The sequence below is a fragment of the Papio anubis genome, chromosome 9 (assembly GCF_008728515.1).
Source record: "Papio anubis isolate 15944 chromosome 9, Panubis1.0, whole genome shotgun sequence".
Taxonomy (NCBI): domain Eukaryota; kingdom Metazoa; phylum Chordata; class Mammalia; order Primates; family Cercopithecidae; genus Papio; species Papio anubis.
Window position 1 is genome coordinate 3391365 of NC_044984.1, and position 236010 is coordinate 3627374.

Sequence of the window (236010 nt, forward strand, 5' to 3'; positions counted from 1 at the left end):
CTCCAGTTCACTTCAAAAATGTCCCGGCTGGGCCGGGCGCGGTGGCTCAAGCCTGTAATCCCAGCACTTTGGGAGGCCGAGACGGGCAGATCATGAGGTCAGGAGATCGAGACCATCCTGGCTAACATGGTGAAACCCCGTCTCTACTAAAAATACAAAAAACCTAGCCGGGCGTGGTGGCGGGCGCCTGTAGTCCCAGCTACTCGGGAGGCTGAGGCAGGAGAATGGCGTGAACCTGGGAGGCGGAGCTTGCAGTGAGCCAAGATCGCGCCACTGCACTCCAGCCTGGACGACTGAGCAAGACTCCATCTCAAAACAAAAAACGAAACAAAAAAAAAAAACAAAAGCATCCCGGCTGGGTGTTAAGTCATCATCACTATGGTGTTAACTCTATGATAAGGGTGTTAACTCTTCATCACTATGTTTACACTGCTTGTCAAAGACATTCTGAATCTTTCTGCCCCATCTCCTCCATACTCTATAGGTATCTCCAATCCACTTCATGCTCTTATACCCCAGGGTCACCAACCCCCATGAATGAAGCCCAAGGCATGCCCCTTAACTACATTACTTGACAACATCTGAGCTACATTCTGGGGTCCTGAGCACCCAACACAGCACCCCATGTCTGGGTGTCTGATGCTGAATGAATAAATGAACGAATGAGCAAATGCACTGAAGAGTCTCGTGAACTCCGGGAGAGCTACGTAAATACCTGTCACCCCATCTCGCTCTCACCCGGTTCCTCAGGAAACCTAAGTCAAAGAGAACAGCAAGAGGAGCTCTCCCTGAGCTTTCTCTGCCTTCTTAGCATCTTCTTCTTTTTCCCCTCTTTCTTCAATGTCAGCCTTAGATGAGAAACACAGACCTATGTCCATTGTACGTCAAAGTAGAATATCTTTTTGAAAATAATCCAAACGAGGCACAAATGGGAACAAGACAGTCTCCTTGATGGGAAACACCTGAAGGCATAATCAGACACTCCTGTAGAGGAGGCAGACCTCAGAAGAAACCCACAGCAGGAGGGGACATCTCTGAAAGGTATCAGAAAAGAACGTGCAGTCGACCCCCTTCTCCTAGCTCTACACCTTCTTTCTGTGCCATTGCTCCAGGTCTTAACAATGGACCCACAGCAGAGGCTGGAAAACCCAGTGCTCCTAAGGCTCATCAACCGTGAGATCTCAGTGAGGCAAACACAAGTGGCTTCCTTCTCCTGCTGCAGAACCCAGCATCACAGACAGCTGGTAGAGAGAGACAGTGTGCGTGTGTCGGATCTGAAAGTAGCTCATTAAGTAAACACATGCCAGATCCAAGGAAGGCAGGTCACCCTGCCTGTTCCAGAAATGTATAATTTCCCAGTCATGCAGAGAAGGTATTTTAGGGCTCTGAGAAGCCACCTTGGCCCCCAGCACATCCTCCAGACTCTGGCCAGTAGTTGGAAAGCCCGGCCCCCTGCAGCTTCAGCCATAAATAGTGCTGGGACCCTCATCTGGGTCAGGTTTCTCATTTAACTGTCTCGATAACTCACTAAGGCAGTTGCTATCGCTTCTGTTTTATAAATGAGGAGCTGAGGCTCTGCTGGCAGACCCAGGAATCAAGCCCAGGTGTTGCTGATGCCAAGGTCAAGGCCTCTCAGGTTTGGGCTTTTAGTAGACTTGGAGGAGGGAAGAAAAGCTGCCCCCATGCAGAACTGATTTCTCTGCCCAGGCTTGGTCCATGGAGCACTGAGACACCTCCTAAGAAGCTGTTCAGAGCAAGGATGGAGTGGCCCATTCAGGGTGAGCCAGAGCTCACCGTGATCTGTAAGGCAATGAGCAGCAGCAACACGAATGCCCAAGACCCCAGGGTGCTGGGGTTCAGCAGAGGGTGGGACATGGCTGAGACACAGGTGCCTCCATCACCCTGCTCCAGGGGGAGATATCCACATCAGAGTGACTGTGAATGGCTGCCCTGGGAATTGTGCAGTGCACAGTCTGTGCAGGTATGCATAAATGCCCAGCAAGTACCTAGCTGCTCACTGGACAAGCTGCTTATCTTCCTTCTAGCTCTGATTTCCAGTAAACCAACACCCTTCTTTACCACTCATCCTTCCCTCCAAGCCTGGGTGCCTTCTTTCGGATGGGGCCAGCTGGATGAAATCCTTTTACTGGAAGTTCTCAACCAGGAACTGGGCACCTCAAGGTATTGCTGATGAGCAGATAAGGTAGGTGACTAAGGGTTGGGCTGCTCATTTCCGGTGAGGGTAGACAGACATTTGGAGGCTGGCACACCTGACAAGAAAACCCCTCATAGATCCCTTTAAACAGATAGGCCTTAACTGTGATCTGTAGGTAGATCTCCTCTTTCTTCCAAAGGATGGGAGGTGGCATTAAACTTACACTCCAGTTTGATTCAAGTAGCCAAGACTGCTGCTGATCTCCCAAAATTTGTTCTTCTCTTCTTCCATTATAATGGGGCTGTAACTGGGTACGTGGCCACCTAACCAGCGACTGCATTTCCCAACCCTTCAAGCAGGTAGATCTGGGCATATAGTAGTTCTTGACAATGGAATGTGAGCGGAAGCACCACTCCATGCCTGGACCTTAAAACATTGCCCCTACACATCACTACAATCTTTTTCCTTCCTGAGAACTGGGACACAAATATGTCTAAAATCAGCTTCAACTATGCAGACAAGGACAGCACCTCAGAGAAGTGTTTCTAAGCTTAAGGGTACATTAGAATCACCTGAAGGACTTCTGAACATGCAGCTGGCCCCACCCCCAGATATTCTAATTCGGTAAATCTGGGGTGGTGCCTGAAGTTTGCATTTCTGACAAGTTTCTGGGTGATGCTAGTGCTGCTTGTCTGGGGACCACATTTTGAGACACACGCTGCCCTTGGGGATGGTAGAGAAACAAGATGGCAGGAACCTGGATCCTTGTATGACTGCGTGGAGCTGAACAGCTTGCCTACCCTGACTGTTAGATGAGAGAGAGAGAAAGAAAAACTTTGTTCTTTAAGTCACTGTCCTATTGCGTCTCTGAGTTGGCACCTCAGCCTTTGCTCTAAACTGAATCATATCCTTGGGGGTCAGAGTTTTCTCTGTTTAAATGTTCCTCTCAAAAAAAGGAAAAAAGATCCTACTCTAGCTCCAGCTCTAGGAGCAACAAATTAGTCCTTAATCAGACTAGTACATGAAGCCGGGATAGAATCTCAGCTGTTAAGACTGCAAAGCTCAGCCTCATCAGGATGCATGCTGTCTCTCAAGTCACCCACAGTTTCCTGGATCCTGTTTCCCTCTTGAGTTACTGCCAGATCTTTCTTCCTCTGAAGCTTCACTTCTTTGTCCAGTCATCCTACACCCCACCACTATCTGACCTCCTTGCCCACTCTACTCATCCCAAAGTCACCGTAATTGCCAGAGCCAAAGGTGGCTTTTCAAACCTCCTCCTGCTTCACCTCTGCTGAATTTGAAACACTGATCATGTCTTCCTTTTGAAGCCCCTCTCCACTGCTGGTTTCACGGTACACTCTCACCTGGTTCTTTTCCTGAGTTTCCAATTTGCCTTGATCTGAACATCATGACCTCCAAGTCTCCAGCTTTGTCCTCTCTTCCTTGGCCTTATCCACTCGTCTTCTTCCTGGCTTACCCCTTTAAGGCTGGCACTCCCTCCAGGGTGAGGTGGGGAACATTTTTTGTTCTTTGCCACCCCCATTCATGCCCAACCCCATCCACCTCCAACAATCTGATGACTCAAAACCCTGCTGAGCTGTAGGCTCCCTCCCATGGCTGCAGGTCCCTCCCATTCACAACGCCCAAAACGAAGTCAACAACATCTCCCTGTGACCCATTTATCCTCTATTCCTAATCTCAGTGACACTCCATCACCTGTGCAGTGCTCACCCCTTTTTCTCAGTGTCACCACTTACCTCCCCAACACACAATGCCTTACCAAGAAATCCCGTTCTGCAGCTCTCCTCAAAGAACATCCTGCAAATCCGCCTATTGCACTCTTCTCACTGCTGCCCTGCCTGCGTCTCCCCTCCTCATTTAGCATTGCAGAGGGTCTGCTGGTGGTTCATGTATCTGTTTTCCCCTCTGAGATTTACTAGTTAATTAATCTATTAATTTATTGAACATCCCAGGCGTCAATATGTGGCACAGGTGCTGGAGATGAAGAGAAGGGAATGAATGAAGCTGTCTCTGAACTCCAAGAGCTCACAGCTGGGAAGATGGACACATCAACATCATAATGGATGAAGTTCAGGGAGAAACATGTGCAGGAGGGATGAAGAGGGAACTATGGACATAGGTTTTTAAGGATGAGTCGCAATTAGGCAAAGAAGGTGACAGGGAAGGTATGGTCCAGGCTCATGATCGTGGACTTTGTAAGCAAAGTTATGAGAATTAGAGTCACCACTTATGAGGTTAAATGAAAGAAACCCAAATGGCCCAGTGGGTTATAAACCAGAGTCTGGGGTTGGGGAATGAGCATTTATTTAAATGAATTCTAAAAATACACTTAGCAGCCCAGTTATCTGAAGGGAGAATCGGGCATGTATTAATCAATTTCTTGTGATTCTGCAAGACCACAGCGGAGGCCAAGTTGTCTAGGACAGTCAAGGGCTGTCCAGTCTGCCCTGCAGTCAGTCCATGGAAGCTGGCCCAGGCTGCCCACCTGCTGGGGTGGACCTAGCTAGAGGACCAGAGGAGGTCGATGGTGAGAAGACAGACCCTAAGCTCACTCACAAAAATCACTGCTTTTCTGCACTAAGAGCACAGAGTTTTAATTCTGACACACTGGGTCTTCAAAACACCTTTCAGAACTATACTAATATTACCTGCTGCTCCCTTGAATGAGCTTAAATATAGGGAAGAATACAGTCTATAATTTTTCCCACACTTGGAGAATGGGTCTATGATTTCCATGGAGAAGAGCCCACCTTTCCTTCACCCATGAGGAACCACATGTAAGAGGCCCTGTCCATGTCCATGTGGGAGCTGCTTGCTCACCTCCCCTCCTCGCCCCGGAGTGAAGGCCAGTGCTTGGCAGGAGGGAATTTGGTTGGGGAAGAATGTGTGCTCCTGGATCCCAGGGGAGGGGCAGGGGCTGAGGAAGTCCTCACTTCCCATGATGACCAAAGAAAGGGGAATTGCCAAAGTGATGCTAGGGACAGGGCCATCTGCTAACTGATGTGCTGTGTTTATAAAGGCAGAAGACACTATCGCAGGGGCAAGCAAAGGCCCAGGTGTTGGGGATGGGGCCTAGATTCAGGAGGCCTTCTCTACTTGCCAGCACCTTGAGCAAGTCACCACCCGTCTCTGTGCCTCAGTTTCTTTATCTGTACAATGAGAAAGTTGGTGTTCTAGCAGATTCTTTCAAATAAGTTTTTATGTAGATCCTCAATATATAAAAAAGATAAAGCAGAGCCCCTCCTGTTGAAGGCGTGTGTTAAGCCGCTCTCCACTCATTGAAGCTCCTCTGACCACTGTCTCCCTCCGCCACCGACCCCAAAGCTGGGACCACAAAATTCCTGCTCGGACACTCTAGGAGACCAACAGGCAGCCAGCAGCTTTTCCATTCTTCAATTGCATATCATCACTCCACACTTGCTTATGGTTAAAATGTGGGGAGAGCGGGGACCGTATCACAGACTCACAAGACACTTTTAGAACTGAAGGTGGCCTCCGAGACCACGGAGAAACCCTTCATTTCATAGACAATATTCAGCCTCTGCTGACCTCCAACTTGGTCCCAACCACTTTCCATTTTTTTTTTTTTGACTGGGATAAAATACATGCAATATAAAAGTTACCATTGTAACCATTTTAAAGTGTACAATTCAGTGCCATTAAGTACATTCACAATGTTGTGCAACCACCACTACTATCTAGTTCCAGAACTTTGTCATCACCCCACATGGAAACTCCATACCCATGATGCAGTCGCTCCTCATCCCCCTCTCCCCAGATCCTGGAAACCACTCATCTGCTTTCTGTCTCTATGGATTTGCCTATTCGTAATATTTCCTGTCAACGGACTCACACATATGGTCTTTTGTGTCTGGCTTCTCTCACTTAACCTAATGTCTTCAGAGTTCATCCGTGTTGTAGCATGCATCAGTACTTCATTCCTTTTTATTGCTGAATAATATTCCATTATATGCATATACCACTTTTTGCTAATCCAGTCATCTGTTGATGGACATTTGGGTTGATCCTACCTTTGGGCTGTTGCCAACAGAGCTGCCATGAACATTCATGTACGAGTTTTAGTTTGGACACCTGTTTTCAACTCCTCTGTGTAATACATAGGAGTAGAAGTGCAGGGTCACATGGTAACTCTATGTTGAACGTATCCACAGTCTCACCTCATTTTTAAATAGTGTCTGCCATGGGGAAGTGGGCCCCGTTCCCCCAATTCCCCTTTCCCAGGAAGAAGCAGGAGTGTCTGCTTGCTGGCTAGGACAGCCTGCTGTGTCTGCCTGTCCAGGCGCTAGCTCCCTGGTGACTTGCACAGATGATGGGAATGACGATACCGTGTGAGCAGTGCAAGCAGTCTTGGGGTCCCCACTTCACAGATAGGCGAACTGATTCAAGGACTCATGGCCTCATCTGAAAAACAAACCCACGTTCCGCTCCACTCCCTGCACTGCCCCGCAGGAGACTTCCCAGCCCTCCCCGGCTTGGACACAGTCTGGCAGATTCCCCTGCCCAGCTCCTGGTGCCTGCCTCTCAGGAACATGTCCTAGTTTGCTTCCCGAGGCCTGGCGTTTCAGCTTCAGGTTCCATCACCGCACCAGGATTCTCTGACGAGTGCCCAGCTCCTGCTTGATGGTGAGAAGCACCTCTGCTCAGCCCCATTCTGCGCCCTGAGGACCTGGGCTGAGGGCCAGTGCCAGCTCACTGCCCCATCCCAAGGCCGCCCAACACGTTGGACTCAGACGGTGCACATGGTTTTCTGAACCCCATACTCAGCCAGACTCGAGGGCTCTTTGGGACCCGTACCTGGGCATCAGGAGCTGAGGATGACAAGGTGGATACCCTGCCAACTACAGCAGGTCCAGAGAGGCAGTTCTTTCAGGTCAGCTCTGCTCTGCCTCCTCAGACCTGGAGCTTGGACAGAAACATGTGAAGGGGGTCTTCCCTGTCATTCTGCTGTCCATCCAAGCTGGTCCAGCCAGTAGCTGGGGGCTGGTGCCTTGCAGAAACTCGAGACTAGAGGGCTGGGTAACCATGAGGCTGACAGCAACATCCGCAGTCCCCCAGGAAGCCAGGCAGAAGCAGACGACACTGCAGGCCCAGTGGCCTCCCAGGCTTGGGTTTAGGATCCAGACTAGAGCTGGAGGCCCATGTGCGTCCGTGTTCTCCAGGGCCAAGGTGAGTGTTCACTGCGTGTATAGGTGTGAAGAGAAGGCACAGAGACCATGGATCCTCAAGGCCGTCTAGAGGATGTGGGAGGCACGTCTATGCCCCCGATGAACAATGATCCCACTTTCAGACCAGTCTGAACCAAGAGCTCTCCACCAGGCTTGATGCAGAAGACTCAGAGCCTAGGACATGGGGTAATCGACAACACTGCTGCCCCTTCTACGGTGGGGTCTCCAGAGCAGCACCCCCCAGGTCCGCAGCTGCAGCCACTAGAGCTGACGCCACTGTTTGCTTGACCTGACAGTTTCTCAGATCTGGCTGGGAAATGCCCTCTGGTTGGATGCTGCAGAGGACACCCACAAGCTTCAGGGAGAGGTCCTCTGTGGGGCCGCTCATGCACCGTCCTGAGCACAGGCAGAAGTGTGGCTTTTGTCCCCTTCCCCATCCCTGGTGCCAGGAGGAGGGTGAACATAAATGTGAGCCTGGCTCTCTGGTGTTTTCTCTGGGGGCTGGGATGTCGCATACACGGAGGGGAAATTAGTGTAACCCTTGCCAGCTGCAGGACCTCAGGCAGGTAATCGGACTTACCTGAGCGAGTGTCCTCTGCCCAGTGGGGATTAGAGGCTGAGGATTCCCGGGAGAATGATGGAGATGCCTGAGCCAGTGCCCGAATTCAGTAAGTGCTGCCCTCCCTTGCTGCTCAGCGGCCCCTCCCCAGCCCACAGCAGCAGCCCAGCAAGGGAGGGCAGCAGTTTGGATGTTCTGTGGCTTTGGCAGGATCGGCCAGGCTGGAGAAGAGTTTGCTGCGGGGTGGAAGGAGGAGCTGTCCCACAAAAGCGCTCCTCATGCATGACATTTTGTGCTTAAGGATATTCATAACCTGCCCGCTGGGAATAGGAAAGGCAGCGACATTTCCTTCCTGGCAGCAGGAATTGGATAAACGATGTCCGAATAACTTAAAAACTCATCTTCTTTCCCAGACAGAAGGATTTGTACAATTTCTCGTTTGCTTTCAAAACAGTGCCTGTCTTGTCTCCGGAACACGATACCATGGCTTAGCAATAAGCCTAAAAGACCATTCCTTGCAGGGAATGATAACTTTGGAGCCCCTGAAATTGTATGAAAAGTTTTACTATTTATGTGCTCCAGTTCCACAGGTTTTAGCAGATCTCCAAAGGGGTTTGTGACTTCCTCACTCAAAAAGGGTAAGAACCACTGACCTCCAACCCTTCTTTTTTTGTGTAGGCCTGAACTGTCAACTCCCAAGAGTAGGACTATGTCCCCGGCACAGGCTCAGAAACCCAGTGGGCTCCAGAGATGTTACCAGAGGCAGAGGTGGACCTAGAAGCCAGGTAGCCCAGGTGTCCAGACTGCTGGAGCCTGCCTCCTCCCACACCACCTGGCTGATAGATCTGTGATGAGGGTGAAGGAGAGAACACTCAGGCATCCAGATTTGAATTCCAATGTTCACTTTGGGACTTGGATGTAAATCTGTGAGGTCTTAAGTCCGAAGGTGATGTAATTTATTGAAGAGAGCTTGGAAGTTGCTAAGCTCCCTGACAAATAAACCATGTTTCTCCATCTCAGGTCTGTGAAAACATGTTTTTTTTAGGGGCTTAGAAAACCCTTTGGAAAGCATTAGAATCTTCTGCTTGCAGGAGAGCCAAGCACACAGATACTCGTCTGTTAAAAAGATGCTTGACCTTTTTGGGCAAGGAAATAATGCACGCACATGGCAACTAACCAACGACTCCCACACTGTTACCCCAATTCTTTCCAAAAAAAGGAAGATTTTTAGTTCCATGAGTTATTGAGGGAGGATGTTATAGAAACCAACTTGGCATCAGAATACCCTAGAGTGCCCAAATCAGCTCCCTCATCATGTACTCATCACATCACCGCCACCACCATCACTCACGCTCCATTGTTTCCAAGGTTGAGAAAGCTGCCTGCCTGTCTCACATGGAGAAGGAACCTGAGCAATCAGCTCACTCCCATATTTTGGCTAGAGACCAAGAGGGTGGATGTCATTTCTCCATTCTCAAGTCGATCAATTCTGAGGAGAGTTGAGACGCAAATCCCTATCTCTGATTCTCAGTCCGGTGCTGCAGGCTACGGGGGGGGGACTGTGGACTCACAGTGCTACCCCCCGGGGCCATGGTCTTTGTGCTCCCATTGCCTGTGGCTGTAACCAAGGATAACGATACTAAGGCATCAGAAGCGAATGAGCACACAGCTCTTTGGAGACAAGAAGATCTCTGAAAGGCTGCCTCGTTATTATTGACGAGGAGGATAATGTGTAGTATTTATACATCACCTTGACGGCTCATTTCCAAAATGAAGAAGGAGGAATTTAAGGACCCAGTCGGCTCTGCTGGTAGCAATGGCATTCTAGACAACCTGGACAGAAGAGCTCTGGTTGCTCCAAGTGCCTCTGATCCTTGTATTCGAAGACGGGCATGTCAGCAATTCAATCTTTGTATGGTGTGGACTCACTTCTTGCCAAGGAAACCCGGGAAAATGGGCAAGACTTGGGAGGGATGGGAATGATCACTTTGCATATTCATAAGCCCAACTAGTGTAGATGTATTGAAATGCCACGTCACACCTGGTCACAGGCAAGCTTCCCTACCTCCAATCCCACCTATTTTGAGGCCAGACCTCCCTGGGTTTGAATCTTAGCTCTGCCATTTATTGGTTTTGGGATTTGGGGAAGGTCTTTAAGCTCTCTGTGCCTCAACATTCACAGCTATAAAATGGGGATAATAATGCTGACTTTAGAGAGTTGTAGTGATTACAGGAGATAATGTATGTTAACACCTCATTCTGTGTCTGGCACGTGGTAGACCTGCAGTGTAATTCTTATTACATTCCTATAACTGCCCCACAGGTTACATCACTGGAGGGCAGGAAATTGGGGCCAAGTACCCTGTGGGAATCTGTCCTCTCCGTAGTGGGGAGGTTGGGAGAACAGAATTCACCCATCAGTTACGAGGTGAAGGTCAGCAGTCCAATTTTCCTACTTCCCGGGCACGTATAACATTTATTTAAATTATTTCAAGAGAGTCCAAAGTTGTGTTTAAATCCCTGTTTACCAAGTGAGTACCTTCTGTAAATTAATATACTAACATTAAAAGATAAATACACATGTAATAATGAAAAATACAGCCCAATGTTAAAAGTATGATAGTATTATAAATGATAATTTTCTAGGGAGGAATTCATTATTATCATTGGTGGAGTTATTCTGTCCCAGGCTCTGGTTCCTGCAGCTCACTTCACCTCCCAGGGCCTCAGTTACGTGTAAGGAAACAACTGCGGTTATTTCCAGGCTCAGACCTGAAGCCTTTCGGTTCCCCTCTGTCAGCTTCCACCCTTCCTCCTGTGCTTTCAACCTGACCCATTTGTGAGGTTTGCCTGCCATGAGCAACCATGAACACGGCCTTTAAGTTTGAAAGATCAAGCCTTAGAGCAGTGTTCTCAAACTTGAATGTGCTTCACAATCACCTGAATGCAACCGGTAGGCTGCTGGACCCCACCCAAGAGTTTCTGAGTCAGCAGGTTTGGGGTGGGGCCTGGGATTTTGCATTTAACAAGCAATGTTGACGCTGCTGGTCCCAGACCTCACTTTGGGAACCACTGTATTAGAATTACTTTTGACCTCAGATGTCCACTAGAACCACCTGAGGATTAAAACAAATCAATTCCCAGGCTGTACCCCAGGCAAATTAAATTGGGACCTCAGAGGCTGGTACTCAGACCTCTGTGTCATGCACTGAGCTCACTTAGCCATTGATAACCCCAGGCTGATGCTGGAGAGATTAGGGGTCAGCAAACTTTTTCTCTAAAGGACCAGTTAGTATATATTTTTGACTTTGTGGGCCACATATGATTTCTGCAGTGTATTCTTTGCTTTTTGTTTGTTTGTTTCAAATCTTCAAATAAGTAAAAAATAATTCTTAGCTTTCAGGTCATAGTGTAAACACAGTTTTGGAGCCCTGGAGAATTTCCATCAGCCAGGCACGTATCTGTCAAATTTAATGATGAAAATAGGTACTCTCAATTAGCATTATTTATACAATAAATTAAAACCAAGGTGAATGTAGATAATTTAAAGGATTTAAAGGTACAATGCAAATGTGGCTTCTCTTTACTAAACTTTGACTGTTATCCATCACTGCTCTTTCTAACCCAGTTCTCCTTTCTAAAAAAGAGGAGAGGGGTTTCCTTCCGCCTCCGCCCCCTTTCTGGTTCACTGTAGTAGTATTTGATTCCCAGGACGTGCGAGTTAAAAGCTCTTAGCTCTCTCTTCAGTGCTGTCAGAAAGTGTTAATTGCCTTTCTAGGATTTCATTCTCTCCCAGTGCTTCTAGTTCTAACTTCCTGTCTCACCCTCTCTCCCCACACAGAGGAGTTTCTTTCTTCTCGAAAGCCTGGCTGCTCTAAGCCTCTGCGTGTACAAAAAGGATCCCCAAATGCGGAGTTATCTGGCACTTTCTCACATCCTCTTCCTTGTGCCTCTCTTCTCTCCCAAAGAGTACTCCCTCGATAACTAAGCCACTCCCTCCCTCCCTCGTCCCAACCTATCTGCTCAGCTTTGGTATAAAAAACATCATGCCTAGAACAGCAAGTGAGTATCTGAACGGGCCTAAGAACTCCTAGAAGTTTTTTGCTTTTCAATCTGTTCCAAACCTCAGACAAAATGGACAAGTCCACCTCTACTCCGATCATTTGCTCTGTTAGAACCTGTGAGTAAAACACGTAAGCTCTTAAAAATGTAAGTGACCTAAAGCAGGAGGGTGGAGCTCTGGATATATTAACAGAAATGGAAGCCTCCAACATTTTCTAAACATACAAATGACTAACTTGAATCCTAGGGCCCTTGGATGGCTCACCCGTTGAAAGGATTTGTGTTGCCTTAACTGGGTCACCATCTAAAAATGTGACCACAAAGCGCTGAGGCAGGGCTGGCTTCATGGGCGTGCAACCTGTGTGGGCTTACGGGCTCACATTTGGAAGGACCCTGCAGTTGGTTTTAATGTCCTGCTGTTGGCATCTTGAAATTCTTGGTAATTTCATCTTTGAACTTGTGTTTCCTAAGTGAAGTCCAATGGGACAGTGGGACATGAACATTAGCTGAAGATACGTGCATATGTGTGTCCATGCCTCCCTGCTCTCCATTTGCACACAGTGTTCATGATGCCTGTGGGCACAGAATTCCAGGGATCCACAGTGCACGGGAGCTCGGAGACCCTCAAGGTGAGCCCAACACAAGATCTCTGCGACAGAGGAAACAGGTCGTTCACAGCCCTGAAAAGCCATACTGTATGTTGGAATCAGAACTTTGTTCAAATGCTGAAAGATATACATTCTAAGAAACATGAGCAACCAAGGAAACCTGTGATAGCCTATCCTTTCTTATTTGTGTTGCTTCCTGCTTTAACCAACCACTTACACCAAAATGATGACATAGAAGGAAAAAAAAAATAGGTCATGGATAGTTCCCTTTTCCTTTCATCCTCCTAACTTATTGTTAGGCATTTCAAGGAATTCTTTAAATTAGTTGGGCGTAGTGGCACATGCCTGTAGTCCCAGCCACTCTGGAGGCTGAGGTGGGAGGATGGCTTGAGCCTGGGGAGTTGAGGCTACAGTGAGCCATGATCAAGCCACTGCACTCCAGCCAGGGTGACAAAGTGAGACTCAAAAAAAGTTTTTTTTTTTTTTAAAAAAAGGTTCAGAAGAAAAAAGTACAAAGGATAGGGGTGAACTGTGTTGTCCTGTTTGAAGTCAGTAAGTCAGTTAGAAAAAAAAATTACGTTATCTTATTTAACCACATAGCTGGTATGGTAGCTAGACGGTGCAGCCTTTTTGGCAAGTAGAAGTTTAAGTTTCCATAAATATTCTTGAAATACTATAAAGAGACTTCTCTTTCATAGCTGCCTTTTATAGATAAGTAGTAGGGTTTTGACCTTTGTCCTATAACCTGGTTTCAGAATAATAGTCCTCAACACCACTTGAGAATAGAATTATGTTTATTATTGTGGAGACAGGGCCTTGCTCTGTTGCCCAGGCTGGTCTTGAACTCCTGGGCTCAAACGATCCTCCTGCTTCAGCCTCACAAAGTGCTAGGGTTATGGGCATGAGCCACTGCACCCAGCCCCTTTCTGAGCCTTTTAAACACACCGGAATTCTGCTAGCAAATGATCTAAACTGATTTTTTAAAAATGTAAATGATATAAAGCAGAAAGCTGGACACTGGATAGTAAAACCAAACTATTAGTGATATGGCCTTCGATTAATGTTTTTAAGATACAGAGACAAATTCTCATTTATATGGAAGTCTGGCTGACAAAAGTCTTTCAAATGACGAAGTCCATGTTTAACAACAGTAAATTGGAACGAGGTTGAGAGCCACTGGGGGGTTATCCCACGCCACCAGCAGTGGGGGGCCCCTACTCAATGCTTCACAACACACTGGGGAACCATCAAAGCAATTCTCCTGAACATTTCCCGAGCCTCTGTAACATCCTCAATTTTCGGCATTTCACAACAAGGACACTTCAGCTTCTAAGCAGGGCCATGCGCTTGTACATGGGTGGTGAGGAACGGAGGGGAGGCTGCTGGGGCACGGACACTTTCCTTCCCGTAGTTGTGTGTGGGGAATAGCATGGAAGTAACAGTTGGAAAGGGAAGAAAGGGGGTGCCTGGTTGGCCCGGGGCCTAACCAGCAGGAGGTCACAGACCTCTGGACTATTGACAGAGGAGACCAGCATCAGACAATCCCACAGCGGTCACCATCTGAGAGCCCCCGCCCCACCACAGGTCCTTTTCCAAACCACTTCACTGTGGTCATCAGACACTTGGGTGCTCTGTACCGTCTACTGAGTTCAGCTCAGGCAGGCATCCATGCACCTCACTAGGAGTTACAGGTCATTTTCTCCATTTACAGATGAGGAAACTGAAGCTTAGTGAGGTTGCATAACACAGGGAAGTTCTCAGGAGAGGAAGGGGCATAGCCAGGATCCACGCCTGGACCATCTACCCTCAGAACTGAGCTCTCCGGCCACTCTTGCTGCCTGCTGCCTCCACCTACAGGCTCTGCTCACCTTTCCTTTTTGGGAGCTTCTGGTGTGGCTTGGTGGGTGCCGCTCAGTCTACACTTGGCTGTTTTCTCACCTATTCCTGGGTGTGAGTTTAAGCTCTTCAACAACTAGCACTCAGCATTCAGAGGCTGGGTCCTGATGCATTTCTCAGGGCCTGGAGGTTCAAGCTTATAGCAGACACTTGGTGAATATTTGTGCACAGTGTCTATTTATTGCTCCCTCTGCAACTCTATCTGCACTGTGGTGTGTGAACCCAGAAACACACCCAAGTCAGCCAGAGCGGGGCCATGTATAAGAAGCAAGGGAGCGTCAAAAGGAGTGAACAGAGGGCCCAGTTCTCCACTCCCATCTTCTGTCCATTTGTCTCCACAATCTCCCTTAACAGCCCTCCTAAACCAACTGAACAAAACAATGATGCCTCCTTCTCTGTCGTGGGCATGGCCATTAATGCTCCTTGCATGGGGCTTAGAAAAGGGAGAGGTAAACCTAGGTTCTGTGCCCCAAACCTGGGCACAGTGTTGGACACAGCAGTTGCCCTACCATTTCCAAGTGTATTTATAGAAAAAGAGCACGAGACAATGTTTTACGTGGAGACTGGCTTGGAAGCCCTAGGATGCATGGCTGCTGTAAAAACAGGCCAAGGCTGGTACAGCACGTGGCTGTCCTGTAGGCTCAGCACTCGCCCAGAGAGCAGAGCACCCCTGCACTGCCAACTACTCAAGCAAGACAAGCTGAGTGGGCATTTCCTGGGGATGAGGCACATCTGGGCAGGCTGCCTGGGAACACACCCACCAGAGGACGACGACAAACACAGTCACCTTAAATAAGGAGCTATCAAATATCCACGTATGGTTTCTCTACCTTGCAGATGTTTTGTGTTTTTTCCCTGTCCAGGGCCTGTCTCTCCCACAGATCAGAGTTCCCACATAGCCCTTGCTGCTGTATTGCATGCAAAATTGTTTTCATATAAACTCCAAAAAATTCAGGAAATTAAATCAGCTGCATAAAAATAGCCGTGGATGAATTCCATGGCCAAACAGAAACGAGCTGTGGAACAACCACTCTGCGTGTGTGACTCCTGCCTGTGACCCTCACAGAAGGCCAAGTGTGCATGACTTCCAGGGGCAGTACAACTGTTTCAACTTGGAGCTGAAAAGATGAAAAGACCCCTTGAAGTCTTCTGGTGCAATGGCTTTCTAGTTTTATTTTAGTGGGAGAACCCTTTCTTCAAAGGAAATCCCGCCTGGAAGCCGACATGTAACTTAGATTAACCCCACGCTGCTCGTGTGAGGGATCCAGGGCCATGGGGCTTGCTCTCCCCTTCCAAAGCTCCTAGGAGCACATTTTGGAAAACAAGCATGCATCACCCCCAGCCCCTTGTTAACTTCTTCGCTCACTCATGCACACAACCATATTTCTTGAGCACCTACTGTGTTTAGGTGCTGGTGAGTCAGTGGGCAACAGGACAAACGCAGCCTCCGCTTTCATTAAGCTCACACTGTAGTAGGACATGGCAAAGGGAAGTTCAGAAAGGGTGGCCAGTGCTACAGAGGAAACAGATCACGGAAGTGATGTGACCATGACAAGGAGGTGGCCACTTTAGATGGGGATAAGGACAGGCCTGTCTGAGGAAGTGAAACACAAGCTCAGATCAGAATGACGATCTGGAAAGATGCCCTGTTTTGGACCAATGAGGAAGCAGACCCAGTGAGGCAAAGCAACCTCCCCCAGGACATGGGGGGCGGGGGCACCGCTGGAACCTGACTCGGGTTTCCAGCATCCTCCACCCAGGGCTGTTTGCTTTCACAGACAATACTAAACAGCTGCCACATACAGAGACGTCTCAGAGGGCCCCGGCGCAATGGTTCACACCTGTAATCCCAGCACTCTAGAAGGCCAAGGGGGGTGGATCGCCTGAGGTCAAGAGTTAGAGACCAGCCTGGCCAACATGGTGAAACCCTTTCTCTACTAAAAATACAAAAATTAGCCAGGCGTGGTGGTGGGCACCTGTAATACCACTCTGTCTAAAAAAAAAAAAAAAAAAAAAAAAAAAACCTTTCAGTGACAGGTGACATACAAGGGTGGATAAACCACCAAACCACGGCCTGCTGTTTGGTGCTGTCTGGCGTGACTCTTCCCTCCCCTCCCCTCCTCAGCTGGGGCCAGAGTTGGCCCTGGATCTGAAGGCTCTATACCACAAAAGACAGAGCCCTGCAGTTGACACCCTAGACCTGTGACCTTGGCTGGGAAAGCTTCTTCATCTCCTACCTCTCCGGCTGCAAACAGCAGGGTACTCCTTATTGCTTCATTTGGTATAAAGGCAAAAGCAAGATGGCGGGCATAAGCCCGCTGGTTCATCTGGAGGACGGCTCTCTGGAAAGGCAAAGTGCTCCAGGGTGATTTAAAGACATCAAAGCTAGTTTTCCTCCTGTGCTGTAGAAGGCGTTCATACAAGAACTACGAGAAACTACACAGGTCTGTACATATTTTACACGCAAGAGTCAGACAGTCCTGTTCTGCTGACTATGGCAGGAAGCAGCCTGCAAATGGCTCCCCTACTATCCACAAACCAAACAGCTCCAGGCCACCCCAGCACTCCCCAGCCCACCAATTCTGCACCTGTGGCCCAGCAGTGCCCCTGGCCCTGGGAGCCTTACTGCTGCCTAAGCACTTCCAGGCATTAACTAATGGGAGCCTCCAGCCTCCTTGGGAGATAGGCCGGTGATTATTAATCCCATTTTGCACACAAAGTAACTGAGCTCCAGACGACCTTTCCAGGCAACAAAGTGAATGGCACAGTGACAACCACTAAGTTCCAATTGAAATCTAGGTCTCCAGTCTCCGGCTGCTGCTTTTCACTACAAGCCAGCTGCCCCCAAATTGAACACACCCTGGCCTAATACCACCCTCATTCTCCTGCCACCCCATCCTCCACTTGCACACACCCTATGCCCCAGAGTGCACTTAAGACATTTTCCAGAAACTGCCTCTTCTCTCAACCCCACCTCAGAACACTCGCCACACACTGCAGACCCCTGGAACACTATTCCTGCACATACGCAGCTGAGACCCATGTTAAGCTGCTGTCCAGCCGAACCCAATTGAGCTGCCTCCCTTTCACACTTTCCAGCCAATGCACACGTCAACAATGCACATATCGCCTATGAAAGCTATACACCCCAAAACCTCCACACCCGCCTTGTTTCATAGGACCCAACCAGCTGTATGCGCAGGGATGGGCACACAAACGGGTGACAGGGCCTGCAGAATCATGTTGCCACAAATACACAGGCATGCCCAGGGAACACGGGACACCCCTGCACAGGCAGCCTGACCCACTGAGAAGAGCGACGTGAGCCACACACAGCAGGGGCCAGCATTTAGCAAACCCTGGGTTGCATGGGGTAGGCAGCCAAGGCCTGTCCATCTAGCTAAGCCGACTTTGAGCCTGTCGCCTAAGCTTATGCACAAGAGGCAGCTACTGGAATTCAGGGTGGGCAAAGAGAATGGCATTTTAAGAGGGACAGCCATGTCCCGGGAGGGCACACGGCCCTCAGAGGCCCAGAGCTCTTCCCAAGGCACAAGTGCAGAAGGTAGACTCAGGCGTGCGGTTACGGACACCCTACTGCGGGTCCCTGCACACACCAACGCGTGCTCCCATCCGCCGCGATTCCCCCGGGATGACTGTCCCACTCCTATCCGCAGCCAGCGTCCCCCTGCCCGCCGGTCCCGCCACCGTCCATCAGGGACTGCGAGCGGCGGAGGTGGCTGCGCCTCGCCGGGACCCCCAGCCTCCCTTACCCTCCCTCGGCGCCCCGCCCCACGCGGGCGCGCTTCTCCCGCTGCCGCCGCCCGCACCTACCCGGCCCGGACACAGGGCTCTGCTACGAGGTGATGGGAGCTGAGCCTGGAGAGGCGGAGAGCGGCGGCTCGCAGGGCCACCCAGCGGCACAGGGCCCGCGCCTCGGCCCGCCCCTTCCTTCCCGGCCGGGGGAGTGTCCGCGCGCCTCCAGCCCGCCCCGCGCCCCGCGCCCCCAGCCCGCCCCGCGCCCCGCGCCCCCAGCCCGCCCCGCGCCCCCAGCGCCCCGCGCCCCCAGCCCGCCCCGCGCCCCGCTGGGGTGCCCGGCGCCGGCTCTACTCACCTGGCCGGCGGGACGCGCCCAGGAACCCCGCACGCGGGCGGGCCGCCTCTTTGTCAGCAAGTTTGCCTTTCTGTGATTCAGAGCACGCGGAGAGAATTAAGTGCAGTTAAGGGTGCTGTGCGATTGCCTGGGGAAAACCTGCGGGGAGCGCGGGAAGGGATGGACTTGATAAGGGGCGGCTGAGCGACTTTCAAACCTCCCCGCCCTCCGCAGCCCCCAGCCCCCACCCTACCCGCCCTCTCAGATCCCTCTGTCCCCTGCCTAGGTCGACCCCTGGGAGAGGTTGGCCCCTGGAGGTTCCCAGGGACTTTAGGGACAAGGTCTGATGACCGAGAGCTTCCTCAGTCCCCCTTCCTCCCCTCCCCTTATCCTCTGCTCCAAGACTCCCATCACTGCCCTGTCCCTCTCAGAGTCCTGGGGACCACGGGCCTTACATTCCCTGGGCCCAGGGAAAAGCAAGATTCCTCCTAATCTGGAGAAAAAAGAGTAGACGGTAGGGCCCAGCTGTCCCTGCCTACACCCAGTGGAGGTGCAAAGGTGCCCCTAAGTGGGTCTGCCCTAGCAGGGGGCGCGCATTATGGGTTATTTCGCAGAGCAACAGTGGCCTTGTGCTTGTCCAACCATGTTCTTTTGAAACTTGACTGCAGCGAGCCAGGTTATCCATATACCACGTTGCTAGGTCAGGGAGGCCGCTACTGGGGGGCAGAAAACGCGAACGACGCCACTGCATCTCAGAGCCCCAGTTCTCTCAATGCCGCAGCTGGCCGCTGGGAAAGGCTTCACAAAGGGCCATGCGGGAAGGAGGTGATGGCCATAGTCCCCTGAGATGAAGACCTGAATGCAGAAGCTGCCGCGAAGGAGTGCACAGAGCTTGCTGTGCGCGGTGCAGGAGGAGTGTGCTGGGGGTGAGGGGGTAAAAACCTGAAGTCTGGAGGAGACCTGGAGTGGTGTGAGGTTGAGTTTAGTGTGGGGCAAGCTGGCTTTGAGAAGCAGGCCACTTTCGTCCAGGGGCACGCATCCAGCAAATGCAGTGGGAATGACCTGTGGTTCTTAGGAGAGAGGCTGAGGCAAGAGATGCGAATTTTGGAATCATCTGGAAAGAAGCTGGGCTGACAAGAGAAGAGATGGAGTGAGAGGATAGAAAGGATAGAGAGAACAGGGCTGAGACAGAAGCTAAATCTAAGGAGAAGAAGGAATCCATGAGAGAAACCATGTGGGAGGGTCGGGACTGTGGGGAGTGAGAGAACTCAGGAGAAGAGGCATGCTCAGTGGGGGCCTGGGCTACAGGGACACCAGGAAGGAGGTGCCCAAGAAAACAGGTTTGGATTTGGAAATCAGGAGATCTCTGGGGACTTTCAAGAGAATTATTTGAGTAGTGGGTTGTGTAGACCAGATTGCCACTCCTTGGGGGGCATCAGGATCCTGGATCCAGTTGGTTGATGCAGGGATACAAAGGTTCATTTCTTTGCTTTCCTTCAGGGGGACTCTGAAGGGCCTCCCCAGCTCCACAGCTTCCAGACAGATCTGATGAGGCCTTGTGGAAAGCAACGCAGCTCAAGTCAGTCTCTGCCTAATCCTGTTTTCCTCACTCTCTCAAGGTGAGGGAGGTCTACGGGAGAAAGCTCCCCCTATCCCCCCGTCCCCCGTAGACCTCCTGGAATGCCTGGAACAGCTTAGCAACCTGGGCACAGGTGGCTTGAGACAACCTAGCCATTCGGCCCTGCTGCCAGAGTGAATGCCACAGAGAGACCTGCCGGGTCTGGGGGGCATGAGCTGGTCAGGCCCCCAGTAGACCCCTTGCAGGCAGATCTCCATCCCCATGCAGAGTCTGTATCCTAGAAATCCAACCTGAGATCCGGCAGCACCGAGAAAGGGTGAGTGAAACAGAGAAAAGGTGGGATGGAGGAAAGAACAGAGGTGGAAATCACCCAGCGGGAACAAGAAGGGGTGATGGTGGGAGAGAGGCAGGAAGGAACAGGTGTGTGATTTGATGCCTCCCCCCTTGATCTCCAAGGAAGCTATTTCAAGAGATAGGAATTGTCAGAAAAAGCCAGAGAAGGTGGTGTTAAATGAAAATATTGAGAATGGGGAGTGAAGATGCTGGTTATTCGTAGTAGAAGATGTGTCTTCAAAAGCCAGGAGGCAGAGGAGAGGAATGCTGTCAGTGGGATAAAGGTGAGGGGAAGCTGATACTCCCTGAAGTTAGTAATATTAAAACAGTACTGAGGAAAGAGAAAGTTGGAAAATGGTCTAGAGGGACCTTTTAGCAAGATGAGAGGGCGAGGGATGAATGAAACTCTGGACCAGGATATTCCCTCTGCAGCACCATCCCTGGAACGTTAAACGTCTGGAGTAGTGAACCAACAGAAATAGAATATGCAGTTAACAATTTCCCAGGAATCATGTTTACACACATAAAGAAATAGGTGAAAGTAATTTCAATGATGTATTTTATTTAACACATTTTAGATATGTCTTAAATAAAATATATCATTAAAATTGATATGTGTCCATATAAAAAATTAAAAATGAGACGTACATTTTTTTCCTACTACGTTTTTTCCTACTAAGTCTTACAACTCTGGTGTGTATTTTACATGTATTGCATGTAAAATGGATTTTCCCCATCTTGGCCTTTATTTTGTCCTCATTTTCTATGAAGGAATGGGCTTGCCTACCCCCAGTGCTGTATCACTAAAAAAAATCCTCATCTGTTCCATCTCATTTCACAAAACTCATTTGAAGAAGAGGAGGGAGAAGTTTGAGAGTCCGTCTATGAATAGGGAAATGGAGCTTTGACTTGGACTAGAAAAGGTATGAGGGAGATGAGCTATGTGTTGGAAGCATCTCGTTTTGATTTTTGTTCTATGTTCATAGGAGGAACAAGGTTTATTTGCCAGGTTGGGTGCCCCAGAGAGTGAACTGAGAGTGTGCTGTGATAATGCACGGGGCAACTCTTGCTTGCACAAACTCCCGTCTTAGTATTAGTAGTTTCCCTTGAACTCTGAGCACTGGCTGCGTCACAAACAGGTGGATGCAGCTGCTATATCTAGGCCTCATTTTCTGCATCTGCAAACTGGGGGAGTAGTTCCTTATTTGGAAAAATAGGAGGGGCCAGGGAAATCCCAGATTTGGAGACCGGTGCTTCTCAGCCAGGCCTGTAGCTCATCTGCTGTCCCTAGCTGGGTGCCAGCAGCTTCTGCATTCGGTCCACAGTCTGGTACCATTTGCCTGCCTTTATATCTGATGGAGACATCTGTCATGGTATGCAGGAGGAAGGGAAGTTCTAGAGACTCCTTTAGAAATGTAAAAATAATAATACTTAGGCATCCTTGCTTTTATCTGAAATGGCCTACATCTCTTGCTACTTGGAGGTTCAGGATAGATCTTGTGAGACCTCCTGCATGCCAGCACAGGGCCAGATAGCCTTTCCATGCAGCAGCAGTCTCTATAACCATCCCTAGAAGTGGAGTCGCAGAAAATACCATAGTAATTGTGGCTTTGTTTTGAGGAGGATTACCACACACATACACACTCACACACACTCTCTCTCTCTCTCACACACACACACGCGCATGGCATGGAGGAGCCTGACCTGTTATTTTTGGCGTCCCCAGGATACACGGCACATTAGCTTACTGTTCAGGTTGTACTATAAACCCTCAAGGTCAGGAGCTGTAAAACTTGGATTTCTCCATCCCCTGGGCATAAGCCTGTCTTTCAAAACAATTTCTGACCATTACCTAGAAGAGTTGCAAGATAACAAAATTTCCCTTGACAACCTCTACTCCTACCTCCCTGACATCCCTGCTTGGCTAAGCTGCTGTCCTGATGTGACCTTAATAAGTATGACGTGGCCTTAATAAGTACTCTGTGTATAGACTCTTGACAGAGCCATTCCTGGGAAAAACAGCTCCGTTCTTGGAGACAGGAAACAATGCCCTCAGCACACACATCAGAGACAGCTTGTCTGACTCGGCCTGCTTCCCCATCTTTAAAATGGGGAGATCTTCCTGCCTCGGCTTCCCAGAGTGCTGGGATTATACATAAGCCATGTGCCCAGGAGAATCGCTTGAGCCCAGGAGCTCGACACCAGGTAGGGCAACACAGGGGGACCTCGTCTTTACCAAAACCAAATCTATACATAAAATAAAATGGAGAGAAACTCCTCCTAAGATTCTTTTTACAGTCTTACAGAGTGGAAACTGGCCTTGGTTTCTTCATCCATGTGAAAAATAGAGCTAAAAAGCCCCTTGTCAGCACCTTTCTCTCTTCTAGCAGGACTGAGGAATGACCACAGGTTAAATATTGATCAGTTAGAATTAGCTTCAATTCAGTCTGCATTTGACTAAGAACTTGATGACTGAGCCTGCTTATTTTTTGCAACAATTCCTGGGGCTTAATAGGTAAAGAAATGACTGTAGAGTCGAACCTCACAATCTCAGGTGTAATTCCCATGAGAAGGATGTTACACCAGAAATAGGAGCTTTCCAGCTGTTCTCAGGCACGCTTTCAATGACACTAAGAACATCAGTTGCACTAATTGGTGCTTGAAATAATTATTGATCTTCATCATCTGTGTCAAAAGCATTGCTCAAATGTCCAACTGCTTGTCATGCTCTCTTGGCATTCTACGCGAAGGACTTCACAGCCTGGTTCTTTCCCAGGAGAGCATTAGTTAAGGCAAAACATAGAAAAACACATCTAGGATACAGATAACATAAGTACAGACAGCTGAGCAAATATATAAATAACACCCGAAATGACACTTAAATATTTACAGCTGGAGATTTCTGCTACGTGCAGCACATACTGCTAATCCTCTCTCATCTCCAGGAAGTTTTCAAAAACCTGCTTCTGTAACTAACGGACAGGTCTTCTGGATCCAAGGTCACCTGCTGGGGAGAAAGAGAAGTCTTTGGATAAACACAAGTTTTCCTGGAACATCCATGCTGTTTAAGATTTAAGATTTTTTGGAAAGAAGAGAATAAGGTTTTTACAAATGTTTTCAAAAGTGTAACATGTATATATGTTCATTTCAGACAATTTGATCAGTATCAAATATTAAAGAAGAAAGTAAAAACTCGGAATCTTATCTGTCGGAAGTAATCACTGTCTTGCTATATTTTGGTGAATATCCTTTTAATGATGTGTGTGTGTTTAAGTATTTGTAACTCGAATTTTTAAAGTTTGAGAATATATTCTAGGTGTCTTTTTATGTCAATGGATTTAAGAATATATTACATCATTTTTGATGTAATATTTCGATATACCACAATTTGTTTCATCAATCCCCTATTAATGAATATTTAGGATGGTTTTAATTTTTAAAATATTTTACAATGTGGTTATGAAACATTCTTTCATGTATATATTTGCCTACTTATTCAACTGTTTCTTTAGGATATATTCTTAGAAATGGAGTCACAGACTTCAAGAATGAAGCCACGGACCCTCGCGGTGAGTGTCACAGTTCTTAAAGATGGTGTGTCCGGAGTTTGTTCAGATGTGTCCAGAGTTTCTTCCTTCTGGTGGGTTCATGGTCTCGCTGACTTCAGAAATGAAACCACAGCCCTTCACAGCGAGTGTCACAGCTCTTAAAGGTGGCACTTCCATAGTTGGTTGTTCCTCCCAGTGGGTTCGTGGTCTCACTTCAGGAATGAAGCCGCAGACTCTTGCAGTGAGTGTTACAGCTCATAAACGTAGTGCGGACTGAAAGAGTGAGCAGCAGCAAGATTATTGTGAAGAGCAAAAGACTAAAGCTTCCACAGCATGTAAGGCACCGTCACTCAGCGGGTTGCCCCGGCTGGTTCGGGTGGCCAGCTTTTATTCCCTTATTTGGCCCCACCCATAGCCTGCTGATTGGTCCATTTTACAGAGTGCTGATTGGTCCATTTTTACAGAGTGCTGATTGGTGCATTTACAAACCGTTAGCTAGACACAGAACGCTGATTGGTGCATTTTTACAGAGTGCTGATTGGTGTGTTTACAAACCATTAGCTAGACACAGAGCGCTGATTGGTGCATTTTTACAGAGTGCTGATTGGTGTGTTTACAAACCTTTAGCTAGACAGAAAAGTTCTCCAAGTCTCCACTCAACCCAGGAAGTCCAGGTGGCTTCACCTCTCAGTACCATTAGGACAGATAAAGTGTTGCTAATTAAACTACAACTTGCCATTGTTTTTAAGACACATCTACAATGTTTGAGATGCTGGAGATGCTAATTACGCTGATCTTATCACTGTACATTAGATGTACTGAAACAGTATCCTATGAATGTGAGCAATTATAATTTGTCCATTAAAAAATAAAATTAATGAAAATATCGTGCAGAAAAAAAGACATAGCTAGATTCCCAAGACATTAAAATGTGGGGAAAAAGATGTGGATTTTGAACAGGTGTCTCTGAACCTTGGAATATCTACCTCTGGACTTCTTACGTGAGAACAACAAACTCCTAATTCTTTTAGGTGTAGCTTTTGGGCTTTCTGTTAGTTGCAAGCAAAACACACTCCTAAGTCCATGGACTCCTCACAATCACTTCTTGAGAGAGGCATTAATATTTGTATTTTTCTAACGAGGAGACTGAGGCACAGAAGTTCAATGGACTTTCCCTGGCGTGTAATCACACGGGTCATAAATGGAGGCCGAGCCCATAGTGAGGGCCTCCAACTCCAGTGTTCTTGATCCTACATCTCATCTGCTCCGTTGGTGTTCCTGCCTTGTGTGTGACCTTCATGGCATGGCTGTGAAGAGTGATGAGCCATGCCGTTTTCTTGTTCCTCTGCTCAGAAGGACACTGCCCCCAAACACACCAGGACAAGAGATTCAAGCCTGTGAGCTGGGAGCCAGGACCTCAGAGTTCAGCGACCATTCTGGCATCAGGTTTCTTAGTTATTTGGGCAGTTTGCTTTCTTGATCTTGCTTTTAAAAATTATTGTATTTTCTTAATTTTTATTTTAGGTTCAGGGGTACATGTGCAGGTTTGTTGTACAGATTATTTCATCATCCAGGTACTAAGCCTAGTACTCAATAGTTATTTTTTTCTGCTCCTCTCCCTCCTCCCACCCTCCACCCTCAAGGAGGCCCCAGTGTGTGTTGTTACCCTCTTTGTGTCCATGTGTTCTTGTCAGGTAGCTCCCACTTGTAAGTGAGAATATGTGGTAGTTGGTTTTCTGTTCCTGAATTAGTTTGCTGAGGATAACGGCCTCCAGCTCCATCCATGTTCCTGCAAAAGAGATGATCTCATTCTTTTTATGACCGTATAGTATTGCATGGTGTATATATATCACATTTTCTTTATTCAATCTGTCATTTATGGGCATTTAGGTTGATTCCATATCTTTGCTATTGTAAATAGTGCTACAGTGAACATTCACATGTATGTGTCTTTATGGTAGAATGATTTCTATTCCTCTGGATGTATATCCAGTAATGGGATTGCTGGGTCAAATGGTGGTTCTGTTTTTAGATCCTGCTTCTTGCTTTCCTTCTGTCTGTGCCCTTCTTCAGCCTCTGTTGAAATGAGAAAGACCAATTTGCTGTGGAAGAAGCTCATATTCATACTCTCCCTATAAGCCTACATGCTTCCAGTGTTTGGGGCTGGAGAGGCCACAGATGAGCTGGAAGTTTGGAGAAAAGGAATCCATGTCAAGGCCTCTTGCCAATTAGTCAACTTTCCTTTGCCCCTGCGAACCTGGCCTTTGAGGACAGCCACCTGGAGAGGGAGGCATAGGGGAGAGCTTAGGACTCCAGGCCAAAGGCTAGAGAAAGAGGCAGTGTTTGTGTCTGTAGCTAAAGAGAATGTCCCCTTCTAACTGATTTTTGTTTCCTGAAGCAGAAGGAGGAGATGAAATTGTTAAAGGGGTGTTAGTGTTAAGTAAGAAAGAATGGGCTTTTCCAGATCTCTGTTTTCTGATCGGTAGAATAAGTTGAGAACAGCAGGGGAAGATTAGATGAGATATCAGTCAAACGAATACATTAGAACATTATGAGTTTTTTAGTGTGTGGTTTAAAGAATCCCTTGAAATGCCTAAGCAGCACATTAGGAAGGGAATTGCTCCTTTGGGAGTGACTCATGTACAATGGGCCCCGTGCAGAGGTCAGGGTGTGCAGGGTACAGCAGCTCTCTAAGGCGTCAGGCGCAGAGGCAGAGGCTTGGGTTAACGTGGGACCATGCGTGCTGGCATTTCTCCTAGGACCTGGACTAAGGGAATTGGGGCTGGACGGTGTGGTGGGGGCTTTGTGCCATCTCCTGTTCCCTCATCAGATGCAGGAGCAAAGAGAAAAGTCCTCTGGGGATTTTCTTCTCTGATACAAGGGAAGCACATGCAAACGATCTTTTCCTGAGAAAATCCATTGAGAGCAGTTTCCCACACTCCCCGACACTCACGGTCCACGCAGTCCAGGCTGCTGGCTGGAGAACCGACCTTTAAAACTCTTGTTTATGTACAGCCACAAGGTCAGTCCAACTCCAGCCTGGCCTGGCATGGAAAACCAGGAAGTTCCTGTAAGAAAACCAGGAAGTTCCTGTAAGAAACATTTTTAAGGGTCTGTGTACCTCACAGGAAGCCTTCAGATTGCAAACATGTGTCCAAACTGCTGACTTGGAGTAAATGGATCGAGTTACTCAGTCTGGATTGGAGAGCCTGATTTCTGCACCAGGGAGGCTTGCTATTTGAATGTGTGCCAGGTTGAATAGAGTCTCAGGCTTCAGATGGCTTCAAGCTGAAAGAGGTTTCTTTTGTAAGTCAGCTTCTTTGGTAATTTCTTTCCTTTCTTCTTCCCGCAAGTGAAATAGTGCACATTTACCTTGACCCCGTGTGGGCCTGTCGTCTTTTGTCCTCTTTTTCATCTGCAGAGCCTGCTCATGTCTCTAAGTCCGTACCATGCTGCTCTGGGCTGTGCGGCTCCATAGTCTTGTTTACCGTATTCTGGTGCTTTTGTTTCAATTAAACTTTTAATTTTGAGATAATTGTAGATTCATTTGCAGGCGTAAGAAATAATTCAGAGAGAATGTACCCAGTTTTTTCTTTACTTTAAAGAATTTATGCTTTACCTAGTTTTCCCTCACCTTGCAAGACTATAGTACCATATTGTAACCAGGATATTGACCTTAATGTAATCAAGATACAGAACATTCCATCAGAAGATCCCTCTGTTGCCCTTCATAGCCACGCCCACTTCCTTCCCACCTCCCTAAAAAAGGGGACTCCTTCTTTTATCTTTGGCAACCACTAATTCATTCTCTATTTCTGTAATTTTGTCATTTCAAGATAGCTACATAAATGGAATCATACAGTATGTAACCTTCTGGGATTGACTTTTTTGGTTTCACTCAGCATAATTCTCTGGAGATTCATCCAAGTTTTGCCTGTTATCAATAGTTCCTTTTGTTTAACTGTTGAATGGTATTCTGTCTTGCGGGTATACTATCATTTGTTTAACCATTCACTCACTGAAGTGCATAAGGGCTGTCTCCAGTTTATGACGTTTAGGAATAAAGCTGCTATGAACAGTTGTGTACAGGTATTTGTGTGAACAGAAGTTTTCATTTCTCTGGAATAAATGCCCAGGAGCATAATTGTGGGGTCATATGGTAGTTGCATATGTGGTTTTTTGAGGAACCACCAAACTGTTTTCCAGAGTGGCCGTACCATTTCACATTTTCACCAGCAATTTATGAGAGACCCGGTTTCTCTGCGTCCTCACCTGCATTTGCTGGCCCTACCTTTTATTTTAGACATTCTGATAAGTGTGTAAGGTAGCTTAACAGCTTAAATTTGCATTTTCCTAATCGCTAGTGATGTTGAACGTCTTTTCACATTCTTATTTGCCACCTGTATGTCCTCTTTGGTGAAATGTTTGTTCATATCTTTTGCCCGTTTTCTAATTTTTTTAATGGTGAGTTTTAAGAGTTCTTACGTATTATAAATACTAGTTCTTCGTCAGGTATGTGGTTTACAAATATTTTCTCCTTGTTTGTGGGTTATTTTTTTCATCCTCTTAACAGGATTTCTCACAGAACAAAAGTTTTAAATTTTAATGAAGTCCAGTTTATCATTTTTTCCTTTTGTGAATCATGCTTTTTGTGTCAAATCTAAGAACTCTTGGCCTAACCCTAGATCATGAAGATTTTCTCCTGTGCCTTTTCTGAAAGTGTTATAGTTGTATATAATTCCATGATACATTTTGAGTTAATTTTTGTATACCATGTAGGACTTGGGGGTAGGGAGTTTTTTTCTCCTGTAGGAATCCAATTGCTCCAGTACCATTTGATGAAAAGGTTCTCGTTCTTCCATTGAATTACTTTTGTACCTTTTCCAAAAAATCGCTTATGCGTATTTGTGCAAGTCTATTTCTGGGCTCTCTATTCTGTTCCAGTGAGCTATGTGTCTATCCTTCCACCAATACCATCTAGTCTTGGTAAGTGTAGCTGTATATTTTGATATAATAAGTCTTAAAATTGAGTAGACTAATTCCTCCCACTTTATTCTTCTATTTCAAAATTGTTTTAGCTATTCTAGTTCCTTTGCCTTTCCATATAAATTTTAAAATAAGCTTGTCTATATCTATAAAAATCTTGCTGGGATTTTGATAGGACTTGTGTTAAATCCACATATACATTTGAGGGATAATTATCATCTTTCCTCTGTTGAGGCTTCTAAACCGTGAATGCAGTGAGTCTCTATTTTATTTAGAGCTTTGATTCTTTCAACAGTATTTTGTAGCTTTCAGCATAAAAGTCTGCTGTGCGCTGAATGTGTCCCCTCAAAATTCACATTGTGAATTTTGTGGTATCGTCAGTGTGGTGGTATTAAGAGGTGGGGCCTCAGGGAGCTGATTAGGTCATGAGGGCAGAGCCCTCATTAATGAGATTAGTGCCCTTGTGAAAGAAGCCTGAAAGAGTTTGTTTAGTTGGACACAGCAAGAAGATGCCATTTATGAAGCACAGAAGGAGTGCTCACCAGACATTGAATCTGCTGGTGCCTTGAACTTGAACTTCCCAGACTCCAGAACCATGAGAAATAAACTTCTGTTGTTTTAAACTTCTGTTGTTTTACCCACTCTAGGGCATTTTGTTACAGCAGCCTGAATGGACTAAGACAAAGCCCTGCACGTGTTTTGTTAGATTCATATCCAAATGTTTCCTTTCTTTTTTGAGTGATTGTAAGTGGTATTGTATTTTTAATTTTTGTGTCTGTGTTCATGCTGGTATATAGCAATACACTTGATTTTTGTGGGTTTATTTGTTTTGTATCCTGCAACATTGCTGAAGTTACTTCTTAGTTCTAGAAGCTTTTTCTGCATTCTTTGGAATTTTCTACGTAGACAATCTTGTCATATGCAAGTGGGGAGAGTTTTATTCCATTCTTTCCAATTCACGTACCTTTTATTTCCTATTCTTGTCTTATTGCACTGAATAGAGCTTCCAGGACTACGTTGAATACGAGTGGTGAGAGAGAATAGCCTTGCCTTGCTTCTGACCTCAAGGAGAAAACAGTCCGTCTTTCACCCATAAGTGTAACGTTAGCTGTAAATATTTTTGGAGATGTAGTTTATCAGACTGAGCAAGTTCCCCTCTATTCCTATTTATTTTTTTGTGAGAGTTCCTTTTTTAAAAAAAATCATGAATGGGTATTGGATTTTGTCAAATGTTTTTCTGCTTCAATTGCAACGATCGTGTTTTTTTTCTTTTCTTTTCACCTGCTTTAGGCCAAACAATATACTATTTATACTATTCAGAATACTTTGAACTGCAAATAATAGATTAAACCAGATTAAAATGTGATTAAATTAAAAGAAATGTTTTTTTTTTTCCCTGAACAAGACATCTGGAGGCAGATAGTTCCAGGGTTGGCTAATTCAGCATCTCAGTATTGTCAGGGCTCTAGGTGTTCTCTGCGATTCTCTGGGCTTTCCCCTCGTGGTTGTAAGTCAGCTACAGAGGTCCCAGGTGCCGCTAGTAGGGGATGTTCTCCTTTTTTTTTTAATTACAAGGAAAAATTTTCTCAGAATCCTAACAGGTTTTTATGTCTTGTTGGCCAAAGTGAGCCCATGTCCAAACCTAAACCAGTCTGGCAAAAAGAATGGAAACGGGAGCGGAGTGCCATGAATAGTTTAATCCAGTAGTTCTTACCAGGGGCACTCCTGGTGTGTTGGATGACAATTTGTTGTTGTGCAGGATTGTCCTACTCACTGCAGGACATTTAGCATCCCTGGCCCTCACCTATTAAGGCCCTCACCTATTAATAGGCCCTCACCTATTAAGCGACAGCGGGCCCTCCAGTCATGGTGACAACTTCTTTCAAACTTCCCCTGGGCCTGGCGGGCAGGGGGTGGGGGCTGGCAATACCACTTCTCATTGAGAGCCATTGGTTTAAACCAATTATGATTCACTCCAAGGTCAGCCAGTGGAGTGACCAAGCCAGGAGAGGTTTAGTTTACTACTATATATTGAATTCCCAATTATCTGCTTTTATTTCTCATCACTGTGACATCTAATAATTATTGTGTGTTTATTATGAGACAGAGTGTGCTAATTGATTTAGATCCTTTATCATTTTACTTTTTATAACAACGTTAGGGGATATGCACTCTTATTGTCCCCATTTTACTGATGAGGAAATTGAGGCCTAGGAAGATTAAGGAAGTTGCCCAAGGTCTGATCCCAGAATCAGCATAAACTGCTACACCATACCGTTTCCCCAGGAAAATAAGTCTTTGTTGTCTTTTGCTGTCATTTATTCTGAGTGGTAGCAAGACATTCTTCAAAAGCTGGGTGATTCTTCCCAGACCGTACCCACAATTTCAGTCCTCCAGTTGGAGGAATTATAGAGGGAAGATGAATGCATTTACTCTAGTTATGTATGGCAGAGAAGGGATAAGAGATGAAAAGCATGATTTAGCCATATTATTTTGCTTTTTCTAAAAAGAAAACTCCTTATTAGATCAACACTTTAACTATTAGGCTGTGTCTTAATTATAACCTAGACTTTACACTTCTTAAGCAAAGATATGACTAGGGCAAAATTAAAATATGGCAATGAGTATACGTTGTCGCACTCAAGTACTGTTTTCAGTAACTCCTTATCTAAGTCTTGGCTTTCTTTACACTTTTACATATTCTAAGTGATTCCAGGCATTGCAAAGCTCTTTTGCCTGTGCAAGGCTTCCAGGAACCCAGCCACTGGCAGCTTTGGTGTCTGCACATTCTTAAGAAGGGACATTTCTATTTTGCCTGTATTTGAAGCTATTCATGACTGGCTCTCCATTCTTTTGTCTGCTTGTTCATCCATCCATCCATCCATCCATCCATCCATCCATCCATCCATCCATCCACTCAGCCATTCTTTTGTTCAACAGTGATTTACTGAATTCCTACTTACTATGACTGTTCTATATTTGACATGCCACACAATGTTCAGCAATGACTTCTACTCAAGGGCTAGTTTTTAGTTTCGCATTGCTTTTCTCTTGTTCTTTATCTTTTGCTTTTGTGGCTCAGAACAGAAAAATCTATAGAAAAGATCTTGCTACCAGGCTGTGGGCCCCTCTGGTCCATGGCGGTATCTTACTGTCTTTGTGTCTTTCAGCTGAACAATGCCTGCAGCATGGTACGTGCTCAGTAATACTCATGGAACAAAGCGGTGTGGTTCCTCTTCCAGGAAATGCTACCATCTCTCTTTTGATTCAGGATAGGTTTACCTAGGTGATTACATCACTAACATTGTATTCCTCTGGTTTCGTCCTCATGATAGGACAGATTTTACTAAAAAGTAAAAAATTATTTATTACATTTTGCCATTCCTCTTACTTTTCATCCCAGATTAAATTTTCTTTGTCCTTCAATGCCCACTTCGAATATCAATAAACTAGTAACCTTTCGCCAACCTACTGAAGTCGCCATAAGAAGTTAGTCATTCTCTCTGTCAATTCACATATCCGCTTCATTCTTTTGTCTGCTTGTTTGTCCATCTATTTATCCATCTGCTTAGCTATTCTTTCGTTCAACAATGATTTAGTGAATACCTACTTACTGTGACCCTATTAAGTTTTACAGGCCACCCAGTGTTCAACAAGGTGTTCATATGCCTGTCTACCTTCTTTTTCTTTTCTTTTTTTTTTTTTTTTTTTGAGATGGAGTCTTGCCCTGTCGCCCAGGCTGGAAGGCAAAGGTGCAATCTTGGCTCACTGCAACTTCTGCCTCCCGGGTTCAAACAATTCTCCTGCCTCAGCCTCCCGAGTAGCTGGGATTACAGGTGCCCACCACCACACCCAGCTAATTTTTGTATTTTTAGCAGAGACAGGGTTTCACCATGTTGACCAGGCTGGTCTCGAACTCCTGACCTCGTGATCTGCCCACCTTGGCCTCCCAAAGTGCTGAGATTACAGGCATGAGCCACCGTGCCTGGCCTACTTCCTTGATTATGTGTTTGTTTCCTCCAATAGGATATGAGCCCTTCAAGCAAAGACAAAAATCTTATTGCTCTTTTTGCATCCTAAGTGCCTGACACAAAGGAAGGTGGAGGATCACAGTATTGCATTGACTTTTCATATGTCTGTAGAATTGCACTCTACATGCAATAGGGCCTGCCTTCTCTTCAACAGGCATTGCTTTTCCTCTTTTAAGCTTCATAGAACATTTGAAAAGCACAGAGCAACAATAATTTCATCAGCGGATGAAAGACGATGTCAAAAGAGAAAAACCAGGGTAGATGTTGTTAGCAACAATATTAAATCAGAGTGATAGTGCGCCCATTATAATTACAGCAACATGGACTGAGTTATGCCAGCCCCTGAGAGGAATGTTGATGTGTCCCATCACTTATGATGCTATGATCCTCTCAGCTAAGTCACTGTTTGCTCTTTGGTATTTCACATATGGCTCTGATGTCTCCCTGCTTTGTAGATGGGAAAACTAAACTTCAGAATGGGCTAGTGGCTTGAGCCATCTCGCATAGCAAGGCAGACACTGAGAGGTGGGCATAAAATAAGTATGTTTAGATTTTAATTATTTCAATCAAATCAAGAGATCACCATCACCAGAATATCTTATTAACTATTCATCGAACCCTTATTATGTGCCAAGAACTTTACGTGCATTAACCTTTCTCCCCAGTCTTTATTTTGAAAACATTTAAAACCTGCAAACAGCTGGAAGAATATACAATGAAACATCTAGTTTCACTAATTGATTTATTTCTTACACCTAGTTTCTTACACTTAGTTTCACGTTTTTGTTTTATTTCTCTCTAGGCAATACTAGTTTGAAGTGATAGTTGAGATTACATGTCAGACATTATTGACTTTGCATCTCTCAACAAGTCTCTTTCCTTTTACTTCCTAAGCACTTTTTTTCCCCAAAGCCTGATGCCTGTCACTCTTCCCTGACTGTTAACCTGGAATGTGGTGAATAAATTATGATTCCATCCCACGGTGCCCAGGACCACCTGCTTGCCAGCACCACACTGGGATGTAATTACATTCTGGAATCATCCATTCCAGTTTGAGAAAGACCACTACATACATTCATAGGGAGGATTACAGTGAATCCTTCTGGGTTTTTTTTGTTTGTTTGTTTGTTTTTGAGACAGAGTCTCGCTCTGTTGCCCAGGCTGGAGTGCAGTGGCGCCGTCTCGGCTCACTGCAAGCTCTGCCTCCCGGGTTCACGCCATTCTCCTGCCTCAGCATCCCGAGTAGCTGGGACTACAGGCGCCGGCCAGCACGCCCGGCTAATTTTTTGTGTTTTTAGTAGAGACAGGGTTTCATCGTGTTAGGCAGGCTGGTCTCGATCTCCTGAGCTTGTGATACGCCTGTCTCGGCCTCCCAAAGTGCTGGGATTACAGGCGTGAGCCACCGCACCCAGCCGAGAGATGGGTTCTTTCCTAAAGGGGAGCTTGAGGGTACGCAGAGATGGAGGTGGGGAATGTATTTTTCTATTAGTTTCAAAGGAAGAGCTCACCTAGCCCAACTCCCTTCCTTTGTAGATGAAGAAACTGAGCCCTAGACTGGTATGTGGACTGTCCAGGGTCAACACTGGTGACAGACAGATCTGGGGCTGGAACTACAGATTCCATGCTTATCATGCTGCAAAATCCCTAAGGTTACGCTCTTGTCTAGCCCTGCTCGCCCAGCCGTTGGTCCTCTGCTGCCGCTCCCCACCCTCCCCTTCTCAGACTTGCCCTTTGGAAGGCATTTGCTCATTCTTTCCTTCCTTTCTTCCTTCACTGGGTTGTTCATTCTTAAATAGCATTTATCGTCCTCCTACCATATGCCAGATCCTGTGCTGGCCATAATGGGTATGAAGCAAAAAGAAACACAGTGTCAGCCTTGAAGGAGACCACTGTTTAGGTGAGGGGAGGGGAAGCACATAATCCCACACCATGATCGGATGTGCTAAGCACTAGAGCAACGCTCATCTGCTGCCCTGGGGACGCAGAAAAGGGAAGGATGCTTTGAAATTATGTGGCTGCTTGCGAGTTTGCTGGGGAGCTTCCCAAAGCATAGCTCCATTACTCAGAATACTCTTGGAATTCCCTTTCCTTTTGCTAGTCTTCTCAGATGAAAGGGAGGGCAAGTATGGGAAGCAAAGGAAGGGCAGGACATGGCTGGTTGATGAGTTTTGGGGGATTTCTAAAGGGACCCAGAAACACACCCGATCACAGACTCAGGACTAATTGGTGCAGCTGGATGGCTGCATCTGCTGCAGGCCCTTAGGAGCCTAAAGCCGATTATTGGCTTGGCTCAGTTAAGAGAGCTTGAGCCTTCTCCAAGGCTGCCCAGTGTCCAGAGCTGCCTGTGCTTCTGGGCATGGGGGAGAAGGCCAGCATGATGGGAGAGAGTAGGGAGAAAAACTGGTGAGGATGCTGAGAAGCTGGGACCCAATTGCCCTAGGGCACTAATTGCAGCTCCAGCACTTGCTGCTCAGTACACTGCATAATGGGCACTTAGTTATGGGATCTAAACTAAGCCTGAGCCTTATTCTGCGCAAGGGAATAATGACGTCACAAGCTGGAAGGAAGGAGCATGCTATACTGATTAGACCAAGGCAGTGCAAAGTTCTGGCTGCTTTTTTCTGTTCCTGCTGCTGACCGATGGCACAGTTCAGGCCAATGAGGACACATCTGCTTACCTGTCAGTGAACTGATGTAATGACTTCATACAGCATGGCTTTGGGCTATGCTGGACCTCCCAAGTGAGCCCTCCTTCCCTTAACAACTGTGACAACTGAATGACGTTTCACTGTGCCAGTCTGTTTATGGATCACCTATTTAATCCTCACAGTAACCCTAATAGTAGCTACCATTATGGTTCCTGTTTTGCACAGGAAGAAACAGAAGCTCAGAGAAGGTAAGTTACTTACCCAAGGTCACACAGCTAATAAAGATGGCACTAATACTGAATCAAGCAGGGTGACTTCTGAGCCCACATTCCTCGCTGCTAAGGAAAATTACCTTTTAGCCCCAGCAGGATGTGACTTGGGCAGGAGTTCTAGCACTTGTTACAATTTATGGTCATGTCCTTCATTTCTTTTGCTGTTTGTTAGATTATAAGCTCCCTAAGGTCAGGGAACAGGCAGACTTGTTCGCCACGGAGCCTCCGGAGCCTGGCACCTCTTAGCACATAGTAGATGCTTCGTTCATGTTTTGGGCTGAGCGAATAGCTCTGGATCAGGCCACGTAGCCTATTTAGTATTTTGCCAACTACACTAGCAGGAGAGGCCAATAGTATAGGCCATTCCCTGGGTCTGAATTGTTCAGTTATGGGGACTATCTGGGCTCTAAGGAGTGGGCTCTGGGGGGATTCACCAGAGTTGTTCCTTCTTTTGCCCTTGCCCCCATCTCCTGTAGCATGCGCTCATCCCGTGATTCATTTATTCCGCAGATCTTTAATGAGCACCTATTATGTGCCAGATGCTATTCCAGGTAGTTCACTGGAACAAAGCAGATAAAAATGCCTCTGACACAGAGCTTGCAATCCACTGGAGGGGAAAACCATGAGCAATTAATAGGCAAAATGCGCAGTGCATACAACAGAAAACATGCTTAGGAAGGTAGATATGAAGGGTCAGGGAGATGGGTGGCCAGTAAAGCCCTCATTAAGAAGGTGGCATTTGACAAAAGGCTAGAAGGAAGTCAGGGGGCAACCATACAAATGCCTCAGGGAGAGGGAACAGCCAGCACAAATGCCCCAGGGCAAAATCACGCTGTGTGTGGGACGAGCAGTGGGGAGGTCACTGGAGCGAGAGATGGGAGTGATGGGAGAAGAGTTCGGAGAAGTGACCAGAGCTAGGCTATGTGAAGTCTTGTAGGTCGTAGTTGTAACCTTGGCTTTAAATCTGAGTGGAATGTGAAGTCACTAGAGGATTCGGGCAGAGGAGGGATGTGATCTGACTTTCCATGTTATCGTGTACCACAGCTATTTGCATATCTGTCTCCCCCTCTAGTCTGTGAGGCTGTCAACACTGGGACCATGTATATATTCCCAGTGCCAAGCACAGTAATGGTACATGGTAGATGTTTCAATACATGGCTATCAAATGAATGAGCATATGAAAAATGCAGAACCAAGTGCAGAATGAAACCAACTGAACTAGGGTGCAGATGGGGACCCAGAGGGTAGATAAATGCACTCTGAATTGATGAATGAAGGGCATTTAATGGAGCAGGTGTCTTTTAATCTAGGACTAGAAGAAAGAGAAGCCTATCCACAAGTAGAGAGAGAGGAAAGATATTGCTCCTGAACAAGGAATGGGAGCAAAGAGTTGGAGGCATGAAAGTGCAGGGCAAATTAAGAAAATACCAAATAGACAAATGCTTCTGGTATGCAGGATGAGAAGAGGCACACAGTGGCATCAGAGGCCAGAATTACAGCCTGGGGCCAGATCATAGAATGACTTACATGTCAAGCTAATAAATTTGGATTTTATACTGCAGGCAATGGGGAGCCTTTGCAGGATTTTACAGGTGTGGGGCCATTTTCAAGGCGGGGGATTCAGTCCATTAGGTTTTGGCTTGCAACTGGTGAGGACCGTGGAGAAAACCAAGAGTGGTTCTGTGTATGGGAGGCAGTGCCTCACAGTGTGGCTACAACACGGCACTGTTTTTTGTGTCAATTATGTGTGTAGAAATACTGTCACGTTCAGAAGGAGAGTTGATCTCATACTTCACAGCAGCCTTTGGGGATTCCCCTTTATGGAACCTTCAGACACTGCACAGTGAAAGATTTAGTGGTTTACTCAGGTGCATTCCAGTAGGAGCCTGTGTCCAGCTCAGGAGTGGTAATGACTTCATTACGCTGCTCATCCAGCCAGCCAGCCCTTATGTAAAATCAATCAGCCGTAAGCTTCCCGGGTTCATTTCATTTCTTCTCCTGTGCTGGAGGAGGTTGGTAGAGTCAAGACATGACCTGCTGTGCCCCTGGGTGGCATGTAGCTCCATTACTATTTAGCCTGGAAGCCCGGGATCAGTCATGATGACGTTAGGAGGCTCACCAGGCAGAGGGAATGCAAAGGCGGTCATCTGAGGTCATCCGATAGATTTGGTAATGAACTATGCTGGGTTCTAAGTATGCACTGGGGCTGCTCATGGTCGGGGGAAATGGCCCTGGGAGGATGGAGATGAAAGTCCATGTCAAAGTGAAAGCTGTCAGCCATTGCTTTGAGGGAATGAGCTTGTTCCCAGGTTGGAGGTTAAGGTGTCCACTTTCCAGCCTTGACTCTGCATGGCTAAGACTGGCCCACCCTCTCACCTTTTCACTCTGACTTAGTCTCAGTTAACTGAAAGGGCTCATTGACTCTCCCCACCATAGTTCTGTTGCTTCATTGTGGAGCAGGCCTGGGCACCACTCACTAGTGTGTTTTCAGCCTAGGGTTATGGTCACTATAACTCACTCTAGATGGAACACTTAGGTGTCATGAACCCACAGGACACAGACGCAGAAGAGCAACCTTTTTACCAGCACATAGCTTTCAAAGTTGGGGATTAGAGGAGCTGGAGAGGGGCAAAAATAGAGTGGCTCAGAGAACCCCTAGTCTCAAGCTTTCAGAGGGCTTAAATAAGAAGTCAGCAATTTGGGGAGCAGAGGGAGAAACTTCTACCAGTATCCCCAGTTTTCTTTCAACTGCATGCAGGGAAGAAAAACCAGTATTCCTCTGCTGAGATGCAGCAGGTTCATCTATAATTTACTAAAATGATGTGCTGGAAGGTAGCTGGGCCCCAGAGACATCATGAGCCTCTTGTGTACAGAAAACCACATCAGGAATAGACCTCTACCTGAAATGATGTCCTTGGAGGAGCCAATGTTGTGAATTGTGCTGTCCCTCACAGTGAAGTTAGGAACAACCATTACAGCCTCTCCTCCCTCATTCCCTTGGGAGGGCCATCAATGATGTAGGCTCACTACCTACATGCAATTTATATGCTTTGGAGATTAGTTTAAGTTGGACAACCAGTAGAACTTTCATCATGGATGCAGATTGTAAAGATTGTCTTCATAATAATACAAGGATTTGGAGAAGGGCATAGGCTAGAGCGGGCATGTAAGTCTGACTCATAGTGGATCTATGACTATACCCCAAGGCCAGATAGAAGAGACTTTTTTTTGGCTTGGTTAATGAGTAACAGTGTTATGACAACTGTCAAAATCTGTTGAAGGCTTTAAAAATGCTCATAGCTTTTGACCTAAGAATCCAGCATCTAGGAGAAAATTTATAGCACTAAATACCCACATCAAAAACTAGAAAGACCTCATTAACAACCTAACATCTCACCTAAAAGAACTAGAGAACCAAGAGCAAACAAATCCCAAAGCTAGCAGAAGACAAAAAATAACCAAGATCAGAGCTGAACTGAAGGAGAAGAAGAGACGAAAAACCCTTCAAAAAATCAACAAATTCAAGAGCTGTTATTTTGAAAAAAATTACTGAAATACATAGACCACTAGCTAGACTAATAAAGAAGAAAAGAGAGAAGAATCAAACAAACACAATCAGAAATGATAAGGAGGATATCACCACTGACCCCACAGAAATACAACCATCAGAAAATACTATAAATACCTCTATGCGCATAAACTAGAAAACCTAGAAGAAATGGATTAATTCCTGGACACATACACCCTCCCAAGACAGAACCAGGAAGAAACTGAATCCCTGAAGAGACCAATCATGAGTTCTGAAATTGAGGCAGTAATAAATAGCCTACAAACCAGAAAAAGCCCGGGACCAGAGGGATTCACAGCTGAATTCTACCAGATGTACAAAGAAGAGCTGGTATCATTTCTACTGAAACTATTCCAAAATATTGAAAAGGAGGGACTCCTCCCTAACTCACTCTAGGAGGCCAACATTATCCTGATACCAAAACCTGGAAGAGATACAATAAAAAAGAAAACTTCCGGCCAATATCCTTGATGAACATCAATGCAAAAATCCTCAATAAAATACTGGCAAACCGAATCTAGCAGCATATCAAAAAGCTTATCCACCACAATCAAGTTGGCTTCATCCCTGGGATGCAAGGTTGGTTCAAGATAGGCAAATCAATAAATGTGATTCATCACAGAAATAGAACTAAAAACAAAAACCACAAGATTATCTCAACAGATGTAGAAAAGTTCTTTGATAAAATTCAACATCACTTCATGTTAAAAGCTCTCAGTAAACTGGGTATTGAGGAATATACCTCAAAATAATAAAAGCCATATATGACAAACCCACAGCCAATGTCATACTGAATAAGCAAAAGCTGGAAGCATTCCACTTGAAAACTGGCACAAGAAAAGGATGCCCTCCTCTCACCACTCCTATTCAATATAGTATTGGCCGAGCAGTCAGGCAAAAGAAAGAAATAAAGTGTATTCAAATAGGAAGAGAGGAAGTTAAATTATCTCGATATCTCTTTGATACAAGATAACACGATCCTATATCTAGAAAACCTAATTGTTTCAGCTCAAAAGCTTCTTCAGCTGATAAGCAACTTCAGCAGAGTCTCAGGATATAAATTCAGTGTGCAAAAATTGCTAGTATTCTTATACGCCAATAACAGGCAAGCAGAGAGCCAAATCATGAATGAACTCCCATTCACAATTGCTACAAAAAGAATAAAATACTTAGGAATAAATACAACCAACAAAGGAAGTGATGGACCTCTTCAAGGAGAACTACAAACCACTGCTGAAATAAATCAGATAGGACAGAAACAAATGGAAAAACATTCCATGGTCATGGACAGGAGGAATCAATATCGTGAAAATGGCCATACTGCCCAAAGTAATTTATAGATGCAATGATATTCCCATTAAACTACCATGACATTTTTCACAGAATTAGAAAAAACTATTTTAAAATTCATGTGGAACCAAAAAAGAGCCCAAATAGCCAAGACAATCCTAAGCGAAAATAGCAAAGCTGGAGGCATCATGCTATCCAACTTCAAACTATGCTACAAAGCTACAGTAATCAAAACAGCATGGTACTGGTACAAGACCAAACACATAGGATAATGCAACAGAATAGAGAACTCAGAAATAAGACTGCACACCTACAACTATTTGATCTTTTACAAACATGACAAAAACAAGCAATGGGGAAAGGATTTCCTAGTTAATAGGAACTGGGAGAACTGGTTAGCCATATGGTGAAAATTGAAACTGGACCCTTTCCTTACATCATATACAAAAATTACCTCACGATGGATTAAACACTTAAATGTAAAACTCAAAACTGTGAAAGCCATAGAAGAGAATCCAGGCAATACCATTTAGGACATAGGCAGGGGCAAAGATTTCATGATGAAAATGCCAAAAGCAATTGCAACAAAAGCAAAAATTGACAAGTAGGATCTAATTAAAGAGCTTCTGCACAGCAAAAGAAACTATAATCAGAGTGAGCAGATATCCTACAGAATGGGAGAAAATGTTTGCAATCCATCCATCTGACAAAGGTTTAATTTCCATAGTCTATAAGTAACTTAAACAAATTTACAAGAGTAAAACAAATAACCCCATTAAAAAGTGGGCAAAAAACACAAACAAACACTTCTCAAAAGAAGACATACATCTGGCCAACAAACATATGAGAAAAAGCTCAACATCCCTGATCATTAGAGAAATGCAAATCAAAACCACAATGAGATATCATCTCACACCAGTCAGAATAGCTCTTATTAAAAAGTCAAAAAACAATAGATGCTGGTGAGGTTGTGGAGAAAAAGGAACACTTTAACACTGTTGGTGGGAGTGTAAATTAGTTCAACCATTGTGAAAGATAGTGTGGCAATTTCTCAGACCTAGAGGCAGAGATACCATTTGACCTATCCATCCCATTACTGGGTATATACCTGAAGGAATATAAATCATTCTGTTACAGAGATACATGCACGTGTATGTTCATTGCAGCACTATTTGCTATAGCAAAGACATGGAATCAACCTAAATGTCCATCAGTGATAGACTGGATAAAAAAAATATGGTACAGATACACCATGGAATACTATGCAGCCTAAAAAAAGGAAATGAGATCATGTCCTTTGCAGGGACATGGATGGAGGTGCAAGCCATTTTCCTCAGCAAACTAACACGGAACAGAAAACCAAACACTGCATGTTCTCCCTTATAAGTGGGAGCTGAATGATGAGAACACATGGACACATGAGGGCAACAACACACACTGAGGCCTGTTGGAGGGTTTAGGGGAAAGAGAACAACAGGAAGAATAGCTAGTGGATGCTGGGCTTAATAATTAGGTGATGGGTGATGGGATGGTCTGTGCAGCAAACCACCAGGGCACATGTTTAACAATGTAACAAATCTGCACATCCTGCACATATCCCTCTGAACTTAAAATAAAAGTTAAGAGAGAGAAAAAAAAAGAATCCAGCATCTGGGAATTTCTCTGAAAATAATACACATAGAATAAATGAGATAAAGATGTTTATCATGGTAATATTTATAATAGTAGAGAAACGCAGTCTTTAGGCTGAGTGCAGTGGCTCATGGCTGTAATCCCAGAACTTTGGGAGGCTGAGGTGGGCGGATCACTTAAGCTCAGGAGTTCGAGACCAGCCTGGCCAATATGGTGAAACCCTGTCTTTACTAAAAATACAAAAATTAGCCAGGCATAGTGGTGTGCGCCTGTTGTCCCAGCTACTTGGGAGGCTGAGGCAGGAGAATCGCTTGAACCCAGGAGGCAGAGGTTGCAGTGAGCCAAGATCGTGCCACTGCACTCCAGCCTGGGCAACAGAGCAAGACTCTGTCTCAAAAAAAAAAAAATGCAGTCTTTAAAAATTGCTATTTCAGAATATCTGATGACATGGAAACATATTTATAATTTTTTAAACTTAAAAATGTATTGAAATATTTTCTATAGAAAATCACAGGAAATAAAACAAACATCTATATGCCCTTTAGCAAATTCAACAAATGTTGACATTTTGTCATAGTTACTTCAGAATGTTTTAAGAAATGAAATGTAGATACTGTTGAGGCCTCTTTTGTACTCCTCTCTTCCCTACCTTCCCACTGATAATTATTTTTCTGAAATTGGTATGTATTCTTCCTGTTCAGAAGTTATGCTTCTACTACACATCTGTATTTCCATAAAATATATAGCATTTTTATAATTTACAACCATTTTAGCTTCCTTCAAAGTGCTGTTTTCATTCAACACAATTTCCAAGATTTTATCCAGTTTGATATATGTAGATAACATAATTTTTCTTGCTATATGTAGTATTCTAACTACACAAACATATTTAATACACTTTTAAAACTGAATTGTAATGGCTCAATGAGTTATCTCTAAGTGAACATACTCATCTAACTATCACCCAGGTCAAGAAATAGAACATTATAGAATAGCATCTGTACCCCAGAAACTCTCCATTATGCCCATTTCCAACAACTATCCTTTCCCCTACAAAAGTAGCCACTGTCATGATTTCTAATAGCATCAATTTGCCTGTTTTTGAACATTGTATAGTAGGAATCATGTGGTGCTCTACATTTGCCAATTAGTTCAATTGTTAATTAAGTTGCTTGGTTCTTCCCCTTCATTATTGACTTTATTGGGTCCATTATCAGTGATTGAGAGAGATGTATTAAACTCTTCCACTATGAGTAGGGATTTCTTGTATCTCCTTTTAATTTTGTCAATTTTTATTAAAATATATTAAAACTATGTTGTTGTATGCATATAGATTTATAATTGCGATAGCTTTCTGGTGAATTGACCACTTTATGATTATGAAATACCTCTCTTTATCCTGAGCAATGTTTTTGCCTTAAAGTCTGTTTTTTTCCTGTATTAGGATAGCCATAGCAGTTTTCATTTGGTTAGCCTTGGATATCTTTTCCACTTTTTGATTTATGAAGTGCATTCTTCCATTCTCATGCTTCTAATGAAGACATACCCGAGACTGGGTAATTTATAAAGGAAAGAGGTTTGATTGAGTCACAGTTCAGCATGGCTGGGGAGGCCTCAGGAAGCTTACAATCATGGCAGAAGGGGAAGCAAACATGTCCTTCTTCACATAGTAGCAGGAAGAAGTGCCCAGCAAAGGGGGAAGCCCCTTATAAAACCATCAGATCTTGTGAGAACTCACTCACTATAATGAGACCAGCATGAGGGTAATCGCCCTCATGATTCAATTAGCTCCCACTGGGTCCCTTCCATGACAGATGGGGATTATGGGAATTACAATTCAAGGTGAGATCTGGGTGGGGACACAGCCAAACCATGTCACTCCACCCCTGGCCCCTTCCAAATCTCACGTCTTCACGTTTCAAAATGCAATCATGCCCTTCTGACAGTCCCCCAAAATCTTAACTAATTCTAGCATTAACTCAACAGTTCAAATTCAAAGTCTCATCTGAGACAAAGCAAGTCCCTTTCACCTATAAAATCAAAAGCAAGTTAGTTACTTCCTAGATACAATGAGGGTACAGGCTTTGGGTAAATTCACCTGTCTCAAATGAGAGAAACTGGCCAAAACAAAAGGGCCTCATGCAAGTCCGAAATCCAGTAGGGCAGTCATTAAGCCTTAAAGTTCCAAAATGATCTCCTTTGACTCCATGTCTCACATCCAGTTCATGCTGATGCAAGAGGAGGGCTCCATAGCTTTGGGCAGCTGTGCTCCTGTGGCTTTGCAGGGTACAGCTGGTTTCATGGCTGGAATTGAGTGTCTGATTTTTCCAGGCACACTGTATAAGCTGTTGGTGAAGCTGCCATTCTGAGATCTGGAAGACGGTGGCCCCCTTCTCATAGCTCCACTAGGCAGTGCCCAAGTGGGGACTCTGTGTGGGGGCTCCAACCCCCAATTTTCCTTCTGTACTGCCCTAGCAGAGGTTCTCCATGAGGGCTCCACCCCTGCAGCAGACTTCTGCCTGGACATTCAGGATTTCCATACATCTCTGAAATCTAAGCGGAGGTTCCCAAATCTTCATTCTTGTCTTCTGCGTACCTGCAGGACCAACACCACCTGGAAGCTGCCAAGGCTTGGGACTTGCACCTTTTGAAGCAATGGCCTTGCACCTTTTGAAATTGTACCTTGGCCCCTTTTAGCCATGGCTGGAGCAGCTGAGACACAGGGGACCAAGTCCTGGGGCTACACACAGCAGAGGGCCCTGAACCTGGCCCACAAAGCCATTTTTCCCTCCTTGGCCTCTGGGCTTGTGATGGGAGGGGCTGCTGTGAAGATCTCTGACATGCCCTGGAGACATTTTCCTCATTGTCTTGTTGATTAACATTTGGCTCCTCCTTATTATGCAAATTTCTGCAGTGGGCTTGAATTTTTTCTCAGAAAATTGATTTTTCTTTTTTATTGCATTGTCAGGCTGTAAAATTTCCAAACTTTTCTGCTCTGCTTCCTCTTGAATGCTTTGCCACTTAGAAATTTCTTCTGTCAGATGCCCTAAATCATCTCTCTCAAGTTCAAAGTTACACAGATCTCTAAGGCAGGGGCAAAATGCCTCCAGCCTCTTTGCTAAAACATAACAAGAGTCACCTTTGCTCCAGTTCCCAAGAAGTTCCTCATCTTCATCGTGAGACCACCTGAGCCTGGACTTCATTGTCCATATCACTATCAGCATTTTAGTCAAAGCTATTCAACAAGTCTGTAGGAAGTTCCAAACTTTCCTACATCTTTCTGTCTTCCGAGCCCTCCAAGTCTCTAGGAAGTTCCAGACTTTCCCACAATTTCCTGTCTTCTTCTGAGACTTCCAAGCTGTTCCAACCTCTGCCTGTTACCCAGTTCCAGAGTCACTTCTTCATTTTTGGGTATCTTTATAGTAGTGCCCCACTCTCGGTACCAATTACTGTATTAGTTTGTTCTGATGCTGCTAATAAAGACACACCCAAGACGGGGTAATTTATAAAGGAAAGAAGTTTAATTGACTCACAGTTCAGCATGGCTGGGGAGGACTCAGGAAACTTACAATCATGGCAGAAAGGGAAGCAAACATGTCCTTCTTAATATGGTGGCAGGAAGGAGAAGTGCTGAGCAAAGGGGGAAAAGCCCCTTATTAAACCATGAGATCTCATGAGAACTCACTCACTATAACAACATCCAGCATGAGGGTAACCACCCTCATGATTCAATTACCTCCCACTGGGTCCCTCCCACAACATGTGGGGATTATGGGAATTACAATTCAAGATGAGATTTTGGTGGGGACACAGCCAAACCATATTATGAAGGATAGCTTTATTGGGTAAAGTATTCTAGTATTCTTGGCTGACTTTTTTTTTTTCCTTTTAGCACTGTGAATATATCTCATCCTATTCTATCCTGCCTATCTCATCCTATTCTATCCTGTTTTGCAATTTTTCTCCTGAGATACCTGTTGATAGCTTAATGGTGATTCCCTCATTCGTGACTTAATGCTTTTTTCTTGCTGCTTTTAAAATGCTCTCTTTGTCCTTGACTTTTGGCCATTTGATTATAATATGCCTTAAAGAGGACCTCATTGGGTTGAGTCAGTCAGGGGGCCCTTTGAGCTTAATGGATCCGGATGTCTATGTCTCTCCCAAGGCTTGGGAAGTTTACAGCAATTATTCCATTAAATAAGCTTTTTGTCCCTTTCTCTGTATCTTCTTCTTTTGGAACACCCATCATGCAAGAGTTTCATTGCTTAATGGTGCCTCATAAGTCCTGTAGGCTGTCTTACTTTTTTCATTCTCTTTTCTTTTTTTCCCTTTGACTGGATAATTTCAAAAACATATCTTCAAGTTCACAAATTTTTTCTTCTACTTGATCTAGTTTGCTTTTGAAGCTCTCCATTGTACTTTTCATTTCATTCACTAAATTCTTCAGTTTCAAGATTTCTGTTTGGTTGTTTGTTTCTCTTTGGTTCTGTTTTATGATATCTCTTTGTTGCATTTCTCATTCAGATCATGAATTATTTCCCTGATTTTGTTGAATTACCTATCTGTAGCTTGAATCTCACGTCTTGCTGAGTTTTCCTTTTTATCTTTATTTAATATTTTTCTTTTTCTTTCTCTCTTTCTTTCCTTCTTTCTTTCTTTTTCTTTCTCTCTCTCTCTATCTCTCTCTCTCCCTCCCTCCCTCCCTCCTCCCTCCCTCTCTCCTCTCCTCTCTTTTCTTTTCTTTCTAGATCATGTCTCACTCTTTTGCCCAGACTGGAGTGCAGTGGTGTGATTTCAGTTCACTGCAACCTCCACCTCCAGGGCTCAAATGATCCTCCCATCTCAGCCTCTTGAGTCGCTAGGACTACAGGCACTCACCACCATGCTTGGCTAAATAAATTTTTTTTTTTTTTTTTGTAGAAATGAGATCTCCCTATATTGCCTAGGCTGGTCTCGAACTCATGAACTCAAGTGGTCTTCCTGCCTTGGCCTTCCAGAGTGCTGGGATTATAGGCATGAACCACTGCACCCAACTGACCTTTCTGAAGAACATTATTTTGAATTCCTTTTCAGGTGATTAATAAATTTTCTTTATTTTGAGGTCTGTTCCTTTGATGGTGTCATTTATTTTTTGCTTTTTCGTGTTTCTTTTGCCCCTGCATTAATGTCTGTGCATCTGGTGGAACAGTTACCTCTTCAAAACCCAACAGAGTGGCTTTCATAGGGACTCACCTGCAGAGGGGTCTTCAGGTGCTGGTTGGGCAGGGTGTGGTGGCTCTGGTTTGAAGTGGATGCAGGAGTATGGCCCCTGTGCAGTTTCTTCAGTTGTAATCAATGTCAGGGATGATTGTGAGTGCCTCAGTAGTCTAGGCTGCAGAAGTTTGTGGCAGTAGTGTAGGCTCTTCTTAGTAGCAAGAGCCTTTGGGGTTCTCCTGTTCTCATTTTATCCACAAGGGTGAGTCTTAGATGAGGGTATCCTTCTTGGTGTTGGGTTAGATATGGCCCATGAGCAGCTGCAGTGGTGCCGGGTTCTAGGGTGCAGGTGCTCAGAGTGACTGTAGAGCCCAAGTCCTGGGCCCAGACTCTCACAAACCTACTGTGGCACCTGGGACTTGGGGTGAAGGTTCACTCTGTGTCAGGCACAGGTGAATGCAGATGGCTCACAAAGCTGGTGTCTGTGACTCTGAGGCACACTCCAGCAGCTCAGGCCCAGCTGGATTTTTAACTATGACTGTGACTCTGGGGTGCAGGGCACAGCACTGGCCCAGCATCAGGGAAGAAGAAGTGCTGTGAAAGTTCAGGTCCAGTGAGCAGAACACAGCTGTAATTCAGGAGCTGGAGCATTGCAATAGGTCACAGCAGCAACTCAGGCCCTGGGGTATAAGGCACCATGTAGTGGTGACTCTAGACCTTAGGATGGTGGGACATGGCAGTATCTGAGGCTCGGCAAGATAGCAAGGACCCAGGAATGGTGAAATTCAGCTGTGGCTTGGGCCTCAGGGAGCATGGAGCAGCACAGCAATGACTCTCTTCCTTGAGGAGGTGGCGTGCCTCAGCAGCTCCGAATCTGGGCGGCTAGTCTAGTCCCAGGGAGGCAGGGTTTTCCACTTGTTTGGCCTGGTGGGGGTGGGGTGTCCCATGTCAGTCAGTGCTCTGTTTTCCTGGGATGTGGGATGCCACATCAGCTCAGCCCTGGGAGGTGCAGCTGCTCAGCTCATCCAAGGCGTTTATTTCCTGGGAGGTTGGGAGCACCTCAGCTCAGGTGCTGGGGGCGTGACTGCTCTGGGTAGCTAAGGCAGGGATTCCCTGGGAGACATAGTGCCACATTAGCTTCAGCACCAGGGGGTGTGATTGCTCTGGGTAGCCAAGTCATTGATTCTTGATTTTCCCAGAGATGGGGTGCCGCTTCAGCTCAGGCCGAGAGAAGCAGGGTGTAGCAGCAACTGGGAGGGGTGGATGGAGTGACTGTGGCCCTCTGGCAGCCTGTTACGTCTGGTTAGCTCCTGATCCTGTAGCACAGACCTTCAAGTTTTCAAAATGAATTTCTGGAATGTTCATCAAGACTCTTTTTTTCTGGAAGGTCTTGAATTCTAATCTGTCTCCTCAGCACCATAAAACTGCCCAAAATTCTCTGCTTGAAATTTGAGGCATCTGCCATGTGCAGTTACAGAATTTGGCAAACTTATTGAGGAAAAAACAAACCATGTTTTTTAGGCTCCTCAAGTTTTCGATTTTTATCATTTACACCTCAGAGATTTCTGAAGTTCTGGTGGTTTCTCAGTCCCCTGGCAGTGACCCACTGCCTGGGTAAAGCTTTCTCAGCTTTTGACCTATTCACAGAATTGACAGAGGCTCCCAGCTTCCTCTCTGCAGTTCCCCTCCTCAGAATCAAATCCTGCATAGGTCCCATTGGCTATCAAGATCTCTGATGCCTGTAACTATGACCCTTGCATTTTACTTGCTTTTCTTTCTTTCTTTCTTTTTTTTTTTTGATGGAGTCTTGCTCTGTCGCTCAGGCTGGAGTGCAGTGGCACGATCTCGACTCACTGCAACCTCTGTCTCCTGGGTTTAAACAATTCTCCTGCCTCAGCCTGCCAGCTGGGACTATAGGCATGCGCCACCACGCCCAGCTAATTTTTGTATTTTTAGTAGAAACGGGGTTTTACCATATTGGCCAGGCTGGTCTTGAACTCCTGACCTTGTGATCCACCCTCCTCGGCCACCCAAAGTGCTGGGATTACAGGTGTGAGCCACCGCACCCAGTCACATTTTATTTGCTTTTCTAATTACATTCCATGGGGCATTGGTCTGCAATCCTGGTAGCACAAGCCCTGTAGGCTTCTCTATTTTACATTTTTGAGTTCTAAACATTGTGTCTGAAAAATATAGGGGCAATTTGAGGTTCCAGGTGATGTGATTTTCCTCCAGAAAGTATATATGCTTGCTTCTGGTTGTTAGCTAGTCCAAGGGTAAGCCACCTCAGTTCAGCCAGGACTTGGCATGCTTTGAGGCTTGGCTTCAGTCTTTGGAGGGCTGGTTTGCTCTTGTAACTAGAGCATAGCCCTTTGGGGTCCCGGCTGAATGCCTGGCGTGTTTGCCAGGCTTCCTCCTCCCTGGCAGAGCCTGCCCTCCATTTTGGTTACAGCGGTTTGACAAGGCCGCTAAAGGCTCTTTCACTTCTTAGCTCCTGATCCTCAGTCACTCTTCTTGCTTATGGAGTCTACCTGCTGCTTTGAAGGGTGGAGAGGCCTCAGATTCTGGGTTCATTTATCATGATTTCTTTCCTCTTTCAGATTGTAGCATTACAAAATTTCATTGCTTTGATCATCTTTCAGTTGCCTTCAAGCAAATATTGTTGTATGTTGTCTAGTTTTTCTAGTTCTCCAGGGAGTCAAGTTCAGCACCAACCTAGCCAGTACATACTGGAGATGGAGCTCCCAACAATACACAATTTTTCATGGGAAAAAAACCCCCTGTATGTGCTGTATGGTACTAGCCTGGTTAAAACTAAAAGCATGTGATGTGTGCTGTGGTTTGAATGCGTCCCCCAGATTTCATGTTTTGGAAACTTGATCCCTGAATTCACATGTAGATGATATTTGGAGGTGGGGCCTTTGGGAGATAACTAGAATTAGATAAAGTCATCTTATCTAATGGGTCAAGGGGCCCCATGGTGGAACTGGTGGCTTAATAAGAGGAGAAAGAGAGACCTGAGCTGGCACGCTCTTGCCCTCTCGCCATGCTGTAATGCAGGAAGGAGGCACTCACAAGAAGCCAGAACCTTCACGTTAGACTTCCCAGACTCCAGAACTTAAGAAATAAATTTCTTTTCTTTATAAATGACCCAGTCTCAGCTGTTCATTTATAGCACTAGAAAATGGACTAAACGTACAGTCAGCCCTCCCTAACCATGGGTTCCTCATTGGTGGGGTCAACCAATCAAAGATTGAAGATACAGACATGCATTGTTTACCAATGGGCATGTATTCTGAGAAGGGCGTTGTTCGGTGATTTTATTGTAATAACATCATAGAGTGTACTCACACAAACCTAGATGCCATAACCGACTGCACACCTAGGCTATCCCTACCGCTCCTAGACTACAAACCTCTACAGCATGTTACTGTTCTCAATGCTGTAGGCAATTGTAACACAATGGTATTTGTGTATCAAAACATGAAAAAGGTACAGTGAAAATATGGTATAAAAAATTAAAAATGGTGCACCTGTACAGGGCACTTACCATGAATGGAGCTTACAGAACTGGAAGTTGCTCTGCGTGAGTCAGTGAGTGAGTGGTGGGTAAATGTGAAGGTCTAGAACTACTGTGAACTTTATAAACACTGTATGCTTAGGCTATATAAAGTTATAAAAAGTGTTTTTCTTTCTTCAACAAAAAATTAACTTTGGCTCACTGTAACTTTTTTTTTTTTTTTTTTTTTTGAGACGGAGTCTCGCTTAGTCGCCCAGGCTGGAGTGCAGTGGCACCATCTCGGCTCACTGCAAGCTCCGCCTCCCAGGTTCACACCATTCTCCTGCCTCAGCCTCCCAAGTAGCTGGGACTACAGGCGCCTGCCGCCACGTCCGGCTAATTTTTTGCATTTTTAGTAGAGATGGGGTTTCACCGTGTTAGCCAGGATGGTCTCAATCTCCTGACCTCGTGGTCCGCCTGCCTCGGCCTCCCAAAGTGCTGGGATTACAGGCATGAGCCACCGCGCCTGGCTCACTGTAACTTTTATACTTTACAAACTTTAATTTCTTAAAAACTTTTTGACTCTTTCGTAATATTACTTAGCTTAAAACACATGTTGTATAGCTGTACAAAAATATTTTCTTTCTTTATATCTTACTCGATAACATTTTTCTATTTAAAAATTCTCTCTCTTTTTTTTCTTCTTAAACCTTTTTATTAAAAACTAAGAAGCTGGCCAGGCGTGGTGGCTCAAGCCTGTAATCCCAGCACTTTGGGAGGCCGAGACGGGCAGATCACGAGGTCAGGAGATCGAGACCATCCTGGCTAACATGGTGAAACCCCGTCTCTATTAAAAAAATACAAAAAACTAGCCGGGCGAGGTGGTGGGTGCCTGTGGTCCCAGCTACTCGGGAGGCTGAGGCAGGAGAATGGAGTAAACCCGGGAGGTGGAGCTTGCAGTGAGCTGAGATCCGGCCACTGCACTCCAGCCTGGGCGACAGAGCGAGACTCCGCCTCAAAAAACAAAAAACAAAAAACAAAAAACAAAAAACTAAGAAGCTGATATGGTTTGGCTGTGTCCCCACCCAAATCTCACCTTGAATTGTAATAATCCCCATGTGTCAAGGGCGGGGCCAGGTGGAGATAACTGAATTGTGGATGCAGTTCCCTTATACAAGATTTTTGTATTTTTAGTAGAGACGGGGTTTTACCATATTGGCCAGGCTGGTCTCGAATGCCTGACCTCATGATCCACCCGCCTTGGCCACCCAAAGTGCTGGGATTACAGGCGTGAGCCACCAATCCCAGCTGCATTTTATTTGCTTTTCTAATTACATTCCATGGGGCATTGGTCTGCCGTAGCAATCCTGGTAGCACAAGCCCTGTAGGCTTCTCTAGTTTACATTTTTGAGTTCTAAACATTGTGTCTGAAAAATATAGGGGTAATTTGAGGTTCTATGTGATGTGATTTTCCTCCAGAAAGTATATATGCTTGCTTCTGGTTGTTAGCTAGTCCAAGGGTAAGCCACCTCAATTCAGCCAGGAATTGGCTGAATTATTTGTATTTTTAGTAGAGACAGGGTTTTACTATATTGGCCAGGCTGTTCTCATGGTAGTGAATAAATCTCACAAGATCTGATGGTTTTATAAATGGGAGTTCCCTTGAACAAGCTCTCTTGCCTGCTGCCATGTAGGATGTGTCTTGCTTCCCCTTTGTTTCCTGCCATGATGGTGAGGCCTCCCCAGCCATGTGGAACTGTGAGTCAATTAAACCTCTTTCTTTGATAAATTACCCAGTCCTGGGTATGTCTTTATTAGCAGCGTGAGAACAAATGAATACAGATGCAAACACACATACTAGCCTAGGCCTACACAGGGTCAGGAGCATAAACATCATTGTCTTCCACTTCCTCATCTTGTCCCACTGGAAGCTCTTCAGGGGCAATAACATGCCCCAAGCTGTTATCTCCTATGATAACAATGCCTTCTCCTGGAATACCTCCAGGACTACCACAAACCTATGAGTAATGCATTGTGCCACAGTGTTACAATGGCTACATGTCACCAGGAGATAGGAATTATTCAGTTCCATTATAGTCTTGTGGGACTACCATTCCGTATGTGGTGCATTGTTGACCAGTGTCATTATGTGGTACATGACTGTATTCGGGGGGCAAAAAAAAAAATAAAAAATAATACAAATTAAAAATGCAGTATAAATTAAAAATACAGTATCACAACTATTTACATAAAATTTACATTATATACTATAAATAATCTAGAGATAATTTAAAGCATACAGGAAGATGTGTGTAAGTTATATGCAAATACAACACCATTTTATATAAGGGACTTGAACAATGACAGATTTTGGTATTCACAGGTGTCCTGGGACCAGATGCCCCCTGGATCCAGAGGGATGACTGATTTCTGTACAGAAAGACCAAAAAGACTTAGGTCAAACTGTTAGTGGTGGTTCTCTTGAATGATTGGAATTCAGGTGAGTTACTTATTGTCTGTGTGCTTCTTGTATTTTCCAAATTTTCTATAATAAATATAGGTATTTTGTATTTAAAAAATGCTAAGTTTGTAAAAGATGACTGCCAGCAAACAGTAGTCGCTCAGGAAAGGCAGAAAAGGGAAGAAAACTGGAGAAAAAGGTGATAATATGGGAATAACAAAGCGGGCTGCTCCCTGCTACACTCTCCAACAGTCTCACCGCACTTTTGACTCCAGACGTCTGGGAGTTTCTCCCCATCCACAAGCAAACCATCCTCCAGCAGGGACACCAGCTGGTGTCCTCCAGTTCATTTCAGTTCTGACACTATCTGAGATGGGATAATTCCCTTGACCTTGACGCTCTTAGTGGGCGGGAACTGGAGTGGCTCGTTTCACTCAGCCTGCCACTGGCCACTTTTCTTGAGAGGGAGCCTGCAAGCAAGTGAGTGTGGGAACCGGAGTGAATGGAATGGTGGAACCGGTCAGTTGCTCCTCTCTGGCTGGAGCAGGCTCTGTTCGGGCCCCACAGCAGCATCCAAGCCCCTGCTCTTTCAGTATCTGGGTTCTTGTCCAGCATTCAGAAAGAATCAGGTCACACAAATAGATTGAAGGGCAGTGTATGCAGAGGATGATATTGGGCGATAGAAGAGGCTCTTGGTGGGATGAGGAGTTGGAAAGGGGATGGTGTGAGAAGAAGGTGATCTTTCCCTGCAGCTGCACCACCTGAAGTTAGGTGAGTCTCTCCATAGTCTCTTGTATCTCTGTTGTATCTCTGCTCGCCGCTCGGCCACTTGTATCCCCGCTGCTCAGTGGCTTGTGTTACTGTGCCAGCTGCAGTCTTTATGAGCACAGGATTGGGCATGGCAGGCCAAAACAGCAACATTTGGGCGGAAAAACTAGGTCAGCTGTTTCACTTACAGCCGAAGTTCCAGGCTTAAGGGTGGGATTTAGCCAGCCCCCGTTTCCAACGCCAAACCCAAGCCCCAGGTTGGTTTACCTGTGCTTCTGACCCACCAGCTATATATTGGGGTTTCCTCAGCCCCCTCCTTAGGTCTGATTAATTGGCTGGAGTGGCTCACAGAACTCAGGGAAACACTTACTTAGATTTGCCAGTGTATTGTAAAGGCGATCCCAAAGGATGCAGATGAAGAGATGCATGGGGCGAGGCATGGGGAAGGGGCACGAAGCTTCCATGCCTTTCCTGGGTGCCACCCTCCAGGTGCCTCCACTTGTTAAGTTTTCTGGAAGCCCCCCGAACCCAGTCCTGCTGAGTTTTTATGGAGACTTCAGTACATAGGCGTGATTAACGAAATCACTGGCCATTGGTGATCAACTTAACCTTCAGCCCCTCTCCCTTCCCTAGAGGTCATGGGGTGGGGCTGAAAGTCCCGACTCCCTAATCCTGCCTTGGTTTGAGTGACCAGCCCCATCCTGAAGCTACCTAGGGGCTGCCAGCCACTAGTCAATCATTAGCATACAAAAATACATCGCTTTGGAGATTTCCAGGATTTTAGGAATTGCATGTCAGGAAACTGCATGAAGACCAAATAAATATTTCACAATATCACAATGCACCAGAAACTGAAAAATTAGATCTCCCGTGAGACCCACAGAACAGTGGAGGAAGGAAGGTGGGTCTACAGAGAGGCGACTGCAAAAGAACGCCCAAGAGCTGGAAAGGACTCGGTACATCTTCTCCAAACCCCTCACTGTCATTGTAGGCATGCAGACACGCAGGCTCATGAGGCCACGTGGCTTGCCATTGAGTTAGTGACAGTGCTGGGTCAGGAGTCAGGTTTCCTGATTCCCAGGCTAGTGCTCTTTCCAGAGGAGCTTGTGGAGTAAATGTGAGCTGGGGTAATCACAGGCTGTCCCTGCAGGACTGGGACAAACTAGGGCTGCCAGTGCAGGATCACTTGATCTAGCCGGACCTTCTCAGGTAGAGGAATCGCCAGAGCCATGGCTGTTAGTGGGAGGCCCTCCATTTTGCTGGGAAGAGATGAGCTTCAGCAGGGGTGGCAGTGTCTACGATGCCTTTCTAGCATAGCACTCAAGAGCCTCCTCGGCCTGTCTAGGTCTCCTCGCTCCACGGGTCTCTCCTCTAACTTCTGTAATCCCCCCACAACTCTGTTCTGGTGGCTCCATGCTGAGTTATGACCTTACTGGCCCCAAATATGTTTGTGTCTTTGCTGACATCGTCCCCTTTCAAGAGATTCTTTTCCACTCCCTCTCTCCTACCTGAAATCTACCTACCTCTCAAGGTGTAATTCTAATCCTCACCGTCTTTAGCTGGTGGAGCCCAAGTCTCTCATGTGGAGAGGATCCTCCAGGCTTTTCATTTTTCTCTGGCTGGTGTCAGTATTCTTACAGAGATGCTAAGGTCTGGAAGGCAGGAATCAATTCTCCCATTTGGTGGCGTGCTCCCAGGCATGGAGGAAAATGTCTTGTATGAGGCAGGCACTAAGTAAACACTTGTGGAGTGACTGGTGGGCTGTTGGAAAGAAATGTGTGAGAGGCTGGGGCACATCCAGAAGGAGCTGACAGAGGATTCTGAAGAGTAGTGGGCAGCACAGAACTCGTTATAGGAGCCTGTCAAAGGCTTTCTGCTGGCTGCCTTTCCTCCCTTGATTCTGATGTCAGTTTCAGAAAGATTTAGGACCCTGAGTCAGGAGGGAGCAGATATTCGAAGGAGAAAAACAAGTTGTGCTGTTGAGGAAAGACAATGTCAGGAGGAAGCACGGCAGTGGAAACCCAGGTCTGGAGAGAGTAGAAACTGTGGACAGAGATTGGGCTGCTGCAGGCTTAAGCACATTTTCTCAGATGTGGGGCAGGCTGGCCTTGAGAACAAAGAACTGAAATATGAGTTTGAGCAGAGAACAAACAGTATGTGAGATTTTTGGTGGCAAATAATGATAAGCCAATGTGCTTGGGTTTGGAAAGAGGGGTAACTTCCAGTTTAGCAGAGGGAAACTTATTAAGGGAACTATTATACTGATTTGAAGCCAGAGTTTTTCAGGTTTTTGATGACTTCCATTGAGTGCCTGCGCAGAGGCGTGTGATAGAATGGGGAAGCCAAGGAGATTTATAAACCAAGGATATTTGAATGAGAAATGTGGAGTTCATAAGTTTTGGAGTATCTTGGTTGCCACACGGAGGTTTATTTGGGGGAAAGGATTTGAAGTCTATCATATTAGAATTAGCTGCTGTTATGATCAGATTTCAGACAGCAACACGGATGGGGTGAGAGGACACATCTTGGCTTCCTTGGCTGGGGGATTCTGGCAGATTCTCAGAGGCTGGGCTCATAGGAATTAATTTGTGGAAAAGGTAGCCATGCAACATGAATTAATTCAAGGAATTATTGAGAATGCAGAGGAGCGTTCAGCTCTCCTGTTATTCACAAAAGAATGAGGACCCTGTGGATTTTGAAAGTAGCTTTTAAAAGGCATCCAAAGCATCTCACATTGGTAACATAAATGTTTGGGGTGGGTGAGAAAGAGGAGCTGGGTAGGGCAGGAGGAACCTTATATATCACTGAAATAGTGTAATATAATTTAAAGAGGGTTGGTAATTTGACCCCAGCTTAAAATATGACCTGTACTCAGGAACTCAGTTCCTGAAACTTCACCATCAGGTCTTCATTCCATAGCGTCACTCGTACTTCCCTCCAGTGAGGTTTATGGGATTATTTTCCCCATTATTGAAGGGACTTTGAATGGCACCTGGGAAGAGAAGAGGTGAAGAAGAGACAAAAATCCCATGCACTCGACTTGTTTCGTCTTGAGAGTGAGCTTGAGTGTGCTCTATCTTCAGAGAGGCCTTATTTGAAGCCACCTGCCTGGTTTCATAGCCTGACTCTGCTCCTTACCAGTTGGGGGACTTGGGGCCAGTTACTTAACCTTTTTGTACTTGGATTTCCCCATTGGTAGAATGAAGAAAAAATGGTCATACCTACTTTATAGGTTGTGAGGATTAAATGAGTGAATGCATGCAAGATACTTAGAATAGCTCCTGGCACATAGTAAGTACTCAATACACATTTTCTATCATTCTTACTAGCTTTCAGGATGGCAGCATCTGCTGTTCTGAAAGATTTTCCCATCTAGCCTCCAGCCAAGTGCAGAAGAGTTCGAGGCTGAGGTTGCCAGGGGAAGCAGACATTTCTGAGTTCTCCATTTCTCAACTGCAAACACCTTGAAAGGCTCTTCAGCCCTTTCCTTAGCAACCTTCACAGCTTATTCTAAGCCCCGTGTTTAAGAACTTGGAATTGCGAGGTGTTTTAGTGGCGTTTTTATTTTTTGCTGAAAAAGAAAAGGGGGCATGGCCTGAGTGTGGTTAAGGCAAATACTCTGGCAGGATGGTGCCAGCCTTGGTTCTCGTCATTCTTTGATGAACTTCTGCTCCACATGGGCGACAGGATGGGCTGGTCCTATCCTCCAAGCTGGTCCAGCCCATGGCTGCTGCTGCCAGTGCTCTAGCCATACATCAGAAAGGCTTGATACTGATGCTGCAAGGGGCATCCTGCAGCAATCTCCCCCCATCTTGTGGCTTCAGGCCCGTTGTGTGTGTGGAGGCCGAGATTATTCTAGTTGTCAACTTTGACTCTAGCTACCTCACCCCATTTTACTGGGTCCTAACTTCCCCTCTCCACCTGAGATGCTCTGTCAGTTTCTCTTTCAGGTCATGACTGGAGCAGATCCAGGAAAGTGGTGTCTTCAGTGGCTTTTGCCTCCTCTGGAGGAGGGGTGGGTGGGGCTGGGCTGGTTGCTTGAAGAGGAAAAGGATGAGGGTGTGTTGGGGGAACAGGTGTGCAGAAATGGTGAAGTGGCATGGAAGATGGAGGATTTAAATGTTAAAGGGTGGGTAGAAAATGTACCAAGATATTTTGAGGGCTAAATTTGTTCTGGAAGTTAAATGCATAGAATGCGATGAATCAGAGGAACAAGAGCCACTTAAGATTTTTAAAGCCGTTGGGTTGCCCAGGCGATACACAGACGTTTTGTGGATGGTTTGTTATTAGCAGTAAACATTTACATAGCACTTCACCTCCTCAAATATTCGTCCATAAAACCCTCGAATGGTAGTGACGGCCAGGAAACCAAGACCTAGGGAGGATTTGCTCAAGGTCACAAAGCTGGTTTGCAGCTGAGCCGACGGGAGAGACTAGGTGTCTTGGCTTTGTGCTGCTACCTGCCAGGGGCTTCCGCCTCGCTTAGATAACTGGCTTTGCAATACCCGGTGAGGAAGGCGGAAGCTGAGTGGCTACAGCCTTCAGCTGGAGGAACAAAGAGGCGGGAAGGGAAGCGATCTGTATCTGAACTATCTGCTTCCAGACCTACCTCCCGAGCCCTCGAACCCTGAATCTGCATGCTTTCTTTTACCTGCTCATCTACCAGGGCTGTCTCTCTTGGAGAATGACACTGCTGGCCTCCCAGCTTCCCAAGCGGCTTGACTTCTCCCCTTTGCCCCCTCGCCACCCACCCCATGCCTAAGCAATCACCAAGACCTTGAATTCCATCCGTTTAGTTTTTGATTTGCTCACTTTTCTCCATCCCCGCTACCACTCTGTCTACCACACAACCTACTAATTAGCCTCTTCACCTCCACTCTTTATTCCCTCCTATCAACCTAATCAGATCACTCTCCTGCTGAAAATCCTTCCACAGCTCTCAATGGCCTCGAGTTAAATGAAGCTCAGACATCTGATCACAAGGCTCCTGCCCTGTCCCCTGGCTTGTCCAGGGCATGGCCTCACACAGTTCCCCAGCCAGAAGGACGCTCAGTTCCCTGACCTCATCATGCTGTGAGTACATTGGTGATGGGACTAGAGGGAGCCAAGAAAGATCACAGGAATGTGGGGGGGATTGGGGGGGAGAAAGAGGGAGAGGGAGAGAGGGGAGACAGAGAGAGAGAGATTGAGAGAGAGAGAGAGAGAGAGAGAGACAAAGGCTGAGCCTGGCTGTACTGAACCATTGGCCAGCATGGAAGAACCCACCTCATATGGGATGTTCTCAACTTAAGAACATTGGCATGAGCCTCAGAGGTGGGTGTTGTCCATCAATGCAAGGCTGCAGACTCAAAACTCTCTCTCTCTCTCTCTCCCTCCCTCCCTCCAGACAGCTCATTCTGATTTGGTGATCAAAGCACAGTGACCCATAACTGGTGCGACATTCCTTACTGGCTGTGTGATACTGAGTGAGTCACTTAATGTCATGAAGCCATGGGCTTCAGTTTCCTCATCTGTGAGATGGGGATAATAGCTGACCTGCTGTGCAGATGTCTTTTTGTTTGTTTGTTTTGGTTGCACAGTCTATGAACCCCCTTCCATACTGGAGACCCCTATTGTATGAGCCTACACCGTGGGAGTGGACTGTTTCCTACTGAGAAGCTGAAACAGCCAGATGCTGTGACAGCCTCCCAGCAGTGAGAGAGTGAGGTGTTCATGCCTAGGTCTTCACATCTTAAGAGTAATGCAAAGGTGCAGGCCCCATGAGACTCATTCCAGTAGAGGCAGTGGGTTGGGAGGGTGGCAGTGACGATGATGGTGGGGGCGGTCACTGCGGTGTCCAGCTCAGTCTCTTGCTGCAGCATGAACTTGCTTGCTTTCTTCCGTGCTTTCTAGTCATGTCTGAGAACAGCCTGATTTCCTCCCAGTACGTTCCATCTGTGCTCTTTAGCTGACCAGAGTCCGTTTCTGTGGATAGATGAAACAGAGTCTTGCCTCGAATACTCACCTTCTCACAGGGCAGTGAGGGAGAAGCAGAACCTGGAACTGGGGCTGCTTCAGTGAAGCTGGAGTGCAGTTCTGTGGGGAAGGGCGAAGCCCTGGGACGGGGAGCACAGCGTCCACTGCATGTTTTCGATCGAGCTGGAACCCGAGTCAAAAATCATATCAAATATCAGGCATGCCATTGGGAGGAGACGATATTGTGACTATGCTTTGGAAAGGACAAGGAAAATATAAGACTTTCTTACCAATAGAGAGCCCTCCCACTCCTCCTCCTCCATGTCTTAAATTTAGCTTAAAAACATAATTTTTTTTTTTTAAATGGGGAAAGGCACATGTCCATTCCCATAGATCTTTAGCATCGAGGAGCAGACATTTATTTCTGTGCCGTGCCTGTCAGGTCTCAAGTCTGGCTTTGGCAGCCTCCCAAGTCATTTTTATCTGGTGGGACAGAAGGACACTCCTGCAAACCATGCTCCGGCCTAGGCTTCCTCTCGGGTAGGCACATTCCACGCTAAGGTCTGGGCTTCACTTGGCAGAGCAGCAGAAGCAGATTCGCTTGCTCTCCAGCCATCGGCATCCTGCCGGGCGGTGGGGTGGCGGATCCAGGGACTCATATCTGTTTGCTTAAATCCCGGGTCCTCAGGAGCTGGTGCCAGGACTGGTGGGAGACTGGGCTCCAGCCAATTTGTCACGTTAAATGGTCTGGGCCACACATAAAAAGACATGGTTTTCAAATCCTGTTACCCAAATGCTGTTGTTTTGGCCACTCTGGAAAACTTGGAGACACAAGAGCCTGAAATGTGTCCCTGGGGACAAATAGGACTTGCTGTGGAGTCCTCACCCTGGCTCTCCTCCCGGTTGACTGCCGTCTCTGGGAAACAGGCACTTTGAAGACACCGTATTTAATCATAGCTTTTTGTTTTTGTTTTAATGTTTTGAAAGAGCAGGTTGTCAGGCTGACTTATGCAAAAGCAGAGCCATCAACCTCACAAAGAACTCAGAGCCATGAGCAGGGGGATGGAGGCTGAGGCTGCTGAGGTGGTTTGCAAGGTCTGTCTCTGCTGCTGCAGGGAAACTCACCGCTGCGCTGCTGGCCTGCCACTGGGGTGGGCTCCAGCTCTGGGCAGCGCGGACCCCCTCCTCAGTGCACTCCCGGGGGCCAGCTTACATGGAGGCTTCTGGTTCCAGGGGGCAGTGGGTGGGGTGGGGCCATAGGGAAAGGGCTCTGATCTGGGATGCTGGAGGGGGTACATGTCCACCTGAGTCGTGGAGCAGCCTAGCAGCCTGCGTTCCCTTCAGTTCTTTGGGCCTCAGTTTTCTTACCTGTAAAATGATCCCCAAGTGCATTTCTAATTGTAGCTTTTCTACGGTGCTTGTTATTTCCCACCAGCCTCTGAGGTGTCAGGCCACTGGGCTGTGGTTTTGGGGTCTGGGCCACTGCCACTCTCTCCTTTATCAACCATTTCAACAGACAAAAAATGTGGTCCTCCACAGGCCACTGGACAAATGTCCCACCGTTTCATGGGAATTGCCTCCCTGAAAGTGCATGGGTTGATCTTGGTAATTAACAAGCAAAGCTGGGGTACAGCTCCCGTGTTGTCTGACCTGGAAATCAACTGGCCACCTGCTATTGCCTAAGACCAAACTGATGAGGGACCCTGGGCACAGTCACCCTGTCTGTGGATCCCAGACATCGGATCATCAAGGTGCAAAGCAGGGAAAGTGGGGCAATTTGATTTAAAAAAATCATCTATACCAAAAAATATTCCATTTAAACCAAGTAAGTTTATTTGATTATACACAAAGTACCAGTGAATTTAAAGGAAGTTAATATGAAAGTTCCTATGTTTCCTTCCAAGCAAAAAGTTGGTGTTCCTGCTGGACAGACAGGGGCAGACAAGGGGAAGGAAGTCATAATGATAGCAGCAGGTGCTGCCATCATGCCAGCTGCAGCAGGGAGGCGTGGCCGGGGCTGCACACTCCACGGAGCTTGTAGGAGTCACACCCCTTCTGAGTTGGGGCTGGAGATCCTTGGGTGCTGGTGCAGCCACCCAAACTGCACTGCAGACCCAGGCCTCCTGCTCTATGGATCAGGAAGAGGCCCATCTTCCTGGGCAAGGCTGCAGACACCCAGACTGCAGCTGTGGATTCAAGTCTCCCTGTGGTCTTGTGGGAGGTGGCGGGAGAAGGCAGGATCTGCCCTCCCAGGTGCAGCTGGAGCCACTGCTGCAGACCTGGGCCTCCCGCTCCATGGAGCAGACAGGAGTTGGAGACAAGTGGGAGCCTTGCCCCTTCCAAGTTGGTGGGGTGGGAGTTCCCCCTGGTGCAGCTGTGGCCACCCTCCCAGGTGCAGGACGCAGGCATCTCTGCAGCCTGCACCCTTGGGAGCCTAGGAAGTTCCCCCTACTGTTCCCTGCAGGCTCGGAGCGGGGTTGGGCCCAAGCCCCAGGGCCATGAATGGCAATGGGAGGCAGACAGATTCTTGGGCGGAAAAGGGTGGGTCCTGGTAAAGCCTCTCCTTCGGGCCAGGGAGGGCCTGAAGCCTGGGGACTGGGCTGCCAGTCCCACAGACCGGGATGGGGACTTGTGGTGCCTCTTCCGCCAGCCCATGGCCACCCATGGACCAATCAGCATGCACTTCCTCCCCTCTGAGGTCCACTAAAGCCCTGGGCTCAGCCAGAGAAAGGCAGAGAATGTAGAGATGATGGGATGGGAAGAACAGCTGCAGAGAGGAACTACTCTCTCTGCTCAGAGCTTCAGAGCCCTGCAGAGATGTGGGGACTACCAGCTGCAGAGCGGAGCAACCCTCACCAGGGCTTTGTCTTTGCTGAGAGCAGCAGACGTCGGGGTGATCTGCCCTACAGAAAGGAGCTATCCACTGTGGGTCTCCTCTAAGCTGTTCTAAACTTAATAAAGCTCATCTTTGCCTTGTTCACCCTTCACCTGTGTGCCTTCCTCATTCTTCCTGGATGCATCTGCCAGAACTCGGGCAAAGGTGCTGCCGGTTTCTGGCCAGAAAGTAGAGATGACACTCCAAAGATCTTGTAGCAATGGCTGATTTGCCTGACACCTGGTAGTTCAACTCTTAAGCCCATGTTCTCAAACCACCCTTAAAAACCCACATCCTTGTCATCTCTGTGCAGGCTGAGGAAAAGCTAAAGCAAAAGCATTTTTAAAAATCCATTTGACATTTATTCAAGTGAATCAGGACCACTGGGAAGGACAGGATGTGCCCGTTGAGGCCTTTTGGTTTCATCACCTGCCTTCTGGAAGCTTGCACTCTGCTATCTACTATCCTGGCCAAGGGGCAAGGAGCTGGTGCTGTCTCCCTCTGCTTCTGTAGGCATCTCCTGTCATCCTGGCCCCAAAGTCCTTCCTTGTAGAGAGCAGAAATCTGACTCCCTGTAACATACTCGAAGGGAAATTTGCATGGAAAACAAATCTCTTTGAAATGACACCTTCACCTGATTGGTTGACCCAGAAATCACCCTTGCCCTTCCTTCTCTCATCTGCATGTCCAAGTGGATATTGAGCTGGGTAACACTGCCTCATAGGAGCCTATAAAACTATGTGGGTCTCAACAGTCTCACTGTCATTGTCCTGTTGAGATTTTGAACTCACCAAGACATCACAGTAGTCTCACCACTGTTCTCTCTGTCTCCCCAGCTCCAGCTGCCAACCTTCATGGTTACCTGGACAGAACTTTGGTATCATGTAGTAGGATGAGCATGGGTTTTGGAATCAGGCAGGGATTTGTGCTTAAATTTGGGCTTTGCCTCAAATTTAATTTGTGTAGCCTCAGCTGTAGCAGGACGAGCCACAGACAAGCACCTCTCAGACACCAAGTTGTAGAAGGAAAGGGCTTTTTTCAGCTGGGAACGTTGGCAGACTCACATCTCCAAAAACTGAACTCCCTGAGTGAGCAATTTCTGTCCCTTTTGAGGGCTTACAACTCTAAGGGGGTCTGCATGAAAGGGTCGTGATTGATTGAGCAAGCAGGGTTACGTGACTCGGAGCTGCAAGCACCAGTAATCAGAACGGAACAGAACAAGAGAGGGATTTTCATGATGCTTTTCCATACAATGTCTGAAATCTATAGATAACACAAGCAGTTAGGTCAGAGGTTGATTTTTAACTACCAGGCCCAGGGCACAGTGCTGGACTGTCTGCCTGTGGATTCCATTTCTGCCTTTTTGTTTTTACGTCTTTCTTTGGAGGCAGACATTGGGCGTAAGACAATATGAGGGGTGGTCTCCTCCCTTATTCTCCCCCTTCGAGAACCTCACTTATTGGTGGGAGTTCTCACTTTTATCCTCCCTACTCATGTCTTCTTGCAAGACAGATCGATAGTGATTCATATAGTACACTTGTGCTGAAGCATTTTGGTGAACTAAGGTAGCGATGAAGCTTTTTATTATTTGAAGAAGTACAGGTAGCAAACCAGGGGAGCAGTGAGCAGGTTCTTATTACTATTGTAACTTTCACTGTAAGAGTTTTAAATCCTCCTAGCACTGGGAACCATTTTCCAAACACCGTCCCAGGATCAAATCCATGCCACACTTGCACGAGCACACGTGCCAGTTTTGTCATATCTTTAACTATGTCTTCAACTACTTGCCCTTGATCTTCGATGTGTAGACAGTGATTAGTAAGGCTAAATTTTCCACACACCCCTCCTTCAGCTGCTAGCAAGTAGTTGAGAGCCAATTTATTTTGATAGATAGCATTTCTCATTTGAGTTTCTTGTCTGGCCAGAAAAGTCAAGGCTGTGCCGGTTTTGTTAGTGATTATTTCTAAGACAGCTTATAACCGTATGATTTGGTTGAGCATGTAAATGGGGGTCTAGTATCCTCATGAGCCATCTTGTGCCCTAGTAGCAGCCCCATAATATTGTTAGGATTTTCTCGGAGGGCCGTTTTTCATCTTTCCAATTTTCTATAGCTATGCTTTTCTTTTTGTGGGAAGCATAGACAGGGAAGCCCAAGAGTTTGCCTGTCTTTATGGTCAGTAGGAAGAAAGATGGTTTAATAGTGCCAATAACACAACTACCTGCCCACTGGTCAGGTAATTTGGCATAAGCTCTATGCCCACATATCCAGTATAATCCAGTGGGGGCTGTCCAGTCCCAGTGGGACTCTGGGTGGGTCCGCACGGTTTGCAACTTTGGGAATTTACTAAATGGATTCCTCTCTGTGTGATTTGAACTCCACCAAGTGACTGTTTCTGTGGTACCATTATACAGTTTCTGTCCCAGACAACTAAGTCATCCTATGGGGTGAGTGAATTCTTTTCCTTCTCTAGCTATGCAATATTGTCCAATAGTTGAGGCTTTTAGGACCCAGAAATTATTAGGGTGATTTTTTTTGAGCTGGGAATTCATCAGGAACTGGGTCTGTAGGCACTAATTCTCGGGCTTCCCATGGCCATTGATCTCCCATTACAGTCCCTCCACATACATAACATGAAGTGACATTGAGAGGCTGGGCTACATGGTTGGCTAATTGCAAAAACAAATTTCTTGTTTTTCCTGGAATTTCTGGTACTGGCACATTTAGTTCATCATAGAAAGTTTGAAACACTGGCTCAGGAGAGCATTTGTAAACCCCTAGAACTAAAATATTTACTTGAGGAACCAGTCTGGCTCCATCGATTCCTAAGGTCACACGCTCCCCTTTTTTTCAGTGAGGATTAAGGGGATTGGTTATTACTCGCTCTAAGGGGTTACATTGTCCCTTAGTACAGGAAGGGCCATTTTTTCCTTTCTGGAGGGGGACTGGATCCTTTTCATTTTTTATCCAAGTGGCCCAAATGACACAAGATCAGTATCCACATTCATTTTTACAGAGTCCTAATTCATGACAAATGCACTTATTTTCAGTCGTATAGTCTTTTTCCCAATTAAAAGAGCCACATCCCCTTCCTAGTTTATTGCTATTAATGATCGCACAGGCATCAAATTTCAAGATTATGTGTTTGGAGACCCCTTTTTCTTCTGTTCTGGCTAATACTTCACTTGTATCATTTACGAGTCCCTACCAGTCTTCAGTCCTTAATCTTATTTTAAAAACAGTGGACATGGGAGGCTCAGAGGGGTCATAACACACATCTGGCTGGTCATTTCCTGGGCTACTTACCTTGTATAGCATTAAAGACATAAGTTCCTTTTAGAGTCCCAGTACACTTATAATAACAGTAAAATAATAGGACTGTAGCAACATTTTGTCCTACCTCAGTGACTTGATGTATATACTGGGAACAGTCCTCAGTCTGAGGAAGGTCAATTGAAGTCCTTACTGTACAAGTCCAAATTTTAAGGAAAATGAGTCCCACAATGAGTTTCTTCATGCTTCGGCCATGTATGGACCAGTCAGTTTCCGAGCATGACTGGAGCAGGGCTTGTCATCTTCTTCAGAGTCACTTTGCAAGGGTTGGTGAAGCTGCTTCCAGCCACGTACAGCTCCCAGTTTACTGACGTTCAAGGATGCTCTTGGAGGCTGGGCCTGCTAGAATAAACTGAGTCCAACACCTCTACACAGTTATGTTAAACTGAGCTCTCTGATACCGGGAGCAAGGTGGCGGGGTTCAGGGTGTTGCAAACTTCGATAGTTATGCGGGAATTTTCACATAGCAAGCTTTGGCATCTAGTTAGTCTAGTATTTGTTAACCAATGATGTCCTTTGGTGATTTATTAAAGTCACCACAGCATGGGGGGCCTTTATGTTTAGGTTTTGGCCAAGAGTTAGCTTATCCGCTTCTTGTGCTAGCAGGGCTACTGCTGCCAAGGCCCTCAAACATGGGGACCAGCCTGTAGAAATCTCATCTAGTTGTTTAGAGAGGTAGGCCACTGGCCTCGGCCAGGGCACCATAGTCTGGGTTAAAACTCTAATTGCTATTTTTTTTTTCTTTTCTCTTTGACACATATAGTGTAAAAGGTATTGTCAGGTCAGGTAGCCCCAGGTCTGGGGTTAACATGAGATTTTCTTTTAACTCATGAAAAGCTTGTTGCTGTTGGTTGTAATAGACATTGTTTATTTGGTTCACATTTTTATTAACTGTCACCTGCCAAAATATTGACTTAAATCCTGCAGCGATTTGATTTTGGGCTTTAATGGATCTGGTATTTCCCGTGGGACTCCAACTGCATCTAAATAGATGTGTCGAAAGACGCATAAGGGGCTTCTCTCGCTTTACAATGTCTTATTTGTCTCCCTCTGGTTGATGAAATGCCAGGGTGAAAGGGATAGCCAATTGGACTAAAGCATAAGTGCCACTTCAGTTACTCGGCAGAGAGTCCAGTAAAGCTCCACCACTATACCACCACGCATCTGCTCGGGGATGAACAAGGGCTGACTTATTGGTAAGCTCTTGAAAATTCTTAAGCTCACTGCATCCCTTCAGGTCTCCAAGGAACGTTAAGTTTCCTTGCTGTCGTGAGAGACATGAAGTGAACTTAATGTTGGGAGACGGAAGCTGGACGGCCCTCGGGGGCTGACCCACAGAGTGCCAGATTTTGGGATATAGCAGAGAGAGAGCTTGGCACGACTTGTTACCCTAGGCTGTAGAATATTGGAAAAGAACTACCATGCAACCCATGCCCGATTGACTGGAGGACCACCCTAGTGGAAAGGGGACAACCTGGGCCTCTGGCCTGCCATGCACACAAACATAGCAATTGCTTTTGTTTATATGCGGACAGAGTATTTGATCCATTCTAATCAGGCATTTACATCTTGGTATCCTGTCTTAATTGCCAAAGTTTGTTTTAAGTCTTTTAACTTCTATTATCCTCTAGTAAAATGAATGTATGATTTTAGGAAATTACCAAAATCGGTTGGGGTAGTACATCCTTGCTCTTTAGTGGTCCACAGAATGTTGGACCAACTATGGCACAAAAACTTTACATCAGGGGGCAAGACTCCTGGTTGACACTGGGGTCTTTATTGAAATCTCCCTGGATTAAACGGTCCTAATTTACTAATGCCCACTCTGAGGAGAGTCAGGACGGACAGAGGTACTTTTCTGAAGTAGAGAGCTGCCTTTGACTTGGCAAGTCCCCACAGGGTATAACAAGGCAAGCATTAAATGCAATAGTTTGAGGCAAAATTGACATGGTTATGTTATAACTAGATGGTCAGCAATAGAGCAAGGAAGGAAGAAAGAGTAATAGAAAAGATGAAAGAAAGTTAAATTTTTCTTAGCTTTAGTTTGGTAGGGTTTTCCCCTGTGACTATGCCCCACGACTCTGGAGGGGGTGGTGCTTTCTTGACTCTGGTGTGATGAGTCCATCTGCTTTCTGCTGTATGAACAGCAGTTTCAGTGGTTAGCAGCATAAGGTAGGGTCCTTCCCAGGCTGGCTCGAGTTTTCCTTCTTTCCACCTTTTGATGAGAATGTGATCTTCGGGCTGGTGCTGGTTTACCGGAAATTCTAGGGGTGGTATGTGTGCTAAACCAAGTATATAATTTTTAAGAAATTGACCTTTTGTGTTAAATGTGGGGACATCAGCAGTGGACTTTATAGTCCTTGGTGCCTTCTTACTGAGAAATTTCCTTTAGCATCTATTTTTATTAGTTTTTTAGACCAAAGAAAGCTGAACACCATTTTATATTTGACAATGTTTTCTGTATGATTTTTATACCAGATAAGCTAAATTTCACTTTTATACTAGTGTGTTATTAATGTTAAACTTAGTTTTAATAAAACTTTGTAGACATACTTATTTAATTTTTAATGTCTGACCATAAGGTAAAATTTTTATAGACTCTTTTCAACCTTTTGTAATTTTTGTTAAAGAGCAGGTTAGTGCTTTAAGAAAAGCCCATTGTGTTTTTATTTTAATGTTCATTTCACAGAAAAACTGGATGATACCCCTTTAACTTTAGCCAGACCTTGTTTAGTCCAAATTAACTTCGAATTAGTGTAGATGGCTTTTTTATTTTTCCCTTCAATTACCCAGGAGGAACCCTCTATTGTCCTGTCCTGAAGGGAGTTCCTCTTAGGTCTGGTCAGACCTTTGTATGGTAATTAAGATTTAGATCCCTTGTTAGAAAACCTGCTGGGTTAAGGGAATTTCCAGTGGCTAATGTTAAATCACCTTTTTTTTTTTTTTTTTTTTTTAACACAATAGACCTGTACTTGAAGATTTTTAAGTTAGTAAGCTACCGTTTTGCTGTTTTTTTTTTTTTTTTTTTTCCATAGGATACTTCTGAACTGGTGAGGTGTGCTCACAATGAGGTTTCCTCTAAAAGTTATCTTTCTACTTTCTTCTGTTAGCAAAGCAGTTGCTGCTATGGATTGAATGCATTTGGGCCAGCCACGGGTTACTGAGTTAAGGACTTTTTATACGAAGGCTACAGGTTGTCAGTGGCCTCAGTGCTTTTGGGCTACCTCCTTGTTTACACTTATAACAAGGTGAAATTGGAGTGTTATAGGGTCATGGAAAAGACCTTCAATTATCAATTATAGGTTTCAAATTTACCCCTGGCTTTTAAAGGAATAGGGTACACTTTTTTTTTCTTAACTACTTGTATATTTCTGTCTTTGACTTTCTGTCTCTCTCTCTCTTTGACTTTCCTTTTGCCTCTGTCTCTTCCTGTCTCTCTGCCTTTTTCTCTCTCTCTTTCCTTGACTCCATCTTTGTCTCTCTGTCTCTTCCTCTCTCTGTTTCTCTGATGGTCTTTCCTTGCCTCTGCCAGCTGCTTATGCTGCTGTTCTCTCAACCACTGTGGGTGGGGTGGGGCAGGGGGTCTAAAACCAGCTGTAATCAAGTGTCTATGTACGGGAACTGGTCTGGGTGCCCTGGCTTACAGGTTACCTTGTGCCATACCTTTGAAACAAGGAACCTGTCCAGGCTTCCTTCTGATAGCCAACCCATCTCTAATGCTGGCCAGTCTATTTCACACACAGTTACTAAGTTTTCCTGGTGTCATAGTAACACTGTAATCTCCCTTAAATCCTTTCTTGAAATTTTCAACATAGTTCCTAGTGGAGTGGGCTTACTTTGTGCCTGACTCATGCTTCCTGGAGACAAAGCACCATGCTCACACCACACGCACACCACAAAACAAAGAACAGGTAAAAAGGGCACACACACACTTTTACAGTTTACACCAAACTCTAATCAAAACCAAAATCAGAGTATCAAGAAATCCAAGCCAGGTCAAAATATGAAACAATCCAAGTCAAGTCAAAAACAAAAACCAAAGTGCTGGTACTGGCACATTGGTGGAAGTGTGGAAATGGATTAAAAATAGAGCAGGAACATTGAATCAACAGGTGGAAGGGATCGTCCTATTCCCAGAAGAAATGTCCAGCCAGCAGAGGTACTGGCCTCATGGGTGATCAGGCCACGCTTCCACTTAAATGGAGTGGGCAAGTTCCAAAGACCAGTCTTACCAAGTTTCAGATGACTGGACTCCAAGTGCCAGTTCCTTCCTGGTGTTCAGCCACTGTGTTGATCCTCCACGGGGGCCTGCCACGCACTGCTCTGGCAAGGTGGCCCACCAGGGCAATTGCCTACCCAGGAGTGCTCTTTGGATCTGTGTCACTCAGGCTGGTTGGTGTCCCCCACATGGATGCTCCACAGGGCAGGCCTAAGCTGCCTAAGGGGCTGCCTCGACTGTCCATTAATCACCTTGCTTCCCGGTCAGGGAACCAAGAAATGTAGCAGGACGAGCTGCAGACAAGAACCCCCCAGACACCAAGTTGTAGAAGGAAAGGGCTTTATCCAACTGGGAGCATCGGCAGACTCATGTCTCCAAAAACTGAGCTCCCCGAGTGAGCAATTCCTACCCCTTGTAAGAGCTTACAACGCTAAGGGGGTCCACGTGAAAGGGTTGTGATTGATTGAGCAAGCAGGGATACGTGACTGGGAGCTGCATGCACCAGTAATCAGAATGGAACAGAACAGGGAGGGATTTTCACGAGGCTTTTCCATACAATGTCTGAAATCTATAGATAACACAAGCGGTTAGGTCAGGGGTTGATTTGTAACTACCAGGCCCAGGGCGCAGTGCTGGACTATCTGCCTGTGGATTCCATTTCTGCCTTTTAGTTTTTACTTCTTCTTTCTTTGGAGGCAGAAATTGGGCATAAGACAATATGAAGGGTGGTCTCCTCCCTTACCGCCAAGTTGGTTGTTTCATACCTTGTTTCCAAATCTGTAAAATGAAGACAATATTGATGTCAGAGTATTCTTATGGTGATTAACTAAGATAACGTTTTTAAAAATGCCTACCAGGAAACTATAAGTAACTCCCAAATAAACCTTAAGTCCCTTTCCCTTACCTTACTCCCTACCCATTTAAGACTTGTCAAGTGACATAGTTTCACGTCACTTAATTGTACTCACATTTTCTGAACCTTTCTAGTTTGGCAGCAAGAATTATTCACACTGTAATATACTTGAGGCAGGGTTGGCCCACAGAGTAGAACATTCATTCATTCATTTAGTCATCCGTTCGTTCATTCATCCATCCAACATTTCTGGAGCAACTGCTAAGGCCCAGGCACTATGATAGTTGCTGGAAACACAGAAGCTGAAGGCAAGGAGTTTATAGCCTGGTGGGGAACAATCTAATACAGCATCAGCAGGAGCAGAGATCAGTGAGCCTGGGGGGCCTCTTGGAGCACTTGGGAAGAGTTTCGAGCCAGAAGCAGGGGCAGTGCTGGGCAGGTGCCCTGGAAGTGGGGCTGGTCGACTCTGGAGAGATGAGAGGAATTAGCCAGGAGTTAGACACTTGAGGCTTTAGAGGCAAGGAATATCCAGATCTGTCAGGGCCTTGTGTGTCATAGATTTTTGTTCTAGAAATACCCTTTTGCATTTCAGATAATGGGTTGGGAGGAGGCAAGGCTGAGACCAATGAGAAAGTTACAGCAGTGGTTTGACTTGACCAGGGTGGGGGCCTGCTCCGAAGCGATGAGAGTGGGTACAGAGAGAGAGAGATCAGTAGCAGAGAGGGCACCAAACTGGAGTTACTAGCACTTGGGGACTATTTCAATGTGGGGCTGAAGGCAGAACAAAGACACAGAAGGACCTACGGAAGGCAGAGGCCTCTGGATATGCGTGGCAGATGATGTTCACCGTGATGGGGAGCATGGGAGGTCGGGATCAAGGAGTCATGGGGGAAGAGCCAAGTGCAAGACCTGGGGATATGCATGTTTCAGTGCTGGTGGAGGGGAGGGACCTGGAGAGGATGAAAAGCCACAAGGGAATGGCATCCCAGAGGTCAAGGAAAGATGGGATTCCAAGAAGGAGAAGTACATAGTGCCAAAGGCTGCAGTCAAGCAAGGTAAGGACTGAAAAATGTTACATATCAAAGGAGAAGCTCCCTTCTAGAGGCATTGGCCAGAACTGTTTCCTCAGAGAGTCTGAGCCAAGGGTTGTGAACTGAATAGGGGGTGAGCAAATGGAGAAATGTATAGTCTCTTCTTCCAAGAAGCTTGTCTTGAAAGAGAAGGTGAGATATGGCATCGCATCGCAGGGAGCTGGCTGAGGCTTGAGCATATTTACCTACTGGGAGGAACCTGGCTGGCAGCAGCAAGGAGGGGTAGAGAATGCTCTCAGCAGGCAGTGAGAGCATTAAAGGAGCAGGAATTTTTGCTTAAAGACAGAGGAGTTTGGAATAGACTGCAGGGTTTAAAGAATGCTGAAGCTTCTTTCTCAGCCTGTGGGGCAAGTGTCCCCAAGTCCCCCTAGAAGGGTATCAGGGAAAAACCCCACCCCTGATATTTAACGTGGATTCTTTTCTATTCCCTAAGCATCTCGGCTGGTTTGAGAAATAAAGGGAAAGAGTACAAAAGAGAGAAATTTTAAAGCTGGATGTCCAGGGGAGACATCACATGTCAGCAGGTTCTGTGATGCTCCCTGAGCCGTAAAACCAGCAAGTTTTTATTAGCGATTTTCAAAAGGGGAGGGAGTGCATGAATAGGGTGTGGGTCACAGAGATCACATACTTCACAAGTAATAAAATATCACAAAGCAAGTGGAGGCCGGGTGAGATCACAGGACCACAGGATGGGGTGAAATTAAAATTGCTAATGAAGTTTTGGACATGCATTGTCATTGATAACATCTTATCAGGAGACAGGGGTTGAGAGCAGACAACCTGTCTGACCAAAATTTATTAGATGGGAATTTCCTCATCCTAATAAGCCTGGGAATGCTACAGGAGACCGGGGCTTATTTCGTCTCTTCGGCTTCGACTGTAAAAGACGCCATCCCCACAGGGGCCATTCATAAACCTACCCTCAGGGGCACATTCTCTTTCTCAGGATATTCCTTGCTGAGAAAAAGAATTCAGCGATATTTCTCCTGTTTGCCTTTGAAAGAAGAGAAATATGGCTCTGTTCCATCCAGCTCACTGGCAGTCAGACTCCAAAGTCTTATCTCCCTTGTTCCCTGTACATTGCTGTTATCCTGTTCTTTTTTCAAGGTGCCCAGATTTCATATTGTTCAAACACACATGCTCTACAAACACTTTGTGCAGTTAACACAATCATCACAGGGTCCTGAGATGACATACATTCTCCTCAGCTACGAAGATGATGGAATTAAGAGACTAAAGACAGGCACAGGAAATCACAAGGGTATTGATTGGGGAAGTGGTAAGTGTCCATGAAATCTTCACAATTTATGTTCAGAGATTGCAGTAAAGACAAGGGTAAGAAATTATAAAAGTGTTAATTTGGGGAACTAATAAGTGTCCATGAAATCTTCACAATTTATGTTCTTCTGCCACGGCTTCAGCCGATCCCTCCATTCGGGGTCTCTGACGTCCTGCAACAGAAGGGGTTGTGAGGAGACATGGGATCCCTTCTCAGAGAAGGCCCGGGTTGAAGTGGAAGTGCCAGATCAGAGGGGGTTTGGGCAGAGGCCTGGTGTGGCTGAGATGATGGTGATGGCAGGGAGTGGGTCACAATCTGACAGGGCTGCTCACAACAGGCCTCACTGCAGGATAGAGATAGGGCTTTTCTTTGGTTTCACTTTCCATTTTGCAGGAAGCAAGTCACCTTGCACTTCAGCCTCTGGAGGTGAACCTAGGACTGTGACTCTGCCATTCGGAGCATTGGCTGACTGCAGAGTAAGATACGCGCTCAAGGAACTTAATTCTCTTGTTTGGGCAGAATGGAGACACTTTGAAGTAATAGTTCAGGGAATTCCACTGGGGAAAGACAAAAACAGGGTCAGGATGCAGAGGAGATGACATGCAAGGCATGTGTTCCCAAGGCAGTGGAGAGTACCTGAGATTCCCAAGAGGGAAATCTGCCCAGCCCAGGCAGGGAGGGCTGGAGGAGACAGCTCAGGAGGCCAATGGGGCTGGAGAGCAGCAACAGGAGAGGTGAGAAAGGCTCTCTGGGCAAGAGGCTGCAGGTCCTGGTGTCTGCCTGGCCTTCCATTCTAGGTGCTCATCTTTATGGCCTAGTCATGTGATCCAAATTGGTCTCTAGCTCCAAGAAAGAATTCTTTTTTGTTGTCTGCTTTTTGTTGTTGTTGTTTTGCTGTTGTTTGTTTGTTTGTTTTGAAAAAAGCAATGCAGTGACTTGGGACTCAACATATGAAGTGAGGAGGTGGAAGTGTGGAAATGGATTAAAAATAGAGCAGGAACATTGAATCAACAGGTGGAAGGGATCGTCCTATTCCCAGAAGAAATGGCCAGCCAGCAGAGGTACTGGCCCCTTGTCCCAAAACCAACCTGGAGAGGCAGGAGGCATCAGGGGGAGATTGGTGAAGGTCCAAGGAATTTTGGGGGAGACAGAAGGAAATGAGATCTCGGTTGGGGAATGATATATAGTTGAATGTTTGTCCCCTCCAAATCTCATGTTGGAATATGATCTCCATTGTTGGAGGTGGGGCCTAGTGGGAAGTGTTTGGGTCGTGGGGGTGGATCCGGATCCGCCATGAATGGCTTGGTGCTGTCCTCATGGTGATGAGTGAGTTCCCACTCTGTCAGTTTACACAGGAGCTAGTCACTTAAGAGAGCCTGGAACCTCCTCCTCTCTCTCTTGCCCCTTCTCTCACTGTGTGACACATCTGCTCCCCATTCGCTTCCTGCCATGAGTAGAGTCTCCTGAGGGCTCACCAGAAGCAGAGCACACGTAGGTGCCACGCTTGTACAACCTGCAGAACTGTGAGCCACATAAACCTATTTTCTTTATAAATTGCACAGCCTTAGCTATTCCTTTATAGCAACGCAAAACTGGCTAAGACAGGGTAAAAGAAGGGAATGACAGAGAGTAGGTAGGCCAGATGCCACTAATTGGGCATAGGCTGAGGGAAGGAGGTCTTCAATGTGAGTCATATTCTCTCCTGTTGTTGCCCTGGCTAAAGCATTGCCCAAGGCACAAGGCAGAAAGCAGCAGATCCCACCCAGGAGCGGCAGAGGAGAGATGTTAACATTAGCATCGAGATGAAACCAGCTCTATGGGAGTGACAAGAAAAGGAAGAGATGATTGTTAAATCCTCTTTGATTTTTCCTCCCTCCCCTCCCCAACCTAGAGGGCCATGGGGCTGGGCAGTCACAGCCAAAGCTAGAAGTAACCCACAAAAAACCAAGAATCGAATTGATATACACCTTCTCAATAGAAACACTGATTTCACGAAAACAAAATAATATTTTCAAAGTGTTAAAAGGAACTTAGAATGTAAGGTCTAGCCATTGGCAGCTTCATACTATAACCATAGAGGATTCTACCATGGTTGAATGTGTGTGGAGAGAATTTATTCTCCAATCATAATGCCATGACATTAATATTTACTAATAAATAGCTACAAAAGTTCCCATCCGTATGAAAATCATCTCTATTTAAAGAGAAATACATGTGGGAAAATGCAAAACAGTGATGAACAATAATGAAAGCACCACAGGTTGAAATTTGAGAGATATAGCTAGAGCAGTACTTAGAGGAAAATGTATAGCTTAAAATAGTACATTTCTTAATAAAAAAAAACTGAAAACAAATCAGCTAAACATTCAACTCAGGTGTATTTAGAAAAACAGCAACAGACTTACATTGTGCAAATAGTATAAAATGAGATAAAGATGGGGACATAAATAATGCAATAGAAAAGAGTAACAACAGAAATGATTAACAAAACTAAAAGCTTGCTCTCTGAAAAGCAAACCTCTCCCAAAAATGATAAAGAATAGATGACAGTCAAACAAAATGAAGGATTCAAAAGGGGAAACAATGGCCTAAGTAATTGATTAAAAATATCAAAAGAATATTAGGAACTAGAAAGCAACAATTTTGAAAACCCACATACAATTTTGAGTTGGATGTATTTTATACCTAAAAATATATATGTGTTGCACAGGAAACAGGCAGTTTGAACAGAAGAATAACCACTGAAGATATTAAAAAGTAATCAAAACCATGCCCTATCCTCCCTAAAAGAAGGCCCAGATCCACACAGTTTTACAGGTTTCACCAAACTTTTGAGAAGCCAAGAATCTCTGTCTTATACAAGTTGTTTCAGAAAATTTTAAAAAGGGAGCACTTTGCCTAACTTATTTCTATAAGGTTAGTGTAGCCTTCATTCCAAGATCAGATACGGGCAGTAAAATAAAATTATAGTCTACTTCATTTGAATGTCTTAATTAAATATTAACTCACAAAATCCAAGAATGTGTTCATATATGTGTGGTGGAAAAGCAGATTTTACTGTAGAAATGCAAGGACCACTGAAATCTACACAATCTATTAAATTATCATACAACTAAAATAAAAACTTCTAAAATTTGATAAAAATCGATATACCAAGAATTTACTGTGAACTTAATATTAGCAGAGAAACAATTAATTCAAGATCTGGAACAAGACAAGGTGCCTACAAAACATTGTTACTTTTCAATATGCTACTAGAAGTCTTGGAAAATGCAATAATATGTGAAAAAGGAATAAGAAGAATAAAGGCAGAAAGGGAAGGGACGAAAAGTCATTTACAGACATGGAAACCCAACAGAATCAAGAGACAAGCCATTAGAATGAATAAGAGACTGTCAACAAATTTACTGGATGCAAAGCCAACTTAAACAAGTCAATAGTGTTTTTAAACAACCAACTAGAATACAGAATAAGAAAAGGTAGATACTATTTTCAGAGGCAGCGAAGATTATGGAGTACCTAGGAAAATGTCTAACAAAGAATGTGCAAGCCCTTTAAAGATAAAACATTTTAAATCTATCAAAGATTATTGTAAGACTTAAATGGAGAGGCAGACTGTTTTTAGAACAATACAGGAATTGTAAATTATCTGAAAATTAATCCATATATTCTATAAAATTTCAAAAAGAATTAAGGTAAAATTTGGGGGGTGACTTAACAAAATGATTCTAGAATGTATATTAAATAATAAACACCTACACATTTCCAAGACCATTGTGAAAAAGAGAAAACAGGGTTATTCACCCTACCATCTATCATAGACATGTTATAAATTCCACACTAATACAATGAGTGTGCTACCAGTGAAGGATTAATTAGGCCAATTTAACAGAACAGAGGCTTCAGAAATAAACTCAAGACTCTATGTCATTTTATATGAGAGAGGTGGCATACACATCAGTGGAGAAAGAATGGCTTATACATAGATGATATATGGAGAACTGGCTTACTATTGGAGAAAAATCATTCAGATTTCTGTCGTCTGTTATATACAAAAATAAACTCCAAATGTAGACCTAAATGTGAAAGGCAAAATTATGATATTAGGAAGATGGAAGAGCTTGTGTGTGTGTGTGTGTGCGTGCATGTGCCTGTGTGTATGTATGTGCACTTCGGATGTGGAAAAAAATTTTTAGGCACTACTCAAAATAGTACAGATCGTAAGGGACAAAATGGATGCATGTGACCATATTAAGAATTTCTGTTTAATAAAGGACATCATACACCAACATGACATATTAGTAATAGATCTGAAGATATCTGCAACTTTTAAAACTGACAAAGAAATTTCTAGAATATACCACGAAGTAGCATAAATCAGGAAGGAAAAGACATGAAGCTTTTTAGAAAATTATACAAAGGATGTCAATTCACAGGAGGCTAACTCATGTACGAAGGGATGCTAACCTCACTATTGATCAAAGACACACAACACAAAACAAGATGCCACTTTCCATCCATCAGATTAGCAGCACACTGGGAGGTAAGTTACCACCAAGCATTGGAGAGGATGTGGGGAGCGGGATCTCTCAAGACTGCCACTGGGACCGCTGTAAATTGCACATCCTGGAGAGCAGTCTGGCATTTCCTGTGAAGCCATTTACATACTCTGTAAATCAGCATTCCCACTGCTGGGTCTGTGTCCCAGAGAAATCCATGGACGATTATATAAGAGGATGCCCATTGCAGGATTGTTTGCAGTAGCAGAGAGCTCTCTGACAGACATGCCCTTCACCAGGGGACTGGAGGAGTAATGCTAACAATGTTAGCTGGGGGTTTTCTTCTTTGAGCACTTATATGCAAACGATTTCTCAATGCTCTTCAGATACATACATTCAAAACTCATTTAATCCTCGTAACCACTCTGCAGTGTAGACACTCCTACTGTCTCATTTTATATATCAGGAATCCGAGGCACTGAGCAGTTAAGTAATTTGCTCAAGATCACAGAGTTGGTAAGTGGCAGAGTGGGATATGGTGGCATAGACATAGTGGAAGTTAGAAACCATGAATTAGATTTACTGACAAGATTCTTTTTTTTTTTTTTTTTCTTTTTTAAGATGGAGTCTTGCTCTGTCACCCAGGCTGAAGTGCAGTGGTGTGATCTTGGCTCACGGCAACCTTGGCCTCCTGGGTTCAAGTGATTCTCCTGCCTCAGCCTCCCTACTAGCTGGGATTACAGGCACATACCACCATGCCCAGCTGGTTTTTGTATTTTTAGTAGAGAAGGGGTTTTGCCATGTTGGCCAGACTGGTCTCGAACTCCGACCTCAGGTGATCCACCTGCCTCAGCCTCCCAAAGTGCTGGGATTATAGGCATGAGCCACCATGCCCAGCCTAGTGACAAGATTTTAAAAAGATTTCATGTTGCATGAAAAAGTGAGATGCGTAGCCCAACGTTACTCTTATAAAAGCACAGACATTCACAAAAAAACTGTTAGATATGCTTTAGTGAAAACACATTTGAGTGGGTCCCTATAGGCGGGAGTGGGAAGGGAGAATGAAAAGGAATGTGAAGAGCCTTGGCCACAACAATGAAATTATTTGTTATGACCTGGAGAGGATGATGAGCTTTGTGAACTCGAGGTCTGGTCATTAACAAGAACACCATCATTAAAACCCTTGAGGGACTGTTGAGGAATCTGGGGTAAGGCAGCCCAGAGAGGAGAAGGCTGAAGCTGAGTTGCTCCAGAGAAACCCCTGCAATTGAGCCCGTTTTTTTGAGGGCTACTAGGCACAAGCAAGAAAAGATAGTAGGAAAATGTAGATTTTGTCAATTCCCATTCACTTTGTAGTCTATCCACATGCACAAAACTAAAAGCAGGCCACCGTTCTCCTTGCTGTCTAAAAAAGGTTTCTGGGCCACCTTTCCTCATTGCTATTTCCTGAACATACTAATTTTAACATAACCCTAAGCAACAAGAAATTAGGGAGCAAGAGCTATTTAAACACACACACACCATAAAATGGCACAGCGTCCAGATCCTCCACAGATTCATCAGTGTCTTTCCCTCTCACAATGGGACATGGCTGGCAGAGGAAGTTACTGAAGGAGTTCCCCAGAAAATGGAGCCGATGACAGGGCTGTTTTCAAAAACTGGTGCCTAGGGCAAGTGTTCTGTGTGTATTGGGTGTGTGTGTGTGTGTGTGTGTTGGAGGGGAGATGGTGAACATGAATGAAGCCCCCACTTTTTTTTTTAAACTCAGATTCCAGCTGGGACTCTCACAAGGTGCAAGAGTTTATTTACATGAGGCCACAAGGAAAAGGCAAGGTGGATTGAAGGGCCTCAGGAGGAAAGTGTTCCCAACACAATGCTTGACTGCTGTGGCTCCATAGAGTTCCTCACTCTCAGGCCAGGCAAACATCTCAGAGGTAGAGGAGTCCCCAGTGAAGTTTGCTTTGCTTTGCTTTTTTGAGACGGAGTCTTGCTTTGTCGCCCAGGCTGGAGTGCAGTGGTGCAGTCTGGGCTCACTGCAAGCTCCGCCTCCCAGGTTTCACACCATTCTCCTGCCTCAGCCTCCCAAGTAGCTGGAACTACAGGCGCCCGCCACCAGGCCTGGCTAATTTTTTTTGTATTTTTAGTAGAGACGGGGTTTCGCCGTGTTAGTCAGGATGGTCTCGATCTCCTGACCTCGTGATCTGCCCACCTCGGCCTCCCAGAGTGCTGGGATTACAGGTGTGAGCCATGGCGTCCAGCCAACGTCATGTGTTTTGATCCACACCTTCTCTGAAGCGCTCAGGCTTGTGGGTCCTTTCCTAGTCCTAAGATGGCAGATTAAGCTTGATATATTTCATCTATAGGATACTGAGGGATTGGTCCCTGATGACACCCTGTGTCCGCAAGGAAACTGAGGCTTGATGTCCAATTTGTCCCTCCTCAGGAGGGGTGATTATAGGGGGCAAGGGGAGATGGTATGTGTTCAGGATGGAGAGCTCACACCTGTGGTGAGGTTGGGCAAAGGCTTGGCTCTGGTTGCCCTGTGACTTTGAAGGTTATTGGGTGCCTCACGCCCTGCTTACCTACTTATAAAAAAGTCAAGTTGTCCCCCGCCCTTCGTGACCTTGTGAGGATGGTTAGGATCCAATCACGCACTAAGTTCATCTCAGTCCTGGAGAAATATTTCGCTTTTCTTGTTGAATATCTCCCTCACCTTCGTCTTTGACACTCACTTGCTTTTCAAACATCTTAATACAGTTACCACAGAAACAGTGAGTGACTTTCAAGTTCATGCCTTTGAAAGGCAAAAGCTCCTCATCTTTTTAGCACCAGCAGCCCTAAGTAAACCAGGGGCTGAGCTACTGTGATAAAATTCTGGTTTTATCCCTCAGAACCCAGGTAGCTGCTTGCTTGCTTTCTTTTCTCTTTCTTTCTCTCTCTCTCTTTTTTTTAATGAGCTGCTATTGTCAGCGTGCAGAAGATGTCTATTAATAGACTAAAGATTTCATGCCGCCAGTAATTTTTCTAAGAGAAGGCAGGAATGCAGCCGACTGGGCTGCACTGTCCCCTTTTGCGTTGAGAAGTTTCGGCTGGGTGTGTGGCCATAATTGGGTTACGGAGCTGCTAATATGATTGTGCTGCCTGGAAACGCAAAAGCCATGAGTCAGTTAAACATCAAGGTGAAGTTATTTCCAGCGGATCGATTTTCAGCATCTCCCCGACAGCATGGAGGCCTGGGTGACGGGAGAAACGGATCCAGCCGGCAAGGCTGTTACTTCTCTCTACTGATGCCGTGGCTTCTGTGGCAGGGCAAGTACAGGCTCTGCATTCCTGCTTCTGGGCAGCAGGAGTGTCCCAGTGGATGGGGAGAGTTCGGTAGGTTCAATTTGATTCCATCTGGCAAACATTTGCTCACCTCCTGCTGTTTCCGAAGTACACAGAATAAGGGTCCTCTTTTATCTTTTAAGTTATGAAAAAGAAATATTCCAGTTCTAACAATTCAAATGACAGCTGGAAGGCCGCCCCTTACCCCTTCAACCCCACCCTCCTGGGGTATCCAACATTGAGTTTGCACTGTAGGCTTCCACAAGTTTTTGATGCTTCTAGAAACTTATACACAGGGCTTTTATCAAAAGAATATATATTCTGCAACTTCATTTTTTTCCCCTCAACCATATGACATTGAAAGTTTCTAGGTTAATACAGGTAAATCTAGCTCATTTATCTATAATAGCTACATACAGTTATGTAGTATGGGTATTGTGTAATTTATTTTATTTTTCTATATTTTATTTTAAACTTCTATTTTAGACTCAGGGGTAGATATGCAGGTTTGTAATATAGGTAAATTGTGTGTCTTGGGGGTTTGGTGTACAGATTACTTTAGCCCCCAGGTGAAAAGCAAAGTACTCGATAAGCAGTTTTTGGATCCTCACCGTCCTCCCACCCTCTACCCTTAAGTAGGCCTCAGTGTCTGTTGTTCCCTTCTTTGTGTCCATGTGGGTATCTTAAAATTTATGTAATCATTCCCTTTCTGATGTGCATTCAGGCTATATATATATATGTTGCATTCAGCTACTCTTTCTGGGAGTGTAGTACACCTAACACAGGGGCTTTTGGCATAGACAGGCCTGGGCCTGAATCCCAGCTTGACCACTTACTGTGTGACCTTAGGGATGTTCTCTAAGGTCCTCTAGCCTCAAGGCCTTCAGCTGCAAAATGACAGCAGCAAACAGCTCACGGTGACGCATGTGGTGAGGATGGAATGAGGTGATGTACACTAAGTGTGTCTAACGCAGGGCCTGACACAAGGTGAGGGCCCAATTAGCTCTAGCAGTAACTTGGGGTTTGGGGTCTTCATCTTGCCAGACTTCTCACTGCTGTAATTGAAGAACAGGACTCTTATGGGGTCTGGGGTCCCAAGGAGGAGGTTGTTGGAGAAATGCAGATCCAGCTTGCCCCGAGTCTATGATTCCCGCAGAAAAAGGCACAGCCACCTCGGAGTGGGGAGCCTGGGGAAGTCCGGGACAGCCTCAGGAAGGAGGTGGGCCTCCTGCTTCTGCTGTGTCTGTGAGCTGCCGGCGCACCTGTGAGGCGTCTGGCTTATCCTAGGTGGGGGCATTATGTTCAGAGAAGTGGAGGGAGGCTCCTCTGGTGGAGGGGGTCTTACGCAAGGTCCTCCTGCAAGGACCGTCTCCCGTTTAGTCATTTGCGGTTTCAGGGACCCTGCTCTTGCTCATGTGGCTGGTGGGCTGCAGCCACTGCCACACCCTGTGTGAAGTGACCAGAGCCACTGGCAGTTTTCCTTAGGGCACGTGGGGTCGGGCCGTCAGCCTTGACAGCTTGCTGCCCTCCAGGGCAGAGCGTTCTTCTCATGACACCTGCTTTCATGGGCAGCTTCCCTTCCTGCTGTGATATCAACATGGTCTTTGGGTAGAGCCTCTTCATCCTAGGGTCCAGATGTGGGGTGGGTAGTCCCAACGTCTTCCGTTTCTCCCACGAGGCCTCGGGGCCACCAGACAAATGCACTGATGGCGAATTCCTTTGCTATCCCAGCAATCCTGAGTGTTTATGTGGATTAGGACCCCTCCATCCATTTGCACAGGCTTACTTATCTGTGTACTCAGAACTTTCTAGGTCAGTAGTTCAAATAGTGACCCAGACTGACTTCAGTCACCAGCTAGCAGTGAAATGAGAAAAATAAGAACAGAGTAGTGAGTTTCATGAAGCTAAGTATGTTCTATTTACGGGGATGCTCTTTGCCCTTTGGGATTCAGGGATTACTTTCTTGGCATTACATGTCCTTTTAAAACTGATGGTCATTTCTTTTTCTTTTTTCTTTCCTTTTTTTCAAATGGAAACATCTAATTTTCAACAATATTTTACTTTCTGTGATTTTCTGCTCAAGAGCACTGTCCACAGTTCCACTGGATGCTAATGTTTTTCACATTGATTTGCAAGATGTATTTTAAAAACATTAATCCCTAAGGAAAATATTTGCTAGAAAATCACAGTTGGCCATATGCCAGTTAATTTTATGTTTCATGCATACCTTTTGATGTGTAGTTTACATTTTATTTATATTTTTTTGTGATCTAGATAATAAAAGCAGTAAAAACAAATCTAACTCTGTTTTATATTTTATCTCAACTTTGTATGACTTGTTTTCATTTAAACTTGAATAAGTCTTAGATTCATTGGCTCCTTCCACCCATCTGTTTGAATGTTCTCATTTGGACAGATGACACTATTCCAGGTGACGTCTTTCTCTCCCTGTCTCTCCTGGGTGCTGACGGTCTCAACAGAATGGACTCTCGGTCATGTTACGCCTTGGGAAAGCTTGAGAGATGTCACCTGGCTCAGCTGGCTCTATTGTCTATTGTTCTGTAACCATTAAAAACAAACCAAATCATTTACCCTTTCTTTCTGTTACAAGCCAATTATACTCTTACTTATTTTATTTATTTATTTATTTATTTATGTATTTTGTGGCATTTTTCTTTTTTCTTTTTTTTTTTTTAATTATACTTTAAGTTCTAGGGTACACAAAAAGTAAAAATTCGGAAAAACAACAACAACAACAACAAAAAAACAAACCAAATCAATGTATTTTTAAATGACTCCCTTATTTCTCTGAAACCTTACCCTCTCCCTTTCTCAGCTTACATCCCAGTGACTTTCCTGATGGACTCAGCAGCAGAAAATCTCCTTTGCTAGCTCCCTGCTAACGGTGTTCATTCCCAACAACTGCTCTCACAATGTACACTTTTCGAGAGTCAGGAGTTCAATGTTATAACTTCCAGTCACAGCAACTACTGTTGTTACCATTTGACTCCGAGGGGTTCACATGAGAAACAAACGCGGGGGTGTCTCTAGGGGGCTCAACCTTAACCTAATGGTAACCACAAAGTGGCTCTGTTGTCTTTGCTGCTGGATAAACGTGTTCTCATCCACCCATTTGCTCTTCTGTGTGTGAAATTGTTGTCTTAATTTTGGAGCATTTATTGTTTTCAGTGAGAATTAGGGGCTTCAAACAGGGCCAGAAATGGAGAGGGCAGTTGTGGTAGAAGTAGGAGTCGGGCACCACGGTAGTATGGAGAGAGCACCAGGTGTCTGGACTCCAATCCTGACTGTAATAATTACGGGACCTGGAGCAGGCTGCCCCTTCTCTGTGCCTCATCTTTCGCATCTGGAAAACAAATATAATGGTCTTTACACGGGGGTCTCCACACAGACCATTGAGGTGCAAAATGAAGATATTAGATCTTGATAATTGATTATTATATTTTTAAAAACCTATCTGGGCCTGGCGTGGTGGCTCACGCCTGTAATCTCAGCACTCTGGGAGGTTGAGGCGGGTGGATCATGAGGTCAGGAGATCAAGATGGCTAACATGGTGAAACCCTGTCTCTACTAAACATACAAAAAAAATTAGCCGGGCATGGCAGCACACGCCTGTGGTCCCAGCTACTTGGGAGGCAGAGGCAGGAGAATTGCTTGAACCTGGGAGGCAGAGGTTGCAGTGAGCCCAGATCGCACCACTGCAATCTTGGAGACAGAGCGAGACTCCGTCAAAAAAAAAAAAAAAAAAAAAAAAAAAAAAAAAAACCTATCTGAATAGTTACTGGTCACTATCCTCTCCCCAGTAACATAGATGTGATGTCAGATAGTCCCATTACATCTGTGTTATTGGGGAAAGGAGGAGGGTCATCATACAAAGGTGTGCACAGTGGCCTCCTGACTAGTTTGTTAGCTTTCGTATTCCAATGTTCCACAATCTGCCCATGCTCCATTACATTGTGTTATTTAGTTTGAACCAAAGGAACTCCCATGAAGTGAATGAGTGCTCTAAAGATTCCTGCAAAGAAATGGGTGGGTTGAAGAACTCTAATTATGCAAGGATAAGAAAACAGCAAGAAAATGGGAGAATCAACCCTCCTTCTGTGCCTGGAATAATCTTTCCACCAGTGTCAGCATGAGCTAAAAACAATGAAGATCTAATTGGATCAGACAAGAACTTGCCTTAAACCCCCCAATTCTCTAAAGATAGGGATTTACTTCCTCTTGTTAACAGTACACTTTGTTCAGTGTGCCAGTTGCACCCTTGTGAGTTATCGTTTTCAGCTCTGACAAACATTAAAAGCAAGCATGAAAATAAATGGAAATTTTGAATTGATGTATCAAAAGTTTGATATTTGGGATATTTGAACTGAGGTATCTCAAAGTATAATTCCAGCATGTAAAAAACGATGCAAATTCTACCACATTGCTCTCACGAATAATATGATTATGGATAATATTTTAATGACAGCAGACATGTTTGTGTAATTAATCACTAAAGTTATATATTAAGAGCTTTTTTTTTTTACTTTTGTAGCATCTCTTTAAAAGTATTTTGTTTGTTTCATAATGAATATATTAGTAAGTACATACAGAAAACCAAGGTATTTTCGTTGCTTTCTGAGAGAGGACGTGTTTCTGGTGAAATAAACAGCTCACATTTCCTCAATGCTGCCAGGGCTCCCTTTCTCCAGAGGAACCAACCTCCCCGTCCTTTGCACTTGCTGTTCCCTCTGTTTCCAAAATGCCTTTGCTTACTGCCCGTGTGGCCATCACAAGATCACCTGTAACCACAGGGCCTCATACCTGTGTCTTCCCAGTGCCCGGGAAAGGCCTGGCACACAGAGGGCGCTCAGTGCTCCACATGCCTGCAGAGGAATGAATGAGGGAATTAATGAGGAGAGACAAAGCCAGCACTGGCCATCCCTGAAGAGTCACTCATGAAGCTCTGCTGGCACAGCAGATGGTTCCACTGGGAGAGCTCGAAACTCCTGTGGATGTAGAATATTCGTGGAATGTAATTGGGAATATTTAATACATGTTTAGCTTTGGGTGACCAGGAGGCATTCCCCAAAATTCACCCTTAAACTACAAAGAGAACGTAAAAGTTTTTTGAAAAATAAAATTCTCTAATGGAGATCATTTTCTGTAATGACATTTCGGTACATTTAGAAACAGGTAACAGAAATTGAAGTAAAAACAGCAACTGTGGAAATCACAAAGCTCCCCTCAATACACTCCGGATCAGAGAATCATCAAAACCCAAACTGAGTAACTGTCTAGAAAATACTAACCATGAAAACACAACACATCCAAACTTATAGCAAATGCTATTCAAAGAGGAAAATGAATAGCATTGAATTCTTAACACAGCTAAAAATGAAAGTGTGAAAATGAATTGGGCAACTCAGCACCAAGCTAAAAAAGTTAGAAATGGGACAAAAGGAACTCAAGGAAAGCAGAACAATGAAAATAATATTGGAACAAGATGTTTGGCAACTCAGACAATCCAAAGGCTTGATAAAGTCAAAGAGCTAATGACAGGGTGGCTATTATTTTTTCTTTTGAACCGAAAAGGCAGAGAAATACAAGGTTGAAAATAAGAAATAAAAACAAAACAAAACAAAACAAAACAAAGGCATGAAGGACAATGACTTTTCAGAGCCTGCCTCCCAGAACTGTGTGTAGGGAGGTAGAGAAAATGGGAGCTGGCTGGGGAAGCTTTGCCTGGGCTCCTGGTCACATCTTTCCTGATCTGTCACCCCCATGTGAACAGCCCAGTCCCTCCTGGTGCGGCTGCCTGTTCTCCTGGGACGGGAAACAGAAACTTCCCATCTATGCTGCAAGGTGAATGGGGCGCCAGGGCTCGGCCTGGAGGTGATATGGGGCTAGGGAGCCCAGTCCAGGGCCACCACTTGGATGCATTTCCTAAAGTAGGTGATGGCCTTATCTGTACCTTTCTTTTCTTTCTTTCTCTCTCTTTCTTTCTTTTCTTTTCTTTTCTTTCTTTCTTCTTTCTTTTTCCTTTCTTTCTTTCTCTTTCTTTCTTTCTTTCTCTCTCTCTCTCGCTTCTTCCTTCCTTCCTTCTTTCTTTTCTTTTTTTTTTTCAGAGTCTCCCTGTATCACCCAGGCTGGAGTGCAGCAGCGCGATCTCGGCTCACTGCAACCTCCGGCTCCCAGGTTCAAGCAATTCTCCTGCCTCAGCCTCCCGAGTAGCTGGGACTACAGGTATGTGCCACCACACCTGGCTAATTTTTGTATTTTTAATAGAGGTGGGGTTTCACTTTATTGGCTAGGCTGGTCTCGAACTCCTGACCTCGTGATCCAGCTGCCTCAGCCTCCCAAAGTACTGGGATTACAGGCGTGAACCACCGCTCCCGTCCTTATTTGTGCTTTTCTATGTCCATATCTACTAAGAAAGATACTTTTTCAGAAAGTGAAATGATAGATTCTGAATCTAAAGTCCCCTATTGAAACGGAGGGACTTTCTTTCTGGAACGTACATGTGTGTGTTTGTGGGATGAGTGAATGAGTGAGTGAGCCTAAGACACTGCCATTTTCTGCTGCCCTTGAGGATATCTCATACTGTGGGTGCTGCTGATGTTTTTCCCAGCAGAACTTAACACCCCAGTGAAAAAGCCACAGTTCCTGGCAGGTGTTATGGATCCTATGATAGCATTAAACTTTATAAGCTGTTAATACCCAAATTCACGACGTCCAAAAACAGAGTTCTTAATGACTGTGCCTCCCCCATTCCCCAAACCGGCTTTGTCTCTCTCCTCCACCCGACTCAATGGCCCCACTATTCGCCCCGTGTTGCTTAAGCCAAAACCTTAGAGGTTCATCCTTGATTCCCTTCTCCTGTCTAACTCACATACAATTCACCATAAAGTCTTGTCAAGAGACCTCTAAAGCATTTTCCAAATGGATACAGTTCCCTCCCTCTCCACGACATGCAGCTTGGCCAAAGCCACGGTCATTTCCTGCTTGGAGCACTACAGCAGCCTCCTACTCAGTCTTCATGCCTGTGCTCTCTCCGCCTCCAGATGTTGTCCTTAGACCAGCTGGAGTTATCTTTATAAAGTAAATCGATCACATCATCCTCCTGGTTTAAACCTTCCAAAGCTTGTCAATCAGATTTGCAATGAAATTGAGACTCCGCTCTCCCTAGAGGCTGCACAGGGCCTGGACCCTGCCAACCTTATCAGCACCTGGCCTTGCCAGCCCCTGGATCCCATGTGGTTTCAGCCACAGTTGCTTTTGTGTCTGTGCCCCAAGTTTGTTCCTGCCTTAGAGACTTGCATTAGCTCTCTCTCCTGTAATCCATGCCCCTCAAAAGACAAGGAACTTCTTTTTCTTGAGTTCAGCCTAAACATCATTGCTTTAAACTCGATGTAAGGATCCCCCTGCCATTCACTCTATCACATCTCCCTGTTATATTTTAATTATATTATGTACAACACCATCTAAAAGTCTTCATGCATTTCTGTATACATATAGAAATGACCAGTGATGAGAGGTTCATTGTCCTATCTCCTCTTAGCCCAGAACACAGCCAAGGACTTGGGTTAATTTCCTTCCTCATCAGATGTGCTATGGAGCTTTTTCCAGCAGTTCTGGATCAAGAGAAGTCCTTGTTCCAGAATGCTTAGTAATCACCCCTGACCTGGATGCAGTGCCCTCCTGGCCACCATGCCTCTAAACCTGGCATTGACTTCATCTGACTCTGCCACCTTGCTTTTTGTACTGTTTTGGCCTGCAGACCTCTAAGGTGAGCAGGAAGAAGGGGAAGGACACTTGGCCCAGGTAACAGCCTAGAGACACCACAGTCCTAAGCAGCCCCAGAGCTAGCCTTGCTAGGACAAAATCCTAGAGGAGCAAGGAGCTTTCCTCTGAAGTCACCCACTTTTAGTCTTTTTGCAAAACCTGACACTCTAGTCATCTTCTGTTGCTTCTAGACATGTTTTGTGATTAGTAAATGTTGAGCGAAGGTCTTGGTTAGAGGGGAAATTTAGAGGTCAAGTCTATATGAGAGGGGAAGGGAAAGGCATCAAGGTCATGCCAGTTGGCACAATTTCTATTTAAGGAGTTAGGCTGGCACATTTAAGAGAAACTGTGCAGGCCCCTAGATGTCATGGAGCAAGAGAGTCAAACAAGGAGAAAACTCCGGCAGTTCAGTGGGAAATTGCCTTTGCCCAATGGCAAGAGTGGAAGGGACCAATGTGGAGGGCCGAGCTGAGGAAGAGCTGCGTTGGAGCTACCCTGCACATGCCCCTTTGGGTGCCTGGCAGCAAACCCCACCTGGGGCTATGGTATTGCAAGGAAACCTGAAGTGGGTAGTGGAAGCCCATGGTCATCTGGAGCTTGACCACCTGTGATCCCCCCGTTCCCTTTAGGGAAAGTTAGGGGTGATGGGGAAGTGAGGGCTTTGTGCCATAGAAAGGAATGACTGGTAGGAAGGGGAGATTTTGAGTGAAGCATAAAAGGTTATTTGGAGCTGTGGCTTGGAGACAGCTTCTAGTGTGGATACCACTTGCTCCAACTTTTAATCAGACCAAGCGTGTAAATAATGAATTCAGAGTTACATCCACATTGCCTCATGGGTTTTCCTCATTTTCATCACTACTTAAACAAAACTAGCATGAAGACAGGGAAATGCTAACCCTCCTGGTGCCCAGGGAAAGGTGGCCGGGGAGGAACGATCCTGGTAGCCTGTGGCTTAGCCACTGCCTTCCCTGGGAGGGCTGGGCCTGCCCAGAGTGTGGTGTAATAGTGAGTTGATGCCGTAACCTTTGTGTTTGATTAGTCGCCAAACACAGGTAATTCACTTTATTGATTTAAAGTTGCTTATAAAATGCCATATCAGCTACTGCTAATTAAATGAGTTAATATTTGTAAAACTTAGCCCAGTGCTTGGCACTGTTAGCTATTCCTCTAACAGCGATTGTTACTACTGCAGTTATGGTGTTTCAGCTACTGACTTCTGGTAGCCTGTGTAGACAAATAGCTCTCGGTATTACTCCACAGGGATCAGCTCCATTTGCTTGTCTGATGCAGAGGCGTGAAGAGAAAAGGTGAAAGGAACGGCTCTGCACACAGTCATTTGTTCTGACTAAATACATCTGATGCTGGTGATTCTGAAAAGGAGATACTCTCCAGTGGCCCCACATACACATGCATGTGTTGTATAATGTATGCAAAGTGCACATCTGTTGGCGAAACAAGAAGCCACTCGTTTGCAATGGTGGAATAAACACCAAGGCGATATTTACTGCGGTCAGCTGTGAGACCATCAGACTACTTAGGAGAGCCTTCTTGAGCCACCTACCTCCTGGCCCCATTGGTAGGGGGTACCCATATGATTCCACTGGGACTCAGAGACCAGATTGATAAGCCTTCACTATCAGGCCTCCTACAGCATCCTGGATCACTGGAGAGGGACAGCCAAGGCCCTCCTGGGGACGTGTGGCTCACTCCCCCTCCCCACCCTCACTTCCTTGGGCACACGCACTGCCCTCCTTCCCTTGGCCCATAGATGTTCCTAAAGCCCATGAGTGACACTAGACCACCAGATTACTGGCAAGAGGGGTTTAAGACCCGGTCCCTAAGAATGAGATCCTTTATGTTAGGTGGCCTGTCGCTGAATTATTTTGCTTGGAAGGCAGACTCACCTCCTCTCTCTCCAGTCAAATCCTTATTCCTTTCCTGCTTGCTCCCAGTCTGCTCTGAGAGCCCCATCTCAACCTGCTCCTGTCTGTAGAATCCTCTCGACCTGCAGACTACTCTGAGCCGGCTCTCTCTGTGGGCACCACTGCGGTCCCCAGCCTGACTGCCTGTAGAATCTTGCTCCAGCTGCAGCTGCGCTCCTTCGGCCACATGCTGTTCTGGCAAACACCGGCCGAGGTTGCCACCAGCCTGCACAGGCCTTCTGAGGGACCTAAGCCCCTGGTCTGGGGACTTGTCTAGCCCTCTTTAATTCCAGGGCTTTCAATCAGACTTCTGTTGGAAACAAAGTCCCAGCTGTGTGTCATGTAGGTTTCTTCTGCCACCCACCGATGCCTGTTGGAAAGGCCAGCTTCTCCCTGAGGACCTCTGGGCAAATGCCGGAGTGTCTTTTGGGTGAGTTCAACCTTTGATGAAAGCTGCCGGTAGGAATAGGTGGGTGTGGATTACCATCAGAAAATGTTCTCTTTCTCTTCCCTCTCCTCCTTTATTTGACGTACCGCACAGGGCCTCCCTCTGCCTCTGTGTGCTTTACAACAGTATACGGCTTTTTCAGAATGGTGTTGATCCGTTGCTTCCGAAATAAACATTCAGCCACCTTGACCGACTCCTTTGCTGGGAAAAATGATTCCACATGTGTGCCGTGAACTAACCACACATCCCCTTTATGAACCATGTGGAGTGAAGTCCCGGGGTCCATGCTGAGGAGTCCCCAGTGGCTGGGCTTTCTTCCCCCTTAGCTCCCAAGGACCTGTTCACCTACAGTGACCACTCTGGGCAGCCTTCGTGAGCCAGAGACAGAACTCGTGCAAAGACCGAAAAGCACCTGGAAGGGGAAGGGACAGCAGGAGCATTTCCCTTTGTATCAAGATTCAAGAGCAGAGTCTCATTTTGTTTTCCAGAACAGGTGCTTGTGTCCGTGCACCTAAGTTATGAAGCAGCTACTGTCTTCCAAAAACAGAGTAGATGTTTGATGTCAGCGGTGCTGCTCTTTCTTCATTTTCAAACAATCTTAATTTTATTGGGGGCATTACATTTGTTTTGTTGGGGGGTGCACTCCAGTCTGTTTTTTGCTTTCTCTACCTGCTTTCATGTCTTCTTCAAATACTCCATGCTGGTTCTCACCTCTGGGCCTTTGCTTATGCTGTTCCCACAGCTGAGGCACCCCCCTTCTCCTACAGGGCCTCTCGCACTCAGTCACCAAATTCCCACTCATCCTTCAAGACGCAGCACAGACATCTGTTTCTCAGGAAGCCTCCCTTGTCCCCTTGCCTCATCTCTAACCCAAGCCCCTCCCCACTGACCTCCTTTACCCACGCATCCATCCCCCTTCTCCCTACCACATGTCAATCAAAATCTCAGCTGTCTCTCTGTCCTTCTAGACAGTAGCTTTTTTGGAATAATGAGAAGTTTCAGTCGTGGTTGCATTTCTTGCAGCCATCACAGACCCTGACACATCATCGAGGCTTAAATGGGTGTTCACCCCTGCACTGACCTCTTTACATTGCCTCACTTTAGATGATTCTTTTCTTGAGGAGAAAAACTACATGTCCTTGGGCACGCCTGCTGTGCTTCTGATTTTTATAGGAACTGATGTGCAGGGAGGCTTAGCACAACGACTTTTCTAATCTCTATGGTCAATTGTCTACATCTAGAGTTAAACGTTTTGGCCTTAGACTCCCTTCACAATTTTTTTTGAGACAGGATCTTGCTCTGTCGCCCAAGCTGGAGTGCAGTGGTATGATCGATCATATCTCACTTTACCCTTTAACTCCCAGGCTCAAGCGATCCTCTAGCCTCAGCCTCCTGAGTAGCTAGGACTACAGGCATGTGGCACCATGCCTGTTTGATTTTTTCTTTTTTAAATTTTTTGTAGAGGTGGAGTCTTGTTACGTTGCCCAGGCTGGTCTTGAACTCCCAGCCTCAAGTGATCCTCCTGCCTTGGCCTCCCAAAGTGTTGGAATTACAGGCATGAGCCACCATGCTTGGTTCCCCTTTATAATCTTAAGAATCATTGAGAGCACCAAAGAGCTTTTATTTATGCGGGTTACGTCTACTGATAGTTATTGTATTACAAATTTAAATAAGGAAAGTTTAAAAATTAGTTCATTTAAAAATAATAAGCTGACATACGTATTTCTGAAACAAAAAAATCAGTGAGAAGAGTGGCATTATTTTGTATCAGCATTCTCAATCTTGGCACTACTGAAATTTTAGACTAGATACTTCTTTGTTGTAGAAAGTTCTCCGGCGCATTGTAGATGGTGAGCAGCATCACTGGCCTCTACCCACTAGATGATAGTAGAAAGCCCTCCTCCTGCTTTGATAACCAAAAAGTTGCCTGATATCCCCTGGACAGATGGAGAGAGAGAACAACATCACCCTAAATGAGAACCACTGTTTTATTATTTTGCAGATCTTTTAAAAAATTTATTTTATTTTATTTTAAATTCCAGGATACATGTGCAGGATATGCAGGTTTGTTTACATAGGTAAACATGTGCCATGGTGGTTTGCTGCATCTATCAACCCATCACCTAGGTATTAAGCCTAGCATACATTAGCTATTTTTCCCGATGCTCTCCTTCTCCTTGCACCCCCATAGGCCCCAGTGTGTGCTATTCCCCTCCCTGTGTCTATGGTTCTCATTGTTCAGCTCCCAGTTTTGAGTGAGAACACGTGGTGTTTGGTTTTCTGTTCCTGAGTTAGTTTGCTGAGGATAATTAATGGCTTCCAGCTCCATCCATGTCCCTGCAAAGGACATGATCTCGTTCCTTTTTATAGCTGCATAGTATTCTGTGGTGTATATGTACCACATTCTCTTTATTCAGCCTGTTGCTAGTGGGCATCTGTGTTGATTCCATGTCTTTGCTATTGTGTGTAGTGCTGCAATGAACATACGTGTGCATGTATCTTTATAATAGAATGATTTATATTCCTTTGGGTATATACCCAGTAATGGGATTGCTGGTCAAATGGCATTTCTGGTTCTAGGTCTTTGAGGAATTGCCATACTGTCTTCCACAATGGTTGAATGAATTTACACTCCCACCACTCTCTGTGGAGAAAAAGCGTTCCTATTTCTCCACAGCCTCACCAGCATCTGTCGTTCCTTAACTTTTTAATAATCGCCATTCTGATTGTGGTTTTGATTTGCATTTCTCTAATGAGTAGTGATGTTGACCTTTTTTTTCATATGTTTGTTGGCTACATAAATGTCTTCTTTTGAGAATGCCTGTTCATGTCCTTTGGCCACTTTTTAATGGGATTGTTTTTTTCTTGTAAATTTGTTTAAATTCCTTGTAGAATCTGGATATTAGACCTTTGTCAGATGGATAGATTGCAAACGTTTTCTCCCATTCTTTATGAGATCTGTTCACTCTGATGATAGTTTGTTTTGCTGTGCAGAAGCTCTTTAATTAGATCCCACTTGTCAATTTTTGCTTTTATTGCAATTGCTTTTGATGTTTTTGTCATGAAATCTTTGCCCGTGCCTAGGTCCTCAATGGTATTGCCTAGATTTTCTTCTAGGGTTTTTTATAGTTTTGGGTTTTACATTTAAGTGTTTAATCCATCTTGAGTTAATTTTTGTATAAGTTGTAAGGAAGGGGTCCAGTTTCAATTTTCTGCATATGCCTAGCCAGTTCTCCCATCACCATTTATTAAATAGGAAATCCTTTTAAATGTCTTGGTTAATAGAAGAGAGCTGGATTCTTATATCTGCTTTTGCATTTATTCTGTTGCCATATCTTGTTTTGGTTGAGGTGGATGGTGAAATTACAGCCTTACATAGATAGTTAAAAGAGTATCTTAATAGCTTTTAAGGAGAATAATAGTGAATATTATTCTTTGATACTGCACCAAAACTCAAAAAGTGGTGGTTTCTTAAATGTTAGTTTTAATGTGGAATCTGAAACCATATCAGTATACTTTTCTTACTCTGTTACATTAAGATGTATTGGTTTATCTTGGATGTTTTACCCACATGAGCTTTTGTAACATCGTATACTTGTCATTTGGAAAATGTTTACGTCATTCTTTTAAATGTTGACGAGTCTCATTATACAAGAGAAATTACATTTGTTAATCTTAGAAATGTTTTTAAGTATTGAAAAGCTATCAAGGATACAAGAGCAGATGCAAGTTTTCCAAAATTCCAATTTCCTCTTGAAAGCTCAGGCTATGTCACTGGTCAAATTACTATCAATTACCTTTCTTGAAGTGAATGGCTCACTTAAATTTGAGAAAACAGCTATCAAACACCAAAGTCTATATAACCATAGATCATAAATTGTTAATTCAAGTAAAAAGAATGTTCCACGTAAAAAGTGGCTAGTTTAGCCTGCAACTCAATTCCACACTGCTTTTCCTTAAGACAGCTATCCTGCTTTGATATGTTTTATGTGAACCTCTCTTATTGTCACAAAGACTATTTTAAAAAGTGTACTCCAAAGTTGAGATTTAATACAATTAAAATGTTTGCTGTTTCGTCAAGGACATTTCCAAATGAAACTGGCTTTCTTTTGCTTCCGCAAGCACTCAGCTGTAAACACCGTGATGACTAGTAACACAAGTACTGCCTAGATTTGTGCTAAAGCAAAGCAGTTTCACCACCACTGCTCTTGCAACTTTAGTGCAATGTCAACAAGGGACAAAGGCAAATCACATCTTAGTTGTGTTATGAAAGCAGTTTTGATCTTGCTGACCCCCCCAAATGTTTTGGGACCCCAGGGATGCCAAGAACACATTGCTGGTCTATACCAATGTTGTTTTACTTTGACGGTGAACTAAAACTCCCACCAGAGTTAGAAATGAGAGCACAGGAGCTCTGTTTATGTGATTGGCTCACAAACTGCCAAGGAAGTAGTCATGGATTCAAGATTTCAGGCTGGAAGGGCCCTTTGAGATGCTTTAATCTAGCCTCTTCAGCTTACAGATGAGCATGTTTAACCCAGAGAGCGGGAGCGACGCACCTGAAGTTTCACAGCTAGCTGTGGAAGAACAAGATCTAGAACTCCAGTCTTCTGATTCCTAGCCCAGCGTGCTCTTTCTACCACATCCTGCTATTTGCAAGCACTCTGTAGAGCGTCTAAGACACATCCATGTGCAAAAAAGATCCTTTCTATACTCAAGTTGAACAATGTTTTGTGATTGTTGGCATATTTGTTCTTAGTTGCTAAGTTGGCTTTTGCCCAGCCAGCATTCAGGAGGCTGCCGATTCTCTCTAGTTGCTTGACCTGCAGGGACTCAAAGTGGCCGTGAGGCATACATGGGTGCTTAGCTGTGCTCTCATGCTCCAACAGTTAGACATTCTATAGAGTTGGTTAGTCAAGAGTTATACATTTTCCCACCCGCTTAGGCCACAGTGCTGTTTATGATGACGTGAGGACTCTACTTTTCCACCTACATGTTGGTTCACTTAAAGGAAGCCTCTGGAACATTTTCCATGGGAAACTGCCTTAACTGGAGTGTCTTAACATTGATAATTTCTTTGATTCCAGTCATAACCTTGATCCATTGTGCCTCATGGTGTTTCCGAAGAAAACTGCCGCCATTTTTCTCTGCCTGGCAGTTGAGGAGTAGAGAAGATAGATGTGGCTTCTCCACATAAAGGAGCTGTACAACACCCAGTCAAAAACTGTTAGTGACCGTGAAGATGAAAAACACCTCCCAGAACCTGCAATTTTCTTTAGGAAGAAAGTGTCTGCCCTGCTCGGCTTCCAGAGAGCTGAGCTGAGAAAACGGGGAACCTCTTAGTTGCTTTCAAAGACCACAAAGATGGACACACAAAGGGGAACAACACACACTGGGGCCTGCTTGAGGACAGAGGGTGGGAAGAGGGAGAGGACCAGGAAAAAGAACTAATGGGTACTGGGCTTAATACCTGGCTGAGGAAATAAGTGTACAACAAACGCTTGTGACACAAGTTTACCTGTATAAGAAACCTGCACATGTACCCCTGAACCTAAATTAAAAAAAAAAAAAAAAAACCACCACAAGGAGACCACTTATTGGCAACACGCAAGAGCACAGGAAACTGTAGAAGTCTTCAGTGGAACTTTAGAATTATTTCTAGCCACATTTTTCATACATTTTCCCACCAGATAGATCTGAGAATGTCCTGCGTGGTCTCCTTGGAAGCTGCCCTGGGCTGGGGGATCAGCTGTCCAGGAGCAGAGCCTGGGTTAGGTGGCCTCTTCTGGTCCCTTCCAGCTCTCTAATCCCCTATGGTAACTAAGGGCCCCACATCTCAGGATTGTCACCTGCAGGGCAGCCCAGGAGCACGTTGCTTTTTCCTAGGAACAGGGTCTGCTCTCTTCTGGGCCTCTTCCCAGGACTTCGGCCTCACCAGGTTGGGCCTCCTAGGTCAGGCCTCACCAGATGGTGAAGACCTGGACTGGGGAATGTTCAAGGCAGAGGAGAGGTAAAGCCACAGCTTAGGTCCTGCTGGAAAGTGCTGGCTGCCAGGAGGCTGCTGTGGAAATAGCTGTAGGCCTGAGAAGCCAGTGTCTTTAAGGGCGAGTGGGGTGGTGAGAGGACTATTCAGCAAGTCCCATGGACCAACAGGCAGATCGGTCACTTACTTGGCATTTCAAACAAACAAAAAATCCACACAAAGAAAGCATTCCTGCCTGTTCAGAACTTACAGCCTAAGTGGGGGAGAGAAGCTAAACCCCTGAACTGGGATCGCGTGAAAGGAGATGAAATGAGCGATGCACAGAGGACAGTGCACGGGGATGCAGGTAGGCTGGAAAGGAGACAGGTCCATCCGGGAGACCATCCTGAAGAGCGGCCTGTGATGGAAAAGGCCAGCAAGAGCCACGGAAGCTGCTGAAAGGGTGCAGGAAAGCCGCGGTTCCCTCCCTCCCCTCGCCCCTCGCCCACTCTAGTCCCGGCTCCCTTTAAACAGGCCTAGTATGACCAAACACCACCCTTAGGACTCCTGGGCCTCAGACCTCAGTGTTGAGTCTGGCAGCAGATCCCCAAGGGCTACAGTTTGCACTGGAGGCTGGGTGTCACCATTAGCAGGTGAGGGAGCGCATGGGGAATGCAGATTCTCAGGCCAGCCCTGCCAAGTCTGCGTGAGTCCCCTGGAGGCTACTGCTGCTGGGACTGTGCGGTGCTGTCGGACATGATTTCTGACCTCAGAGGCCCTGCTTTCTACTGGGGAAGCCAGACGCTGCATTCCGCATGCCATTGTGACCTTGAAGTAGGGCTGAGAATGAGGTGTCTGGGTCAGGAACCGGTGAGCGCGGTCAGGGGACACCCTTAGGAGGGGAGCCTGCCCTTCGCAGCCAGGGCAAATGTTGGGGTGCAGCCATGCTGGCCATCTCCTCGTCTGTTCTGCCCGCACATCTCCTGCGGCACCCTGGGGTCTGTGTCCTGATGTGGCCCGACTGTGGACCCCCGTGTCCTGCCCGCTGTGTCTATTTATCAGCTCCTGCTGGGTCTGGGCTTCCGACACCAGCCGTGCTCTGGCGATTGAAAATGACTGCAGCCTTGGGTGCAGCCTTGTCCTGAGCATTCAACACGGGCGCCTCGTGTGTTCCTCATGGCATATTTACCATGGGCTGTTTCAGGTTTCAAGAAGCAGTGATGTGCTCGGGTCACCTCAGGGCGGAGGGCTTGCAGGAAGGCCAGGCACAGCAATGCAGGCATCAGCCTAGCCCAGCCTCTAGAGAACTGGAGCACCACAGGGCTCAAAGGGGCTTGGGCCAAACCCTGAGGCCCATCTGACTCGGCTCTGTCTCTGCTCCTAGCCTCTGCTGTCCCTTCAATATCTGGCAGCTTAATGCCACCCCCCACCCACCCCGCGCTGTGTGTCTTTTGGCTTCTATTTTGCTCTCTCCTGAAGCTGCTTCTTCTGACTCCCTGAGAGGGAGTGTGTGGATGGATTCCCAGGACCAGATTCCTCAAGGCAGCTGCTGTTGGCTCAGACGTCCCTGACCAGGGTGTTGGTGCCATAGGGAGCAAGAGGGCAGGCGGCTACCTGGGCTCCCCTCTAAGAATCACTCACTTCAGAGGGAGAACATTTAAGGTGTGAATCACTGACATTAACGAAAGGCCACGTGATGTAAAAGCTCTCTAGGGGAGGGGGATGTCTAGGAAGGAAGGGAAACTAAGCCACAAAAGAAGCCCTTCATGCCCAGCCCTCGAGGAGAGAGGAGGAGCAGGAGCCAGGGAAGAGAGGGCGGGCAAGAGCGACATGTGGCATTTCTCAAGTGGGAGACCAAGTTCAAAGGCAGCGCAGCGCTCCCAGTGAAAACACCCCTACAAATTTTTTTTGTGACGGAGTCTCGCGCTGTCGCCCAGGCTGGAGTGCAGTGGCCGGATCTCAGCTCACTGCAAGCTCCGCCTCCCGGGTTCACGCCATTCTCCGGCCTCAGCCTCCCGAGTAGCTGGGACTACAGGCGCTGCCACCTCGCCCGGCTATTTTTTGTATTTCTTAGTAGAGACGGGGTTTCACCGTGTTAGCCAGGATGGTCTCGATCTCCTGACCTCGTGATCCGCCCATCTCGGCCTCCCAAAGTGCTGGGATTACAGGCTTGAGCCACCGCGCCCGGCCCTACAAATTTTATAAAATGGATCAGGAACAGAGGAAGGGGAGAAGGGAAACTAAATCCAGCTTGCAGTGCACTTCGTGTCCATCGAAGGTCGGCCTGTGCTCCCACCTGCTTCCTCGTGTTGTTTGCTGCCTATTGACCTAGAATCCCACAGACCCCACTACAAGGTTATAGTCACCCTAGGGGTCCTACAGATAACAACTGGAACAGTTCGAAATGTTAAGTCTTCCCTTTGAGATATTCCTTCAGGTCCTGCATACCTGTGAAATTACCATGTCAGCTGGTCTAAAGGACCCCATAGGAGCTGACTCACCAAAGAATGCAGTTTCTACATTCTGATGAATTCATCCCCCTTACCCCAGCCAATCAACAGCTCCATTCTCCAGTCCTTTGTCCTCCACCATCCCCTTAAAGACTCCAGCCCAGAAATCCTGGGAGAGATGGAGTTTAGGGGCTCCTCCCATCTCTTGGCTCAGTGCCCTGTGACCATCAAACTCTATCTGTTGCAGCCCTAACTGCTACCTGGTCTGCCACTGTGCAGTGGGCATACAAACCTGTTGGTCCTATGACACCAGTCCCTCACGAAAGCACCAGATTAATTTTCGCACGCTTTGTGGCTGCAGATTGGACGTGGAGGATGAGGGTGAGGGGAGGTGCCTTCTAACCTGGGCTGGGGGTGTGGAAGGCAGGAGGGCAAGAGAACCCACAGACAGGATGGAGGGAGGGGTGAGCTGCTTCAGGCGTGGATGCTGCCCTCACTTACGCTCTGCCCTCCTTCTCCCTAAGGTGAATTGACTCATGCCCTTTCCCCCGCCACCCTGAACAAAGAAATGCCACTCACTGACCTGTGATGCAAGCTCTTCACACACGCATGGGAGTAAGTGTGTGCATGGGGGAGGCACCACGCCAGCCTGCTCTCTGGGCTCGGTCCTGAGAGACCTGGCCAAGGGCCTTCACGTCCGTACCCTCTGCTGGAATTGGAGGGTCAGCGGGAGGCAGGGTTGAGCCTGCTAAACTGAATTTGGCTTGGTCCTCGTGGCTCTCTTAATTGCTCTTTGACAAATAGCCAGAAAGTGGAGGCAAGGAAGGTGGACTTTATTTCCATGTTCAAGGTATAAGAACTTGAAGCTCTAAGAGGGCAGGTGACATGTCTGTGCCAGTGCCCCCAGCGCACCCCTCAGTGACACACCATAGATGGGACAGGGCTGCAGGATGCTGTGAAAACAGCACATTCCTTTGACCACGTGGTCCTAGTTCTCTATCTGTCTCTGTCTCTTTGCTAGCTATGTGACACAGGGGAAGTCCCTTAACTTCTCTGCGCCTGCGTTCTCATCTCTAAAATGAGGATAATAAGTCCCACCTCACAGGGAAACTGTGATGCTCACGCAGGAAGACAAATGCAAACTATTTAGCCCAACTCCTGGCATGAGCTAGGTGCTAAGAGTGCTTTTCTTGCTCACTTAAACCACATTTCCAATGACCACATCCAGGTATGCCAGGGCTACCACACCAAGCGCCACCTCTGAGAGGGAAGTGGCGGCCTCCCTTTGCCTGCAGCTTTTCCAGCCTCACCGTTCTCGATGGCCCAAACTACAATTTCTCTGGGAGTGGTTCATTAGAAAATGGAGCTGTTAAATAACGTGTTCACGACATTCTTCTGGATCGTGGATCCCCCTCCCAAGGGAAAAAACCTAGCACCCACATATCCATCACCCACACTGTTTTCCACAGAATTTCAAGGAACTCCCAGAAACTCTGAAACCACAAGCAAAGCTCCTCTCCCAGGTGGGAGGGCAGGGCCCACGAGCACACACTGGCATCACGAGCGATTTGTTGTGCAGCCCGATTATCCCCCAGTTCACCAACAGCCTTCTCCTCGCCCAACGCCCGGGACCATCTTTCTGAATTATCCACAGGCTGAGGATGAAAGGCGAGGGAATGAGTGGACAGTGGGGAAGCTGACCTTGAGCGGGACAGTGCAGGGGTGAGCTGGCTTGGCCTGGAGGGGAGCGCAGTGAGGAACTTGTGAGAAGGGGCCAAACGCCCTGAGCAACCACCGTTTCTTACCCCCTTGACTAAGATTGAACAAGAGAAAAAAAACCAAACGTCACCACACAGAGAGAATCGAAACCCTCTAGCCAGGAAAGCAGATGAACAACAGAACAGCAGCTGGGGCTCCCTTAAAGACTTTAAACACAGAGGACGGATGTGTCTCTTCTTGTTGTGACTGATGTCCTAGCAGTGTTAAGGAGGTGGAGGCTCTGGCCTGGCTGACCTCACCTGCCACGGTAACTCTAAGGCTGGAGGAATAGAGTCCCAGCGCCATCACTGGGACTACTGTGCCACCACTGGTTTGAGTGAACAGAAGAGCGCTGTTGTTTTGTTTTGTTTTGTTTTGTTTGCAGAAGAGGCGTCTCCTAAAGGGGAGGTGCTGTTTGGTGTCTTTGCAGCAGCAGTGTCTGAGTGAGCTCCATGAGGGCAGGCTTGGTGCCCTTGAGCACTGCTGGGCTCTCAGAGCTGTGGGAGGGCAGAGGCAGGCCTATCTGGGCTGCCAGGCTTAGCCACAAGCTCTCAATTCTCAACTCCTTTTCTGGGAGAATTGTCCTGACTTTGCTGAGCACATTTTTTTCTGTCTTTTTATAGACAGGGTCTCACCTTGTCACCCAGACTGGACTGCAGTGGAGGGATCATAGCTCCCTGTAACCTTAAACTCCTGGCTCAAGTGCTCCTCCTACCTCAGCCTCCTGAGTAGCTGGGGCTACAGGTGCATGTGCCACCACATCCAGCTAATTTTTAATTTTTGTAGAGACGGGGTGTCCCTGTGTTTCCTAGGCTGGTCTCAAACTCCTGGCTTCAAGCGACCCTCCCACCTCAGCCTCCCAAAGTGCTGGGATTGCAGGCGTGAGCTGCCACGTCTGACCTGTGCACACCTTTGTGTCTATAGTACCTTGACCTTGAGCTCATCCTTGCTGCATCAAAAACATTTTTTAAAATGTAGTTTCAAAACCACACATAGTTGAAAATTTGGATAATACAGAATATCAATATAGCAAAGGATAACGTAGGAAACCCATTCAAAAAAGAAGAAAATAAAATAAAAATCTGCAACCCTCCCACCCAGATTTGGACGTGATTAATTTTGGTTTAGGCCTTTGCTGTTTGCTTTTTTTCTTTCTTTCTTTCTTTTTTTAGATGGTGTTCTGTTGCCAGGCTGGAGTGCAGTGGATCTTGGCTCCCTCGCTGCAACCTCCACCTCCTGGATTCAAGCAATTCTCCTGCCTCAGCCTCCCGAGTAGCTGGGACTACAGGCGCTCACCACCATGCCCAGCTAATTTTTGTATTTTTAGTAGAGATGGGGTTTCACCGTGTTGGCCAGGCTGGTCTTGATTTCTTGACCTTGTGATCCACCTACCTCGGCCTTCCAAAGTAGTGGGATTATAAGCATGAGCGTGCCTGGCCCAGTTTGCTGTTCCCCCCAACCCATTCAGCAGCGTTTTAATCCTGTATCCTCCAACTTACCGGGGCTTGGCTGTCCTGTGACTCAGTTTTCATGGTTAGAAAATATGATGGCTACATGCTAACAAAATTCTCCAACTGCTTTCATGAGGTTTCCTCATCCCTGTGGCCAGGAGGACTGCATATCTCTCCATCCTAGGCAGTGAGGATTAGAAAGCCGGGTGATGATGGGCACAGAGCCATGCAGCAGGCCCAAGGGCCCCAAGGCTCCTCACTCTTAACCCAAGTGGATGTCAGAGAAAAATCCCACCTCGACGAGAGGAGGCACAGACACCAGCCTGCCAGGGCCACGCACCACAGGTCATAGCCATCCAGGATCTCCTGTGAGCCATGCTTGTGCCTCTGTGACACAAAATCAGAACAGCAGCCAGTCCCAAGAGTTTACATCTTGCTTTTTGAGCCAATCAGACCTTTGAACAAAACTTTTCCACAGTATATCTGTCCTGTTCACTTTCAATTTGGAGAACAGTCCTGACCTTTCTTAATGAAATGGGACCCTCCTCTTCTTTGGCAAATGATAAACTCAATGTCTGCTTTAACTGGCTTTGGTGGACTTCGTGTTTTTCTGTGGCATGGGTGTCACCCCAGTCATCACTGTGGCCGGTGGATAGACACTCCCTTCTGAGGGCTGTCACTGAGCTCCTCCTTCCTGTCTGTTCATCTGGGGAGGTTTTCCCAAGCGCCCCACTTCTCGGGGGGAGGCTGAACCCTGTTTTCTTTACCAAGTTGCTCAGAGGTCTCCACTCACAAATCCGTGGCCTCATCGGGCCGGCACTCGTCCACTTGCTTTTCTAGCTGGGACATTCTCTTCTCTGAAACTGTTTGTGGATATGATGAGCGGTCAGAGACGTTTGTTTCTGTTAAGGTGTTGCTGGTGGTGGGGCTGTGGTTCCAGCTCCCATCATTCAACCAGATTCCTTCATCCCCCAAACTGTTCTGGATTTAACCTAATCTTAGAAATCAGAGCCCTGTTTGGCTAACTAGAAAAATCAGAACTTCTGGGTGAAGTTACCAGACATTCACTATTGGGAGGAAACAGCTCCAGACTTCAACTTGCCACTGTCCTTCCTTGCCCCCTCTTGGATGGAATAGATGGGCCCTGTCCCCCTTCCCACCTCCCCAGTCTTCCTTCATGGTGAGAAGAGCCTTTTTTCTGCCTATTAGCCATGATTTGAAGCCAACATTGAAAAAGTTCCGATTTCCTGGATCGTGGGGAAGCTCCTGTCACGGCATCCCAGCCTCACATACTGAGTGCCTCTCCCAGCCCTGTGTAGCAAATCAAGTGTGCCTCCTGAAAGCCTCCTTTGATTGCAAGTGCAGTCATCGTGATTATTTTCTCTTACACCATTGGAGTCAGGGTCTCTTGAATCCTAACTGCAAATGTATGCAAACACTATGCCAAAATTTTTGACAAAAATTGGCAAAGAAAGATGTTTTGCCGGTGAAGTGCAGCTAACACCTAAAGGGGAGCAGAGAGCTGTTTGGGGTGGGGGCCCAGGTGAGAGTTGAAAAGGAGGAACAGGGAGAAGGGCAGGGGGTTGGGTGGTGTCTGCAGCAGTGATGGAAGATGCTGGGGCCTTCCTCCTCCCCTGTCTTCCCACGTGGGAGCAGAGAGAGTCAGGGGCTCCCTGTCTCTTTCTTATGGTGGAGGCATCTTCAGAGCTGGGGTGAGGACGGAGGAGTCTCTTAGCCCCTCTTCAGATGCTCCAGACGCCACATCTGGTGCTGAGAATGAGGCTGAGGGACCCCCGAGCCCTCCAGCCTTCCTATGCCATTACATTCACCTCAAACCCTACCACACCGTCATTCACTTCACATTAAAGCATTTTAATTGTTCCCTGGGAGGTTAAGCTGTGTGGATCTTCTTTTCTATGGTCCCTCTCTATCAAAGAGCCATTTACCCTTTAAGTCTTAACATTGAAAGTTTCTTTTTGAGATGGAGTCTCGCTCTGTCACCCAGGCTGGAGTGCGGTGGCGCGATCTCGGCTCACTGCAAGCTCCGCCTCCCGGGTTCACGCCATTCTCCTGTCTCAGCCTCCTGAGTAGCTGGGACTACAGGCGCCCGCCACCATGCCCGGCCAATTTTTTGTATTTTTTAGTAGAGACGGGGTTTCACCGTGTTAGCCAGGATGGTCTCGATCTCCTGACCTCGTGATCTGCCCGTCTCGGCCTCCCAAAGTGCTGGGATTACAGGCGTGAGCCACCGCGCCGGGCCTAATTTTATATTTTTAATAGAGATGGGTTTTCACCATGTTGGCCAAGCTGGTCTCGAACTCCTGACCTCAGGTAGTTTGCCTGCCTCGGCCTCCCCAAGTGCTGGGATTACAGGCGTGGGCCACCGCGCCCGGCCCGGAAGTTTCTTTACGGATCATCTGGTCCAATCCCTCTGTTTTACAAGTAAGGGAACTAAGACACGAAGTGGCTTCCCCCAGTTCTCAGATCTGGACTCTAAACCGGTCACACCTCCTTTTCCAGGTGGCATTACTTATTGGACAACAGGCCCCCAGCAATCTAGGTGCCCCTTGAGACACCATGGGAGCAAAACACGGTTGTCTTCTTTTAAAAAGTCAAGAGTAACTTTGTAAATACACGTCCCTGTCATTCCTAGGAAATTCTGTGGGATCATGGACATCACCAGCTTCTAAGTGTGCTTTTCAAAAGGCCAGGCAGTTGGGCAGACTGCAGTGGTTACTCGTAGACTTGTAAATAACTTCTGGGCTGTCCAAAACTGCCCAGTTTTGTGATTGTTTTACCCTTTGGCTGTTCATAGGCAATGATGAATTTGAAGGCTTGTGGGAGGAAGAGAAAGAAGGGAATGGCAGAATGGGATGTGGGGGTAATAGAGATACATTTATTGAGCACTAATTATATCCCTGACTTTATGCTTAGGGTGTTACCCAATATTATCCCGATTTTACAGACTGAGGAAATTAAGGTTAAGTAATTTGCCCAAGTCTCACAGCTAGCAAGGAAGAAGCTGTAGGTTTCAAACTTGGGGCTGTCTGATTTCAGAGCCCAAGCTTGTCACCACCATGCTCATGGGGCAATGGACAAGAGAAAGCCAGGTTTCCGGGAAACTTCTGAATGGCCACAGTGAAGAATGACCCTCTTACATCCCGCTGATTGGATGTCCAGCCTTGATGGGATTTTGAGCATCACAGGGGAAGAGGGGCCAGAAGAGGAGGAGAGCAGTGTCCTGTGTTGTTCCAGACTTGCCTCATGTTGCCCACATTTCTCTGGGACTGACATATATTTTTCCGGTAGGTGTGGCCTGAGGGTGTTGGGGTTTTACTTTTGTGCTGGTGCAGGCAGTTTTCAGGCTCATATAAACACTCACTCAGCGGTTTCTTTATTCATCCAACAAGCATTTCTTAGACACCTCCTCTGTCAATTCTTGAGCCAGTAAGTAAGCATGGTCCCTGACCCAACAGATCTAGCTCAGGTTCAGAGATGCACAACCTAATTCCAGCAAAGCTTTTTGTAGATTGTCTGGGGCAGCTTTTACTACCCTTGATCTTTCCCACTTCTCAGCTATTCCTGTAGCAGCAGGAAGCTCTACTTTGGAGGAATGGCGAAGAGATGGAAAAGTGAGGCTGTGAGCTGGCCTGAAGTTTTGGAAAAGGATGTGGAAACCAGAGACTAACAAGAAGATGTGGTGGTGTGTGTGATGTCCCTCTCCCCGCTGTTCCATTTCCTTGGGTCCTTAAGTTGGGCTGCTGATTTAAGGGCCAACTTCTCATGTAAAAATCCATCCCAGCATCCTCAGCTCAAGTAACTGCCACTTGCCACTTGCCTGCCCCAGCGGAATTAACGGAAGCTGCCAACAGCCCTGCTGACCTCATTGGATGGAACTGTGTCCTCAGCAGACACAAGCTCCTTCTTCTGAGCGAGGCTCCCTCCTATCTCAGAGCAGGAAGTCCTCTTATGAGGACTCCAAGCTTCAGACAGAGAAGCAGGGGCTATTCAGTCATTTACTCTGCCCAGCGTCAACCTAAAGGGAAGAGGCTGAGACACAAAGTATAATTTAAAGTTTACTTGAACCAAAGTGAGGACAGCTGCCGGGAAGACTCAGACCCAGGTACCCTTGGCTGTGAGCTTCCTACAGCCTTTGTTAAGAGCAGGTTTTTTAGAAAACCAAACCAAACCAAAACAAAAATAACTTTTATTTTAGGTTCAGGAGTACATGTGTAGGTTATACAGATAAACTCATGTCACGAGGGTTTATTGCACAGATTAGTTCATCACTCACGCACAAAGCCTAGTACCCAATAGAGTTTTTTCCTCCTCTCCCTCCTCCCAACCTCCACCCTCTGAGAGGCCCCAGTGTGTGTTGTTCCTCTCTTTGTGTCCATGTGTTCTCATCATTTAGTTCCCACTTATAAGTGAGAATATGTTGTATTTGATTTTCTGTTCTTGTGTCAGTTTGCTAAGGATGGTAGCCTCCAGCTCCATTCATGTTCCTGCAAAAGACATGCTCTCATTCCTTTTTATGCCACGAATGTTCATTGCAGCACTATTTACAATAGCAAAGACATGGAACCAACCTAAATGCCCTTCATTGACAGATGGGATACAGAAAATACGGTATATGTACGATACAAGAAGGATTTTAAAGGCAAAAGAAGGGGACAGAGTGGGCTGGTACAGGGTTGTTTGTCAAGAATTCTTACTGGTTTACAGAAATAACTTAAATGAATGACTGGCTACTCATTATGAAACTATAAGTGATAGTGTCCAGTGTGGCATTATTATAGCTACCTGTGGCGAAAGCAAGCAGTTTTTAAAAATGAATATATAGCTCAAAAGAAGGAGTGGGATATGATTGCTCTCATTTTACTGTCTCTCCAGGCCTGATGATTTAAAAGGACTCACCTTCCTCAGATGAAAGCTCTTTACTTTTTGCATCAGGAACTCCGTTTTCTGCTTTCTTGGCGTGTCGGGATAGGTCCCATGAAGAGCTGCTGGCAGGGACAGACAGAAGCCAAGGAGAGGCCGTGCAAGGAAGCTGAAGCACTTGCGAGGGGGCAACAGCCTCCCGCCTGCAACCAACATTAAAAAGCACTGTCACTTCAGGCTGAAAGTGGTAGAAACCAGTTTGTTAAGTGACACCAAAGTATGTGTTAGACAGACCTGGCTAGTCCTTTACCCAGAGATCTTGTAGCATAACTGCAGGCAGATGGAAAAGACTTAGAAAGCATTAATCACTGCACAAGCTTAGGGCTCAGTCCCTTTTGGGGGGTGGTGAGTGGTAGAAGTGCCTGGAAAATATGTACGGAAACTGTGAAATTGGCAGAGGAAGGCCAATTTGGGATTTGGTTATGGTGGGATCAAAGACATCTGGGAGGATGGAGACAAACACCCAAATTATATCCCTGACATGATGCTTAGTGTGTTACCCAATATTATATCCCCATTTTACAGACTGAAGAAATTAAGGTTAAGTAATTTGCCCAAGTCTCACGGCTAGTCTCACGGGTGCTGGAAGCAAGACTTCATGACTGAAATAATCATGTTACCCTGAGAATTTCTTTCTAATTCCTGGCTTCGGATTTAAGGTTATGGTTGATGGGTGAAAGTATACACATCCAGACCTGTCTGTCTTGGACTTTTGGAAGATTTTCTCTGGGCTGAAGTTGTTAGCTAGGTTAAATATCAAGAAAGGCTATAATTGCTTTTTCTCCCTATTGCCAGGAAGCTGGACTTTCATAAAACTCTAGTGGAGGTTCATGCAGCATAGATGGAAAAGCATTGGATTTCAATTTTACTCTGGGCTCTGCTGAGCTGTGTACTCTAGGACAAGCCATTTAACTTTTCAGCTGCGCTCTAGAAGAATTCACACCTATCTTGCAGGACTCCTTTAAAATAATTTTCGAGACAGGCTCTTGCTCTGTCACCTAGGCTGGAGCGCAGTGGTGGCGAGATCATAGCTCACTGCATTCTCCACCTCCTCTCAAGCAATCCTGCTGCCTTGGCCTCTCCAAGCGCTAGAATTACAGGCATGAACCACCACACCTGGCCACAAGACTCTCAACGATTAAGAGGGAAAATAACCAGGACAAAGATATGTGAACTGTAAAAAGCTGTCATCTTACAATGGTGATGGTGATGGTGATGATCCTTATACCCCTGGGAGGGTTGGTGCACATTCTTGCCTACAGCAATTGTAAGCAGAGGATAATGCTTCAATCTTGAGGACTCTCATAGCAAAGTTAAAAGTACCAATATTACCTGATGTTTAATATAACTGGACCCACCATCTACTGCTTTTATTATGCACAGAAGATACCGGGCTGAGGGAGCCTCCCGTGAGCAGCACTGAGGATCTTATGAGTGGAATGAGTAAGGGGGGAGGGGATCTTTAGCGACCTTTAAGAGCAATATGAACGGCAAGTTATTTTTGTTAAGGAACACAAAGCAAACATTAGCAGTGAAAGGAAGGCAAACCACCTCTTGCCTATTTAAAGCAATAAAGGAAGGGAACAAAGTTATGCAGGCAAAGAGGTGCTTTTATTTCCCCAGTTATGAATCCTGGTAAAAAAACAAAACAAAACAACTGCACCCTAACCACAAAGGCAGTCAGTACCTTCACCTCAACTCCTAATGTGCTGCGTTTCCTTAAAAAAAAAAAAAAAAAAAAAAAACCCTGAAAATAAAGCAGTGTCACACTTTCTTCAACTTGCTATCTAATTTGAGTTTCATGTTTATATTCTTTCGAGAAAATCTCAAGACATGACTCGTTTTCTCCTCAGTAGTAGCTGGTTTTTTTCAGGTATAGAGTGGGGGAGGGTAAATGTAATTTTTCCAAGTACACATGCATTCATTTACTCAATATTTATTACTTATCGTGTGCCAAGTTGTCTGCTAGATGGGGCTAACAAAAATAAATCCCTGCCCTTAAGGGAAGGAAAGACGCATACCCCGCTATCTGTAGCCTCTACCCCTGAAAGAAAACATCTAACAGACTTATATGGTTTGGAGCTTGGATACTGGCTAATCAGATCTCATCTGCCCTGGCCAATCAGGGCTCAACTGTATCAACCAATCAGAACTAAGCAAGTTTCCATCTTTCATTTGCATAAATAGACCTCATGGGAAACATGGGCAGGAAATTTTGCTACCAAAGCCGACTCCTGCTCACGCCTGTAATCCCAGCACTTCAGGAGGCCGAGGTGGGTGGATCACCTGAGGTCTGGAGTTCCAGACCAGCCTGACCAACATGGAGAAACCCCGTCTCTATTAAAAATACACAGTTAGCTGGGCGTGGTGGTGGGCGTCTGTAATCCCAGCTCCTCCAGAGGCTGAGGCAGGAGAATCACTTGAACCCAGGAGGCAGAGGTTGCAGTGAGCCGAGATTGCCCCATTGCACCCCGGCCTGGGCAACAAGAGTGAAACTCAGTCTCAAATATATATATAGAGAGAAAATAAAAATAAAATAAACCCTACTCCTCTCTTCGTTCCCTTGAACACACCTACATTTTACACTTAAGGCTGGGTTTCCCGAGTGTGCAAACTGTCCACTGGAATAAAATCTCTTTGCTCCAAATTCCTTTTTCAGGAATTTTGTTGGTGGGGTTTAGAAAGAGAAGCAGTTATTTCTAGGAAATCCGATGAGTGCCTGGAAGGGAAAGAGTGGGCAGTTCTACTGGAGGTAGATTTGAGCCAGATCACAAGTGGCCCTGGATGATGGGTTAGGGATTTGTGACTTTATTTTGAAGGCATAGGGAGTCATCGAGGCTTATTGAGCAGGGGAGAGCCATGGTCACCTGGCTGTAAATAGACACTGAAATTTAGAATCTCATTTTTGGAAACGAACTTATAAATTACATGGGTGGGTTTGAGGACGACTTGAGGACATTTCAAAGGGCATAGCAGGTTTGGCTTGCCCTCCTGCTAATAGCATTTGTTGCTTCTCACTCACACTTTATTTTGCATGGAGAACTCTGCACACATACGCAGGAGGGTTGATTTTTTCGTAATTCATCTCTGTAACTGAGATAGCCTCAGACACCTAAGAAATGTAGTCAACACTCCTGCCTCAAATGCCCAGAGAGAAATTCTACATAGCTGAAAGCGGGGAGCAAGCCACTTAGCCCAGAGGTTTCTTCCTAGGAGGAAGGGCACTGACACAGGAAACTGTAACATGCTGTAGTGACCAGAAGGATGGACCCTCCCTGCACCTGCTGTGGAGGAGGAGGCTGATGTCGCACTGTGCCTAGCTCTGCCAATCTCGGTTTAAGTCTGGGCATTGCCACTAATTTGCTGTGTGACCTTGACCAAGTCACATTTCTTCTGTGGGCCTTAGTCTCTGCGTCTGTAAACTGAGAGGTGAGACTGGATGGTTTCCAAAATCCATCTGAGTGCTGACATCCTGTGGGCTTGTGGGACTGAATGAGGCTACTGAGAGCTCTGGTGTGGCCGGTCTGACGATGCCCACATTTCTCTCCTTTCTCTTTGGTGCTGAGGGAGGCAACACGATGAGATGTGCGTTTGTTTGGAGCCCCGGCCAGGTCTCACAGTCGGCGCTGAGTCCTGGCCCTGCTGTAGGTTAGCAGTGTGAACTTGGGCAAGTCACTTAACCTCTCTGAGCCTCTGTTTTCTTTTCTGAAAAAATAGATAATGAGTCCATGTTCTCTAGCCCAAGAAAAATGGAGGGATAGAAACAAAAAATTAGAGGGACCTGGCTTCCAATAAGTATGACATTATCACTCTCAGGCTAATTGGGTTCATTTTGTGAAAAAAGAAAAGTTAGAATAACAGATTTTGGCAAATACGTTCAACAGTTAGTGACATTACCCTGTTTTGGAGAATAGCTTGGGCCCTTGACAGTTTTATCAATCTGTCAAGAAAGCAGCACTTACTAATCCCTGAGGCGTAGAAACAAAGGAAGAAGTTTGTTTAATGTCTCCTGCGTTAAGCAAATCGATGTCTCCTTTCTACAGGACAAGCTCTTCACCGGGCTCCTTCACTTTTTGCTGTGCGGAACCTCTCAAATGAATAACCTCATTCATGTGAAAACTCCCCCGAGTGGCCACTGTCATTTCAAATGGTCTCTTAAGAAATTGTGTCAGAGACGGCCGGGCGCAGTGGCTCACGCCTGTAATCCCAGCACTTTGGGAGGCCAAGGCAGGTGGATGATGAGGTCAGGAGATCGAGACCATCCTGGCTAACACAGGGTGAAACCCCGTCTCTACCAAAAATACAAAAAAATTATCCGGGCGTGGCGGTGGCGGCGGGCGCCTGTAGTCCCAGCTACTCCGGAGGCTGAGGCAGGAGAATGGCGTGAACCCGGGAGGCGGAGCTTACAGTGAGCCGAGATTGTGCCACTGCACTCCAGACTCCAGCCTAGGCGACAGAGCAAGACTCCGTCTCAAAAAAAAAAAAAAAAAAAAAGAAAAAAAAAGAAATTGTGTCAGAGACACAGGATGAGTTCACACGACAGTGAGGAAATCTAGAAGCAGCAGGTGTTTGGCCCAGGGAAGAGCCACTTCCGATGAGGAAGGTCACACGGGCACCCGAGCAGTCTGAGAAGAGACTTCTTGCCTCCGGAGCTTAGTCAGAAGCCACAGGCTGATTGTCCCCAATCCTCCTGATTCCAGGCAGAGGGAGTTTAAAGCGAGCCATTCTCAGGAATCGCACAGAGACAAGGTGGAGGGAAATCCACCCTTAGGTGTGGAAACCCTTTGGTGATCCCCAGCAAAGCTCGTTCCAATGGATGCTGGTCTGAGGAGAGCTCCTGAGTGCTGTGGCCTCCGAGACCAGCTTAAGGACAGAATATCCAGGCCCCTGTCGACTGTGGACTTTTCCACTCAGACACAACACGTATAACATTCAACCAGCAGATGGACATAGGAGCATTTCTCAGAAGGCTAGAAAGCAGTTTCACCGAGGAGCGGGGCAAATCTGATCAGATCACCAGGACAAGTCTCACAGCACCTCATTCCTAGAACAGAACGCACCTGAAGTGAAGTGAAGGGACCTCAAAGAAACATCAGACTCCATTCAGCCCGAGCTGCCTCCCAGCAGTGGGCCACCCGGTGCCTCAGACAGGCAGAGACAACCTGTGTGTCTCAGCTGAGGCAGGGGCTCTTGTCCAAGGAGGCAGGCCTTCGGCTGACTCGGAACCTCTATTTCTGCCAATCCTCCGGAACCTCTATTTCTGCCAATCCTCCTAAGTTAAAAACCATCAAGAACTCCCCTGTAGCTGAACCAAGTTGGGCTTATTGACTTGTTGCACAAAGGAAGAATGTCCAGCAGTAAAGAGGGCCTTCGAAAGAACTTAGAATAGATGTGAGCTCGTAGCTGGTCTCAGGAGGGCTTAGGAAGCGGGGCCTTCTCTGGGCTGGATAGTGTGTGTAAGCAGGTGCACTACTGTGATCGTGTATCCTCATGATTCTTACCTAGAAGACGTGAAAAAATGAAGCAAGACTGAAGATGTGGATGGGAAAGATGCAGCAGCCATTCCCGTCAACCAGGAGGAGATGCTAGATAGTTCTGCGATGTGCACAGAGACCTTGTTTTTGTCTGTGCTGAGACGAGATTATAGTCTTGCTTTTTCTCTCACTTTGTCATCACAGAGTGCCCATCTCTGATATGGGTCCCACGGGATTGTGTATGTGCCCCAGAACACCAAGGTCCAGTGCCCACGCCAGCTCCTCCCAACACTGAGGCCCAGTCGTTGGCATTGGACCAGTTCCTGGACGTTAGAGGCTGCTTTTCTCTGTCTTCCTTACACCGACTCTTGAGTCCTGATGGAAGACTCAAAATAGAGAATAATTATGAAAGTTGATTTGTAAAAATGTACAGCACAATGGAGATGAAATGAGTGAGTCTTAGATTGATACTTTTCTTACCTGGGGCCCACTTATCCAGAAACCTTAGCCATTGAGAAAATGGGCAAGAAATGGTCAGCAAGCAGGCTATGTCTCTGAAACACCCGAAATAAAAGTCCCCCAGTGCCCCACATTTTTACAAGAACTCAAAGTTTTACACAAGCGCTATGTATGCTGCTTTGCACGCATTTCTCGCTTGCCTTGGCATCCTGCTCATAGAACATTAGAAATAAAGGAAGGCTCCTCTCTCCAGTCCGTGCCTCCAAGATGACAAAAGAAGGAACTAGTGTTGTGCCAAAAAGGGGCCATGGCCACGCGCTGTCTATTCGCTGCATGAACTGTGCCCGATGCGTGCCTGAGGACAAGGCCATTAAGAAATTCATCATTTGAAACGTAGCGGAGGCCGCAGCAGTCAGGGACATTTCTGAAGCGAGTGTCTTCTATGCCTATGTGCTTCCCAAGCTGTAGGGGAAGCTACATTCCTGTGTGAGTGTGCAATTCACAGCAAAGTAGTCAGGAATCCATCCAGTGAAGCCAGCAAGGACCAAACACCCCCATCCCAATTTAGACCTTCAGGTGCTGCCTCACGACCCCCACCAAAGCCCATGTAAGGAGCTGAGTCCTTAAGATTGAAGGCAGACTATCCTCTGGAGAAAGATAAAGTGGAAATTGTCCTTAGAAGTGAAGGAAGGCTTAGGGGCAGGAGCAAGAAGAGCTTCCAGTGCTGGTTCACGCTACAGCACAGGTGCACCCTGCAGACATGATCCAAATGAGAGAAGCCAGGTTCAAGGGACCGCATGGCCCAGGATTCCATTTCCATGAAAACGGGCAGAACAGATAAATCCAGAGAGACAGAAGGTAGATTTGTGGTTGTCAGGGGTTAGGGGAAGGGAGAGTGGGGAGTGACCAGGGCCAGAAATTTCCTTTTGGAGCTGTTGAAAATGTTTAGAATGAGATAGTGGTAATGAATGCACACCTTGGTGAATATATACAAAAACCACCTTAAAAGGGTGATTTTTATGATACATGAATTATATCTCAATTTTTAAAAAGTGGAAAAAAGAAGAAGGGCCTCAGGATCTGAGAAGTTCATATCCTGATAGCAAGAGAGGATCCGGAAGACACTAAGGAATGTGTATTCACAAAGCAGAGCCGCCTAGAGCAGCAGGGCTCTGTCGGCCTCCATGCCAGAGCCTCTGTGGGCTTCTGCCAGAGTAAAGCCACAGACGCACACACAGTATTGCCACGTGCTGGCCAAGGAGCCCAGGAGCACACAGAGGACTGAGACGTGGTCCCTGCACTCTGGGGGAAATGACACCTCCACACAATAATGGTGTTCGTCATCAGGACCGCGAGTCATGATGAAAAGGTTAAATTATTTTCAAAATGCTCAATTATAAGAAAGCAGAGGAGTGGATTCTAAGAAATACATGTACAAAAAACGATTTCAAAATTGCCAACCTTTTAAAGAAATATTGAAACCTCTGGTGTAGGAAGGTAATCCACGTGGAGTGGCAGCCAGGGAATGGGATCCTCTGTGTGTGTGGAGAGGCAAACATCCCCATAGTCCTCAGGATGCCCTGAGAGGGGCCGAGTCAGAGGGCGTCAAAGCCTCCAGTCCTGGGCATCCATGGCCTCGTGGCAACTGCACCAATTGTTTTCATTGTTGCTATTTTTCCATAGGACTCAACGTTCTCTTACACTGGGACTCAGGACGGTGCTGAGTCCAGGTGGAGGAAGGGGTCGGATGATGGGGGCTGGGCAGGGGATGTGGTGGGAGCTCTGTTGGAACCTGCCGCCCTCCCCCAGGCTGTCTACCATGTTTTTCTCAGTAAGTGGGAGGTCTGTGAGCTCCGTCCCTCCAGGGCCTGGCTGTGAAGCCGTTGCTGCTGTGGTTTTGCCCACTTGAGTTTGCTGGCTGGGAGGCATGGGGCAGGTGTGGGGAAACCTCCTTCCTGGAACAGTATGTCTCCAGAATATGCAGGAGTGAGGCTGGCACACAGCACTGCCTGTTTGGTCAGGGTGTCCGGGGGGGATGGGAGGGGTCTCAGGGAGGGAGGGACAGAACCGGGGCCCGCTTTCAATTCCACACCAGCCTGGTGAATTCAGATGATCTCTTCAGCCCTGCATCTCCACTTCCACACTCAGACAACGTCATCTAACGTCCCCACTGGCTGCAAGCTCAGGGACACAGGGCCTGCTTTGTAAAATAAGTATTTTGGAGTTTTTAAAGATGACAATTCAAACCTGCTCCTGCAAAAGACAGGCTGAATGAGACGACTCCCACTCTGATAGTGGGGCTTTCCATCAGGCCACCCTGGGCAGAACCTGGGGGCTGAAAATGAAGAGATGGTGACCATGTCTTAAACTCTAGGGGCCTGGAACCAAGTGACACAGGGCTCAGAGGAGCAGAAGGAGCGGTGGGCTCTTCATGGAGCAGCAAGTGGTAGTGACCGAGGTGCCTGTCTCAATGGTTTCGCTTTAAGAGGTTGGGCTGAGACCCAAATCCTTGACCCAGGGCTTCCTTCTGGGTGGGTGCAGTCTGTCACTGTGGCAGGAATGAGAAGGGCAGAGTGGAATGAAAACAGTCAAGAGTGGGAGTGTGGTGGCTCGCTCTGCTCCCAGCTCTCCCCTACTCTCTCTGCAAACCCCAGGTGCTTAGAGCCTAAGTATCAGTCAGACTCCCTCAGGGCCACAGAGGCCCTCCCAAGCTACTGTCAGCAATGGATTTATGCTAAGTATATTTCTGGAAATTAGGAGGCCACTAATCCTCAGGTTTCCATAAACACCAAGGGCAGATTTGTTTTCAGAGCCTGGACCAGGACTCTGGGTCTTCAGGGCTCTGGGGATCTGGTCGTCTCCCCATCTTCCCAGCACGATGCCTCCTCAGTCACCCGACTTGGCCCTGAGCCCCCCAACCCCTGGGTTCCCTCCACCAGCGTGGGGGCGTCTGCTCACCCCGACTTCCGCTTGTTCATGGCTCTGCTCTGTGTGACTTTCAGCCTCTAGTCACACTAGCAGCTGCCTTTTCTCTCACATTCACACTTACTGAGATAATTTAATGATACCGATTGGTCACCATGGCCCTTGTAAGTACCCACTTCCATGCTGGGCCGCCAAGACACAACCGTGCTGGAGGCAGGCGCCCGTCCCTGGTGGAATCAGCTGCAGCTGGGATGGTGGGCTTGCCAAGGATGGCCTTCTTTGCCCTGTGGAGGGGCTTTCTCTGCTTACACTGATGGTAAGGTAGAGGGGTGAAGGTGGGGGAATGTTGAATGAGGGAAAAGCGGGTCTCCCAAGACTTGGCCTGTCTGAACCTTTGTCCCAGTAACAGAAGTCATGATGCTCTCGGGAGGTGGGTGGGGGCAGTGCTTTGAAAAGATTCTGAAGGCTTCTACAGAGTGCGTGGGTGAGACATCAATGGCCATCATAGTGTTTCTTGAGTCAGATCTCCCCACCCGGTTGCAGCCAATGTCAGGCGGTTCCGTAGCTGAGAACAAGAAAAGGTGATGGGACAGGTGTGTGGTGTTCCTTCTGGCTACAGGAGGTGATCCATAGATGACCCTGTGAAAATGGCTTCCCCAGGGTCTCTGTTTGCTTGACATTCCGGCTGGCCTCAGCCTTTCCCTTGTTATGCTAAACTTTACATTTCTAAATTTCCAAGTAGTGTTGTGAGCATGGTAAATGCTTAACTGTTTGATAAATGACTGAATGGATGGATGAATAAATGAAACACGAATTTGTCAGCAGTCCTTCACTGAAGGCAGGACAGGAGTGGGTAAAGGTCCCTGGCTTTGGTGTGAGAAAGGCCTCACTTTGAATCCCGGCTCTGCTGCTTGCAAACTGTGTGACATTGGGACAAGTTACTTAACTTCTCTGAGCCTCCTTTCCCTCAACTGCAAGGCTAGGATAATGCCCACCTCGAAGTTCTTTGTGATTCTGTATTTTCTAGCACAGGGCCTGACCCAGTGAGCTTCGATGGCTGTAATTATTAGGCTGGCTCAAGGGGATAGGAGGGTCAGAGCATCTCGGTCCCCGTATGTGGGGTGCGTGGATGAGCCTGGGACATTTAGCTGCTTGACTGTGGTGGAGACAGGGAAATAAATGGGAGGTCCAAAGCTCCATGTCTTCTCTTCACCAACCAGGGAACTAGGGAGGCTGTGGAGCCAGGACCAAACTAAAATGTCTGGCAGGCAGGGGCTGTGTTCCAGAAGCCAGGTCTTGGGGAAGCGCTGGGAAGGACCAGGATCCAATACGAGGCGAATTCTACCAGTGGTGCCCGAACCAACCAGTTCTCATATTTTTATAGCTCCCTCACCACCCCTCTCCCACCCCCCCTCCAGCTCTTCCCCACTGACATTCAAACATGCTCCAGGCTCTTTCAATGGAATTATAACAAGACCTCCTCTCAGCCCTTTGTCCCTATGAAACTGTAGCCTCATCAGCACTTCTATATACAGTAGAAAGTTCTTGAAAGCATCACCTGCATGCACTGTCTTTGTGTTCCCCTCCCTCACTTCTCAGCCCTCACAATCTGACTTTCACAGCCTCCCTCCCCCCAAGAACATTCCATGCAACCCCTTGGGCTGAAATCCCTGCTGACCTTCGGATCATAAAGCCCAATGGACCTCCAGGCTTCTCCATGGGATGCCGCTGATCGCTCCACCCCGAAGGGTCTCCTGTCTCGACTTCCCCAATGGTGCTGCCTCTGGTTCTCCTCTGCCTCTCTAGCTGGTCTTCTTCAGCCTTCTTCCTGAGAGCCTCTACCTCTGCCCACCTCACTTAAGGATCGGGGTTTTCCAGAGTCCTGTGCTCTCTGCAATTCCCAGTCAATACTTTCTCCTTGGGTGAGCTGATTCTCCAACAACCCCTGTGTTGCTGACAACTCCCCACTGGGATCTAAAGTCCAGGTGTGTTTCTTAAGGACCAGGTCTGCACAGCCACCTGTCACCTGGGCATCTCCTTGTGGCCCCTCCCACAACAAAGTTCCATCTCTCACCCCCAAATCCTCTCCTTCATTCTGTTCCCTTATTCCCTATCTTGGTAAACATTGTCTCCAACCACCCAGTTGGCCAAATCAATCATCACATGAGCCCCAGCCCTGCCTCAGTTTAGCTGGGCACTTTCCCTGTTTCTTCCTCTCATCCTGGGTGGTTCCTTCTCCTTCAGGCTGACACCTGATCCTTGTGTCATCATCCCATCGGCCCACTCTCTGTGAAGGTCACCCTTCTCTTCATCCCTCCTGCTCCCATCCACTCCAGACCCTGCCATCACTTGCTGGGGTTAACACAATGGCCACTCAACTCTTCTTCTCCTGGGTTTGTGGATTCCTCCAGTCCATTCTCCACACAGCTGCCTGAATGAGCTTCTACAAATGCACAATGGCTCATGCCCTGCCCTCCTCCTGCTTGAGATTCTTCAAGGTAACCCCGCTGCCTTCAGGATAAAGTCCAGACTCCTTAGTGGGGCATCCAAGTCCCTTCACATCATACGGTGAGGGGCTTGCACTTGGAGAGAGGGGCTCACATAGGCCCAGGTTCAGATCCTGGCAGCGTTTTTGCTGTGTGACTTTGAGTAAGTTACTTAGCCTCTGTAAGCTTCCGTGTTCCTTTGTATATAATGGGGGTGCCCTGCCTGCTTCACGAGTGTAGAGAAGATAAAATGCACACTTTTGCACCTTTGTTCTTGCATTTGCCTTTTGCTCCGTTGCAGCCACCTGGCAGGCAGGACCCATGGTTTCTACTCCCAGCCCGTCCCCCCCATCTCTTGCTGTTGGCTTTTTACCCGATGCTCTCTGCTCCAGCCATCCTGAGGGACTCATCCTCCCCAGAGAAGCCATGCCTCATATCCACCAGCTGACACTGCGCAGCCCCCATGCTCTCCCCTGGCCTTCCTCCTCTTTGCTTGACTAACTCCTCACGGTCATTGAAGGTTCCCTTCGGGAATGACCTGCTCGAAGTTTCTCCTAAGCACAGCAAGATGAGCTGCTGCTCCTAAAGGTTCCAAAGCAGTCTGCACGTCCCCATAAGGCCCTCACTTTCTCATCTTGCGATTACCTTCCCTCTCTAGTGCTCTTCCCCTTGCAAGGAATCTCCTCAAGGGTAGGAATCATGTCTTACTTATCTTCATATCCCCAGTACCTAGCATAGGCCCTGACATATTGGGCTGTCAGTTAACATTTGCTGGATGGACAAACAAACGTGGAATTCAAATCCAGATGGCATTCAAACGCTCTTGCTCTCGTTGTTTCTTGGTTATTGTTCTGCTCTTCTCAGGCACAGTGGCTGTCATCCAGCCCACCCTCACACTGTGAGGCTCCCTGAGGGCAGGCTCCTAGCAGCATGGTGACCTGTAGAATTAGCAGACAGGTGACTCTCTTCATATATCTTGTGGCTGCCTGCCTGGCCGCTGAAAGAAGGGAAGTCTAACAGGAGGCTGGGTCCTCATTCAGCCTAGTGCAAACCAAACCCAGTGGCTGTGGAGCATCTTGGGTTAGCTTGGAGGTCCTGGAATGGTGGCGGTGGTGAAAGGAGGGGAGCACACTGTGGGCAGGGAAGTTTGGGAGGGGAAGGGCAGAGCAAAGTCCCACAGGAAATGCACGATTTCTTATTCTGGCTGGCTGGGATAATTGTGGACACTTGCCCCAGGGACTGTCAGATAAGGACCGACTTTTACCACCAAACTGGTTTTAGATTTTGTTTTTAAATCAGTTTTCAGGCAGGTCAGAGAGTCTCAGAACATCACTTTCCAGCAGTTGGTAAGGGAGCCTGCCTGTTTTTAGTTGGAGGGAGCTCTGGGGATTTCTTCTGCCTTGGGAGATCCGGGTCAGGCTGGCTTACCAGCCCTCTGCCCGCAGTGTCCTCATGTCTAGAGAATGCTTCTGCCTCCTGAGTTGTTAGACATCACTGGGGTATTCGCCACTTTTGGTCTCTCACAGAAGTGGAGGCAGATTGCAAGGCCTCTCTCTGCAGATAGCTTCCCATTCCTTGTCCTGAAAGGGCTTGAGCAGGGCCTCCCTTCCAGTACCGTGGGGTGTGGAGGGGGAGGGTAGGGATGGGGGCCCTTGGCTGCTGATTCTCGGGGAGGGAAGGGGAGGGCCACCTGGTGTCTCAGAACACTCTTGTTTGTTATGCTCATTCTCTTCTACATCCTGTGGGTGTATGATGTATGTGGAGAACGAAGGGGCTGAGGAGTCAGGAATTCTATGCCTCAGACACCTTTTCCATGTCAGAGCTTTCAAAGTTGCCTTTCTTATAATTTGCTAAGAAATAGGTTGGGTTGGAAACTCAGCAGTCTTTAGGATCTGGACACCTTTATAGAGGGACGATCTCATTTGAGTTACAGGTTCTAAGACTGATAATAAAAATGACGTCATTTTCCCTTTGAACACTGAGTTTCCAGAGCAGAGAGCCAGACACTTTCTAGCCCTACTGGGAACCAAGCAATCTGAAAGGGCACTTCAGCTCTAAGTGGGAGTGGTTTAGGCCAGACACACATCAACACTTCTTGCTAGGAGTCAAGATGTTTTTGGAAATCTGAGAGTTTGTAACCTTTCCCCAGAGGTCTTTAAAACAGGATGAGCTCTCATCTAGGTAGGATGCCAGGCGTGTGGGCTTGCGGTACTGGGAGCCTGCATCTGCTGGTCTCAGACAGACCATTTCTTTCAAGGAATCTGATTTTCTGCTTGAATTAGGTTTTGTTATTGGCAGGTACATAAACAGTGAACCAGGGAAGTGCCTGCGAGCTGGTCTGCATCTGTCCGGAAGGCCCACAGGTGCTCTAGGCCTCTCAACAAGAGCCTCATCCCTGGCTCATTAGCGTGCATGTGTTCCCTCTGCCTCTCCCATCTCTCTCTCTTGAGGTGGGAGTTTTGCTCCTCGCTCTGCAGAAAGGTCATGAGACAAGGCGAACTGGATGAGTCGTTGCACAAAAAGCTTTCTCAGGCAGAGTTCTCTTCAGGTTGGGCTAAATCAGAATAGCCAGTGGAAGGAGGCCTTCCCTGGGAACTTCAACAGCAGCCTCTTGTATTCTTTCTCCTGGTCTACCTGTCAAAGTGTCTGCAGCTACATTTGTGTGTTTGGATGTCAGCATCTATGCGTGCAGCAAGACTGTGAGCTAAGTAGGCACTGAGCTCCGAGTCTGTCCACTTAGTGGGTGCTGGAGAGAGGAGAGCCCCTCAAGAACTGGGCCCACAAGGTCCAGGTCATGGAGAAATTGGGAAGCATTTTAGAGAGAATCAGTATCTTGCACTGTTTTGTTAGGGAACTTCTTTTTGTAGGGTCAGCCTGGAGTGTGATTGACTACAGGCGAGACCTGATTTTCTTTATTGTTGTGATGGGAATGAGGAGAAGCATAAGGTTGGGGTGATGAGGACTGGGGGGGGCTGCAGACCAACGGATGCTCTTAAAACTGTGGTCTAGTAACAAGGCTACCTAGTTCAAAAATTATTTTTAGAAATCTGTTTCCTGGTCATTCTCCAAAGTAATAAAAGCCAGTGGGACTAAAATATTAGAGGAAGGAATCAGAACTGAGACGTGTTCATTCACTCATTTATTCACTTAACGAGTGTGTAGGCACCTTCTAAGTGCTCCGTACTGGACTGGGCATTGAGGGGGAAGTGAAACAGAAGGCATGGCCCTTCCTTTGGAGCCTACAGTGAGAAACCAAGAGGTATAACCTGAAATAGCCAAGCACCTGTATAGCAAGGAAGGGGGAGGTGGCTTGAGTTTTCTTTATCTTGGCTTGGACGTGAGGTGCCCCAAGCACCTAGATTTTCTTGCATCGTGTAGTCTTATTGACGTTGAGTTCTGAAACGTTTTATTTGAACACTTCTGATAGAGATTTTAAAAAAGATACCCTCCTCCGCCTCCTAAAAAAGAATTCACAGAACACAATTTTATCTCTTTTTGATGGTTTGGGCCAAACCCGCCCCTCCTTGAATATCCCTCAACCTTTTCGAACTGTTGGCACTTTTTCCTTCCAAACCACTGGCAGTCATTTCTCATTACATGAAGTTCCCACTGCTCCTGTGCCCGAATGTGCTGTAACCATTGAGACTGAAGCTTGACTTGGAGGAAGAAGAGAACTGTTTTATGAGCAAGCTTAACTTTATATCCAGCTCAAGGTTAATAAGCTCTGGTTTGGTGGTTGAGTGTTGCATGAATAATGGAATAAATATTCTCCTACCTTTCGGAGGGTGTTTTCCTTCCTTTCTCTCAGGTTGCATTCTGTATAATCACAGTAGTTGGATAGTTGGATGTAATTTCTGGCTAGGGGAGGATGGTACTCTATAAGATGAAGTGTCAGAATGGGTGGCACCATCTATAATGCTCTAAGAGTGCAAAGAAGAAAAAGAAGATATCCTATGGGTTGGGAGGCTCTAGGAAAGGTTTGGAAACTTAATTGCTTGGACTTTGGGACCCAGGACCCAGGGCTTGGGTGGGTGGGAGGAGTAGTCCACGCCAGTGTGAAAGGTGAGCCTAAGACTCTTCAGTAAGAGCAAATGGAGTCTTCATCCTATCTATCATATATTTGTATCTATTGATCCACCTATTCTCTATCTATCTATCTATCTATCTATCTATCTATCTATCTATCATCTATCTATCTATCTATCTATCTATCTATCTATCTATTTATCTATCTGTCTATCTAATCAAGAAGTTGTAGATGATACCCTGTGGTCCACCCTGCCAGGCCATGCAGGGATTTGTTCTACAGAACCTTGGCTTGGCTTGGGCCCCTCCACCTTCTGAAGGAAGCTGTGGTTCATTTCTGGTTGTGACTGCTTCCTTGATGGTAAAAGGGTGAATTGCAGAAGAGAACCTTGTACCTTGGCTTTCCCTCAGACGACAGGAAAGGAGACCGTATATTCCTGAGTTTCTTTAGGTGCTTCTAAGGCAGCAGAGGAAGAAGATTCACTTTCTTCTTGCACTGACAAGGGCCTATTCCATTCCCTAGAATCTGAATTTTCCTACTATTTCACAAGGGTTAAAAAGTTGAAGTCAGGAGCCACCAATGGGTGTTAGCTCATGTGGGCACCTGTTATTAATGGAAAATATTAGGGTCTTTCTCCAGCTTATCAATCCTTGGGGAATCTGAAGCAATAGAGAGGGGCAAGTGCAAGCTGCCCTCCTGGGGCCTGAGATCACCATCAGATGCCAAGGTCAGCATCTACTTGAAATCAGTCACTTGGTCAATGATTCCACAGTTTTCAAATTTTAAAAATAAAAGTTACAGGGAAGCATTAGGAAGAAAATAAAAGTTGCTGTCGGAGGCTGTGCCTGCTGCTGTAAGCACCTGGGTAAGCCTCCTGGGCAGGTGCGTGAGAGAGGAGGCCATGGGGCAGCCTCACAGGTGACCAGAGTCAGAGTCAGGGTCCAGCAGGCTCTGACTGGGAAATGGCCTGGATTCCCTGGCAGGCTTCTGCACAGAGGATAGTTTGGAGGCTCCTTAAAAATTTGTAGGTTAGTAAAGTAATTCTTCCCCCTCAAATTTCTGTCCTCTGCCTAATTGGATTTGAGAAAACCAAGTGGGGCTAATGTTCCCAGCACAGGTTCATGCCTCCCCATGGCTCCCCAGGTCTCACTCAGGCCTGGCCCTCTCTGGAGCAGAGCCCCCTCGATCTTCCTTCACCTGGGTGGGCATCTGTCCCTTGGCTCTTCTGCCATTACCCCCTTGGCTCTCCAGATAGGAAGGAGACTGGACACTGTGCCTAATTGTGTTCAAAAAAGCCCCATGGACTTGGCTAATGTTTTTTTAGTCCTTTTGTTGTCATCATAAGCTGTACAACCTAGAAGTCCTTGAAGCTGTTATGTCCTGTCTCTTGGCTCTGGAGAGGATGGAGTTTGAACCAGTTTCCTCAGATAGCCATCGTCTCAGTTTTTTAAGAAAAAAAAGTGCTCCCCTAAAGAAGCGGCTACTGTAGCATCTCTTGGGAAGGCTTTCCTGCATTTCTTGCTGTGGACCAAGAACAGTTAAGTCACTCCTCTGCAGACCCACTATGACTCATGGAAAGGGCCAGCCTGAGAATCTTCCCCACCCCATAAAGGGCACCGAATGCACTTGGCCTCATGCCATGTTTGCCTAGGAATAAGAAGGCCTCTTGGTTCTAGAACCTGCTGTAGAGAATTTTTATTTGTTAAATGTTAGTGTCAGTTTCTACTCTCAGATTTTTTTTTTCATGCCTCAGGCACTATATACCCGCTTAAAACCAGCTGAGCAGAACGAGGGGAAACTATGGTAGAAGTAAAGAAGGTTAAGAGGTGTGAAGGGGAGGGTGGGAGAGGAACAGGCTATTGTTTGGGGTCGCCTTGCAAAATGATACCCAGAAGTAGCAGCCCACAGATGCGTTTCATCAGCAAGCCTCTTCCGTGGACGTGGATAACGGATAAACCCTGATGGGCATATTTCTTTTAAATGTTTATTTAGAAAGACCTTCTCTGCAAGTCTGGCTTGAATGCCATATTTTAAAACAGATGATTTCTGCCCAAAGACCATGGGCATTTGAGCTCCTCATGGGGAAAAGGCAGTGTTTATACTAAAGCTTAAAAATTTGTGTTTAAAGAAAAACAACCTGGAAGATAGGTAGGGTTGGTTATTTTCGGGGCCCAATGCCTGAGCCCCAGAGCAGACGCTTTCCCAACGCTTCTTCCTCCTTCCCTCTTGCTTGTTCCGAGAACTGGGTACAGCATCTGTACTCTGAATACCAGTCACAGGGTTCACACTCTTAGAATGGAAGAGTTGAAAGTGACAAATTCCACTTGTCCAAACTTCTTACATTATAGAGGAAGAAATGAAAACCAGGAATGTGAGGGACTTTAAGGGCAGAAGCATACCTTAACCACTCCCCACCCCCATTTCTCAGGGGTCTTTTTCTTGACACCCACTTTCCCTGAGGTCTCCAGTAACTTGTGGCAGAGCTGGGACTAGAATTTGATTCTCTTGACTTTAGTTCAGTGCTTTCCCACCCCCTCTTTCCTATAGCTTCTTGCTTTCTCCGATGCCTATAGTCCAGGGCATAACTTACTGGCAGGCAGAATTAAACACCAGTGTAACATGATTTTAAAGAGTGCAGGGTGAACTTCTGCCCCCAAAAATCGTGCTCACACCAGCCTGTAACTGGTGCTTGACCTTCCACCATTAGAGATTCATTCTCTAGTAACTTGAGCTTAGGAGGCTTTCTTCCAGAATCTCCTTTGGAAACAGAAATCCCTTTGGGAAAGCTAAGTGTTGATAGTTAATAAACGGGAAGGGCTGTTCCTCTGAGAGTTGATACCCACAAGGGGTGGTGGCGGTCTAGAGCGGGGGCCGGGACAGAGAGCTCACATGGGAGGATGCATGTGAGACTGATGTGAAGGTGGGTCCGCTCTTTTGTAGATGTTTGATAAATGCTACTACCTGCCTGGCCAAATACAGAAGACAGACCATGACCCAGGCACGTGGCTGGGAAATCCTCTTCCCAAGGAAACCCAGAGGGAGAGGCAGGGCTGCCCACCCCACATACTATCGAAGAGCAGCCAGCCCAGTGCTTTCTCTGTAACAGGTGCCCTCTCTCCTCTCCCAAGGCTTCACTTACATGGATTGACCGTTATGGGCACTTTTGTCTATGACTCAAGCGGGGAGAAGTGTGTCTTATTATCCTATGAGTGGAAGATGGGGCAAAAGACCTAGACAACAGAGGGGAGGGGATGTCAGCCGCACTCCACCCTGACACTGGCTTTTGTGCCCTTACAGAGGAATGGAAGAGTTAGGGCCAGAAACTGAAAGGGCGCTTCTCCAGAAGCCTTGGAACTCTGAACACAAGGAGTGGAGGTTGGGGCTCATCTGATTCCGCACAACATCCAGCTCTGGGAGTGCTGGGATGCAGCAGCCCTAGCATAGCCCTCAGCCACCTCATGAGGGACACTGTCAATGCAGGCAACAGCAGGGCTTCTGAAAGCAACCTCGAGGTTATGGAATATTGACTGAGGGCAGCCAGAGGTGAAGAAGACGTGAACCTATGATGTGGTCCTGCAGAGTCTCCTGGAAATCCTTGGTAGCAGGGAGCTTTACAGGGAGAGAAGGGTGGTAAAGGCTTCTGTGTCTCAAGAGGGGCCCAGAAGAGGAACTTTGGACAATTGGTACATGGTGTGACACTAGCTGTCATGGCCTGGTGATACTGGAGCTCCTCTTAGATCCTTAGAAGCTCGCCTGAGATGCTGATGGACAAAAGTGGCCCAGAAGCTCACCGGCCCAAGCTCTTCCCTTCAAATGCAACCAAATTTAGGCTATGATTTTACAGGACTAGAAAGTCTGTGCCAAACTCTGTCTGCAAAAGGATAGTGATGAGAATGGCTTCAGGGACTCTGTTATCCAATCAGGGGAAGGAAGGGAGAGGCCCAATCTTTGCCTTAGCTAACTTGAGATGAAATGAAGCTGAAGGAAAAGGGCAAGATTTGCTCAGAGTCCTCCAGTCACAAACTCTGACTTGAACCCTCCAGGGCTCGTTTTACAGGCCAGGAGGAAAAGGTACAGATGTTCAGTTTAAATTAATCCCAGTGTAGCATGGACTATCCTGCAGGAGATGACTATAGATAGGTTTTTAAAGAGAAGGCGAAAGGAAGAAAAGAAAAGACCATCTTTGTAGGTTGGAAAAGCGTTGGGGCATATATGCAAAGTCATTCTAATACCATTCTCCTCCTCCTTCCTCCACCAGCCACTTGCCAAGGTGCTGGATCTTTCCTTCCTTCCTGTGATTAAGCCCACATTTGCTCAGGATGCATTAACTAAGTCCTGATGTCGTTGCATAGCATATCTGGTCTACATGTAAGCTCAGTGTTCTAGAAGTTAAAAAATAAAAAGCTATGTCTTCAACACCTGCAAATATGGTATGCAAGCTGGAGTGACACCACTTAGAGAAGTTACTAAGTGGATGTGACAGAAAGAGCTACAGCGAGAACACAGGCTGACAGGTGTCACTTAAGTGGAGTTGCCCTGACGACAGCCATTGTCAGGTTGACAGAGACTCTGGCCTCTGGGGCTGGGGTGTCCTTTTTACACTTGAATGTGTGCCTGAGAGTTGAACAACACATGCAGTTTTGCTGGGTTGAGCCTGTCACATCCAGCCACACGCCACATGTCATCACTCCCATTTATTGAGGTCCACAATGAGCCTGGTTTTGGGTTAGGAACTTTACAGCAGCCCAGAATAGTAGGTTTTACCAGGCCCATCTCTCTTGGCAAATGGGAATTTTGGACCTCAGAGAGGTTGAGCAACATGTCCAAGATCATAGAGTTAGTTAAATGTCAGAGTCTGGATTTAAGGCCAGGTCTGCGTGGCTCTGAGGTCTGTGCCATTGATGGTGTCAAGGAGACAAGGTTTTGAAGCAGGGTTCCGACCTGCACCTTGCTGTGTGACCTGGACAAGTTCAGTAACCTTTCTGAGCCATCCTTCCCTGATCTGCAAAATGGGGGTAACCATGTAACTAACGCCTGGGGCTGGTGTGGGGATCGGTGGGTGTGCTCCATGGGGAACACACTTAGCACAGCAGCTGGTCCGCAGTGAGTAGGTGGCCAGTGGTCACTCTCCTGATGACACCAGGCTCCCTCTCCCTTCTGTGAGGCCCTGCGCGGAAAGAACCACAGCCCAGGAGACAGCTCTCAGACTTGCCTGCAGAGTTTCCATCCCTGGAGAAGGAAGCCCTTCCCTTTGTAAATGACAGCTGTGTGGGAAATAAATGGATACCTGGAAGATCCAAGAAACGGAAACCACTCTTCTCCTGCTGTGTGATTTTAAAATGTCACTTAACCATTACGGTTTTGTTTTTTTTTTCCTGTGGAATAACTTGAATGGTCCTTAACCCCACTTTATTTAGACTTGAGGTTGAGAGCTACGCTGGGATAAACATGGATTTTTGTTTCTCCGTAGGTGAGTTAGCCACAGAATAGATTGTGCCTGGTAAGATGAGGACTCTGGCTGGCTTCCCCAGCAACCTGGCCCCCTGCTTTAGGGACTATGGTCTGACGCCATCACTGTGTATGTCTGAGCAGCACGTTAATTTGAATATATTTTGTAGTCAAGAATCGACAGGTAGAAACGTTATTTGCATGTAAAATACATAATACATACAATGAGTCAAAGAGCAATTTTTTTCCAATAATCTGCTGATTTGTGTGATTCATGTATTGACATGGATTGTTGAGAGATATGGGGTTATGCTGACTTACAGCCCAGTAGCTTGTAATGCTGAGAAATTCATTGATGTCCCCATCAAGCTCTACCTCCTGACAAGTGATGAGGAAATCAAGCGATGCCTACCTATAATGGCTGCTTGGTTACTACTTTTGAGGCTGCTGGAGTCCAATGGGGCTCTTAAAAAATGGCACCTCTTTTGACCTGTGGAAAAGCCAAACTAGAGCCCAGTGCTGGAGTGAACACAGTAATTAACGTTACTTACAGGCCTCCTTTGTAAACCCCTGACCTGATGGCAGGCTAACTTCCCTTCCCATCAGTTTTACAGTGGGAGGGACAGGGCGTTCTGCTCTTCAGCCTTTGTTTTGGCCATCAGAGTTGAAATTTGGTTTGAGACGCCTCTGACCAGTCTTTGCTATCATTTGGAGGTGGTTAGCATCATAATCCACACCATGAATGAAACGGCAAACAGAAGGAGGATGTAGGGTTTTTCTCAGGCAAATCCCTTAAAGAGGAGGCAACAGGCCCGGAAAGGTTCAGTGACTTTCCTAAGGCCACCCGGCTGCTGAAAGACAGAGCTGGGACTAGTAGTGCACAGGCACGCTGACCCCTGCCGCCACGCTCTTTCTCCTTATTACTCTGTGTCTCTGTCTCCTACGGTTAGATACGGTCTTTTAGGAAGAGCTGAAGAAAAGGAAACTCACCTGTGTTAACAACACTATGTCCCAGGAACTGTGCCAGATGCTTCATCTGCATTGGCTCATTTTATCCTCACAATCCCTTAGCCAGGCAGTGATCACCGTTAAGCTGTTTGTACACAGACGGAGAGGTTAACTTACTGTTCTGTAAGACCACAAAGTTCTTTCTGCTAGGCTCTGTTAAATGCCTCCTTCATCTCACTTACTTCCTCCCTCAGCCTCCCTCACACTTTGAAGCACCCTTTGATAGGCTCCATTGGGAGGTTTTAAATGGCAAGGCTTCCTTGGGTTGAGGGCAATGGGTAGGTCATTTGTTACAGGCAAGTCTGAATACAGAAAATGTTGGTCTGAAAGAGAGTCAAACAAGGCCTTCTGGGAAGTGGGGAGTGTGGTTTTTGAGGGAGTGGACTTCTACTAGGTACTGGTATGGCAGGGGTGGCAGGCTGCTATCAATCCAGGCTCTCCTGCAGGCACAGCCTCTGGAAGGAAAGGAAACAGAGGGTGCATCTCAGGCCTGAGTATCCTTTGTGGTAGTTCTGCCCAGGAGACAGGTAACTGATGCCAATTAAGAAAATCTTAAGTTTTTCAGATCACAGTACTTCTTCGTCATTCATGTATTGACATTAAATTCATGCATTAAATCCATGCTCTGTTGTCCTGCAATTGGAAGCGATCTGTTCTCTGTAAAGACCTCTAGGAAAGAATGCCCCAGGTCTCAGCATCTCTCACTAGCCTTTCCCCAGGCATTGGAAGGCTCTTGCTGTAGAAACACATTTAAAACAGGATTACGTCTTTTATTTCATGGATCTTCCTTCTCAAGTGTGTAATCCAGGGCTTTGAATGCAGCAGGTATTTTTGCACTTGATGTAGGGTAGGAAAGGGAAGGAAAATTAGATTTGCCCCTTCCGATTGTTGCAGCTACAGTCTTAGAAATTACAATTTGGTGAGGAACTGGCAATGGATATTAAAGTAATATCACTTCGGGGGAAACTATTATATGAAAATAAAAGCTTCTGTTCATAAGGATATATTTTAAAATCATTTATTAAAATATTGCTTAGAATTTGAAAATTCATCAATAGGTGAATTGTTTGAAAAGTATGGTTTATCCATAGAGTGAGATGTTATATGCTTTTAAAAATAACTTGGATCTACATGTAGTAACCTGGAAAGAGGCCCATTATACAGTGTTTAATGAAGAAAGCAAGTTTCTGAGTAATGTATATAACATGATTCCATTTATATACAGCATACACCAACAGCACACACTTTTATATATATATATAACTTAGGTCTTATATATATTTGCATGAGCAAAAAATAGAGAAGAGTACACAGTAAAATGTTAATATTACCTTAAGAGGGTGAAGTTTTAAATGAAAGAAAAATCTAACAAAGTTTAAATTAAAATAAAATCCCCTGAGAAGAAAGGGACCAGAATGGTTACGTGGTCCAGAAAGGACAAGGTGGACTCAATCACAGCTTTGTTCTACCACCTCCACTCATTGTGCATTTTCAGGCCGGGTTGCCCTGACGCACCAGAGATCAGCCCTCTATCCTAAGGCAGATCACAATGTGTTATGCCACAAGTGATATTGGTAAACAGAGTATTTGGAGAGTCAAGGCTATAAAACTTCTCATCTGTGAAAGTTTCCAAGACATACAAGAACTTTGGTATCTTGATAAAAAGAATGTGTCTCCAGCCACACTTGGAATCTACCAGGCTTCTGGTTGAGGCCCTGTAGCCTCCAGGGTCTCCCTGTCCATATCAATAGATACTGCTTGCAGGACCTACCTGACTATAAGCCATTGATTATAGCTATATTTAACCTATGAGAACCAATGCATAAGACCCCCAGTAGTACCTAAATCTATTATAACGCTTAGTATATCACAGTTAGTCATTTAACCAACTCTTCCCAGAAGATAAGGGTCACCAATGCAGAGATAAGTCTCTTCACCTTTTAGTACAGAATACTTAGCACATGCTTGGCCCACAGTCACATAAGGTTAATAGAAAAAAATATGTATTAAGTTATTGCACTGGATAGATTGAATGGCTTCCAGTGGCTTTCAGGGATTCTGGAGAGATTTCCCATAAAAAGGTAAGCCTTCGTGAAAGATTTAAAAAGGAGGAAAGGGGTGGAGTGTACAACCTCCACTCAGTAGAAAAAGCTAATTCTGTTGTGGCAGCACAACAGAATCTTTTGGGTCTTTCTCATCCTTAGAGAAAGGTAGGTAAGAAGAGTGTTCAACTTTTTAGAATAAAACAGCAAGGATTGAGCTATAAATGCAGAAGTATTATACTAAGAAAATGCCTCCCAGATATTGTTAAAGCAAATAGTATCATATTCAGCACAAAACCACAGTGAATTGATTTAATCAGACATTATCAGAGCAAGGAAGAAATAACATTCTGGTTCTGGTACAAAAGAAAAAATCCCACCTCAAATTGCTTTGCAGGTACTGGTGGCACTCAGCAAGTTGTTCTTTGGAATATTGGGCCTTGGGTTAGGGAGAAATAGGACCACAGAGGCTTTTGTGTAGGAGAACGGCCCAGGTATGGGGCTGCCTGGAGGTTCAGCCAGGTAGCTGGCTGCTGCAGCCTTGGTGTGGCTCCCATCTGGTGTGGAAGACACTAAGAACACTGCTGGGTTAGCTGCCATGAGGTGGTGATGGATCACGGCTGTGGCCTGATTCTTGAGGAGCCATGGATTCACTGCAGTGTGCCGTGGCCATATGTGAACCCTGGCCATGTGTGAGGTCCCCTGGGAGGAGGAGGAGAAAACCACATAATACATCCCCCCTTTTAGCAGCAACCACCATTGGAACAAGCTAGAGCCTGAGATTTTCCAGGCAGCATGGTCCACAGGTTCAGAATGCTGCTTCCTGATTCTAGGGGCCTTTAATTTTGGGCAACAGCAAAAGGAAGGGTTGGTTGGCCCCTAGAGATGAAATATGGTACAATCTTCACCTTCTGGGGTTTCAGCAAGGGCTCAGAGTTGGCAAGAGACAGAAAAGCAGAGTCCCAACACAAGGCAGGTGGAAACTCAGAGGGCTTGCTCAACCTTCTGGTTCTGGTGTTTGTGGGGCCTCTACATCATCTATGCCCACAATTAATCTGAGCCTTTCCAGTAATAGGAAACTCACTTCTGCAGCATCTCACAAAGCTGGATAACCTTTCTAATTGTAACCCTCCCCAAGAGTCTCATCTCAACCACCAACACAGCTTTCCTCCAGTCCAGGCCTCTGAAGAACCTCTGAGTTAGAGATAGACCTCTTTACAGCATGGGGTTCTTGTTTTGGATCTTCTGTAACTTAGAGATCTTCTTCCTCTGTAGGTCTTTTTGTCAACAGATATTCTTGTCCAGTTGTCCTCCAATCATCACTGTCCCTTAGAATTAGAGACTTAAAGAATCCTGATGCCCAAACCTCACTAAATCGTACTCTCTGGGGGTAGAACCAAAGCACTGGTATTTTTAAAGCTCTCCAGGTGATTCCACTGTATAGCCAAGGTTGAGAACCACTGTCTTGCTCCCTGAACCTGGTCAACTTCTTGGGGTTTATGCTATGGAATCAAGCATCCTAGATTTGAATCTTGCCTCTACCACTTGGGCAATTTCTTGTGTTTTTGTTTTCTCATCTGTTATATAGGGATAATAGTATCTACCTCAAAGAGCTGTTGAACCAGCTACATGAGAACACATGTAGGTCAAGAATAGTCTCTGGCATATAGTAAGTGTTCTATAAAATTTAGTAAGTGTTATATAAAATTTAACTCATGTGCCTAGGACAGGGCCTAGCGAATGTTGACATAATATTTGTGCACTTGCCATAAGATAGGCATTGTTCTATGCACTTTATTTTTGTTGCGTTGAAGATCTCGTATAAGAAAAATTATGTAAATAAAATGCGTCTTCAGAACCTCTTTACCTGGTAGGGTCTATTGTTTCAAACTACCCATTTAACTCATACCCTAGTGAACTCTCTGAACCCCTTATCATCCCACGTGTTTTCTTGCCTCCCATGAAAATCTCCTTAAGAATTCTACAGAAGATGTGTACCCTTAAAAGTATCCAACATGACTAAATTAAGAGCTCATCAATGGTCAATTCAATATGTTTTGTTGCCTCTTGTTAAGTCTAGTGCCTATTAATGAGCTAGGCATTTAAGAGATGCCTAGTAAATTGTTTGTGGCATGACTAAACTAATGAACCTGGTAAAAGACTACGCTAATGTATTTTTGCAGAAGAGATGGAGAAAGACTGAATTCACATGAATGGTGGGGATGCTGAGAAAAGGGTTCTACAAAGTACCTACTCTGTGCTAGGCACTTTTCACCATCATAAGAAGTGAATGTTCCGGTCATCTCTTGGTGTATAACAAATCACCCCAAACTTAGTCTCTTAAAGTGATAATTAGCTTGCTTGTGACTTTGTTCTTAGGTGATTACATAGCAGGAACAGCACCTCTTTGTTCTAAGACAGCTCGCCAGGGGGCTAGAGTATCCACTTTCAAAACAGTTCCTTCCTGGACTCCAGCCTTTATGGAACCACCCTAGTGGCATAGGCTCCTCACTCCCAGCCCCAGGCTGGCTCTGGGTTGGATGGGTTGGGATAGAAAACTCTTGCCATGAGAATATAGCTCTTCATCTCAGCCTCTCCACTCCCCATTCCAAAGGGAGACGTGTCTGTGCTTGGGGAGAAGCCAAGCAAAGCAAAAGATTTCAACAGCGAAAGGAGGAAACACACCCACTGAGGTTCTCATAGCAACATAATCACGCACAGGCAGCAGCCTATTCCGGTGGGAGCTTGTTTCAGCTCCCCTCCTCCCTGGTTAGTCACAGAAGGGATGCACAAGCAGAAGCAGTGCCGGGTGGGGGCAGAGTGTCGGACTGAAAGTCAGGAGGCTGGGGAGCTGGGTCCTCGGCTTGCTGATGGACCATGGACAAATGTCCTCCTCTGTCCAATCTTGGGGTCCTTATTTGTAAAATGAGAGGATTGGACCACAGAGCGGTGAGAATCGTTTCTTTTCTGATTTCCTTTGATTGCACAAACACCGAGACACTTTTGGTAGGGGATTAGATGTCTCTCAGAATCTTTTGTCTCTGAGAAGATGCCTAGAGAAAAAGGAATTCAATAGGGTAAAAGTCATCCTCCAGATTCACATCATTTATTTCCCTACCACTCTCTGCACGTTGGCAGGATGTGAACGGGAAGAACGACTGGGTGTTGTCAAGGACTCTGCACACTCACCCCCAGCTCTAACCCAGGTCTGTGTTCTGAGAAGGGAAAAGGTTAAGGAGGTTAAGGCCATATTTTTATTCAAGTTCTCACACACACACATGCACACACACACAGTCTCATTAACTCAAGCCTCTTGCTACATTTTCATCCTTCTCATTCTTCATCCTCTCCTCTATCCCTCACTTCTCACCTCTACTTAGTGCAATGTATCCTCTCTTTCCCCGAGGACCAGATGATGGAGGCATATTTCCTACTGAGAAAGATTCTAGCCCTTTTCTTCAATGGACTCTGGGGTTAGTTGAGGACAGTCAGGCTCACACTTCCCAGTTATCAAAGGTGATGATAAAAGCAAATAGGGCATTTGGGAGGGACCTCCCCAAACAAGTACAGAGATGACGTGAAGACAGCCGGGTGCTCAGGCAGCATCTTCTAGGTCTCAGTCCCTGACTTGTAGGCTGAAAGCTTAAAAGTGCAGCTGCTTTAAGGAGTCAGCCTGAGTGTCCTGCTGCAAAGGGAGAGGCAGAGTGGGGTCCCCCGCTTTTGTTCTATCTCCCACTGCCCGACAGATGGCCAGTAAGACAGAGAAAAAGCAGCTCTCAAAGTGAAGACAGGAATGCATTGTATAAAAATTCACACCCCCTGCTGCCGCCTAAACTCCCTTAAAAAAGGATCAAGAGAATCCTGATGGGTGCGTGACATCCTCCCTCTCTCCCATAAAAGGGACTTCAAAATCTGGCGATGGTGGGGGAAGGGTGAGGAGGGAGAAGAGAAATGCGTGGGCAGGGGGCTGCCAGGGAAGACTGGAGTTGGGGGGGCGGCGGGCACTGCAGTCTCGCATTTGACTTTCTCCCACCCTCTTTCCCAAGCCACCCTGGCCGCCACCTTTGCCCCTGCCTCTCAACCTGAAAGGGGCTTGGAGTCCCAAGGGCTTTGGGTACAGAGAATGGGAGAGAAGGATAAAGAATGACACCACACTTACCCCTAGAGTTGAAGGAGTTAAGGACCCTCCCCCATCCAGACACCCACCCTTTCATTCCCCAAACCATAATTCGCCAAGGAAGGATCCAGGAACTGGCAGAGGAGCGGGAGAGCTGGGGTGGGACGGGGTGGGGAGGGTGCGAGTTAACTGTGGCCCGGTCTCGCCCGGAGCTCGCCCTAGGTGGGAGCACGCGCACCGGGTCTGAGAACCTGCAAGAGCCTTGCCCGGCGCCTGCTTTCTCTGGGCCCCCAGCGCAGGCCTGGTCTCCGCGCAAGTTGTGCGCAGCGCCAGGGAGTGGAGGCGGCCAAGACCCTCGGAGACTAGGGGAGGGGGCGGGCCCGGGGGCGCTGGGGGCCCTCGGTCTGCGCCCAGCCGCCGCCTGCTCCACCGAACCTCCTACCCCGCCCCCACTCACCCGGCTCAGCCCCTAGGAGAGACGCGCAGGAAGCGTGTTGCTTCGCCCAGCGGATCGGCAGAAGTTGAGAGGAGTTGGCGGCTGCCTCTGGCCGGCCGGACTTTGCGAGCAGCCTGGAGAGGATCCGCGACCGCCGCCGCCGCCGCGGAGCCTTCAGGGCGGCTTCCCTCGCGCTTAGCCCGCAGCGCGGGTGGAGAGGGGCGGGGAGGGGGGTCGGGGGCACGAGAAGAACTTGAAACTGTGTGAAGGAATCCGGAGCAGATGAGAAAGGAGGAAAATAAAACAAAGTGGAGACTGCAGAACAGACTCCACTGTGGCTGACTGTGCCGGCTGACGCTCCAGCAGAGGGGCTGGGTTGGAATTTTTTCTCCCATTCTCTCGCTCTCTCTTTTAAAGCTACACCAGCTCTCTCTCTTTCTCTACTATCTCTGTATCACCAAATCCTTGCTGGCTCTTATGGGCATGAAACACTCCTCCCGCTGCCTGCTCCTAAGGAGGAAAATGGCGGAGAACGCGGCCGAGAACACCGAGGTAAGGAGGCGAGCGAGCTGGGGCTCTCGGAGACCCCGCCGCCCACCCGGACCACCGCGCCGCCGCCGCCGCCGCTCAGCACCGAGTGCCAAACTTTCCCCAGCTTCATCCCGCTTGCTTCTGCCGGCCTCCGTGTGTGTGTGTGTGTGTGTGTGTGCGCGCGTGTGTGTGTGTGTGTGTGCGTGTGTGTGTGTGTGTGTGTTGGTGGGGGGTGGGGGGGAAGTTCATGTCTCAGGTCCCCTCCCTCTTGAAAATGCAAAACAGTCACTCTCCCCCCATCACCCTCGCCTGCCGCCCGCTGCTCCCTTCTCCTGCCCCCAAGTCCCAAATCCTGGACAGCCGCGCTCCCCTGCCCTCTCCTTTGGGCTCCGTGAGGACTCCCGGGTGCCGGCTTTGTGCAGAGCTGGGGTGGGTAATCCTGGGGCCAGGTCTGCTCCCTGCAGTGTCTTGACCATCTCCTGCCGCTGCCTCAGCTTTACCCTTCAAGCTCGAGTCGGTCCCCGAGCTCTCCGTCCCCGCAGCAGCGCGGAGAGCTCCCGGCCGCGGGGGCCGAGCCGGCGGGAGGGCTTGAGCACCTCCTACAGACCCTCCGGCCCAGATCTGGGCCAGAGAGAAGTCTGCAATCGTCAGATGTCAGAGCCGCCTCTGGGGCGCTTAACCCGGCAGGGCACACGGGCCGCGGCCACCTTCAGCACCAGGGACAGCGTCCGCCCCTGCCGCAGCCGAGCCTGCGCGGACTGTGGGGGCTGCGCGCCGCCGGCTGCAGTGAGAAACGGGTCTGCAGCCGCCCGTCCCGCAAGGGCTTTTGAGGAGGTCGCTGTAGCGCCGCAAATTGCGTTCTTGGCCCCCGCCTTCGGCGGCCTTTTTCTCTACTCTCCAGCTGGCCCTGAGCCGCAGAGAGCCCTGCTGGGCGTTGTGTCCCAAGACTCGAGGCTGTGATCCCTCGCCTCGCCCTGACCCCGCTGTCATTACAACAACCGGACTATTCCGTAGGCTCTGGGCACCTGTAGTCACGAAGGGGATCAGCGTGGGCAGGCCCCTTACCTTCCTGGAGAAACGGTGCGCCGAGGTGGGGGCGGAGTGGGGCATGTGTGTGAAGATCATCCCTTACTCAGTGGCAGGAAAAAGACACAGAGAGCAAACTCCCGGGCTCTATTAATAGCTGGGTGTCTGGTGGGGCTGCCGCACATTTCACATATGGTTACCCATATGCAGCGGGGGGCGGGGACGGGGGTGTGGCGCGGGGTTTGTCCCTCTGTCTTGCCGGAATGCAAAAAGGTAGAGAGACCCTTCCTGGTCTTCTTCCCTTGAGGTCTCAACTCTGCTGCTAAAACCCCTGCCCCACCGCGTAGGCAGCAACGCTTTATCAATCCCCATCCTCTGAGAGACTAGAAGCAGCATGCATCTGGCAACTGTCGATTTCAAAACAAACACGCTCCGGGACTTGAAAGCAGTGGGGCATTCAGTAGCGAGTGCTGTCTCCTTGAGTTAGGGCAAAGCCTGCATGCCTGCCGTCCCCTCACCACTTCCTCCTCCCCAGCCCCCACCTGAGAGCAGACGTTCGGAATGATGTGCAGTGCGAGGCGGCTAGCCTCCCAGAAGAAAGCCATCCTTACCAGTCCCCTCACCCTCCGCGCTCTGATCGCCCACCCGCCGAAAGGGTTTCTAAAAATAGCCCAGGGTTTCAAGGCCGCGCTTCTGTGAAATGTGGAGCGAGCGGGCACGTAGCGGTCTCTGCCAGGTGGCTGGAGCCCTGGAAGCGAGAAGGCGCTCCCTCCCTGCATTTCCACCTCACCCCACGCCCGGCTCATTTTTCTAAAAAAAAAAAGTTTTGGCTGGCCCCTTTGCCTCGTACCCCCGCTGCCGCTTGGGGTCTGGGTGCAGACCCCTGCCAGGTTCCGCAGTGTGCAGCGGCGGCTGCTGTGCTCTCCCAACCTCGGCGAGGGTTAAAGGCGTCCGGAGCAGGCAGAGCGCCGCGCGCCAGGCTATTTTTACTTGCTTCCCCCGCCGCTCCGCGCTCCCCCTTCTCAGCAGTTGCACATGCCAGCTCTGCTCAAGGCATCAATGAAAACAGCAGTAGGGGCGGCCGGGCTCCTGCGAACAACAACAAAACAAACAAACAAAAAACCACGTCGCGTGCGGGCCACCAAGGCAGTGCGGGGAGGGACGCACCCAGCTGGGGCTCCTTGGAGGGGTGTGAGCCAGGTTGGCGGATCAGTTCTTAGCAACTTCCCTGCAGAAGGGGTAGAACCCAGACTTGGTCAAACGTGCCTAGCGGAGGCATCCAGGCAGCGTGACAATCACTTGGTTTCCCTCCAGGAACTGGCTGTTTTTGGAATAAGCCAGGACTAGAGCAGCACTTCCAAAAGTGGGGTGTTGTGGGCTTGCCTGCATTTATGGTGGATGAGAGCGGCAGGAGCACGCCTCCATGTGTGTCAGTGGGTGGTGCGGAGCGTGGTAGTGGTCCTAGTTCTGAATTGCACATCTCTTTATCAAGCGCCGACTCTGTACCAGGAAAACTAGGTACCCATGAGGACCACCTGGTCCCTGCTCTGGGGGGGCTCACACTCTCATGGACAACTATGATGGATAATCCTGTAGCCACCTTTTCCTTTTTGTTGTTTATCTCATTCCATCCTCACAACAATCCTGCGAGATAAGCAAAGATTAGTATTCATTTCTTATCCCCATTTTATAGCTGAGGACACCGAGGCTGAGGTCAAGCAGTAGCTGAAAGTCATCTGGTGGGTTAAGTCAGCCCTGAAACACAGATTGCCCCCACTTCTGATTCATTGCTGTTTGCCCTACCCTTGCTATTTCTAACAAGATGCCATGTGTGAATGGGAGTAGATGAGGAGTGGGCGGAGAGGAATACTTTGGAAGGGCGAGATGCAGTGATGGGGGTGGGCAAGGATGGGAGGAGGTATTCGTTCACAAGGTAAAGATACAGAGAGATACTCCAACCATTGGGCAGGAAGGGAGCAAGTGAAGAATAAAACTACTTACATTGTGACCAGAGCCTCCCTCCACAAAGTGAAGTAGCCAGCTAGGGCATGAGAGCATCAACTTCACATGCTTGCTGGGCACTATTGGCAATGGATGGCCCCGGAGGCACTCTTCAACCACTCTGACCTCAGTTCCCTTCTCTGTTAACTTGAGCTGATTCTCCTCATGGAATAGGGCAGGTATGGGTGTAAGGAAATGCCAGGAGAGCCCCCGGCACATGACAAACACGCAGTAGTGTTAATTCCATGTATGTTTTCTCCTGATCACTCAGCTATGCTTCTCTTCCTCAGCTAAGGGAATCACCATTCTCCTGCCAGCCTCTTCTCCTTCTCCCCTGTTCCTTGGGTGTCATCAGAAACCTCCTCTGTGGCCTTCTGGAATATTTGCAAAGCCTCCAGTCCCACTCTCCTCTTCAGCCCATTGTCAGTGCCCAAGACAGGTCATCTCACCTCTGCCCTCACTAAGGCACTTGCCTCTGAACTGCTGGTCCTCTTCTCAAATCCAGCCTCATAATCCTACCGTACTGGATCAGCTTTTGGAAGCACAAATCTGCTCATGATCAGGCAGCTCTTTAAAAGCTTAGGAAGTTGTCCTATTGCCTACAGGACACTGAATAAAGCCCAGTTTCCTTAGCATGGTGCGCATAGCCCATTAATACCTGCATCATGCAAATCTCGGAAAAGACCTCTGACTGCATACCTGAATGCTTTTGTGCATGCTTTTCCCTCTGCCTGTGCCACTCTTTCCCTCTTCTCTCTGGAAAACAATCTTTTTCAACCTGCAAGACCCAGCTCAAATGTTACCTCCTCTGGGCAGGCTTCCCAGATCTGCCATTTATCCTCTCTCCCCAGGGAGGGTGATTACTCTTTCTTATGTGTTCCTAACGCCTGTCTCTCACTTTTCCTATTGCAAGATAATTGGCTTTTTGTGTGTCTATTTATATGTCTATTAGATAATGCACTTTTTTTTTTTTGAATATCCTGTTCTTAGTACTGGGCCTCACACACAGTAAGTAATAAATGTTAATAAATGTTGACTGAATTGATGTTTGTGATTGTAAACAAACTGTTAAGGCTTCTGGGCTTTAGTCACTCATGGCTTTCTGGAAATTGGGATTCCTATCTCCCACCACCCCACCCGTCTGCTGTACTTGTGTTGCTGTGGACTTTTGAAACTCAAAATGGGTAAATATTCTGGGAATCAAGGTGCTGAAGCCAGTCAAATCACGGGTACATTTTGGTTATTCATGTACCTATTCAATATTCAGTAATGATTGACTCTTACTATGGAGTAGTCATCTGAATAGCAGATAAATGGATTAATCACAATTCCTAACTATGAACCATGGGGGATAATGGACCCTCCTGAGCTACTGCTTGCTTTACTGATTCTTGGTGAAAGTCTGATGCATGATGCATTATTTATGGTGATGACTCCCTGATTAGGGTTTTATCATCTCAAAGAAGAGCCCCCAGGAGTCAGGAAACAGTTTTAGCAAAGAGTCACTTTGGAGACTTTTTTTTTTTTTTTTAATGTTCTGTTGACTTGCTGGCCCAGGGAGAGGGAATAATTACAGGTTGGAAAAAATCCTACAATGTGACAGTGAGATTAGGGGTTGCAGTGAGTTATGGGGATAACTGAGCTGACTTCTGGCATGGTGTATCTTGGTGGTTTTGGCTAATAGATCTTTCTCCTCAGGAAGTTGCTTTCAGCTGAAGAACGTGGCCCCATTATTACAGGGGTCAGGGAATTGAGGAAGAGGAAGAATCAGGCCCAGTTCTTTGAGGATGGTCTTCATCTATGTCTGTTTCTGCAGGGTGTGTACACTAACTAGTAGACTATGGAGACAGACTTCCTGGTTTTCAATGCAGCTCTGGACCTAGTAGATGTGTTGCTACACTGAGGAAGTTGCTTATCGTCTCTGGGCCTTTTAAGACTGCTGTGATGATGAAAAGGGTTAATTCATGCAAAGGAATTAGAACATTGCCTTCTACATGGTGAGTTCTCAATAAGCGTTTATGATTATTATCCTGTTAGCTTTTAGGAGTCTTGCCAAAAAAGTGCAAACTGAAAGTATTCTCCCACTTTCTCATTTCTGTAGCTGAAATGATCCATAAAGCCCCAGTCCATGTCACTTTTTCCTCCCTCTGCAAACACCGATTTCAGTCCTTAAGTGAGCTCAGGAGAATTAAGAAGATACCCACTTTTTTTTTTTTTTGCCTGGCGAATTTAGCTTTTCGGAGAGTCCTAAATTGGCTTTTGGCTGTCAAAGACAGTGAAACACAGCACTCCTGCCTCCAATTCAGGAGTGGGTTTCATTTCCTCTTTGCTAACTGCGACGTGAAGTGATTATCACATACCAGTGTGGAACATGCAAAAATCTGTAAAAACAGTCCTTACACCTTGGAGTCTACTCTGCCAGCAGGGGGAAAATGGGCAGCCTGAAAATATGTGAACAGCCAAGGTAATTGAAAGCAGCCTCTGTGTGTGAGAAGCAAGCAGGTGGTGCTGTTGTGAACTGGCTTAGTCACAAGATAGAGTGAGCACAGCCTAGAAGGGACCTCTGAAAGGTCATTCTGTCCATGCCTCTGTCTCTGAGAACCAAACCCAAGATGCATTGTTGGCCACTCGGTCTCTTGTTCAAAAGCTTCAGAGAAGGGAATTTCCCCAAACTCCTCGAGTGTCTCAGTAGTGGGAAGTTCTCCCTGAAGTCTGAGCTCAAACTCTTCAATTGCAATCTGAGTCACCTTCGTTTATGTTATTCTGAAAAGAGATGAAAACTGGCTGGTTACCTTTCCATTTGGGGTTGTCCCACCCTTTTTACTAGTTTTTGTTCCAATTGATTCCAACCCCTTTTTCTGATATTCTGATATTAGACTTCTAATAGGAATAGCTAAGAGAGGAGTGTTTGAGATTTGCCTCTCCAGTATTATCCAGCCAAAATAGCCACTGGATATTTCACACATCAAATGTCTTTTCTTACTTCACTTGTTATAAGAATTCCCTCAGGCATCACAGTTTTTCCCATATTTGTAATGAGTAGCCCATAAGTAAAGATCTCTTTTTAAAGTGTAATTTTATATTGAGCAAACAGCTTGATGTGCATGTTTTCATAAAGTCATAGAATCTTAAAGCTGGGCGGAAACTCAAATCATTTAATCAGGAGATAGGAACTACTTGTCCAATATCACAGAGCTCTTCCGTGTTGGGGTCGAGACCCTGTGGACTCCTGGGTCTGTGCTCTTTATACCTCCTTTAAAAGTAGCATCTCATCTATTGTTTTTATTTTTTGTGCCAACTTTCTGGTATATCCTGATCTGTACTGTCTAAGACCAGTGTTTCTCTCCATAAGGTCTAGGAATCGTGCATAGTGAGAGCTCTCTCCTTCTTGTAGAACTTAAAATGCTCGCTTAATACATTGCATTGTGTGTAATGCTGTGAATTACATATATCCCCATTGCTGGATTAACAAACTGAAGCACAGAGAGTTACTGTTATTGGCTCAAAATCCCACAGCTGGTAAATGATGAGGCTGGAGCTCAAAGTCTGGTTTTCTAATCGCCAAAATGCTTTTTCTCATCCGCTAGGCTGTGAAGGCATGAGAAGAACCAGAGTAGAAACTTAAAATGTGAAGAGAAAGGGTGGAGAAATTAACAGGAGGAAGAATGTGGAATGGTGAATTTGGAAGAAACCTAGGAAGAGACACCAGCCCCGCCTTCCTTTTTCCAGGACTTCTTTTCTTGCTTCCACCGCCATCTTGCCATCCTCACTTTCACAGTCTCCAATACTATGCCGTGTGGGTGACAGGGGTCTGACATAATTGTGGCAGGGACAGCCGTCACCTCACTCTCCCTGTGCATCTAAACTATCCCTAGGCCTGGGTTCCTAGCTGGACCCGGTAGACAATGTACTTGTCTAACAAAGTATAGCTCTTTGGAAGCTTGACCCTAGGCCATCAGTCTTAGGTCTGGACTCTCATCCAGCTACTTTACTGGGATAAAATGAATACTGAAGGCTCCGGGACAGGAACTTTGCTTCTTAAAATTTATCTTTGTAGTTTCATCACCTGTGTTACCCTCCCAGGGCTGCTGTAATAAAATACCACAAACTGGGTGGCTTTAACCCAAGAGAAATGTCTTCTTCCACAGTTCTGGAAGGCAGAAGTCTGAAATCCAGATACCAGCAGCGTTGGTTCCTCTCGAAGTCTTCATGGAGAATCTGTTCCTTGCCTTTCTTCTGGCTTCCCATGGTGGCCAACGATGCTCAGCATTCCTTGGCTGTAGACACATCACCTGGTCTCTGCCTTCATCTTCACAGGGCATTCTTTCCTGTGTGTGTCTATACATCTTCTTATAAGGACAACAGTCTTGTTGGATTAGGGGCCACTCTAATCCAATATGACTTCATCTTGATAACATCTGCAAAGACCCTATTTTAAATGAGGTCACAGTCACAGGTACTGGGGGTTTAGGACTTCAATGCATCTTTTTGAATGACACAATTTAACCCATGACGTTACCCAGCACAGTGCCTGCCATATAGCAAATGGCTGATGAATGGCCTCAGAAGAGTTGCAAAGTCCGAGAAAGTGATCTCTCTCCCTTATCCCTTTCCTGCTTCTCATTTAGCTGCACACTGTACCCACTGGCTTCCCAGGGTCTTTATCATGGCTTTTTCCTTGGGCAGTAGCAATCACTATAGCAAGAGTTACCATTTTAACATACATATTAGCGTTGGGTGCCGTGTAAACTTTGTAAACATTGCCTTCTTTCATTTACTCAACAATATCACAAAGCAGCTCTTATTAATTCTGTTTTGCAATTAAGGAAACGGAAATTTTCAGAGTTTAATTATCCTGATGAACATTATGGAGCCAGTAAGTAGCAGAGCTGGAATGCTCTCTGCTGTTGACATGGCCTTCTTCCTCTCTTTTGTCCACACTCCCAACCCCAAGCTTGTCCTAACCTTTGCTCCACACCAGCTCCGACCCACCTGGAGATTTGGAAGATACACTTCCAGGTGTGGAAATGAGCCTGTAACTGACTGAAGCTTGTGGCTCTGTAATAGGCTCCCTGGGTTAGATCCCCTCATCCTCCCAGCGGTTTTGCTTTGTAGTTGTCAGAGGAATTACTTTAGTGGTAGACTTGGGCACTGATCAGCAACGTATTTGAAGGGCTATTCTGGAGGGTAGGAAGGACAATGAATAAGCCGTGTAGGCCACCGACTTCTCAGCCTGCAGCAGTTTTGTGTGGGGGTTAATTGTGTAGGCTCTGGGGTTAGCGTGGGGTTACTAGTTGGGTCCAAGCTCAACTCTGCTGCTTCCCAGCTTGTACCACTTACTGCAGTTACCTGTGTGTGGGACTCATCCCCTATGCTACGTATGGGTAATGGTGCATTATCCCATAGGGTTATCACAGGGACAAAGTGAGTTATTTCACATGAAGCACATGTCTGGCACATGGTAAATACTCGAGAAAGATTAGCTTTATCAGTAATCTGGGCTTACCCAACAGTGTATGAAAGGAGAACAGATAAGTACAGGGCCTTTTTGGTGACATTGTGGAATCGACACTGGGAGGGGTGAGAGCAGTGCAGTTGAGGGAAGGCACCTTTGATTCAGGGAATTCATTCTCGGGTCAGCCAGGTAGAGTCAAGAAAGCAGCTGAAGGCAGGGCTCTTTAGCTTCCCTGCCCAGAGGTCCACTGTGCCATGTGAAGGGCCCCAGTTATAGGAGGAACAGGGAGCCTTTGTGACCCACAGGCTGCCTGCCACTCTCCAGGCTCACTTTCAGCTTTGGGATGTAGAACTCAGGTGTTTGTCCACACCTATCAGATGAAAATGAAGCCTGATGGAGTTCCTACAGGTGTGAGGGAATTGGGGTATGGAAGAGAAGTGGTCATGCTCTACGGGAGGCTCCCTGGGGGTAGACAATGCTAACTCAGGCTTCTCTTGGGCTTGACGCCCCCTCAAGCCTTGCTCAGTTCCTACATGTTGATTACCGGACTGATTGGTGACTTTCCCCTGCGTTCCTACTGAGGGAAACTGAGGCATGGATAGGAGATAGGAGAGAGAGATGCCCAGGCTGACATGACACATTGGAGGTTTAATTATTGAGTTAAATTTCCTGTCTTCTTGGCACTAAATCCCACAGAATATAAGCTGTGTGAGTGGCACAGCTAAGGCCAAATGGGGCTAATGCCACTATAAAGGGAAGGCTGTTAACAAATTCCTCAATTAGGGCCCCATTTGTCACTCTATTGTGAAAGACCATCTCTTGTTAGCTAAAGTAAAGTGGTGGCCTTTCAAGCCTGGGTCTCCCAGAAAATGAAAGACTCTAATTCCCATAGTCACATTAAATTCAAGGATTTCATCTCTCTCTGACAAGCAGTTATGACAGTAATTCTCTGGGGAGGCTCAGTCAAAGAATTCCACAAACGATTATAGCCCATCAGAAGTGTAGATAGGGCCCTAATTAAGGCATGTTCTCTATTAACATGCATTAGTTCAGTTTTTGCCCACAGGTACATAGTAGAAAATTGATGACTACTCTTATTGAATGAGTCAGGAAAATAAACCTGTATATAGCACATGCTATTCCTTTTGTAAGAATTCTTTTTCTTCTCCTTTTTTTTTTTTTTTTTTGAGATGGAGTCTCGCTCTGTCGCCCAGGCTGGAGAGCAGTGGTGCAGTCTCGGCTCACTGCAAGCTCCGTCTCCCGGGTTCACGCCATTCTCCCGCCTCAGCCTCCCGAGTAGCTGGGACTACAGGCGCCGCCACCTCGCGCCGGCTAATTTTTTGTGTTTTCGGTAGAGACGGGGTTTCACCGTGTTAGCCAGGATGGTCTCGATCTCCTGACCTCGTGATCCGCCTGCCTCGGCCTCCCAAAGTGCTGGGATTATAGGCGTGGGCCACCGCGCCCGGCCTTTTTTTTTTTTTTTTTTTTTTTGAGATAGAGTCTTGCCCTGTGGCCCCGGCTGGAGTGCAATGGCGCGATCTCGGATCACTGCAACCTCCGCCTCCCGGGTTCGTGCGATTCGCCGGCCTCAGCCTGCTGAGTGGCTGGGATTATAGGCATGTGCCACCACGCCCTGCTAATTTTTGTATTCTTTCCCCTTTTTTCTCAAATTAAAGTTGTTGACCCAGAATGGTGTAGGGGGGAGTTTGGTAGTCAGATCTGATTTTGGATCTCACTTTCATCCCTGTGGGATTGTAAAACCCATTTCATAGGCTGGCCATGAGGATTAAATTTGATAATGGGATACGACATAAAGCTGGCAGATGTCTTCTTCTTTTTCCTACTGTTACAACTTTTAAGATTTTTTTTTCTGCCCAGTTGTTATTTCACTTTTAGGAGAAAATTTATAGTTCAAAATGGGAATAGTCAACTCTGATGTTCGCTGAAAGTAGATATAAATGACCTATTCCAGACAGACTGCAAGGTGTCGCGATCTCGGCTCACTGCAAGCTCCGCCTCCCGGGTTCACGCCATTCTCCTGCCTCAGCCTCCCGAGTAGCTGGGACTACAGGCGCCCACAACCGCGCCCGGCTAATTTTTTGTATTTTTAGTAGAGACGGGGTTTCACCGTGGTCTCGATCTCCTGACCTTGTGATCCGCCCGCCTCGGCCTCCCACAGTGCTGGGATTACAGGCGTGAGCCACCGCGCCCGGCCTGGTGTCGCGATGTTTCTATGTGAGGATGTGTACACGCTTCTGAGTCAGTAGGTCCGTCATGCAGGAGAACACGCTCATCCACAAACATACATGTCCTGTGTGATTTATAGTTCATAATATGTGAGACATGAGGTACACATTTAATTACTGGCCTGGAGCTTCTGAGCTACACGCAGTGTCTGACATGTCAATGCGGGAGAGCGTGTTTCCTGTGAGAAACATGTTAAGGTGAGGCCGGGCGTGGGAATAGTTGAGGGAGAGTCTTGTAAAGACAGATCCGAGTTTTAGGGTCAGAGACGTTACACAGCCTTGACTTTGCAGCTGATATGCTTCGTTGATTCTGTGACTTGTGGTGCTGTGGGCTTGTTCCGGGCAGGGTTGTGGTCGCCTTCTCTGCGTGCTGTCTCCAGGTGACCCCATCCGCTCTCTCAGCATCATGACCAGTTTCCATCCTCCGACTGCAGCCTACATCTCTCTTCTGAGATTGGCGTGGTGTATCTGCCTGCCTGCAGGACATCTTCACTGAGATGTCATAGGCACCTCAGGTTCACTGGGTTGCCTCCGGAATCCTGCCCTCTTCCCAGCTCCTGCCGTTCTCACTTTTCTTAGTAATAAGTCACCAAAATCACAAGCCTGGACTCTGCTGTCTCCTTTCTCCACAACAAGACCTGGAGATTCTACATCTGAAATGTTTCTCCTCTTTGTGCTGAATCTGTCCTCCACATTCCAGGCCCACTGTGGCCGTCCTTGTTCGTGTCTCTTCACCTCTGAGCTGGATCTCTGCAGTGATCTTCTGGATGTTCTCTGCGCACCCTCCCTTTACTTGCTTGGTTCTCCTCTCACAGCAGCGTGAGTGTGCATTCTAGAATAGAAACCCGATAATGCTTCTCCCTTCCTTAAACCCCATCAGTGGCTTTTCCATTTTTCTTAGGATCATGACCCACTCCTCACCCAGGCTCAGAAACCCCTGTGTAATCATGCCCCTGAGCCCTCTTCCATCCTCATTTCTTACAAGCCCTTCCGTCTGCTCCAGCCACACTCAGCTGCCTACCTCCCCTCCTCAATTCATTGCTCCTATTCTGTCTTCAGGTCTCAGTGTGGATGTCATTTCTTCCAAGAAGGCTTTCCTGCCACCACCTGCAGATCCAAGTCTCCTCCTATGTTATCCTGTAGCACCAATGCCTGCTATCTCAGCACGTATCACCCTGTGCTTTACTTCCCTATTTCCTCATCTAGAAGTCAACCATCAACTTTGTGAGAGTAGACACTGTTTATGCTCTTCACCACTGAACCCCAGCATCTACCACGATAGCCGGTGCCTGCTAGTGACTTAAAACTGTTTGTTCAGTGAACTATCATTGGCCACAGGTACCTTTCCTGTATGAAAAAAAATGTTCTATGGATGCTAGCAATTAAATGAATATTTGTTGGTTCCCTTCCTGATTCACCGATTGAGGCTCTGTCAGTCACAGAGGATCCCATTAGAAGAGTATACCTCTGAGGTCAAAGCCACCGTCCACCTGACCGAAAGCAAGTCCGCAGTTAAGCTGTCCCAGTTAGATGTTCACTGCTGAAGAGCAAAGTCAGGCAAAGTCAGAGTTGCAGAGGTTTATAATCAATGCAAACTGAGTAAGAGGAGATTTTCGCATAGACAAGTGTAACTGGCACGACATAAGTCTCCGAAAGGGCTAGGGGAGGGAGGGCTTTGCCTGAGACAATCAAGAATGCCTTATGCTTAGGCAGTGGCAGCAGAGAGCCTGAAAAACCTTGCTTAAGGCAGGAGTGTTTTCGGGTTTGGAGCAGCCAATATATTTTCCCTGATCCACCATCACTGGCTGCTCTGAGCAGAAGATGCAGTGGGGGATGTTCTCAGACCAGAGATCTGAACGGTCCTGAGGCCAAGGCTCCTAATTGTGAGCACTCAGGGACCCGGGGTCCTGCTCGGGGGTGGGGCGGCTCTGCAGAGTGGACATGACCCCTGCTCCCAGCGTGGTCCAGGGGCCTTGTCTCATGTGTACTGTGGGTCCAACACAGCCATGCACTCTTCTATTTATAATAAGGTTTAGGGTTCTATATATAGCACTGTAGGATGACTACAGTGAGCAACAATATACTATATAGTTTCAAATAACTAGATGGAAGATATTGAATGTTCCCAGCACAAAGCAACGACAACTGTTTGAGATGATGGATGTACTAATTCCCCTGACCTGATCACTATACATCCTATGTATTGAAATATTACTATATTCACTATGAATATGTACAGTTACGATTTGTCAATGAAAAAAATAAATTGAATTTTAAAAATAGATAAAAATAAGTTGCTCCCTACTCCACGATGTAAAGAAAACCAAACCAATGGCTTGGACTGCCAGTACTGCAGGGCCTGGGGCCTTGTCCGCAAGGTCAGCTCTGGTGGCTTTCCTTGGAGGCTTCACTGAAGGGCTGCAAGCCTGTACCCCACCCCACTTTCTTCTTACAGCTTTGCCTCAGCGGCAGAAATCAGAGTTTTCAGAGCTCTTCAGGTCCACCCCCACCTCGGGAATGCACTCCACGTAATACACTCAAGGCAGCAGGGACCTATCCTGAGCCCCTAGGAGCAGCTGCCTCAACTTTCCTGACACATTCGCTCCCGTTCCTCGGGCCCTCGGCTGATACCAAGTACCATAGAAAAAGTCAAGAATCAAGAGCCAGAACCCGGGATCCTGACCCTGCTGCAGAGAGTTGAAAAGTGGATGAAATGATCCCCCTCTATCTCAGTCTGTAGGCTTGCCCCCATAAATACACGGAGACAATGGGCATGAGGACTTTAAGAGGTAGGAGGTTGTGTGCAGGTCTTACACTTTGCTCTTATAACCTTACACTTTGCTTGTTATAACCCTGCTCTCTCAGGGGCCTCCAGGCAGCTCCATGCCTGTCTTCCCTTATGCTGCCGTTGATGGAGCTGGATGCCAGCTCCACATGGCTGCCCCTTCCAGACATGCCCATGGGTGCTGAGTCTGTGCTGTTGAAAATGGAGAGATGTTTTCCCATTAGGCAGCAAATAGCGTAGAAGGTGGAGGTTTGGGGAACAGCAGGAAGACTTGGACAAAGAACGTAACGGGCTGTGACTTGGACAAAGCTGAACTTTCTGGGTCTGTGACTGGGACAAAGGACGTGACTCACTGCAGGCAGCCTGCTGGCAATTGCTTGTCTGAGGAAGAAACCTTGCTCCAGAAACCTCTGCCTTCATTTTTGTTTCTCACCTGCTGGCTCAGTCTTCTCCCTTTTCTCTTCCCTGCCCAAGCCTGGGTTTCTATGCATCTAAGAGCAAGAGCTCTTCATTTTCCAAGCAGGAGAAACTGTGAGGGGCTCACTATCCAAGTGGCAGCCCCAGCTTCTCGGCTCTGGGCTGTGTGAGCCTGGGTGTTGGGTGTTGGAGAGAATCCAGCCCCAGGCAGCTGTTCCATTGGTGCCTGCTTGACTGGGCAACCTTACATAGGTGTCAAGGATCTAGCCTGTTCTGAATATGAAAAGGGCTAAAGGGGGAAAAAAGGAGGGGGGAAGATTTGAGTTTCAAATCAATTAAAGCCATCCTTCTTTGGCTTCCTAAGTGTGTAGTGCTGGGCCACTATTGCTGAAGTGCTGGGGCCTGGCTTATCTCCCAGGACATAGGCCTGAGCCAGGATGCTGTGTTCCTTTGGGTACCATGGCTGGTGCCAGCAGCTGAGCTTCACACTGGGGCCTTGGGAGTGTGGGGGGCGGGGGCAGTGGGAAGTGATGCCATGGCCATCCCTGCAGTCACTCTCCTTTGATGTGGCTCTTGACAGTGGCCTTGGAGACCCCCTTGCAATCCACTGCAGTGGACTCTCCTTGGTCTCATCTCACCTGGCCAGTCAGCCAGCTACAATAGACACTGCTGCTTGTTGTATTTGACTTGATACCCACTGCTCTTTGGGCTTCTAAGCTCTGCTTTCTCCTGCCTCTCCCACCTCCCTGACTGTTCTCTCTCAAGCTTTCATGTGGATTCTTCTTTCTCACCCAGGGATGTTGCCTCCAGCCTACTGTCCCTGGGTGATCTCATCCTCTTCTGCATCTTGGGACATCCAGCTCTGCACTTCTGGCTGGATTTCTCTTCCTTTGTGTTTTGCAGGCACTTTAAATTCAGCATGACCCAAACTGAGTTCCTCACCTTTCCTTCCGATTTGCTCATCTGCTTCTCTCCTTGTCTGCCTGTCTCACGAAGGGCACTGCCATTCTCCCCTTCACCCCAGCCAGAAGTCAGGAATCAGACCAGAGGACTCCCTTACTCTCACCTCCCTTGCCCCAATCTCAGATGATTTATGACAAAATCCTGCTAATTCCACTTTCTTAACACGGTTTACGTCCATCTCCTTCTCTCTATCCCCGTTGCCCTAGATCAGCACTCATTAACTTCTTCCCAGCTCTTGCTCCGTGCCTGTCTCTTCCCCGCACTGCAGCACAATGCCTGGGCAACAGGACGACTTAGTGGATGTTGGTGGAATGAATAAATGAATAAGCAAATGAACTATGGGTAGCAATTGCCTGCTCCAGGGAATAATGCAGGGTGGTCTTTCCGCAGCTGCTTGGCTTTGTGAGTTACCCTCAGGGGTCACCGTTCTTCATCTCATTTACCCTCAGTGAGTTGCTTGTGAATGAATCCACTTTAGAACAAGGTTTGTGGGATTCAGGAGACCGAAGCTGTTGTCCAGGCTCTGTAACTCGCTCATCATGTGGCAGGTCCTTTTTGAGACTATTTTTGTCCCCGAGAGAACTGCAACACCAGGGATCAAAGGGTTTGAGTGTCTCAGTGGCTCTGTGTCTACCATGCAGCACTCTCCTTGGAAAGGAAGAAGGACAGAGAGAGAGAGAGAGAGAGAGAGAGAGAGTGAAGCTGGAGAAGTGGCGGAATCTGTAAGGCAGTATCTTGCTAGTTTCTTAACGCACCACGTTGTTCAATCCCCCAGCGTCACCCAGTCCTCTCAGAAAGTTCTCTGTTCCTCTTTCCTTCAGGACAAAGAGGGCTTGGTCTTGGGGATTCTGGAAGCCTCTTTGCAGAGCCCGGACACCTAAACCAAATATAGGAGGTACCTGCTGAACAGATAACTCCTATTTCAGTTTCCCTTATATTTTGGCTTGAACAGGGATTTTATGTCTAGTTTGAGTAGCTAACTGTGTGGCCTCCAGTAAGTCCCTTAGATCCTTCGAGCCTGCGTAATGACATCTTACCTGAAGACAGGGGCTGGGGCCCAAGATTCTAGCACATCTTGGAATGTGTTCCTTTCTGGGCTTCCTTCTGTTACTTCTACTCTTCCTATTGTAGTTTTTAGGGAATGTGTGCGCTCCCTAAAGTGAGTGAAGGGAGAGTGCAGTCTTCTCTGTCTGTGGTGAGTTCCCTGCCAAATCTTCTCTACTTCGTTGTATCTGGATCTTTCTGGAAAGCCAGCTATGTGGCTCTTTCATGTCACTTTTCCCGTCCTCAGCCTCTTTCAAGAGTTCTGGAGATGGGAGCCAGAATGTGGGGATAGAGAGCATCAGAAGTTACCAGTCATGGAAAAATGTTTAATAACAACCATTTTAGTTCAGTTCATTGCCTCAGCAGATCCATTCCCTACAGTATGTTATTTTGTGGTACTTTATCCTGTTCGAGTCTAGATAATGAGTAATAAAAATTATACCAGGTACGCTCTAGTGACTTCCTCCTAGGAGCCTACAGTGACTTAGCACATCTTGGAATCCTTCTTGAACCCCCGGATACTGAAGGATCAGTCAGATCTGGGCAGAGGCAGGGGGCAGGGGCAGGAGTGATTGTGACTGTCCTTTGGAGAGGGAAGCTCCAAGGAGGGGACTTTGTCAGGGTCCAAGAGTTGGCCTCAGGGCCAAAGTCAGCCTGTGAGCCCTGACTGTTCCATGTGCCAGGCCGCTGTGCAGATTTTCTGGTCTCTCTGAATTCTTCCTGCCTTTCCTTTTTCTGTTACCCCTAAGGTGCTCTTTTGTTCACCACGGAACACTGAGCAGTTCTGGTTCCTCTGAGGTTGGTATCCAGTTGGCTCAGTGTCAGAGCCCTGGCTGGGCTGGCACCAGGACCCTCTGGCTCACCTTGTGGGGGTTGCCAGCACCAGACTGCTGTTGGGGTGTGGCTGGCATTCAGGCTCCAAGATGTGGTTTAGAGAGGGGTTGCTCACCCAGGCCTGCAGAGCCTCTCCAAATCCATCCGTACTTCCACTGAAGATGTCCAGTATAAATGGGTCAGGGTCACTCTGCCTCCAAGTGGAGTGTAAATAAATAACACGTGGAGACTTTTTTCTGAACATGCCAGCATCCCACATTTGCCCTTCTGTTCACTCTGCACCTGTCTGCACCCTGCACTCTGGAGAGCTTTCCTTGCAAAGCTGTCCCTTCCGGCTGGGTTCTGCCTGTGGGCAGCTACAACAGGAGCACCAGTGGGAGGGTGGGGAAGGGAGGGGCATTGATTCCCTCAGCCCCTCCCTATGGGGGGGGGGGTCACTGTCGACCTGCTCTTTCCCTGACCTGAAACTTTCGTGTAGCAGCCCCCATACTCCCTCATGGCCTCTAAGTTCCAGTAACTTCTCCCCTCTTGCCTCCTACACCTAGGGCTCATCCCGGAGCTCCTCTCTTACCAATCCCAGGCGACTGCCGGTTTGCTTCCTCTAAGCTATGTTGTCAAAAATTATGGATGCCATTCATCAAGCACTTGCTATGTGCCAGGCACTTTTCAGAGCTTTCTACATGAATTCTCCCATTTAAGTCCTAAAAAAAAATCCCCTAAGGATATACTAATATCTCCAGTTTACAATGGGGAAACCAAGACACAGACGGGTTCAGTAAATTTCCCAGGATAACAAGGTTTCAAACAAAAGCAGTCCTGTTCCAGAGGGCACTCAGCACAGGGTCTGGTCAACACATGGTGGCTGCTGTTTCGATTGTGGTGGCGACTGCTCATTAGGGTTGTTATCTGCTCACAGGTTCTGCATGAATTCAGAAAAGCAGGTCTGGTTGGCAAAGTTAGGTCCACCCTCCACCTGCTCACTGGTGTGGTCCCTGGGACGCCAGGTCCCTGGCGTCACCTGGGAACTTGTTAGAAATGCAAACTGTCTGCCCATCCCAGACCTGCTGAATCAGAACCTCTGGGGTGGGGGGGGGGGCGGCAATCTGTTGTCCAGGTGATTGTGGACATGCGGGCTTGACAGCCACCACACTGCACAGAACCCACCCACATGCCCTATGAGTAGAAGCACATTGCTTTCCCGCAGGGGCATTCAGGGTCTCCGCACTCTGAGCCTGGTGTGGTTGAACTAGCAGCGCGGGCCCCATTCTCTAGCTGGCTCTGGGAAACAGGCTGCCTCGGCACCCACGCATTGCCCTTGGCTGTGGCGGTCCCTATTTCCCATCTTCTGGTGACTGCGGCCAGCCAGAAGCCCGAACTCTCCCGGTGGTTGGCTTCTCAGTTCTGTGTACCTGTTTGTCCTGGCTCTGCCATTCACTGGTCTCTCCCTGATGAATTGAACTTTACCTGTAAGGTCTCTGGGAGCTCCAGCTTATATTTTGGCCTCGTGGATAAAGTATCCGCCAATAGCTGACCCAGCTTTCTTGGACTCTGGAGTGCCCAACCTCCTTCTGAGATAAAGCAAGTCAGGGTGGGCCGTTCACGTGGGGGAGCATCTCAGCGCAGCATTGAATGGGGCCAGGGCCATGCTTGGGCAGTTGAGGAAACACCTCTCTTTACCATGGGCCCTAGGCCTCTCTGGTGTGGAGCTGCCTGGCATGTGGCAGACCGGGTCTCCAGGATTGACTGCGGCTGCTCTGTCACTGTGCTTCTCTGCTGTTTTCTTTGCCTGTCCCCTCTCAGTGATTTGTTAAGGGGTTCATTCATCCAGTCATTCATTTGTTCATTTACTCATGCACTGCATTCAACAAATATGTAATGAACATTCACTCGGTGTAAGAGACAGTTCTAGAAACTGGGATTATAGTACTGAGGAGCCTGATGCTACCAGCATTTACAGAGCTTTCATTTTATGGGGGAAACAGACAATAAGCAAGTATATGAAATGGTGTCAGGTGCTGAAGAGAGTTCTGAAGAAAACTAAAGCAAGGAAGAAAATGGAATGTGATAGAGGGGGCGGCGTTGGCAGACAGGGTAGTCTGGAGAGGGCATTCTTAAAAGGTGACATTTGAATAAAGACTTGAGTGAGGTTAAAGGAAATAATGTATACCGTGGTCCATTTCCAAGACAAAAGGCCTTGATTTGGCCTAGGTCAGCAAACCACAGAAGAAAGAGGATATACTAGGCCCCCCGCTTCGATAGCCGATAGCCGATGCTTGTTTGTTAGCCTACCCCTCTCCACCTTCCCCCTCGCCCCTCAGTTGCCCTCACCTAAACCAAAAAAATTTCGTCTAAAATAAAAATTTACCAGTCTGCAAAACAGCTCACTTCTGTCTGTTCTTATCAGCCTGCCCAGCTACTTAGATCATAAGTCAAATCCTTTAAGAGCCCCTGAGCTAACTAGGATTGCAATGCATTGTGGGCTGCAACAAAATGCAGCAAGACAACCTAAACAACAACAACAAAACAAAACAAAAAAACACCTAAAGCCCCTACCCAACAATCGATAGGCATCATCCGGGAAGATTGTAACCCCATAGTACTCAGCTTATGAGGACCTGTGCACTAGGGAATCAATTGCTTGTTGAAACTGTTCTGGGTGTGCCTGCTCATCAGACACTTGATCTTGTAAAATTGTCATTAAAAGTCTCACTTTCGCTGTTCTCCGGGTCTCTGAGTCCATTCTTTGGGTTTGGATGGATGAGTTTGTTTCTCACAACCTGGTGGCCTGTACAGGGATCTCTGTGCCTGCATGGAGTGAGTCTCTGGCCAAGAGGGGAGACACGTCCCACTTGATTTACGTGGCCCACTCTGTCCAGGTGTCCTGGTTCCCTGCAGAAGCCATAGACAAACCCAACACTGTTATTCAGGAGACAGTGAAAGTGACACAGGGAGAAAAGCAGGCACTGCGGCAACCAGGTAACCTCATGCATGAGCTAAGGTAGGAAAATTGAACTATAAGTACTGCCTTGGTGGTTGGGCATCATTGGAGGTCTTGGGGGTGCAAGAAACCTCCAGTAAGGGGGGTTGAGTACACAGGGCTGTGCAAGAAACCTCCAGTTAGGGAGGCTGAGTACACAGGGAAAAGCTCAAACACAGAAACCAGCTGAAAATGAGAAATTGAAATTCTAGGCCTAGGGAACAAGGGAAAGAGGGAACTAAAAAACGCCTTCTAACATTCTCCCAGATAGTCTGCTGGGAAGAATGTTGCAGATTTAAAGGGATAATCCTCAAACCAGGGACAAAGAAAAGCAAAAAAATAAAGTATCGCCATTTTATCTGGCCCAAAGAGCCTATTTGTCAGCCTTCAGTCTTTTGGCCTAAGTTCGGCTCAGATCAGGGTTGTGTGTGCCCAGCTTTAATTTTCTATGCGAATAATAAAATCGCATCCTCACAGGAGGAGACGGGTTATGCTCTTTGTTGGATTAGTGAACTAACCCTCATGTTTCCCCCTTAAAGAGAGAAAAAAAAGCATAGTAAAAAGCCCTTGTCCTGTGAAAAGCCCTGGGATTCCCTAACACGCTTGCCCCCTCGCCACACATCTCACAAAGTAGAGGACAGGGGGATCGGGGGCAACAGGAAGGTCAGAGGAAGAGGAATCTGGGGGGCATGAAGAAGCTAAACCCAATGCTCCCTTAAATCCTTATCTAAACTTGACGCAAGAATTAGAACAATGCAAGAAGGACATTAAGAATTTCCCTATTCCTTCTAAACAGCAGGCATCTAATGTGTGCCCTCTTAGAGAATTCTCTATGGGACGGGGAAAAGTTAACTTTGTGAGTGTGCCTTTAACAAGTACTAGGGTTAGGAATTAAAAAATAAACAAACAAATAAAAGGCCACTCTTGGATAATCCCCTCAGTTTAACAAAGCAGCGAAATCAACTTTTAGAACCCAATTTTTATACCTGCGCTACGGTAATGTCAATTATGAATATTTTGTTTGCTGGGGAAGAGAAGAGAGGGGAATAATGAAAAGGGCAGCCATAACCATTTGGGAAAAATGGCATCCTCCCAGGCAAGGAGTCCTGCCAGCTGAGCAGAAATTCCCAAATGCAAATCCCAGATGGGATAACAATAACCTCAGAGATTGGGCCCAAATGCAGGACCCTAGAAAGCTCATAATAATTAAAGGGATTAAAGAGTCCTCTCCTAAAACACAGAATGTCTCAAAAACATTCAAACTCCAATAAGAAAAAGAGAAGACTCCCTCTGTGTTTCTGCAGAGGCTCGGGGATCAAATAAGAAAATATTCAGGATTAAATCCAGAAAACCCAGTAGGGCAAGGCCTTTTAAAGGCCTTGTGACTAAAAGCTTGCCTGATGTTACTGAGGAACTACAAAAAAATGAACAAATAAAGTTTAAAAAATTAAAAATTACTAAAAGAAGCTCAAAAGGTTTTTATAAGAAGAGAAAAAAAAGAGTTTAGCTGCAGACCCTGAAGACAGGGGAGAGCCGGCCACACAGCTGTATGTGGAAGCTGGCTGTTAAAAAGCTGTTAATAAAAGTTACTGCTAAATCTTTGTCATTTTGGCAGAACTATTCATCTTTGCAGAGGGACAGAGAGGAGCCAGGGCCCAGCACGGCTCAGCCCGTGGCCAGAGAAAGAGGAAAAAACTAAGCGTAAGGGAAAAAGGAAACAGAATGACAGAGAGAGATAGAAAAAGAAAATGAGCAAGATAGAGACTGGAAAAGACAGAGATCAAAGAGAGACACTGAAGGTGAGAATGGGGAGAAAAATAATGCAAAAGGCAGAAAGAGTACAAGAGGAAGTGAGAGGATGCGAAGAGGTTGGCGGGGCTGGGGGAAGGTTCTAGAGGCTCAAGCAACAAGGAGGTGCCGGGAAAGGGTGCAGTGCGGCCACTGAGGAGGGACAGGGCCCGGGAACTGGGGGATGCAAGTGAGAAAGGGATGTGGAGGAGAATTTAGGATCAGGCTGCTTGAGGAGTAGTGGGTTGCCTACGGCTGTTTGTCAGGAGCGGGTAGAAAGGACTCAGGATGTGGAAATGGATGAGATGACCATTCCAAGGTTTTGTTGTTTTACTGAGAAGCTGTGAGTCCACCAGGGGCAGCTGTCAGTAAGGCTGCAGACAGGCTTGCGGGCTGCATAAGGAAGATCCAAATTAGGGTTGTAAACTCCAAGGACTACAGGGCCAGCAAATGGTGAGAAAGAGGGCTGCAGGGCTGGCTGGGGACTGACCAACTGAAGAGGGCACACCCTGTCACAGGGGCCATGGCTGCTCGGCTGCTCTTTCCGTGCAGCCCTGTGTTGCCAAATTGTCAACAAAATTTGGCAAAAAAATCTAATTTGTTATGCAAAATATAATTTTTAAATGCTGGTCATCAGTTCAAAAAACTTAAAGACCCAATACAGGCAAAAGAGGATGCCACTTTGCAATCTCTGAAAGAGAGAGAGCCCATGCTGGGGAAAAGTCTGCCAAGACGCTTTGAGGTGGGCCAGGCTGGGCCAGGGGAGGATCCTTGCAGCTGAGGAGGAGGAAAAGCCACTGAGTCCCCTCCCAGAGTGGGGACAAACCGGAGACCCTTTGCAGTTGCTAGGTCACCAGAAGGGGCGACGTAAAACATAAACAGTGCATCTCTTGGCCTGCCAGGAAAACCAACGGTGCCTTTGAAGCAAAGAATGGGGAAGGGAGAGCGAAGCCAGGGATGCCTTTGCTGATGAGACTGCCCATCAGGGAAGGAGCCACAGGCTGACAGCTCTTCAAATCAGCAGCTCTTGGCCCAAAGCCAGACCTAGCAGGACTCAGCCAAAGGCACCCTGGGAGCCCAGCTGGTCAGTCCCTTGCCTCCCCACGTTTCCCAGTGGGCCCTGGGAAGGTGCCTAACCTAACTCCAGCCAGTTTCTTATAAAAAGGAGAGGAGAATAAAAAGGTATCAAACTGTAACTGTTTAAATATCATAAAATATCAAACGAAAGTTAAACCAAACCTTAAAAAACTCGACTGCATAACGGAATAAGGCTGTTTGTAAACGGGTCATCCCAAGTAATAGATGGTGAAAAACACAATGGCTATGCTGTCATCAGTGAAAACAAACAATCCTTATGTAAAAAAGGTAAATTAGTAACTGGTCAGCCCAAATCTGTAAACTACCTGCTCTTAGCCAGGCCCTGAAGCTCCTATAAGGCCACAATGACACTATATGTATTAATCCCAAATATGCCTGTGGAGTAGTACACACCTTTGGAAAAATCTGGACAAAGCAAGGCCTAATAAATAGCAGGGGGAAAAGATTGGTATACGGGAAACTGGTCAAACAAGTTCTAGAAAGCCTCCTGCTCCCAGCAAAGATAGCCATAGTTCATGTAAACGGCCATCAAAAAGGAAACATTATAAAAGCTGTAGGGAACAGGCTTGCAGATAAAGTTGCTACGCAAGCCTCCCTGGAGGAAGAAGTTAAACTGTTTAGCCTAACCCCAGATATCCCTAAAGTGGTGTTAAAACCCCAATTTTCTAAAGAGGAAAAGGAAAAGCTGGGCAAAATAGGGGCCACTCAAACTGAGGATGGGATGTGGGTGCTCCCTGATGGGACAGAACTAGTAAGCAAACCCATATTAAGAGAACTAACATCCACACTGCATAAGGGAAGTCACTGGGGTCGCCAGGACACGTGTGAGGCAATACTCAAGAATTATGGCTGGGCCAGGCATGGTGACTCATGCTTGTAATCCCAGCACTTTGGGAGGCCGAGGCAGGCGGATCACTTGAGGTCAGGAGTTCAAGACCAGCCTGGCCAACATGGTGAAACCCCGTCTCTACTAAAAATAGAAAAAAGTAGCCAGGCCCGGTGGCGGGTAACTGTAATCCCAGCTACTCAGGAGGCTGAGGCAGGAGAATCACTTGAACCCGGGAGGTGGAGGCTGCAGTCAGCTGAGATCGCACCATTGCACTCCAGCCTGGGCAACAAGAGCGAAACTCCGTCTCAAAAAAACAAAAACAAGAATTATAGGGGTAGAGGAATTTATACCCTTGCTAAACGAGTGTGTGAAAATTGTGTAACCTGCCAAAAAATAAACAAAAAGGTGGTTAGAAAACAAACTACCGGAGAAAGACCCCCTGAGTTAAGGCCATTTCAAATTGTTCAAGTTAATTTTACAAAAATGCTCAAAATAGGGAGAGTAAAGTACCTACTGGTAATGGTGGGCAACCTCTTCAGCTGGGTGGTCTTCCCCTTCCCAACTGCCACCGCCCTGAATGTGGTCAAAATAGTCTTAAAACAAATTATACCTAAATTTGGCCTGGTAGAAAATATTAATTCAAACAATGGGAGCGACTTTACCTCCAGGGTACTAAGGGAAATTACGGAAAGTTTGCACATTAAATGGGATTACCATACCCCTTGGCATCCCCCTTCCTCTGAAAAAGTTAAAAGAATAAATCAAACTCAAAAAGCGTATTTTACTAAACTAATCTTAGAAACTAAAATGCCTTAGACCAAATGTCTCCCAATAACACTCCTTGGGATTAAGACAGCCCTCCCCAAAAACTTGAAATTGTCCCCTTACAAGTTGTTATATGCACTCCCGTAGTTATGTAGGACTACTAACTTTCCTACTATAAAACCCAAAAACCAATTTAAAAAAATGATATACTGGCCACATCCTCCACCCTGTCATTCCTTAAGTTAAAACGACTTCTAACTCAAACACTGCCTCTTAAGTTCAGGGTTCACCACTTCCAGCCTGGCAGCTCAGTGCTAATTACAACTTAAAAAGAAAACAAGCTCCAGCCGGCGCGGTGGCTCATGTCTGTAATCCCAGCTCTTCGGGAGGCGGAGGCGGGTGGATCACAAGGTCAGGAGCTCGAGACCAGCCTGGCCAAGATGGTGAAACCCTGTTTCTACTGAAAATACAAAAATTAGCCAGGCGTGGTGGTGGGCGCCTGTCATCCCAGCAACTCGGGAGGCTGAGGCAGAGAATTGCTGGAACCTGGGAGGCGGAGCTTGCAGTGAGCAGAGATTGCGCCTCTGCACTCCAGCCTGGGCTACAGAGTGAGACTCGGTTTCAGGGGAAAAAAAGACAAGCTCCACACAAACTGGGAAGGTCCCCATCAAGTGCTCCTAACTACCAGAACACCGTGCAAAGAGCTAAACAAGGGTAAATACATTACACTTCGGTCAAAAAACTGGAAAAAACAAACAAAACGAAAGAAAGGGAAAAGGGTAAGTGGGAAGTGTACACATCACCTAAGAAACCCTTAAAGCTGACTCAAAGGAAAACCTAAAAGGAAGCTATAAGCAGGCTCCATCATTGGGGGTGGATGTGGTTAGAGTTCATTCTACTACCAGGGGTAAGGGAGTTCACAATTATTAAATGGAGCCTGATAGAAAAAGAAATATCCAATCAAACTAATAGCATAATTAGAACCTCCACCCCCCAAAACCATAAAGTTTAATGCCTGCCAAGTCTTACATTGTGAAAACTTAGAAAACCAAAGGCAGCTGTCACAAGCAAACAAATACCTATGTCCTAACACAGGTCGCTATTGGGAAAAGCCCTGTGCTAGCTGAAATGAAGTCTGGTAAACCACCCAATTTCAAGGCTGGGTGAGTCACTCTTCCAAAAACTAACCCTTAAAAAATAAAATACATTTGTATAAGGGCCCTACGCCACCTAACTGTAAAAATTTAGAATGCAATCCTATATTAATTACCATAAACAACCTAGCTCCTCTAAACCAGGAACCTTGGAGGTATGGATTAGGAATAAATCCCTTCCTCAGGAAGGGATCCTGTAGGATAGTTAGCTTTTAGGCAAGTCACCAACTCCCCCGCAAGCCCTCCCAGGATTACTATAACTCCCCATCCCACTAGTACCTTTAACCCACCAGACAGTAACCCTAAGAGAGTAAAAATAAATAAAATAACTAACTTAAGGCAAATTTTAAGTTAAGACTAAACATGGGGGTGTAAATGCTTGCTTGGGTTAAATGGGTCAAATTTTCAATACTAGCTCTTAATAAGAGCAACTGTTACGCATGTTCTGCTGGGCGGCCTCAGGCACAGGGTAGTTCTGTTTCCCCTAAAATGGAATGCCAATCCCAAAGGAATGCATTGCATGTTGGCTCCATACTAAAACAGAAATGCATGGGAAATAAGACTTACAAATGTCTATCATTGCTCTTTCCCGCCTTCGCAGGTCAAATTCTAGAGCAATCCCCTCGTTCTCCACAGGGAATATAAACTGCTCCTCCTGTCTCTCTAGGCAGGGGCAAAGTTCAATAAGCCAATGAGAAAACTCCCAACTTGTACACACATCCTAAACGTTACTGATGAGTCAAACAAAGGCAACTACTCGGCTCTTCACATACCCTGGGTTAATGTCTGGTGGTGCTGTGAGAAATGTCTGTAACCTGTTACTGTCCAGTTGGACTGGAACTTGTGCCTTAGTTGAATTGGCCGTTCCATTCACCTTGGCATTCCATAAAATCCCCAAGAATCCACATGGCCACCAAAGTTGGAAAAATCTAACAAATTCTTTTAATCCCAACATTTATATTAACTCAATAGGAGTTCCTAAAGGAGTACCTAATAAATTTAAAAACCAAATAATACAAAAATAAATGTGGAAATGGAAACAATAGGAGTAAAAAGAAAAAGAAGAGGGAATTAAAGGAAATAATGTATACAGTGGTCCGTTTCCAAGACAAAGTGCCTTAAATTGGCTTAGGTCAACAAACTACAGAAGAAACAGGATATACTAGGCACCTGCTTCGATAGCCTATGCTTGCTTGTCAGCCTCCCCACCTTCCCCCTCTTCCCCGCCCCTTATTTGCCCTCACTGGAACCAAAGAAGTTTAGTCTAAGATGAGTTTACTAGCCTACAAAATAGCTTGTTTTGTCTGTTCTTACCAGCCTGCCCAGCTACTTAGGTCATAAATCAAATCCTTGAAGAGCCCCTGAGCTAACTAGGATTGCAATGCGTTGTGGGCTGCAACAAAATGCAGCAAGACAACCCTAAAACAAAACAAAACAAACAAAAAAACACCTAAAGCCCCTACCCAACAATCAATAGGTGACATCCGGGAAAATTGTGACCCCATGTATTCAGTCTATAAGGAAACGGGGGAGAGACCTGCACACCAGGGGATAAATTGCTTGTTAAAACTGTGCTGGGTGTGCCTGCCTATTGAACACCCAGTCTTGCAAAACCATCATTAAAAGTGTTTATATGACAAGTAAATGCTTAAAAGTCTTTGATCTGAGAGTTTGGGAAGTGATAGAAAGAATGGAAAGGGAAATGCTGTGTCTAGATTTCGTAGGCCTTAAGTCTAAGGATTGCTGATTTCAGTGGTTTAAAACCACCAAAATAAATGAATTTGTCTATTTCTCCTTGTGATTCTATCAGATTTTTTCTCCAATTGTTTTATTTTGATAAAATACACATAACATAAATTTTCCATCTTAACCATTTTTAGATACACCATTCAGTGGTGTTAAGTGCATTCACATTGCAGTGCAACCATCACCACCACCCATCTCCAGAACTCTTTTCATCTTGCAAAACTGAAATCCTATCCATTAAACACAACCAATCTCCATTCCCTCTTCCTCCCAGTCCCTGGCAACTACTGTTCTGCTTTCTATCTGTGTGATACTGACTATGCTACCTTTTATAGGTAAAGTATTACAGTCTTTGTCTTTTCGTGTCTGGCTTATTTCACTTAGCATATGTCCTCAAGGCTCATTCATTTGTAGCATATGTCAGGTTTTTCTTCCTTTTTAAGAAAGAATAATATTAAAGTGTGTGTATATACCATGTTTTATCTTTTCACCTATCAATGGACACTTGGTTTGCTTTCACGTTTTAGCTATTGTGAAAAATGCTACTGTGAACGTGGGTGTACAAACATCTCTTTAAGAATGTGCTTTCAATTATTTTGAGTATATATCTAGAAATGGAATTACGGGATCACATGGTAATACTATCCTTAATTTTTTGAGGAACGATTATACTGTTTTCCACAGCAGCTGTGCCATTTTACATTCTCACCAACAGTACACAAGAGTTCCAATTTCTCCACTGTCTTACAAACACTTGTTGTTGTCTTTCTTTTAAAAAATATATATTAACCACCTTCTGGGTGTGAAGTGGTATCTCATTGAAGTTTGGATTTGCATTTTCCTAATTATTTGCTCTATCTGTTTTTGTTTCATATATTTTGCAGCTCTTTCATTAGATGAATAAACATAATGTGAAACATAACAATTGGAATTGTTATATCCTCTTGATTGACTCCTTTATCATTATGAAATGATCTTTTTCCTAGTAATATTATTTGTTCTGAAATATACATTGTTTGATATTAATATAGCTATTCTAGCTTTCCTTTCATCAGAATTAACATGGTATATATCTTTTGTCATCTTTTTACTTTTAAGCTTTTATTATGTTAAAGTAAGTTTTAAATAGAGTGGCATATGGCTGTTTGTAAAATCTAAAGTGATAACCTCTAACCCCTGCCTTTTAATTGAAGTGTATAGACCATTTACATTTAATGTAATTATTGATGCAGTTGGGTTCAAACCTACCGTCTTGCTCTTTGTTTCTCTATTACTTATCTGTTCTTTGTTATATCTATCTTCTTTTCCTGCATTTTGGGGGCAATCTATAACCTTTTGCACTTTTACAAAGTGGCCATGTTAGGGCTTATGGTATGTGTATTGAACTTACCATCATCATCTACCTTCAAGTAATATTACAGCACTTTTTATATAGTAATCCCTCTTAGCTGCAGGGGATAAAATCCAAGACCTCTAGTGGATCCCTGAAATCAGAGATAGCACTGAACCAGATAGGTACTATTTTTTTTTTATCTGATAACCAAGACAGCTAAGCTATTAAGTGACTAATGGGCGGGTAGTATATACAGCATGATTTTGCTGGACAAAGGGATGATTCATTTCCTCAGTAGGTGGAAAGTGAGATGATGCAAGATTTCATCTTACTACTGAGAATAGTGTGTAATTTAAAACTTATGAATTGTTGATTTCTGGAATTTTCCATTTAATATTTTCAGACCATGATTGATATCTGGTAACTGAAACCATGGAAAGCAAAGCCATAGATAAAGGGAGACTACTGTATAGAAACCTTCAATGTTATATCCCCATTCCTCCCCTTTTGGCTTTTGTGCTATTGCTGTCATTGATTTTATTCCTACATATTTATAATTCTTACAAAATTTTAAAAAAATTTAAATAGTTAATGATCTTCTAAAAGGATTTAAATAATAAAAAAAAAGCCTTCTATATTTACACATATAGTTACCATTTCCAGAGCACTTCATTCTTAGTGCATACCCAGATTTCCACGTGGTGTTGTTTTCCTTCTGTAGTATGTGCCTGTGAATGATAAAATCTTTCAGTTTTTGTATGTCTCTAAAATACTTTACTTTGCCTTCACTTCTGAAAGATATTTTCACTGGGTATAGAATTCTAAGTTGACAGCTTTTTCTTTTATCTTTTCGATCCTTTGAAGATGTTGCTACCTTGTCTTCTAGCTTGTGTTGTTTCTTATGGGAAGCTGACTGTCATTCTTATCTTAGTTCCTTTGTAAAATATCTTCCCCATCCCCCTCTACCCCTGCCACTTTTAAGATTTTCCATTTATCAGTGCTTTAGAGCAATTTGATTATGTACCTTGGTACAGTATTTTTACTCCCTCCGTAGCAGGACGAGTGGCAGACAAAACTCTTCAGACACCAAGTTAAAGAAGGAAGGGGTTTATTTGGCTGGGGGCATCGGCAAGACTTCTGTCTCAAGAGCCGAGCTCCCTTAGTGAGCAATTCCTGTCCCTTTTAAGGGCTCACAACTCTAAGGGGGTGCATGTGAGAGGGTCGTGATTGATTGAGCAAGCAGGGGGTACGTGACTGGGGGCTGCATGCACCGGTAATTAGATCGGAACAAAACAAGATAGGGATTTTCACAGTGCATTTCTATACAATGTCTGTAATCTATAGATAACAGAACCAATTAGGTCTGGGGTTGATCTTTAACTACCAGGCCCAGGGTGTGGCACTGGGCTGTCTGCCTGTGGATTTCATTTCTAACTTTTAGTTTTTACTTCTTCTTTCTTTGGAGGCAGAAATTGGGCATAAGACAATATGAGGGGTGGTCTCCTCCCTTACCTCGTGCTTCTTCTTGTGTTCAGGGTTTGTTGGGGTTGTCAGATCTGTGGGTTTATTATTTTCATCAATTTGGAAGATGAAACTCTAAAGCCATATTTCTTTAAATATTTTTGTGTCTCCTCTTCCCTCAGATACTACAATTACATGCATATTAGGCTATTTGAAGTTGTCCCTCAGCTCAATGATACTCTGTTTAACTTTTGTTCAGTATTTTTTCTCTGTGTGTTTTTTGGATGATCTTTATTGCCTTGTGCCAAGGTCACTAATATTTTCTTCTGTAATATCTAATCTGCTATTAACCTCATTCAGTGTGTTTCCTTTTTGTTTCATATAGTTTTTATCTCTAGAAGTTCAATTTGGGTCACTTAAATATCTTCCATACCTCTACTTAACATGCTCAATCTTTCCTCCAGTTTCCTGGATACATAAAATACAGTTATAATAAGTACTTTAATGTCTTTACATACTAATTTCATCATTTGTATCATTTCTGGGTTCAGTTTTGTATGATTGATTTTTTTTTTCTTCTTTATAGGTAGTATTTTCTTGCTTCTTTGCAAGCCTAGTAATTTTTGACTAGATGCCAGACATTTTAAATTTTACCTCATTGGGTGATGGATATTTTTAGATATTTTATGCTCCTAAGCTTTGTTTTGAGATGCAGTTAATTTAGACAGTTCAATCCTTTTAGATCTTGCTTTTAAGCTTTGGTGGGATTAGAGCTATCTTTGGAGCTAATTTTCCACTGTTGAGGAGAACAACAACAAAATACCTCTTCTGAGTATTCACGAATTATGAAGTTTTTACTCTGGCTGGGGAGGACAAGAACTATTTCTGGTTCTGTGAGCACCACAGAGAAGTCTCTCTGTCTTTTCAGTAGTTCTTTTCCCAGGCTCTGGTAGTTTTTTCACATCCATGGTTTGATCAGTCTCAGCTGAAGACTTGCAGGGAACTCTTTACAGATCTCTGAAGGCTCTTCTCTGTATAGTATTTTAATCTACAAAACTCTGCATTGCAAACTTTTTCTGTCTTGCTGTTCGCAGATTCCCACCTTCAACTGAGAGAGATTACTGGTTCTGCTTGGGTTCCTATTCTCTGTATGGTAGCCCGGATAATCCTTCTAAGCAGTAAGCTGGGGTAATCTTAGGGTTTACCTCATTTATTTGTTATCTCTCAGGGATCATGGTTTTCTATTGCCTGATGTTCAGTATCTCAAAACCTATTATTTCTTATCTTTTATCTGGCTTTTTAACTCATTGTTGGATTGCTTGAGACTGCTTTAAAAAATCCAGTTTCTTGGAATCTGTATTGGCTAATATGAGGCCACCTTTGGAGCAGACCTGCATATTACCCAGTGCCTGACGTTATTCCCTCTCTAGCTGGAATGCCAATATTTTCAGCGAGTATGTACATTGGAATTTCTAGTTAAAGTAGTCAGTCACTTCTTCTAAAAATATGAGTGGAAATATATTTATTTGGAGTAGATGGATTTGCTAGAATTAGGTGGAAGGTGTCTAGAAAGAGTCTGTGGAAACCAGGTGAGAATCCAGATTGAGTTGCCATGGCTATGATGTTGGCCAGCAACTTGTGATTTTCTTTCTGTCTTATAACATGATTTTATAGTTCATTTTTCTCCACCATCAGCTCAATGGCCAGATCATGAGGCCTGAGACTCTATGAGGAGTCAGCTCCTGGCTCCTCACCAGTTGTGCTATATGGGCTGAATTGGTCAGTCAGCTTCTCTGAACCGTGGCATCATTACCTGCAGAGAGTACTTGTACTACACTGGTGCAAAGAGATGGTTGGAAAATGTCTAACAAATACACCTAGATCTATATTTGAAGCCACTGGTAGTGTGTGGAATTGTGGGTGCTTAATAATTGCATTCTATGTTTGCAAGATATTTTCTTCTCCTAGAAATCTCCTTATTTCCCAGGAGAAAAGACACTTCTTGGTAAAGACATTTAGAGTACCATTGAACCCTCCAAAGAGTATTGAGTATTATTGGGATTCTGAAGATTATTCTTCCCAATTTTGTCTTTCTTCCTGCCACCTCTCTGCCCTCTCAAGGGAAGTGAATGCTCTCTGCTCATATGGTGGGAAAGGGCCTCCATCACTTGACTTCCATAATAAATGTACGAAGGGCAACATTGACCCAGTTGAAGTGTAAGGGTGCCATTATCACATCTTTATTATCTAGCTTTATACTAAGTATTAAGCAAGAAGCGCAGACATATAAAATCTGGTTACTAGTCTTAAGGAATTCACTTCTTGTTGTAGAAGTAACACCTACAATTGGGAGGTAATCTTCAGGAGACAATCTGCCAACAAAATAAATGGGAACATAGCCCATAGTTTCAGATAAGCAGATGCCATAGGAGGTCAAAATAGGAGCAGGAGAGACCCAAGCATCAGGGGCTGGAGAAAATGACTGATTTTCCATGATGGCTACCTTCCTAAAGATAACAATCCCATAATGCCCAGAAAGCTCAGAAGAGAAAGGGCAGAACCAAAGGCTTGAGAGTGCACAATGTGTAAGGACAGGGGCCAGGGCCAAGCAGCCAACAGAACAGGGCTCTACGGGCAGCCAAAGCCACCGTGTCCTACGCCAGGAAAGGGCCCAGAGAGCATCTAAAGATAGCACCCTGGCATAGAATCAGACCGGCGAGAGCGGGAAGCCTCGTACTCCTGTACCACACGCTAGAATTTCCTCTGAATATTTACACACTCAGCGTCTTCCAGTCATCACCAAAGCCCCACAAAAGAGGCGGGTCAGAAAATCTTTGCCATTTGTAGAAGAGGAAACTGAGGATAGGGAAGGCTCAATGGCCTTTGCACAGTGACATGAACAGGGAAGGAGAGAAGTAAGTCCAGAACCCACCGGTGCTGTCTCTGGCTGTGTGCCTATGAAGCAGGTACAGGAAAAACTCCTCTGAGGACTCCTGCCTGGGGTGAAGAGAGTCATGAACGTAGCACAGGTCCCACAGGGATGATTTGATCCGAATCTGGGACTAAAAGTGTAGTCTAACTGCAGGCAAGGTGAGGGTAAGAGAGGACACTGGCTGTGTCTTTCTGCACATCTGCCTGGAAAAGAGAGTGGAGAGGGAAGCCAGGGCTCCGTAACTCTCTTCAAGTCAAAGGAGGGGCGGAGGCTCCCTTGTCTTGGGGAGGGAAGAGGGAGGAAGAGGAGGGGAATGCACAGGGAAGTCTGCTTTTAAGCCCATTAAAGAGGAAGAACCAAGCATCCAATTAACCTGACATCTCTTGCAGCCAAAATATCTGAGGATACAAGAAGTGAATTTAATATGTGGAGGCTTGGGAGGCAAGTGACTAATAGTGGAAAACAGCCCTAGTTTATTTAAAAAATAGGTCAGGCCCAACAAATCCGATAGATTCCCTCTCAGCACTTACAGATCCAGGAGACACAGGGAGTGCTGTGTGGGTGCAATGCCATTTTGATTTGAAGCAGACATTGCTGTTGTACCACAAAGAGACAGCCAGGGCTGGCAGGAGGCGCCCGTGCACAGTGTGCAGCTGCTGAAGGCGGCCTTCACGTGGAGCCTCTCAGTGACCCTGGTCAGGACTGCAAGTCCCTACCGGTGACTGGCCCAAGGTCACAAAGCCTGAAGGTGGCAGTACCCACACCCAATCCCAGTCCTTCTACTGTTAGAGCTAAAGTGCTCTCTGTGGCCTTGGGTGCCTGTCTTCCAGATGTCCTTGGCCCGGCTCTGGGAATCTCGGTTGGCTCTGAAGCAGCACCATCTGAGAGCTACGACAGAGCTCCGGGCTTCAGAGAGGAAGAGAGAAGGCCTGAAGCTGTCCTCAGCACTGTCAGGACAGGGTTCCTAGGCACCAGCTGGAGAGCTTGTTAACATGCACAGCATTGGGTCTCAGCCCCACCCTGATTTCATCGGTCTGCGGTGGACTGGAGATCCACCAGCAATGGCCGACATGGATATAAAACAGAAATACTGTTTGAAATCGGAGCCCAGCTTGTTTCTCTCAGAACGTTAATTTCTAGAGATGTTTATAGATCTCAGAAAAAAAGTGTGTCACAGCCATAAATGTGATAGTAGTAGATGTCCTAATTCCTTTTAGAAGATGTATGTTATATAATATTTATATAATATATTTAATATGTATACTATAATAAAATCATTTGTTTTAGCATTGTAAAGGCTTAAAAGTATTGCAATTAAGAACTCTCTTTATGTAATCCCAGTGCTTTGGGAGGCCGAGGCAGGTGGATCACCTGAGGTCAGGAGTTTGAGACCAGCCTGACCAACATGGTGAAACTCCATCTCTACTAAAAAATACAAAAAAATTAGCTGGACGTGGTGGCGGGAACCTGTAGTCCTAGCTACTTGGGAGGCTGAGGCAAGAGGATGGCGTCAACTCAGGAGGTAGAGCTTGCAGTGAGCCGAGATCACACCACTGCACTCCAGCCTGGGCAACAGAGTGAGACTCCATCTAAAAAGAAAAAGAGCTCTCTCTTTAGCTTATCTGCCCAAACCTATTTGCCATGGAACCCTTTGCTAGGAGTACCAATTCTGTGGTATACGGTGTGGGAAAGTGTTACTCTAGACCAGTGGTTTTCAAGCTTTATGGTGTATCAGAATCACCTGCTGGGTCCCATCCCAAAATTTCTGATTCATGGGTTTCTGTCCTGCAAGGTCTGGGAATTTGCATTTCTTACAAGCACCCTGGTGATGCTGGTGGTCTGGAGACCACACTTCAAGAACCACTGCCCTAGACCCCTCTGTAAACCCTGGCTCAGCTGAGGGTCCTGGGAGGCCTCCCAGAGTGGGAGGGTGGAGACTGAGAGCAGTGGGCAGCAGGAACTAAGAGAAAGGGTTTCCAGGAAACACAGCCTTGAGGGGGCTTGACTTTAAGGTAAGAAAACCCTGTGTGAGGATGAGCTCTGCCAAGATCCCAGAGTTAGAGTCAGAGATACTATAAAACAGGGCGTTCCAAATAGGGGACAGCCGACCCTCTGTGACAGGCATCAGTGGCTTGCCCCCAACATCCAGGCCTGGAAAAGGCAGATCTGAAGAGTGTCTGTGCCTAAGAAACCAAGTCTTGTGAAGGGCATGAGGCAGACTACTGAAGAATAAACCGGAGCCAGCCGGGGAGCCCGGAAGTCCACGTGCAGAAGGCAACACCATCTCACAGGACTGGCAACACCTAGACCAAGTCTGTCCAACCTGCGGCCTGCACACAGCCCAGGGTGGCTTTGAACGTGGCCCAACACAAACCCACAAACTTTCTTAAAATAGTATGAGATTTTGTTTTGATTTTTATTTTTCAGTTCATCAGCAATTATTAGTGTATTTTTGGGTGGCCCGAGACAATTCTTCTTCTTCCAGGGTGGTCCAGGGAAGCCTGGACAACGCTGACACTCCTCCCCTTTGCCCCCAGACTCTGGGCTTCCAGCCCCTAGGGCAAGAAGCAGCAAGCTAGAGCTAGCTACCCTAGCACAGCACACCCCTCTGAGGGGGCTGACTTCATCTTCCAGCCCCGACCATAAGACACAGGGGTGCAGGAGAGTAGACAGAGGGGGGATGTAGGGCCATCCTGGCCAAAGGCAGACAATAAAGCTGTACTTTTACTTTCTTAGGCTATAGGAGAGGTCCCAATGCCCAGCAGAGCCCTTGTTTGTCTTGCTGCTGCCCGACATTTCACATAAGAATGTTCTCGTTTTCCTGCAAACCTCTGGCCCCTATCTAAAGGCAGGCAGGTGGTGCTAGAAGAGCTAACCCTTTGTGTGATTATCCTCAACAGGAGCCACAGCTTAGATCACAGCCTGGTGAGTAAACACAGGTTGAAGAGAGGTGTGGTGAGTACCTAAGGGCGACACTGGGCCGAGGGGCTGGCGCGAAGATGGGCAAGGAGGGAAGAAGGTGAAGGCGGTGGGCAAAAGAGTGGGGTGAGGCCCAGGCTGGAAGCCACCTCCGGCCACCCCTACTGTGTCCCCTCCCACTGCGATCCTCTTTCTTCCCTCCATGGGCCCTCCAGGCCAGGCAGGTGGCTGCTGAGGACAGACGACTCAGGTTAGAAAAAGCTCTCTTGACATTTGGAGAACAGAGCAGGATCTGGCTCCTCTAGTGGAGCCGCTTGTTCTCAGGAAAATCATTTTAAAGCTTGGGCTGGTGCCAGCAGGAGCCATTTATAGCCCAAAGGGCTTAGGTTCGCTTTGGCTGCCTGGTGCAGAGAGCGCTGGCTTCCCTCTGCCCTCTGCAGGCTGCCTCCTTGCTTTAGATGTCCAGCACCTTCACTCTCCTCCCTTAAAGCTTCTTTCTCCTCTCCTCCACCACCTCTTTCCTATTCTCTTGGAGGTTCCAGTTCCAGATCCACCTCTGGACCTAGATTCCCCTAGGTGAGCCTAAACAAATTCCTTTCCTTCTGTGGGCCTCAGTCTCTCCATCTGCACCCTGACACCTATTGTCTGCTCTCTTTAAACTCTGTCACCTTGCAGAGGTGCCTGCCTGTGCCTACCTCCACAGAAGCGCCCTCCTCTGTCTAGTTATTGCCTGTTGACTGTTTTTCTGCCCTCAAGACTGGGTTTTCTGCCTGGGCCAGCTGTGTTACCCTTTTCTGAGCACAGGGCCTGGCTCCTGGCAGTAGCTCAGTTAAGCTTGGTTGGGCTGAACTGAGCTAACCATGGCATCAGTTTCAAGAGCACAGGTTTTGGCATAAAACCGATACTGGTTGACATCTTGGCTGTGCTGCTTGCTATCTCTGGGCCCTGGCAAATGACTGGATGTTGTGAGCTTTAGTTTCCTTATCTGTAAATGTCAGTTACTACGAGGATTTCATGAGATGGTGTCTATCTGTGAAGTGCTTGGAGCAGTGCCTGGGGTGCAGTGGGCCCTTAGTCAATGTTAGGTCTCATCACCATCATCACCATCTGCCATCTACCTGCATTTTCAAGGGATGTGGGTTAGGTCACACGTGCTCCCCCGAATCCCCACCCCTGCTTGTGGAAATGCGACCCGCCCTTTAAGGACCAGCTCGCAAGCTCACATGCCCTTTCGTCAGGAAGCCAGGTTCCTCCTGTCTCCAGCTCTGCTGCTTCCACAACCTTCCATCTCTGCATTTAGTGGGGCCAGGGCCTGTTCACCCTAGTAGAGTGGGTAGATTAAGACGATCGCACTTTATTTATTAGGGAGAAAAGCTGCTGAAGCTGCCCTGGGTAAGGCCAGTCCGGAGGTAGAACACTGTGTTGGGAGAGTCCTGATCAACTGCTGGCATGGAGAGTGGAAGGCAAATCACAAGTATTGACAGTGGAGGGTGATTCTCAGCATCTCAGGGAGGCAGACAACATCAGGAGACCTCCAGCAAGTAGCAGGGCCCTGGGCCTGGGCCCTTGGGTGGAGGTGGGGAAACAGCAAGGCAGGGCGCTTTCTCTGCCCTGGGGCCCAAGAACCCAGCAGGACAAGGTTGGAGGCAATGGTGCAGAAACAGGTACCAGAACCGACTCCAGGGCAGAGCAAGCAGGGCCAGACCTCCAGGGTGATGTGGGCACAGTCACCCTGGAGGTGACTGGGGGCACTGGAATGTCCAGTGGGGAGGGACTTGGGCACAGGGAGCGAATTGGAGCTGAGACAGCCGCAGCCATGGGCAGACCAAGGCGCTGACGTTGAGAGTCCAGCTGCCCATCCGAGTGTGATTCCAAATCCTTTTGCTGACTTCTCAGCCTATGTGTACAAGATTGGAGTTTGCAAGTTACCTTCACTCAGAGACTCTGCTTGCCCAGTGTGGCTTAGGGAGGAGTTGAGCCTTCTGACTTTATGGAGGAGACCACTGTCATCTCCTAAGACCCATCCCCTGTGCTCCTCAAGTCTCAAGAGCCTTCAGTGGCAGCTGAACAATCATCTGTATCTCTCAGAGATGCATCTGGATTCCTATAAGGGTTCCAATTTGCCTGCATGGGATCCATAGAATGCCCATATGTCTCTTGTTTCTTTCACAGGGCTGGCACAGTGCCCCGCTGTTGTAGAAGTCAGTAGGTAATTGTAGAATTTAAAAGCATCACCCCATGTAGCTGAATGTTCAGGGATCACAGGCCACGGCTGCTTCCCACCCACTCCCAGCCTTCAGGGAGATGGCACGCCTGTCAGTCAATGGGCAGAGTGCCAGGCTGTGGACCAGCGTCTGGGCCAGTCATTTATTTGTCCCCATGACCTGTGGCTGTTGAAATGAATGCCCCCAAATCCATGCATCCTTTTGCCTCCTGCGTGGCACGTGGCAGACGCTTCCTAAGTTGGCTGTTGGGGAAAGTCTGAGGGAGCCCCATGGAAAAGGGAACCTTGGAATCAGAGTTGAATGACAGCTTACAGGTACTGGAGACCCCTGGGACCTTGACCGTGCACAATGCCCAAGCCAGCTAGGACTTTTTGCTCTCCTTAATATATTTAAATGGAGTCAATACTGGGGTCAGCTTCATGCACAGAGCCTTCTTCAGCCCCAGCAGTGAGGTGATCTGCACAGCTTCTCGAGCAGTGTCCTCCCCGGTGGCTGAAGTTCGGAGGGCCCCAGCCAGGCTAGATGGAGGTTGACTTTGTTCCAGAGCCCTTGCTTGGACACTGGAGTGCGATGCTCGGGCCACACATCCTCGGAGGAAGGGCAGCTTGGAAGTGGCGGAACAATTTGTCACGATCATATTTTTGTGTTATCAAACACTCTTCCCATAATACCTTTAATGGCTGCGTAGTATTCCGTCGTGTGGCTACACCACAGTTTAGTGTTTCACGTTGTGGAACATTTAAGTTGACTCCTATCTTTTGTCACTGAGGACAGCACTGTCATGAAATTCTTAACAGATACATCATCATGATTATCCATGATTGTCTCCTTATGATAAAGTCCACGAAACTTTAATTGCTGGGTGAATGGGTTTGTGCTTTTTAACACTTTAAGTACATTTTACCACATGGCCTTTCTAAAAGTCTTGACCTATTTTCACTCCCGCTAGAAACGTGTGAAAGAACCAGTTTCTCTGCAGCTCTTACATAGGCAGAACTTTGGCAGTTTTGGTGGGAGAAGAGCTTATCTGGTATTTAAAAGCTGTAAGTTTTTTATTTTAATTTGAATTTACCTGATTTCGAGGGAGGTGAAACATTGTTCCTGCACATTAACTTGCCATTTGTATTTCACATGTACTTGCCTCATGTGAACAGACTCTCAAATCCTTTCCCCAATATTACATTGTGGGTGTTCATCTATTTTTGTATTGGCTTGTAAGAGCTCTCTACGTATGAAGGGCATTAACCTTTGTCTGCCATATATGTTAAAATGTACTTCTCGGTTTATCATTTGCCTTTTAATTTTGTTTATGATATTTATTGTCTGGAACTGCATTAATGTCTTCTTGCTAGACATCTTTTCTTATATGACTCAACGACATTTCAAACTCTGCATATCCAAATTGAAATTCATTATTTCCCCCCACCCCAACCTGCTCTGCCTGCTGACTGGCTTATTTTTGTTAATGTCACCACCATTTCCCTAGTCACCCAGGCTTGAAATGTTGAAGTCATCTTTGATTCCAGCTCCTCTCTCTTCCCCTACATTTTGTCAGTTGCCAAAGCCTGTAAAGTCTATTTCTGCACTTTCTCTGTCAGGCAGCCCCTCGGACACCCCAGTAGTTCAGGCTCTCGTTATTTCTTGACTGGACTTTGAAAATAGCCTCCAACGTTCATACCTTGTTTCTCTTCCATTCCCTTATTTTCCTTGGCCCCTCCTGTGTGCTGCTATCACATTTATCTTCCTAAAGAAGAGCCCAAGCACAGAAGTAGCTGGTTCCCTGGTTACAAACTGGCAATAGCTCCCCGTTGTCTTTTGTATTTAATTACAACCTCTTAGCCTGGCCATAATTTCCTTTCAACTGACTCTCTCACTATCTCAGTCAAGCTGCTCCCAAACAAACTCACTGCTCTCCCGCCTCTGTTGCTCAAGCCGTCCCTTCCTCCACCTGCCAAAATCTGTTCAAAAAGCTCCCACCTCACCCCACCTCCTGCCATCCGAGGGCTTCCTGACTCTGCATTAAAGTGAATTCTCTTTCCTGTGAACCTCCAGAACAATTTGCTTGAACTTCCCTGGTAGAAGAAACCTTATTCCAGCATCTATCAGAGACAATAAGGGTCTTAGAATCTAGAAAACAGGGTCCTGGGAGGGCAGTTCCCATACGTCTGTTTCTTCCACAGGACCTGCACGGTGCCTTGCTGTTATAGACTCTCAGTAGGCAGTTGTGGAATTAAAAGCATCACCCCATGTAGCTGAATGTTCAGGGATCACAGGCCATGGCTGCTTCCCACCCACTCCCAGCCTCCTGGGAGTCTTAGCCTGTGGAGTCTCAGGAAGCACATGGAAAAGGGAGCCTTGGAACCAGAGTGGAGTGACAGCTAAGGGGTGCGGGAGGCCCCTGTGACTTTGACCGTGCACAATGCCTAGACCAGCTAGGACTTTATCCTCTCCTTAACATATTTAAATGGAGTCAATATTGGGGTCAGCTTCACGCACAGAGCCTTCGTCGGCTTTAGAGGTGATTCTGCAGCCTGCACAGGAGTGTGCAATTGACACAGTCTATTTATAGCCTCTCAGAGACCGTGACCAACATCCCAAGCTGAGGGTGGGCACACCTGCTGCATTCTAATGAGGCAGCCCCACTCGCCTCTGCCAGCCCGCCCGGGATCTCACCGACCTGAAATCTGATGTTGCTAAACTGGGAAGTGTGTTTATTTCTCAAGGGCGGTAGCCTAGATACACTGGGAAAATGGGACCATCCCATTGCCCCCAGCTCACCCCCCTGCAGCCCTGGACACAGGACAGTCTGGGGGCTGTGCTGAATGATTTCACGGAGGGGATGAAATCACTTGACTTTTTTGATCTTGCTGTGTCCTAGGATCCCCCGTTTCCCTTGCTAGAAAGGAGACAGTAAGTCTGAGCTGACCCAGCTCACGGACAAGAAAATCGAGATGTAGAATAAGGACATGATTTATGTAATAATAATAAGCAGTTACTACGTGCCAGCCTGTTCTAACGTCTTTCCATATATTAACTCCTCCAAACGTGTGGACACATTTTCCAGGTAGGTTTGGTTATGATTTGCGTTCTCTAGAGGAGGAAGAGCTGAGGCACAGTGATGACAACTGATTGCCCAAGGTCACACAGCCAACAAGTGCTGGGTTTCAGAGTCAGGCAGTGGCTCCAGGTTTGTACTTTTAGCCACTTTGCTATCTGCCTCCTAGTACCTATTTACAATGTTCCTAGAGCCAGGATAGGACCCAGGAGCCCAGATTCTCAGTCCTAGAGGACTGACTACTAGATAGTACTCCTTTTCTGATTTTTCTAATTCTACCCAGCTTTGAGGCCTTCACTGTGCCTTGCACATCTGGGTCTTCTGCACTCCAGGCAGAGGAGGTCTCCTGGCCTAACTGCTTCTGTTGCAGCGTTTGAGCTTCTGGGCTCCAATTGCTGTCTCTGGGCTCCAGAAGCTCTGTGGATCCCCATCTCCTTCTCCCTGCTCCTCCTAGCCTGTGGAGGACCAGGGAACCAACAGTGATGGGCAGCAGCAGTGGGTATAGAGCTGGGCTGGGCCTCAGGATTGGGGCACCCAGAAATAGCAAGAATTGGTCATGTGGAGGCCATCAGTGTGGGTATCCACAGTGCTGAATTCAGGGTAGAACTGTGAATCAGAAACTAGGGGGCAAGACAACAGGTAGGAGACACCAGCACCTAAGGCATCTGCATTTTGGGAGCCATATCCTCTTGTAGCTTGATGCTGCCTGCTGAGTGAAGAGAAGCCCATGGGTTCACATTCCTGAGGACGCAGGTGGGATTTCGTTTCCTCTAACAAACTCTTACTATATACCTGGCCCTTTTCTAAGCACTTTGAAATACAAACTTGTCTAATCCTCAGGACAACTCTAGGAGGCAGGGACTATTTTATTCCCATTTTAGAGACAAGGAAACTGAGGCACTGAGCAGTGCATAAGTTTGCCCAAAGTTGTATAGCTAGGAAATGGCAGAGCTGGGATTCAGCTCCGGAATCTACACTCTCAGGCGCCATGCTGTGCTGTGCATTTCCCTTTACTGAATGTTTCCTATTTGCCTCCAAAGGAAGGTACTGTTTTCCCCATTTCACAGACACGGAAACTGAGGCCTGCATTTGCTCAGGTCAAGTAGCTCATAAGAGCTGAAAGTGGGTGAAATCTGGATCTGCGTGGCTCCTCAGTGGCCTGCCAGCTCTGGGCAGATCACAGCCGTGAGCCCGGCAGCTGGGAGCTGGAAGGGCTCACCTGCCTGTCTCTCAGGAAGGGCTGCTGTGGCTGCCTGAGGCCGGGCTCAGGGAGGGGGAAGGAAAGAGGACCACAAGCCCCAAGGGCAGGACCTCATTGTCTCTCCTAACACCAGACCCCCTTCTCTTCCCCTCAGGTGAACAGCCCCCCCTCCCAGCCCCCTCAGCCCATCGTCCCTGCTAAGCCAGTGCAATGCGTCCATCATGTGTCCACTCAACCCAGTTGCCCGGGACGGGGCAAGATGTCCAAGCTGCTGAACCCGGAGGAGATGACCTCGAGAGATTATTACTTCGACTCCTACGCCCACTTTGGGATCCACGAGGTAAAGTGTCCCGAGTGGGTGGTTAATGGGGCGAGTTTGACTCTGCTGTTACATTGTTTTCAGAGGCAGCATAGTGCGTTCAACTCCTTACCATGGTAAAGTGAGTGCTCCCAGTGTCCCTGAGTCCTCTGACCCTTTCTCCAATCCTGGGGAGGCTGGGCCAGGCCTGGAGCAGGGGAGCAGGTGAAAGTGTGTGTCTGTAAGCTCCACGGCCAGAGACAGCACATGAGGTGCTTACGGTCCGTTTGTTTTACATTCCAGCTCCCGTGTCTCTCCCCAGCCATAAACCCAGCTCACCCAGTGTGGGCTGGATAGCACTGGTCTTTGGACCAGGAGCTCAAATGCTTGCAGTCAGAGTCCTGAGGCAGCAAGGACCTTTCAGAGGTCACGATGTGCATTCTTTAGACCAATGAGCACCTCCGGAGGAAGAGCTGCAGGAAGCTTTCTTGGGATCTTGGCCCAGGTCTGACACCCTGATTGATTGTCTGGAAATTCTTATGTCTAAATGCCAGTCTTACACCATAGCAGGGAAGACTAATGTTGCCTATGGAACAGAACAGAGCCTCCTAAGAAGAGGCATCCTGTCTATAGTGGGGGCCTAATGGTGCCCCTACTGTATATCTTTCATTATAACCTCCAGCACTCTCTCCAGCCACCCCAAATAAACAAGTAGCATTTACTGAGTGCTTGCTAAGTGCCAGGCACAGTTCTAAGCACATTATACATATCATTTCATGTAAACTCTATGAAGAAAATATGTCCCTGATCCTCTCACAGTGTAAAAAAAAACATTGAAAAAGGAACAAAAGTTTGCCTGCTATGCAAATCTGTTTTCAAAACAAGTCTTGAAGATCTTCCTTCCACGTACGCACTGCTGTAATCTATTCCTATGTGGAAATGATGACCCTGCCATTGCCGGAAGGGTGTTGAGTAATAATAGCCAGCTCTTTGTTTGTTTCTTTCTTTCTTTTTAGCGCTTACTACATGCTGGTGTTATTCCAAGCATTTTATATTATTGGTTCGTTTATTCTTCAGGTCAACCCTGTGAGGTTGGTGTTATTGCTTGTCCCCATTCTCCAGATGATTTAGGCCCTAAAGAATCAAGGCCGGGCGCGGTGGCTCAAGCCTGTAATCCCAGCACTTTGGGAGGCCGAGACGGGTGGATCACGAGGTCAGGAGATCGAGACCATCCTGGCTAAAACGGTGAAACCCCGTCTCTACTAAAAAATACAAAAAAATAGCCGGGCGTGCTGGCGGGTGCCTGTAGTCCCAGCTACTTGGGAGGCTGAGGCAGGAGAATGGCGGGAACCCGGGAGGCGGAGCTTGCAGTGAGCTGAGATCCGGCCATTGCACTCCAGCCTGGGCGGCAGAGCAAGACTCCGTCTCAAAAAAAAAAAAAAAAAAAAAAAAGAATCAAATCAACCCTCATTCATCCCTATTGTTGTTTTTCTTTCTTTTTTTTTTTTTTGTGTGTGAAAGGCCACAGGCTAGTAGATGGTTGAGCTAGCAATCAAACCTTCACCTATTGTTCCTAACCATCATGCCACACAGCCCTTAAAACAAATTTCCTTTCTTTCCATCTGGAAACCGTAAAAATTAAATTGCCGTGTTTGTTCCTGCTGGTTTTTCCGTAGCCCCACATGGAGGTAGAGGGTGGAAGGAGGCCCCTCAGTTACTTCTAGACTCAGGGACTCAGCCTCATTTAATCCAGGGAGGTTCAAGGTTTGGGTCCCTGAGAACTGCTCACTATGTAAAACCCTTAAGCCTGGGCCTGCAGGGGAGGAGGACTGGGGTCTGTGTTCAGTCCAGAAGGTCCTGGCCTAGGAGGGCCTGGGCAGCGGAGCCTGCAGCTCTTGGGAGATAAAATGCCATCTCAGGGCCGATGGGTGAACTCTTATACCTTCCTTGACCCTGCTTTCCACTGGGGTAGGGATCCCCGGAGCCCTGTCCTTGGCCTGTGAGAGGCTCTGGGGGGCAAAAGAGACTCTGCGAACACCCCTTCCTCAAGACCTTGTCCCTACATGTTCTCCATGTGACAAGTTCTAACAAACCTGTGGCTCTGGGTACCCATTTCAGGACAGATTCTGGGGACAAGAGAGCAGTTCCAGGGACCCCAAAATGCCTCCTCTTGGGCCTGCCCAAAACTCCTCCATTAGAAACCAAACAACTATGAAGTGCACCTCAAGCCGGGTCTGCAAGCTCCCTCCTCACTCGGAGCCTCCATGATCGGCTTCTTGGACACCTCCCTTTGAGTTGCTAGGTTCCTGCTGAGCCACACCTTTGGCATTTAGAGTGTGCTCCACTAGGCTATTACTGATCTTGATAATTCCTTTGGGACTTGGCGTCCCCAGCCTGTTACCTACAGCTTGGCACATTGTCTGGATAGCAAAGGCTTGTTGACATGTGTGCTAATCCAGCTAGTTCAGGCGATGCCCGGTCAGCAGCATGACCCAGCACCCAGGGGAGAGGACACCAAGTTTCACCAAATAAATACTAGACCAGGTTCCCTCAATGGTGTGTACTGATGGAAAAGTCAAGCTTGTGCATGCATGTATATAAACATAGAGCAAGTTGAGCAGGGGACTTAGAGTAGAAGATCTGCGAGTCATAGATCACATTCCTGTCCTGGGAGAGTGCTTAGCAGCCTTCTCATCGGGAAATACTTCTGGACATCTAGCTTAAATCCCTCCTGCCGCTGCTATAGACCATCTCATAGGTCCTTTAATGCAGGAACAGCTAGGTAACCTTCCCTCCCCACCGAGGTCTCCTTTTACCCTGTTTTCAGTTTCCCAGATCATCTGCACGAAGGGAGGTGGGGGGCACGTGGAAGAACTCTTAACACTGTTCTTTGCAGAGAGAAGGTCCGCCCAGTTCTTGTTATCAAGCACCAGGGATCTCTGTTCCATGCCAAAGGGATGGTGGTGATGCCCTTGCCCCCTTGGTCTGGGCAAGACCCATATTTCTCTGTCCATCTGGAGCCACGCTGGTCATTTGGCAGTCTTCTCCCCATCATTAACAAGACGCTCACACAGTGGGGAGCAGCACCACTGGCCTGCTGATTAATAGCCATCAGTGAGTGTTGAGGAAACACGGTGCGGATGGATTGGGTTTGATTAGTCTGTAAATACAAACAAGAAGTGCTGAGTACAGGGGACTGTTGGGGCTGGAGAGACAGCAGGGGGTGACTCTGGACATTTCTGTTCTCATCCCATGGTTCCTTTCATGGCTCCAACAAGTTCCCAGCCTCCAGAGGGCAGGGGCCAGCGAGAGGAAGACCCTGGCCTTCCAATTTAGGTCTCTCTGAGAAGAATGGAATCTTGAAAAGGAGCTGAAGTGGAAGATGTGTGCTTCCTGAGGCCACCACCTAGAGAGGAGGTGGTAGGCTCCATGACCCCCCAGATCCCAGTTCTGAAATCTCAGCCTCTCTAACAGTCGGCGCTGGGCTTGGTGCCTCAGCCATGAGAAGAACTTGCCAATGCGGCTGTCCCTGCAGCACCCTGAGCTCTGGGTGCCAGTCCCACTCCCGGCCGGCTCCCTTCCTTTGACGCTCTTGCTGCAGGTTCTGTTGAAACAGACTCTTCCAGGCCTCATTTCCCAACAATTCGTCAAGGGGCCATCATGTATTCAATAGGTAGGAAAGCTGGGACACACATGAATCCACAGCTAGAGGCTGGGAACTGTCTGCAACAGGGTGGCATGTTCCTGTCTGAAGTGGCTTGGGAGTTCTTTGGGTTATTCTCCCAGGAAGGGGAGAGCGGATCTCTTCTTTTGGCAAGTCAGGTAGGGGAAGCCTTGCTAAGTCACAACTTCTGTTCTCCCAGAACTTGTACCTTCCAACCTAACTCCTGGGGTCTGGGACCTTCAGGAAAGGAGAATCGGCCAAAAAAGCGACAAAGGCAATCAACTAAAGGGTGGCCGTTGGGGGGCCTTCCCTTTAGCAAACATAGGCTCTGTTAGGTTTTGAAGGGAAGGCAAGGGTTAAAGAAAGACACACCCACAGAAAGAGTGCAGTTCGACAGCAAATACAGGCTTTATGTACAGCCTAAAATCTACAGAAGTGGGGAACCGGCCTAATGTCAGAGCTCCCCGCTACTTACAGGCTGGGGGTACTTACAGGTATGGGTGGGAGGGGTCTGGGCAGTTTGGCTCTCTGCCCGGCAGGATATTAAAGTGTTCCCGTGATGAGGCGGTCCTGGCCCTTGTTCTGGCAGAATGTCGTCCTAGTGTTCCTTGGACCCTTGTCCAGCAAGATACGATAGGGATGTTTCTTTAGTTGGGCCTTTGTCTGCCTTGCAGTCAAGTGGTTAGGCAGGACATCTCTCGTGGCCCGAACCCCTGTGAAATGTTTCACTTTGACCAAGGTCTGCAAAATAGCTGGGAGCTTACAAAATGGTGCAGTTTGGACGAACAGGTACTCAGCCAATCCACTTCCATCCACTAAAGGCAGTTCAGACTTTTAATTGTGGTTGTGATTGAAACATCTCTGCAGCCTTTGTCGTTATTTTGCCTCCATTCCCTGCTCACTTCAGCTATTTCCTTGCATGGATGAAGGAAAGGGTTGTAGTTATCACAAAGAGCCAGAACTAGCATTTTTGGGAAACTTACTACATTTGTGTAACCATCATAACAAACCCATGAAGCAGGTGATGTTATTACCAGTTTCCAGATGAGGGAACTGAGGCACAGACAGCTGAAAGCTGGTCTGGGTCGGAGAGCTCACAAACAGTGGAGGTGTGATCTGAATGCGGGAATCTGGGACTTGAATGCTCTAGAGTCTGTGTGTTTAACCACTGTGCTGCATGATTTTCTCGCTTACTGAGCACCTGTTATGTGCCATGCCCCATGCCTGGTTCCGGATATACCATCTGTCTTGTCGTCTTTGGTCCGAGATCTCCTAAAGGGAAAGGCTTCGGCTCACCTTCAAAGTATGTAAAGCCAGAATTGAACTCAATCCAGCCAAACCCTCACCTTATTCAACTTCTAATAAGATCAAAGACATCAGCCCCGGGGCAGCACAGGAAGTGATGGCTGGGCTTCAGAATGGTTCTTGCCTCCTTTTCACCGTCCATATCTCACCTGAATCTCCTCTGTGACGCCCTAACTGGAAACATAAGAGAAAGTGAATTTGGGAAATGTAGCAACACCTGGCTAAGGTGACACGTTACAAAGCCTCCCAAGGTGGTACACAGAAACTCCAGAAACCATGAAGCCAAACCTACAGAACAAAAAGGAAGAAAAAGGCAAATCCCCACTCATAGTTGAATATTTTTAACACTTCTCTCTTGGTAAGTGATCACACAAATGCACACACACACACACAAAAAAAACCAGTAAGAATGTAGAAAATTTGAATAATGCAATCAAACAACATGAGCTAATTGACATTTTTAGAACATTTCATCCCCAAACTACAGAAGACATGTTCTTTTCAAGTGCACGTGGGAACATTCACTAGATAGATCCTCTGCTGGGTCACAAAACAAAGATTAAATCATGTAGAGTATGTTTTTTGATCACAATGATTTGAATTAGAAACTGAAAACAATCAACTATCCAGAAAATCTCCAAATAACTGGAAAGTAGGCAGCACTCTGCTAAATAGCCGATGGGTCAGAGAAGAGGTCACAGAAGGAAAGAGAAACTATCCCAAACGAAATGATAGTGAAAATACAACATATTAAAATTTGGGGGCGGAAATTCAAGCAATATTTAGAGGGAAAATTATAGCTTCAAATGCTTATGTTGGAAAAAAAAGGCATAAAATCAATGATCAAAGCTTCTACCTTATGAAGCTAGAGAAAGAATAAATCAAACTCAAGTAAGTTGAAGAAAGGAAATAATTAAGATGAAAGCAGAAGTCAATGAAATAGTAACCAAACAGTGGAGAAAATCAACAAAGCCAAAAGTTGCCTTTTGAAAAGACTAATTAAATTGATAATATCTAGCTAGACTAATCAAGAAAAAAAGAGAAAACACAAATTGTAATACCATAAATGGAAGCAAGGACCTCATGACGATCATGCAGATACTCAACAGGCAATGGGAGAATATTATGACAATGTCATGCTGATAAATTTGACATTTTACATAAAATGGATACATGCCTTGAAAAAATACCTTGTCAAAACCAACATAAAATGCATTGAAAACTAAAATAGCCCTTTACTAATTAGGGAAATTGAATTCATATAAAACTTCCTGTAAGAGAACTCCAGGCATATATGGTTTTACTGGTGAATTATAGTAAACATTTAAAGAAGAAATAAACTTAACAAACTTTTGCAGAAAATATATGAGCAGAGAACACTTCCTAACTTATGTGATGAGCCCAGTATAACTTTGATTATGAAAGAAAAGGTAAGACAAAGTTACAGATCTATGTTTCTCATAATTATGAATATGCAACAAAATATTAGCAAAAAATAACCCAGTAATATTTTAAAAGGGTAATACATCATGACAAACTGTTCATTTAACATTAAAAACCGATCTGTGAAGTTCACCTCATTAACAAAATAAAGGAGAAAAGTCATATACCATCTAAATAAATGAAAAAGCATGTGACAAAATTAAATACCAATTCATGGTAAAATCTCTCACCAAGTTAAAAATAGAAGGGAACTTCTTCAGTCTGATAAAAGACATTTATAGAAAGTCTAAATTATACTTAATGGATATATTATTGGAACAAAGGAAGGATGTCTGTCCTCTGTAATTCTATTCAACATTTTACTGGCAGTCTTTGCCAGGGCAATAAAGCAAGAGGAAAGAACCAAAAAATAAAAGGCATACAGATAGGAAAAAAGAAGTGAAATTGTCTTTATTCACAAGTGACAAGATTTCTTACATAGAAAAATAAAGAAATCTCAAAAAAAAAAAAAAAACCCTACTGGAATTAATATGTGAAGGGAGCAAGGCTGCAAAATACAAGGTCATGTATACACCAACCCATTGCAAAACAAAAATTTTTAAAGACCATATACAGCATCACAAAATAAAGTAGTTGAATGGGGCCAGGCATGGTGGCTCACACCTGTAATCCCAGCACTTTGGGAGGCCAAGATGGGCAGATTGCTTGAGCCCAGGAGTTCAAGACCGGCCTGAGCAACATGGTAAAACACCATCTCTACCCCCAAAATACAAAAATTAGTCAGTCTCATAACCCAGTCTCAAAATAAATAAAAAGATAAAATTTTTTGAAAAACCAAATAAAACAATTTAATGGAAATGTAAGACCTTTATACCAAAATCTATACAACATTCCAGAGATAAATGAAAGATCTACATAAATGGAGAGCTGCAATATGTTCTTGGATTATAAAACTCAAAATTGCTAAGATGTCAGATCTCCCCAAATTGATCTATAGATTTAATGCCATTCTGATAGATGCCAGGAGGCTATTCTGTATGAATTAATAAGTTGATTCTAAAATTTATACAGAAATGCAAAGGGCCTACAAAAACAAAAATAATCTTGTTAAAGAACTACACTGGCAGACTCTCACTATTTTATTTCAAAGTTAATAAGAAGGAGCAGCAGTCAAGTCAGTGTTGACTTTGTATATCAGCGGAATAGATCAGAGAGGCCACACATGTGGAGTCAATTGATTTTTGGTAAAGGTGACAAGGTAATCAGTGGAGGAAATGGTGCTTGGACCATTTATTTGCAAGAAAAAATGAGCTCATACCCCTAACTTACAGTATACACAAAAATTAATTTGATGTGTAAAAGCCACAGCCATAAAGCCTCTGGTAAGAAACAAAGGAGAGTGTCTTTGTGACTTGGGTAGACAAAGATCAGACACGGCACAGAAAGCACCAATCATAAATGAAAAAATGGAAAAACTGGTCTTTATCAAAATTAAAAACCGCTTTTAAAAAAAAGAAAAAAAAGAAAATGAAAAGGCAAATCTCAGATTGGGAGAAGACATTCACAATATATATGCAGTATGTCTGATGAAGGACTGGCTTCCAGAATGTATAAACTCCTGCAATTCAGTAAGAACAAGACAAACAGCTCAAGACAAAAATGAACAGAGGACTTGAATAAGCATTTTACAAAAGATGATATATATGAATAGCCAATAAGCACATGAAAAAAATTATCTACTTCAGTAATCATCAGGGAAATGCAATTAAAATTGCAATGAGACATCAGTTTGCATCCACTAGAATGGCTAAATTAAAAGATGGATAACACTAAGTTGCCTGGCTGTGAAGCCCCTTGAACTCTCTCACATTGTTGGTTGGAGTGTAAAATGGTACAACTAGTTTGGAAAACTCTCTGGCAATTTCTTACGAAGTTAAACGTGTACCTACGCTAAGACCCAGCAAACTTACTTCTAGGTGTCTACTCAAGGGAAATGAAAACATATCCTTTGCTATTATGAATAAATAGCAAACAACTGGAAGCAATCCTGATATCCCACAAACAAGTGAATGGAAAAATACATTGTGATATGGTCATACAATGGAATACCATACAACAACAATAACAAAAGAACAAACCTCGGATCTGTGTAATAGCATACATGAATCTCAAAAACTTTTTGTTGCACAATTTATATAAAGTTCTAAAATAGGCAGAAGGAAGCTTTGGTGATAGAAATCAGATCATTTGTCATCTTGGGAGAAGCTGAAATTTGACTACAAAAGGGCACGAAGGACTTTCTGGGGTTATAGAAATGTTCTAGACTTTGGTTATGGTGGTGCTTACACAGGTGTACATTTGTCAAAGCCCTTTTACTGATCCAGAAGCTTAAAACCTGGGCTTTTTGTTGTGTGCAAATTATACTTTAATAGTGTTGATTTCTAAAAAAAAAATCACCCCAATACTTTTGATGATAAATTAGTTAAAAGCATTTGCTGATACGTTGAATGGCCAAAGATCCCTACCTCACTACCATACACAGAATTAGCATCTTCTCCTTGGGTCAGAGTCCATTGTAACAAGTAACCTTGTTTCTCTCTCACTAAAAATCCCTTATGCTGGACAGAGAAACACATTTTCTAGTCTTAAAAAAAAAAAGCAAACAAAACAAAATATACACTCACAGAAACCTCTTTGAATGACTTGTTCAATGACAATTCTCTCACCATGACAGAAAGTTCTGCTTCGGGTTTAACTTAAATCTCTTATGGTGTGTTGTACTGATCTTTCCTTTGGTCCTTTAGTAAATTGGAGCTTTCCCGGGTCTGGACATGAGTTTCTCTTCTAATGGTGCATAGCTATCTTTCTGAGTAGAGTTTTAAGGCAGGGGAAGTTTGGAATGATGCTGGTAGCACTTGGCCCAGCTGCCCCACTGTTGTCCTCTGTGGCTCTGCCTGATGATATTATTGGGTCTCCTGAAGGGTCACCAGGGGTGGTCCAGGGGCCCATAGCCATGGTGTACTCTCAGGTATCTTGAGTTCACTGATGTTTCTTTTCCCTCCACCACAGGAAATGCTGAAGGATGAGGTGCGGACGCTCACTTACCGGAACTCCATGTACCACAACAAGCACGTGTTCAAGGACAAAGTGGTACTGGACGTGGGGAGTGGTACTGGGATCCTTTCCATGTTCGCTGCCAAGGCAGGGGCCAAGAAGGTGTTTGGGGTGAGCACGCCACTTCCTCCCACACACTGGCTTCCACAGAGCCAGCCCCTTGCACTCTGCCTCCACCTGCCCTCCTAGAAGTACAAAATTTGGTCCATCTCTTTTGCTGGGGTCACACCTTCGAGGAGTAGAAGAAATCAGGTGTGACTCTCAGGAAGGAGGGCAGGCTGCCTGTCCCCTGCACATGGCTCCTGGATCCTTGCGACCACTGACATTTGCAGAGGAATTGTGGCTTTCCTGAGGCCATTCCAATGTCATCATGACCTTTCAGTGCTTAACCCCAAGGTCAGCTTCAGAGGCAGTGCAGGTGGTTACGTGGGGGAGCTCTGGTTTGAATCTCTGCATTTCCATTCACTAGACGTGTGACCTTGGACTATTCACTTCCCTGTACCTCACTTTTTCTCCATCTATAAAATGAGCATAATAGCAGTCCCTTGCCCATAGGGTGCTTGTGAGGATTAAACGAGTTTAATACACATGTGAACTGCTTAAAACAGTGCCCAGCATATGGCAAATGCTGGGTTTTTATTATTATAGTTGAGATGGGGCCCTAGAGATAATGGGAAAATCTCCTTCTTGTTTTCTTTAAAAGGCAAATCGGTCGGTCAACTTAAATTTTGTTGCGTTGGCTGTGGCAGCATTTCCAGGCTAGATGTGGAGGCTGACCCTCTGGGAAGCGTCCTACCTATCCCCCGGCTCTCCCAAGGCAGCTTTGCAGAGCCTGATGACAGAGGGCCTGGGAGGGTCCAGAGCTGGAAAGAAACTAAAAAAGAAGAGCTGCGAGATGCTGGCTGACATTTGAAAAATGCAGTGGGCCCAGGGCTGGAGCACAAGCATTCATCTTGGTCAAAATGAAAGGCAAACCACAATGAGATTCCCAGCCTGCATGTGAGCTGGCCCATTTGCAGAGGCCGCAGCGACCTGAGCAGCATTCAGTGGGTCTTTGCTCCCATGCATTTGGTTGAGCCATCCCATAGCCAGCCCTGGGGACTCCCCCACCCACTGACTCCCAGGTTGGCTAGATCCCCCCGGCCACCTGCTGCCTCCAGGGGCCTGCTCCTAAGTCGCCCAGCAGGGCAGCATTCCTCCTCCAAGCCTGACTTGGAAAACCCTTGGGCCACGACTGCCCAGGGTCTTCCGGAAGCTTGGGCTGCCCTCAAGCTGCCTCCGGTGCAACTTTGACCAGGAAAAGCTGTGACGTTCTCAGCCGAGGCACTTGCTGAGGGCAGGGGCCCACCCGGATGCCGGGCAGGTCATGTCATCAACACTGGTATAACTGCTGGTTCTCCAGGATGGAGACCTCGGGCAAGGGTCTTAGTGAGGTCACAGGGCATCAGAGCTGGACTTGAGGCCTCTGGTGACCCCCACGTGCTTTCTTTCGCAGCACGGAGGCCCCGTCTCAGCGCCGGCCTTGGTGGGGGACAGGGCTGAGCATGGTGTCCCTGGCGCCTGAGTCATCCGGGGGCTCCAGCCAAGGAGCTGTCAGAAGGAGGCTCCCACTTGGCGCCTTCCAGCTGCGGTGACTTGGCGCGATCTGTCTGCCTCCCGCCCTTTTCTCTAACAGCTCTTTTATAAATGGCTCCACCACATTTAGCTGGGCTCCTTTCCGGATGGCTCATTTCGCAGTTTCTCCTGTTCCAGACCCCCTTCCACCCACTGCTGTCCTCCAGTGGGGAGATGAGATGGCGGGAGAGAGAGACAGAGAAAGAGGGAGGGAGGAAGACCATCGTCCCAGAGTGGAGACGGGCACAGAGAAAGAGACAGATGTGACAAGAGCAATGGAGAGGAGAGAGAGAGAGAGAGAAAGGTGCAGAGAAAAGCTAGAGAAATGGGAGAGGGGCTTGGAAAAGCAGAAAGAAGACAAAGTAGAAAGCACGAAAGAAAAGAATCGGCAGAGGCGGGCGGATCACCTGAGGTCAGGAGTTCAAGACCAGCCTGGCCAACATGGTGAAACCGTGTCTCTACTAAAAATACAAAAATTAGCCGGGCATGGTGGCGGGCGCCTGTAATTCCAGCTACTTGGGAGACTGAGGCTGGAGAATCGCTTGAACCCAGGAGGCGGAGGTTGCAGTGAGTCCAGATCGCGTCATTGCACTCCAGCCTGGGCAGCAAAGCGAGACTTTGTCTCAAAAAAAAAAAAAAAAAAAAATCAGGAAAGTGAAGAGAGGTGGTAAAGACAGAAGAGGGAAGAAATGGAAGAGGAGAAGATGGAAGAAAGGAAAACAAGGCGGGAAGGACTCCGCCCCGCACTCTGAGGGTTGAGCAAGCTTCGGCTGCGTTCACCCTCACACACTCGTATGCATTGGGGGCTTCGGCTTCTCTCGGGAGGACACTGAGGCGCAGTTAGGAAGGGCAGAGGCCAGGCATAAATCCGGGCTGCTGGCTCCAGGTCTCATGCTCCTCATCACTCAACACGGTCACCTCTTGCAAATCAGATGATGACATGGCCAGAGGGGGAGAAGAAGAGGAGGGAATCCCACCCCCACAGACAGTGCGGCCTGAAGGCCCGGGACCTGGCAGCCCGGGAAAGGGCTGGTTCTCCTGGGTCCTGCAGCTTGGCCGGAGTCGGCTCCTTGGATGCAGCTCTAACCAAGTGACCCCTTCTGACCCCGTAGGTGCCCTCACCCTTCCTCAAGGCGTGGCCAGAGGCGTCAGAAACTCCCTCAGTGCCCCTTTGCGAGTACTTCTCAAGGGAATGGTCCCTGCCCGAGGCCCGGGGGTAGTCTGAGGGGCCCCCAGGTGTGGAGGTGAGTAGAGCCCAGGACCTCAGCACAGGCCAGCCTCCGTAAGACGGCCAGCTCCGGAGGTGAGGACGGCTCTCGGCAGCTGCCCCTCCGTGTCCAGAACCCCTGGCAGTGTGCCTGAGATGCTAACCCTGGGCTGGAGCTTGGCTTCCAACCATTCCCACGAGGGCCTGCTCTCAGGGAAGGTCCACTCATCTCTCAAGTACCTTGGCCCTTTGCTTAGGAGGTCTGGAGAGCCTGGAAAGACGTCTGGATTAAAAGGAATAATTTCTTTCAAAGATGAAGCGGCGAGAGCTAATGTAGGGGGTGGGAGGGGAAGAGAAAGATCTTAAATCAGCCGTGAGGTCCTGACCTGGCTTTTTCCAGATGGTCCCGTCCTGGCACACGCCTCGTTTACCCTGGAAGGGCTGGGCTGCGGTGGGGAGGATCATGTTGAGGGAGGGTCGCCACTCTGGCTTGGATCTGCCTACCTAGGTCCCCCACAGAGTGAGGACGTGCTGCCTCCTGCCATTCTCTGCTGGCCAGGAGCATGAGGTCTGCCAGCCCCTTCTGAGTCTCCAGCACAGAGATCAATCCCTCCATCACAGGGGGCGGCTGGATCTCAGGCTTTTTGCAAAGGCAGCCCAATTTCATGGAAAGTCGCTGGCCTAGAGGTGGGAGGGCTGGGTTTCGGTTTTCAATCTGCCGCAAAGTTGTGATGCAGCCGTGGGCAAGTCACCACCCCTGTCTGGGACTCAGTGTCTCTATCCATTGCATCGGTGTTGCCGTGATTTTTTTTTTGACGCCTTGCTCCTTTGTCCTGTGCCCTTTCCAGATCGAATGCTCCAGTATTTCTGACTACTCAGAGAAGATCATTAAGGCCAACCACCTGGACAACAGTAAGACCTACCTCTGAGTATTTTCTCCTGGGTGGAGGGGACGGGAGGCTCACACTTGCTTGTTGGGATGGCACAGCGGGAGGAGCACAGAGCACTTGGACTTGGGGAGGTGGTGCACCCAGCTGAGGCCCCTGCCAGCAGGATTGCGGCCATGGGTGCTGATGTTCCCACCCCCACCAGGCAAGTTAAGGATCGTGGCCGTCTCCTCTCAGTTTTTGGCAAGTCCTGCTTGTGGCTAAATCCTGAGTTGCCATACTCTTTGCTTGTCCCCAGCTGTGGGCAACCTATTGCGTTCTGCAAAATGGCCACATTCCTCCTCCTCCTCCTCTTCCTCCTCTTCCCTCTCCATGAGCCCCAGACCAATCTTTCCCTGCCATCTGCCCAGGGGCATCCTGGCAGACCCCAGGATGTGGTCCTCCACTGCCCACAAGCCCTGTTATTGCCGGGCTTTTTTGGGAATGAGGCTGCTTTTGGGAGTGGGCCCTTCTTCAGCTGGAGTCTGATTATACAGAGGGGTGTCCCTTCCCTTCCTCCCCTCCCACCTTTCCCACGGACAGTGACATTTCCCAGCCCCTCCTCTCTGGAGCCCATCTTGGAAACAGACCCGCAAGGGTCCCTGATCAGGAGACGTCCTTGGAGCTTGCATCTGACAGCAGTATTAGAAGCAGTCCCCGGCCCTGTACTCAGTGCTGGGGAGAGCATCGGAAAGGCAGACAGGGTACCAACTCTGTGTGGGCATCCTGTCCTACTGCGCTGGGGCTGCAGTGAGGCTGGGAGAGGAACTGGTAGACAGAAAGTTGCAATACAGAGAGACAGCTGGAGCCAGACAGGGCTGGCAGGAGCAGTGGGACAGAGGCTGCCTGCAGCAGAGGGCTGCGAAGGGTCAGCTCCAAAAGACAGAGCTCACTGCAGAGTTCCGAAAGGTGGGAAGGCTGGAGCTGGGAGGGAAGGACGTTCCCTTGAGGGGTCTGGGGCAGGGGAAAAAGAGGCGAGGTTGAGAAGAAATCTGATTTCAGTGTCCCTCCTGAGGGAGCCTGGGCAGGGAGGTCCGGCAGATGGGCTTTGTCAAATCCCAGGCACCGAGGAGTCAGCTCAGCCTCCCCTGTCTGTGCTGTGTGACCCTCTGCCCTATGGATGCAGCCCTTGCCATGCTCCCTGCTGATCTGCCAGAATTCCTCTGCCCTCCTAGAGGGTGCCTGCTGCCCTGTCACCCCTCTGGGTCTGACCTGAGTCCCCAGGCCCAGGTGGTACCTGCCTGCACACACCACTACAAACCTGTGTCCGTGTGGCTTCAGCCCTGCCACCTGTCCTGTCTGGTGCTTGACCCACTTGCTGCAGACTCTTTGCAAAGGCAGGAGCCTTACTGACTCAACAAACTTCTCTGCAAACCACCATGAACCAGGTTGTGGGGACAGAGCAGGGAACCAGACAGGTAAAGTCCCTGACCTCATGGAATCCACATTCCATTTAGGGGCAGGGGTTACAGATAAAAAATAAAGAAGCAGACACTCAAAGAAAAATATCAGGTGGTGATAAGTGCTTTGCAGATCACAAAGTCAGCTGACAGAATGGAGAGAGGCCCCATGGTTGCGTTAGGTTAGCTGCTCTCTGAGCAGGTCACAGTGAAGCTCAGATCTGAATGACAGGCAGGAGCCAGGCTGACAAAGGTGAGGGGAAGAGAATCTCCGACAGAAGTTACAGCCAGTACAAAGGCCTCCGGGATGGACTGAGCTTGGCATGCCCCAGAAACACAAAGAAGATCATACCACGTGACCAGAGCATGGAAACACAGGGATCAGAGAGGGAGGAGGGGACCAGATCACATAGGATTTGTAACCAGGAAAACAAGGTTAGATTTTATGCTCCAGGTGCTGCAGTCTGTTGGAGGATTTCAAGCAAGGGAGGTGGCTTCTCTATGGAGGATGGATTGGAATACGTTGCAAGCAGGAAGAGTGTGAGCAGACAGAAGGGAAGAAGCTATTGCAGTGCTCCAGTGAGAGGGGCTGCAGCAGGGACTGGGGCGGCAGTGGAGATGAAGAGAAGTGACCCCTGTGGATATGCTTGGAGATGGAGGCATAGGACCTGAAGATGGATTGAGTGTGGGGATGAGAAAAAAGAGAGAAGCAAGGATTGTTTTTGACTTGGGCAACTGGGTGGATGGTGGGTGGATGGAGGCAAAGTACTCATAGGGGTGGCAGGAGTGAGAAGGAAATCAAGAGCTCCTTTTTGCATGCGTTAGGTCCGAGATGCCCGTCAGACATCCTGGTAGATGCGTTGAGTCAGATTTGGATATGTGAGTCTAGAATTTCAGGAAGAGCCAGACCAGGAGACCTCCACTTGGGCGTCATCAACCTATAGGTAGTATTTGAAGCCACAGGATGTGGTCACTTAGGGATGGTGTGTAGCTAGAAGAAAGAAATGGACCAAAGATGGGGCTCTAGGGCACTACAGTGCAACATTCAGAGGTCAAGCAGGGGAGAAGGGCAGCAAAGAGGCAGAGAAGATGCAGTTGGTGAGGTTGAAGGGCATTCAGGAGAGAGGAGGACCATGAAGCCCACAGAAGGGGCAAGCTCAACTCTAGGGAATGTGGAGGGATCAGCTCTGGTAAGAACAGAGAAGTGACCACCATTGACTCTGGCCACAGGGAGGTTACCAGTGTTCTTAACAAGCACAGGCTCAGTGTGGGGCTGGGAGAGAAATCTATTCAGAGTAGGTTCAGGAGGGACTGTGAGGCAAGGACCAGAAATGATGGGAATAGAAAAATGGAACAGTAGCCGTAAAGGAAGGTGGCATCAAAGGAAGATTTTTTTTTTTTTTTTTAAGAATAGGAGATATGAAAATGTGTATGTGATTCACTGGTGTAGTAGAGGGACAGAGAAAAATTGCAGATGCAGGAAAAAGTAAATTCAGCAGCAAAGGTGTGTGTGTTGGGGGTGGGTTCCAGAGCACAGGTGGAGGGGTGGCCTTTGCCCGCCTAGGTGGATGGGTGGTCTTTGCTGGCACAGGTGGAGGGGTGGTCTTTGCCTTGCACAGGTGGTGGGGCGTTCTTTGCCTTGCAGAGGTGGAGTGGCGGCCTTTGCCTTAGGGTAGGGATAGTTTAGCCGTAGAAGTGGGGGAAAGTGGGGAGTGTGGGTCCAGATGGAGGTGCCAGTGGCGGGAAGCTTCAGTTTTGCTGCTTTCATTTGCTCAGTGAAGAATGAGGCAGTTGCATGTCAAAAAGACAGAAGGTGAAGGGAAGTGAGTCCTGGAATGAGAGGGAAGGAGGGAGGGCAGCAGACAGGCTGGGGGAGTGAGGACTGCTGTGATGCCGTCTGATGCCTGTAGAGATGCATGACCATGGAGGCGCAGTGTGTCCCATCCTCCCTGTTGTGTGATCTTTGTCTTACCACTCTCAGGAGCTTGGGTGCGGTTGGAGAGGAAGGTTGCCTGGATCAGGGCTTTGCTGGGAGCATGCAGCGGAGGGAGGGGGAGCCAGAAGCTGACAATAGTGATGGACCGTGGGATCTAAGCTGGGCCAGGAAGGAAGCGGGGAAGGGCAGTGGTGGTTGTGACAAAGGCTGAGGCAATGGGCGGGCAACATCTGTAGTGGCCACAAGTGGAGCTGCGATCCTGAGGCCCAAGTAGGGGAATGCTGCTCAGACCCCTTGACTTCTGGCTTGGTGTCCAGCCTCTCTTGGCTCACCAAGCAGAGCTGGGTCTATTCTGCGCCCTCCTCAGAGAAGTGCTTGACCCGGCTCCCTATCTGCTTACTAAAGATGGATAAAGAAAACTGGTCGATTCTTTCTCTGTGAGGGTGACACAGCCTGGCATCCTTCTCCCCAGCCTGTGAAATAGGGCAAATGGTTTTCCCCATTAACAGGTGTGGAAACTGAGGCTAGGAGAGGTGGCTGAGTGAGCCTGGGCTTTGTTCCGGTGCCCTTTGCTAAGGTGTGTTTGTGTGGATGCAGAAGCACCAGGAGTGCTGCTGAGCCTGAAAGTCTGTTGGGAGGGGAGGCTGTGTGCGGGCACAGCAGGATCAGATGTCCTCTCAGTGGTCCTGAGTCTCATCCCTGAACCCTGAGGGGCTTTCAAACAACACCTCGACCATTCCCCTCCCTCTGCACAGGTTTCATCTGCGCCATAATTCCTGACCTCTGACCCAGCCTCTGACTCTTCATCTCCTTCTCAGTGCCAGCCCACCCCAGTAAGTGTCTGGGGCTCTGGAAACACAGCCTCCCTGGTGTCCCTCCTCCCCAGGCTTGCAGGGGCTACTGCCCTGCAGCCATTCATAGCAGAGTGTGGGGCGGGCCGGCAGGGGAGGTGGCTAACTCCAGCTGAGGCATCTCCTACCTGCTTGCCGGGAAAGGAACCACACAGCCCCCTCATCATCCTGCTTTGCTTCACACCATAGGGCTCTCCCTTTCCTCCCCTTCCTTCTCCTCCCCTTCTCCTCCCTTTTCCCTTCTTCATTTTAACCTTTGAAATACTCAACGTACAGAAAAAGCGCACATACAGCTGGGTTTTTTATGGAATCCTTTGAGAGTAAGTGGTTGATGTGATGCTCCGTCATCCCTGAATACATTAATGTGCATTTCAAACCATCGAGGACATTTTCTACCAGCCACATGCAACCATCAACGTCAGGAAAGTAACACGTCATCATTACCTAATGCCCAGATCCTTTTCATGTTTTGTCAATTGTCTAAGCAACATCATTTGTAGCACGAGGATTTCGTTCAGAATGACACGTTGCGTTTAGTTGTTGTGACTGGTTCCCTTCAAGCTGGCCGACTCAGACTTTCCTTGACTTTCATGGTCTTGACACACTGGAAGATCTACAGGCCAGTGTTTTTAGGATGTTCCCCAGTTTGAGACTGTGGGATGCTTCCTCACGATTGAATTCAGGTTCTGCATCTTGGGTAGAAATATCACAGACAGGATGCTGTGTTCTCATTGCATGCAATTTCGGCCTGTCTCGTTACAGATAGCATCACTTAGACCACTTGGGGAAGGCAGTGTCTGCTGGGAAAGCTGCTCTTTTCCCTTTGTAATTAGTAAGATTTTCTGGGGGAGGTACTTTGACACCGTGTAAATATTTCATTCCTCATCAAACTAACATCTATCTATCTATATACCTATCATCTATCTATCTATCTATCTATCTATCTATCTATCTATCTATCTATCTATCCGTCCATCCATCTGTCCATCAGTGTCCATCCATTTGTCTGTTGGTCTGTCTGCCTGCCTACCTACCTTACCTATCTATCTATCTGTCTATCTATCTATCTACCTACCTACCTACTTAACTACCTAACTAATCCATCTCTCTCTCTCTCTATCTTGTCTATCTAATCTATCTATCTATCTATCTACCTATCTATCTATCTATCTATCTATCTATCTATCTATCTATCTATCTATGTATCTGTCCATCTGTCCATCAGTCCATCCATCTGTCTGTTGGTCTGTCTGCCTGCCTACCTACCTTATCTATCTATCTGTCTATCTATCTATCTATCTGTCTGTCTATCTATCTATCTATCTATCTATCTATCTATCTATCTATCTACTTACCTACCTAACTAATCCATCTCTCTCTATCTTGTCTATCTAATCTATCTATCTATCTATCTATCTATCTATCTATCTATCTATCCTATCTATCTGATCTATCTAATCTAGCTATCTTTCTGTCCATCCATCCATCCATCCAATCAGCCAGCTAGCGTTCATCTATCTACTGATCTGTCCATTCATTTCACTATAGATTCCTATTTTATTTAATAGATTACAGCTGTTATCACTACTGGCTCCGATACTCAAATTGTCCCTGATTTCGTCTCTGATGCCCTTCCAGCTGGCTTCTGTGTCCCTTTGAAATGCCTCTTTCCCTTTTCCCAAGCCTCCTTACTTTCCAGCACAAGACATTCCAGGCTTGTCTTGTGTCTCCACGCCTCTGTTCTAGAATCAGTCATTTCTGCCTGATTCCAATTAGTGGACCACAGCATTTAGAAACTAAGGTGGGGGCTAGATGCTCACTGATTTTAGAATGTTGATGCTCCCAGGCTGTTTCACTGGGGAAAGCTGGGGAGTGTGTGTCTCTGTGTGAGTGGACACATTTACACAATCTTTATTACTGTATCTATTTTTTTTTCCTTTTTTTAGAGACAGAGTCTCGCTCTGTCACCCAGCCTGGAGTGCAGTGGCGCGATCTCGGCTCACTGCAAGCTCCGCCTCCTGGGCTTACGCCATTCTCCTGCCTCAGCCTCCCGAGTAGCTGGGACTACAGGCGCCCGCCACCACACCCGGCTAATTTTTTCATATTTTTAGTAGAGATGGGGTTTCACTGTGTTAGCCAGGATGGTCTCGATTACTCTATCTATTTATACGTATTGTCAATCAAGTAGGAACTCACATGATTAACTCACTCCAGTGTTAACCAGTACCATGGAGTTTCCTCTCATTTCCTCCCTTTCCACATTTCTAACTCCTTTCTCTAGCAGAAAAACCAGACTCTCATTATTGGTAATATGTTGGCTTACTCCTCATTTATAATATGTTTACATACACCTGAATGTAACCAATCTCCCATTGTCACCACCTCCTGCCCCAGGCAGATGTCTGTCACCCCGTGCTAGGATCTGACACCCTTGCTGGGCAGCGTCCCACCTGGGCACCCTCCTCTGCTTGGGGAGCCGGACTGCCATGGTCCATGCTGACCCGTTGTGGCATCCACACCCCCACCATTTCCTGGGTTTGCTCAGCCCCACCTCATGGCTTTAGCATAGAATCGTTCATCCTCTGGGTTTTGATGGCTCAGACTTGATTCTATGCTATCGAGGCAAAGGCTTGAAGAGGGCAAACCATTGTCCCCAAGGGAATAGCTGCCCTCGTGCCCATTCCTCCCTTAACACACCTGTTCCAGAGAGGAGGGAACTCCAGGTCCAGGGGCCTCCATAGAGCCAAGTGGTCTTTACTTCTTCCTCCCAGGGTTTGCAACAGGTGGGTGGAGCCACCGAGGCCACCCAGAGCCCTGGCTGCTGCACCCGCTCGCAGCAGCGGGTGTGTACTCAGAGGAGGACAGCTTGGCTGCACGGATGCTTCCATGGAAATGCTTTTGAAATGCTGCAACAGCCAGCCATGTGGGTCTCAGGAGCGTAGGTGTAGAGACATAAATAACAACACGGGGCATAGAATACCTGCTTCCCAGAAGCAATCAGCCTCTCTCCCTCTCCACCTCCGTACGGCTCCCGTGATGAAGTTATTCACATGTAGACACACACCCACAGGAAGCCACCTGCAGCAGGCACGCAGCCTTCACATGGCTTCTTCCACACGTGTGGCCCACACGCACGCTTCAGTGACTCCTCTTTGACTTCAGCACTAACGACTATTATTTCCTCTCCATCTGATGAGGAAACCAGTGGGCTGCCGAGATGCCGAAAAAGGTAGATCCATTGCGAAGGTTGACATAGGAGCTCAGAGGTTGATTGAAAATTCAAGGAAAAAAGCGTGCCCTCCTCCTTGTCCTTCTCCTACTTTTGCATGACCTAAAGCATCAGTGTCCTAGCTAGAAGAGACTTTAAGGTAGCCTGACACGAGGCAGTGGCAAGGGACAGCTGGGCCTCCGCAACTTAATGGTAGAGAGGACTTTGTCAAATCACTTCCCCTTTCTGAGCCTCTTTTTGCCCCCTTTAGAGGAGATAGACCAGTGCACAGCTTGTAGGGTTATGAGGGGCTTAGGGATTGTGGAGGTCAAGTGCCTGATATAGGGCCTCACATACAGTAGGTGCTCAAATGTCAGCTACAGGTCATTTCAGGTGTAATGCCCTACACCTTGATGATTCTTGGCCGCACACTCCCAGCCTTATATAGGTGACAATAAGTTCGGTGCTCTGACAGTAATCCTCTGTGCTTTGCAGCCACCCACTCCTGGGATGATTCTCCTGGTGGGATTTCCACAACTGCTACACATCCCCAGTTCCTTCCCCTTTTGCTCAGGAGGGCTGTGGTTGGAGCATTCTCCTCTGGCCATGTTTTAGCATCTCTTTCACCAGCAGAGGGTTGTGCTAAGAAATAAACACAGCCAGTCCATGGGAGGGGCCCAGATGCTGCACTTGTGGCAATGCAGCTCCAGTTTCTGCCTGCCAGCAGTTGTGGAAAACACCATGTCACACTATTCCTAGCTGGAGATCAACTACAATCTGTTGTCTATCCACATGCTGCTGCCAAGTGATACCTCCTAACCTATATCTGGTTGGTGGATGTTTTGAATCAATCCACACTGAGAGTCACATGTTTTTATTCGTATTCAACACCATGTTGTTAGAGTTGGTCTTCTATCACAAATGACTAAGACGCCCTACAGATGATCACTCTCCTGGGAGTCGTTGCTGTTGGCTTTGTGATGGGTGTCCTGTGGTGAGGGTGGAAGCTCCTGTAGGCTGCTCTACACTAGGCTCTTAACCAGCTCTTTGGAAGAGGGCCATGCAGCCAACTCATGAATCCACACAGTACTTTGTCGTCTTCTCTCCTAGGATGCCATGGCGGTGGGGCCTTGTCAACGTCCTTGGTGAAGTCCCACGTGACATCCTGCAAGCGCGGGCTCTGGAGTCAAACTTTCTGACTCACACCCAGCTCTGCCGGAAGTAGACTGTGCTCTTGGATGACTTAGTTTATGTGCCTTAGTTTCCTCATCTATGAGATGGGAATAGTGGTTCATACCTCCCAGGGCCACTGTAGGGATTGCCTAGTTGCTGTTTGTAAAACTGTGGCACTCTGGAGCCAGCCCCTGACGGGATCCTGAGAGCTGATTGTGAAAGTTTCAGTAAATCTGCAGAATGGATGCAGTCGTTGGCCACGGTGGAAGTATTTATACCACAGAAATCAGCAAAGGCGACAAACCAGGCTTCTGCCTCCTGGGGAGCCAGTTGTTAAGTATCACCAGCACACCACTGTATAAAGCACAACAGCATCCGGTAGGCACTGAGTAACAGATAAACGTTAGCGGTTGTTACGATTATTCCGTTTATTACCTTGACTATGTCAAAAAAAGAAATGAGACCAATCATACATAATTATTTTTAATGAGCCTGTACTAGTGACTGCTGGCAACTGCTACTTCCTTCCCTAACTGCTCAAGAAACAACCCATTACTAATCTTCAAAGTGAGTTTCATGTATTCATCCCTTTGAGTATTATTGAGCCACGTACTGGTTCCTGTGTTTGTGGCGTGACTAGCACAGACAAAATCTTTGCTCTCATAAAGCTTACAGTCTCAGGGAGAAGACAGACGTGAAGGCAAGCGAACAAACAAAATCACGACATAATCACAAATTGTGAAAGTGCTTAGAAAAAAACAGCATGGAGTAATTGAGAAAATGGGGATGTGCTTTTTCCAGTTGGGTGGTCGCAGGGGCATGCTACTGTCACGTGCTGCCTGCCAAGAGTTGAGTGCATGCACTCATCTCTTCTCAACTCTGCCTTGAATGGCATCATTGGTGGCGTTAGCTTAAAATCGGCTGTAGTGCAAGTATTTACACCACGGACATGGGCAGGTGCTACAAACCAGAGCTGTTTTGTTTTCCCTTCTGGAGACCTAAAGGTGAAGACAGGGCCATGCTGAGAGCAGTGGGAAGAGTGTTTTACCCACCTGTACACATTCCCTCAGGTGGGAGATACTTTCTGTCCCATGGAAGCTTCTCCTGCAGGGAGAGAGTGATACCTGAGCCCTGGGGAAGCTTTGGTTGCCCTTTACATTCCCGTGGACGTCACCCACTTCACCCAGTACCAGTGCATTCTTGATAACCCCTGCTTCCCTTCGGCCAAGCCCACATGATCATCTGCCTGTGGCCACGGTGTCGGGTATCTGCCAGGCTGGACCACAGGTGTTGTTCTAAGTGGTGGGCGATGATTTGGGGTGGGAGGAGTCCTGGTATTGTTCTGATTAACTGAGTACTCCAGCCACTGCCTAAGAGAGGAGAGAAACCAGGCAGGGTCACTGGCTAGGGAATGGCTCTGGCAAAGCTAGCATGGCTTTAGAGCTCCAGCCAAGCACACTGAGCCCTGAGACCTCAAGGGAGCCAGAGCAGGCTAGAACATGAAGCCAGGCAGATGACACAGTGGGCACAAGGCAGATCCTCGAGTCCCATGTTCGTGGGTGAATGGGGGATTTGGGCAGGGAGAGGAGTACTATATTGTGGAAGCGACCACATTGAGGCTCCATGACACCCAAGGCTCCCTTACGCCACTCCGGCAACAGGGTCAGTTTGCTGTGGGACATAGTCCCAGTCCCACCAGACATTGAGGGTAGAGATACGGACATCCTTTTTCCCATCACCACGGGCTCCAGAATGGGCAGGTTCTGACCTCATGAGAGAGACTTATCCATGCACCTGGGTGCCGGAGAAGGAGAGGGCAGTGGGGCAAGGCAGGGGCTGACATCAAGGGAGATGGATGGGATCTGGCCCCACCCTGGCTGCTCTCCATGGCTGGATCTCCCCTCAGCCTACCAACAAACCTGACCAGCTGCAGGAGAAGGGTAGGTCAGTCCTTTGCCTTCTCTGACTTCTTTTCACTCAACATCCCAAGGAGTTGCTCCGTGTCCATAAGAATCCCAGGTGGTAGGGAGGTCAGATGGTCACCCATTCGCTGGGTGAGGAAAGGAACCACGGGGAGGCACAAACATGCGCAACAGGCCTAGGTTCCACCTGACTTCTCTAAACTCCAGTTCTCTCCTTAGGCTCAAAGAATAACGAAACCAAACACACAAGTTCCTAGGAGGATTACTGAAGTAACACACGGAACATCACTCTGCAAGCTGCTATTCAAATGCTAGTAATTTTTTACTGTCACAATTAGGACTAGTTTGAATATCTTTTGTCTCTTAACCCGATGCCCTTTTTTTTTTTTAAATTGCTCATTCATCCATCCGTTCATTCAGTAATGACTTTGACTGTTTGTGAGGAGTCAAGTGCTCCACTATATCCTGGAAATAGGAAGCTAAAATAGACAACGAAGAGAAGGAGTGCATACGCTGGAGGTGAGCCGGGCCCTCCGCAGGTGCAAGGCAGCCAGCGTGGGTGTCACCAAAATAGGTGTGTGAGCCAGGACCAAGGGAGTGGGGAGGGCGAGCAAGGGGCTTTGCTGCAGTGGGGCTGGCGGGGGTTTCAGGGGGCTTCACAGGCTCATAATGTGTTCCCTGTTCCCACGCATATGACCCTCTTTCCTCCTCTTCTGTGGGACAGGATCTCTGTGAGGACCCTAAAAATGATCACTCACTGCAGATCCTACGGGCACCAGCTGACCCTGATGGACGCGCTGGAGGCTCAAATGAGGTTGAGCTGGCCTGATTTGTTTAAAAACAAAAATGACCATTAATGAGAATAACTAGATTTCTGTAAGAACCACTCACACCACAAAGAAAAAAAAAAATTCCACTCAAAACCATTTTTTAAAATCCTGGATGTCTAATTTACAAACTTGAAGCTCCAGGGGAAATTTTCCCAATTTGGAGTCGATTGCTCCCCGTTGTGCATTTAGTTATGATTAATCATTCTAAAATTTGCCAGCCAGGATCCTGTCACAGTTCGTTGAACGAACTTTCCATCATCTTTATGGAATAAAAACATGGATCCGGACAGTGACAGCAATGCAACCTTGAGCTGAGGCAGTTTGAGTGACGTGGGGTCCAGATTGGGCATGGAGCTCTGCAGCCTATGGCTGCTCAGAATCTTAATATCAATAGCTTAGACTCCCTTGAACTTCCTTTGCATGGAGGAGAAGGGAAGACTGCTGCTGTGTGTGCCCACACAGTTCCTTGAGCCAGCCTAATGCCCTATGTTGGCCAATAGCCCCTAGTGAGCTGGCATAAGCCCCAACATGAGAGGTAGCATTTTGTAGGTTTGGAAATTGCATCTGGAAGTTTAAGTGGTTGCTGGTGGTGACTACAGACTACAGGAGGAATATCCATGGTGATTCAGCTGGACAGTTGTATTTGGCTGCACAGAAACAATGTGACCTCTTAAAAATAAAAATAAAAGGACCCAGGAAGTGTTGAAAATGACAGTCACACTGGAACTCGCGGGCACCATCTTTTTATTGATGCCAGCTGTCTCCACCACTGAATCTTGCAGAATGCCTGACACAGAGCAAGTGTTCAGTACATATTTGAAGAACCACAGCTTTCTGACACTGCAAAGAATTTCAGATTCAACCTCCCTTCTTTTTTATTTTCCTAACGAGGAAAATAAAAGAGAGGAGATAGTTGATCGAGATTAGCTGTCAGCGGGAACAAGAGCATAAGTTGCTGCCTTTTAGGATTCCAGGATAAAGTTGTGCAGGTTGAGCACAAAAGCACCGGCGAAAGGGAATAATTGGAGTCTGAAAGCCAGTCCAGCACTGGATTGAAGGGAGATGTCTCCTTTTCCTTTGACAAAGGGCTCATCTCCTCACCAAGGCAACTGTGGGGCCATGTCCACACTGAGAAATGTTTGCACTTGAATAGATGTAGAAGGGTGATGCTAAGAGAACAGAAGTCCAGACTGTTGAGCATTTTATAGGGTTAACTGATTCTTCCTTTTTGCAAGCAGAGATTGTGATTTTTGCTATTCTGTGACCACTGTATCTATCTATCATCCATCTGTCTTCTATATCATCTATGTATATCATCTGTCCATCTATCAATAATCTCTTGTAATCCATATTGATGAGGATACAGCAACTAATGGATAAGAGGGCTAACACAGAGAACATGAGCAGCAGTAACTGTCTTTGGGGGACACCCGAGGAATATTTCACACGTACCTGTTGTTAGACTAGATAATGGATTACTGCCTGTCTGTTTCCTGCAGCTTCTAATGGAGTCCTGTCCTAAAAACCTGTCAAGGGTGGAGCCTTGTTCTAAATACTCAGGGTGGAGGTCATGAGGCCCCAGAGGCGGGAGAAAACATCTTCCAGGGCTGCAGGGAGGTCATGATATAAATGCAGGAGGAGGACCTGACCCACAGCCACGCAGACACAGGCAGACATTAGGGAGGAACCTTCAAGAAATGTACAAAGAAAAAAAAAATAAGGGAGACCTGACCCATAGCCACACAGACACAGGCAGACATTAGGGAGGAACCTTCAAGAAATGTACAAAGAAAAAAAAATAAGGGAGGCCATTAAAGACAATTTTTAAGTTTACAAAACTAAGACAAGCCAGGCTTTGCGTGCAAATGATTCGGCAGGTGAGTCATGCATATATTTGTCAGTTCTCTTTCAAAATAGGAAGTAAATTAGGCACAATGTTTGCATGTTTAAAAATCCTTTACCCCTTCCTGAGTCCAAGTGATCTCGTTGTTCAGTTCCCACCTATGAGTGAGAACATGCGGTGTTTGGTTTTCTGTTCTTGTGATAGTTTGCTAAGAATGATGGTTTCCAGCTGCATCCATGTCCCTACAAAGGACGCAAACTCATCAGGAAGGGGAACATCACACACCGGGGCCTATCATGGGGAGGGGGGAGGGGGGAGGGATTGCATTGGGAGTTATACCTGATGTAAATGACGAGTTGATGGGTGCAGCAGACTAACATGGCACAAGTATACATATGTAACAAACCTGCATGTTATGCACATGTACCCTACAACTTAAAGTATAATAATAATAAATAAATTAAAAAAAAAAAATCCTTTACCCCACTCTGAATTTTCTTAGTGCAACCTGGGCCCTGCTCTCAGGTGACCTCCTGCTCTGGGGTCTCTGAGGCCCAGAGAAACTTCGACACCTACCCCTCCCAGTCCCTCCAGACCTTTTGGAGAATAGCTCTTCCTGCTCCTACTTTTTAATGGTAGGGGCTGATGAGTAGTAACCAATCGGGAGGGCCACACAAGCCTGAGCCTCACTGTAGAGTGATCAGGGTCAATGCACGTGTACAAAGTACCTTACTCCTGGTAGAACAGGCTGTATCTGATTAAAGCTTGATTAAATACCACATAGTGGAGAGTAAACTGTCATCAGAAGCTGCTAATGGACACTCCATCACCTGCATTATTCACTGTGAAGACACTAAGTTAAGCCAGCAAACGGTGTGTCCTTTGCCATCCAGGAGCCTGCAGTCCAAATTAATTTTCATGAAACTCAGATTCTAAGCAGATGTGGTTCTTTTGATTTCTACTCCATTGTTCATTTTTCCCAGCAAAGCTCGGGCATGGCGTGAGGTTTTTTTTCAGAGGATATTGCAGAATGAGAGTTTCAGAGCATGAATATATGTAACCTGTCAAAGGAAAAGTTCAGGAAGAACAAGCCGACCAGTACATCGGCCCGCCAATTTCACCGTGGTCTCGAAGCTAGCTTGCTCAGATCTTTACAGCAACAAATATAAAAAGGGACCTCAAAATTTTGTATATGTTTATGTCAGTTGATCAAAACCTCAACTAAAAGTGTCTCCTCCCACAGAGGAACCTGAAGCTCTTGGAGATAATTCATAAGCAGAAGCCACGGGACAGGGGCTTTGACCCTGACCCTATCTGCTTCCCTCTCCATCTGTGGATCAACAAGCAGGAATATGTCAGATGATCTCCACCTTCTGTTGAGCTTCAGCTGTGGGCCTGGCACTCCACATGTGTTATTTCATTTAATCAATACAATCACTCTCTAATAGATATTGCTTTTCCTGGTTCTTCACTTGGGAATTGGAGTTTAGTTAGGTCAAGTAACTTGTCTAAAGTCATACAGCTAATGGTGAGAAGGTCTGGCTCTTAAACCTAGGTTTCCCTGACTGCAGAGCCCATGCTCTCATCAAATATCAATTGTCTCCCTCACAAACACTAGAAGGGCACCCATTTGGTACTGAGCCTGGCTGTGAACAGATGCAAAAGCAATAGAGGAGGCATCTATGCTTTCTTTGGGTTTGAATGGTCACGGTAACCTAACATAGGGTGGGGGCCTTGAGAAGAGTTTTAGAGTCATGTCTTATCGGATCTGGGCTCTGTTTCCACTACTGCTACTCAACCTCTCTAAGCCTCAGTTTCCTTAATTGTAAACAAAAGTAACAGTTGACCCTGAACACCACAGGGGTTAGGGGTGCCAATCCCCTACACAGTTGAAAATCCAAGTGTAACTTTTTACTCCCACAAAACTAAGCTACTATCAGCCTAGTGCTGACCAGCAGTCTTGCTGATAACATAGTCAGTTAACACATATTGGCTGGGTGTGGTGGCTCATCCCTGTAATCCCAGCACTTTGGGAGGCCAAGGCAGGTGGATCACCTGAGGTCAGGAGTTTGAGACCACCCTGGCCAACATGATGAAACCCCATCTCTACTAAAAATACAAAATTAGCCGGGCATGGTGGCACATGCCTATAATCCCAGCTACTTGGGAGGCTGAGGCAGGAGAATCGCTTGAACCTGGGAGGCGGAGGTTGTGGTGAGTCAAGATCTTGCCATTGTACTCCAGCCTGGGAAACAAGAGTGAAACTCCGTCTCAAAAAAAAAAAAAAAATTAACATATATTTCGTATATGTACTATAGACTGTATTCTTATCATAAAGTAAGCCAGAGAAAAGAAAATTGTTAGGAAAATCCTAAGGAAGAGGAAATATATTTACTACTCATTGAGTGGAGGTGGATCAGCATGAAGGTCTCTGTCCTCATTGCCTTCACATGGAATAGGCTGAGGAAGAGGGAGAGGAAGGGCTGGCCTTGCTGTCTCAGGAGTGACAGAGGTGACCAAGGTGGAAGAGGTGGAAGGGGAGGTAGGCACACTTGGTGTAAATTTAAAAAAAAAAAAAAAATCTGTGTATGAGTGAACCTGTGCAGTTCAAACCCGAGTTGTTAAGGGTCAACTGTAATGTGCTTACCTCACAGGGCTGTTGGAAGGATGATGTAATACTGTGCATGTAACAGGCTTAGCGCTATGCCAGGCACATAGTAATGGCTCGATTTATTTTACAGGGAAAACATGCAGGTAGTTTTCAATTATGTTGGCATAAACTAGCTTGGTGAAGGGTGAGCTATGTCACATCCTAAAAGTAGAATCGGAATAGGGCTGAAATCTGGAGATCTGGCCCTGACGTGAGGTGCCTGTGGTTCCTGGGTGGGGTCCTTGCAAAGCATGGCCCTGGGGTTCTTATTTTCCAGTCATCACCATATTTAAGGGTAAAGTGGAAGAGGTGGAGCTGCCTGTGGAGAAGGTGGACATCATCATCAGTGAGTGGATGGGCTACTGTCTGTTCTATGAGTCCATGCTCAACACGGTGATCTTTGCCAGGGACAAGTGGCTGGTAAGTGTCCTGCATGCTGTCCCTGCATTGGTCGGCTGGCTGTCCTGCTGCTCTACCCAAGGCCTGCAGCCTAGGGGGCATATGAGGACTTCAGAGAAGACTAAGGCTAGGAGGTCACTGCCCCAGGCCCCTCTCTTTAGAGCAGATCTGTATCAGGGACTAGAATGGTCGTCTTGGGTCCAGCATGTGTAACCATCAGAGTGGACTTCTGTGGGTCTCACCTCGGCCTCTTTTGCAATAATAGACATTCATTCTCCCAAGTTAAAGGTCCGTTTTGGTCAAGAAGTACTTAGGACTTGCATGGCTGCCAGAACCAGGTGTGCTAGTCATCTGGGCTTCTCAAGGCCAAAGTCATAACATCTCTCACTGCTCCTCACTGGGTTTACCTTCACCCCACCTCACTTGTCCCATTGACTCCACTTAGGTCCCTTAAATTCTCCTTGCTCCAAAATAAAAATTGAGCATTGCTGTCCCAGCCCTCGCCCCAGACAAGGTGGCAGTCCACTGCATGAGAGATGCTGGCAAGGGGGTGCTTGTCTGGTGACTCTATGTGCGGTTCAAAATGTGATGTCTTTGTCAGGTGAATAGATTACGAGACCCATTTCCCCACAATTCATCAACAGAAACCTGGAGGGCTTATGTTTCCAGACCGGGCAGCTTTGTACGTGGTAGCGATTGAAGACAGACAGTACAAGGACTTCAAAATCCACTGTAAGTCCCCTCTTGCTTCTCCTGTGGACTTCCACCGCACAGTTGGGGTGGGACGCACTCCAGTGGGCCCAAGATGAGCAGGCAGTGGCATGAACACCATTGCTGTCCCTGAGGAGGAGCTTATCTGGGACCGTTTCTGGAGCCTGCTCTCCAAATGTTTCTATCTAGTCCCAAGGGTGCGAGGTTTACCGAGAGAAAATAAGCCATATGGCTGGGATGAGAGAGATGTCCTGGGGTGAAAGCATGAATGCAATGTGAGTTAAAAATTGGACTGAGGGCCGGGCGCGGCGGCTCACGCCTGTAATCCCAGCACTTTGGGAGGCCGAGACGGGCGGATCACGAGGTCAGGAGATCGAGACCATCCTGGCTAACACGGTGAAACCCCGTCTCTACTAAAAAATACAAAAAACTAGCCGGGCGTGGTGGCGGCGCCTGTAGTCCCAGCTACTCGGGAGGCTGAGGCAGGAGAATGGCGTAAACCCGGGAGGCGGAGCTTGCAGTGAGCTGAGATCCGGCCACTGCACTCCAGCCTGGGCGACAGAGCGAGACTCCGTCTCAACTAAAAAAAAAAAAAAAAAAAAAAATTGGACTGAGGCAGCAGAAGCTGAGTTTTTGCAGAGATCAGCAGGGCAAGTGGCTTGAAACCTGGGAAGATTCCGTTAGCCCAGAAGTCCACTGCAGAGGTCAGGAGTGGCAGGTCTCTTGCCAGGCCAATTGTTTCGAATCCTGCCTTGATTCCACTCCAACTTATCAAAATAATACTGATTCTCCTTCATATTCAAATACATATCATGTGAGGTTCTTTTGAGGAATAGGTAGCAGAGGGGGTGGGAAAGAGTGGAGATTTTGCTTTGAACAATCAGACAAAAGGCGAGTGTGCATGTGCATGTGTGCACAAGGCAGGGGCTCATATCTAAATGTGTATTCTTAATGCCTTATCAGCTAGGAGCCTGTGGTTCTCCGAGAACAATAAAGCCAAAAAACCTGGTCTGAAAAGGGCTGTTTTCCTATTTCTCGTAAAGGGTAACACTTCTCTGTGACACAGGCCTGATCCTTAATGAGATTAAACCAAACATGTTTTTGTAAAGTTGGACATGGCTGTGTCTCCTCAACCAGAACCAAATACAACAAAGGAGAAAAGCGCCCCTCAAACAGGCAAACCCCCAAAACTCCAAATTAAAGCAAGAGGCAGCAGCTCCAACCTGTCCATCAGACTGGGCACATCTGGGGTTCCTGCCCCAACAGGGCGGTCCATTCCTATTTGGCAGATTACTGTGGAGGCGCTCACAGATAGAACAGAAGAATAAATGCCTCCAAGAGGCTAAGACTCCATCCACAGTTCAACAAATTGAGGCTCCGCAGATTTAAACAATTGCCATCTAATCGTTGTTAGTGGCACTGATGAAAACTCAGCTGGACTCTGCTATGGTTGTATGTATTTGTCTGGGTTCATCCCTTTCTGGAAATACAAAATCAAAGTGCGAAGTTCAGAGCCAGGTTCAGAAGAAGACAAAAGTGGGACGGCTGTTTGAAGCTCTGTGCCCTGGAAACCCTCTCTGGTTGCTGTCTGCCTCCAGCCAATCTGGTGTGATTTCTACTATTTGACCTCCTGGGGGAAGGAGGCAAAATACCAAATGAGGACAGTGAGAGGTAGGGGGGCCCAGGTTAAATGCTTTGCACACCGCCAGCCCTGAGTTTAAATCTTGGCTTTGCCATTTCCTAACTGGGTAACCTTGAGCAAATTATCTAATATCTTTGAGCCTCAGTTAAGGGATAATCTTCTCAATCCCACAGACTTGTCATGAGGATTAAGTGAGATGACGTATATTAAAGGACATGACAGTTCTTGGTCCTATAATGGGACTAGATGGGATCTAGTCTCTGACTGTAGCTAAGCCCCTTTCTGCCACGGGCTCTGGCAAGTGAGCCTGACTGCCAAGCCCCTGGTGGCTCAGAATCTAGGACAGATGTACTCTCATGGAAGATTGCAGACACAACTCAACAGTGAGTGTTGATCAAATGCATGTATAAATAGGACATATTTTGCCCTGGAGCTGCATTTTGGAGTTCTTGCTGTGCAATTGTACTGAACAGTGTTTTGAGGAGGAAAAGTTCTAGGTACATTCTTCATTCTCACGTTCACTTAAATATTTATTGAGCTCCAACCTGAGGCACACCTCTTTAACAAACTTTCTCATGATTTCCACAACAAAGATACCTGTGTCGGGAACCTCTGCAGGTTTGCACATTGCAATGAGCCAGCCTGGGGCCGGGAGGGGCTCCTAAGGCACTGGCCCCAGACTGGAGATCATGTGATTTATTTCTTTGATTCTCATTGCGGTGTTCATACCTTCTGGAAAAGGAAAAAAATCTGAAAGTTAGCACCATCTTTTCTTGTGCCTATTCTAGAGTCTCTGAAAAATACCAACCTCCTCCCCACCCCAAAAGAACACTAAGAAACAGACACTTAAAATGTATTTAAAATACTGTTTTCTATTTACATGTTTAAAAACAATCTTTTTTTTTTTTTTTTTTTTTTTAAAGGAAGCAAACCCACTTACAAATTCATTTCAAATACATGGAGATTTTGGTTACTATGAGTTCTAAATCAGAAGTAAAGCACAAAGGTTGCTGGTTGCTAAGGCAACAATTGTAAGCAATTTTCTATTGGCTCAAGAACCAGCTAAGAAGGAAACATTTTGAAATGAGGCAGGAGAGTGAGACACATTCAGCCCCTTTCAGAAAGTAAATTGTTAGAGGGAGAGCTTTCTTTCCTTTCCTCTCCTTTCCTTTTCTTTTATTTCCTTCCTTCCCGCCTCCCTTCCCTCTCCTCCTTTCTTCTTCTTTCTCAACCACACACAGCAACATGGAAGTGTAAGAATGAGCACAATGCAGAACCCGCCCTCCATTTGCTCACCAATGAATAGAGACCACATGGAGAGAGAGATGCATGTCTGGTGTATACTAGGCTCACAATACATAATATTGTTGAAAGAAGGGAGGGAGGGAGGGAGGGAGGGAGGGAGGGAGGAAGGAAGGAAGGAAGGAAGGAAGGAAGGAAGGAAGGAAGGAAGGGAGGGAGGGAGAGAGGGAGCGAGGGAGGGAGGAAGGAAGGAAGGAAGGAAGGGAGGGAGGGAGGAAGGAAGGAAGGAAGGATGGAAGGAAGGAAGGAAGGAAGGAAGGATGGAAGGAAGGAAGGAAGGGAGGGAGGGAGGGAGGGAAGGAGGAAGGAGAACCAGCAGAGGGATGTGCAAGGTGTAGTATTTAACTCTTAGAGAGGAGCAATCATTTTACGAACATTTTCTACTATAAAGGAGATACACAGAATTTCAAAAATGGAAGGCAACTTGGTGGATATTCTATTCAATTTCATGCACAATACATGAATTGCACCCAGTGCATGAATCTACACCCCGTAGAGAATGAGAGAGATGGGCACCAGTTTCTTGGCTGATGAGAAGACTGGAAGAAAGACCTCACACAGAGGTGGCAGTGCTTACAGCTTGATGGTTGAAGGGCAGCCCTCTTGGATGGCTCAGCCACTGTCTGTGGGCTTCACTTCCACTCATGACATCCAGAGTTTCCTCTGGCTCCAGCCCATTTTATGCAAGGATTCCACTTTGTTCCTGAGAGCCTAAAATGTGTCGATCTATTGTAAACACTTTCCCTTCTGCCCAGAGAAGAATCTGTAAGTAGCATCTGGTGGCACTTGTTCTATTTTCCCCTGACCTCATTGTGAGGCAGTCCCATTAGCCTCATCAGAGAAACTCAGATGGTTGGGGCTGGGGTGGTGAGGGAGGATGCAGCTACAGTTCTCTCCAATCAGAAATCACATTTCTCCCCTGGTACTTAATTTTTTTTCCTCAGGCTGTTTTTCAGATTTCTCTCTTTATTGATTTTCTGCAGTTTGATTCTGATGTGTCTAGGTGTGTTTTTCTTTTTATTTATCCTGCTTGGGGTTACATGGAATTCTTCCATCTGTGGATTGATTGTTTCATTAGTTTAGAAAAATTTCAGCCGGTATTTCTACAATTTTTTTTTTCTGCCTGTTTCTCCTTCTCTGTTTCTTCAGGAACTCCCATTATATGAAATATTGTTTGATATTATCCCATGAAGCTTGGATCCTCTATTTTTTTCACTCTTTTTTTTCTCTTTGTGTTTAAGTTTGGATCATTTTTATTGCCCTGTTTTCAACTTCATTGGTTATTTCCTGATATATTCATTCTGCTAATAAGTTCATTTTAAAAAGTCTTCTTTTCTTACATTGTTATTTTGATTTCTAGCATCTCCATTGGCTTTTTGAAAAAGTTTCCATCTCATTAATGAAATTCTCCAGTCATTTACACACACTGTCCACCTTTTCCACTAGCTTCTTTAACATACTTAGTATAGATACTTTAAAATCTTGTTGGATAATTCTAACATCTGAGCATCTCTAAATTTGTTCTGTGACTTTTTTCTTATGATAATAGGTCATATTTTTCCCTTTTTCCTGTGTCTTATAATTTTTCATTAATGCTGGACATTGTGAGTCAAAGGACCAGCAGAGACAGGTGAAGCACATCTATGCCCAGAAGAGAGCATTGCCTCTGCCAGGCTATTAGAATGAGGGTGTGAGTCAATCCAGTCTGTAGTAATAGCAGATTTGGGCTTTGTTGTTGCTTTAATTATACACATTATGCCATAGTATAGTCCTTTTCAGGAGTCCGTTTTCATCCACTAACAAAAGCTTCACAGGTCTCTCTGATAGAATTTTTTAAATTTCTAGATAATCATTATATTTCTTGATGACCAATGGCTCTTACCCCACATACACTTACTTGGCATATGGTATACAATTGCAACAAATAATTAATGTGATTGATTTGTATCCTACTCCATCTCTGCTCCACTTCTGGTAAAAAGGGCTACTGGGAAATCAATGGCTAGCAGAAAGGAGGAAAAAAATCTAATGCCTTGGGTGATCTGTGTTCTGAATGATTGAAGGTGGGGCAGTCCAGCTGAGGAGATGAGACCCAAATTAACCCATATAAAGGTAACTAAGACACCAGGCATTGCAACACAGTGCAGGCATTAAATGTCTGGGAATGACTCTCAATTCAGAAAGCATTATCTGTGGGCCTATTCCGTGCCAAATGCTGTACTATGGGTGTTGAGGATACAGGAGAGGTTGTATGGTCAGGAGCGTTTAGAGAAGGTCTCACAAAGGCTATGAGACATTAAGATCACCATTTTGGGACTTGAAGACGCTAAAGATCATGTACCTCACAGGTTTCCAAACTGGCTGGAATTGTCTGTGTAGATTTGTAAAACTCCAGCTCCCTGGCTCTCAAATCTGGAAATTCTGATTTAGTAGGTCTGGCGTGGGCCCTGGAGTCTGCATTTTAAAAACTGCTCCAGGTGATTCTAGAACACAGAAGCACCGAACCCAAGTCCTTATTTTATAAGTAAGCCCAGAAAAAGGATTGATTTGCACATGGCCACACAGCTTGCATGGCAGCAAAGCCAGAGCTCAAACCACATAATGATAACCACTGTTATGTGTCAAGTGCTTTCTGTGTGCCAGGCACTGTCTTATGCACTTTACATATATTATCACATTTAATCCTCATAACAGTCTTATGGGATCACCATCATTATCATCATTTCCATTTTAAAGAATCCTTAGAAACCAAGGCTTAGAAAGGTTACATTTGTGCCTAAGATCACACAGCAAAGAAGTGGCAGAGCTCAGATTTGAACTCCAAAGCCTAGGCATTTAACCATTACACACATTGACTCTCAGGCTTCTGCTTAGCACTAGCAGTGAACTCAAACTCCAGGCAGAGTCCAGGGAGGAAAGAGCAGGTGCATAGCTGCAAGTCTCTTGAGAAAGACACAGAAGGCAATGTGTTTCAGTGTGTGTGTGGATACACATACACACTCTGTGTGTGGATAGCTATACACATACACAGAGGGTGGACAGCTATTTCCACATTCTAGAGGGAAGTCTTCTCTGAAACCTGCCCTGTTGCCAACTAAGCAGCCTCCTCCCCACAAAGTAGGTTTTAATTGGGAGTTTGGCACCAGCCTCGGGTGATTTAATGGGATTCGATGGGCATCTTTTCCTCAAACCGGAATTTCACAAGCACTCATCCTCTGGGATTACTTTCTCTACCTTCTTTTCCCAAGAAAGAAGCTCTTTGTGTGCCGTATAAAAGAATCAGAGTCAAAGGAGCAAGCTGTCACTGACCATCCACACCTCCTGTCGCACGCACCCACTCTCCTAAACACACACAGGAACATACATTCCCTAAGGTCCTGTTTGTTTGATGAATGTTTTAAAATACAATTTAATCCTGTAAGATTTTAGGGAAAAGCATTTCTACTTCAAGGTATTTTGAAACCCGTTGAGAAAACAGATGAATGAGATTCAGGTGCCCAGAAGCTAAAGAGTCTGCTAGGGCATCCTCTCTGCACTATAGGGGGAGAAATCTTGCATTCCTGGTTGCTGTCACGGATGGGCCATGGCAGGTGAAGGATTTAGGGGACATGCTGGGCTTGAGCCCTTGCCCCTCTGTTTCCCTGATGTGTGATCATGGGCCAGATATTATATGTGAGCCAGATGCCAACTTCTCCCAGCCACAGTTTTCTTATCTGTAGCATAGCAATAGCCTCATGTGGTTGCCGGGTAGATTAAATGAAAAACCTAGCCTGGACTGAATGATCAATCAATGATTGCAATTATTGGCCAGCCATGGTGACTCATGCCTGTAATCCCAGCACTTTGAGAGGCCGAGGCGGGCAGATCACCTGAGGTCAGGAGTTCAAGACCAGCCTGGCCAACGTGGCGAAACCTGGTCTCTACTAAAAATATAAAAATTAGCCGGGCGTGGTGGTGGGTGCCAGTAATCCCAGCTACTTGGGAGGCTGAGGCAGGAGAATCGCTTGAACCCGGGAGGTGGAGGTTGCAGTGAGCCCAGATTAGGCCACTGCACTCCAGCCTGGGTGATGGAGCCAGACTAGTCTCAAAATAAATAAATAAATAAAAGAGCAATTATTACCGTATTAAGGGTGATCCTGGGTCATCAGACTTGAATTAATTTCTCACCAACTCCTAAATCTTTCTCCCTCCCCAACAAAGTATCTTATGAGTAGCCCGAAGAGGACAAGGAGCACGGCTGAGAGGGTTTGTGTTCCACTTGGGGTAGTTTCTCATGGGGTGGATCTTGGCATATGAGGAAGGCAGAGATGCTCCTGGACCCACCCAGGTGAGAAAACTGAGGTTCAGAGAGGTTAGGTCGTTTGTACAAAGGCTGACCAGTAAGTGGTGGTGCTGGAATTTCAACTGTAGTTGATTTCACTGTAAGAGCCCATGATTCTCTGTGCTGCCTTAAAGGTTCAGTGGACAGGGACAGGAAAAGGGAGAGAGATGGGCCTTCTAGGTCTTCTAGGTGTGGAGAACAGCTGGAGCCAGCATAGGAATAAGAACGTAGAAGACAGATAAGGGAGTTCATAGGAGACGCTGCAGGCTTGGGGAGGGGACAGGAAAAGGAAGAGTCAGCTAGCCTGGGTTCTAGTCTTTGCCCTGCCGCACTCTAGCTGTAGGAGCTTGGAGCAGTTTCCCAGCCTCTCTGAGCTCTAGTTTACCTAACAACAAAGTGGGACTTACGTTTTCCCATGGTCGAAATGGGAAATGGGGGTGAGCATTTGGCACATTGCAAAGTGCCCCCCGCTGAGCAGTTCTGCCTCAATTTTGATGCAAGGGAACTCGAGCTGCCACTCAGCCCTCAGGCACGCTGTGCTCTAGGACTCAGGGGGGTTGGGTGAGCTTCTGGGGGTCCTGCGCCTGCCTTCACGTCTTGCTCTGCTCCCACAGGGTGGGAGAATGTCTATGGCTTTGACATGACCTGCATTCGGGACGTGGCCATGAAGGAGCCTCTAGTGGACATCGTGGATCCAAAGCAAGTGGTGACCAATGCCTGTTTAATAAAGGTCTGGACACTCATCCGGGGTGGACCTGGGTGTGCTGGGAGCCCCGCTGTGCCACCCTGGAGTCCAGGCAATGCCGGCTCCTGCACAGCCCCCACCTGGTGAGGCAAGGCCGCCTTGGCCAGAGCTTGCGGTGCTCCAGAAGCACAAGTCAAAAGCTGGCAGTCCGCCTGGACACAGCCACTGAGAGAGTGGCTCCATGGTGGCACGGATGAGGGAGGGCCCCAGCACAGGGGCCCCGGTGGCGTGCAGGAGGGTGGGGGTGCAGGGAGGGAAGGGGCATGGAGGAGAGGACACCTGGAAGAGAAGAGCATGCTCAGGTTTGGGGCAGTTGGCCCATTCAGAGGCAGACGTCTCTCTTAGGAAAGAAATCCAGGACCTCAATATGCTGTGTAGTCATCATCATGCTCCCGCCTCCAAGCACACCTCTGCCCTGGTGGCCTGCCAGATAGAGCTTCCAGCTGCCCCTTCCTGAGCGTCCCTGTTTGCACAAGCTCTAAACCAAGTGTGTCCAACCTGCGTCCTCTGGGCCACATGTGGTCCAGGATGGCTTTGAATGCAACCCAACACAAATTCGTAGACTTAAAACATTATGAGACTTTTTTGTGGGATTTTTTTTTAGCTCATTAGCTATCGTTAGTGTTAGTGTATTTTATGTGTGGCCCAAGACAGTTCTTCCAGTGTGACCCAGGGTAGCCAAAAGACTAGACATCCCTGCTCTAAACACCTTTTCCCAAGGCTTCCTTCAGTGCAGATGAAGAAGAGCTAGTCAGCATCTTTGCCACACCAATCCCTAGTACATGCTTTTTATTAAAAAATCAAACATGTCCAGTTAGATAGAGTAAAGGTGAAAGGTGCCCTCTGCCCCTCCAGCCCCATCCTCCTCCAGAGGTAACCACTGCTCACGGGCTGGGTTGCCTCTGCCAGTCCTTTTTGTATGCATTTGCATTATATATGCTAATATATTATGTTGAACAATATAAAACTATTGATATTTGACAGTTTTTTTAAAATAAAGAGAGACATCAATTTCATATAATTCAAGCCAAAAAAAATTTTTTTGAGACAGAATCTCATTCTGTCACCCAGACCGGAGTGCAGTGGCACAATCACAGCTCGCTGCAGTCTCGACTAACTGAACAGTTTCATGTAGCTCAAGCTATTTTTTTTTTTTTTTTTTTTTTGAGACAGGGTCTCTCCCTGTCACCCAGGTTGAAGTGCAGTGGTGTGATAATGGCTCACTGCAGCCTCACTGAGGCTCAGGTGATCTTCCTGTCTTAGCCTCCTGAGTAGCTGAAGCTATAGCTACGTGCCACCAGGCATGGTTTTTTGTTTTGCTTTGTTTTTGTTTTTTGTTTTGTTTTGTTTTTGTAGTGATGGGGTTTGGCCATGTTGCCCAGGCTGGTCTCAAACTCCTGAGCTTAAGCGATCCACCCATCTCAGCTTCCCAAGTGCTGGGATGACAGGCATGTGCCACCACGCCCAGCCCAGGTTAGTTTTTAAATTTAAAAATCAGCCCACCTGAGTCTCATTTGCTAACATGCTGGCCTACTATGCTCCTGCATGCATCATTCTTTTGCTGAAAGTGTCAGGGCAGGGTACTGAGCTGGAATATTTAGAGTAGGATAAAGGAATTGGAGTTCAGGGCCTCTAAGGATGTGGGGAGGTTTCTGAAAGACTGGTACAACTGCTGCTTTGCCCACATGGAAACTGTCCTTTGTCCTGGACACAAGCCTTGCTAGGAAGAACTGCACCCATTGGGATGGAGTGTCACTGTGGCCTTCAGTAAGGACCTCACAGGGCAAATAAACCTAGAATGAACCTCATCAGACCCCATCAGATGCCCCCTCTCTTTAGTAACATCCTGCCTGAGAGGTTTGGCTTTGAGTCTAAGCCTCAGACTCTCCATTCACAGGGTTCTCACTATTTCATTCAGCCTTTTTTCTGGGTCCAGGCAGGATTAATTGTGAGCAAATGTGTCCTTTTGTTTCTCCATACCAGTCCCTCTGTCCCTGAAGCCTCTTCCTCTTTGTCATCCTAAACAAGAGCAAGGGAAGTATGCCCCCAACAAGAAGTTCACCCATAGTGCAAGGCACTTCTGTAAATGTAGAATAGATAGAAGTCTACTGGAGCAACTGAATTTGCCGAAATGACATGTGGCAGTGACATTTACCAGTAGGCATCTGCATGTAATGGCTTCAGCTTGGGGATAAAATTCCTTCAATGTTCTTGGACCCAGGTTGCTCTCTGCCCCGACCCAGCCCCCACTGGCAGTGCTGGCCACTGCATTTCTGTTTGCATTGCCGGACACGTCAGCCACCATCCTGGCTCTCCACTCCCCAGGCAAGAACTAGCAGGGCCTTTCACTTGGTTAGACCTGAGTGTATCCAGGCACAAAGCAGCCAAGGAGTGGCTGGAGGGGTGCGTGTTCTGTACACTCCTTATGAAAATTCCCGGGGCTCTGGTTCTGTCTCAGGACTCGCGATCTGTGATGATTTCCTGTCCCACGCTGGTCCCTTTCTTCCTCCGTGTTCCTGAGAAGGAGAACGATTGTCTGTGTTTGCTTCTGCCTCCAGGAGAGCCCTTCCACCAGCTCTCTCCTGCTAATGTGCTAAGCTACGTCTTGCCGAGTCTGTTGGGAAAACACTTGCCCTTCTTCACACACTTAATTGCTATTTTCATCGCTATTAACATTGCAGAGTGTGACACTTTATTATAATTAAGACTCTATTTTGACCAGACTTCTGCTCCGAGACATCCATTTGTAACATTATTTAGTGGTGGGGATCGCAGCGGCCAGGGGTACTTCTGAGTAATTTATGCTGGCAGAGCCCTCTGTTTCAAGCGGGTCACCTGAGGCCAAGTCAGTGGGTCTCCCTGGGTCTCAGAGCTGCTGTTTCTGCTGCAGAAAAGAGGAAGCCTCCTAGTTGAGGGGCCAGGCTCTGGGGAGTCAGGGTAACTGGAGCTGATATGTAGACTTTGGTTGGGGGTTGGGAGACCTAAGCCCAGAGGACCTTTTTGTCTTTGAAGCCTAGCTACAGCTGATCCCCTCCTCACAGATGGCCTGGACCCCCGCTCCAAAAGACCACCTGCCTTTATTGTTGCCATTATAATGTGCGGCTTCAATACTTTTGGTCCTAAAGGCTTTTGTTCCATCAGAGGCCTCTATTAAGATGCAAATGTCTCAGAGATCTATTGAACGCTGTCAGCTATAAGAGTTGATAGCTGACATTTGGTTGATGGACATCTGACAGCAAGATCCTTTAGAGGTGGAATTCCTGCCAGATGGGGTGAGGGGTGTGTGTGTGTGTGTGTGTGTGTGCACGCACACACGTGATAGAAGGAGAAAGTAACACGTGATAGAAGGAGAAAGTAACCACGTGTAGATTGTAAGCCATAAGGAGTCATTGAAGGTTATAGATCCAGAGAGTGACACCGTCTTGATGAACCTTAGTTATGAAAGAGGGGCCTGAGCAAAGAAGGAAGTCTTCAAGCAGGGAGACCTGTTCTGAGAAGATGATTGATGAGTCAACACATATTGCTGTGTATCAGGTGTTGCTGTGCACTGAGGATACAAGCCAATGAGGTGTAGCTTCTGCCACTGAAGGGCTCCAGTGCACCGGCCAGGGCAAGCGTGAAGGTGGTGAGGCTGCTGAGATGAGATCGGAAGGCTGTGCTACACTGGTGACCAAGGGAACCAAGAAAGAAAGATACCAGGGATCTTGGAAAGGGCCTGGAGCCTGGCTGATTGGCCCTGAGAAGGTGATGGAAAAGTCAGTAAGGGTAAGACACTGTGATGCCATTAATAACAATACAGGAAACCAAGGCTTGTCCTAAGAGTTTTTGAACTGGAGGAAAACCTGTGGACACCATGTGGCCATGTGGCTGGGAAGGATAATGAGCATTATGAAGGCTGACAGATACTCAGTATAAAAGTTTCCTAGATTTGAGCAATGGCCCACACTAACAGATGACATGTAATGAAGGACCCCTACCCTTGAGGGCTGTGGTGGAGGAAGGGGCTTGGCAGACCTAAATGCAGGCTGAGCCAGCAGTGTGCTCTTTGGGAATACAGGCTGCTATAAGTATGTGCCAATGGAGGGAAATGGAGGACCTGGTGTGGTCAGTGTAAATCTCAGTTTTGCAAGTAGCAGGACCCACCTGGAGGAGAAAGGCCCGGGTGATGAGGGGTCAGACATCATGACTTATGAGGAATGAATAAAAAGCCAGAGAAAGCTCGTATTGGAGAAGAAAAGGTTTAAGGGAACTGTGTGAGTTGGAACGGATATTTGGCTTCTTCTGTGGGTGGAAGTTACAGAGGGATGAGTGTGAACTTTCTTCATTAGTTTTGAAGAAGGATCTAATGACTAGACATGCCAGGACATGGACTGATCTGCCTGGCAGATAGTGAATTCTCCATCCCTAAAGGTGTTCAGCAAGCACTAGATGGGTGTTCAGCAAGCACTAGATAGGTGTTCAGCAAGCACTAGACGGGTGTTCAGCAAGCACTAGATAGGTGTTCAGCAAGCACTAGAAGGGTGTTCAGCAAGCACTAGATGGGTGTTCAGCAAGCACTAGACGGGTGTCCAGCAAGCACTAGACGGGTGTTCAGCAAGCACTAGATGGGTGTTCAGCAATCACTAGATGGGTGTTCAGCAAGCACTAGACGGGTGTTCAGCAAGCACTAGATAGGTGTTCAGCAAGCACTAGAAGGGTGTTCAGCAAGCACTAGACGGGTGTTCAGCAAGCACTAGAAGGGTGTTCAGCAAGCACTAGAAGGGTGTTCAGCAAGCACTAGATGAGTGTTCAGCAAGCTCTAGATGGGTGCTCAGCAAGCTCTAGATGGCCACTAGAGAGGAGGTTCTTGCCTTGGATAAAAGGCTCAGCTTAAGAAGATGGGCTTTTTAATCCCATCAAATTCTGCATGCTTGACCAAGGGCTCACCATTCAATTTCTTCTTGTTCCCTATCTTTGGGCTGTAGACACACAGTGTAATTGGCATTTGAATGTGACCTCACCAAGGGCCTCCCACATTCCCCTAAACCTGTAATCTCACCTTCTTCCCAATCAATAGTCAGAGAGCTTCAGCTTCCACAGAGGATGTCATGGCTGCACACCCCAGATCCCAGCAGGACTCTCATCTGATTGGTTCCCTTAACCACTTTTTCTCTGTCCACCCTGGTAGAGTTAGGACTTCTCTTTGAAGGCCCCAGGATACTTTGCATCTGTTTTTCCTTTATTTATCTTAGAAATACATCGAGACAAAAGCCTTTTAATCGCTTTGTTGGTCTTGTTTTCCTACCCTCTGGTCCCTCTCTCCTAATTCCTGCTAACAATTCCATCTTCTGGGCCTCAGGAGGTCCCTGTGGAACCATCCAGGCACACAGATGGCCTTCTGGCTCTTACAGAGTTTTCAGGACAGAGGTCCTTGCCACGCAACCTTGACTAATGGGAAGTTCTTCCTTGGGCCTCCCTAGAATCTGTCGGGATGCATCTTGGGCTCTGGTAGGTTTGCCCTGCCTCACGGGGCCAGCAAGCAGCAGGTCAGCATTCTTCTATAGAAAAGAACAGCACAATGCGGACGTCTTTCAATTCCACCTGCTCCCCATGCGAGATTGATTTTCAGCCATTTTCCAGTTGAAATTCTTAGAGTTATTAGTTCTTCATGTTCCACGTTCCCCGGTCAGAACTGAAAATTCTCACTTCTTATTTTCCCCTTTTATTTATTTTTGAAAACAGTCCAGCCTTGTGAAAAATGGCCAGCAGAACTTTCCTAAGCTCAGTCTGTGACTTTGTAGGCTCAGGTCCTTACTCCTAAAGTCATCCTTGAGACCTCCTATTGCTGGGAACTTGAGTATCAAAAAATTGGGGAAGGGGTAGTCTGGTTCATCCACATCACTGGAGGGCCTGATAAAACACAGATTGCCATTTTGATCCAGCAGGTCTGACCCCCTCAGAATTTTCCCCCAGGTACTGTTGGTGCTGATCTTTCAGGGACCACATTTTAAGAACGATGGATGGAGCAGTGCCTGGGTGGACCACTCGAGGCTGCTCTGACAGGTGAAGGGATGCATTGTCTAATTAATCCTCCTGTTCTCTCCCTTCCCCATCATCCCCCTGTCACCCCAAACCCCCGCAGATTTGCCTTCTGAATCCTGCTCCCCTCAGGTTTTGATTCAAATCCATTTGCGTCATTGCTTGAGCATACTCTACCCTAGAAAGGATGGAGGAGGTGATTGGGAGGGTGGTGGGGAGCCTGAGAAATTACCCCAAGATCCCTCAGAGAGCCGACAGACCACAGTCTCTCATAGAACGAGGCTGCTGACCAGGACCCAGACTTGGTGGAGGCGATAAGTTCCCGGCATTCTCTCTTCTCTGGGCTGCAGGAGGTGGACATTTACACAGTGAAGACGGAAGAGCTCTCGTTCACATCTGCATTCTGCCTGCAGATACAGCGCAACGACTACGTCCACGCCCTGGTCACCTATTTTAATATTGAATTTACCAAGTGCCACAAGAAAATGGGGTTTTCCACAGGTGAGCTGTTTGTTGCTTCCCAGAGCCTCCTCCCTCTCCCATGCTTCCTCAAGTCTTTGTGGGGTGACCAGAGCTGGCCTTGACTTGGGGAGAAGGAGCTGGGTGTTAGCTGGGTGACACCCATCAACCTCTCCTACCGTGGAGGAACTGTGCATCCTTACACTTGTGCTGTCCGAGGGGAAGGTAAATAATGTCGTGGTTGTTACAGCCCAAGTTGAGAGTGTGTTGGATGAGGGAGAGGCAGGAGGTAGGGCTCATGAAGGGGTCCTGAGACCCTTCAAATGCATATTTGTTCAGGTAGCATTTTCTGAGCACATTCTGTGTGGTGGGTGTGGATAGAGTTGAATAAGCCTAGTCTGCACTGCCATGCCTCTGTGCAGGACACAGCCTGTCTTGCAGCAGCCTGCACACTGGTCTCTATGTCTCCTTCCCTTCTCCCTTACTTTCACACCAATCCATCCTTCATTAAATCTCTGATGGTGTTCCCCCAAGATCACCCCACTCCCAAATCCCAGCCCCACTTCCGAGGTGCCTTGCTGCCTGCAGTAGATAAGCCCGGCAAATGGGGATCCCATGGCCTGGCCCTGGTCCACTCTCCAGCCTCATTCCTCACCACCCCTCTTGGCCGAGCCCTGTCCCATCTACCCCACAGATGGCCCAGCTTCACTGAGCTCCTTGCTGACTTCTCAACTCAGTGAGGCCTCTTCATTCTCTGGGCCATGGCTTCTGCACACACCAGTCCTTGTCCATCCAGGTGTGTCCTGGAGGTGGGAGGGGCCTTTGTCAGAGGCTCTCATCATCCCCTCTTCTCCTGGGTCAGTCTGCGAGGGCAGCCATAACAAATTACCCAGGTTTGGGGGATTAACCACACATGCAGTTCTGGAGGGTGGAAGTCCAAGGGCAAGGTGTCAGCAGGGTGGATTTCTGGTGAGGGATCTCCTCTTGCCTTGTAGTTGGCCACCTTCTCGCTGTGTCCTCACGTAGTCTTTCCTCTAGGCTCATGAACCCTTGGTGGCTCCATGTGTGTCCTAATTGCCTCTTCTAAGGACACCAGTCAGACTGGATGAAAGTAGTCACCTCTTTTAAAGCCCTTTTTCCAAATACCGTCACATTCTCAGGTACTGGGGATTAGGACTTCAACATGAATTTGGAAGGGGGTTACAATTCAGGTGGTAACACCACCCCTGCCCCATCTCTTCACCTGGTTTCCTGTCTCAGCTCAGGGGTTACCTGATCCCCACCTTCCCTTTGGGTCAAGGTTCGATGTCCTCAGGGCTCCCTGACATCCCGTGCATGTGCCTGTCATGGTGATGTTTCAAGTGAGACACATGCACAACAGCAAGAAGAAATCAGGACAAAAGGGCATAAAAAGTCAAAGAAAACATTCTCACTCCCAACCCATCCCACTCCCACTCTTCAGAGGCAAATATTGTTATTAATGATTTCTTTTGTATCATTCCACCAGATTTCAGTGGGTGCACAAGCACATGCATATCCAGTAGACGCCTCTTTTTTTGGCTTTTTATTTTGAAATAATTATAGATTCACAGGAAGTTGTAAAAATAGTACACAGAGTTGTGTGAACCCTTTGCCCAGCTGCCCCATTGATGGTGTCTTATGTAAGCGTAGTACAGTATCAAAACTACACGATTTTTTAAAACTTAGATTGGATCCTACCCTCCGCACTGCCCTCGGCTACCTTTTCTTTATTTAACAATGTTATCTTGGTGATACTCTCATAGCCTCACAGAGATACCTAGCTTCTTTTTTTAAACAACCACACAGGATTCCAACACAGGGCCTATGCCACTGTTTATTCAGCATTTTCACTCTTTCTTGCAACCGTCAGTCTCCTGCATGAGTAGGGATCAGATCTCAGTGATCTCTGCATTCTAGGCTTCTAAAGCACAGTTCTTAACAAATGGCTCTAAGATGTGTATGATGATACGAACCCTGCCCTTGAGAATGTGTTCCTATTGAGTCTTCCTGGGAATTGGGAGCATGTCATCAGGGGGTGAGGAGGTGAGTAGTTGCATGTCTAGCAGTGGAGTGGGGAGGTGAGTTCTACCAGAAATCGAGGACATGATTCTTTACTTCCAGAAGCCATGATGACAATGACGCTTTTTTTCATTTTTTTTCAGAGATGAGGTCTCACTCTGTCTCCCAGGCTGGAGTGCAGTGGCGCAATCATAGCTCACTGCAGCCTTCACCTCCTGGGCTCAAGTGATCCTCCTGCCTTAGCCACCCAAGTAGCTGGGACTACAGGCACATATCACCATGCCTGGATAATTTTTAATTTTCTTTTTCTTTGTAGAGATGGGGTCTTGCCTCATTGCCCAGGCTGGTCTCAATGATTCCCTTTTACCTATGGAAAGAGAGGCAAGAGACAGATTAATCTCTTCACAGAAAGGCTTTTCCCAGAACCAGTGCCTCTTGACTACTGAGATTGGATTTTCTGGTTTCCATCAGCCAGGCAGTGCTGGTGCTTTCCTGCCTTGATCTGGGTCATTATCCGCTGCTGCCCTCCTCACAGGGGCAGTACATGTCTTCCCAGTGGGCAGGAGCAGGCAGGAGGCTGAAGGCGGGTTTCACTTTGATCTTGAAGGATTGAGAGGACTATGCCTAGCAATGGTGAGAGTGGGGGTAGTGAGGGAGCTGGGGAGAAGCCTTCTTGGGGACAGTGGCTGTGATTGGAAGCTAGGGGTGAAATCACAGGAGCTGGCTCTGCCTATTCAATCACCAGGATGATGTCTAACCCAGGGCCTGCCCTGCTGTAGGTGATGAGAAAGTCGGTGGGCAAGGATACTCTGGAAAAAGTTCTAAGTTTCCAAAGCCCAGGCTCCATCCCTGCAGCTCTCAGCCAGAGTTGTATTTTCCTTGAGATGATCTATTAATATTTCTAGCCCCCAAAATCAAGCAAACAGCTGCTGGACACTAGAGATGGCTCCCTGGCTCTGTGGTGTCAGGGATGACATTCTTCATGGTCCCATGTGGAGGAGCCTGGATTAAGCTCACATCCAGAATCAAGACATCAGCTCTAGGCTGCCTGAAAGATGGTGAGGATTTGCCCTGAGTGCTGAAGGCTCTAACCCAGTGGCTTTCCTTCCTAGTCTTTGGTCACACTCCCACCACAGTCCCACGTGGCTCAAAGACCACGGATCTAAACCCAGCTGTGAGCATGCTCCTCTGTCTTTCTGCAGTTATGGTGTTATGCCTCCTCCCTTTTGCACAGAATTCCACATGCTTAGGATCTGAAGACATTTGGAGGTCCTCCAGTCTCCAGTTTGTCATGCCTTAGGGAAGTGGTTTTCAAAGTGTGGTCGCTGGACGGGTGACATCATCAGTATCACCTGGGAAATTGTTAGGGTTGCAGATTCTCAAGCCTCACCCTGGACCTCCTGAATCAGAAACTCTGAGGGTGGGGGCCAGCAGTCTGTGTCTTAACAAGACCTTCAGGTGATGGCGATGCATGTTCCAGCTTGAGGCCCACTGCCTCTGTGCAAGACCGCCCTGAACCAGAGGGCTGAGAATTTGACCAATGTTGACTTTCTTCCGGAAAGGCTATTCCATCTCCTCACTCAGGTATACCCTCAGGCCTCACCAAGACTCTTTGCTTTCTGGCTGATGTAGATCCCTCTTCTTGGCACATGCCTATATGGGTAGCAATGGGGGTGGGAGAATAATGTGTTGAGTTGCTTTCTCAGCCACCTTCCTATATCAGCATGGGGGCTCTGTTTCTAGCAGGTAGCCAACTTCCTTCCCAGTTAATGTGGGTTAGCAGCGGGGTATACGCAGACCATCTAGACTCTGACAACCGACTGAGTAACGCTTTCTGTTTTTGTGGATCTCAGATGCACAGACTTAATCTAATTCTTGGCTCATGCCATATGTCATCATTGGACCATTCATGGTTCACTTTTTGCTAATTTATATATTAATACAATGAATATCCATGAACTCACCATGTAACTCAGCAACCAGATTATAAATTAATTACTATTAACTAGAACATAAAATAGTAACTAGAATAAATTAATAAATACTAACAAAATAAATTAATAAAAACTAATAAATAAAATAAAGGTATTATTATTACTATTAGAAGGGAAATACACCAGTTAATATTAAAAATAAATAGTTTTTCACTAAAATATAAATATTAACTAGAAACACCATGGTAATAACTGTAATGATTACAACTATAATTAAGTATAAATAAATTAATGCATATTCACATTAATTTGCTTACACTTATTAATTCGAGCCATGCCCTGACTCAATGACTGAAATGCTGCTACACCTCTGCATCTTCCTGGATGCCCCACCCCATCCCACCTCCCGTATAGATGAGCATGATCCTGAATTTTGTGTCCCTTATTCCCTTGCTATTTATGAAAAGTTTGATCACATGGATGTGTGTGCCTAACCAAGGTACTGTTTGGTCTCAGCTGTTTTTGAACTTGATGCAAAGTGTAGCCTGCTGTGTGTGGTCCCTCCACATCAACCCCCAACTGAGTTTTCTGTCTCAGCCCAGCAGTAGCATGCTCTGCGGGCCAGTTAGAAGCACATTCCATACCACACAACCTGAAAAATGATCCCTTCTAATGACTCTGACATCTCTGCAGCTCCAGGCAGAATCTGTCACAAATAGGCACAGACACCCAGGGTTCCAGGCCGTGGCAGCCGGTGGGCACAGTGCCCCCCGACCACAACACATCCTCAGTGGGGTGGGAGTAGAAGTGGGAACTGGGGCCTCTGGGGCTGCTGTGTAATCCAGGAAAGTCAGGTAGCCGGTGGAAGGGCAGGAGCCCCAGCAGACGCAGGCCTGGGTGCAAGCCCTAGTTTTTTCAGGTATCAGCAAGGTAGGCAGATCAGACATTGGAGAGGAGTTTGAGCAAGTTACTTTCTGGGCCTTGGGCTCAGGCAGCCCCTTTCTGCCATTGACATCCCATGACATTGAGTCATTTTCCCACATTGAAGAAGCTTCTTGGTGCATAGTCCTCCATATTCTCCAAAAGGCCTGTGAATTCTCTAAGGAATATAATTCCAAACTTACAGCTAGAAAAATTATATCCCAGAAAGGATGACCAGGCACTTAGTCATTGATCAGTGAGGTGGGATGCAGGATTCCATTCCCTTCCCAAAAGCACCAGGAAAACTCTGGTGAGAGGCCAGGCCCTGCCATTCGCACCCTCAGCTCCCTGTATTCCCAAGCCCCATCCTTGGTCATAGCACCCACCCTACTTCTCACTATTTGCCTGAATGTCTTCTCACTGAGGCTGTATGATCGGGGGAGGAGGGGACAACGTGGTGTTCATCCCATTTGCTGTTCCCCAATTCTAGAGCCATACCTGGCCTGTGGCAGGCATCCTAAGTGGAAGTCTGTGGAATGGTGAATGGATGCACGGCACTGGGAATGCCGCAGGCGGTACTGGTCATGCTCACTTCAAAATGTAGAAGAAAAGCTGCCTAAAGCCTAGAATCAGAGAGATTGTGATGGGGAAGGGACTTGTGGGGGGGGAGAAAAGGGGTATGTGGGGCCGGAGTGCTAAGAGCAGGGAGGCATCTTCAGAATAGGGAAGGCTGAGAGCCAGTTGTACAATCTGGATGGTCATAGGTGGGCGTGGGGTGGAGGAAGGGAAAGCCTTCCTCCCTGACAAGGAGAACTCTAGATGTTGCCCACAACCCTTTGTTGAGTGCCCACCCTTGTGCATGGTGACATTCTGGATCTTTTTCAGTACATTCTCCACCACTAGAGAGAGGCGGCATACCTTTGCAGGCCAGAGCCATAGTTGATGAACTAATAAAATCATATACCACTGTAATGACCAAAGACTTGCCTGATGCAATGGCTTGGTATGTCGCTAACATGGGCCTAATATGTTTTAGGTAGGGTGGCTGTGTAACTCTTCTTTCCATTAAGGACATGTTTGCAGGTGAAGGGAAGAGCTGTTAATCATTATGCCAGGAAAACAGATGTGAACTGGAACTGTCCTGGGCACAGCAGGAGGTTTGGTCATCCTTAGTCTATAATCCTTTCCCCTTCTCATCTCATCTCATCCTCATAATGCCTCAGGAGATAAATATCATGACCCATATTCTGCAGATGCAGAAAAGGAGCCCCAGGTCACACCACTAGTCAGTGGCAAAGCGGAGACTGGACACTGGGCTATTGTCACCTAATTAAATGTCTTTCCCACTCTACCTTCCCAAAGGAGGTCAGGAGATGTACTGGGATTCAGCCATGGCTGTGTGTCTACATCACCTGCCCCTCCACGCCCCCCAGAATTACTGACTTCAAGTCTCTTGGAGTAGAATCAAAATACTGACTTTTACTAAGTTTCTCCTGGACACTTTGATGGAGAACCAGGATTGGGAAAACTGGTTTAGACAATTACTTCATGGCTAATGGACCCATCATGGAAATGAGATGTTTATGGATGTTCTTAACCCTTTGATGCTGATATCAAGGAAAATAATCATCTTCCTCCAGCTCAAAGCCGGCATGTTTTGGGGACTACCATCAGAGGCAGACCCAGTGGCTGGCAAATCTGGGCCAGGAAGTCTCTGGGGGTCTCATAAGGCATCGGATTAGGTGACAGAAGGAGGCTGCTTGAATTCCCTTGCCTGAAGTTCTTTAGGAACAGGAGAGAGACACCTGTCTGAGCTGGTGTAGGTGGAAGTGGGGGCGAGAGTGCTGTCAGTCATACACTGACAGTCTCCACACATAACCAGAAACTATCTTTTGACTATTTAGAGGTAGCTGGCAGAGAAGGTTGTTGGGAGCAGGTGGACTTTGTCTGCAGACAGCAGTATGCCCTGGAGGCCAGAAAGGCTCGATGTGTTCAGGAACCCAGGCAGGGTCTGACAGGGCCAGACTGCACCTTCATGATCCTCCTTCCCCTTCCAAATGTGCAGGCTGCACTTTCTCCCCATGACCTTGAGTTTGCATCGATTTCCCAAATGCACGCATGGAGGGCTACTTGAGTCTCTCTCCAAACCACTGACATTTGATCAAGCCAGTTCATTGTGAAGGGCAGAGAAACACAGACTCTTCAGTGCTGCTAAAATAGGCCTTGGGGTTTTGAAAGCTCTTAGAGGTCACCAGGTCTGAGTCAGTGCATGATAAAGCCCCAGTCGGTGCTGTGTGAACACCTGCCAGGATGGACCTCAGGTGGCTCATACGATTGTGGGACAGCTCTAATTCTTCTTGGTAAATTAAAAATCTGCCTTCTAATGATTCCTAGTGACTAGCCTTTGTTCTGCCCCAAAGCCATGATAAGGCCACATGTAAGTCTTTCCATGTGACAGCTTTTGAAATATTTTGGAGACCCTTATCTTATCCCCAAGTCTTCTCATCTTTATCATTGGCCCTAAAAAAAAAAAGGGAAATTCTGGTAGAGGAATGCAACAGCCCAAACCAAGAGGAACTTCCTGTAATAAGATGGGTTCTTCTACAGTCTAGATTCCAAAGGGCCCCAGTGTAACCGGACACGTACGAGTACATTGAAACACCATAGACACTTGCTCTTTGGGTTCTTACCATCATTCATGTATTCAATACTCATAGATCTACCACGCACAGAGGCAGGCACGAGGAAGCAAGGCTGACCCCGTCCCTGCCCTCATGGAGCTTGCAGTCCATGGAGGGTGCAGACAAATGGGGGTGGGGGAAAGACATTTATCTTGTGTGATACACACTCTGCAATAACAGAAGGTCAGGGTGCCTTGGGAGCTCTCAATCCAGGTTTTGCGGGTCAGGCAAGGCTTCCCAGAGAAAGGATGAGGAAGTGAGAGGCTGGAAAGGAGGGAGAGGAAGAATTTCAGAGACAGCTGCTGGTGAGGATGATGGCCTGTGAGGCAGGATCCGTCACATTTAATGGGAGAATATGTCGTGTGCTGAGAGGGAAGGGAAGAGACTCAATGGCAGACATGGGGGAGGTGCAAGTACCACTATGGCTTTGGGTCATGCAGGATGAATGAGCTGTGGGCCAGCATTAGGGCTGTGGGACAAGAACCATCCCTCATTTCTTTCTGATCGAGTTAGGAAGATACACTTGAAACCCTGGGCCAAGGTGCTAGGTTTAGCTCCCCATGCATAGAGAAGCAGGCAGGGAAAGCTTTTTTTTTTTTGAGACAAGGTCTCACTCTGTCACCTGGGCTAGAGTGCGGTGGTACAGTCATAGCTCACTGCAACCTTGAACTCCCAGGCTCAATGGATCCTCCTGCCTCAGCCTCCTGAGTAGCTGGGACCACAGATGTGAGCTACCACGCTCAGCTAGTTTTCTCATTATGTTGCCCAGGCTGGTCTTGAACTCCCAGGCTCAACCAGTCCTCCTGCCTCAGCTTCCTGAGTAGCTGGAATTACAGCTATGAGCCACTATGGGTGCCCAGCAGGGAAAGCTATTTGCAAGATTGAGGACCAAGTACCTGCCATTATCAGTGGATCTGGGGAAACTGGTTTAGCTGTGGGGTTTGCATGAACGATGACATTTAAGGGGAGATAGGAGGGCCTACTCTACAAATCCCTTCCCCACGCTGTCTGAACATCTTCATTCTGTTGAACTAATTAAAAACAGCAGCATGTTCAGACACATGTATGTCGATGCATTGAGTGGGTGACAAGGCATTCATCATCCATCCCTTGCTATGAACTTGTAGTATCAGGTTGTCTGTCTTCTGATCCCCAGCTAAGATCAGCACTGAGGGGATGGAGATGTGATGGGAGGAGAGGCCACTGGGGCTGAGTGGGAGTTCTGATGGGGCTTGGAGGCGGGCTATAAGGAATATGCACCTGACCCAACAAGAGTGCTGGGGCGGGTGGTTTCAGTGAGTCCCGGGGGAAGCCCAGTAACTTCTATGCAGGGTCCCAGCCTCATCCCTTTGGAGACATCATCTTTGACTCTTTCTTCCCACCTCCCCTGTTCTTTGACCCCTCAGCCCCCGACGCTCCTTACACCCACTGGAAGCAGACCGTCTTCTACTTGGAAGATTACCTCACTGTCCGGAGGGGGGAGGAAATCTACGGGACCATATCCATGAAGCCAAATGCCAAAAATGTGGTAAGTGCCGAGGCCACCTGTGTCACAGAGTGGGGCCAGGGACATAGGGGAGAAGGGCCCCACGGAGCTGGCTCACTCAGGACCCACTTGCCCAGGTTCCTAAGTGTCTCGTGAACAATCAGAAACTTACTGAGGGAGGCAGTTGGTAGCCACATGGGGACGTGACTGGGCCTCATTGAGGGACTCAGGCTTGATCCCTCAAACTCCGCAAATAGAGGTTTTCCCTGGGTCCAATTCTGGACTGTCTCGGCTTTGAAGACCGCTTCCAGCTCTTTCTGTGAGAGGCTTTCAAATAAATGGGTCCTACCTCATTTAGCATGAGCTGGGCCAGGAGATAAGCTCCTGGTGGCTGGAGGATGTTTGGCGTGCATCTCTTCAGCTGGCCTAGTGCGAGGGAGACTGGCTGGCGCTTTCTGGGCAGCCCCAGGTGTGGGCACGTGCGCTAAAAGTATCTGCAAAATGCTGGGAAGGTCACCTCACAGAACACTCAACCACCCCAATCAGTTTACTTCCAGGATGAACTCGGAACTTTTTTTTTTTAATCAGAGCAGGAAGGATTTAGGGAGAAATGGAAGAACTTCCTTGAAGACAAGGAGGGAGCAGAATGAATTCCTGTGGGCTGTTCAGGGGAACCCCTTAGCCAGAAAGCTTTAAGACGCCGGTGCTACCCATCCCGGTGGTGCCGGGGGCAGGCGGTGCCAGAGAGTGGGGCTGTGGCCTCGTACCCAGACGGCTGCCTGACCCTTCGCTCTCTCTTTGCCTTGCAGCGAGACCTCGATTTCACAGTAGACTTGGATTTTAAGGGACAGCTGTGTGAAACATCTGTATCTAATGACTACAAAATGCGTTAGCACACGTGGGAAACTGCAGAGAGCAAGGAGAAAAGGAACTCTCGCCTCGATCTGCCGTGCCGTCCCAAAGAATACCGTTTGCAGGACTACACACCTGAAAACCAGAGTTTTCAACTCTGCCTTGAAGACTGGTGAACTCCCCAGGGCTCCCGCGGACTCCGCCACTGGACAGAAGGCCTCCAGCCCCTCCGCTCTGCCCTGGGAGCCCTTCACGAAGGCTTTGTGTTGCCAACAAAGAGCGACCTCCCGTGCTGTGGCTGGGCCCCGAGGGTGGAAACGTATTCGCGTCTCCCCGTCTCCTCCTTAACTGTGACTCTCCGGGTCTTCCGAGTTTTGCATGCTGCGGGTGTCTAGGACAGACTGCTTCTACTAGAACCTGGAGACATAGCATCTTTGATAGCATAAGCCAGACTATCTGTGTGCGGTGGCGTGTGTGTGCGTGCACGTGTGAATGCGAGCAGCAGAGCTGATATTTACCCACAGATACCTGTATATGCATGCATATACAACCAAGTGGGTAGACCTAGGTGTTCACTCAGAAGGGTGTGTGTGTGTGTGCGTGCGCGTGTGCCTAGAATATATATTACTCTCAGAGGAGATTCTGTTGCTTTTGAATAGGAATTTGTTTTGTGATTAGTTCGCCCCTTCCCCACCCCTTACCAGATGTTAAGCAGCTATGAAACATTCTCTGTACTAGCTCTGGTCTCCTTTTGACTGGACTGTGGCTCTGAACCCTGAGCATATACCACGGACTCCGTGGGCGCTCAATAAACACACATGAGAACAAAACCGTGGGATGGCTGGTTCCTTGTGCTGTGAAGTGGGAGGGCTGGGGGAAAGCCAGAGGCCACCATGGTGTAGAGACTCAAGGGCAGCAGCACCTATGTGGGTTCACGTTTGCTCCTCAGCAGAGAGGTCAAGGCTGGCCTAAGAGCATCTCTCCCATGGTCTCTGAGGGGTCCTGCCTTAGAGGGTGAGAAGAAGGTCATGGAGCTGGGACTGGGGACAGGAGCTAACCAAGAGTGCACCAGAATGGGCGGCTATGCATAGCCTGGAGACCTGTTAGGAAAACGCCCAGCCTTGGTCCAGGCGAGGTAACAGTGGAATCTATGAAGGATGGAAATACAGTGTACTTTGCAGGGCGTGGTGGAGTGTTTTGGTTTGGTCTGGTCTTGGGTTATGCTTTAGCTTCCAAGACCATGAGTCTCATCTATGTCACCTCCCCGGAAAGAGACATTCCAGGTGGGGGAAGGAAGAGGGGCCATTTAGAGATGATGGGTGGAGTTGATGGGATCCAGGAATGGGGAAGGTGCAGGGGAGACCTCGGGCCTGGCTTTGCATG

General features: G+C 46.8%; 1 protein-coding gene and 3 long non-coding RNA genes across 4 annotated transcripts; 3 read left to right on the forward strand and 1 right to left on the reverse strand.

Annotated features, from left to right (window-relative positions):
* Window positions 1-107422: 107422 nt before the first annotated feature.
* On the forward strand, window positions 107423-134256 carry LOC110740633. The gene is made up of 3 exons (XR_002515488.2): window positions 107423-107707; window positions 108478-108742; window positions 127194-134256. It is a non-coding gene; the product is annotated as an uncharacterized LOC110740633 (long non-coding RNA).
* On the reverse strand, window positions 132693-139686 carry LOC108580871. Its single transcript, XR_002515489.2, has 2 exons — window positions 138544-139686; window positions 132693-135447 (listed from the first exon to the last, which is right to left on the reverse strand). It is a non-coding gene; the product is annotated as an uncharacterized LOC108580871 (long non-coding RNA).
* Window positions 136970-235457, forward strand: PRMT8 (protein arginine methyltransferase 8). Its single transcript, XM_003905816.5, has 10 exons — window positions 136970-137499; window positions 179887-180072; window positions 189512-189667; window positions 193226-193289; window positions 209394-209536; window positions 210160-210247; window positions 218106-218221; window positions 224605-224755; window positions 233696-233817; window positions 234585-235457. Exons 1-10 carry the CDS (start codon window positions 137425-137427, stop codon window positions 234666-234668), a joined length of 1185 nt encoding a protein of 394 aa, XP_003905865.1. The 5' UTR covers window positions 136970-137424; the 3' UTR covers window positions 234669-235457.
* Window positions 142064-144627, forward strand: LOC103888475. Its single transcript, XR_652989.4, has 2 exons — window positions 142064-142502; window positions 144093-144627. It is a non-coding gene; the product is annotated as an uncharacterized LOC103888475 (long non-coding RNA).
* Window positions 235458-236010: the final 553 nt, after the last annotated feature.

Excerpts from the sequence above, each read along its gene's own strand:
- PRMT8 (XM_003905816.5), top strand. The coding sequence starts at position 137,425 with ATGGGCATGAAACACTCCTCCCGCTGCCTGCTCCTAAGGAGGAAAATG. Across the intron at positions 137,500-179,886 it reads ACGCGGCCGAGAACACCGAG|GTGAACAGCCCCCCCTCCCA; the intron begins GTAAGGAGGCGA and ends TCTTCCCCTCAG. Across the intron at positions 233,818-234,584 it reads AGCCAAATGCCAAAAATGTG|CGAGACCTCGATTTCACAGT; the intron begins GTAAGTGCCGAG and ends TTTGCCTTGCAG.